At 46.8% G+C, this 214,527-nt stretch overlaps 3 protein-coding genes and 10 non-coding genes across 18 annotated transcripts; 1 reads left to right on the top strand and 12 right to left on the bottom strand.

Moving 5' to 3' along the window:
* Positions 1-33,837: 33,837 nt before the first annotated feature.
* On the bottom strand, positions 33,838-104,648 carry DUS2 (dihydrouridine synthase 2). Of its 6 annotated transcripts, none has more exons than XR_012906751.1 (18): positions 104,540-104,647; positions 102,013-102,155; positions 94,606-94,651; positions 76,080-76,171; positions 74,841-74,884; positions 72,882-72,946; positions 66,343-66,386; positions 62,852-62,917; positions 53,387-53,457; positions 51,595-51,681; positions 48,599-48,767; positions 46,777-46,860; positions 45,303-45,424; positions 43,520-43,660; positions 40,636-40,723; positions 37,328-37,401; positions 35,254-35,515; positions 34,656-34,788 (listed from the first exon to the last, which is right to left on the bottom strand). XR_012906751.1 is itself a non-coding variant. In XM_075940316.1 (17 exons), the coding sequence occupies exons 2-17, from the start codon at positions 102,136-102,138 to the stop codon at positions 34,548-34,550; spliced, it is 1,560 nt and encodes a 519-aa protein (XP_075796431.1). In that variant the 5' UTR covers positions 102,139-102,155; positions 104,540-104,637; the 3' UTR covers positions 33,838-34,547. The 6 variants fall into 6 exon arrangements, 4 of the variants coding, with proteins under 4 accessions (XP_075796431.1, XP_075796433.1, XP_075796432.1 ...); XR_012906752.1 differs by having other exon boundaries at positions 34,660-34,788; positions 35,416-35,515; positions 104,540-104,648; XM_075940316.1 differs by lacking the exon at positions 35,254-35,515 and having other exon boundaries at positions 33,838-34,788; positions 104,540-104,637.
* Positions 104,608-106,573, top strand: DDX28 (DEAD-box helicase 28). The gene has a single exon (XM_006117646.2). The coding sequence runs from the start codon at positions 104,687-104,689 to the stop codon at positions 106,334-106,336; it is 1,650 nt and encodes a 549-aa protein (XP_006117708.2). The 5' UTR covers positions 104,608-104,686; the 3' UTR covers positions 106,337-106,573.
* Positions 106,574-109,607: 3,034 nt separating this feature from the next.
* LOC102448953 (galanin receptor type 1-like) lies at positions 109,608-140,403 on the bottom strand. The gene is made up of 3 exons (XM_006117647.2): positions 139,352-140,403; positions 137,213-137,278; positions 109,608-110,601 (listed from the first exon to the last, which is right to left on the bottom strand). The coding sequence occupies exons 1-3, from the start codon at positions 140,051-140,053 to the stop codon at positions 110,284-110,286; spliced, it is 1,086 nt and encodes a 361-aa protein (XP_006117709.2). The 5' UTR covers positions 140,054-140,403; the 3' UTR covers positions 109,608-110,283.
* Positions 140,404-150,608: 10,205 nt separating this feature from the next.
* Positions 150,609-150,697, bottom strand: TRNAY-GUA (transfer RNA tyrosine (anticodon GUA)). The gene is given in 2 exon segments: positions 150,609-150,644; positions 150,661-150,697. It is a non-coding gene; the product is annotated as a tRNA-Tyr (tRNA).
* A 1,835-nt stretch (positions 150,698-152,532) lies between these two features.
* Positions 152,533-152,621, bottom strand: TRNAY-GUA (transfer RNA tyrosine (anticodon GUA)). Its single transcript is given in 2 exon segments — positions 152,533-152,568; positions 152,585-152,621. It is a non-coding gene; the product is annotated as a tRNA-Tyr (tRNA).
* Positions 152,622-154,456: 1,835 nt separating this feature from the next.
* Positions 154,457-154,545, bottom strand: TRNAY-GUA (transfer RNA tyrosine (anticodon GUA)). Its single transcript is given in 2 exon segments — positions 154,457-154,492; positions 154,509-154,545. It is a non-coding gene; the product is annotated as a tRNA-Tyr (tRNA).
* Positions 154,546-156,368: 1,823 nt separating this feature from the next.
* Positions 156,369-156,457, bottom strand: TRNAY-GUA (transfer RNA tyrosine (anticodon GUA)). Its single transcript is given in 2 exon segments — positions 156,369-156,404; positions 156,421-156,457. It is a non-coding gene; the product is annotated as a tRNA-Tyr (tRNA).
* Positions 156,458-158,282: 1,825 nt separating this feature from the next.
* Positions 158,283-158,371, bottom strand: TRNAY-GUA (transfer RNA tyrosine (anticodon GUA)). The gene is given in 2 exon segments: positions 158,283-158,318; positions 158,335-158,371. It is a non-coding gene; the product is annotated as a tRNA-Tyr (tRNA).
* Positions 158,372-160,200: 1,829 nt separating this feature from the next.
* TRNAY-GUA (transfer RNA tyrosine (anticodon GUA)) lies at positions 160,201-160,289 on the bottom strand. The gene is given in 2 exon segments: positions 160,201-160,236; positions 160,253-160,289. It is a non-coding gene; the product is annotated as a tRNA-Tyr (tRNA).
* A 1,825-nt stretch (positions 160,290-162,114) lies between these two features.
* Positions 162,115-162,203, bottom strand: TRNAY-GUA (transfer RNA tyrosine (anticodon GUA)). Its single transcript is given in 2 exon segments — positions 162,115-162,150; positions 162,167-162,203. It is a non-coding gene; the product is annotated as a tRNA-Tyr (tRNA).
* Positions 162,204-164,028: 1,825 nt separating this feature from the next.
* On the bottom strand, positions 164,029-164,117 carry TRNAY-GUA (transfer RNA tyrosine (anticodon GUA)). Its single transcript is given in 2 exon segments — positions 164,029-164,064; positions 164,081-164,117. It is a non-coding gene; the product is annotated as a tRNA-Tyr (tRNA).
* Positions 164,118-168,569: 4,452 nt separating this feature from the next.
* Positions 168,570-168,658, bottom strand: TRNAY-GUA (transfer RNA tyrosine (anticodon GUA)). The gene is given in 2 exon segments: positions 168,570-168,605; positions 168,622-168,658. It is a non-coding gene; the product is annotated as a tRNA-Tyr (tRNA).
* Positions 168,659-170,481: 1,823 nt separating this feature from the next.
* On the bottom strand, positions 170,482-170,570 carry TRNAY-GUA (transfer RNA tyrosine (anticodon GUA)). Its single transcript is given in 2 exon segments — positions 170,482-170,517; positions 170,534-170,570. It is a non-coding gene; the product is annotated as a tRNA-Tyr (tRNA).
* Positions 170,571-214,527: the final 43,957 nt, after the last annotated feature.

Genomic DNA, 214,527 nt, shown 5'->3' with positions numbered 1-214,527 from the left:
GTGATAGAGGGCATAGAGAGATTCAGAAGTAGCCCATTGAGTGAAAACTTTGTGAATTGGCCAATCTTATGGCTTCATGTCCACTTAGGAGGTCAAGAGAGCTGGATGGAAGTGCCAGTCCCTTTTCTTCCACTATTTGATCTGAGGAAATGGGGCTGGCCCACGAAAGCTCATCACCTAATAAACCATCTTGTTAGTCTTTAAAGTGCTACATAGTCCTGTATTTTGTTCCAGTCAAAACAGGAATTTTTTGATTACCTGCTTTGCTCAAAAGATTCGACGCTTCTGAAGGTGGCATATCTGCAGGTTAAACTGACAAACAATCTGTGGGGATTTACTACAGGAAAAAACACAACAATCACAATGTCCTGACCTAGAAACCTTGCAGGGAAACTCAGCACAAGGCAGACACAGCACACAGATCACTGGAACCAGCTTAAATTGCTGGAGTGTCAGGATAGCCTCCAATCTACAGAATAGAGCTGGGAAGGACCCCAGTTGTAGTATATTTGTTATTATTGTTTTATATGTGTATCTTTATTGAGTTAAATAACAAGCCAAGTAGTGAGCAGGGATGTTATTATACGAGCAATTCAAAAGAACAAAAACAGCTCAATAAAAGGAGCATCCCTTTGATCAATACAGAAGTAGGCCAAACAATAACAGATCACATTCGGATACATTAAGTATTAACATAAGAACATAAGAATGGCCATACTGGGTCAGACCAAAGGTCCATCTAGCCCAGTATCCTGTCTACCGACAGTGGCCAGCACCAGGTGCCCCAGAGAGGGTGGACCGAAGACAATGATCAAGCGATTTGTCTCCTGCCATCTCTCTCCAGCCTCTGACAGACAGAGGCCAAGGACACCATTTTATCCCCTGGCTAATAGCCTTTTATGGACCTAATCTCCATGAAATTATCTAGCTTCTCTTTAAACTCTATTATAGTCCTAACCTTCACAGCCTCCTCTGGCAAGGAGTTCCACAGGTTGACTACACGCTGTGTGAAGAAGAACTTTCTTGTATTAGTTTTAAACCTGCTCGCCATTAATTTCATTTGGTGTCCTCTAGTTCTTCTATTTAGGAAACTAATGAAGAACTTTTCTTTATCGGCCCTCTCCACACCACTCATGATTTTATAGACCTCTATCATATCCCCCCTCAGTCTCCTCTTTTCCAAACTGAAAAGTCCCAGTCGCTTTAACCTCTCCTCATATGGGACCCGTTCCAAACCCCTAATCATTTTAGTTGCCCTTTTCTGAACCCTTTCCAAGGCCAAAATATCTTTTTTGAGGTGAGGAGACCACATCTGTACACAGTATTCAAAGCTGTACACATCTGTACACAGTATTGAAATCTAATCCAGTCATATTTACAAAACGGAAATAACTCCTGAGTAAAAGTTATACAGTGAACTACAACTTCACACTCTGATAATAAAAAACTTCTCACTTACACCAGCATAAATCAGTCCACTGAGGTTAATGGACCTACACTAAGGCAGAAATGAAAGTCAAGTTTGCTTCCACTCGTGCATTGTGAAAAATCAGCGTTAATGTACACATTTGTGAAAAAGAGAATAGCTTAAGAGAAAGTCTTTACTGCAATGATGCCAATGGTCTTTGCAGGTTCTAGTAGGGGGAATCTTGCACAAGTTTACAGACAACTGCCTCTGCTATCTCAAAGGTATTCAGATGTGATATGCTGAGAGATGTTTACCAAATGTAAATGATGTGATTGTGTTGTTGCAGAGAGACCTTTAAAAGGAAACTCCCAAGGGGGCTAATCGAGAGTGAAACTGAGAAGGAGAAGAACTCTGAAAAGCAAACAATGAGGTTTATTACAAGTGACAAAGGAAGGGAACTATTGAATTATTATTTATGGGATTTCATTGTGTTAAAGTGAATATTAAGTTACTTTTAGAATGTCTCTTTGCAAATGTAAAGAGAAAGAAAGATAATCACTTCAAAGGTTCATTGTCAGAAATAAGTTATATGAGATGGCAAATTGGCTGGAAATATGGAGTAGTACTTAGCTGACATTTGTTGACAAGAGATTTGATTCCCTCTGAGAAAATCCTTAAGAACTGTGTCCACAGTTCATCAGCTTCAAAGTAAATGTAAGTAATGTCAAACTATACTAGTGTAACTTTGAAAGCAAACTGTTTGTGCTCAGGGTATGACTGTTATTGGAAGTCACACTCTAGATGAATGTAGCTGATATATATACTCAGATATAGGACGAAGGATAAGTGAACTACAAAAGATTAAAAATGTGGGTTAAGTTCAGATAGATAAACACAGAAAAAGTATGGATGCTCATCTGACATTATCTGAACTTTGTATATCAGAAAGACAATGTTGTAAGTCTCATGAGAAACAGGCTTGTTTGTGAGATTACTAGCTCTTCTGTTTCTGATCCCAGATGGAATAGTATGACTGCAGCCAGCTTCTTGCATGGTGTTTTGCTTACAGAAGCTGGCAAAAGATCAGTTCTAAAAAAGGATAGAAGTTCAGGGTTGAGACTGTTATTCTATCCAAATTTGTTTGTCTGTCCTTTACTGCTGAAACAGACAATGGAAGAGAAAGCACAAAACATGAGTGGAAACTAATCTTTTGTACAATAATACACAATGCTCAGTAAGAGTTGTTAGGGTTTTTTTAATAAAAAGGAAATTATTTAAAAAATATAGAACTTTGAGATAACAGCTGAGTGGCTGATTTATTTATTTATTTTTTCTCTTGGGAATGGTGGAAGGAGGGAAGAGTCAGTAGGGAAACAATGATATTTGCGTAATTTACAAGTAAAGAAAATGATCCTTTCTCTAGGTCAAAGACAATTTTAAAGTTTCATTTATAAACATTTACTGATTCCATCTGATCTCTCTCAGTTAAACCTAACACCTCATATGGACAATGTGATATCCACAGAGTTTGGCCCCAAAATAGGGTTTGTGTAAACAGAACTCATTGCAGGATAGGCACCTTAGGGGTATATGCAGGATATTTTCCCAAAGTGCCAACATGTCTTGGGAACCTAAATTCCATTTTCTAAACTGGCTTAGACACTTTGGAGCCTAACTCTCACTGAAAGTCAATGAGATTTATGCTTCCAAATCACTTCTGAAAAAATAATTTAAGGCTCTGAAGTCATTTAGGTGCTTTAGAAAAATGTAACCACATTACTAAATGCTTTATGATTATATTTAACTTTAATGACAAATACATTTAGAGAATATATGCGTGTATTTGTGCTGAAATACATAATTTATTACTTAAATGCTTCACAAATGAATTAAAGTAAAAAGAGGTAGAGTTATAAAATATGTAGGGCCAGATTAACTCATGCTTTCCAGCAGTATACATCCTGGCAGAGCTCCCTGGTTGCAGGACCTCTGAAGGAGAAGCAGTTTGCAGTAGTGCAAAGTGTCTACAATTACTCTTTACAAGGGATAAATATCCAGTAAGAAACTGAGATTGTGAAGGCAGCGAGTTTGTTGAAGTTTTAAAAAAAACCTTTCCCTGCCTCTAGCAAAGCCATGTGAAAGTTAGCAGTAATAAAGCAATACCCAGCCTCCACCAAGTAAATCTCTTCTATGACAGGCAAAGTATTGCTGGGACAACAATGACTAACTTTAATAGAAAGAAGACATATCTGCAGTCACTGTTTGACCACTATATACATCTGCTACTATTTGAGAAGAGAAATGGGACCTCTGGCAAAGCAAACAAGGGTAAGAATTTGGGAGCCAAACTTCTTTAATAATAAGCCAAATTCTACCAAGCAGAAGTCAATAGGGGTCGCATCTACGTAACCAAGGGCAGAATTTCAGCCACTTGCTTGCAAACATACATGTTTGATTCTGTGTTTAGCATGCAGAAATACAGATCTGCACACACACATAAATGTGTTCTCACACAGGATTCAAGAATGGTAGAGAGAGTTCTACTTAAAGATGAAAAGTATGCAACATATCTGTTGAGTATCAAATCACATCTTTTACTGGCAAAACTCCTATTGATTTCACCACTAGAAGTTTGCCTGTGTCATAACCACAGGATTTGGCCTTTAATTTCTTTTTGCATGCCAAGGAGAACATTTGCTTGTAGTTCAGCTCTGCACAGGCCTACCAAGAACAAGGAGATATCATTCTAGAAAGTGACCTTTTCAAAATTGTGTTATATAATAACCTAAGTCTGGTGAGTCTTGATGGGGGTCTTCCCCCACGTACTGCTGAAGTTGCATGGCATATTCAAACAATTCCCTTGTTCCTGGGACTTGGAAACTTACTAGGAAATTAAAAGTTAAAATATGCAGACAATTTTAAAGTAGCAAATAATTTTATGAACTTCCAACAGGCTGTATATGTTTGCCATTCCCTGAACCAGAATCATTACACAATGCAGGTATTTGTGGGGGGAAATTCAGACAGATTTTATGGTTTCTGTAACACTTAGAAAAAAGCTTGTTAAACTATTGCTGCTCATTCCCCACTTTTATGACTGTTGAGCTGAATTATTATTGCATGTAATACTGTTCTTTGTATTTGCATCAAGCATTAGGTTTTAGGTGAGTAATCCCCATCAGTCACACTGTTTACAGGGCACTGTTTTGTTTTAACTCTGTGGGATAAAATGGCTATTTAAATTCAAATTTCTCTCTCACTGGTCTCTGCTTTCAGCTCCAATTGAAAATGAACATAGAAAAATCGAGTAGCTTCTTTGGTATTCTTTCAATCGGTAAGGAAAGTTAATGTAAGGCTATGTCTACATGACAGGTTTTTTTTGGAAAAACAGTTGTTTTTCTGAAAAAACTTCATGTACGTCCACACTGCAATCACATTCTTTCAAAAAAACAGAGGGGTTTTCCCGACATTGGTAAACCTCTTTCTACAAGGAGGAAGCCTTTTTCCAAAAAAGCTCTTTTGGAAAAAGGCACATGTGAACGGGGAAGAGGGAGTTCTTTTGAAAGAAAAAGGCACAGGTGCCCTGGTGGCCATTCCGTCCATAGTAATCACAGCTTACATGTGAGAGAGCATCCATTCAGTGCGGACACTATCTGTTGAAAAAGCAGATTACTTTTGTGATGCACTTTTGCAGTGCGGACGCTCTTTCAGAAGAAGTTTTTTCTGAAGAACTCTTCCAGAAACTCTTCTTCTGAAAGAAGCCTGCAGTTTAAGCATAGCCTGAGGGTGGGTTGAGATGTTTTGTCTGTGTGGATCCCACTTACAGTATGCATGCACCTCACGCATGCAAGTTCAGAATCTTTTGACCAGCAGTGTCTGTTTGGGATCATGCCTGTGCCCCCATGCCCACACAAGGGCATACAGGGCAAAGTGACCCCATCTGTCTTTCTGGTCTCTGTGCCAGAGTGGACTTGGCTCCAGTGGGAATAAAATGAGGCAAAGAAAATTGTTTAACTACAAGTCCAGAGTCTTTATGGCTCTGAACAGGCTAGCAAAGTCAAAAGGACCAATATGACTTACCTTGCTTGATCTCTGCTGATCCAGGAAGGAGGATCCATGCCATGATGAGTCACGCTTAGAACACATGCCAAATCTTTCCCACCTTGATGTGCTGATGGTGGTACCAGGCTCTGATACACAGCCAGGGCTGAACTATATGCCATTGAATGGTAGGACTGGGTGGTCACAAGGATGTGCAGAGCACAGGCATGATTCAAATGGGTATCGCCAATGAAAGGATTCCACTTTCACATCCACAAGGCACATGGACTCCATAAATGGGACAAAGACCCCCTCCAGCATGCTGGCTGGGACTTTGAAAGAAATGCAAGTGGAGTCCACTAACCAATTATCCATCCTAGGTTTTGCACAGAACCCTGGGCACTCAGGAAGCAGTTATGCATTACAGGTGATTAGAAAAAGGCAAGTATTGCCCGTACAAGCATTTCAGAAGAAACAAGTTGCTTTTTTAAAACAAAGCTTTTCAACCTTTAAATTGAAAATTTTGATTTTATGTTGAAAAGTGGAAAATCTTTGAAAGGAAATTTTTTTTGCAAAACTTCATTTCCCCCAAAAAGGTCTTTTTTTGGTCAAAAGAATTTGATCAGCTTTAATATAAGTATTTGGGTAGTGCCAATTTGCTCATCAAAGTTGATATTTACTTCATTATGGAGCCTCAGTGCTTTGGTTAAAGAAATTCCCAGTAATTTAGGAGATTAAGGGCTTGTCTACAGGGAGAGTTAGGTTTTATCTACACTGGCAAGTTTTCTCAAGGAAAAGGTCTTTGGTTGATAAAACAGTGGGAGTGTTCATACTTTTCGTGCATTGTGCTAAAGACTCTACAAAGACCTTGAGTGCCCCGCTGTGCACCATGTCAGAAAGGTTGCAACAGATAAGGCAGCAGCCTAGAAAAAACAGGGAGGATTTGGTTCACAAAGTGCTAAATGGATCAGTGAGAGCAGCCATCCAAACAGCACTTGGCAAGGGAGCTGAGGAATGCGACGACAACCACACCTTCACCAGGCAGGCCATGCAACACATGGGCAGGGCGATGGAGGAACAGACTAGATCCTCAAGTGTTTAGTGAAGAAGCGCAGTGAGCCAACATGAGTTCGTCCCCTCTGCAGCAGATTCAAATGTCTGTGTCCAGAAACAGCCCCTTCTCACACCCTCCCATTCCTTCTCCCACTCTAGCAGTCCTCATTTTCCCATGCACTCCACACTCTCTCTCTCTCCTTTGAGTATGACACCTGAAGCTACACAAATTTTTGAGTTGTAACCCCCTGCCAGAGCTTCCCATACCCAGTCCCTGGGAGTGCTTTATTGCATTTCAGTGCTCTGTGTGATGATGAATAAGGGCATGATTTTATAATGGTTCAATGTTTTTATTTGCTCTTTAACCATCTCACAGAGCAGTCACTGAGATCCCAGGTGCAGGCTTAAGGGCTTGCTCCTGAGTACGTGTTGCATTGGGTGAGGGGAGTATGCAGAGTGGAAGCAGCTGTAACAGGTTTATTTCAATGCCCCCCTCAAAGCCTCCCTGATGTTAACAGAAGCCTCTGTGCTCCTCTGACAGCTCTAGTATCTTGCTGCTTAGACTCTGCAGCCAACCACTGAGCCTCGGTGCTCCATCCCAAGCAAACAATTGCCCCTTATTTTCACACAAATTATGCCAATGCAACAGCCGCAATAACCATGGGAATACATTTCCAGAGAGGTCTAGCCTGCCACAGAGACACTTCAATCTCACCTTCAATCTCCCAAAGGTGCATTGGACCCATGCGCACCTGCTCAGCCTGTTATTAAAACGCGCCTGATTGCTGTCCAGATGCCCCGTGTGTGCGTTAACAAGCCAGAGTTGCAAGGGGTAAGCTGGCCCCCAGGATCACAATGGGCATTTCCACATCCCCAACTGTACTTTTGTGTCCTGGAAAGAAAGTCCCTGCCTGCAGCTTTCTGTACAGGCCAGTGTTCCTGAAGATTTGGGCGTCATGCACCTCTCCAGTCCACCCCATCTGCAAAAACTCACAGCGATCAACAAGCGCCTGCAGCACCATTGAGAAATATCCCTTCGAGTATGTCTACACTAGCCCCCTAATTCGATCTAGGGAGGCTAACGAGGGCGACCGAAATTGCAAGTGAAGCATAGGATTTAAATATCCCATGCTTCATTAGCATGTTCCCAGCCGGTTGCCATTTTAGTAATTGACTAGCCCGAAGTAACTGCCCGCGTCTACACATGGCAGTGAAATGGGACTCCGAATTAAAGCCCTAAATCGAATTAGCTGTTATTCCTCCTGCAATGAGGTTTACCAGCTAATTCTATATAAGGCTTTAATTCGGAATCCCGTTTCACTGCCGCGTGTAGACCCTTCCTGTTGATGTACTCGTTGGCAAGGTGGGCTGTTGCTAAAATGGGAATCTGTGTGTATTCCGCCTCTGCCCCAGCTGGGAAATCCCATGTCTGCAAAGGTAGCCACAATGTCATGTACATTCCCAGAGTCCTGGTCCTCTGTAGCTGAATGTGATTTATAGTCCTGCACTCTCGCACCTGTACAGCTCCAGTGGCAGATGGCCCCACTCCAAACTGATTTGAAACTGACCTGTAGCAATCAAGAGTCATCAGCTTTCACACTGCAATTGCCACACATGCTCAACTCATTCCAGTATCCTGGCGCCTCAGCCTGGAGGCCAGCTCAGCACACAGCTCAGGAAGGTGGCTTTATGCATCCTAAAGTTCTGCAGCCGCAGCTCTTCATCCCGCACCTGCATGATGATGCGATTCCGCCAGTCACTGGCGATTTCCTGAGTACAAACCACCCATCTACTCCCTAGAGCTGCTCTGTGACTGCAAAATGCAGTTGGAAACAGTCTCAAAAAGGACTCTAGAGGTCCCTGAACAAAGCGATGCCTGATGGGATGTTTTGCATGATCCAAAGATACCTGCTTTGTTCCAGGGTCCCAAAACACCTAGCAACCCATGGTGTCACCAAGTACTGTGGGTTACATACCCATAGTGCATTGCTCCCGCTGTTGACAGGGGAGCTAAAGATATGGACACAATCTGTGGACAGAGGGAGCAAGCGTACACATGCCTGGCACTTTTTTGGTGGCTTCTGCATGTCAACATTTGTTTATCGTTGGGCCAGTTGTTCCCTACCCCCAGGCTCAAGCTCAGAAGGGCACCATTTGAGGGTGGGGAGCCTAAGGTACCCTGGGAGCCGTGGTTCTTTGGCCAGGTCCCTGCCTAGAGAGCTAGCCCTGGAGCAGGGAAGGGTCTGTATTTCCCAGCATTCCCTTTGCTGCTAGCAACAGGAAAGGGAGTGGAAGAAGCTGTGAGCCATGCTGTGAATGGAGAGCTGGCTGCTGGAGGGGGTGGTGCTGTGAGTGGGGAACAGGTGGCTTTGGCCCAGATATCACGCTCAGAAGCCTTTCCCGGACTGGACTAGGGATGAGCGTGGCCTGTTTGCTGCTCCCAAGGAAGGAATTGGGTGGATCGAGTGGACAATGCTCCTCTGCCTCAAGCGTGGACCCCCAGGAGAGGTTAATATGATAAGTAAGGGCAGAAAGGCTCTACCTGGGCAGCTGTAGGTGCAATATGAGCTATGCAGCAGGAGTTGAGTCTGTTTCCGTTGCCATGGAAGCAGAAATGGACTCTTCCTTTCCAGATGCTCTGATACTCAGACAAGGAATCGGGCACCTGCCTCCAGATCTGAACGAGGGATGTTAAATGTCAGTTAATTGAACAGTTGAGTCACCTCATGAATTCTTATCAGTTAGTCGACTATTCTATAGTCCCTGGGGGTGGGGGCGGCAGCCAGTGCACTCTGACCTCACTCCCGAGGAGCTCCCTGCTACTCTGCGCTGCTGCGACTGCATCAGAGACAGTGTGCTGGGTGCCAGGGAGGAGCCGGTTCGTGAGGGCAGCCAGTTTAAAAACCAGCTCCCTTTGTGGACTGGCTGCCTGTCGCCCTGCACTGCTGCCTGTGTTAAAGAGGTAGTGGTGCAGGGTGGAAGCAGCCCCTGTCTAAGGGGTGGGCTGAGCTCCTGGACCCGGTGTGAGCCAGAACTGAGCAGGGCTGCCTGCCTTCCTGGCTCCTGATAGAGCTGCAGTGGGGGCAGGGCTCAGACTCGTTGCAAGCCAGGACTGAGACAGGCTGCTGGCCAGCCTGCTAAAAAATGAACTAGCAAGTGGAGGGAGGGAGGAATGCATGTAGTCTATAGCATTAACCTATAAGCTTTTGCTTATTGGTTAATCGACTCCACTGTTACATCCCTAATTTGGACAGGAGGACTCCAGTTTCATTTGGGCTGCTGCTCCAGCATTTCTCCAAGATCAAATACTGATCCACTGTAACGTGTTGCAAGGGTATGTCTACACTACCCCGCTAGTTCGAACTAGGAGGGTAATGTAGGCATACCGCGCTTGCAAATGAAGCCCGGGATTTGAATTTCCCGGGCTTCATTTGCATAAGCGGGGAGCCGCCATTTTTAAATCCCCGCTGCTTCGAACCCCGTGCAGCGCGGCTACACGGGGCTCGAACTAGGTAGTTCGGACTAGGTTCCTATTCCGAACTACCGGTACACCTCGTTCCACGCCTACATTACCCCGCTAGTTCGAACTAGCGGGGTAGTGTAGACATACCCTTGTAGAACAAGTAAGATAAAATTGAGCAGCAAATGCTGGCATCTTCCCAGTGCTAATTGGGACTGGAGTTGCTATTTCAACCACCATAACTGTGTGTGTTGGGTTTTTGTCCAGGAAGCTAGCAAGTGCTGACACTTCATGCTGGCCTTGCTGTGGACACCACTCCTGCAGCTCCCATTGGTCAGTAATGGAGAACTGTGGCCAGTGCCTGTCGATGAGGGGCAAGCTGCTTTCAGGAGTGGTGCAGGGCCAGGGCAGGAGTGGGCTCCATCTGTAGGGCAGCTGTCTGGCTGCTCCCAGGGTGGGTGAGACTTGTACCCACAACCCTGCCCTCCTTATCCCTTTGTCCACATAAGAACTCAGCCCACCTCCTACCGTCACAGCGTCCTTTATTCTGTGTTGGCTGTTTGGTCACTCCCAGGGTGGGCAGAGTTGAGACTTGAGTCCTCCACCCCGTGCTCCATCCCCTAAGCCACTCTAGAGCACATCCTTGTCTTGCCCTCCTAATGCAGAAGCCAGCTCCATCCCTGGAGCAACTGATGTTGGCTGCCAGGCTGCTGCCTGAGTGGGGGCGGGGTGAGGGAGATTTGAGTCCACCACCTTGTATGCCAGATGCTGCTGCTGCTATATCCTCTAAGCCACTCCAGAACCCACCCTGCCTTCAGCAGGTCCCTTATCCTGCTTTCCTAATGTGGGAGCCAGCTCCATCCCTGGGGCAGCCAGTGTTGGCTGCCCAGCTACCCCAGGTTGGGAGGGGGAGAGGGGAAGGGACTCGAGCCACCAACCCTGAACTCCCCCGGCAAATGCCTTATCCCCATGTCCACTCCAGAACTCACTCCACTTCCCTACCTTCAGAGTGCCCCCTCCCACACTCCAAACCCCTGGGCACAAGACCAGAGCCTGCACCCCAACCCCCTACCCCAGCCTGGTGAAAATGAATGAGATTTGGGAAGGAAGGGGAATGGAGTGAGCCATGTGAGGCCTCAGGGAAGGGGTGGAGCAGGGGCAGGATCTGTCCAACACATGCATGCCCTTCTCACCTCAGTGCTTCTGCAAAAATTGGTAAAGATTTAGTGATTGGATGATGTATAACAGAAATCTCTCCAGATTATTAAAAAATGCCACCTGCTGCTAATACTTGTGGCAGGGATCCAAGGGTGGCATTTGAATAGCTACACAGATGTATGAGCATAAATAAAGGAATTCAAATTTGTACTGGTGAAAAATGAGTAGCTTTTTATAGCCACCGATCAGTGAACCACGATAAAGAATGAAAAAAAAAAATGTTTCTCTTTTTGTTGGCTCCTGTTACTCTAGTAACTGGATAAGGTTGCCAGTCATTGCCAGTTTGTTACCGTAGCTATTAATGCTGTGAAACAAAGTGAATGAATCCCAAATTTTTCATAGCTAACGGAAGGAAGGCTTTTCTGGTGAAATTCTGCTCTAAGGATCTCACATGGGTAGCCAATTACTTACATTTCTTTAAATATAGCAGCTGATGCAGAATCAAAAGAAAGTGTTTGCTTCACCGATGTGTTAAGTTTGCCCTCTAAAGTTTAGTTTAGATAAAGCTTTTACTCTTAGAACAAGTTTAAAGAGAAATCACTACAAGCAACACACACACACACACACACACACACACACACACACTTGGTCTTTCGTCAGTATTCTGGGTTGCCAGCAACCTCAGCTTTAAATTGAAAACACAGTAAATATTGATAGTACATACAGTAGACATAAAATATGGGTTAGATAGCAGAACACCGGATGAATAAGGAATTGTTAATTCAGTACAAAACCCTTCAAGTTATTGGCTCTATTTCAGCCTAGATGGGAAAGGAACAGTAAAATTTTTTTTTAATATCCAGCAGATCTTCAACCCCACAAAACACACCATTACTAGAATTGTCTACAGCCCTTAACAGAGGATTGTGTGGACTTTGTTGATCAGCTATTCTCACTCCTCTTTCTAGCTGCGAGTCTTATGAACCACAGTTGAAGCATGTTGGCAAGACATCACTGTGAAAAGATAACGTGTTTCCTAATTGGTGTTCTTCCAGATGTGTTGCTCATGTCCATTCAACGTAGGTGTATGTGTTTGCCACATGCACCGCTGCCAGAAGATTTTCCCGTAGCAGTACTCAGAGGAGAACTGACTCATGAACTTCCTGGAGTGGCGTGCACATGCCACACTATATAGGGCACCTCTGGCCCTCTCCATCATCAGTTCGAACAGTAAGGAAGGAGAGTGGGATGTGGAATGGACATGAACAACACATCTGGGAGAACACAAGTTACAAGTTCTTTCCTTTCTTGAGTGCTTGCTCATACCCATTCAGTGTAGGTGATTGCAAGCGATATCACAGCATATGTGACTGGAGAGGCTGAGGGCGAGTCGGAGGTGGAAACTCCTTGCGCACAGGCCCTGGGATGAACAGCTTGAGCATGTGGAAAGTGGTGCAGGAGTCTTTCAATACAAGCAGCTTAGTGACCATCTGCTTTGTAAACAGGGCTGCCCTATTGAAGGAGAGATCCTGCAAGGGCTGCTGCACCTTGAGAGGGAGGCCAGAAAGGAGCAGTCAGGATGCCATGGTATAGGACATCACATCTTAGGCAGCCTGGAGCACCTCCCACGCTGCCATAGCCCCTTCCTTGCCCAGGGCCAGGAGGGAAGGCTCGAACTTTGTGCTAGCCTGCCACGTGTTCACCTTGTAGCAGGCTATGAGGACATGGTGATTTCCCACTAGAGCTGAAGGCTGGATGATGAATACATTTTTCACGTGAATAAATCTAGTCCCATTGAATCTGCCCTGACCCTGTGTCTCATGGTGGTTGACAGTCTCCACCACCAGGGAGTTGGGAGGGCTGGATGGGAATAGAGGCACTCGTATCGTGTGGAAGGAACAAAGCACAGGCTGTACCTCCCTTAACCAGGACTCTGTGGTCCAGCAACATCTATGATCTGGCAGAACCATAGATGTTCCTGGACCACAGAGTCCAGGTATAAGGAGGTTGAGCTGCAGGGCAGGAGCGGGGGAAGAGGGGTGACTCAGCCAGGAGTGCTGTGGATTTGGAATGGATAATCAGAATCCCATTCATTTTCCTATCCTAAACGCGAAGCACTTTAAGGAGAAAAAAAGAAGCAGCAAGGTCTGTCTGCCATACACAGACTTGACGTTCTTTGGAGATGCTGATTTTCAGTCAGGTCTTTTTGTTCAGGTGAGCAGAGAACACAACAGGGAACAGCCTCTGCTTTGTCTTACTCATTCAAATGGAAAAGCTTTAGATTAAATGTGTGTAATGTTTGTATGCTGATTTCAAAGAGCTAAAGTACAAAAATGCTGGGGAACCACCTTTAAAGATTAGTGTCACTTCTCACTGTTACCTGTTTTATACAGGAAGCTTAAAACAACAAATGCAAATCATAGCTGGTGCACTGCACACAAGACACATGCTTAGATCTCATGTCACATCAAAGGGGCTGATCGCAAGAAGTTCTGCCCTGAGTGCAGGAGACTGGACTAGATCACCTCTAGAGGCCCATTCCAGTCTTCCGGTTAGTTGTGCAAGAGCTAATGTGAGGCTGCTGGCTATAGACAGGACACTGAAGTAGATCTTCCTGACTCTTCAGTTCCCAGGTTAAGCAATAGACACCTGGGGGTAGCCAGGGTGCCCACATGAGATCCAATGTCTTATCAAATGTATGTGTCAGAAGTCCCCAGATGATCTCTCACTAGATTTTACTAAAGAATGTCTTCAGTTTGTCCAATCACATCATTCTCAGCTACATAGAGAAACGATGGCAAAAATTTATCTATTTGGATGTCCCAAGTTATCACTGAATCCCACATGGTAGAGTGCTTCTCAAATGTTGAAACTGTATTACAGCTGAATGCTCATTAACTGTAGTGGAGAAATTCCTTCTTCTACCACAGGTCAAATACACCCTCCAATACACAGTGCCTTAACCGCATCTCAGTGCTTTGGCCCTTTTGAGCATTGAGAATGAAATTAGGTATTTGCATTATGATGACATCATTCATGATTTTGCCACAGCTAAAGCTGGGGGAAAATTATTTGTTTGAAGAGTTAAGTGCCATGAAAGTAGAATAAATGTGTTATTTTTCATCAATATGTATATAGATGAATGTCTGATGACTTCATAATTTCTTTTGCAATACATATTTCATACTTAGGCCCTTCCCTTGCATTAGCCTTACATCCCTTATAACTTTAATCTGGCTCTGGTTGGTTAATTTCCATCTCATAGAAAGTGTGTATGGTATGGGCTAAGAAAAAAAAAAGACCAAATGCCAATTCCCTTCTTCAAAATGGATAATTTAAGATCTCACACAGAGAAAGCCCTAGAGCAAAATTAGAAATCTAAATATCACGTAATTTTTAGAGAATTTAGATCTAAACTATGTCACTTAAGTCCATCTAATTTAATTTATCCAGAATTTCACCTTTGGTATACAAGTAAGATTAAGCCTCTTATTCAGTGTAAGCTCTAAACAAGGCAATTCCCTATTTTTAGTTTGTCAGAAATATTTGTGTTTATTTATTATATCATAAAAATAGTTCACTGCCTCAGATAAGCAAACCAAACAGATCTGAGTTTAGTAACAGGATGAAGGCGATTAGGGAAAATACCAGTGTTCTGCATCCTATTGCTATCTTTAAAAAAAAGTTGCCGATACACACATCCAGGTGATGGACAAGTAGCCTTTGCTAAAACTTGTCTCTGTGCACACTGCCGAATGTCATTTCCTGCTGTGATCACTGCAATCCCCTCCTTACCAGCCTCCCCAACTCCATATTGCTCCCACCTGCATGTCAAGTTCATCATCCTTCCCTGTAACTTGGATGGCTCCCCGCTTTGAATCCCACAACTGGCTACTTCACCTCAAATTCCACCTTCTAGCTATGGCCATCAGGGCCCTAAATAACTGTGCCCCTCCTCCCTTATTTACACTTGTCTTCAGTCACATTTCTTGCCTCTTCTGCGCTGCCAGTGATGTCACTTGGCCTGCCCAGACCCAAAGCTACACTTTCTCTTGTTCTACTACCCAGAACGCTCACCGGAGCTGGCCGGACCTGTCAGTACCATCCACTCTGAAATATTCCTGATCACCACTTCTTTTGCAAGGCCTTCTTCTTCTTAAACTCTTGTACTCTGAGTGGAGCATAGGTCATCTACAAGTCTCCTCCACTTTGCTCTGTCTTGAGACAAAACTTCTAGCTGACTCCAAGAGTACCCCAGTTGTTGTCCTTCAATCTCAGTATAGCTTCTCCATGTTGTCTGAGGGCTTCCTCTTTTGCATTTTCCTTGCGGGTTCCATGTGAGAGCTTGACAGACTATGCTGGATGATGGTTTTCTGAGAGTGTGGCCTAGCTATCCCCACTTTCTTCTCTTGATTTGAACATCAAGTGGTTCTTGTCCTGCTCTGTTCCAAAGCTCCTCATTTGTGACAAAGTCTTGCCATTTGATGTGAAGACGTTTTAGTATGCCAGGTCTTGCATTCATACAAGAGCACACTCTTCACATTTGTGTTGAAGATTCACAGTTTCATCTTCGCAGATATTATTTGTGAACTCTATATGGGACGAAGAGTCTTGAACGCAGTTGTTGCTTTACCACTCCTAACACTGATATCCTTGTCTGTTCCTCCGTCTCCACCCATAGTACTCCCCAAGTAGATGAACTGCTCCACATCTTCCAGGGCATCCCCTCCCAGTGTGATGGTGTTTTTGTTGGACTGGTTTATCCTCATTGTCTTGGTCTTTTCCTTGTTAATGCTCAGTCCAATCACTGAGGCAGATTTTTCTAATGTTGCGACCTTTTCTTCCATGCTTTCATGTTGGTGTGAAAGGAGGGTGACATTGTCAGCAAAATCAATGTCCTCTAGCTGTTTGAAAAAGGCCTACAAGGACCTTAATGACTAAGCTCGCTGCTCATCTAATTAATGTATCTAATTACGAGTGGACATCTCTCTCACAGTGAGGGAAGTCAATGTTGCCAACACTCACACTTTCATGACAATAATGTAACTCTGGACCCAGCTATTTTGCCAGTTTTGCATCTAAGCAAGAATTTCCATTCCTCGTGCTATTTTTTCAGCCATGGCCCAAGAGAAACCGTGCCTGCCTTACTCACCTGCTGGGGAAGAGTAGCCAGTAAGGACTGCTGCAGGAGAGGGGTAGCACTCTTCCCCCAGCCCCGTAGAGTGTGAGGGGAAGGAGTTTCCAAGTAGGGAAGCAGCCAATGTCAGTCTCATGGTGCAGGGGAAGCAGAAAGAACCAGAAGCTCAGTTCTCACTTTTCCTTCCCCTCCTATGAAAGATGAATCCAGACTCTGTTGCTCCGGTCTCGCCCTACAACACCAGCTGGAATGCTGAGGGGAGGGGGACGGATCCCTGGTGCTGTCCCCTAAGGGCCTAGGAAAGAGAACAATGAACCCTGGGTCACTGCACAAGGAGCAGAGGTGCACTGGGGGGCAAAGAGCAGATGTGGGGCAGTTTATGTGAGGATGGGGGATCGGGGGTTGCAGCTGAAGAACAGGCAGTTGTGGGGCTGGTGAGAAACCAAATCAGAATTGTGAGGCTTGGAGATAAGCTGGACCAGTCATAGAGCTACAACTGGAAATGGGGGGGGGAGGTGAATTCATGGTGGACTAACACGCTTACCCGGCATTGCTCATGTCCTGCACTGTCATAAGGTGGGGTTTTAGTAAAAGTAAACTATATAGGCTCTATTGAAATTATGATTGCATAGGGCAGGGGGCTGGGTGGTGTGGGGGGGCCGAAGGGCTGGCGGAGAGGGGCTCAGGGCAGGAGGTGGGGGTGCAGGAGTCAGGACAGGGGGTCAGAAGGTGTGGGAGGTCTCTGGGGAGGGGTGGGGGCTGAGGACAGGGGGTGGAGGGCAGAACGTGGGAGCAGATAGGAGGAGGTGGGGGAGTACAGGGAGCTGGGCAAGGGTCTGAGGCAGGAAGCGAGGAGGCATGGGGGGTTTACTGGGGCCTCCAGCGGCGGAAAAGTTGTCACTGGTCTGGCGGGGGAGAGTAGAGGAGGGGGAAGGGCCGGGCTGCAGTGCTTGGCCTCAGCATCTCCTCTGGGTCCAAGCGTCTCATGCAGGGGTGGTGGTGGGTGGCCACGGAACAGTTATGGATCCTGCATCATGGTATGTTCTCGGGGGTGGGATGGGTGCGCAGTTCTTGGCTCTGGGATCTTTTTTGGGCCAGGGGCTGCACCAGGTCGTGGCTTCTGGCTCCTCTCCAGCTCCTTGGGTGTGCTGCAGGCTTGGGGGCGCTAGGCCATAGTTCCCAGCCCTGGCCTGGATCTAGGGGCAGGCTGCCAAGATGGGCCACAGTACCCGGGCCTGGCCTATGTTCTGGGGGGAGGGGCTGGCTCAGGCTGCAGATCCTAGCCCCACAACCTGTAGTAGGGTGGGGGCTGGACTGGGCCATGGTTCCTAGATCCCCTACCTGTCCTGGGGGGCTGTGGCTCCCGGCCCCCCACCTGTGCTCTGGGTGGGAGCAGTGTGTGGCTGAATCTACTGTCCTCCAGGGCTGGGCCTGGCTGCTTTTCCCAGCCGTGGCCTATGCTGGTGGGAGAGGGGTGCCTTCCCCAATCCCAGCCTGGCTTCAGTTAGGATGCTCGGGCTGGGTTGCATTTCCCAGTGCCTGCGCATGCTAGGGGGGCACCTTTCCCTGGCCCTGGCCCTGGCCCTGGCCTGAGCTGGAGGGGGCTGCTTCCCCCGACCCAAGCCTGAGGTCAGGGTGAGGGTATGGGGCTGGGCTGACCCATTATCACTGGCCCCAGTGTTAGTGGGCGGGCAGGGCTGGAGTCACATCTGAACTGCGCTCCCTGGTCCTAACATCATTGGGGGGCATGGACGGGGCGTGGCTGGAGCAGCATCTAGGCCGTGTTCCCTGCCCCCAGCACCACAGGGGGGAGTGGCCAGAGACATGTCTGGGCCATGTTCCCCAGCCCCACGGTGCAGGGTTAGGGAATGGCTGGTGCTGCATCTGGGCCATGTTCCTGGCCCCGGTGTTACTGAGGGGGGTGGGGTCAGGGCCAGGCTGCTTTCCACGGCCCAGCCTGAGCTGTGGTCGCCCTCTCAGAGCTCCTGGCCCCACCGGCCCTGCAGCAGTTTCCACTGTCTCGCTGGCCGGCTCCGCTCTGAGCTGGGCAGTGGCCTCTGCTGCTAAGGCTCTCTAGGCTAGCAACATCCATGGGCCTACTGGACCACAGATGTTGCCGGGACAGAGTGTCCTGGACCACAGAGATTCAACCTGTATATTTAAATCTCATGATATTTTCAGTCTTGTGATTTTAGAACTTTTGGGGTCAGCAGCAGAGGGAAGGAGTCAGTTTCTGGGAGGCAGGGATAAAGAAAACAGATCTAAAACTACAAATTGCTGGGGAGATTGAGAAAGCTATTTGGGAAAGGATAGTGGTATGTTTAATATTTAAATAGCACTTCCTAATTAAAAAGCAGAATTCCTACCATCATGTTGATCACTTTGCATCTTGCTTGCTCCATGTTTCATTTCTTGTTGTTTTAAGTTCTTTAAGACAGACTTTCTTGCCTCCTGTTTGGAAACTGCCTGGTATATTTTGGGCATCTCTATAGTCTAAATAATAATAATAAATAATAAATAATAATAAAACATGTTATTCTACAGAGACTAAAGCCTCACCTCATAACAAAAAAGAAAGCCCTGTGCACATTTGCTAATGCCTTTAAGACATAAAAATAACATGAAATTCTATTTTTAGGTGCTGGTATTAAGTTTTACTTACTCACTATTGTTAATCTTCGTTTTCCTCTTTGGTTGTTACGTCTCATTTCTAGTTTAGAAAATGAGTGCTAGATCTCACATGATGACCTTTAAAGTAAATCAAGCTTAACATCTTTACATACACAATAGCGTGGGAGTCTAAAGATGTGGTTGAAGATACATGTTTTTCGTTAGGAGGAAACTAATGAGAGATTACGCCACTTCCTTACCCACCAAGGGATGATCCGTTTGCTGCATGCAGTTTTATGTAAAATTACAAGATTTTACATATAGCAACTAAAGTTTTGTTATTTAAATAGATGAGGTGGCGACAGAGCTCACCCATATATATTGTTTTTCAATGTGATGTAGTCTTCCCAAATTAAACAGTACATTTAAGACAGTTTGACGGTCTTGAGCTGCTATGCAAGAGTTTTAAACTTGGCCCCTAAAATTTGAGCTGACATGGGCAGAGAAACATATGTAAAGTTTCCCACTGTCACATTGTTCTGTCATAAGGAAGCAACTCACTTCAAATAGCTGCTCATCTATCTGACATATTCCTCCTCTGCCATTTAGCACAAACACTAGCTGTGTGAGAGGAGCCAGAGTGCTTTGAAAACTGAAATCCTCTTCGTAGAGCAGATACAGAATGGTCAACAAGCTTCTAGAGAAGGCCTTGATAGTGTGCTTTAATCCTGACAAGAGGTGTCATCCCTTTTAGGGATGAAAAGTTTTTAGCCTCCACACCCATTCTCACCCACTGATTCCATGCAGAGGCTGTCTAGGCTGTGACAGTGCAATTTTACTTTGACACTAGCAACTGGATTGCAACAAGCAATTCATTTCACTTGATTACACATGCAGACAAGGATGTCGTAAGGATGTCGTTTGATCATGACTCACTGATCGCAGTGAAAGCTCTGTATCTCCTCCGCAATCCAATTGTATTTAGCATGGCTCACCTAGAGTGTCCCTTTTACAGAGTTATGTAGAAACAGATTCTCGGAACATCTCATATCAAGAAAGGCACACGCTCTAGTTGTGGGCAAGCAGAATTTGCAACGTTTATGCAGTGAAAATATCACATTCACTTCACCAGTTTGCATTTAATATGGGTCAGGATTTGGAGTTCTATCCGGGATCATTCTGATCAAGCAGTAGAGCACAGAATTCAGTTTGATTTGCATAGGGACATAAACCCAAGGCAGAATCCTACATGGGATTTGGGGAACAGCACCTCAGAGATTTATTGACGCCCCAGATATATACTTCCATGCTGACTTTGAGGTGTCTTCTCTACCTATGTTAAAAAAAGTAAAGAGGCTTCCCCATCTCAGTGCAGAGCTGCTTTAAACCAACACCAGTTTAAGCCACAGATTTAAATAATAATCTAAAACCATTCTAAATAGGCTCTGATAAGCTGTATCATTAACGAGGTTGGCTGTAAGAAATGGACAGCTGTGACTGGTGTTCTTTGAGATGTCTTGCTCATGTCCATTCACCATGTAGTGTGTGCTTGCTACATGCACTAATGTAAGAAGATTTTCCCTTGGGAGTACCCATAGGGGACTGGGCTCAGTGCCCCCTGGAGCAATGCACATAGGCTGAAATTGGGGGCTCCTCAGCTCCTTCCCTCTCAGTTTTTTCTTGCTGAAGCTCAGTCAGAGGGGAAGGAGGGCAGGAATATATGGAGATATAGCATCTCATAGATCTGGAAGAGACCTTGAGAGGTTTATTGAGTCCAGTCCCCTTCCCTCATGGCAAGACCAAGTACCATCCCTGACAGATTTGCTCAGATTCCTAAATGGCCTGCTCCAGGATTGAACTCCCAACCCTCAGTTTAGCAGGCCAGTGCTCAAACCACTGAGCTATCTCTCCTCTAAGTTGAGGAAATTGAACTGATGTGAGCAAGACATCTCAAAGAACACCAGTTATAGAAACAAGTCATTTTCTTTTCTTCTTCAAGTGCTTGCTCATGTCCATTCAACATAGATGATTGCAAGTAGTGTCTGCGGAGGCAATAAGGAGTTTTAAAGCCATGCAGACTGCACCACCGCTCTACCAAATGCCACATTGTTCCTAGCATGATGCGTAATTGCATGGAAGGCTGTGAAGGCATGCACTGAGGACTACATTGCTGCATGGCAGATGTCCTAAATCAGGACATTTGCAAGAAAGGCAAACAAAAAGGCCTCTGCTCTGGTTGAATGAGCCCTAACCAGCTGTAGGGGCGGAACGCTCACTGGCTTGTAACATACAAATGCAGGAAATCCATCTGGAGAGCCTCTGTGATGATACTGAAAGACCTTTCAGCCTGTCTGCATAAGCCACAAATAGTGTGTGGACTTACGGAAGGGCTTCATTTTTTCAAGGTAGATTGCAAGGGTCTTCCTGACGTCTAAAGTGTGGAGGTGTCTTTACTTATTGGTTGCATAAAGGCTTTGGATAGAAGACAGGAAGGAAGATATTTTTCCCCATGTGAAACGCCGAGACCACCTTTGGCAGGAAGGTTGGATGCAGTCTAAGCTGCACTTTATCCTTGAAGGTGATGATGTAAGCCAGGGGTGGGCAATAATTTTTGACAGGCCAAGATTTTGGAAAGTGGTTGAGGGCCACACTCTTCCAAGATAAAATGAAGGAGATGCGGGGCTCTGGAATGGAGGTTGGGTAAGTGGCCCACTGCAGGAGTATCAGCAGCATGCCGAACCAGTGCTGGTGGGGCCATGCTGGCGTGATTAGTATCACCTCTGCAGAGTCCTGCCCATCCAGGGAAGCAGAAAGGCATCTGAGAGGGAACCTTCTTGCAAACCCGTTCTAGAACAGAAGGCGGGGCACTTCCCATTGTGTTTTGTCATGAACAAGGCCATTCGGGGAGAGCCCCACTCTCAGAACAGCGCGAGGGCAACTTTGGGATGCAGAGAACACTCGTGGGGAGATGAGAAATCTCTGTTCAGGAGGACCATGAGCACTTTGAAAACTCCAGGAAGATGTTGTGCCTCCTCCAGTGAAATGTGGAGAACAAAGAAGTCAGAGTCGACCTGCCTCCTTGCAGAGGGACATGGAGCAGGCTCCTTGTTTGTAGATGTAGAACTTGGTGGTCGTGTTTTCTGTGAGAAATCAAACCACCTTGCCGGACATGTCCTGTGGCTCCCTGATTCTGCTACCAGGGAGTTTGGCAGTGGGTGCGTGTGCAGATACTCATAGTCCTTGGCAGCCACACAGTACTTCCTCTCTGCTCGCTTGGAGAGCAGTGGGGTACGGATGACGGGGTCTGCCAAAGTGCCCTAGCACTTTTAACTACCCCTTCATGGAGGGGTAGGTCCATTCTCGCTGGTACACTCTGGCTCGGTACCCCAAGGAGCGAGTCAGATGTCTCCTGAACTTCCTCCACCTTGAGATCCAGGTTGGTTGCCACCCTCTTGAGGAAGTCTTGATTGGCCTTCAGGTCATCAAGGGGGAGCTACTATGGCCTCATCAGGCGATGAGGAAGATGAGGCTTGCCCACTTGGCTCTCTTCCAGGGATGCAGACTGGTCCCCTACTCCTTCCTCTAACTGAGAAGTGAGCTGTCTGCACATCTCCAGGGCCTGAATGTGATTTGTAGGGGGCAGCAAGGTGGGCTCTGATACTCTGGCCACTGACCAGGCTGCTAGCAGTTGGCTCTAGAAACCCCAGGGGGCCCTTGGGCACCATTGTGCCTGCCATTGAAGTTGAGGCCATGGGGTGCCCTGAGAGGCCATTTGCATCAGCGGCTGGTTAGTCATGGGGTATGGTGCCAAGGACTGTGCCAGAGGCAGGGAGGCAGAGTCTGAGCAGATGCTGATGGAGACCCATGACGAGGAGCATATGCTGCGCTCTCTGTGGTACCGAGATCCCGGTGCCAACGGTCATCTCGGTGACCAAGTGAGGGGCCTGGACCAGTGGGTTAGTGGGCTCCTGCGATTCCCTGAGGTCCTCTGGACACTTGAGGGGTCAGTATTGGGATGGTTACACACAGTGTTGAGATGCTGACCGGGACCCGTAGGACCTGCCATCACTCCTAGAAGAGCTCGGTGCTGGTGAGGAATGGCACTGAGGAGAGCAGTGCCATGGAGGCAGGGAATCATCCCTGGAGTGGTGAGACCTGTATGGGGAGTGACTCTCCCTACAGTGCTGCTGAGGGTGTGGGGCACGTGCCTCCACAAGTCAGCGCTCTGTGATGCTCTGGACTCAGCATCTGTCCCTGGCCTGTCTGTCACTGATCTGGAGAGGCTACTAGGGGCTCTCCTGTCTGAGTGTGCCAGAGATCTAGTGTGTTGGGTGCTCGGTGATCATGCAGCAAACAGAGACTTCACTCTATGGCAGGGCCCAGCCAATCCTGAAAAAGATTGTACTGGCATGGTCATACTAAAAGACCTCTGGTGTGGAGGGGGGCTTGCACATCCAGGACAGGTAGCGGGGAAGCGGCAGGGCTGCCAGGGTCAGCTTGTACCAGGATCTTGTCCTGGGGATGATCTGCAGGGCAGTCCACCTTCTTGGTCTTCTTGAGAGAAGCAGAAGAGTTGCCAGTCTTTGGTTGAATGATGGTTGATGTCCGGTGCCACACCAACAGTGCTGGGGGAGTGCTCCACACTGAGGCTCCGGTGCTCAGTGCCAATTTGGAGTGCTAATTCTGTGGGGCTAAGGAGGACTCCATGAGCGTGGCTTTGAGACACATGCTCCTATCTCTTATCGTCCGGGTGTGGGGGAGACACTGCAGTTATGACACGTGACAGAGATGTGTGATTCTCCTAGACAAAGGAGGCAGTCGGCATGTCAGTTGCTAACTGACATAGGCCTGTGGCACACAGCAAGGGCTTTAAAGCCTGGGAAGCGGGGGCATGCCCAGTGCCCGGGCCAAGTCCTAACAATGAACTGTTACACTCAATAATCTACACTAAGTACACTAAAGAGAGAAACTATATACAAAAGAATCAATAGAGGGAGTAACTACAGTTACAGCTGGAGCAAAGTGTTCCAAGCACTGTCATTGTCAGCAAGATGGAACTGAGGAGAGAGGGACCCAGGAGCATCCTACTTAGTGTGGCATGTGCACACCACTGCAGGGGGAGCTGAGCCTGGGCCCCTACGGGTACTGCTGAGGGAAAATCTTCCGGTACTGGTGCATGTGGTGAGCACACACTCCAATGCTGAATGCACATGAGCACTTGAAGAATAACCTCAATTTCTGTATAAACTTAAAAAACAACAAATGGTCTGGTAGCACTTTATAGACTAACAAGACATGTAGATGTCTTTCTGCTGCAGATAAAACTTATGGATAAGCCTCCTCCTTTATCCTAGCTGCTTTGTCTTTTGGTTACATGATAAATCAGGTCACAGAGAACTGGAATGAGACTAAGCGGCCTATACATGTCGTTACAGAAAGAACCCAGCCCCCCCCCCCCCCCATCAGTAACGGGTGGTTTAGTTGAGAGCTCTGGCCCTGGAACAGAAACATTTCACACCTGACACAGATACTAAATAGAAAAAGTGTAATTAGAGTGTTAAAAGCGTTTTCAAGAAGTCAGCCATGTTGCCACTGCTTTTTATTTTGCCTAAATGGATGGGTTAATGTTTTGAGCATCAGGCTTGGACCACTGAAATTTGTTGAAATAATATCCACACGTACCTTTGTGTATGCACATTACTATACTGTGCAAGCCCTGCCAGGCCGGTAGGATGTCAGTGTGGTGAGTGTGTGTGGGGGTACCAGAGCGTAAGGGAAGTGACAAGAGTGTGAATTGTGTGGGCGAATTGTTCTCTCCCACCAGGTGATTGGTGAGTTCATAGCCTGGGCTCAGAGGGTAACGGGTTAGAACAGTGCTGGCCTAGCACTGATAGGAGAAGATGCAAGCTGTTTTTTAACAGGATGAGGTTAATTCTTCACTTCATGGAAATGTTTCAGCTCTTTCTGGAAAGCCTCCCTTTCACTTATACTTGCTTACACATCGTTTTGATTTTTAATTAAGACGTTAGGAGAAATAAATAAACTGGTGGCAGGGAGAGGAGAAAATATCTCTTCAGATTTTTTCTCTTTGACTCAGGTCAACTATTACTAGTCTCTAGCAGTTGTTCCATAATGATCCAAACTAGTCAGTTGGAACGCCGCTGCCAAGGGGTCAAGTAGACAGGAACTGCCTACTCTATTGGGCAGCGGGTGAAGGTTGGGCTGGGGGGAAGCCGTATAGGTCTTTGTATCAGAGGCAGCGGTGAGGTGGGGTGTGTGTATGTGAAAACAGCACCATAGAGCGAGAGCTGGGGGAAACCAGCTCCCCCCAGCACTGGCTCCTGCTACCCCCCTTCCTGCGGGTTCAATAATTCCATGCTTTCTTCCTTCTGCAATCCACAGAAAACTCAACAGTGATCCCACCTCAACACTCCTCATGACATCAGTGCACTACCCCTACCACTACACCCAACGAGGGAATTTAAAAAGAAATCACAGCTTCACATACACTGACCTGTGAAGCCACAAGTGGTAAATATACACCTGAAATGGAAATGATTGTTCCCCCCCACTTTCATTAAATGCTTTTTAAAAAATTCCTGATTCATGTTACAGAATAAAATGAATCTTTACTAGTTCACAACATAGGCTGGCTGATGCTCTCAGGTCTAACAGTAACTAGATTTCTTTTACTGAATTGTGCCATACAATCCATAACATCATTCACAAGCAATATTGTTAGGTACACTGACAATAAATACACAGCAATCACTACAAGATTCATTCTGAGCTACAAAAGAGGAAGGCAGATACACAAACTGCAATTATGGTTTTATTTCAAATCATGGTGACGTGTTACTCTAAGAGCAATCTCACCCTTTTCCTTCCATGTCACGATTCAATTCATTGCATAGTCTAAGTAGAATCTATTTCCTTAAGATTTGGTCATATACAACTGGTAGGCTACGTCTAGACTGGCATGATTTTCCGCAAATGCTTTTAATGGAAAAGTTTTCTGTTAAAAGTATTTGCAGAAAAGAGAGTCTAGATTGGCATGGACGCTTTTCCGCAAAAGCACTTTTTCCGGAAAAGCATCCGTGCCAATCTAGACGCGCTTTTGCGCAAAAAAGCCCCAATCGCCATTTTCGCGATCAGGGCTTTTTTGCGCAAAACAAATCTGAGCTGTCTACACTGGCACTTTTGCACAAAAGGACTTTTTTGCCCGAACAGGAACAGCATAGTATTTCCACAAGAAGCACTGATTTCTTACATGAGATCATCAGTGTTCTTGTGGAAATTCAAGCAGCCAGTGTAGACAGCTGGCAAGTTTTTCCGCAAAAGCAAGGTGCTTTTGCAGAAAATCTTGCCGGTCTAGACACAGCCATGGTCTTTGGGGAAGAAAGACAGTAGGCAGTATAATCTACTAATCAGAGCCTCTACAACATAGGTTCTCAAATTGGCTGTGATAACCCTTATTTTAACCATATTGCTAAAAGGTGCCCTGATTGAAGGGAGGAATGGAAAAGGTTGGGAACCATTGTTCCGGAGCATGGTGTTTGGGCACAGGATTCCTAGGTTAAGTCTGCATCTGCCATTAAACCACTGTGTAACAGTAGACAAATCACAACTTTTCCAATGCCATTGTTTCCCCACATTAAATTGTATTCAACTATTATTTCAATTATAAAGCACTCCAAGCTCCTAGGGTGATGTCAATGAAGCACATAATAAATTTATACCCACGCTCTATTTGCAACTCAAAACTGCATCTTATGTTGTCTAAATCTCATATTGTGTAGACTGCACATGTAATTCACCACTAAAAGGAAACAGATACTGATATTAAATTTCTCTTTAACTATGTAATCTACTTTTGACCTATTTGGTTTGTTGATGAGTTGTTGGAAAGAGAAGAGTTTTATCAAATACCAACTAATTTAGTCTAAACGATAGACATTATTCTAATTACTCTTTTAAAAGTGAACTATGTTACACTAAATTGTTTTAAGACTATTTTGAGACCACATGTGTTTGATGGTCCTTACATATATCTAGCTTCCACCTGTTTACATATGCTCTACACTATGTCTAAGATCTGGCCCTAATCCAATAGAGGGAGGGGATAACAGTGAGAGTGGTTTCAACTTACGATTTTCAAAGTGAGATAGGGAGTTATATGCGGTGTAAGGGCTGTACTTTTGTTGTAATGCAGGTTTTTTGTATTTGTATTTTTAAGTTATGTCAAAAGCACTTAAAACAAATGGATAGAGAACTTTTATTTAAATAATTATTCTCCAAGTCTTATGTAATGATTCAAAGAACTATAACAGGCATTGAACTACATTTATAATGCACATTACCTTCTTGTTCCTGAGAATGAAAAGAAAATTGGAGTGTTAAACTTCTTAACATTTAAATCCAAGCCAAAGCCCACTGGAGTCAATGGAGGCTTTTCTATTGGCTAATAAACCTTGGCTTAGGCACTAAAACATTTATTCAAAAGTAATACATATATGAAAAGGGCATTTTTAATACTCACTTTTAAAAATATATTTGCTATTATGTTAATGCATCCATAACTCTGGCGGGCGCTTGGGTCTCACCATTTCACTGCTGTTTCCAACCAGGGGTGTTCAAAGTACAGACCTTTGGCCAAACATCTGTGATATATGCAGTGGCAAGGAGCCAGGTTTATGTGGCACATTCAAAATCCTGCCACTGCATGACTACTCATCACAAAGTAAGCCAGCAAGAGGCATGACAGGAATCCTTTCAGTGCTCTGATCAAAACACTTAATGCCAAGAGTAGCAAATGTACCTGATGGATGATGGAACCACCGTTCCCCCTTTGGACATAGTGCGTTGGGCTATGCAGAATGCTAGCTGACCAGTACTTACTTGTGCACTAATAAGCAGCTTTGTACATACTTCTGTTAACTTATGCACCCTACATATCCAGGTGGGAAAGATTTCGCCTCTTGAAGAGAGGAAAATGAGGTGGATTGGAGTTGAACCTCTCTAGTCCAGCATTCCCTGGTACAGCATGATTGTAGTTAGCCAGATGTCCACTTATCATGGGTGTGGACAAGTTTTGCATGGTTCCATGAAGTTTGTTTACAGCCACCAGTCCTGGCTCTCAAGTGTTCTGTGCTGTTATTTAGCTCTAATTTACCCCTAAATGTCTTCTAAGAGCCCAGTAAGAGGTGGAAGTGTTGGTAGACACTATTGATTTCCTGTAGTTTAGCAAATTCTCTGGTTTAGCACTAGTCAGGTCCCAAGGGTGCCAGGCTAGAGAGGTTCATCGTGTACAAATTTATGCATCCTATGTATGCCAGCATATTCTTATTGCTCTATTTTATGAAATCTGAACAATGTTGTGAAAGTATAGTTGATGTACTTTTTATATAAATGACTTTCAATGGCTGTCTAACATGCACAGAACAGAGGCATATACAAATTTACATTTGGCCCAAAATTCCTACTGAAAGTAGTTCAGCAAAAATGTTAAAATCTATTGTTTTCAGAAATGTGACAATTAAAAATTGTATGTTCAAGGGCAGCGTTCAGATTATGCATGCAATGTTAAATGTGGCTCATGCGTAATATTTATACGGAGTTTCCCAAGTTTATTTTCAACAAATGAGAATTTAAAAGAAATGTCATAATCTGGAAATTAGCACAGGGACACCACCTTAGTGCAGACTTCAGAAGAGAATCCCTCTTCTATGAATTGGAGAAACTTTGGAGCACTTGTCTTCTGAACCCCTTGCCCAGCCAAAGCAGAGCCTGCAAACGTCGTGAGATCAGCATGTATTCCAGTTGCTGCAGACCCAATGGGAAGCCCAGACGGAATGCTCCCCTTCCTGTGCTCCTTAGTTTTGGCTACTGGAGCTCCTAGATGGCTGCAGGAGTTTTCACTCTGTGGCTACTGTGGCTGCAGTATTCCCTGACCACTCTTCTGCCCAACACCAGCTTCCACATCCTCAAGACTCCTTTCTCAAGTTCTTCTATCCTTCCCTTTCTTAGGACTATTCCTTAACCCCTTATAGAGATATATGCACTGTGTTAGCTCATTTTCAAAGTTCAAAGAAAAACAAAATACTACAGCCACAGTCCAGGATTAGAGCTGGGTTAAAATGACCAACATTTTGCTTCATTAGCACTGGCATATGCAAATTTACATTTGGCCCAAAATTCCTACTGAAAGCAGTGCATGTATTAATATTTTGTATAATCAACGAAGACATTATCATCAAGCAGTTAGATATATGTGCACAGCACTAAGACTAGTGGCTACAAATCAAGATTGCAGATTTCTGTCCAGGTCATGTTCCATCCACTGCACCTAGAATACCAACCAGCCATACATGCCCAAGATTACATGCCCAAGATTACATGATCACCATTTCACCCCCACTCCACAATCTCCAGATACAAAGAAACTTTTAAAACAGTAAACCAGCAACCCCATCTTTCATATAATCACACAAAATCTGGAGTAGATACATCATTTGGTTTGAAATGACAAAAATGAAAAACCAATTCAGAGTGAACAAAGTATGTCACAACACAGTATTTTGTAAAACAACACAAGAATAACAAAAGAGATTTGCCAGAAAGAGACAAGAATATGCTAAACAACAAGGAAAATGGACCCTCCCCCCCCCCCCCCCCCCACCTAAGAAGGGGCAGGGAGAAGGCATTAATTTATTGATTCAATGGATGTTGAACAGGCAGATTCCCATTAACTCTCTGGCACTCACGTTATTTGCCAGTCAAGTGAATATTATACACAAACATGAATGCTATGTATTTTTTCAGTCTGCTATTTCACAGTCATTGAGGTTACTATTTTCCAAGTAAGGACGGTTGGTCTTGACTTCCCTAGCAGCTGATTAACGCCAGTCCTTAACTGACCTAAGGAACTGTTGTTCAGCAATACAGGCATTTCCTTCTCAAAGGCTTCTCATGTTGCCTTCGCTATTTTCCATCATCTCTGTCCTCATTGATAGAGTAAAACTCAAACATAAGCTTCTTGTAAAGCAGCAGAGAGGTCACCACTAACTTTATAAGCCACATCACCAGTGTGGAACAGTTCCTCTTGCCCCTCATCCCTTTTGCAAACCCCATTACAAACATGCTCCATTTCACATGCTGATTAGTCTCTCAGAGTATGTCTACATTGTGGTAAAACACCTGTGGCTCTCCGGGGTCAGCTGACTTGGGCTTATATGGATTGAGCTGCTTGGTTATAATATTATCACACAAATGTTGACGCTAGGGCCAGACACCGGACTTTAAAGCCTATGTGGAAAGGTCCCAGAGCCCCGGCTGCAGCCTGAGCTTGAGAGCCCACGCCCTGTGAGACCGAGTCAGATGACCAGGGCCAGTCAAGGGAGTTTTATTGCAATGCAGACATCCCTTTCAGACACTGTCACAAAACAAGTGACAAAATATTTTTGTGAAGGAGGCTGTCTTTAACAAGCCAGCACCTGCTTGTGACCAGTTACAGGCTTGCTGGGTAAAACCTTTTGAAAACTGCTCCTCTGCGGGCTATAGTGGGTAAGTGAACCTCCACTCCGAAGGGGGCGGAGGGGAATAAAACTCACAAGCATCTTTGCTCTTTGACTCAGACAGCAGCTGAGCTGATCCTTGCCAGCTCTCTCAAACTGCAGTATGAGGGAACTCTACAATTTAAATATTCAAACTCTGTGTGCCACCAACATTTAACCTCACATTCCAGGGTGGGGTTGGGCGTGGAGCTTGGAACATTCCAAAAAGCATTCCACCAATAAGGTCTCAGGAGGTAGTCTCCAACTTGGAAGCATCCAAGCTAAAAGACTCAGAAGAAGAACACTTTTACATTCCCATTCATGTTAGAAATAAACAGAGTACATAAAGGGATGGAATGGGGATAGATTGCTCCCTACGCTGAGATCCTGTACAGTTAATCCACACATTTGGCAGGGTATTGTTACCTATATTTTCTGATCCTAGTGTCAAGACTTGAGCACGGCTGTTTGTATTTTTTTTAATCTTTTGACAGAAAAGAACAATTGCTTCATTAAATTCTAAGTACAATTTAGTAGTGACATTCATTTAACAAATATTTACAACAGAGAATAACTTCTGTCAATATTATCTATCATATTCATATAGCATGGCCACACTAAATTAAGCAGACAATTTCTTATGATTGGTGGTAAATTTTTTCTTAAAATTCAAGCTGTGGTCTGGTTTGCCATCTTATGCAAGAATATAGTAGTGCAGAAGCTGTACTGCTAAGATACATTAGTACATGACCTGGCATTTGCACAAAGAACATCTGCCATCTCCAGTTTATATAAGGAATACACAAAAAGAGATCCATTATTTTAGCCAAGAGAGAATTCAGAAAATATAAATGACAAGTTCCATTATGGATGAGCCATGGTCAGGTTTTATTAATTCACATATAATTTCTTTTTATAACAAAAGATAAAATTCCAATTCAATACTTTGAATAGAACAGTCTCTAAAAGGAATTTTATTCCCCCCAAAAGAACCTCTTTTAAGATCAAGAGCAAACCTCAGATCTGCTACATGCAGGGGGCACTATCACAGATGTATCTAGTCTGAATTCAATGATGAGAACGGTGCAAAAAGCAACACAACAGGGTATAGTGGGTTAGAAGAAAAGTAGCGGAAAAGCAACTAAGTCTCGTCCGTGCTGCCCTGCATACTAGAAGGGTGTGAACAGCAGTGTGCACCAAAATGCTGCACTGTAACTCTCCTGGGTGGATGTTGCAGGCATGAACTAAAAGGCTCTCTGTTCACATTAACATAGTCCTTTTCAAAAAGAAAGATATTAATGCAAACTAGGAACCTTTTAGTTTGTATCCACAGAGTGCACATAGCGAAGTTACAGCATAGACACTTTGGTGTGCACTGCTGGTCATGCCCTTGAAGTCTAAACCATGGGGCAGTTAAAGAACTCTCTTCAAAACATGTTTAAGGCTTTGTCTGTTTGCATTGTACAGCTGTTTACATTGGTGCACAATGGGTGTTTTTTCACACCCTTGAGCAAGAAAGGTACAACAAAGTAACCTGCCAGTGTAGATAAACCCTTACAGATTCCCATTAGTTGCTTTTCCTGACCTACGGTGAGGATCAAAGGGAAGCATAAATCACACTTTGTATGCGCCCATTTTCTGACCATTTTTAATTTATATGAATGCCTAATTTTAGCCTGAATTATTCATTCTAGCAAAGCAGCAACTCACTTTCTTGTTCATAGATGCTATACCACTTATCTTACCATAAATATATATTATTCAACTAACTGTAGTTACTTATATAATTGTTATACTAGATAAATAAATTGATGATCTGTGATCAGGCAGTTATTTAAACACTAAGTACGGTCAGCTAAACAATTTAACATATTCATTTTAAATGACACTTCAGTTTGATTCAGCCAAATTACAATATATGTTTTGTAGTTGCACACTAAAAGCACTGATTGTATTTTCTTTGGAAGTTGAATTAAGATCCTCTGATCTTCTATTACTTCCTTGTGTTTAATTTTTTACATTCACTCTCTCTCATAAGAGTCCCTTTCCCACCAAGCCCAAATTGATTCACAGAAATGTAACGTAAAAGCATTAACATGCATCTGCATGCTGACCACCTGTGGTTTCCTTTATAATTCTATTTCCCAGCAGAGATATTTACACTAGGAGAAGTGCACCTTGTGCAGGTGTCACACAGGGCCAATTGCCAGGACAAGAAAGTGGTGTGAAAGCACTGCAACACAGGCTATGGCCCTTAGGCCTCCATCCTGAAAAGTTCCTCACCTTCAACTGCAAACCTTCTGCTAATGACTTCTCCAGGCACTGCAAAGGAAGTCAGTACGGGGGAGGGGAGTGATGAAAGCAGCAGTGAGACTAAGGCGCACGTGAGTATTGTGCAGGCCCAAAGCGCCATAAATTTCCTGGCTTTAAAGTTACTATTATTTTTGACACGCAAACACAATATGACCTAAAATTATGTCACAAGAGGTTTACATTTTACTTATGGAGGAGGACAAGCATGTGTATGCAAAGGTATCATAAGGCACACAGACCCTTTGAATAAACTAAGATTCAGAGGGAGAGAGAAGTGAGGCAGCTGAATTTCAAAGGCTGCTCCCTAATGACAGGATGTCCTTTGGCTTTCCAATCCCTCAGCCTCCTGAGGGGAATGTCATAGCAAATGGGAACGAAGAGACCACATTAAGGTGTAACTGTTGAAAGTCACCTTGAATCTACTGTCAGCCAGCACCCTCCTCCAGGGACATAACACTTCAGGACACACATTTTATTTAAACTAAGAGAATCAAGACATTAGTTTGGGTCAGACTTGGGGGTGGGGGTGAGGGCAGGGAGGGGCGATACACACATTCTCCCAGAGGTGCAGGATTTGTAGTTTGCACTTTCCATTGAGGCAGTTTCTTCCTTGGAAGTGGATGGTAGCATAGATGGTGATTCCGCAACATGCCATAAGCTTTTCTTCTAGGCAGTTATGTTTGGTGATCCAGAAGAGCTCCAGTGGACTTCACAGGTATCCTAGTTATGCCTTCCCACACAACTGAGGATGCAGAGCTGGATTGCAGACAATTTGTGTTGCTTCTTATCACTGTGCTTTGCAACCTGCATTCTGCCAGCAAAACTCAGGGAATGAACCAGATTCTGTTAATAGTATTTGCATGACCATTCCTCATAACTGCCTAAAAACAGCCTTTACAGAAGCTTCTGCTTCAGACATGACTCTCAGTGGGGAAATGGTTATTCCTAAAGTTTATGTTTTATTAATTGGACTACAAAGTATGCCACTGCTCTGAAGTAAGTGTTCTGTGACTAAAATCATTGTGTGAAACTGGAACATTTAGTTCTGAAAGAAGCTTTTAAAACTATTTTTACTGCAGTCTACAAGGTAGGAAATGAACTGCAATTATTTTTCAGTTAAATGCAAACTATGCAGATTTATTACAATTCAGATATTTGAGTAGTACTTGTTTTAATTAGCATGTACACCTTTTTTATTTAAAAACTCTAAACATAATCCCAGTTAAATACAGCTGTACCATTAGAAAACAATGGCTTAGTGTAGACACCTCCATTTAAAATAAAGACATTTGTAATTGGGAAGCCATTTTGGTATAGTTCATCACCAATGAATTGTGTTTCTAATATCTTCTTCATACAAAATCCTCTAGGGATCATAACACAACCTGTTATAACTTTGTTACCGGTATTTTCAGACAAGAGCTGACCATTTCTAACATACTTATCCCTGTTAATGGAGCCACAACAAAACTCCAACAGTTGGAAACAATCTATTAAAAACCTCTCTCTTGTGCCTTTAAAATTCTTCTTTCTACTTATAAAATATATTAAACAAAAACACCTCAGAAGTTTAATTGAAAATATTTGCTATTGAAACAGAATTTAAGATGGGATCATCTTCTCATTCAGACTATTAATTTATCCTGTCTGAAAGGCACCAAAGCAAAGAAGAGAAAAAACATTTACCCAGTACAGTAGCTTTTCAGAATCAGGCAGTTTATCTGTCTCCGACTGAGTCTAGATGAAACGTAACAGCAGGATATAAAAAGGGAGTGAACTGGTAGCTGCACCGTTGTGGAATGTTTGCTTTTCATGCTATCGTGGCACTTCAGTAGAGCTGAAGTCAGAAGTTCTCTCAGTAACATGAGCTCTTTTATGTGCGGCCTCAACAAGTAGGTCATCTTCATGTTCTTTGTTGTTTAATAGCTCCTGGTTCTCTCTCTTGCGTTTGTTAATCAGGTGGTTTTCTCCCTCATTAAGCTTCCCCTCTGGGAGACCCAATGTCCTAAGACAGACTATAGCTGCAGCCTGTTCTGCTAGCTTCTTTGACTTGTCCCTGAAGAGTAAGACAGAGCACAGGTAAAAGCAGATGCAAAGCTTGCATACTGCCAAGCACAGTGTTGCATGCCTGAAATAATCCATTTCCTGTCTCTGCAATACTTATGACAGCCTAACAGATGGAAGACAAAAGCTTAGTTCCAGAGACATATTCACATTTTTTTAGATGCTTGTGTTGCTGTAAACCTGGGGGGGATGGGGAGGGAAGCTATCATTTTGATGGGGGAGGGGCGACAACGCCAAGATTTTGTTAAGTGGTCAAGGGCTGCACTTTTCTGTGGAGGAGGTTTGGGATCTAGGAAAGAGGTTGAGTGCAGAAGGGAGCTCGGGGTAGGGGAATGGGGTGCAGGAGAGAGTATGGGGTCTGAGAGGGAGTTTAGGTGAAGAAAGGGGTTGTGACCTGAAGCAAGGGACTAGGGTGCAGGGTTTGGAGCGGGGTATAGGTGCAGAAGAGGTTTCTTACCTGGGGGAGGTATGTAGGAATGGGCGCAGTATCTGGGAGGGAATTGTGACCTGGGGCGCAGGAGAGGAGGATACAGAGAGTTTAAGTGGGTCAAGGGATTGGGGTGCAGGGCTCGAGAGAGGGAATAGGCGCGGGAGAGGACTCTGGTCGGGAGGTGCTTACCTAAGCAACTCCTGGTCAGCAGCACTCTCAGGCAAGCTTCACTACCTACCAGCAGCCCCAGACTGCTCAAGTGGCTGGCTGTTCCATGTGGCTTTCTGCACTGCGGGGGTGGGGGGAAAGCTTCACTTGCTGCCCTTGTACCCAGCAAAATCTGTCAGATCCTCTTGGCTGTAAACCAACCACCTGCCCCAGGTCATAACCCACTCCTGCATCCACACTCCAAGATCCTGCCACCACTCCTCCACTCCAATCCCCTGGAATTACAACCCTCTCCCCTTCACCCAAACTCTCCCCCAGATTCCACACCTCCCTTCTTAACCCCTATTTCCTACCCCAAGCTCCTTTCTGCACCAATCTCCAACTCAGACCCCATACTTCCTCCATTAATATTGTAAAAAAGTATGGCCTGCAATCACTTACTAGATTCTTGGAGTGGTCTCCCGCAAAAAATTATTGCACACCCCTGTACTATATGGAACCCTAGGTGTATCTGCCTGAGAAACTCAAACGTTTCTATGATCAATAGACTCTTCTATAAAATATTGTTGTGGAGTCTTAGTGCATCAATTGATGCAGCTACTGATTCAATATGTGGCTTCCAGCAAGACACCTGATCTCTTGCTCTCACTTTTATTTGTAAAATAAAATTTAAAAGTTGCTATCTAGTTGCCTTTATGTACTATTTCACTTTATTTCATGTATTCATTGAGTTACTGAATTTATTCATAGTGCAATAAGGCAAAATATCTACAAAATATGAATTTGTAAATATTCCTAATTTGGACTAAGGGACCAATCTAGCTCCCACTCTAATCAATGGAAAAACTCCTCCCGTCTTCAAAGAGAGAAAGAGAGCAGAAAAGGTGGCTCCCAGTAAACACATGGAAAAATCTGTGCAAATCAGAGGACAAAATGCCTAGGGGCAGTGGAGTGAAATAAATCTGACTTGTTATACAAATATAAAGATATTTTATAGTCAATGTATTTAATTATAGTATGTCTGTTTCATTGTATCTCCTATATTGTAATTTACACCTGTTTCTGTTAAAATATACTTTATAAAACAACTGAATTAATGCAATCTGATATTCGTTATAAGGTTAAGCACAAGACTTTGTTCAAAGAAACAGATACATAACATTCTAAATACTGGGATTAGTATAATCAGAATGCTGCTGATATGCAACTAGCTTTTTCGCTTTATGAATCCAGCAAGTTCTGTCACCGTTCTGGAGCAAAAGTTGGTAATATTGCCATTTACTTTCAAAAATGTTAATGTTAACTGACCCAAAGGAAATAAAAAACAGTATTGGCTAGAACCAACAGAAGAATTCTTCTGATCAGTTATTCATTCAACTCTAATTGCCAACAGATTCTTTGCTCTCCATCTTGAAAAAACAGAAGTCTTGATGCTGGGTAAAGGTTATTGTCATGAGAATGGTCAAGTTTCCCCTAAAAAATTCCTTACTTCCTGAGGTAATTTTATGAAAATAGTGGGTAAGATAAGGAGTATGGCATCACTTTTGCAAAGCTTTCCATGCTAAGCACATAGCTGAAATGGTGGGGAACAGTTTTTCCCAGTAGCACAATTTAAAACTCTTAATGTTAGAGATCTTTGCCTTATTTGAGGCCACTCTGAGGACTGTCTTAGGGGAAATATACGCCCACACACCATTTACCTTTTAAGGATCTCATTACTAGAAACAGTCTTTCTGATATGAAGGGCGAAGGGCCCTTGACTACGGAAATCTTTCCCCCTTGGCACATGTCTCAGTTAACCGCAGAAACCTTTTCCAAGTTGTTTCCTTCAAAAGTTATAGCTTTAAAGTAAAGTTTACTTAGTATTTTTCCTCTCACTGTTAGTGTTGCCTTTCCAACAATACATCACAAAAGCACGTCAGAGAAGACTTACCATAAAGTTGATCTATATTTTTGTTCAGCTACTGTAACAACTGAACAGAATAATTTATCTAGTGATCTTTGAACCTAGAGAAAGGAGAGATTAAAGATATAAGTAACTTAATATAAACAGCTATATTTTTTAAAAAAGCAATACCACAGAATACTTCCTAGTCTCGGTTTTACTGTAGGACAGGGATGAGCAATAATTTTTGATGGGGACACGTCAAGATTCTGATAAGTGGTCGAGGGCTGCACTTTACTGTGGAAGGAGTGAAGGGTCTGGACAGAGACTGGGTGAAGGAGGGGGTTATGGCCTGGGACAGGAGATTGAGATACAGGGTCCAGGAAGGGCTATGGTTGCAGGTGAGGATTCTGGCCTGAGGGAGGGATGTAGGAACAGGGGCAGAGCCTGGGAAGGAGTTGTGGCGTATATGTCTGCACGTGCATGCACAGAAGGCTTAGGTGGTAACCTGGAGCAGGGACTTGGGGTACAGGAGGGTGTGGGGTACCAGAGACAGTCTCTGGCTGGAAAGTGCATACCTAGCCAGCTCCCAGCCAGCAGCTCAGTTGCCAGCAGCCCCAGGATCAAAGTGACTGGTTGTTCCATGTGTGTTTCTGCACCATTTACTGGGGGGTGGGTGGGTAGGAAGACTTCATGCACTGTCCCTGTCCCCAGCACAACCTCCCAGTTTCCACTGGCAGGAAATTGTGCTGGGGGTACAGACAGCACACAAAGCCTCCCCTTGCCTTCTCCCTCTCCATGGTGCAGAGAGCCACATGAAGCAGCTAGCCACTTTGAGCAATGTGGTGCTGCTCAGTGCCCAATGGTGGGCCTTGGGCTGGATTAAAAAGCTTGGTGGGCTGCATCTGGCTCCCAGGCCGTATCTTGCCTGTCCCTGCTCTAGGAGCATGTAACACAATTAACATTTTAAGCCTTCACACTTCAAAATTCATTATTTAGCTGTTTTGAAATAAGGCTGGTGTAGATGCTCCCCAGTGCTATTTTGAAATAGCCCCTCACCAGGGCAAATCTAAATTATTCCTCCCCAGAGCCTCCTGGGGCTCTAAATGAGAAAGCATATATACATTAGGGAAGCCTGCCTCAGACTAATTTTGAGGCTTCCCTGCAGCGTAGACGTGCTATACTGAAATAAGCCGTTTTGGAATAACTATTCCGGAATAGCTTATTTCGAAATTGATATGCAGTGTAGATGTAGCCTTAGAAACCAGATTCTATAAACACTATCTACTTGGCATAGCACTTATGGCATGGTCTGCTGGAATTATGAAATCAAGATGTTCTTTTGTAACAGTTATTAGCTCTCTTTTTGTAAACATTCTTTTCTTGTTTATCTACCACAGCAGTCGCAAAAATTGCTGCTGCCCAGACAGAAAAGAAAAAGCAGATTTGTGACATCCTAGATGACATAAGCAAGAATGAACACAATTCTAGGAATTCAGTGGTGCTGCATTCTAATATTCCACGTCTCATTTAGCTTTTCAATATTAGATATAGTGTAATTTATCATCCCTTTCATAGAATCATAGAATCATAGAACTGGAAGAGACCTCAGAAGGTCGTCAAGTCCAGCCCCCTGCTCTAGGCAGGACCAATTCCAACTAAATCAACCTGGCCAGGGCTTTGTCAAGCCAAGACTTAAACACCTCTAGGGATGGAGACTCCACTACTTCCCTAGGTAACCCATTCCAGTGCTTCACCACCCTCCTAGTGAAATAGTTTTTCCTAATATCCAACCTGGACCTCTCCCACCACAACTTGAGACCATTGCTCCTTGTTCTACCATCTGTCACTACTGAGAACAGCCTCTCTCCATCCTCTTTGACCTCCCTTCAGGAAGTTGAAGGCTGCTATCAAATCCCCCCTCACTCTTCACTTCTGCAGACTAAACAGCCCCAAGTCCCTCAGCCTCTTCTCATAAGTCATATGCTCCAGCCCCCTAATCATTTTGGTTGCCCTCCGCTGGACCCTCTCCAATGCGTCCACATCCTTTTTGTAGTGGGGGGGCCCAGAACAGGACACAGTACTCCAGATGTGGCCTCACCAAAGCCGAATCAAGGGAAATAACAACATCTCTGGATCTGCTGGCAATGCTCCTCTTAATGCGACTGCCCAGACAGAAAAGAAAAAGCAGATTTGTGACATCCTAGATGACATAAGCAAGAATGAACACAATTCTAGGAATTCAGTGGTGCTGCATTCTAATATTCCACGTCTCATTTAGCTTTTCAATATGCCATTCAATGTGCCATTAGCCTTCTTGGCTACAAGGGCAAACTGTTGACTCATATCCAGCTTCTCATCCACTGTAACCCCCAGGATCCTTTCTGCAGAACTGTTACTTAACTGGTTGGTCCCCAGCCTGTAACTATGCTTCGGATTCTTCCGTCCCAAGTGCAGGACTCTACACTTGTCCTTGTTGAACCTCATCAGATTTCTTGTGGCCTCCAATTTGTCTAAGTCATTCTGGACCCTATCTCTGCCCTTAAGCGTATCTACCTCTCGCCCCAGCTTAGTGTCATCCGCAAACTTGCTGAGGGTGCAATCCATCCCCTCCTTTCCACAGAGACAAAAGGAAAATTCAGACAAGCAGTTCACACATTTTTACAGGAAAATGGCATTTTAAAAAATGCTATTAGTGTATTTAAACATGTTTATAATCTGGACATAAGACCTGGTGGCCCACCGAAGTTAAGACAGTACTTCTTTTGTCTATACAGGAAAGAGTTCAAATGTAGGCTCAGTGAAATATAAGTAATAAATGTGATAGTTTCATTCATATCCCCAGCTCTGTGTATTACAAAATTACCTCACAATTGACAATTTCCACTTGAGGCACCTACTCGAGGGGAAGGGGTAGTGAGAAGAATTTCAGGTCAGAATTGAGATGCACGGAATTGTAAGGGAGAAGCTTCCAATACTGGGAATTCCTCTCTATCATCAATAAGAAAGGAATTAACTAATTTTATACAGAAAAGTAAAGGCCACTTTCAGTGGATTTTTAAGGGAGGTCAAATTTCACAACTAAAGAGGAAAGGTTCTACGCTGCAGAAATGTGTTCTAATTTTTAATTTGTTCTAATTCTCTGTAAATTATGTGGGCGTGTCCATTCTAAGCAGTCTAGCTACGGTATCAACAAAACTCCAGTTTGAAAATAAAAAAAGCATTTTAAACTTTGAGATAATCTTGTTTCAAATCAATCAATTCACAGTTTCCTGATAATCCTCAGTAAAACTATGACATAAATGTTTTGCCTAAGGATCTGCCTTATACTTTTGCTGAGAAACGGAGAGACTCACAGTTTCATAAACAGGTTGAGGGTGCTTCTCTTTCCTGCACCATTCCAAGAGATACATTTTGGGAGTAATCTGTGGTGGATAGTCTCGCCTAGGCAGAAAAAGAAAAAAATGAAATACAAATAATCCCACAATTTGTAATGAATAAGTTTGTACAGAAAATGACTATTGGACAGACATATGTTAACTGAGACAAGCAATCTCTCTATCAATGTAGGATTGATTACGATCATATTTTTACTAGCTTTTTTTCCCAGTCTAATTTTAAAACTCTCAAGTGATGGAGCTCCCACCCCTCTCTCAGATCATTGTTCCATTAATACATTTTTAAATTAGTTTCTAAAATCTAATATTACATATTGGTTCCTTACTAACAATCTCCCACCTTCACTAAGTGCAGTTATACAAGCAGTGACAAGGTACTTACTGATAGGAAAGTTTAAATAACCTGCATTCTGCTGAGTTTCTGACTGATACTGACAAGCCACAATACACGTTTTTTTTGACCACTTACCATTTTTCTTGATAATTACCCATAAACATTTTCCAATAGTGATTTAAAAACTTTTTCGGGTATTAATTTATTATTAAAAAAAGGTTAGGTTAGAAGAATGAGTTTGGTTCTATAATAAAAACAGTAGCATTTCCAGATACATAGGAAAGGTAGACATTGCTTCAACTGTTTAAGAGGGAGTATAGTTCCTAGGGCATAGGCAGAAAATATAAATACTACAGAGATATTGTGCTCAATCTTTAAGGAGTCATATTATACTCCAGCTGAGTTTGAATGCTTAGAGTGTATCTTTGAAAAGCATCTTATGCAATACCCTTAACCTGTGGTACAAGACAGACAGGTTATTCAAGATGTTGAGTAAACAAAGTAGAACAAAAACTATTTTACAGTATCACTTTTAAATTAGGCAATCTTAGATAAATAAAAATGTTTACAAACTGTGATTCTCGCAGTTCTTCAATTTAATGTCTCAGGAAATACCTGGAGACATCTTCTGAAGATTCCCTGTACATATTAAGGAAAAATAATGTGTTTGCTCCTGCAGAGCACATAGGTTTAAGAGAAGTAGTTTCATGAGAATGAATCACTAACCAGATACAGCTTCAAAAATATTTTCTTAGAAGAAAAAGCATTTTGAGGCTATTTATTACTATGCACTTCGTGCATGTGTCATCAGAAAAAAATACAGTATTTAGAAAAGTATATATCTGAATTAAATTTCATTACAGATAATTAAACTCTATAAAGTTTTAACACAAAAAACAGCTTTGTTTAGATCAATGTTCACATTCTTTTATGTGTGCCTGACATTTCTTATAATCAGTTTACATACTGTACTATTTAATATATGAGTTGATATGGATAGAGTCTCCTCATACAAAGTTTAGCCAAGAAGGTTCTCTAACAGGGGTTGGCAACCAATGGCTTGCGAGCCAAATACGGCTCAGTACAGCACTTAATAGGGCTCTTTTGGCCATCCCCGACTGTTAAGTTCCGTCTAGGGCAGTGGTCCCCAACGTGGCGCCTGCGGGCGCCATGGTGCCCACCGGGGCATTTATGTACACCCGCTGAGTGACCAGGGCTAGCCCAAGCCATTCTTGTGCCCCGAGCCCTGGGCATGGCAGGACTGGCTCGAGCCATTCCTGTGCCCTGGGCAGCGGACGTGCGACGCATGCGCGGCGCTGCCCCATGGTGCGCTGCACACCTTACAGCTGCAATCGGGCATGCGGCACCTGATTGCAGCTCAAAGGGGCGCTGCGTGGCCAGGCGCATGGCACCCCTTACAGCTGCTATCAGCCCCCCCCCCCCCAATAGGTTGGCGCCCTGGGCAGCTGCCCAGCTAGCCCCCATCTTTAATCTGGCCCTGCTCACGGCGCATGTATGGCCCCACCCCTGGATACATGGCATGTGAGCGGCACTGCCCCCAGGCGCCCGGAAGCCCTAAAAGGTTGGGGACCACTGCTCTAGGGCATGTACCTGCATGGCTGTGCACAAAGAATTCTAAGTCCGCCCACCTCCTTCCCAGAGGCGTGCAGCAGCACTCACTTTCCTACTGGATCTGGAAGTTAAGTAGTGTGGTGGGTTCCAGGAGGGCCACATGGCAAGCAGCAGCCCCATGTGCCTTGGACAGATGCACCCCAGCTCCAGCTCTGTCAGCCGTAACATGGAGCCGCATGGTGAATTGCTGCCCCATGTGCCAAATCTGGAGCTGGGCCACGGTGCCATGGAGCAGCAACCACCAGCCCTATCCTCAGTTTCAGCCCTGCCCCTGCATGGTGGCTACCCCGCTGATCCCGGGGTGCGGCCACATAGTGGGCAGCTTGCTCTGTGTGCCAGACTAGGGCCAGGGCTGTGGTGCAGTTGCTCCTGGAGCAGGTTTTGTATTCACCATCCTTTTAAAATCCTTATTATTTTGTCCCAGCAGATGTCTCCGTTTCCTGTAAGAACCTACAGGGCCACTCAGATTTCCACTGTATGTAACATCTCAGCAAGCTAGTAGTGATGACGGGGAGTCCAATTTAGGATGAAAATACTCCACAACACAAGTGAGCTTGCTCCAAGCTGTGACAACCGGCCTCGGTCTGTGAGTACAAGGTTTCATTTATGCTATTATTAATCGCCCTGTCAATTATCAATAATATTAAGTTGTATATTTTCAGTCATGCAAATAGGCATTCTGATACGACTCTTTGTTGACCACTTGTTCTGAATTTTGATGCAGTTTGTCTCTTTGGTTTGAAAAGGTTGCTGACCCCGTTCCATAATATTTGAATTCCCACTCCTACCTATAAAATCTTTGTCAGGTACCAAGATCAGACAAAAGTATAACTATAAGTTCAAAAAGAAGGTGAAGAATGTACTTTGCATGCTTACTTGTCAAATCTAACAGACATTTTTATCACATCTGTGTCTTCCATCTGGTCATCATCATCTTGTGTCTTGGCCTTTAGCACCTTCTTAGCTTCCAGAATAGCTGTTGTTTCTTCATAGAAATGTCCCATTTCAAAGACTTCACTATTTAAAAAGTGACTTCTATTAGCCTTAAGAGTCAATCTGAGTGTCCTCACACCACATTTCAATAAGTTAAAATATTCTTTCAAATAAGTTACATGTGCTTGAAAAACTAAGGGGAGGTACAGTTAAATGCTGCCAAGTAATGCTATCTAGAGTCATGGGGTTCATGACTCATGTTCATCATCTCTCCTTTTCTTCTTGCAAAGTTTGCTCCGCTTTCAAGAAAAGTTCATTATTCTACCTGCTGACCTAAAGACTCAACCTGGGATCTGAAAGCCAAATCAAAAGCATCACCAAAACCATCACAGCAATTTCAATTAAGTTACAACTTTTACAGCTGCATAAGCCAATAAAGAACCCAGCTCTCTCCCCCAGACCTTTATCAGCTGTGAAGAGCTAGTAGGAACAAAAAAGTAATGAACACCATCAAAAGAGTAAACAGATGAAAGTGTGAACACACAGAGAAAGCGGGTGATGTCATTTTTAGAGTCCTTTTTCTGATTAACATTTTATGCATTAGACATCTCATAGGCATAACTACACTGACAAAACTGGAATCTATAATTTCCCACAGGATGTAGTAACTCTGAAAGCTACAGGGTATACAGTATTTAGTCATTTTAAACAGGTGGGGTTAGGCAATTCAGTAGTAAAAATGCATGTCTTCTGTGTATACTGCAGTCTCCATTGTTAGTGCTACTATCAGTAAATTATTATGTAAGTGAGGATGTTCATAAGAGTGAACAAGGCCATCCATATATGCTGAGCCACGGAAACTCTCTTCTGACCTTAATATATCAGTGCACAATCTCACACTCATTGAGAATGAAAACTCTAGTGTGCCTAAACTTTTACAGGTGTCAATTTAACATCAACACTACAAGGCAGCAGGGTTAAATCACATTACTATCTACACAGATTTCTTTTTTTTTTATATTTTAAAAAGAATGAAATGTTCTTCAGTTATCTGATAATTAAACAGACTGTTCAAAACATTGCTCCCCAGGCCTATGGTCCTGCGAAGACAGCTCTGTGAAACTGTTTCCTGATCAATTTCTTTCAAAGTGTACAAAATGCACAAAGTCTATGAGCCATATTTTCCAAATGGCACAACATTGTTCTTACACACAGTGATGGTCTGTGTTTAATTATTTCATTTTTATAAACTGTGCCTATAGTTTCCATATATGCATCCAAAATTAAACAGTTTTTCTAAGAGCTCCTCCCTCCTCTGATTAGGTAAACTTTCCCCTTTCTTTTCCTCTGCTCCTACTTATGTAGGAAGCCATTAAAGAGGTAACAGCCCCCTTTTCTTCTGGTCAAGACACATTAGGTACAGATGCATTGAGAACATTCTGGGCTAACACTGTCTCTCATTGCTGTGGAAGCAGCATGCCAGACAACCAAAAAGAAAGGGAGGTAAAAGGTTACTCTGCAGATGTAAAACAGCATATTGCAAACAGAATTATATTACGACAGTGGTAGAAAAAATTCCCTCTGAATTAGCTGAGTAAAGGGAAAGTTCATTTGTCTGATATCAGCAGAGAAAATGCTGGCACCTGCTGGAGACCTGAACCTGGAGTAGATGAACTACAGGTCTGATTTGGTATAGCAATTCCTATTCCCTATATATAATACTTACCAGATTTCTTGAGTAGACTGTGCAGCATGCAATTTCTTTCCCTCTGTGCTTTCTAACTGTTCTCTTAACATCTGACACAGACAGTACTTTGTGTTAGTGTAGTGATTATCATATCGCACTGCCTGAAGGAAAGAGACATGTAATATGTAAAAATACACTAACAAAATAACAATTCCTATTACCTAACCTTTCACATGTTTCTAGCTGCATCTCTTAAATAGTTTAAGGAATGTACAGTACAGTGTACACCAGGGGTGGGCAATAAGTATCCTGTAGGCTAGACACGGCTCGCCAGGGATAGCTCCAGGAGGACCACAAGTGCTTTATTTATCTGTGCATTCACAGGTACAGGACTTGCAGCTCCTTTTGGCCACAGATTGTCATTGCCAGCTAATAGGAGCTACAGGAAGTGGCATGGACTGAGACACAGCTTCTTACGGCTCCCATTGGCTATGAAGGGCGATTTACAGCCAATGGGAGCTGTGAATGGCCATACCTGCAGATGCAAAGGTAAAAAAAGTGCCAACAGCCTGACAGGGGCTAACCACAGCAAGCAGCCTCCAACTCATGGCCCACCCCTGGTGTACACAGTTCTCAGTTAAGTCAGTATTCAGTTATTAATAAAGTCCAGAAGTGTTCTGGAGTTTTTTTTCCTGGACAAAATCTGAATTTTATTGTGTTTTATACACTTGTGAAAAACAAGAAAGTTGACAAGCATTTTACACACATTTTACCTTTCTACTCAAATTGATGGATTTTACACTTGTGGGTACAGTTGAAGTGCCACTAATTTGATTTTGTCTATTTCCATTTGTCATTCCTTGATTTTATCCTCAAGATTTAAACAGATCAAAGTTGTTTGGGGGAGGATGTATAAAAATAAATTCAGCTTGCACTTACTGCAAATACAGCATTGTTAGCCAAGGTTCCAATTTAGCAAGATACTTATGTGTAAGCCAGGAGTGGGCAATAATTTTTGGTGGGGGGCAACTCCAAGATTTTGGAAAGTGGTCAAGGGCCACACTCTGTCATTATATTAATAGAGGAAGTGCGAGGTCTGGGATGAAGGTTGGGTGCAAAAAGGAACTTGGGATAAGGGATTTGGGTGTAGGAGGGCCTGTGAAGTCTGGGAGGTAGTTTGGGTGAAGGAGGCAGTTGTGACCTGGGGTGCAGGGTTTGGGCTGTGACCTAGGGTAGGAGGGAGTTGTGACCCAGGGAAGGGGACGGAGTGCAGTAGGGGATGCAGGGATTTGGGTTGTGACCCAGGACAGCAGATTACAGTGAAGGGATCTGGGATGGGACCTTGGGCAAGAGGGGACTGTGATCTGGGGGAGGGGATTGGGGTGTAGGGTCTAGAAGGGGGCACGGGCTCAGGAGGGGGCAGAGGGTTTGGTTTATGCGGGGTAGAGGGAAAGAGGGTTGGGGGGAGGGAAGGACTGGGGTGCCAGAGGCAGGGTCTGGCCAGGAGACTTACCAGTGAGACTCCCAGCCAGCAGCCCAGCACATTTCTTAGGCAGAAGCCTGCCTCGCCCCTGCACAGGCTGCAGGGCCATGTGCTCTGTGAATAAGAGCCTGAAGTGAGGGGGGCATTGGTGCTTCACACGCAGCCTGTTCTTGAAACAGGCAGCTCCCATTAGCTAGAAACTGGCCAATGGAATTGTGCTAGGGGTGGGAAAAGCTTGTGAAGCACCCTACCCCCTGCTCACAGTTTGTGAAAAACAAACAGACTAGCAGCCACTCTTCTGAGCAGTGTTCTGGGGCAGGGCAAGCAGAGGAGCCTGCCTGAGCATCCCTGCTGCATCTGCAGGCTGCATCCAGTGGCTTGGCTGGTGGAGGGTGTTTTGCCCAGGCCTGGTGTGAGCTGTCCCCCTGAAGACAATAGGACTGTTCACATTCACAAATATCTTGTTGATCTGGACATAAGCCACCTCTGGTAGTAGTAGGAGATGTAATGTAAATTCTGCTTTTGGAATAATCTTTGCAGTTTAACTGCATAACAAAAGCAACTCAACAGACTAGGCCAAATTAATCTGTGATTTATTTCAATGACAATGGAATTAATAGCACAAATAAATTTGGCAAATTGTTTGTAGGACTGAAAATAAATATCTTTATGATGCATTTAAGGCTTTAAACTTTAACTTAATTTAGATTGAACTTTTCTAGATTTTTAACATGTAGCTTTTTCATGATGATTATTAAATTGAATAAGAAAAAAATTAAGACAATGTCAAAGTGAGTGAAGTCCAATTATTTTCATGATTTTTTCCACATGCCACTCTTTGTCAACATTATATGGCCAACTCACCAACTAAACCAGGGCTACTCAACATGCGGTCCACGGCTCATTTATTTGTGGTTCGCAGGGCAGTTTGGGTTTATGCAGGTGGGAGCCAAAACAAAAAAATGAGTCAATATAATGGTCTTCTGCTGATATGCATTTTAGTAGTTAAATTCCTAGACTGTCATTGCTCATTAAAAGTGCTGTCATATGGGTAAATTGGGTAAATGTTGAATTTTATTAATATCAGCAGAACTAACTTAAATGGGGCCTGTGTGTTGTATAGTCTTGCCTTAATCTTTGTATTTATGCTCGTCAATGTGAAAGAAGCTATTTGCATATATATTTGCATGCACATGCAACCTCACTTAAATTGCAGCCCTCGGCCTGTGGTATGAGTATCATTGTGGCCTCCAGGGCTTCCAAGGTTGAGTAGCCCTGAACTAAACTATAACACTACAATGAAACAGTTGACCAAACAACCTTCTCTGTGGTTTTCTGCCATTTGAAAAAACTCTACGTTTCTAGAAGACAAAAATAATTCTCTACAGTAGTTTAAATGACTTTAGAAAACCATGAAACTCCATCGCCTGCCTAAATAGAACTCATCTTTCTATTCCTACTTTGCTCCATTCAATATCACATCCACTGCTGTAGTATTCCTACCATTGGCACTCCTGGCACTAGTTCTGTACACAAGCACAGAGATTTTTGAGGGAGTCCCAAAAGCCCGAGAAATCGTTCTAAGATCTGAGCATCAAGAATGAGAATAGTCAAGCACAGTATGTAACATACTCGCATCTCCCAAAAAATTACTTGAGGTAAGACTGTCTACTGGACAAAAATTGAATGATGTATTCATTGAAAAATTGTTAAAAATTGTAATAGTTTTCATCTTACACAAAAATATTACAGGATCTTTACTAATTGAAAAACAATAAGGAATTAAAAACACTTTTCACAAACTTGGGTTAAGATCTCTAAACTATGTTAATTATAGGTAAAATCAACATACATATTTGATATATGCTTGCATGACTTCCTTCAAGGGACAAAGGCCTTCTCTTCTGAAGATGGATGGATTCCACATGGCAGCACGAGCTATCATTACCGATGAAGCTCCTGTTGCTTGTTGGAAGGCTTCAATATCAGTATATTCTTTGATGAAGTCATGAGATCCTCCACTAAAAATGAACATCTTTGTTATAAGCCTCAGATAGGTAGTCTTGTTAGTCTGTATCTGCACAAACAAAGAGAAGTTCTGTGGCACATTAAAGACTAACAGATTTATTTGGGCATAAGCTTTTGCGGGTCAAAGCCACTTTGTCGGATGCCCAAATAAATCTGTTAGTCTTTAATATGCCACAGGACTCCTTGTTGTTTTTGCATCTTTGTTACAATCAACAAGACACCGCCATGCAGATAACAGTGTATTCTTCAGATTGGTAGAGCTGAGCACACATGATACTACAGAAAACTAACTGACTGTCATGTTATTCATTGTTGGTAAAATCTGGGAGAATGGATGGTTTGGAGGATTATTAGTAATGGGATAGGAAAGCCTTCCTTAGTCAGACCAGATCAGTAGTCACCAAAAGATATTAGCATTTGGTGACTGGTAGACAGCCTCTATAAAATGAGATGAGTGATACCAATCCAGTTTCTAGTGGACAATACTCCCTAAGTCAAGTTACACCCCCAATAAGTGTAAATTGACTTAGTTTTTCTAAATAAGTGTATATTGGCTTAATTTTCTTAAAGGAGAAAAGCACATCTTCATTAGCTACACAATATTTTGAAACAGTCAGTTGTTCTGGTAAGAATACTGTTTGGTGGCCTGTGCAAAATGAGTATGAAGATCTCAGTTCAATTCCCAGTGGAAAGGGAATTGAAAAAGTCAGAAAAAGTCCCCCAAAACTGGTATTCCTTGTTGGAAATTGTAGTACATGTTGAACTCACCTTGATTAGCAGCATTACTAACTCTTCCACTGCTTACTGGGCTCTTGGAAGACATTTAGGGGTAAGTTAGAACTTAGAGCCAGACTGGTGGCTGTAAGCAAACATTAAGGGACTGTGGGAAATTTGGCCACACCCATGAAAAGTGGACATCTAGTTAACTAAAATCATGCCGGACCACATACGTGCTAGGCCACAGAATGCTGGACTAGAGAGGTTCAACCCGTAGAAAGGCCAAGCATTGCATGAGTATAGGCCCCTCCAGGTTAAGTCTGAGGCAAACTGGCAGAGGAACAGTGAGTCAAAGCGTGCTCTGCCTCTATCTATGCTGTATATGTTCTACGGCTAGAAAACCTCATTTTCTAAAATTATCAATCTAGCTAATTTTGCGAGCTAAGAAATAATTAAAAACCCTGTTTTTCCCTCCCAACAATTTCCTAACTATAACAGAACATCTGACTCACTTTAAAGGTGGACTGAAACTATAGGTTGAACCTCTCTGGTCCAGGACTCTCTGGTCCAGGGGCTCTTTGCAGGACCATGGATGTTGCTGGACCAGAAAGCCATTGGCTGGGAGTCTGGGGACTGGGACAAGGGTCTGGCAGCTGGAAGAGGAGCTGAGAGCCCGGGGCTGGGAGAGGATCCAACCCAGGGGCAGAGAGCCTAGCAGTTGGAGCCAGAGCCAGCAGCACAGCCCGGACAGGGGTGCGGAGCCTGATGAACTGGGGCTAGATTCAGCATCACAGCCCCACCAGGGGACACAGAGACTGACAGCCAACGCTGGGGTTGGACCTGGCATCACAGCCCTGCTATGGAGTAGAGCCCAGAGACTGGGGCTAAGGCCAACAGCGCAGCCCTGCCAGGGGCATGGAGCCTTGTGGCTGAGGCATGGACCAGACTGGCATCACAGCTCTGCCACAGGTGTGGAGCCTGATGGTTGGGGCTGAGGCCAGCACTGCAGCCCCACTGAAGGGCAGCAGAGTCTGGTGGCCAGGCTGGCAGGCCAGCAGTGGGCCTGAGTGGGGGTGGGAAGCCTGGAGGAGAACCCAGCCGAGTCTGCTGAGGGTTCTTGGGAGAGCCCCCAAGTACATCAGTACAGGGGCTGGATTTGAGCTACCCTGGTTGGGCAAACTCCCTCGTTCGGGACCGATCAGGTCCCAAAGATGCCAGACAAGGGAGGTCCAACCTGTGGTCATAAAAGTTCTTCAGGGATCCCTTATATGAAGAGTAGTCAATTCTGACATACCGAAAGTTACCGGACATTTTGAGAAGAAACCAGAACTCCCACAGCCAAGTGTATTTAGGGGAAACGTATCTAGGCAATAAGGGGCTTGCGAGAGCTGAGGCACTGGTTCAATGTAGGGATGTTAAATTGCAGGAATTTCCATCAATTACTCGATTAGTCGATAAGGGGGAAAACAGGAGAGCCACAGTGGGGTTAGCTCCTAGCTCGAGAGCTAACCACGTTGCAGCTCTGCATACATTTAAAAGGCAGAGGTGTAGTGGTGGGACTAGGTGCAAACAGGGAATCAGCTGATACCTTGCTTGCACCTAGTCCCCCGCTACACTTCTGCTTCCCTTGCCCCTCCTGCCCCAAAGATGGTGCTGGGGGGAACTGGCTTTAAGCTGGCTCTCCCTAGCACCGGCTCCTGCTCCCCTCCCTCTGCTGCCTCTCTCTGATATGCTTATCTGGTAGTCGACTAGTCGCTTAGGGTATGTCTACACTAGCTCGTTAGTTCGAACTAGGTAGGCAAATGAGGGCAACCGGAGTTGCAAATGAAACCCGGGATTTAAATATCCCAGACTTCATTTGCATGTTCCCAGGCGCCGCCATTTTTAAATCCCCCTTAGTCCGAACTCCGTGCCCGCAGCTACATGCGGCACGGAGTAGGTAGTTCGAATTAGAGATCCTAGTTAGTTCTCATTAGTCCTATATGAGGAGACCCTTCATTTCTTGCACGTAATCCCTTTTTGCTCAGAGTTAGGTTTCCTTGGCTTAATGTCTGCTACTAGATATGGATATCTTAAGAGGACCACTGAACTAATCCAACTTACTTCGCTATTACAGGAATAGTGACTGCTTCAGAGATAGCTTTGATCACTTCACAGTGGACAGGATGTTGAGGCCTCTCCTCTTTCTTCCTTTGCAACAGAGAACGAAAAAGACAAAATTCATAGTGGAAATTGTGCATAAATAAACTCTTCCAATCCAGTGGTGATAAACCTAGCCAGTCTCAGTTTGTGTCATATGCAAGATGTAACCTGGTATGCAGGGATGAACACCTACTTCACAGCAAACACTTCTGAAAAATATTGCTATTGTGGTCCCTATGCAGGTTAAGCAGATAATGTCTGAACTGAACAGCTATACACATAACACACCTGAGAAATAAAATCTAGCACCAGAGAATTTGCCAACCATGGGAGGTCAATCTTGTCTAGCAGCATTAGCAGAACTTCCACTGCTTACTGGGCTCTTAGAAAACACTTAGAGGTAAATTAGAGCTAAATAACAGCACAAAGACATCTCTTGGATGGGCTGTTATATTCAACACCCAAATGACATCAAAGGCTAAGTATCAGACACCTATAGCCCACTCTATTAGCCTCATTTAGCACAGACACTTTAATTGACAGAGGTTTTTTTTTTCTTCCCCCTTCTCCTCTTTTTCTGCTTTATATTTGTTACTCTGTGCCTCTGGTTCCATATCTGTCAGCCAAAGAAGTGGGTTAAAGCACAGAACATGAAGAGCCCTGACTGGCAGCTATAAACAAATGTTATGGGACCACAAGACACAGGGCCACACCCGTGATAAGCGGACAACTGGCTAACTAAAATCACACCAGACCACAGATGTTCCCAGACCAGAGAGTGCTGGACTAGAGCAGTTCAACCTGTATTTGGTCTTATTAAGGCTAAAGTTTTAGAACAGTGGTTCTCAAATTGTGGTCCATGGACTACTAGCCACCTTTCAAGTGGGCCGCGGCTCAAGCTCAGCCCCGTTCTTCCCCCCTGCAATGGGGAACCTACACTGACACTCCAGCCTCATGACCTTCCACCACAAGGTTGGAGTGCCAGTACCAGCTTCCCACGTGGCGTGGGGGCAGTCACAGCCAATGGGAGCAGCAAGAGGTCGTGCCTGAGGGAGTAGCTAGGGATGCAAAGCCACATAAGCACTCCCCATTCCCTCATGCCCAGATCCCGCATTCCCATCCCCATCACGCATCTTCCCCACCCCATCACAGACACATTGCACTCCCAGCCTGCTCCTGCACCCTCTCTCCTGGTCAGACACCCTACCCCCAGCCTGCTCCTGTGCCTTTCCTTGTTCCTACACTCTCCCTCCTGGCCAAATTCTGCACTAACCCTTGGTTGTGCACCCTCCCTTGCTCTTGCTTGTGCACTTCTACCCAGACTCCCCACCCTCAGCCCACTCCTGTGGTCAAACTCCTAGCCAAACTCTGTCCCCTCAGACTGTTCCTTCACCCCACCTCCCAACCAGACCCCCCCATCCTCAGTCTATTCCTGTTATGATGGGTGGTTGGCTGGTGGTCCACAGAAAGGTCTGTGTTGAGTGGGGTGGGCCATGGGCCAAAAAGTTTGAGAACCACTGTTTTAGAAAAACAGAAGCATAAAGTTAAGATCCTAATTCTCTACTGTCGCTCCTGAATAAGAAGCTTACTATAATAAAGTACTAAGCACCAACTGCTCTCGCTGAAATCAGAACCACTTCCTTGCAGGTGAACTAGACAAGGTGAAATGAACTAGCTAGTTATAATTTATTGTGCTCTATCTGCCAACAAGTAATAACAGTAATCATAATTCTTTCCACAAAATCATATTTACCGTCCATGGACAGCAATAGCAGCAACACCAGTCTTTTCTATCCTCTTCACCAGCCTTATAGTGTCTTCAAGCTTAACAGAAAAAAACAGCACACACATTTTAGTTTGATAAAGAATTCTTCATCACATGATCATTATACAAATACATGCAGGAAATCTGTCTTCCCATCAAAGTATACACAATTCCCATATTAAAATAATCACACTCACTATGAACATAACCCTAAGTTTTACTTAGAGAACTATTTATTATGGCTAAAATAGGATTCTAGTCATGCCATTTTTAACACTTAGAAATTATACCTAAAGAACTTGTTTGATCTAGGAAATATAACTTTTGAAATGATTTCTCTTCACCTGTCTCTGGATTATCTTAAAAAAGATATAGAAACGCATTTGATTTCCAGATACTATTGCACTGAATATGCTATAAGGCATATATAGTGCATTCTGAATGTTCAAGATATCACTCAAATTGAATGTCAATTCATCCTCACATCTATTCAAGTATGAAATATCCAGAAAGATTTTCCTAGCACATATATGTTGAAAAATGACCCTGTGACTGAATAATTTGGTTAGTAGCCATACATTTAGAAGCCTCATGAAATAAGGGGAAAAAAAGGCCTTCTATTCCTTCAAAGAGAAAACAAAAACCTAACAGAAGATGCATGGAATATTCGCAGGACATTGCCAGTTTATCCAGGTATGTGCAATTATGCACCTTTCAGAAAAAGCAAAGGATTTACTTTCTTTTCAGAAGCTGGGTTAGTAGACTGTGGTTCATCTGAAAGTACCACAGTAGAACCTCAGATCTGCAAACACCAGAGTTACAAATTGACCAGTAAACCACACACCTCATTTGGAACGGAAAATACATAACCAGGCAGCAGCTACAGACAAAACAAAAAAACAAACAAAAAAAACCCAAATAGAGTACAGTGTTGTATTAAATGTAAACTGCTAAAAAAGGGAAAGCAGTATTTTCCTTTTGCGTAGTTAAAGTTTCAAAGCTGTAGTAAGTCAATATTCTGTTGTCAACTTTTGGAAGAACAACCATAATATTTGGTTCAGAGTTACGAGAAACCTCCATTTCCAAGGTGTTCATGATTCTGAGGTTCTACAGTAGCACATTCATCCTTGGGGAGAAGCAGATGGCAGGGAGTTAGAGGCAAAAGCTCACTTGCTTTTTCTGCTAGAAGATACATGAGAGGCAAAACCTGCTTGAAACAAGAAGGAAAAGAATCTAGGACAATAGTTCAAAGGGAAACAGTAATGTGCTAGTTCCCTGATCTAATGATGGGGGAGGCGAGAGTCATGGTGGAACATGAGCTCCCAATGCAATTCTATGGCCAAAAGGGCAAAAGCGATCCTTGAATGCATAAACAAGAAAGTCTCCAGTAGATTATTTTACATCTGTATTTGGCATTGGTACAACCATGGCTGGAATACTATGTCCAGTTCTGGGGTCCACAATTCAAGAAGAATGTGGATGAACAGAGAGGGTTCAGAGAAGAATCACAAGAATAATTGAAAGATATGAAAGTTTGGCTAATAGTGATAGTCTAAAGGAGCTTATTCTATTTATCTTAAAGAGAAGATTAAGGGTTGACTTGAATACACCCTATATATACACCTACATGGGGAATAAATATTTAATCATGAGCTCTTCAATCTAGCAGAAAGAGGTATAACATGACCGATGCATGGAAATTGAAGCTACACTAATTCACACTGGAAATTAGGTGTGTGTTGTTGACTAGGGATGTAAATACTGATCAAAACAGTTAACTGGTTAAACAATTAAAATTATATAAGTTTAACAGGTTAACTGTTGACAGGGGTAGAGCAGTCAGAGCGGGGAGAAGGGTTTTTTTCTCACGGTTGCTGCCAGGTCTACTGCTGTGCAGGCGAGGTCTGGTGCCAGTGGGGCTGCGTCTGGAGCTGCTGGGGCTGCAGCGTGGCCAGTCCCAGGAGCCGGGGCCATGGCCAGATGTGGCTGCAACCTGGGCCAGAATTGCTGGGGTTGGGACCAAGGCTGCTGGGGCTATGGCACCGCCAGTGCAAGGAGCCCAGTTCAGGTCTGGAGCCACTGTGGCTGGTATTACTGCAGTGCAGCCACTGCCCTGCGTGGGCGAGGAGCCACTGTGGTGTGACTGAGTCCAGGGCTGCTGTTGCACAGCTGGGATCTGGTGCTGGGATCTGCTGCCGGGGCTGCTGGCATCATGCAGGTGGGGCTGCTGCCATGATCTGGGCCTGTAGAAGTATGGCTGGGGTCCTGCCTGACTACCATGTGGCCCTGCCTGTCACCCTGATCTGCTCCGATTCCTGCTAGTTGGCTCCATGAGACTGGCAATCTGGTTAATCAGTCACCAAATAAGTATTCCAATAAGCCTACTGCTTACTGGATAACCGGTTAACCAGTTAACCTTTTACATACCTATTGTTAACAGTGAGACTAATTAACCATTAACAACATACTAAGGATTGTGGTCGATTCTCTGACACTGACAATTTTAAAATCTAGATTGGATATTGTTCCCAACAATATATTCTAGGAATTATTCTGGGGAAGCTTTATAGTCTGGGGAAGAGGTCAGACTAGATCATCACAACAGTCCCTTCTAGCCTTAGATCTATGAACATTGCTGAAGATATGCTGATTTTACACATGGTTAGTAATACTTTTTATTAGACAATAAGCAGACAGGGGAGTTTAAGAGGGAGTTTGACAGCAGGAGGCCTATGATGGTCAGGAAGACCTGCAACACCTGTGCCAGCACTGCTTCTGTCTCCTCCACCTGCATTTGTAGCCAGACAGACCGCCAGAGCATGGATGCCTCTACCCAGATCCTGATGTGGTTTTGCAGGGACTGTGGCTTGCAATTCCCACTTTTATATCCAGGCTGGGGGGACCACGTGAAAGGTGCCTGCTGGTGGAATCTCTCAGGCAGCAGGTGGGAGAGTTACAGGAGGAGGTGACTAGGTTAAGGAGAGACAGCTGAGGTAGCTGTCCTAGTACACAAGACTGCTGACACACCACTGGTGGAGGAGGAGATGGCTCAGGGTGGACACTGGCAGATAGTTACTTCTGGCAGCAGGCAGTGCTCCATCCCTGCTCCCAATCCTCTCACCATGGTACTAGGAAACTGTTATGCTCTCCTTGATACAGGAGATAAGGAATCACCCCCTACAACAGAGGAGGAGAAGCCTCGTACCCCCAATGCTGGGAGGTCTGCTCCACCACTGCGAAGAGGAAACATAGGGTAGTGGTGGCAGGAGAATCTTCTAAGGGGGACAGTGGCACCCATCTGTCGCCCTGACGTGTCATCTCGGGAGGTATGCTGCCTGCTGGTGGCCCATATCCAAGACATTATGGAGGCATTATCAAGGATTATCTGGCTCTCTGACTGCTACCCCACCCTACTCATCCATGTGGGCACTAATGATACTGCAAGGTGTGACACCGAGCAGACCAAGAGTGACCACAGGGCTCTGGGAGTATGGGTGAAGGAGTTTGGAGCACAGGTGGTATTCTCTTCAATCCTTCCTGTCAAAGGTAGGGGCCCAGGCAGAGATGGGTGCATCCTGGAGGTGAATGCTTGGCTGTGAAGATGGTGTCGCCAGAAGGGCTTTGGCTTCCTCAACCACAGGATGCTATTCCAGGAAGGACTGCTAAGCAGGGATGGTGTTCATTTTCAAAGAAGGGGAAGACCGTATTTGGATACAGACTGGCTAACCTAGTGGGGAGGGCTTTAAACTAGGTTTGATGGGGACAGGTTACCAAAGCCCATGGGTAAGTGAAGAACATGGAGACTTGGGAGATGGGTTGGAAATGGGAGGGAGTGTGGGCTATAATAGCAGAGAGACAGGAGGGACAAGGCAGAACTGGGAGGCAAGATCAAATCAGTATCCTAGATGCCTATATACAAATGCAAGAAGTATGGGTAATAAGTAGGAAGAACTGGAAGTTCTAATAAATAAATACAACTATGACATTGTTGGCATCACAGAGACTTGGTGGGATAATACACATGATTGGAATATTGGTATAGAAGGGTAGAGCTTACTCAGGAACGACAGGTGGGGAAAAAAGGGAGGAGGTGTTGCCTTATATATTAAAAATGTACACACTTGGACTGAGGTGGAGATGGACATAGGAGATGGACGTATTGAGAGTCTCTAGCTTAGGCTAAAAAACAATGGTGACGTCATTCTAGGGGTCTACAACAGGCCACCTACCCAGGCAGGAAGAGGTGGACGAGGCTTTTTTTAAACAACTAACAAAATCATCCACAGCGCAGGATTTGGTAATGATGGGGGACTTCAACTATTCAAACATATGTTGGTAAATTAACACAGAGGGACACAGACTATCCAGTAAGTTCTTGGACTGCACTGAAGACAGCTTTTTATTTTGGAAGGCTGAAAAAGCTACTACGGGGGAAGCTGTTCTAGATTTGATTTTAACAAATAGGGTTGAGAATTTGAAAGTGTAAGGCAGCTTGGGTAAAAGTGATCATAGAGTTCATGATTCTAAGGTATGGTAGTAGGGAGAACGGCAAATTAGAGACCATGGATTTCAGGAAGGCAGATTTTGGTAAGCTCAGAGAGCTGGTAGGTAAGGTCCCACAGGAAAAACAACTGAAGAGAGTTGGCAGTTTTTCAAAGAAACATTATTAAGGGCCCAAAAGCAAGCTATTCCGCTGCATAAGAAAGATGGAAAATATGGCAAAAGACCACCTTGGCTTAACCAGGAGATATTGCATGATCTAAAAATAAATAAGGAGTCATAAAAAATGGAAACTAGGACAAATTACAAAGGATGAATATAGGCAAACAATACAGGAATGCAGGGGCAAGATTAGAAAGGCAAAGGCACAAAATGAGCTCAAACTAGCTACCAGCATAAAGGGAAACAAGAAGACATTCTATAAATATATTGGAAGCAAGAGGAAGACCAAGGACAGGGTAGGCCCACTGCTCAGTGAGAAGGGAGAAACAGTATCAGGAAACTTGAAAATGGCAGAGATGCTTAATGACTTCTTTGTTTCAGTCTTCACCAAGAAGTTTGATAATGAAGGGATGCCTAACACAATGAATGCTAGTAGAAATGAGGTAGATATAGAAGTTAAAATTTAAAAAACCCAAGTTAAAAATTACTTAGAAAAGTTAGACATCTGAAACTCACCAGGGCCTGATGAAATGCATCCTAGAATACTCAAGGAGCTGTTAGAAGAGGTATCTGAGGCTTTAGCTATCATCTTTGGAAAATCATGGAAGACAGGAGAGATTCCAGAAGACTGGAAAAGGGCAAATATAGCGCCCATCTGTAAGAATAACCCTGGAAACTACAGACCAGTCAGTTTAACTTCTGTGCCAGGAAAAATAATGGAGCAAGTAATTAAGGAAATCATCTGCAAACACTTGGAAGATAATAAGGTGACAGGGAACAGCCATCATGGATTTATAAAGAACAAATCATGTCAAACCAATCTGACAGCTTTCTTTGATAGGATAACAAGTCTTGTGGATAAGGGAGACACGGTGGACGTGGTATACCTAGACTTTAGTAAGGCATTTTATATGGTCTTGCATGATACTCTTATCAATAAACTAGGCAAATAGAACTTATATGGGGCTACTATAAGGTGGGTACATAACTGGCTGGATAACTGCACTCAGAGAGTAGTTATTAATGGTTCACAATCCTGCTGGAAAGTTATAACAAGTGGGGTTTCATAGGGGTCTGTTTTGGGACTGGCTCTGTTCAATATCTTCATCAATGATTTAGATATCGGCACAGAGAGTACGCTTATTAAGTTTGCAGATGATAAGCTGGGAGGGGTTGCAACTGCTTTGGAAGATAGGGTCATAATTCAAAATTATTTGGACAAATTGGAGAAATGGTCTGAGGTAAACAGGATGAAGTTTAATAAGGACAAATGCAAAGTGCTCCACTTAGGAAGGAACAATCAGTGTCACATACAGAATGGGAAGCGACTGTCTAAAAGGAGTACATAAAGGGATGTAGTGGTTATATTGGACCACAAGCTAAATATGAGTCAACGGTGTGACGCTGCTGCAAAAAAAGCAAACAATTCTAGGATGCATTAACGGGTGTATTGTGAGCAAGACACAAGAAGTCATTCTTCCGTTCTACTCTGAGTTGGTTAGGCCTCAGTTGGAGTATTGTGTCCAGTTCTGGACATTACATTTCAAGAAAGATGTGGAGAAACTGGAGAAGGTCCAGAGAAGAGCAACAAGAATGATTAAAGGTCTAGAGAACATGAGCTATGAAGGAAGACTGAAAGAATTGGGCTTGTTTAGTTTGGAAAAGAGAAGATTGAGAGGGGACATGATAGTGGTTTTCAGGTATCTAAAAGGTGTCACAAAGAGGAGGGAGAAAAATTGTTCTTTCTGACCTCTGAGGATAGAACAAGAAGCAATGGGCTCAAACTGCAGCAATGGAGGTTTAGGTTGGACATCAGGAAAAAGTTCATAACTGTCAGGATGGTTAAACACTGGAATAAATTGCCTAGGGAGGTTGTGGAATCCCCATCTCTGGAGATATTTAAGAGTAGGTTAGATAAATGTCTATCAGGGATGGTCTAGACAGTACTGGGTCCTGCCATGAGGACAGGGGACTGGACTCGATGACCTCACGAGATCCCTTCTAATCCTAGTATTCTTTGACAATCTTTCTATTAAGCCATCACCATTCTTGTCTCTCTGTCACGGGATTTTTGCTTGCCTCTCCTGTGCACATGCCAATGTGGCTGCCCCCGCCAGCTCCTGCAGGCATGCTCTGAGCATGCTCTGCCACCTGGCTCCTGCTGTGGTCAACGCGGGAGGCCGCCCCCATCCCCAGATCTGACTCGAGCTGGCTTCGTGTTGGCAGCACCGGCTCCCTGCCCCCCCAGCAGGCTGCCGACTGGCTCCCGGCCCCTCCCCCCCAGCAGGCCACCCCCGCCAGCTTCTGTAGGTGGCCTGCCTGCCTCTGTGCTGCGCTGCTCCCGGCTCTCCCCAGGCTGCCCCTGCCAGCTCCAGATCCCAACCCCCCAGCAGCCTTCTGACCGGCTCCTGGACCACTCAGCAGCTCACTGACCAGCTCCTGCCCCCCGTCGGAAGGCTGCACCCCCTGGCAGGTTCGCCAACTGGGCAGGCTGGCTCCCGGTCCCTCTGGCAGCCCACCCCCACCTGCTCTGGCTCCCAGTCCCCCCAGCAGCCCACTGACTGGCTCCTGACCCCCCTCAGCAACCCGCCCCCACCAGCTCCTGTACCCAGCCCGCCTGCCTGTGTGCCATGCCTGTGTGCCCGGCCACCTCTGCCAGCTCAGGCTCCCAGCTCCCACCCCTAGCAGCCCGCCAAGCAGCTCCCGCCCCTCCTTGAGAGGCCGCATCCTGGCCCCCCCCCCCCCCGGCAGGTCACCCCCGCCAGCGCTGGCTCCCAGCCCCCCTGCTGACTGGACCCCAGCCCACTCCCCTCGCCAGGCCACATCCTGGCCCCCTTAGCAGGTCGCTGACATGCAGGCTTCCCCTGCCAGCTCCAGCTCACATTGGCAGGCCACCCCCCCGCCTAAGACCAAAAATAAAAATATATATATATTTTTTAAAAAAGACAATCTTTCTAACAGAGCTTCAAAAGACTGAAAATATAGTTTTCAGCTACCAATATAGGAGAAAGATTGGATGGCTAAGTACTATTCAAGGTAGTTGCAATCTGTTAGCCACCCAATCTTTCTCCTAGATTGTTAGCTGAAAACTTTGTTTTCAGTCTTTTCGTATGCTTTTAGAAAGATTGTCTTTTAATTATTATTTAATTTTTTTATTATGCACGATATAAATAATGTGTACAATACATGCCTAAATGTATGTATTTAATCAGTGATTGCATTTACATCAGATATATTTGTACTAGTTACACATTTGTCCATATACATGTACACAAATTCAGTCTGCCTGTGCAGACATAATAACTGTGCACATAATTAGGCAGCAATTTGAAAAACAAACAGATGTAAGTACTAAAGGCAAAACAAATTTATTACTTGAGTTAAAAAACTCTATTCCATGCAAAAAAAATATTATTGACTAAAAGTAAGTTCTAACCAACTGCATCAGCAAGGACAGTAGTTTGAGTGAAACTGTTAATGTGGAATTTGTGGAAGAAGTCAGTTGTCTCATGGAGGAAGCTGCACCTTCGTGTGATGAATGGTTTTAGCATGGTTTTTATAAATCTGGATATTTCTTTAGTAAGCATGCCAGGGCCAGAAGAGATGGATTTGCTTGGGATCCCATGTTTGTTTCTTGGGAAAAACACAGAAGGTCCCCTGAGGTGTGTTCATTGGGGGTGAGGTTGTAGAGTTTCTCTTGGAATTGTTTGGGGAAGGATTTTATGACATCCTTAAATTCCTGGGTAAATTATGGTATGGAGAGGAGGTGGAGTCAGACAGTTGCTGGTTGGCCTTATTCAGGAACCTATCACAATTGAAGTCTACAATGGTGACCCTTTGATCCGAAGGTTTAATCACTCTCTGTTAGTTGAGTTTCAGAAACTATACAGATGTCCTCTCAGCAGTGGACAGACTGTGGTGAATGTGGTGTTTGTTAAGGATTTCCTCGCCATTTTTTCCCCTAAAGCAGGGGTGGGGAACCTCAGGCCCGGGGGGCGGATGCAGCCTCCGGCTTACCTGGATCTGGCCCCTGAGGCTCAGCATTGGGGAGCCTGCCCTGTTGCTCCAATCCTCCGTCACACACCCACAGGGCTGAAGCATACAAAATCTATTAGCCTGGGCCCCCCTAGACTCTGGTGTGCAAGAGGAATGTGGGGAGTGTCTTTCTCCTCTCAGTCAGGGGCTTCTTACTTTACTCCTCACTTGTGTGAGGCCCTCGACTGATTTTTCTGTGGGTCAGCAGCCCCAGACCCAAAAAAGGTTCCCCACTCTGCCCTAAAGGATCAAGAGCGTGATAGTCTACTATGGGATTTCTTTTCCTTAAGAGTGTCAGTGGGGTATGGTAATTGTGGCATCTTCATTGTTGTGAAAGAATTCTTTAAGACTGAGTCAACAAAAGAATTCACCGTGAATGGTCCCTTGAAATAAGTGTTCACTACTTATGCTAAGCAATGTGTTCCACTCTGTATTTACTGTGGCACTCTGCATACATTACCAAGATCTAAAGAGGGGCTCTGTATAAAAACCTGCCTCTCACCAACAGAAGTTGATTCAACCATCCTGACTCTCCGAGAAATTCGCTGTCAGTTACTTGGGCTTGTCTAAATATGGAATTGTCCTACTGAGTCAATGTGTGGATACTCTTATTTCAGAAAAAAAGTACACGTTTCTGTATCTCTTAAGCCAATGGGTTAAAATTAGTTAAAACTTCATTCTAATGTCTATAGTATTCTAATCTGGCTCCAAGGGTTAACAATAACCAGAACAAAGCATAATAAAGCATATTCTTACCGAAGACAAGATTCGGATTTTGCAGGTCACTGGTTTGCAAATTCCTTTAACCAAGGTACTCAGAATCTAAAGAAAGGAAGGGATAAATACTATACATAAGCTACATGAGTAAATCTTGTTTTTGAACCTGTAAAGACATTTAAATACTTCTGTAAAGAAAAATATATAAAAACCCATATCTATAATATTACTTTTTAAAATGCATGTATTTATGTTTACATGCCACTGGAACATACATTGTATATACTTAAATATAAACGTAGGTTGGATAAATTATTTATAATCAAATCAGTTTTTATTTTATTTTCTCTTCTGATTTCACTGGGTCTCTAGACACCATTTTCTACAGTAATATCTTGCTAATCGGCTTTAAGATTTGCTGGAGTGACATTGCTAATGTACATTTCGAAAACAAGCCTGTGGATTTTTCACTGCTATTGGAGTTTCTGTAAAAACTGAATCAATATAAGCTCAATAATTATTTGAGTAGTTCTTAGAGTCCATATTAATAATTCAGACAAAAAGTGCTAAGGGTTAACACAGAATTATGTTTATGCAAATATTGAACTTTCTTGTGCTCAAATTATTATTAGATAGCAAAATCATTAACACACAAACTATTACCAGCCAAGAGCAAAGTCAGTCTCCAAAGCCTGCTGAAGGAATCTGACACTGCTAAAAGAATATAAGTAGAGCATGAAAGATTTGGCTCTACAAATGGAATTCATAGGGAAATTCATACTCAGAATTAAATTTTTAAGATATTACATTTGTTAATATTACTGCAAAATTGAATTGTTCAAGTATTGGATATAAAAACAAAAATTAGTTAATACAATTTGAAAAATTACAAATATGAATTGAATTAAGTCCTTTAAATATTTTTGTTAAGAATTATTTTATCTGACAAATCATTAGGGAGCAGTTGAACTGGTCATGAGAACATAAGCCCAAGCAACTTTTGCAAACTAAACATAAAAACTTGAGTTTTGTTATTGGAAATAGTTCAACTACATCCTCAATCACCTAATAAATACAATAATATTTAGGTAAAATGAATATTCAGAATATGCACAACTGTTGAGAAAACAATTTCTCTAAAATGATAATCACCTTACAACAGAGACATAGACTTAGGATAAAAACTGATAAACACTGATAACGCTAAGTAAAGATTAATAGTTGAGAATCCTATTTTCAGTCTTCTACTTACAAAATAAGCTATGTTCAACTGTAGTAATAAAATGCTAGCAGTCTTCATGAAAATCTCTACAATAAGCAGAAAGTATGCATGCAAGATAAAAAAGCTCTCTTTCAACCCCCATGAGGCTAAAATACTCTATTTTTTAAATAAAATTTCTAGCTTGACATTTAGATTGTATCTATATTTCTTCTTTTTAAAGCAAACATACTTAGTTGCATTTTCAAATCATAGTTCCTTAAGTCACATGTAAAAAATAGAGCACTGTTTTTTACCCTTTCTAGCAGCATTTAATATGCTACATCAACAGGTAGTGAGACTCTATAAATAATGCTATATGGTTTCTCTGTGACAGCTTCTACAATGTCAATGGCAACTGATGTAGCATACATGTTTAAGATTAAGGCACCTGAAAGGAAGGAGGTGGATTGTATAATTACAGAAATGCAGGCCTCGAAGCAACCTCAAGAATCATCAAGTCCAACCTCCTGCACTAAGGCAGGACCAATTAAACCTAGGCAGATGTTTGTCCAAGTTTTCTTAAAAACTCCAATGATGAGAATTCCACAACCTTCTTTGGAAGCCTATTTTAGTGCTTAAATATTTGTATAGTTTGGAAGTTTTTCCTAATATCTAACCTAAATCTCTCAATAGTCCTTGTTTATAACAGTCCCTCACTCATTTGAAGATTTATCAGGCCCCTCCCTTAATCTTCTTTTTCTCAAGACTAAACGTGCAATCCTTTTTTCACGTGTCAAGTTTTGTAAACCTTTTATCATTTCTGCTGGTCTCCTCTGGACAATACAAAGTGAGAAATGGACATAGTATTCAAGCTGAGGCCTCACCAATGATGAGTATAGCAAGACAATTACCATTCAAGTCTTACATGATTAGGGTGACCATATTCCCATGCCAACACCCTCTTGACCCCATTACTCCTCAGCCAACACCACCCCTGCACTCCCCAGAGCGAGGCTGCTCCCCTAGGGAGCATGGTCGTTACTGCGCTCCCTACTCCTTCGTGCCTCCTCCCTCCCAAGTGCGTTTTCCCCCCCTCCACGGGTAGGATAAGCTTCCTCTTATCCTCATTTAAAACAGGGTCAGGATTTAGTTTTGCCAGGAAAATGGAGGCTCTACAGCTGGAGCCTTGCCACCCTCACCACCAAAGGCATGTGTCTTGTGTGAGAAATATGCCTTGTGCACATCAAACATCAACAAAATTCTGTCTAGCGCTGTGCGCAAAGAAGGGAATCATGGGCTGCCATTCTCTAGCAATTTAAAATGCTCAAGCTAAAGAAATCAGCCCCTCAGCTCCTGTTTTCAGCCCTGCAGGGGTTGCCAGGGTTTGCGGCTTCAGCCCTCAGGAGAGAGGGGTGCTGGGAACTGGAGCTTCAGCTGGGAGGGAGGGGGCACTGAGGATCAGGGCTTCAGCCTGACAGCACTGGGAATTCAGTGTGGGAAGAGCCACCGGGGATCAAGATTTTGCCCCACTGCAGGTGCCAGAGATTATGGTTTCAGTCCTGCACCCTGACAGGGCTGGCAGACCACCGCCCCAACCCTGCTTTATGGTGCACATAGGGAGGGGTGACACACATACCACTCACTCACTCTCACACCCTTATCCCTCTATCACACACAGTCTGCCTAGGTGGATTCCCGTCTTCCTGCCTCTGAACCCTGTCTGAGAACGCCACCTGCTGGCCACTGCCTGCTGCATTCTCCTTCCAGCAGCAAACAGGAGGCAGCTGCAGCTGTGCTGACCATGACTGACCAGCAGGAAGAACACTAGAGCTGAAAAAACAGGGCTTCCCACTGGTGCTCTCAAGGAGAGGCACAGCATGGATCTGGCAGGGCTTTCCCCAACCCCCGGAATGGGGCTGAAGGCCAGGTGTAGGGGTTTGGGGCCACTTACCTGGGCCGGAGGCAGGCAAGATAGTGAGTCCCATCCCCACCTGTCCACAAGCTTGGTGTTGTGGCTCCCCCCTTCCCCAGTGGTCACTCTTCGGTATAGCTGTCCTCTGCACTCACTGTCCCCACTTAGTCGCCTCCTGTTCCATGTTATGGAAACAAATTCCAGGCACATTCCATTTTCCTGGCACAACCAAACCCTGACTTTGCTTTACGTTAGGACAAGAGGAAGCTGCATACTACATGTAGTGATCCTAGCTCTTGCCGTTTAGGAGTTCTTGAACAAAAAGACTTGCAGACGGATGGATGCACAAGTCTCTAAAATAAATATATAAGCACCATATTTTCCTGGGCACATTAAACCAACAAACAGGATACTTACACACTCAATTTTGTCAGGATCAGACAGCAATGCTGCTCCCATACCTCCCTGGGGAAACACATGACAAAATACATTACAGACTTCACACATTAAAAAAATCAACACACTCTTCATTTCATAAAAAGTATTTTACACAACTGCAAACTACAACAAAACTAAACCCTCCCATACAAGCAAAAATGCTTACCTGCAGTTTTAATTACTACAGTATTCAGTAATTAAAAGTTAGGGCACAACGTTATTTGCATATCATTTACTGGCTTGGCTACAAAAGGATTTTAATTAAAAAGAGAATCCAAATATGAAATATATTTGGTGAAAGAGTACAGCTGTACTTATTTGGTGAAATATGAAAACATTATTGATAAAATTACGTCATCAAATGAAGCAGCACCAACTTAGGGAACCGAACACCGAGAAGGTTTTTTGTTGTTTTTGTTTTCTATTTCTTTAAGGAACAGACAGAAATTCCAAAATCGGTACCATTTACTATGATTGTTTTGTTTCTTCCTAGTGGGATGATAAATTCCATGCATATGTTGTTCCTAGCACCATTCAATCGATTGATCAGCCCTATGCAAATAGTCCCAATACTGTCTTCTATACCATGTACCTACACAAGAGTGAGTGATAACACAAAACTACTATTTTAAAAATACAAACTTCGCCTCCTCAAATGTGAATGTTCTTCCCCAATCACCCTGTCTACATACACGCAGTCATCCACTTGTCTAACTATAAGTATTAACATTAGATAGGTTTGGAAATTTCTGGATGGCATACTTTTCTGTCAGAAAAAATCAATTCATTGAAATTAAAACATGTTGCTTGTGGCAAAACATCCACCAGAAGCCAGGCAGGTTTCCAGTTCTTTTCCCGCTGTTTTTTCTGTCCATTGCAACAAGCTATCGGGGTGCATGCCAAATGTTTTTCTCTTTCTTTGCATCTCCTGAAGATGATTTTTTTTCAGTCTTTCCTTCCTTTCATCATGATTAGAAATATGTGCAAGTTTGAGAGGGGAAAAATTAATTCTAGTTAAGTTCCAGTTAAGATACAAAGAAAATATTGAGTAAAAGAAAATAGCATTGAAGAGATTGTAATGCCATTATGTAACTCAACGATGCACCACGATCCAAAATATTGCACCCAGAAAATATCACCTTATTTCAAAAACACAGCAGGAATTGGCAGGCGTGAGGATGACATAAAGGCTAGAGACTGGTAATGAAAACAGACACATAGAAAAAAAGTAGAACTGTTTAGTTTAGGGAGAAGAGGAACAAAAGAAAGCATGATACATGCACACAAAATAATATATGGTAAAGAGAGGTTCTTTTCTACCTTCTCATTATACAAGAACAAAGGGGGAGTCAAAGAAACTGAAATGCAATAACTTTAAAAGTAATAAAAACAAGTATTTGTTCACAAAAGACACAATTTTCCAGTGGACCTCTGTCACAGGTTTGCCAAGGTTTGCCATGAGCATTTAAACAAAAGGATTAGACATTTATGTAGATGAGACTACAGCAGATAAAACACTTTTTAAAGGGATATAAACTCTCATGCTTCAATAAGCAATTGAAAGGTGTTAAGAAGAAACTTTCCCTTGGGAACTGATTACTCTATAGTTTTCCACTATAAGTTTTCTTGTGTCATCATCTGAATCACATGATACCGACCACTGTCAGACCTTAAGCTAACTCAAGAATTGAAGTTAATATGACTTATTGCAAAGCAACTTTGATATTCTTATGTTCCTTAAGTAACCAATGTCCACAAGGAACACAATTTTCTTGATGGGAAAAAGCACTATTCGTCATTAATATCCTAGAAGGCACTATGTTTTTTTGGTTCATCTACTACAAAACAGACCTAATGCATAACTCCACCTTTCTTCCATCTCATTATGGTCATGTGGCCTAAAAATAAACACCTTTCCTTTCCAAACAGTTTCACATAAAGAAATGTTCCATTACTGGAAAACAGCAGCCCTTTCAGATTGTATCCAGGCTGTGCAATTTCAAGGTAATGTACACAACAGGGACATGTCTGGCAATGAGAGCCTTGGCATTTTTATTACTCCCCACTTAACTGACAGGCTACGTCTCCATTGGCATCCCTTTCCGGAAAAGGGATGCTAATGAGACAAGTCGGAATTGCAAATCCGCGGGGGATTTAAATATCCCCCGCGGCATTTGCATTTACATGGCTGCCGCTTTTTTCCGGCTTGGGGATAAGCCGGAGAAAAGCGCCAGCCTAGACGCGATTCTCTGGAAAATAAGCCCTTTTCCGGAGGATTTCTTATTCCTACTTTCAAGTATAAGAATAAGAAATCCTCCGGAAAAGGGCTTATTTTCCGGACAATCGCGTCTAGGCTGGCGCTTTTCTCCGGCTTATCCCCAAGCCGGAAAAAAGCGGCAGCCATGTAAATGCAAATGCCGCGGGGGATATTTAAATCCCCCGCGGATTTGCAATTCCGAAGTGTCTAATCTGCATCTCTTTTACGGAAAAGGGGTGCAGTGTAGACACAGCCACTATGTTTTCATACAAGCTAGTTAGTATACAACATGGTCTGATTTCAAACAGATAAGCTCAATAACACACTAGCTATAATAATATATCACAAAATCTGTATATTTACCTAATGCTAAAAAAATATTTCATTGTAAAAATAATTACTGTATGAGCTACTTTGGTCCACCTGCTGCATCCATCTGGGCTGGAGCAGCCCCCCTGCTTCCTGGACCCCGTTTAAGTGGTTAACTGGTTAAACATAGTGTTTAAACAGTTAACTGATTGAACAGGATTTTGTATCCCAAGTTAAACAACATTAAATATCCACACCAGTCTAAAGTAAAACAGGAGAGCAGACTTGCAAAATACTCAGTTAAGAATATGCTTATGCATTTTGCTGGAAATATGGAATAATTTTGAAGAATATGCTTATTCATTTTGTGGATCACAAGATTTTTATATATTTGAGTCTTTTGGACTTTTTTGTTAAATTGGTTTAAAATTTCACCTTTAGTTGAAAGAGTGAAATCTGTGTATACTACAAGAAATCCAACCCCAGAATTGCACAACAATCTTCCTCTTCCAACATACAATCACCCAAAACACATATGAAAATTATGTCAAACCTAAATATGTTCTGAGCAAAATTAAATTATCCTGCTAACAGGGTGGATACAAATCAATTAAAAAATAAAATTGTTTTTATTTAAATCAGATTTTTTGATAAAATGTTTTTTGAGGCGGGGCTAGTGCTGGGATGCTCTAATAGGTAGGTGGGGGCTGACACTGAGGGGCAATGTGACATCTAGGATGAGGAGCTGGCACTGGAGGGCTTTGAGGGTGGGGCAATGATATGCTGGTAATGCTCATACTAATGCACCCCAATATGTCGTTAGCCTTCTTGGCTACAAGGGCACACGGTTGACTCATATCCAGCTTCTCATTCGCTGTATTCCCCAAGGCTTTTTCTGATAAATTGCTGCTTAGCCAGACTGTCCCCAGCCTGCAGCATTGCTTGGGATTCTTCTGTTCTTGCTGAACCTCATCAGTTTTCCTTTAGCCCAATCCTCCAAATGGTCTAGACCAGGGGCGGGGAATCTTTCTTGTGTCAGGGGCAGCTCACCCACAGAAAAAAATCAGTCCGGAGCCACACAAACCCAAAGCTTCACTGATGTGGCCCTCAAGTGGGAAGCAGACACTCCCTACATGCCTGTCACACACAAGTGCCTAGGATGGACCTAGACTAGTAGATTTTGTGGGCCCTCCTATTCTCTGGGGCTGGGTGGGTTGATGGGGCTGGAAGGATGCAAGAGTGGAGTTTTGGGATGCAGAGTCCAGGCTGAAAGGTGGGTGCAGGAGCAGGCTGCAGGTGAGAGGTCTGCTCAGGAGATAGGGTGCAGGAGTGAAGGGGGGTTGTGTGTCTGGACAGGTTGGAGGGCTCAGAGCTAGAGTGCCAACACTAGCTCCCTGATGCAAGGGGGGAAGCCCCAAGCCTTGAGGGCTAGATGAAGACAAGCAGGGGGCTACATCCATGCTCCAGGCCTTAGGATCTCCATCCCAGGTCAAGGTCAATTCAAAGGAAGTTGAAATACCAAACTAAATTTCTTTAGCCAATGAAGATAACCAGAATACTGAGATTCTGGGTTTTATAACCCTTCATTGGAGAAGTTGGGGTTGGACTTAATGATATCCTGACCTCTCTTCCAATCCTCTGATTCTAAGTGTAATGTAGTCATTTACATAAGCACATCGATCCCCCATTCCAAGAAGGATTACATCTGCTTAGAGCAAAGACTCCATGCTTTTCTGTTCCTGCAACAAGCTAATTAGTCCTGTCAGTAGGTTGGTCGGATTAACAACCAGCATGTACAGCCTTCCAAAGACACTGCAATCCTTAACATGAAAAGTTATTTAAGATGGAGAGGACCTTCCAATCATGAAGTCATGCTAAAGAGCATACCAGCAGCCTTTCAGTAAGCCTAAGTGAGTGAGCAATAAAATTCACTTTTGTTTGGTGATAACAGGAACAGGGGGAGTGACTGGATTGCAGTAGAAAAGCCAGCAAAGCGTGAAAGAAGCATGCTTAGCATGGCCCTAGGAGGACACCAACAAAGATTCTTGTAGAGCAGAATAGTGGCTGGAAAAAGACTTGAAATTCTGTTCAAGGAAACTGCCTTCTCTTTCTTCCTACTGTGTTCAGGATAGGGATGTAAAACCCTGGTTAATCAATTAACCAGTTAAAACTTAGGTTTAACCAGTTAACTGATTAAGCAGGATCCCGCTTCTCCCTCCCACCCCCACATGGAGGAGGGGGCAGTTTCTGCTCCCAGCTCCTTCTCTCCCCCACACAGAGTGTCCAGTGCCTGACCCCTATGCGACTGAAGCAGCCCTCTGCCCACGGTGGGCCATGGGTGAGGGGCTGCTTGTGAGTATCGGTTAACCGGTACCCAGTAAGTATCACTTGCTAAGGTGCTTATTAGGCAACTGGTTACCCATTCACATCCCTAATTCAGGGAAATATGACTGCATGCACATTTTTTGTAAATAAGCAGGATAGCACCTAGGAAACACCTGAATTTCATCAAATTCTCCTGCTAATTTAAATAGTCTGCAAGACCCCAAATATTCGCTAACAAATCAGAGAAAAAGGGGCGTAGGGAGGCAGTTTGGCCTCCATTTGACCTGGAAGGAGAAAGGCTCCCTAAAACGTCTTTGTGGACAGGGTCAGAGTCCCCCAGCCCCACTCAAAGGAAGCAGGAAGGCGGGGCTGAGAGTATAAGACTACGAGCTCAGAGCCACAGAGCACTGCAGACACTCTGCCCCAGCTCTCCCCAGAGGAAGGCCCCGTCCTGGAAGGGAGTACTGGCCTGGGCTTCCTGGGCTGCTGCCAGGCCCAGACGACTGGGTTGGGCCACCGTGGGCCCAGAAGAATGGCCAGTGCTGACACAGTTGTCGCCAAGCCCCAAAGATTGGCCTGGATGGCCAGGGCTCCTGCTGGGCCCAGGAGATTGGGCTGTGACACCTGCACTGCTGCTTGACCTCCACAGCCCATGGAAGCTCTGCCAGCACCATTGTCTCTGGCAGACACAGAGGAGCAGAGACTGAGAGCCAGGTAGGCCCCAGGGGAACCAGGAAGCAGTCCAGGGATAGCCGACACTGGGTCGGCTGAGGAAATGGAGGTCAACTGGGCAGTGTGTGGAGGTCAGGATCTCCTCTGACCCAGTGGCAGCCCACGCTGCCACTGTTAGGGCCCTGGGCTGAGACGCAGAGGAGCAGGTGGGCCTGTGTCCCCCCTTGCTACTCCTCACCTTGGATGGCAGGTTGCCCCTGTCAGGGTAAAAACCCCTCCACCAGCGAGGAGACCAGACCACCGCTCAGCATGCAGATAGGCCTAAGCTTTGAACTGTTTAATTGTGTTCTTGTTGCCCCACCCAGACCTTAGTTGGATCTTAACTATTTGCTCAGCCTGCCAGCAGGGCTTAGCCCTTAACTGTTTGCTTGTTGCCCACCCTGATCAGGGCTGGGGCACTGAAGTACAGTATGGACCAAAGAGAGCCTGTGAACTGCTGCTCAGCCAAACCATTGGCCTGAGCCCCAGGACCCTTGACTGCTTTGCCTTGCACTAGGGCAGGACACATGAGCTATTATCTGGCCAGGCCATAGGCCAGAGCCCTAGACTGCAGCAGGCCAGCCCTGTAGCCAGGCTTGACAGGCCTCCCAACTGGTTGGGATGCAGAGTAGTGCGGCAGCTTGGCCTCCTTCAGCCCGAGACCAGGATAGGGGGTAACAATAAAATGACTGATGCTTCTAATGGGCTGGACAAATACAGTTAATAATTCACAAATAAGGACAAGAGATCACAGTTGCAGCCAAGAATAAAATGATTAAGTGCAACTATAAATAACTGAACAGTCATAAGATTAAGAACAGGGTAAAACAAATAAAAATGTGCCAAGACCAGAATGTGTGTTGCATCCTGTGTTTCTCAGCAGGAAAAGAGAATATTTAAAGGGATTAAAATCAACCTGCCTTAGTAGAATATTCTTTGGGACAGCCCATGTTGATATCAATTCCAGCTACATCATTCTCTCTGAAAAGAAAAGAACAAAAAACCCTTGCAAATATTCCAGACTAGAAAAGGAAAAAAGCATCTCGCCAAAGAGCCTACTCCATCTCTAAGGAGTTCAGAGACGGATTTGAAGTTTGGCAATTTTTTCCAAACCTCTGAATCTTTCATCTTCTCACTAGTTTATACCCAGCCACTTCAATACTCATCTAAGAATTTAATTTGCCTTTATGAAAGAATTCAAAGACGCTGAGTCTAAGGGAAGTTAGGATGTTCTCCCTACATACTCAAGCCCAGCACTATATTGTTTTATAAACTTTTTCAAAAATAAATGAGAAATCATGAGAAATGTTTCTTAGGTGATCTTATGTGGGTTTAAAAGTTAAATTCTTCACCATCTCAGAAGCAAAACTTCAAATGTTTTTCTTCTATTTAACGTACGTTATCTGGCTGAGCACTAAAAATCACGAAGAATACAAGTAATTGGCCAACAGGGCTTTATCAGCACCCATAGAAAAACATGTTGCGGACAAAGACCTGGCATGCCTATTACCAACTTGCACAGCAGTTACTAACATGAAAACTGATTGCTTGAGCAGCTGCTTCCTTGAAAAAAATAATTACTGTGAATGGGAACAGGAATACAGGCAGTTCATGCTGTTCCCCTGCTGATCTTTCTAGATTGGGAGGGGCAAGGGGAGGAGGAGGGCAAGGGAAGGAGAGGGAGGTGAACCTTTTTGGGGGTTGGGCCACTGACCCCACAGAAAAATCAGTCGGGGGCCACACATGAGAAGCAAAACAAAACAAAATCTTCACTGATGTGGCCCCCGACTGAAAAGCAGAAAGACACGCCACACATTCGCCTCACACACCAGAGCCGACGGGGGCCCAGGCCAGTAGATTTTGTGGGTCCCTCTACACTCTTGGGTGGGACGCTCAGTATGTGTGTGAGGGGTTCAGTATGTGGGAGAAGGCTGCCAGGAAGTGGGCTTAGAGTGTGAGATCTGGGTGGGAGGAAGGGTGCAGAACTGGGCAGGGAAAGCTGAGTGGGTCGTAGGGTGCAGGAGTAGGGTGGGGTGTGCAGGAGCACAGTGCGGGTGCAGCTCCCTGGGGACATACATGGCTCCCGCTGCTCCCAGGCAACGCCCCTTGCTGTTTCTATTGGTCGTGATTATGGCCAAAAGGAATGATGGGGGAAAAGTCTCCAGGTGCTTTGCTGTGCTACCATTCCCCAGCTGGGGGTGGGGGAGCAGCAGCAAGTGGTGCTCCTTCCTCCCCTGCCAGGCACAGCCCATGGATCAGATCTGGCCCCCGCAGCGGGGAGACAGCACTGGCACTCCAGCCTATGGGGAAAGTTGCAGGTAGCCACGGAGCTGGAGCACCAGCATGGCCCTAGCCCATGGATCAGATCTGGCCCCCGCAGCGGGGAGACAGCACTGGCACTCCAGCCTATGGGGAAAGTTGCAGGTAGCCACGGAGCTGGAGCACCAGCATGGCCCTGCCCAATGCTGGGGAGAGCCCTGGGCCTTTGGAGCCAGATCCTGGCAAGCAGGGTGCTTGTCCCAGCTCCTGGGCCATAGGTTCTCCATCCTTGTTCTAGATAGTGAACTCTGCTGCAACTTGCTGGGCACCAGGATATGGAACTTTTGTTTACCTTGGTAGCTCTGCTAATCACACAGGGCTCTTATACCTTACTTCTCATCTCTACAAATATTTGTTTCCCCTTTCAAGACTTATAAATATATAACAATAAAGACTAGGGAAAAATACATCCAACTGTATCAGAAGTTTTTAATGCCTGGTTTCAAATGATAGCACTAATTGGATAAAAGCAAAAAGTTAATCTTACAGATTAAATTTACATCTCTGGAAGCCATGGGGAAAAATTATTTTATGATAAGATTTTATGACAACTTACACAAGCTTGGCTACGGCCAAGGCTCTCTCAGCATCTGCTGATCCCTGTTAGGCAAAAAGGATATAATCAATATCTGTTTACTTTATACTGTTTTATAATAAATGTGTTTGTGTAGGTATACACATTTTATACACCATTCAGAATGGATATATGTGAAACCTAACACAGATTCACTAGTAGATAGCAAAATCAGTCAGTTAAAAATTATCTGAAGTCAGCATAATGTGTGAGGTGAAGAATGTACTTAACTTTAAGCTGCATCAGGGCCCACTACGTAACACAAATATCCTGCATTTTTAAAAGTCTAGATTGAATTTTTGTTTTAATGTAATAAAACATTATATTTGTAATAAATACTGTTCCTTTTTCTTATAAATATCCAAGTCTTGGCTGAACTACCATGACACAGGCATGCCTTAACTGAGAACAGTGTGACTGCAGTCCTGTAATCCTTCCCCACTGACTCTTACTTGAGCTATCAAAAAACTTATTTGGGGCAGAACAGTGTCCTTCTTTCTTCTGTGAAGTGTATGGCATTATGAAACATTAAACATCACTTACATATACATATGAGCCAGTTAACAAAATGAGTGAAGAAGGAAAACAAAGAATGCAGATTAAAAAGAGCTAATCATTACTAAAACTTTCTACTAAACACAAATGTCATAGCTATGTGTTCTGTTCAATTATATTACAAACAATGGTAGAATACATATTTCATTGTAATTGAGTTTTGATACTAGTATGTTTGAACACATGGCTAAGATAACATGCTCTACAACAGCGGTTCTCAAACTTTTTGGGCTCCAGAGCCCTTTACATGCGTAAAAATTTATTCAGAGCTCCAGCGGTCCACTGATTGTATGTGTTGTACCTACCAATGTTTCCAGTTTGTCAACCTCACAGAGCCCCTGGAGATGTCTCATGGAACCCTGGGGCTCCAAGGAGCAGAGTTTAAGAAACACTGCTCTAGAAAGAAGTTATATCTGTGGCCTTCAATATACATGTTGGATACCTATTCTGTTGAAAACTTACTAATGGCGGTTTGTATAAAAATAGTTTAGAAATCTTAAAATACCATCAGTGTGAAATTAGAGTCCCGAAAGAATAACCTTAGCTGAGAAATCTGAGAGTTGATAAACATCTGGCAAAGACCTGTATTTAGACACATCTCAGTACAGTGCTAGTAAAAACTAATCTACTTTGATTTCAGAAACGTAACTTTTCTTGGTATCTTACCATTTGAAAGACAACACAATCTCTCTCTCTCTCACAGGTTCTGAAAACAACTCTTTCGTTAGGAGCTACAAAATCCACTGTTTCAAGCACCTCTACATGAAATAGGAGACACAAAAATGGAAAAAAATAAATATAGATAAATATAATCACAAAATAAGCCTGATGAAGCAATTAAGAAATGCAGTGTGCATATACATGAAATTCTACCAAATAGGTCTGCAGTCCTTAATGTCAGAATCCATAAAGCTTATCAAGAAACAATGCAGAGCTGAGCCATATATGTACAGATATCATAATTTCTGAACCAAAAATGGGGGCACATGATATAAGGGCCCTACCATCAATCAAGCATTAATCACGTCCCCTGAACTCATTAGCCACCCCCAACCTCTTAGGCCCTACCCACCTTCCACAGGAAGGCCCACACTTGAGTTAGTACTTCGGTGTCAAGAGGGACACATGGCCGGAAGTAAAGGGTATCATGTGACCCCTTCACCCTCCTCCCATCACCCTCTACCAATTAGGAGGGGTTTAGGTCCTGTAGGATGTCCCTGAGAACAGATTTGACCATTCGAGGGGAGTTACGAGGTGGGGTGAGCGGTACGGAACAAGTCTTCTGACCCCTCTAAGAACTCATTCCACTACCCTCTACCAATTGTGAGGGGTTTGGGCCCTAGAAGACCATCCTATCACTGCATAAGAGAGACCATCGGGGTGTCGGCAGGGCAGTGAGTCAGGGGGCTGGTGGTGCAGGGTCTCAGCAGGGCGGTGAGTGAGTAGGCCGGTGGTGCGGGGTGGAAATGGTGATTGAACAGGCTGGGAGTGCGGGGTCTCAGTGGTGGTGGTGAATGAGTGGGCTGAGAGTGCAGGGTCTCAGCAGGGCAGTGAATGAGTGAGTGGGCTGGGAGTGTGGGGTCTCGGCATGAGGGGTGGGAGGGTCACTTACTGGCTTTCGTGCCGCTTTCAGGCATGCATGGTTTCCTGCTGCTCCTATTGGCCAGATTCCATACACTGCCCTTTCTCTTCCCCAACTTTGCAGGGACGTACTTCCTGGAGGCTTTCCACTTTGCTCCCATTGGCCAGAAAGGGGACAACCTCCAGGAACTGCAGGGGAAGGGAAAGAGTAGTGTGCAGAGCCATTTCTGGCTCGCTTCTTCCCAGCAAGCTGGATCTGGTGGGGAGCCTTGGGGCTCCCCCCCCCAGCCAATATGTTGGAATTTTCAGGACATTTTAGTGCTTTATGGGGACAACAAGATAGTGTATTTAAAATTGTGACTTTCCCAGAAAATCTGGGATGTATAGTTGGCATACAAATATGCAAAATCAGCTAGACTGATGAGTTCATTGTATTATAATACAAATTTAACAGCACAGATAACTAATCACCACAGCCAGTGTTTTAGCCCACACACAGATATTTGTCAAAAAACATTGTGGTTTTAGAATCAGGGGATGAAATGCAAAACTTTCTGCTGAGCATCCTAGTTATTTAATTTTTAACAAAAGCTGTTTATGAAAGCATATGTAGAAACAATTCTAAGTTATTTCCCTGAAGGGCAGAACAGTTCTTCTGTTCTGTAAATGACACACTTTGCTAGCTCTTCTAAAGACAATGTTAGGTTCAAATTTGTTTTATTTTTAAATTCCTTTGCCTCTGCTATTAACAATGCACCTCAAGCCAACCAGGGCCTAAAGCTGATGCAGAACCCAGAGGTAGGTAGTGGTTATGAATAGGGTTACCAGGTGTCCGGTACTGACCAGGGCAGTCTGGTATTTTCGCCTCCTGTCTGGTAAAAAAATTCAGAAAATAGCAGACACCTAAAATGACACCTATTTTCTGATTTTTTTTTTCCACAGCCAGGAGGTGAAAATACCTGGCAACCCTAGTGCCTGGGCCGAGGCCCTACCCCCACTCCCCGGGCCCTGACATTCCCAGTCCCCATGATTACCTGGTCCCATAGGGAAGCTAAGTTCTGGCTTGAACAAGAATACAAAATGGCTGCCAGCAAAAAGCCTAAAGACCAAGGGGAAGCAATGCTCCTGTTCCTATCCCTATTCTAACTTTGCACTCACTCTGAAAGGGGCCATGGTGTTTTAATATTTTATTTTTTTGCTTAATAAGTCTCGCAGCAGTCCTTTTTTTTGCCCCCCTCCCCACCCTCAACAGAATTTTTTCCCTGGTGTTTTTTTGGGGGGATGGGGGGTGGCTGTTCGGTATTTTTGGTTCAACCGTCTGGCAGCCCTACTTATGAATAGGATCAGACATGGATTCTTCTCCACTGACTTCCCAGCAGTTTCTTAGTACAGTTTGAATTATTGATTTGGTTTTTAAAAGCCCTAAATGTCTTAAAATCTGACACCTTGAAGGACAACCTTGAAGGAGGCGGGGCCTCAGGCAGAAGGGGTGGGGCCGCAGGCGGTAGGTCATATTTTAATGACCATCACATGTTTTATCCCCCCACTTAAGTACTACTCTTTCAGAAACAACTGTGCCACAGATTTTATTAAGAGCTGTTATAGAAAAGCTCAAAGGGGGGAAGAAAATTGTGCGGGTTACTAATGTAACATTTTCCAGTGAATACTTGATCATTTTAGTTTTGTAGAGCACATATCACTTTCATGAAAAGGCATAAGGCACTGAAAATTAATACTTAGCCCTGCCATGAGTGCAGGGGACTAAACTAAATGACTTTGAGGCCCTTTCCAGACTTATGATCCATGAAATAGTACAGTAAAACTCCAACTGTCCATCACCCAGTGGTCTGGCACTCCCGATAGTCCGGCACCAACTGGAACCCGGAAGTGCTCCGGCCAGCCGGACAATTGGAGCTGCTCCGCACTGCTTGCAGCCCCAGCTGGCCTGTCGCCGGCGGCTGCGCGGGGCTTCCCCCGCCTTCCTGCATAACGGCTGAGGGTTCACCCTATGCCGCACCATTCCCCGCCAACCCCGCCCTCCCGATCCTTCACAGCCCCCCTTCCGGATTATCGGAAGTTTACTGTATCTAAATCCCTGTTTTTCCTCCCACCCATACTAAGCATATTCAGTTATGTTTTATGAGTTACAAAAGATTCCTACATTTGACTATAAAAATGGCATCTAAATATTTTTATCAAAACCAGTTGTAAAGAGATAGGTTATTAGGCATTTAAAGCTACTTCTTGAAGGAAGCTACTAAAATTTCCAATGATTAACTTTTTGAAACTCCTTGAAACACAGGAGCACTTCAGAACACAAATTAGAGAGGAGATTCCTGAATCTGCACCGTCCTTTGTGGGTGATGAATCTGAGGAACTGTCCCGGATTGAAGTGTCATTAGAGGAGGTTTTGGAACAAATAGAAAAACTTAATGTTAACAAATCTCCGGGACCGGATGGCATTCATCCAAGGGTTCTAACAGAACTTAAATGGGAAATTGCTGAGCTATTATCTGTGGTTTGTAACCTATCCTTTAAATCGGCTTCCGTACCTAATGACTGGAAGGTAGCCAATGTGACACCAATATTTAAAAAGGGCTCTAGAGGTGATCCTGGCAATTACAGACCGGTAAGTCTAACTTCAGTACCAGGCAAATTAGTCGAAACAATAGTAAAGAATAAAATTGTGAAGCATGTAGAAGAACATAATTTGTTGGACAAAAGTCAACATGGTTTCTGTAAAGGGAAATCCTTTCTTACTAATCTATTAGAGTTCTTTGAAGGGGTTAACAAACATGCGGACAAGGGGGATCCAGTAGATATAGTATACGTGGATTTTCAGAAAGCCTTCGACAAGGTCCCTCACCAAAGGCTCTTGTGTAAATTACATGGCCATGGGATAAGAGGGATGGTCCTTTCTTGGATTGAGAACTGGCTAAAAGACAGGAAACAAAGGGTAGGAATAAATGGTACATTTTCAGATTGGAGAGGGGTAACTAGTGGTGTACCCCAAGGGTCAGTCCTGGGACCAATCCTTTTCAACTTATTCATAAATGATCTGGAGAAAGGGGTAAGCAGTGAGGTAGTAAAGTTTGCAGATGATACCAAACTGTTTAGGATAGTCAAGACAGAAGCAGACTGTGAGGGACTCCAAGAAGATCTCACCAAACTGAGTGATTGGGCAACAAAATGGCAAATGAAATTTAATGTGGATAAGTGTAAAGTAATGCACATCGGGAAAAATAACCCCAACTATACGTACAGTATGATGGGGGCTAATTTGGCTACGACAAATCAGGAAAGAGATCTTGGAGTTATCGTGGACAGTTCTCTGAAAACTTCCACACAGTGTGCAGCGGCGGTCAAAAAGGCAAATAGGATGCTAGGAATTATTAGGAAAGGGATAGAAAATAAGACCCAGAACATCTTACTGCCCCTGTATAAAACTATGGTATGCCCACATCTTGAATACTGTGTACAGATGTGGTCTCCTCATCTCAAAAAAGATATTTTGGCCTTGGAAAGGGTTCAGAAAAGGACAACTAAAATGATTAGGGGTTTGGAACGGGTCCCATATGAGGAGAGGCTAAAGAGACTGGGACTTTTCAGTTTAGAAAAGAGGAGACTGAGGGGGGATATGATAGAGGTCTATAAAATCATGAGTGGTGTGGAGAGGGCTGATAAAGAAAAGTTATTTATTAGTTCCCATAATAGAAGAACTAGAGGACACCAAATGAAATTAATGGGTAGCAGGTTTAAAACTAATAAAAGGAAGTTCTTCTTCACACAGCGTGTTGTCAACCTGTGGAACTCCTTGCCAGAGGAGGCGGTGAAGGCTAGGACTATAACAGAGTTTAAAGAGAAGCTGGATAAATTCATGGAGGTTAGGTCCATAAAAGGCTATTAGCCAGGGGATAAAATGGTGTCCTTGGCCTCTGTTTGTCAGAGGCTGGAGAGGGATGGCAGGAGACAAATCGCTTGATCATTGTCTTCGGTCAACCCTCTCTGGGGTACCTGGTGCTGGCCACTGTCGGTAGACAAGATACTGGGCTAGATGGAGCTTTGGTCTGACCCAGTACGGCCGTTCTTATGTTATGTTCTTAGAATATTTATTTAGTGAAATGAATGGTATATGCATGTGGTTTATTAATTCATTAAAAAACACTCCCAAATAAAACCATTAACCAGCCCAAACCAGATTTTTTCTGCTGTGTTCCTGGGCAAGATGGGGCTCATATCTCTGGCTTCCTAACAACACATAGGGGGGAGGAGGGGAGGAGAGCTGCAGCCCTTTTAAGTGCTTTTATTTAAAGGGCTGGCATCTTCCCTGTGCCTGTCAGGCAACCCGGTGCCTAGCAGCTGGGGGAACACAAAAGCCCTTTAAATAGAAACAGCTGAAAAGGCTTGCAGCTCCCCATGCCTTTAGTGCATTGCCAGAGATGCAGGACCCCTTTGAGCTGTTCCTATTTAAAGGGCTCTCCTGTTCCCTCCTGCTGCTAGGCAGCACATTGCCTGGGAAGCACAAGGAAGATGCCAGCCCTTTATAAATAGAAGCACTTAAAAGGGCTTGCCACTCAAGGAACAGGAGAGCCCTTTAAATAGAAACAGCTGAGAGGGCTCTCAGCTCCCAGGCCTCTAGTGCATTGCTAGGGAGCCAGAGACGCCAGCCCCTTCAGCTGTTTCTATTTAAAGGGCTTGTACCTTATCTGTGAAGGGTATGCCTGTGTTTATTTTAAACAAAATGTGGTTTGGAAAGTAGATATGCATAAAGAAGCATGCTGTGGCTCACCACCCTAGGAACGGTCTAAAAAAGGCCAAGAGGAGGGGGGTGAACTCAACATGTGGAGTGCAGAAGTACAAACATGTGACAAATAAAGCCATATATGGAAAGATTGAATATGATTGGTTTAGAAGTTTGTGTTATATAACTTGTTATGTAACCTGTTATGTAACTGCCAGTGCTATAAAACAGCAAGGGGAGGGGCTCCTTGCTGGAGGGGCTCTGGCTAATTTTAGTACCAGGGTCTCTCCCTTTGTGCACATTGAATAAAGTCTTGTTGAACTGAATTGAAGTATGGAAGACCCTTGATTCTGCCCAGCATCTGACTCTCAAATCCCAACACCTGCATCTGCTAGGCAAGCCACAGGGAAGACGTGGAGCCCTTTAAATAGAAGCAGTTTGAAGGGCTTGCACCCCTCTCCTGCTGGAAGCAAGGAACTAGGGGGCAGGGCCTGAAACTTCCTTGTGGGCCAGATTAAAGCCCTAGGTGGGCCCCATCTGGCCCTCTGAGAGCCTTTTGCCCACACCTATGGTAGAGCTTTCATTATTAAGCAGCCTCACCTTTAAAAATATAACCTGAACTCTGGAAAAAACAAAACACATGTCCATTGATTTTCAGGTTAGTTTCTGGTAATAACTAGTTTTATTATTTGCCTTTGTAAGCTATATCAAAGACAACTGGAGCATTAAGATTGAGTTTAATAGGTTTAATTTATTTCAATTTCTAATAAGAGTGAAAAGTATTTTAAGATGTGAACCTTTATTACTCATGAATGTATCTGACCTTGCATAATGCATGTGAACTAGTCACTGTCACTCGCCAGCTCTCACTCTCCTGTTGCTTATGGACACCCCAAGAAAATACTGGATTCCAGACAACTCTTACCTTCACCTGTTACTAAAATTAAAATGACTTCAATCCAACTGAGAAAACCCCACAATTTTTAAACCTTGTTTTTAGAAAACATTCTGAGCCTAAAATAATCTGACAGCATCTCAAATTTTTTGTAATTGACTAAAAGAATATACATATTTGGTGCAACTGACTGAAAGCATACATGTTCTTCCTCTTCCCCAACTGACTGCCAGGTACTCTGGAAAGAATTGCAGAAAAATCCATGCGCTATATCCCAAAGGATTACTGCAGTATTCTAAAACATTTGTGAAGAGAAATACGTATAGCAAAATAGTGCCTTGTATTAATCACAGCTGCCCACAAAAATCACCAAATTGTAAAATATTCTTAAATAAAAGGCCTTCATGAGAACTACACGTTACAAAGCCTCGAATTGAATAGTGAATAAATATTAGCCTATAAAAGAACAAGTTACTCACCCTGTGTAGTAACGGTGGTTCTTCGAGATGTGCCCCGTGGGTGCTCCACTCTAGGTGTCAGGTCCATCCTGGCGCCGCTGGTCGGAAGATTTCAGAGCCATCTTCGGCCGGTCTGCGCATGCCCCCTGCAACGCGCGGCTTTCGCGCCTTTGATCACAAGCGCAGACCGGCCCCCCTGCCAGTTCCTCTCACCACTCGGTCCCTGAAATGATAAATCAAAGGGAGAGACCCGGAGCGGGGAGGAGGGCGGGTCGTGGAGCACCCACGGGGCACATCTCGAAGAACCACCGTTACTACACAGAGTGAGTAACTTGTTCTTCTTCTTCGAGTGGCCCCGTGGGTGCTCCACTCTAGGTGACTGTATAGCAGTAACCGGAACACCAGCGCTCCGGGTCAATTAATTATTGCCTGTAAAAGACAGGACTGCGGAAACCACCGCGTGGTCTGACACCTATCGTTGCACTATGGCATAGTGTCTCATAAAAGAAGTACTTGAAGCCCACGTAGCGGCTCTACAAATATCCGCTAGGGGAACTCCCCTGGAAAAGGCCGTAGAGGTTGCTACTGCCCTAGTTGAATGTGCCCGTGGATTGGAGAGCAACGGTCTGTTACGAATAGAGTGACACGTGGTTATGCAGAGGGAGATAAGCTTAGCTATGCGTTGAGTTGAAAGTGCCTGCCCTTTGGATCGCTGCGCTGTTGATACCAAAAGTTTATCTGTTCGGCGCCACTGTCTGGTTCTGTCTATGTAGAAGGCAAGGGCACGTCTGACATCCAGTGTATGAAGCATAGCCTCCTTATTTGAGGCATGCGGCTTTGGATAAAAAGAAGGAAGTACAATCGGTTCATTGATGTGAAACGACGAGGAGATCTTGGGAGTGAACGCCAGGTGCAATGGTAGCGTCACTGCTTCTTTTGAAAACAATGTGAATGGGGGAGTCGACATCATCGCTCCTAACTCACTGACTCTGCGCGCTGATGTAACTGCAAGCAGGAAAGCAGTCTTCATAGTTAGCATCTGCAGTGCTACGGATGCCAGTGGTTCAAAGGGGGGAAACATAAGCGTTTCGAGTACTAAGTCCAAATTCCACGACGGTGGAGGAGGTCTCCGAGGTGGACTTATATTATTTAGACCCTTGAGGAATCGCTTGGTGGTCGGGTGTGAAAACAACGAAAAACCCTGTATCAGACGATGGAAAGCACTGATGGCCAATAGATGAACACGAAGGGATGCCAACGAGAGTTTTGAAGTCCGCAAGTGAAGCATGTACTCGAGGACCTGGTGTAACGGAGCAGACAGCGGTCGGACGTTGTTTTGAAGGCACCAAGATGAATATCTGCGCCATTTAGCGAGGTAAGTACGTCTTGTTGAATCTTTTCTACTGTGAATCAGAATGGACTTGACCTGCTGTGAGCAAAGGTTCTCATCTTGTTTGAGCCAGTTAGGAGCCACGCTGTCAGATGTAACATCTCTAGCTTGGGATGTAGAAGAGAACCCCGTTCTTGAGAGAGAAGGTTCTGGTATAAAGGCAGAGGCCATGGAGGCCATAGAGACATCCTGTGCAAGAACGGATACCAAGCTTGTCTGGGCCAGGCCGGTGCTATCAGTATCACCATTGCTGCCTCCGTTCTGATCTTCTCCAGTGTTCTGGAAATGAGAACTATTGGAGGAAACGTGTACAGTAGTGATTTTTTCCAGTTGGTTAGTAGTGCATCGCCTAGGGATCCCTTGCCGATCCCTGCTCTGGAACAGAAAAGGCGACACTTCTTGTTGGAGGCCATTGCAAACAGATCTACCAGGGGCGTACCCTATCTGTTGAAGATGTCCTGAATCACATCCTGCCTTATCTCCCACTCGTGGTCAACGGGAAAGTGTCTGCTTAGGGAGTCGGCAATGACATTGGCTATGCCAAGTAAGTAGGATGCTGCTATGATGATATTGTTCCTTATGCACGAGTTCCAACACCATACCGCTTCTGTGCATAGGGAATGTGACCTTGCTCCACCTTGTCTGTTTAGGTAATACATCGCCGCCATGTTGTCCGTAAGCACTCTGACTGTCTTGCCTCTCAGGTGAGAAAGGAAGTGTTTGCATGCCAGGAACATTGCACGCAACTCCAGTCTGTTGATATGCAGACGCCTCTCGGCAGGAGACCAGCGACCTTGTATGCGTTCGTCGCCCGTGTGTGCACCCCATCCGATGAGGGAGGCGTCCAACGTCAGTTGTACCGACGGAATCGGTCTGTGGAAAGGCATTCCCACCAAAATGTTTGATGCCTTGGTCCACCAGCGCAGAGACACGTGAACGTGGAGCGGAGGAGAAACTTGTTTGTGAATGTTGTGTCTTCCCGGAACATACACAGTTGATAGCCAGTGTTGCAGGTTTCTCAGGTGGAGGCGTGCATGGGGAACGACAAACGTGGCTGCAGCCATGTGGCCCAGGAGACGCAGACAGGTATGTACTGAGACTACTGGGCCCTTGCCGAGTAGACTGACCAAGTCCTTTCTTTCCTGGAATCTGTCCTTCGGTAGATCGGCTCTTGCCATCCTTGAGTCGAGAACTGCCCCTATGAACTGTATGTTCTGCGTTGGAATGAGGGTCAATTTCGACTCGTTTACAATCATTCCAAGAGAATCGAACACTCGTCTGACCGTTGTGACCATGAGGGATGTTTCTTTCTGAGACGTATCTTTTATGAAACAGTCATCCAGATAAGGGAATATGATGACTCGCAGTCGCCGGAGTTTCGCAGCAACGACGGCAAGGGTCTTTGAAAATACCCATGGAGCAGAAGCCAGTCCGAATGGGAGGACACGATATTGGAAATGCTCGTCCTTTATGACGAAACGCAGGAATCGTCTATATGCAGGATGTATTGCTATATGAAAACACGCATCCTGTAGGTCGAGGGCTGCGAACCAATTGTTGTTGTCCAGAGCTGGGATGATCATAATGAGCGTCACCATTTTGAATCGCTGTTTTCGAAGGTAGCAATTCAACTGGCGCAAATCCAGAATAGGTCTCCATCCCCCCGTTTTCTTTTGCGTTAGGAAATAACGTGAATAGAACCCTTTTCCTCTGAAGCCCTCTGGGACCTTCTCTATCGCTCCGATGGATACTAGGCGATAAGCCTCTTGTTGCAGAAGATCCTCATGAGATGGGTCCCTGAAAAGGGAGGGGGATGGTGGAGTGGCAGGAGGGAGGGATGTGAATGGGATGGTGAGACCGGATCTTATCACCTCCAATACCCATTTGTTTGATGTTACAGCAACCCATTGATGGTAATAGGGTTGCAGTCTGTGATGAAAAATGGGCTTGGCATCTCTGGCAACAACTGGAGTGTTCAGCACGCCCTCGACATGGAAGTCAAACCTGCTGTTTGGGCGCCCCGGCATTGTTCACTCTAGCCGGGTGAGGACGTCTGCGCTGTGGCCTCTGCTTAGAATGACCTTTATCATAAGGACAGTTTTGTTGTCTCCGGAACTGATAGTCATAACGTTTTTGGAACGGAAAATATCGTCTGCGGCAGAAAGGTGGGACGTACATTCCGAGAGTATGTAAGGTTGTTCGCGAGTCCTTCCCTGTATGGAGTACGTCATCCGTTTTTTCCGCGAAGAGCTTAATCCTATCAAATGGGAGATCCTCCACCTTGGATTGTAGCTCTCTGGGTACTGCGGCCGTTGTTAGCCATGAGGCCCTTCGCATCGATACTGCCGTAGCTACTGTTCGCGCCGCTGTGTCAGCCATGTCACTGGCAATCTGCAGACCTGCTCTGGCACATGCATAGCCCTCTTGAATTATCTCACGGAGGAGTACCTGTTGTGCAATTTCAGCCTCGGAGATTCGTTGTGTAATTTCCGTCAATCTTGCAATGGTATCGAAGCTATGATTGGACAAGAGCGCCGCATAATTAGCGATACGCAGGAGAAGCGTGGATGAAGAATACACCTTCAGTCCAAAGATGTCTAGCTTTTTTGAATCCTTATCAGCTGCTGAATTTCCGACCTGTGGGCTCTTTGCAAGGCTGCCTCCACCACCAGTGATTTGGGCTGGGGGTGAGTGAACAGGAACTCTGCCCCTTTAGCTGCTATGAAATATCTTTTCTCAGCCCTTTTACACGATGGGGTAACTGAAGCCGGCGTGTTCCAGATCTCTGAAGCCGACTCTAGAATTGCCTCGTCTAGCAGTAAGGCTGCTCTGGACTGATGCCTAGGATTCAAGTTCTTCCACAACTTATGTTGTTTCGCCTGCACGTCCGTTAGCTGAACTTCCTGCGACTGTGCCACCCTCTTGAATAGGTCTTGGAATTCACGGGCATCGTCCGGTGGTGAAGGATCCGCCACGAAAACTGCGTCATCTGGGGAGGATGACTGGACATCCCCAGGGGAAGCTGCAGGCGTGTGCTCGTCTGTATCCGAAATTTGACCCTCCTCCGGATCAGAAAGGACGGATACTGAGGGGGACGTGGGAAGGGGCGGCTTCGGTGACTGAGGTCTTTGATATTCTGGAGCATGTGGTGAAGATCATCTATGATAAGGCTGATGGCAACAGCAAGAGTGGGAGTATGATCTGCCCTTCCTTATAGGGGCATGATAACTCCTGTGAGCATGATAATCATAGTCAGGAGATGATCTCCTTGATGCTTATATGCTGCCATGCCTGCTCTGATATGATCTGGGAGGAGAGTAGGTCGGCGAGCGAGATCTATGTGGAGAGACACAATCGTATCTATAGGAGTAATTCGAGCAGGAGCGTCTATGAGAATTGCTATATGCAGAGGAATAAGGCCCCCTGTCTGAGTGACATGCAGGTGGGGAAGGCTCAGGCGAGAAGTATGGTGAAGGCGACCTGGAATGGTTTCTAGGTGCTGATTTCCTTGCTGCCTTAATAGGAACAGCTGCCCGGGACTGCAGAGCAGCTGTCAGGTGGCCTGCTGGGTTGCCATGGTTACGCTCAGCACGCAGAGGCTGAGAGTGTCTTGGAGGCAGAGAGGTTGATTGTAATCTCGGTGCCGAGGGGTGGGAGGACTAAGTGAATGATCTCACACGGCACCGAGTGAGTGATCTGACACGGCACCCGGGGCACTCCGGGGGAATTGCTCTCTTGCGGTGCCGGCTGCCCTGTCGGCACTGTGTCTATGGCACGGTGAGCCGCGGTCTTCCGGTGCCGCTGTCTCTTCTCTGGAGCGGCCAGTGCTCGCTCCTGTGGAGGGGTCCGGGGTGCCCTCAGCGGTGCAGACTCCGGTGCCGCTCCTGACTCGTCCCGCTGCTGCAGGGACGGTTCCTTGTCAGGCGGCATCGCTGGTGGCATTAGTGGCATGGCCAACTTATCCCCCGAAGGGGTTCTGGTCTGTGCATGCTCCCTATGAGTAGGGGAAGCTGCTGCAGGAGCCGAAACTGTGCGCGGCTTTGATGATTCTGCCACAGACCGGGAAAGTGATTTAGATGCCGGTCGAATGCCCACTGTTGCTGCCTCCGACTTGTCCTGACTCACCCATGGCAGGGGGACAGCGGGGAGAGAACGGGTGGGAGAAGCCTTTTTCTTTTTTGTTTTAGGCACTCCTGGTGATAGCGCTCTTCTCTTCGGAGCAGTTATTTGCTCCTGTGAAGTTTGTACATGCTGAAGAGCCTTGTTGCAGAGAAGAAGCTTGAGCCGGAGATCCCTGTCCCTGCGCGCCCGCGGGGTTAATTTCAAGCAATGAGTGCATTTTTGGGGTACACGGGACTCCCCCAAATAATGGACACAGACTGTGTGACCGTCTGAGGCTGGCATAGCCTCTTTGCACTGGGAATACCGTTTGAATCCTGGTATCCCAGGCATGATGAAATTGACTAGGCAAACTGCCGCACTGGCAGAAATTGACTAGAACAACGTCTTTCTCTTTTTTTTTTCCTCTCAAAACTAACTAACTAATTAACAGGAAACTAACTACTGAACAAAGACTAACTATTTTACAATTCTTTCTGACAGGATTTGCTCTGTGTCTGAGGAGATCACAAAGCTCCGCCAGCAACCTAGGACGGTTGAGAGGAACAGGCAGGGGGGCCGGTCTGCGCTCGTGATCAAAGGCGCGAAAGCCGCGTGCTGCAGGGGGCATGCGCAGACCGGCCGAAGATGGCTCTGAAATCTTCCGACCAGCGGTGCCGGGATGGACCTGACGCCTAGAGTGGAGCACCCACGGGGCCACTCGAAGAAGAACAATTGAATTTAACTCCACGATCAAGATGAAAACAGACAAGCCACTGAAAAGCTCTGCTAAGTACATCAATTCAACGGTTTATTTTTCTTCACTTTCAGACTGAATATTTTTATGTATCAAAATATAGTAACAAACCTACATATTCAGAATTGCTGCTATTCTTTTATTTAAGTGGGCTGTATTAAATTCCTAAAATGTCCCCGTCTCGACTCCCATCATTGGGCCAAAGTCAGCCATTTTGGTTTCAGAGTAGCACCCACTTAAACCTAATTGAGCCTTGGTCTATGTTCATTAGTCTAAATGAGAAGTTCTAAAATTATGGATACAAGCAATTGGTTATCTCTCTCCAATTTTCCGTAACCACTTAAAAGCAGTCACCAGATGTCAGATGCACCCAGAAAACACTATACCAGATTTCATGGAAAATGGCACTAAGGTGCAACTGAGGGCTGGTTGCAAGTAGTAAATTATATGGGATCACAGAAAAGAAAAAGTGATTCAGTGACGGTTAGCAGAAGAATAAAGTTTGAAAACCATCATCGCCGCTGTTCCAAGTGAAATTTGTGAACACATGAATGGTGGAATCTCAAGTACAAGTAAAGGTTACTTTACCTCTATTTGGCACTGTCCGACTGCTACTGAATACTGTGTCCAGTTCTCGTGTTCACAAATCGACAAGGATGTAGATAAATCAGTGATGGTTTAGGAAGAAGCCAGGAAAATGTTTAAAACATGTTTTATTGTGATAAACTATAGGTTGAGTTCCTTTAGTCTAACAAAGAGAAGATTATGGGATCACTTGATTAAAGATTATAAAAGAGGAACAAACATTTAACAATGGGCTCTTCAATCTAACAGAGAAAGGTATAACATGACCCAATGGCTGGAGGTCGAAGCCTGGCAAATTCAAAATGGAAAAAATGAAGACATTTTTTAACAGTGCAAGCAATTAACTATTGGAACTATATAACCAAGCATTGTGGTGGAATCTCCATTACTGACAATTTTAAAATCAAGATTGGATTTTTTTTTAAAGATATGCTCTAGGACAGGGATCGTCAACCTCTTCAAACCAAAGAGCCAAACTACATCAAAATTCAGAACAAGTGCAAAGAGCCAGTATAAGAACGCCCATTTGCATGACTGAAAATACATAACTTAATACAGGCAGTCCCCGACTTACGCGGATCCGACTTACGGCGGATCCGCACTTACGAACGGGGCTTTCTCGCCCCAGAGGTCGAGGTGGCGAATTGCTACCTGCGAGCTCCGGGGCGAGAAAGCCCCGTTCGTAAGCTTCTCCGGTGCCCCTGGCCCCTGGCCAGAGCAAAGCCTCAGAGGCGCGGGAACCCGCCGCGGCTGCGGCTTCAGTCCCGGTGCCTGTGGTCTGCTGGGGACGGTCCCCAGCAGACCACAGGCACCGGGACTGAAGCCGCAGCCGCGGCGGGTTCCCGCGCCTCTGAGGCTTTGCCAGAGCAAAGCCTCAGAAGCGCGGCACCCCGCTACCGCTGCGGCTCTGCTCCCCGTGTCCCTGGTCTGCTGGGAGGGGCGCAGCCAGTGTGCCCCCCCCCCCCAGCAGACCAGGCTTTTGTTTTGGACCCTGGGGCAGAGCAGCTGGGGCGCTGCCGATTGGTCCTGCAGCGCCGCTCTGGCCACTACTGGACCAACCCGGCAGCACCCCAGCTGCTCTGTCCCAGGTCCTGATTCAGCTGCTGCTGGTCAGTTTCAGAAGTGGCTGAATCAGGACGCCTGGGGCAGAGCAGCTGGGGTGCTGCTGGGTTGGTCCAGTAGCGCCGAGGAGCAGTGCTACTGGAGCAACCCAGCAGCACCCCAGCTGCTCTGCCCCAGGCGTCCCCAAGTCAGCCGCTGCTGAAACTGACCAGCGCTGACTACAGGAAGCCTGAGGCAGAGTTGCTCTGCCCCAGGCTTCCTGGAATCAGCCGCTGATCAGTTTCAGCAGCAGCTGACTTGGGGAAGCTTGGGGTTCTTAAGTTGAATCTGTATGTAAGTCAGAACTGGCGGTCAGTTTCAGCAGCGGCTGAATCTGGACGCCAGTTCAGACTTACATACAGATTCAACTTAAGAACAAACCTACAGTCCCTATCTTGTATGTAACCCGAGGACTGCCTGTATTATTGATAACTGATATGATGATTAATAGCATGAATGAAACATTGTACTCACAGACTTTCCTTAACAGGACTTCCGCTGCTGCATCTTTTCATACATTTCTTTGGCATTCACATCATAACCAGTCAAATTCAAGTTCATGCATGCATTCAAGCTACATGAGTAATTATGTGGTTTTAAAATGTCTAATTTTTCATTTTAATTTAAAAAGTTGCATGTATTTTGGGAATGACAAAAGAGCCTTATCTGGTTCCATATTGAGTCATACTTGGCTTGAGAGCCCTAAGTTGCAGACCCCTGTTCAAGGAATTATTTTGGGGAAGTTCTATGGCCTGTGGTATACAGGAAATTAAACTAGAGCACTGGTTTTCAAACTATGGGTTGTGACTGGGTTGTGGAATGTCAAGCACCAGGTCTCATTGCTGCAGGGTGATCAAGTGTACAGTCGGGGTACGAAGGCAGGCTACTTGGCTGTCCTGGCACTGCTGATTGTGCTGCAACCCAGAAGCAGCTGGTAGCTGGCAGCAAGCCCAGACTTTAGATATGTGTGGGGGGAAGGCAGGAGAAAGTGGGGTGCAGAATGCACAGGGCTCCACGCTCTGCCCCAAGCACTAGCTCTGCACTCCCATTGCCTGGGAACCTGCTGTTGGCTGGTTCTGCCATGCAGCATGGTCTGCATTCCCAGGAGAGGCAGGAAACCTGCCTTAGACCCCCGCTGCACCGCTGACCAGGAGCCACTTATGGCAAGCCCCTTCTGCCCCAGCTCTGGACCCCCCATCAAATCTGGAGTTTCCTCCCGCACCTCACAGTTCTTATCTTCAACCCCACGCCGGAGCCCACATCCAATCAAATTATGTTGGGTCGTGGGCATCAACAATTTTCTTCAACTAGGTCATGAGAAAAAAAAGTTAGAAAATCACTGAACTAGAGGATCACAATTGCCTTTTCTGGCCTTCCCAGCCATGAATTTATAAGTTTGGTAAAAAAATTTTAAAAAAACTAGCCAATAATTCACTAATATAAAAACCAGCAAACTGACTCCACAGTTTAGTTGGGACATTAACTGCTTCTCTACAATAAAATTCTTTTTTGTGTGATTAGCTGACAGATGCCACATAGAACATCCTAATGAAACATCATTATAAATAGAGATGAAATAGATTAACATCTGGTGTCCGCAATTGATGAAATCTAATATTAGTTTTCAGAAAAAATAAATGTGGTCTTTTAGCAAAAATATGAATAATTTTAGACAAATTACACTGACACACTAAACCATGCACAAATATTTTAGAAATCATAATTGCTAATTTCACTCTGCATCACTTAAGATCCACTTTGAAGGGCAGAAGGAGGTGTATAGAGTTTTATGAGGATCCTTTACATGGGACAAACCTTAGTTCTTATAAGCATATAATTGTAGACTCAAATTTAATCTGCTTTCAGTGGTTCAATTAAGCCCTTTTAATTCATACTGTTAACATAAGCGGTGTTATTTTATAATGATTAGCACAGCAAAATTCCATTATAGGAATTTAGCTAATTAGCTAAAAATCTATACAGAAGGTACTCCATCTGATCCATTAATACCTAAGATCTGCCTTGTTTCTGGTCTAGTTCATCACACTTTTCTCATGTAGTCACTACTCGTCATTATTTGAAATGTTTGTTGCAGCACATGCAAATGACAACCAAGTCAGGACCCCCTCCGTTGGCTCTGTACAGAAGTGGAAGCCACTATTTTAGTTGAACTTTCTGCAACCTAAAAATTAACATACACCTTGTCACCCCGTTTTCATCTTCAAACAATTCAGGTTCATTTTTTCTTTTCAACTGTTACTAAAACAAACATTAATAAAACAAAATAAGCCCCATTTTGCTACACGATAGTTAAAATTTCAGCATATACTTTATTGGGTATATACAGCACCACTACTGTGAGATTCACAGTTACATACCTTAATATTAGGGACGTAAAATCTAAGGATGTTTGATAGTGTGTAATTGAAGAGTCATGGAACCGCATCAAATGTTAGCGGTTACATGATTATTATATAGTCCCCGGGAGCGAAGCCGGCAGCCAGTGCACTCTGGCCCCATTCCTGGGGAGACCCCGCCCACCCCACACTGCTGCCTCTCTATTACAGGCAGCAGCATGGGGTGGCAGGCAGGAGCTGGTCCACAAGAGAAGCCAGTTTAAAAAACGGTTTCCTATGCAGACAGAGTTTGTAAGTCATTTCATATTTTGCTAGTTTTGAAACAGAATACTATTTATTGAAAAGGCTGAGAGATTTCTTCAATTTCAGTTTCAAAAATTGTTCTTAGTTTCATTTTTTCCCTTTAACCCCATTTCACAATCCCACTACAATGATCTCTTTTCTTATCCTCTCCCCTTTCTTCCATTTTGCCACTAAAAGGGGAAGGGGAAAAATAAGAGAACGGGGGAGAGGGTAGAATTAAGCATTACCAAAGGCTAATTATTTTTCCAGTTCAGTTGAAAGCCAGAAAACGTGTGTGTGTGTGGGGGGGGGGGGGGCGACCCATATTGTCTATGATAATTTCCCATCACAAAAAGACCATTTTCAATCAAAACGTTTTTCACTCAAAAATATTGACGAGTCCTCATCTTTAAATTCTATTACTTAAAATGGTTTCAGTACTGTTAGCTGCACACATTGCACTGCAAGGCAAGCTGCATTCTAGTCTATATAACGTGACACCAACAAATTATCAACTAAGATTCAGTTATGGAAACTTTATTATTGTTATGACAGAAAGAGCTAAAACATGACCAAAAATAGACTCTGTAAACTGAGCAAATTGACTCAACTGTAAAGAACACATAAACTCAAGTCATTCTTTAAGCATAACAAGTCATTTTCTAAGATTTCATCAGTTACGTGCAATTTGTTAAAAGCAAGTCAGATCTTAATCTTTTAGTTTTAATAATTATGATTAATAGTAAGAAAATTATTTTTTCCATCTTATTTTTAACACAAGTTTTTCTCTCTAAAACTTTATTCAATGGAATGGGAATAGTAATACCTCTTGTAGCTACTGCTTATGTTTCTCTGGCTACCAAATCAACAAAACAACAGTGTGTTTCTCATCATTTGCTGAATAAAAGTGGTACTTGAAAGCTTTTATCAAAATATATTGTACTTGCCATTTATAACTCTTTTGCACTGCAACATCTTTATGTCAATCAGCTCCTAAGAATGAAGAGCAGAAATATACCAATGAATTTAAAAAATAAGAATAAACTAGTTAGTTTACCAGAGTAAAATTAGTTAATTTTGCCTTTTATGGGAGATAGTATATTTCGGCTCTAGAGAAACAGCACAGGAGGAATTAAGGAAAATTAAAGAAACATTGTAAAATACAATAGTTTATGATCACAGTTAAATTTCATAATCTTACAAACAGAAATGCTGTAACAGTAGATTAAACCAATGACCCATCTAATCAACTATCCTATGGTCAATCTTGAGCTGCAGGCAAAAAGTGACCAGACACCTATAGCCAGGAGACTAATCTTACTGTTAAAGCCTGGTCTACACTAGGAGCTTAGATCAAACTTAGCCATATTAGGCCGATTTTCTAAACTATGAGTCCACACAACACAAATCCTATTCTGCCAACTTTAAGCGCTATTAATTTCGGTACTTCTGCTTTTCACGAGGTGCATGGTCAACTTTAGGGTAGTGCAGATTCAGCGCTATGAAAGTCTTGGCCTCTGGGAGGTATCCCACACTGCCCTGATGTGACTGCTCTGGCCAGGTCTTTCAATTCTGCTGTTCTCCAGGTGCACAGGAAAAGCCCCAGGAAAATTTGAATTTCATTTCTTGTTTGGCAACCAGACTTCAGAGCAGATGACACCTCAGCAGCAAACCTGCCCATGAATACCCAGGGCTGCAAACGAGCTCCAGCATGGAGAGTGTAGGACATCCTAAACCAGACTGCTGTGTAGTAAGAGGAATCTGTTCAGGCAGAAGTATGACAAGCAAAAAAATGGTGATACTGATGCCAAGACTGCACAGGGCATGATGGAAAAAGGATACATCAGGCTATCAAAGGATGAGTCAGCAATGCCATATGAAAATGAACAGGGCGTGACAAACTGTGGCGAAATCTACTCGCCAGCCCCACACTGCACATGCGCTAGACCCATGCTGCCGGTGAACGGGTTGACCAGCTGAAACGTACTCACCACGGGCAAGTAGATTCACTCATTTGTCGAGCTCTGAAAATGAAGTAGCACAGGCAGGTGTACCAAAAGCAAAGGAGGCAAATGAATGGTCTGAGTTGGTGCTGCAAACATGCTTGCTTGTATGAGCAGCTACATGGGATTCTAGGGACAGACGTGACCAATTTCCCAACCCAGTCCATGGACTAGGGATGTTAAGAAACAAGTAATCAGCTAATCATAGAGGAGATATGAAGTCGATAGAAATTCTGACTAGTCAACAGGGGGAGCTACTCCCTGCTGTGGCTCTGCAGTTTAAATATAGTAAGAGTCAGGTGCATAGGCAGTCCAGCTCTTACTACATTAAAATTGCAGAGCCACAGCGGGGATTGCTCCTGGACCCAGCACGAGCCAGTCCTGAGTGGGGCTGGCCCACTCCCAGCTTGCGCTGGGTCCAGCAGCCCCTGTCCATGGCCAGCCCTAAGGACAGAAAAATGCGCTGGGCAAGCCCAGCAAGGGGCAGCCAGCAGATGAGTTTTGTTTGGGACAAGGCTTCCATCACATCTCAATTAACCACCACCTCCTCCCGCCTTCCCGTCTGGGCCCTGGTAGCTTGGAGAAACTTCAGCAAGGGATAGAGAATAAGACGGAGAATATCTTTTTGCCCTTATATAAATCCATGGTACGTCCACATATGGAATACTGTGTTCAGATGTGGTCTCCTCATCTCAAAAAAAGATATACTGGCATTAGAAAAGGTTCAGAGAAGGGCAACTAAAATGATTAGGGGTTTGGAACGGGTCCTGTCATGGCTCCTTCCCCACTCTGGCATGATAAATGCAGAAGTGGGGGCCAGCAAGTGTACCTCAAAGCCTTATCTACCAGGCTTTGGTATAAAACTTCCCCCAAAATCTTAAAAACCTAGATTTTGAGAATAAAACTTCCGATGCCACCACCCAAATATTAATAACGAGACTAGGGAAAAGATCATTTGGGAAATCTCATCCCTATTATAAAAATCAGAACACACAAGTAACCAATGTCAGGTTAATAAAAAGAAAAGCGAAAACATTTATTATTACAACAATAGTCCTGTTGCAAGCATAAGGATCAGATGGAAAGGTAACAAAATATACTCATGAAGGAGTTATACCATGGGCTAGAACTTAGTTAAAAAGAAAAGCCACACATCTCTTAAGCAGTGCCAGATATCAGATCCCATACCCAATCCTTAAAACAATAAAGCCTAACGAAACTACCTAAACTTTACCCTACTTACAGAAAGTGAAGAATTGTTTCTGAGAGAGAGAGAGACATGCTTGTCCCTCCCTGTAGCTGCAGAGGACTCACCCAGAGACAAAAGGAGAAAGAAAGAAGCCCAAATTCCTTTGTCCCAGTTTGAAAGTCCCACCTACATTCCTATTGGCCACTCCACCTGGCTAGGTGTAGTTAACCCCTTAATCTTCAGGCTACTGGCTAACCCTCATAATCATGACAGGTCCCAAATGAGGAGAGATTAAAGAGACTGGGACTTTTCAGCTTGGAAAAGAGGAGCCTAAGGGGGGATATGATAGAGGTCTATAAAATCATGAGTGGTATGGAAAAAGTGAATAAGGAAAAGCTATTTACTTGCTCCCATAATATAAGAACTAGGGGCCACCAAATGAAACTAATGGGCAGCAAGTTTAAAACAAATAAAAGGAAGTTCTCCTTCACACAGTGCATAGTCAATCTGTGGAACTCCTTGCCTAAGGAGGTTGTGAAGGCTGGGGCTATAACAGGGTTAAAAGAGAACTAGATAAATTCATGGAGGTTAATGGCTATTAGCCAGTATGGGTAAGGAATGGTGTCCCTAGCCTCTGTTGGTCAGAGGGTGGAGATGGATGGCAGGAGAGAGATTGCTCGATGATCACCTGTTCGATTCACTCCCTCTGGGACACCTGGCATTGGCCACTGTTGGCAGGACCTTTGGTCTGACCCAGTATGGCCATTCTTATGTTCTTATGGGAGGATGGACAGACAGCGGAGGCTGGGCTGCATGAGCCCTGCTCTGACCCTTCAGGTTGCGGCGCTCCTGGGCTGAGCCACACAGCGCCCGCCCAGGACAAAGCCCTGGTGCCAGGCAAGCTCCAGTCCTTGCCCACGAGCCCAGTGGGCTACTGCCACTGGTGTGCAGGGTTTGACACCCAGCCTGGGCTCACTCCAGCCGAGCACTGAGCCCAGCCACATTGACTCAGCTACTGGAGCCTCCTCCTAGCACCCAGCTCAGCCAGAAGCTCTGTGCCCCGCCTTCCCAGTCCACACGGAGCCCTGAGCGCCACTAGCCCAGCCCAGGGTTCCACACAGCACTGCCGGCGGCATCGGCACTGCTCGCCACACCCCGGGAGACCACCTGTGGAGCGCCGCCACTCTGGCCAATGCAGTGAGCCTGCATCTCCCTGAGCCCAGACTGGGAGTGCCAAGTTCGCCTGGCCGCTGCACTTCACCCCGCCAGGCTTCGGTCCTTGGCTCCTGGCCCAGGGCCGGGCAGCCCTGGCCACTTCCCTGCCTGCCGTTCGTGAGCGGAGCTTCTGGAGGAGCGGTTCCAGCCCAGCGCGTGGGATGGGAAAAGAGCAGAGCCACAGTTGAGCCGCCCCCAGAACAGCTGGCTCGTCCCAGGTCCTTGCTAGGCGGGTGGGGGAAGGGATGCAAGTAGAATAGTTGAGTACTCGATTTACTACCCGATAAGCTTAGGCTTATTGCAGTTGTCTCCAACCTTTTTATACTCAATATCATAACAAGCCAAGATTTACCATCCCATCCTTCCCCCCATGATCCCACCCCTTCCTTGAAGTCCCGCCCTCTCTGTTCTTCTCCTCTCCATCACTTGCTATCCCCAGCCCTTATACACTCTCAGGGTACAGGTACATTGCCACTTTTTTTTCGATTCTTCTGTAGAAAGAGGTTTTTCCAACATTTGGCCTGTTTAGACTGGACCAAATGTCAGAAAAAAAACCTTCTTTCAGAAGCCCCCTTATTCCTTGTGGAACAGGAAATACAGGGGTTACTGAAAGAGCATGTTTGCTCTCCTGATAAAAAAAGGGGAAGAACAAACATGTCCCTCCACTCAGGGCATACCCCGGGTAAAGGAAAAACTGTTATCCAGTAAGTATCAACTAGTAAGGGTGATGCTTATTGGGTAACTGGTTATCCACTCACATCCCTATTCTGGACCATCCTATGTTGATGTCAGTGAAATGGCCCTTGTGATCCATCAGTACCTGCAACACCATTGAGAAGTATCCCTTCCAGTTTACCAAGATAGATGGAATGTATATTCCTATCACCCCACCAAAATTAGGGAACTCCAATGTGGCAAAACTCTCCACTATGTCCTGTATGTTTCCCAGAGTCACTACCCTTCATAGCAGAAGAGTATTGATTGCCTTGGCAACCTGGATCACAGCAGCCCCCTCTGTAGATTTTTCCCACTTCAAATTGATTTCCAAGTGACTGGCAGCAATCTGCAATTGCAAGCTTCCACAGAGCTACTGCCACTCACTTCTGAATTGTCAAAGTGGGTCTCAGTCTGGTATTGCTGCACTTCAGGATGGGAGAAAGCAATTCACAAATTTCCATGGAAGTGGCCTTACATATGTCTTACAAACATCTATTAATAGCCTCCTCATATTCTTCATCTCTCTGGTGGGCCCTGGATAGACTCTGGACATACTGCAGAATAAAGCATGAAATGTTTGCTATAACTGTCATGGCACTTTGCTACTCAACAGGGCCCATATTTTCCCTGCTATGACATTGCATGGCCAGGCAGGGGGAAAAGGGTATGAAAAGACAGGGGTGGGGAAGGAGATGAGCACATTATGGAATGCTGACAACATGTATCCAGAACCACCAGCTGCACTGTTTTGGCCCCGTCGCACACTGGGAGTCTCTTTCCTTTCTTGTATGAGGCATGAAAGCCTTCCAAATACTGCAGCATGACGGATGGGCTTCCCCCAAGCACAGGGATGGGCAAAATACAGCCTGCAGGCCAGATTCAGGCCACGACTGTGCAGTGTCCAAGTGGAAACTCTGGGAATACTCCGTTCCTTTCATGCTTATATGCTGGTCAAAGCAGCCAGCTGTAGGGGCCATGTGCTTCTCTGAGCATTGCAAGCCCAGAGGGAGGTGGAGGGGGGGTTGCGTGTGCCTCTGCTCCCAGCATAATCTCGCAGCTCCAATTAGCCAGCAACTTCCTGGGCCATGTTTGTGGTACCTGCAGCGCTCAGAAGGCACCTTCCAGGGCTCACAATGCTCAGACAAACACATCATCCCCACAGCCACCACTCTGAGGGATGTGCAGGGGCATGGAAGGCACTGGGCTGCTGGCTGGGAGCTGCCCAGGTAAGTGCGTCCCAACCAGAACTTGCACTTTATACTAGGGATGTATGCGAGCAGTCAAGTCAACTACTTAACTACTTGCATCTCCCCACTTGCTACCTCTGTATCAGAAGCAGCAAGGGGTTGGGAAGCAGGAGCCGGTGGGCAGCCAGCTTAAAACCTGGCTCCTCACAACACCATCTCCACGGTGCTGCCTGCCCTCCTCCCACACTGGAGCAGCTGCCCCTGCCCCGTGCAGGGTGGGCGGGGCAGGGGTGGCTGCTCCACATCCAGCAGAGCAGACCCTATCTGCATCTTCCGGGGCTGTCCACGAACAGGAGCTGCTTCAGCAGCAGCCCCTGTCCTTGGGGGATTCCAGCTCCCCATTGGGACCCCCTGTGGACAGTGGCTGCTGGACCTGGCACAAGCTGGGACTGAGCAAGAACAGCTTGTGCTGGTCTGGGATCCATCCCCACTGCAATTCTGCAGTTTAAATGTAGTAGGAGCCAGGCTGCCTGCCTGCCTGCCCGGCTTATTCTATATTTAAACTGCAGAGGTGCAACAAGTGGTAACTCCGAGCATTCCTCCCTTATCGACTAATTGAGTAGTCAACAGAAATTCTATCAACTGCACGATTAGCTATTTACTTGCGTCTTAACATCCCTACTTTACAACCTCCCACTCCCCAATCTTCTGCTCCCCCATGATAGGTCATACCCCATACCCTCTGCACCCCCGCTCCTGCATCCATCCCTTTCCTGGACCCTGCACCCAAATCCCACCAAACTTCTTCACCCAAACTTCCTCCCAGAACTCACATCACCTCCTGCACCCCAACCTCCTAATCTGAGCTCCCTTCTGTACCCAACCTCCATCTCAGACCCCACACTTCCTCCATTAATATCACTGCAGATTGTGATCCTTGATCATTTACCAAATCCTTGGGTAGAGGTGGGCAATGATTTTTATGAGGGGCCGGCCATTCCAAGCACCCAAGACATGAGTCATGGGGGTTGCTCTTTGGCATAGGCTTTCAGCAAGGACTGCAAACCTGAAAGCCCAAGGTTTGCAGCCCCACAGCCCCAAGCAGTTGACAGGCCAGAAATGATTTCAGTTACCAACCAGAACGGGGCAGGACAAGATGTGGCCCAGGGGCCGGATCCAACCTGCCTAACACTTGGATTTGGCCCCAGGACTGTATCTGGTTGCTTTGTATTTATATTCTGCTCCCTGTGCCACCAAATTTCCAGGAGGTGGCTCAAGCAGCAAGATCCCATGGCTCGTGGCTTCCAATTGCAGTGCTACCTTGCCAGGGGCTGGAGCTGTGAGCCCTTTAAATAACTGCAGCAACCTTTGGCGGCTGCCAAGCAACGCGGTAGCAGCGGACCCGCGAACTGGGAGCCCTTTGATATGTTTTTAATTCAAAGCCTTCAGCTCCAAACAACTGGGGGAGGGGTTAGTCCCCAGGTCCCACCCCTTCCACCCTAGACCATGCCCCTTCTGAGGTGGAGCTGGCCTGTGAGCAGGTACCAAAATTCACTAAGTGGTCCCTGTGCAAAAATTATTGCCCACCTATGAACTAGAACTGCTGACAACAACTATTAATGCTATTACTGTAATACTAAAAGTATTACAACTAACACTATTAAAACTAAGGGAGCACTTGCAAACAAGTGAATGTTATTCCAATGCCACCACAGATGGTAAGAAGAAACTAAAGGAGGGCTGGGTCAGAAAGGTCATATATAGAGTGCCATAAGGGTGTCACTCTAGGGGGCTCCTCAGCCCATCTGATGAGGGCTGCTAAGGGAAAAAGTTTCCATTGTCCTTGCATGCACACTTGATTGGAATCGATCTGAACAAGCACTCAAAAAATAAAAGTCTACATATGAAAGTTTGTTGACCATACAGTAACAAGATTAATCCCTTTAACATCTATGAGGATATGCCTACTGAGAAACCAATATTTTTCATGTTGTCATCACATGGTAAGAAAACAGAGCCTCCCCATCGCCTTAGCCTTCATACCTCACAGTACACAATATCAGCACCAAAATCCAAAGCCAAAAGACGCATGGGTAATGTTCCAACCCGCACCATGGGAGCCAAAATGTTCTTGCCTCCAAAACAGAGTGCTGGAATGTTCACAGTCATTCCTTTTGTGGTATACTCTGAAACAAAACGCAAAACAAATGAGAGAAACATTTTCTCTACCAAGGGACATGTAGAATCAAAATTTCCTTCCCCCACAACCAATGAAATTCATGGGCTTTTTTAAAATCCACCATTTATTACTAAAATAAGTTGTCAGGTTGCTTTTTCATTCTGATAGAAAATGGATTTGGTTAATGGACGAATCCCACATTTTCTCAGATTATTTTATAAGGAATAAGGGTAATTTCAAAAGAAGGGGTTTCTTTTGACACCACCGCATCTCGACAGCATTTCTTTTTCTGAAATAGGGTTTTTCAAAATAGCGCCCGGACGCGATTATGCAAATGAAGCATGGGAAATTCAAATCCATGCTTCATTTGCAATTTCGCTCCGCTGCATTTGCATTCCTCTCAAAAGAGGATTGCAGCGTAGACAGACCGATAGAGTCCATATGGGTGCACATGACAAAATTCATTCTGCACATGGCCAATCTGTGGTGGGGATGGGTGAGGGGTTAGGAGTGTGGGAGGGAGCTCAGGGCAGGGGACTTCCATGATAGATTGCACCCTCAGCAAGTTTGCAGATGACACTAAGCTAGGGGGAGAGGTAGATACGCTTAAGGGCAGAGATAGGGTCCAGAGTGACTTAGACAAATTGGAGGATTGGGCCACTAGAAATCTCATGAGATTCAACAAAGACAAGTGTAGAGTCCTGCACTTGGGACGGAAGAATCCCAAGCATAGTTACAGGCTAGGGACCAACCAGTTAAGTAGTAGTTCTGCAGAAAAGGACCTGGGGGTTACAGTGGATGAGAAGCTAGATATGAGTCAACAGTGTGCCCTTGTAGCCAAGAAGGCTAATGGCATATTAGGATGCATTAAGAGGAGCATTGCCAGCAGATCCAGAGATGTCATTATTCCCCTTTATTTGGCTTTGGTGAGGCCACATCTGGAGTACTGTGTCCAGTTCTGGGCCCCCCACTACAAAAAGGATGCGGACGCATTGGAGAGGGTCCAGCGGAGGGCAACCAAAATGATTAGGGGTCTGGAGCATATGACCTACGAGGAGAGGCTGAGGGATTTGGGTTTGTTTCGTCTGCAGAAGCGAAGAGTGAGGGGGGACTTGATAGCAGCCTTCAACTTCCTGAAGGGAGGTTCCAAAGAGGATGGAGAGAGGCTGTTCTCAGTAGTGACAGATGGCAGAACAAGGAGCAATGGTCTCAAGTTGTGGTGGGAGAGGTCCAGATTGGATATTAGGAAAAACTATTTTACTAGGAGGGTAGTGAAGCATTGGAATGGGTTACCTAGGGAAGTAGTGGAGTCTCCATCCCTAGAGGTGTTTAAGTCTCGGCTTGACAAAGCCCTGGCCGGGTTGATTTAGATGGGATTGGTCCTGCCTAGAGCGGAGGGCTGGACTTGACGACCTTCTGAGGTCTCTTCCAGTTCTATGATTTTATGATAAGGGGATGGTTGGATGAAATAACATGATCTTGGTAACTAATTGACCATTCATTATAGGGAACTTTCTGGGTGTCTGGCTGGTGAGTCTTGCCCACATGCTCAGGGTTTAGCTGATCGCCATATTTGGGGTCAGGAAGGAATTTTCCTCCAGGATAGATTGGCAGAGGCCCTGGAGGTTTTTCGCCTTCCTCTGTAGCATTGGGCACAGATCACAGCTGAAGGACTCTCTGCATGTTGGGGCCTTCAAAGTATTTGAAGGCTTCAATATTTGAGACATAGGTGAGAGGATTATTCTAAGAGGGGTGGGCGAGATTCTGTGGCCTGCACTGTGCAGGGGGTCAGACTAGATGATCATAATGGTCCCTTCTGACCTTAAAGTCTATGAGTCTATGGGGTGGTGGTGCAGGGTCTGGCAGAAGTCAGGGTACAAGAGGGGGCTCGGGGTTGGGATACGGGGTCTAAAAGGGGGACTGAGGCAGCTCCCGTTTGGTGGTGGTGGGGAACGGGTGGCCCCCTGCTGCCCCGTGCTCCCCTAGGAGTCCTGGCCAGCGGGAGCCGCGGGGTCAGCGCTTCCCGGCGCTCTGAGGGAGGCTCCCGCCGGGCGGAGGAGACAGGGCAGCGCTAGGAAGCCCCAGGCGGGGCGGGCCCAGAGCACAGGGACGTTCCAGACGGGGACGCGGGGCTGCTGCCCTGCAGGCGGGCCAGCGCCGATCCCAGCAGGGAGCCCCGTGGTAGGCAGCGGCGCAGCCCAGCGGGAGCCCCGGGGCAGAGGGAAGGCCCCGGAGCGGACTCGGTCCCCGCGGGACAGCCCGGGGGTGGGGCGGAAGGATCCCTGGGCGGCTGAGGAGAAGGGGCGCGGCCCAGGGAGCAGCAGCGACCGTGGAGAACCGGCCCGCGCAGGGATCCTCAGGCTGGAGCCCTCCGGCTAACCGCCCGCTCACCTGCCAACGGCACCTCGCGCAACTCCTGCGGCAGCCACCTAGGCCGGCTCGGCTCCCAATGCGCATGCGCCCCTCCCCGCACTCGTAGCACACGTCATCGGAGGGCGCCTCTTTTCCTTTCCCCCACGTGGCCGCTGCGCTGCCGGGATGGCGCTGCGCAAGGCCGGGGCGCTGGTGCTGGGCTCCCGCCGGGCCGCTGCCGAGCCGCTCCTCCTGCTGCGCTGGGTGCAGGGCCCGGCGGGCGGTGGCGGGCAGCCCCCGGAGAACGTGGTGCGGATCCCCCGGGCCTTGCAGCTGCGGCTGGCTGGGAAGCCGCCCAGGCGGGGCCGCGGGGTGCCGGTGGTGCCGGCCCGGGCGGGGCAGTTGCTGCTGCGGAGCCGGCGGCCGCAGCTAAGCCAGCCTCGCTGCCTGACAGTGGGGCGCTGGGAGCGGCCGCTCCTGGTCTCGGCGGGCTGGAAACATCGGCGCTCGTGCGGGGACTACTTCCAGCTGGAGCGCTCCCACAGCCAGGCACCGGCCCTGCAGCCTTCCCTGGCCGACCGCGGGGATGACTCCTTCCAGGCGCTTGGGCTGGAGCCGGCACTGGTGTCGGCCTTGCAGGCTCTCTCCATCAGCCAGCCCACGGTCGTGCAGCGCCGCTCCATCCCTGCCCTGCTGCGCGGGGGCAATGCGCTGTGCGCTGCCGAGACGGGTAGCGGCAAGACTCTGGCCTACCTGCTCCCCCTATTCCAGAAACTTCTGGCCCGGCCTTCACTGGGCCCATCGTGGCCACCCTCCCCTCGTAGCCTAGTGCTGCTGCCTTCCCGGGAGCTGGCGGAGCAGGTGCGCACAGTGGCCGCATCTCTGGGCCGTCCGCTGGGATTACGGGTGCGGGAGATTGGTGGCGGCCGGGGCATGGCCAGTGTGAAAAACCAGCTCCGTTCCGATCCTGATGCTGATTTGCTGGTGGCCACGCCTGGGGCTCTGTGCAAAGCACTGCGAAAGAGGATGGTGAAACTGGAGAAGCTATCCTGTCTGGTGCTGGATGAGGCTGACACCTTGCTGGATGTCACTTTCTTGGATCTCGTGGAGGAAGTGCTTATGCAAGCCCCTATTGCCCACAGTCCCAAAGAGGTGGCTGGCCAGTGGGACACCAAAACCCAGCTAGTGATCGTTGGGGCAACCTTCCCTGATGGGCTAGGACAGCTGCTGAGCAAGTTCACCGACCTAGGCCGCTTCCTCACCCTCACCAGCAAGAACTTGCACCACCTCCTTCCCCATGTCCAGCAGAAGTTCATCCGCATCAAAGGCAGCGACAAGGTGTCTGAGTTACTTCAGCTCATCAAAAACCCTGGTCCGTCTAGTGGAGCCATTCTCGTCTTTTGCAACAGTGCTAGCACAGTCAATTGGTTAGGCTACATCCTAGATGACCACAAAATCAAGCACCTGAGGCTACAGGGACAAATGCCTGCAGCGATGAGAGCAGGAATTTTCACTACCTTCCAGAAGGGAGAAAGGAATGTCCTTATCTGCACTGACTTAGCCTCCCGTGGACTGGATACCAGCCATGTGGAGCTAATAGTCAACTATGACTTCCCTTCCACATTACAGGACTATCTCCATCGTGTGGGGCGAGTTGGACGTGTGGGGAGCAAGGTGCCTGGGACAGTAGTTAGTTTTGTAACCTATCGTTGGGATGTTGATCTGGTGCGGAAGATAGAGACTGCAGCCCGGAGAAGGACTAGTCTCCCTGGAATGAAGTCTGCCATTAAGGAGCCTTTGCCTGAAACAGACCTGACTCAGGCTGACAAACAATGAAATTGTAAAGCCCAAATTGGATTTAGGGTGCCTTCTATTGAAGGCCAAGTCTGCTAAACTTAATTTTGTGAGTGAGAATGGGCAAAGAAACAACATAACGAGAGTGTTCCTGCTTGGTTAGTTACTGGCAGGTGCACACATGCATATCCGGATGAACTAATACTTCATGGTTTTCTAAATCTCAATAGATGTAATAAAATCCACAACTAATAAATAAGTTTCCCTTCTGTTTAGTAAGGGCTGTGTTGCATTTATTCTGCTCCTGAAATCTTGACTTTTCATTTCATATAAACAAGGCATGACTTGAAGAAAATAGGTATTCATGTGGATTTAATATAGTACAGGAGAAGATATCAGTGCATAATAACTAGTCTCCATTATCCTCAGGTAGGCAGTGATTATTACATGCAACTTATTTAAAAGTTGCAGAAATAATTGATTCCTTTAGAATGTTAATATACTTTTTTGAATACATTATTTCATGAGTGTAGATGTTTGACTTGATTATTAAAATTAAGTCCTGTGTATCCACAGAATAGGTAAAACAGCTTGAAGGAATGCATACTTTCTAACTTTGGTTTGTTTTCTCAACCTTCATGTGGAAATACTCAAGTTTGAAAGTAACTTTGTTTTGAGGTCTTTCAGGAAAGTTGAGACCAGCTGTTTCTAAGGGAAAGTTACAACATAAAATAGGAAAGGAAAATATCTCTCAAGCTTGGTTTCTACATCACTTTTAGGTTCCCTTCCAGTGGGGGAGAAATGAGTGGGTGAACTTAAGTGCTACTTGTTACACACAAAGATAGGATGAACACGTTTCCCTAACCTGAAAATGTGGCAGTAGTATATTGCCACCATTACTTAATGTGCTGCTGCAGTGGTGACGCTGCCTTCAGAGCTGGGCAGTTTGAGAGCAATGGCTTCTACCTCTACCTCTAAACACAGCACCAGCAATACTAGGTAGCTCAGGTCTGGCCAGAGGCATCATCACTTCTTGTGTGTGAGCGTGAGGTAAAAAAACTGGGCATTTGCTCTTGCCCAAACACTCCCGTGTCCCTATGGAGTAAGAGCACATGGGACAAATGCCCAGATTTGCCAAGAATCTGGAATTCAAGTCTGTCTGGAACAGACTTGTAAATGGGACTGTTCTGGCAAAAATGTTACTGTGGTGGGATGGACCAAGCCCTGATGACTAGTGTTCCCTCCAATTTTTCCCACCCCCGAGCAGTATGCGGAGGTAATGTGTGGCAGGAGTGGGACCAACAGGTTCTGAGCGTGGGAGGGGACTCAGTGCTAGGCCACAGGTTGGGGTGCAGAAGTGTAAGGGCTCTGGCTAGGGGTGCATGCTTTAGGGTGGGGGTGAAGTTGAGGGGCTCAGAGTAGGGACTGAGAGTTGGCATGCAAGGGCTCAGGCTGGAGGTGCAGGCTTTGTGGGTGAGGCTGGGGATGAAGAATAGTGTAGGAGAGGGGCTGCAGGTATGGGGAGGGGCCCTGGGCTGGAAGTTGGAGTGTATGAGGAGGGTACAGGCTTTGGGGTGGGGCCGAGGATGAGGGCTTTGTGTACAGGAGGATGCTCAAGGCAGGGGCTTGGGGCTTAAGCATACCTGGGCAGCTCCCTGTTGGAGATGGCGAGAAGGGGCCCCTTTCTCCTAGCCAAAGCAGCTCGGTGCTGGGCCAACAAAGAGGGGTGCCCTGCTACTGTCCTGGGCAGCTTCAGGGCTTGCAGACGGAGATCTCCCAACTGCGTCCCTGAGCCACTATATGGGGCTTAATGGGAAGCAGCTATGCAGTTTAGGGGGAACTTAGCTGATGTTCCCTACTTAAGGTCTCACAACACTGCCTCACCATGCCCCAGAGAAGAGCATTGGGAGAAGGTCCTCTGAGCTGCATAGGATGGCTGTGTGGGACAGGGCCAATCAGAAAGGGACTGCAGGAAGCACCCAATTGGTGCCTAGCAGCAGCACTACAAGAAGAGCAGGAGTGAAATTAGTTATGTGCTGGAATTGGTGGAGCTTGGATGGTGTGTGTTCCCGGCTGGCTAAAGGAGCTACAGGACCTCGGACAGAGCGGTGCTGGCAGAGAAATGGTGGAAAACCGTCTGGGCTGGCAGCTGGACTCAACCAGGAAAAGATGCTAAGGTAAGGATGAAGAATGTATGAGGCTGTGGGGAAGTGGTCCAAGGAAGCACTGCAGCAAAGCACCCTAGTTAAAGGGTCATGGGCAGCTGCTGTCATGGGCTGAGATCCGGAGTAGAGAGTAGGCCTGGATCTTCCTCAGAAGACACTGGGGAAGGCTACAAAGAAAGAAAGGCCAACGGAAGAGTATTGGGATAGGTCCCCTGGCTGGTCTGTTTCCCCAGAAGGTTTTTTATTTCACATATGACTCTGATACTCAACCGTAGGCATGAGTCACAGAAGACCCACCTCAAACAGCGAATGCAGGCCCATAGGCTCAAACAGCCATACAACGTAACACAGTACCATGAAACTTTGTATTTACAATCACCAGCTTTATACAGCAATAATGCTCAGATCAAAGGTCTGATGATGATGGCTGTGGTACGGTTGATGAAATCACCGATAAGCGTGGACCTTCATGCAGCATTTCAGGTAACAAGTATCCAAAAAGGCTTTGGTAAGAAGTGCTCACAGTATGTGTACAAACAAAACCTTGTAAACAATAAATCTGAACAGAAAGAGACTGACACTTAACAAATACACTCTTCAGAGTTTTAGTTTAAATCTTGTTCTCTCATCCTCATTGGTGCTAAACAGACCAGCATTAGAAACAATGGTTTCCTGAATATAACCGGCACTAACATTAAAACCAGCAAATATACAGGGTGATAAGGAAGAGACAAATACTCAGACTTTTGAGAGACAAATTATGACTGGTTATATGAATGCACTGAGCTTTTTTTACTCCCTCAAAGACTGACTAGGAAAACCTGTCACGAAGAAGGGATATCCAGTCATAGCAAACTAATTTAAACCAGCTTGCATACAGTAGAAACACTGACTTCTAGATGTGATTTACAACAGAAACATTAGAGACTTTACAACAAGATTTTTTTTTAACTTCAAGCAATCTCTGAAGAAGTGAGTTGTGCCCACGAAAGCTCATGATACCATCTACATGTTTTGTTAGTCTAGTAGCACCTGAAAGACTATTTGTTGTTTACGTTTTTCCTTTTACAGACTAACTCCGCTACACCCTGAAGCTTCCAAATATTATATCACTAATAAACCACATTCCAGTTTGTATTCGACCCCATCAGATTGACTGCTCTTTGCTGAACACAAAGCTGGATTTTTTTTCCTTATCTGATAAAACCCCACCCTCCATCTAAACTTAGGCCTCAGTCTCTCTGAATCTGCAAGTATTCAGGAGCTTATATGATGTGAGTACCACTGCTATAAAGAATCTGGTAGTTAATAAGCCACAACAGGGCCAGCTGTGCCTGTGTTAAGTAGAGATATTAAAAATACATTTAGCTAAGTTAATATGTAACCACTGAAAATTTCAGTGGTTATACATTTACATGGGGGGCAGGGGAGGGGCAGGTGAGTACCAGCTCCTATCAGAAACAGTAGCGGGGGTGGGAAGGGGGGAGGGGAGAGCAGGCGAGAGCCAGTACATGTGGGGAGCTGGCTTAAAAGGCCTCAAAGGGAACAGTGTGGGGGTGGGCAGTGCCTATGTGTAACTGTACTCATTAACCAATGAGGTTGGGCTCATTGGTTACATGGGTACATGTTCACATCCCTAGTGTGAAGGGATTCACACTGCTGCATTAAGGAATGGTTCAGAATTCCTTTAGCATGATGAATAAGTCTTTAAAGCACTCTGCCCCAGAATCGTCTCTATACAAATGTGTTCTCCCCATCCTCCCAATTTTCTCTTTCAGTGGATTATCATTTTACTGTAATGCATTCTCATTTTTTATGTCCAGGTCACACGTTAGTTGTTGAGTGAGTAGTAGAAAAGTTCTCCATGCGTATTCTCACAAGCTTTTCAGCAGGAGCTGGCTTCAGGAGGAACTTGCAGGTGAAGACTTGCCGGCAGGCCTTGCGGAAGTTCTCCGAGAGGAAAGCATAGATGATGGGGTTAATGCAAGAGTTCCCATAGGCTAAGCAATGAGAGATTATGCGAAAAGTGAAGGAGATGTTGTTTAGAGGAAACTGACCAAACTCTGCCCACATGGTAATGATGTGGTGTGGGAGCCAGGATATCAAGAACACAGCAACCACGAGTAGCACTGTCTGCGCTGTCTGGAAAAGACAAAGCCATGTGTTAGCCAGTGCTAAAAATGATCAGTTCTGGGCATGTACTATAAGGTTTATTTTCCTTCTTGTGTGCAGCACTGGCCACTGCTAGACCCATGATCAAATCCCATACTTTCAAAATAACCCAAAACAATATCATCTTTATTTCTATTTCATGCTGTTCTTTAACTCTGCAGAGCATTAATATTACCATTGTACAGATCTATAGTGCCTCTTTTGTAAGGCTCTCCAAGCGCTTAATAGGCACAGTATGCAGTAGACCACTGAAATGCTGCAGCTGTGTAATGGAACTCAGGAACATGCCTTTTGGATAGGTGGAATGGCATCGAGGTGACCCAACAGACCCAGGTTAAATAATATTTAATTAAACAGGTCCAGGACCTTGGGGGTATTTTTGTTTTCTGAAATGAATTCAAGCCCCACCATAACTCTAATTGTACCACTGGAGCTCTAGTTCAACATACTCTCAGAAGGAAGAAAGCTACCTGATGTAACACCAGCCAAAGTTGTCAGGGTCTTCGTCCCTACTTGTAAAGGCTCCCTGACAAGAAAAGCAGTTTTGTTTCTTTTTATTTTAGTTCTAGCTGACAGTTATTGTGCATTGGCAATCCCTCTGTGGAAACGGAGGAGACAATGTTGCTTGAATTTTACTGCGATGTGAAATGGGTGAGATCAACCTCAGCTGGAAGATACAGTGCGGCCCTCGTTTAGCTATGCCAAGGTAAACACCTCCAACGCTTTGTCTCCACTTAGCTCACTTGAAAATTCTTTAACTTTTTTCTTTAATTTTTTTTTATTTTACTGTTTAATAGAGAAATAAGCTTGAAATGATGAAGACAAAACTTTGAATGGGGAGTAGGGTCTTATAGTGCAAATTCCTAGAGCTGGGGCATGGTGCTTCTATTTTCAGTTCTGCCACAAACTTCCCATGTGGATGTAAACCCCCTTTTCCTCCCTGTGTTACTCAGGAACAGTCACACACACACTAAAGAATATATGATGGTGGTGCTTCCATCTTACTGGCCCTGTACACACTTAATGGTGTGCCTTAGGAGCCTCCAGGAATAAAATTATTTCTGCAATAATCCGGATCTAACTCCAGGACAATTATAAATAATATACATCTATTTGATTAAATTAGAATTAACACACCTTTACTTAACTTAAATGTTTCTTTAAGTTAAGTAAAGATTAACAGTGAATAAAATCAATTAAAGTACACAAATAAAAGGAACTTATCTATCTGGCATTTGCACTGCCACCATTTATCCCACCCCAGAGCGTGCACTCCTCTGGATTCAAAGTCCCAAACACTTGCATGGGCGTGCTTGAAGGTCTGCAGCTGGAGTGGAGACAGCACTCTGCAGGTCCTGTGTGTGTGAGTCCAAGCTGAGCAGCCAGCTGCAAAATTCCTCTGCCACTGCAGCTGGCTCCATCAAATGCCAGCAGCTCTGGTTCACTGGGCTGGTCACTCTGCCTCTCTTTGGACCCAGAATTAGTCTGTATCTCTGAGGTCTGTTCCAGGAAGCACTTACCCAAAGAGCCCAGTTACTCTCAGTTTCCTCCTGTGTGCAGGAATATGTAGCCTTTTTCAGGCATAGCCAGAGTCTTTCCCATCTAGGGACAATCAGCAGCCCCTGAAGCAGCCTGCTAGATCCAAGCCCCACATGCTCTCAGTTCCAGGCTCTAGCTGCAACACAACAGCTTCTGGACAGCAGCCTGGCTCCTTTCTCCCGAAAATGGAAAGCCTCTCTCTCTCCCAAAATGCCCAGATGAATCCCCTTCCTCCTTTTTCCTCCAGGGCTCATGGGAGTTGTAGTCTCTAGGGCTAGATTGTGGCACAAAGGATCCTCCCAGAAAAAGTCAGAGGCCCCTTTTAGTAAGGGGACTACATAAGTCATAAGTCAGTCATCTAACCCTAACATTAGCATCAGACCTATACAAGTAGGCTACGTCTAGACTGGCATGATTTTCCGGAAATGCTTTTAACAGAAAAGCACTTTTTGCAGAAAAGCATCCGTGGCCAATCTAGACATGCTTTTGTGCAAAAAAGGCCCGATCACCATTTTTGCGATCGGGGTTTTTTTGCGGAAAACAGATGCTTACGCGGAACTGGTGCTCCGCGGAGCAGTTTGAGAAACACGGTTCTAATGAACAGATTAAATGGCAGAGCTTGTATTAGCTATACCTAGCAGTGCCTTAGAAAACTGGGGCAACATTACTTTAACTTAATCTCTAGTATTTCACATGGAAGTGTGGCAGGGATTTGCTCTGTTTCTGCCATTATTTGAAACCTTTAAAGAGAAATATTTGAGGAGGCAAAAGGAGCCAGACCTTTAAACTCCATTGAAATATATTGAACTAGATCTTTTTGTGAGAAGAAAGTAAAAAAGGTGTATTGTTTCATGTGTGACAAAGTCCCTTGGTAGCTCCCTGGGGGTTCTGCGCTTCTTGGTGGTTACTTGAGCGCCTCAGAGACTCACAGAGCCCCCTTTTTTGCCCTGGGATTTCCCTAGAGGCAAGGGTCCACGCTTACCAAGTCATTCTCATCACAGGCCAGTCCTTGGGGTTCAGGATTTGATTTGATTTGCTCTGCTCTGTGCACCTTCTAAAAATTCTACCCCCCACCCCCATGGGAGGAATCCTTTTATAGGAACCCCAGAGGCCTTAATTGGGATGGTGTAGACGGAGCTTGATCCTGCCTTGAGGGCAGGGGGCTGGACTCGATGACCTCTCGAGGTCCCTTTCAGTCCTATTATTCTATGATTCTATGATTCTATCTCAGCTGTCTACACTGTCCCTTTTTCGCACAAGTTTTGCGCAAAAGGGACTTTTGCCTGAACGGGAGCAGCATAGTATTTCCACAAAAAGCACTGATTTCTTACAGTAGGAAGTCAGTGCTTTTGCGGAAATTCAAGTGGCCAGTGTAGACAGCTGGCAAGTTTTTCCGGAAAAGCAGCTGATTTTCTGGAAAAACTGGCCAGTCTAGACACAGCCGTAGGGATAATACTCCAGAGACAAAGGTGTTGCAAGAATAAACTTATTTTGAGACCTGTGTCAATGAAGGTGCTATCAATGTGTTAATTAGTTACTGTGAAGTCACCCGTACTGACTGAAGGTAGTGAAGCCCCTATAAAATAAGAAGTTAAGGCTTGATGAGAGGCCATACTTTGCAAAATGCACAACCTATGTAACTACTGCCACATGTGAGGCCAAAAGACTAGCAGGATTGAGAGAATGGGACTTTTGTATAGGTTATCCCAGATGCTTCAACTTATCTGCAGTTACATTATATAGGATCAAAGTTGAAGGGATTCAGAGTTGTATTTATCATAAGACAATCACATAAGCTTTTGAAGAAACTTACTGCTCTTGCTTCTTGTTCCATAGAAGTGCAAGAAAGCACTCAAGATTCTCAGCATCTTCATCCCACCTAATGGAAGGATCTACATTTACACAGATACCAAGAAGGTTGAATTCTTTTGGACCTTAAGTGATGGCTAAGGAAGGGGTTCTCTTCCCTTCCTATAGTCTAGTAAACCTTTCAAATGTACTCTTTTGAAGTGTATCACCAGATAACATTTTTCTGCACTGCTGATGTACAGATTGTCCTCTGTGTTGTTTTCTGCAGACTAAGAATGTTAAAATGTGGCTAATCAGCTAATTGAGTAGTCGATGGAATTCCATCCACTACTTGATTAGTCGATAAGGAGGGGAGTGCTCGCTACCTCAGTTGCAGCTCTTCAGTTTAAATGTAGTAGGAGTTGGGCTGCCGCAGGCAAAACATATAGCCAATTGCAGCAAGGCTGCTACAAAAAAAAAGACTACTAAGGAGCGATATGAGTAAGATCTATACAATAATAATTGACATGGAGAAAGTAGATAATCATAATACTAGGATTTACTACATTAAATTAATAGGTAGCAAGTTTAAAACAAACAAAAGGAAGTATTTCTTTACAAAATGCTCTGTCAATCTGTAGAACTCTTTGCTAGAAGATGTGAAGACCAAGACTATGAAAAGGTTCAAAAAAAGAACTAGATACATTCATGGAGGATAGTTCCATCAATGGCTATTAGCCAGGATGGGCAGAGATGAGGTCTTTAGCCTCTGTTTGCCAGAAACTGGAAATGAGCAACGGGGAATGGGTCACTTGATGATTACCTGTTCTGTTCATTTCCTATGGGGCAGCTGGCACTGGCCCCTGCTGGAATACAGGATACTGAGCTAGATGGATCTTTGGTCTGACCCAGTATGGCTATTCTTATGTTCTTGAAATCTTAAAACTGGAAATATGTCTTTAATAGGTGAAATACTAGCCTTTAACCATCATCTTTGAAAAGTCATGGAAGATGGAAGAGAAGACTAGAAAAGGGCAAATATAGTGTCCATCTGTAGAAAGGGAAATAAGAACAACCGAGGAAACTACAGACCAGTCTAACTTCTGTGCCCGGGAAGATAATAGAGCAAGTAATTATGGAATTCATCTGCAAACAACTGAAAGATATTAAGGTGATAGGTAACATCAGCATGGATTTGTAAAGAACAAATCATGTCAAACCAAACTGATAGCTTTCTTTGATAGGATAACAAGTCTTGTGGACAAGGGAGAAGTGGTGGATGTAATCTACCTAGACTTTAGTAAGGCATTTAATATAGTCTCACATGATGATCTTATCAATAAACTAGGGCAATACAACCTAGATGGGGCTACTATAAGGTAGGTGCATAACTGACTGAATAACAGTTCTCAGAGAGTAGTTATTAACAGTTCCATAGGAGTCTGTTTTTGGACCGGTTCTGTTCAATATCTTCATCAGTGATTTAGATGATGGCATAGTGAGTATGATTATTAAGTTTGCAGATGTTACCAACCTGGGAGGGGTTGCAAGTGCTTGGGAGAGCAGGGTCGTAATTCAAAATGATATGGACAAACTGGAGAAATGGTCTGAGGTAAAAAGGATGAAGTTTAATAAGGACAAATGGAAAGTGCTCCACTTAAGAAGGAATAATCAATTTGACACACACAGAATGGGAAGCGACTGTCTAGGAAGGAGTACTGCAGAAAGGGCTCCAGGGGGTCATAGTGGACCACAAGCTAAATATGAGTCAACAGTGTGACACTGTTGCAAAAAAAGCAAACATGATTCTGGGATGCATTAATAGGTGTTGTGAGCAAGACACGAGAAGTCATTCTTCTGCTCTATTCTGCACTGATTAGGCCTCAATTGGAGTACTGTGTCCAGTTCTGGGCACCACATTTCAAGAAAAATGTGGAGAAATTGGAGAAGGTCCAGAGAAGAGGAACAAAAATGATTAAAGATCTAGAAAACATTAGCTATGAGGGAAGACTGAAATAATTGGGCTTTTTTAGTTTAGAAAACTGAAGACTGAGAGGGGACATGATATCAGTTTTAAAGCATCTAACAGGGTGTTACAAAGAGGAAGGAGAAAAATTGTTCATCTTGACCTCTGAGGATAGGACAAGAAGCAATAGGCTGAAATTGCAGCAAAGGAGGTTTAGTTTCGACATTAGGAAAAACTTCCTTTCAGTGTGGTTAAACGCCGGAATAAATTGCCTACGGAGGTTGTGGAATCTCTGTCACGGGAGATATTTAAGATCAGGTTGGATAGACATCTATCAAGGAATAATCTAGACGGTGCTTGGTCCCGCCCCGAGGGCTGGGGACTGGACTTGATGATCTCTCGAGGTCCCTTTCAGTTCTAGTATTCTCTGATTCTGCAAGCAGCATACAAGTCCAGCTTGTCTGCGGCAAAGGCATGAATTTGGTCTGTTTCTCTGTGTCTTCAGTGTAAATAGAACTAGGAAATACCTCAGAGAACAGTGAAAAGTGCATCTACATGGAAGGTAAACAAAGCTCTCAAGCTAAATGAACTGGAATGAAGACCATTTCATGATCACAACTTGGATGAGGTCTTAACTCTCAGGAAGTCTTTTGGTCTCATGAGACAAACAATAGACTGTGAAATATAGCAGAAAAAAAAGTTATTTTGGCATCCAACATCCAGGGAACAAAAGGATAGCATTGCCCATTGAGCTCATGAAAAGTAGATCCTCTTGATCTGAAAAGCAAAACTAACTGGAACTGACTATAAGTGAGCATCTTGTTGACACAAAGATTGCTGAATTTAACTTGCTGAAGTTAAGTTTTAATCTCTAGAAAGTGTTTTGTTTTATAGGAGCCATATCTGTGTCTTTTATTCATACTTAAATATCTGTTCATTGTTGTTAAACTTATGCTTTTTTATTACAAAACTGTCTCAGTGCTGTGCCTTAAACTGAAGAGGGTGAAGTAATAGAATCTTAGAACCTGAACCAGAAGGGATCTTAGTAGGTCATCTAGTTCAGTCCCTTGCATGCATGGAAGGATTAAGAAATTAACTAGATGATTTCTGACAGGTGTTTGTCAAACCTGTTCTTAAAAACTTCCAATGATGGTGATTCCACAGACTACTTAGGCAGCTTGTTCTAGTGCTTAACCACCTTGATAGTTAAGAAGTTTTTCTGAATATCCAACTTAAATCTCCCTTGCTGCAGTTAAATATGTTTCTTGTCCTGTCCTCAGAAGCTAACAAGAACCAATTTTCACCCTCTCTTCTAACATTTCATGTACTTAAAAACTGTTATGTCATCCACCTTGTCTTCTCTTCTTCTTACTAAATAATCCCAGTTTTTACAATCTTTCCTCATAGCTCATTTTTTAGACCTTTAATAATTTTTGTTGCATTTCTCTGGACTTTCTCCAATTTGTTCATATGTTTTTTGAAATGTGGCACTCAGAACTGGACAGAATACTCCAGATGAGGCCTTATCACAGTGGAGTAGAGTATCTTGTGTCATGCTTACAACACTCCTGTTAATACATCCCAGAATTATGTTTGCTTTATTTTATTTTTTTTGCAACAGTTTCTCACAGTTGGCTCATACTTTACATGTAGTACACTATAACCCCTAAAACCCTTTCCACAGTGCTCCTTCCTAGGCAGTCATTTCCTGTTTTGTGTGTGTCCCTCCCTAAGGGGAATACTTTGCATTTGTCCTTGTTGAATTTCATCCTATTTGCCTCCGATCATTTCTCCAATTTGTCCAGATAATTTTTAATTATGATCCTAACCTCCTAACCACTTGCACCCCTTCCATCTTGGTATCATCCACAAACTTCGTAAGTGTACTCTCTATACCAAGAGTAGGGAATCTATGGTCAGATGCAGCCAGTGGCTTGCCTTGATCCAGCCCATGAGGCTCAGGGCTCTCCAGCCCTGCATCAGCATGAGCCAGCACTGACATTCCAGCCACACCATGGTTTGGTGCCCCTCTGCATGGCTGGAGCACCATCCCCCAGCTCCCCACTGCTGGAGGGAGGGGGAACCCTGAGCCTCGCAGGCTGGATCAAAGCAAGCCGCTAGCTCCATCAGGCCCAGAGGTTCTGCCCGTTAGGAGAGGAAGAGGCTCTGTGCTGGAATGGCAGTGCAGGGCAACGTCACTGGGAACCACTCCCGTCACTGGGATCCCCTGCCAATGGGAGAAACGGGTGGAGCCTGCAAGCCACTGCAGGGTGGCATGGAGCCATTTGTGCCCCCCCCCAGAGCTATGCTAGATAAGTGCCCCCATCGCCTTCCCCTTTCCACTCCTTCCTCGCACTCCAGCCCGCTCCTGCACTCCCCTCTCACTCATACCCCACACCCCATCTTTCTCCCCACCACACCTCCCAGTCTGCTGCTGCATCCCACTCCTGCACCCCCTCTCCTACCCAGACTGTGCACTTCCACTCTCAGCCTGCTCCTGCATCCTACCTTCCAGACCCCACACTCCCAACCCACTCCTAACCCCTACCACCTGCCCAGACCTTACACTCCCACTCCCTGGCAGCCCCTTCCCACACACTTCCATCATTTTTGACCCCACCCCAGAGGCCCCAAAAATGTGCTAGCCCCAGGCTGTAGAAAACTTAATTTGGCCTTAGAGGGAAGCCCTGAAACCTTGGCATCCCCCTGATGGGGCTGGTGTGCGAGGGGAATCGTGGTGAACAGAATTGCATGAGTGAGGCATGTTGTCTTTTTTTTTCTGCTTATCAGCTGGGGGCCACATTCATGTGGCGGGGTTTTGCTTTTTGTTTTTTTGTTTTGTTCCTCATTTGTGTGTGGACCTCAATTGATTTTTCTGTGAGTCAGAGGCCCCTGACTCAAAAATGTTTCCTTATTCCTGCACTATACCATCATCTAAATCATTAACCAGGATACTGAACAAAGACAGATGCAGGGACTGATCCTTGTGGAACCCCATATGCTCTCCCCTTCTAGCTTGACTGTGAAGTACTAACTACTCCTCGTGAACTGTTTTCCAGCCAATTATGTGCCCATCTTGTAGTAGCTCCATCTAGCCTATATCTCCCTAGTTTGCTCATGGTAAGGACATGCAAGTTGGAATAAAAAGCCTTACTAACATCAAGATAAACTAAACCGATCGCTTCCCTTCTTTCTACAAGGCTTGTTAGCCTGTCAAAGAAACCTATTAAGTTGATTTGACATGATTTGTTCTGGACAAATCCATGCTGACAGTTACTTATCTCACTATCTTCTAGATGTTTGCAAATTGCTTCATTATTTGGTCTGTTATCTTTCTGCATATTGAAATCCTCAGCTACACTCACAGGCTTCTGAGAGAATCCAAGGCATGGGCCTGGACACTGGAGGGCAGATTATTTTGAGGGGACTTGGGACTAGAAGTGGTGTTGGGGTCACTGTAAGGAACAGCCACGGTGGTGGAAATCAGTGTGAGGATGCTTTGTGCAGGCTGCTGGTGTCAGGGTTAAACTGCCCAGGGTTACAGGTCAGGCGATGACAGAACCCCTTACCAGCCTGTGTGAACCCCAAAGCATCTCAATCATTCTGCCATGTGCTGTCTAAATAAAGTTAGAGTAGCCAATGCCTTTTAAACCCATCAAGAGAAAGGATATCTTCCCCTCTAACTGCCTGTACTAAATTTAAGTCGGATCCGCGTAACTCGGGGACTGCCTGTACTAAATTTTGCAAAAACTTTTCACAACAAAAGCTAGGAATTCATTTTGCAAACCCATTTCATGTCTTACATTTCAGTAAACCTGATCTGTACCAACTTTTAATTTCAAAACTTTTTTTATAGCCACAAAATGTTCGTCTGGGTGTACTATTCAGAGCAGAATATATGCTGCTTATAATTAACAGTGTAATCTGAATGAGTATTTGATGTTATGAAGTATTTGGAATGAGGAAATAATTGAATGAGCATGGACCTTATCAAAAATGCTTTTTGCTCAAAATGAATATTAGACATGTGTTCAATATTTTTATGACAAGCTAATCCAGAACACTAATTTCCTGGGAGCAGGAGGGCATCCTTCATTCTGATCAAGAGACATGTGTTACTGTTGAGTCACATGCTTGCAGTAATGACCCCACCAACCTAAATGACTTTTATTGTTTAACTATTTCATGACTTTAAGACGAGTCAACACAAAAATGTCCCTATTTTATTTTTAAGATATGGTCATCTTACATTCAGGATGAATGCAATTAGCTGTGAATGTAAGTTATCTCTGAAAGCTTAAGGATTCTCATTAAACTTTCTCTGAGCTGTCTATTTATGTTCCACTGAACAGCTGCTTGGAAACTAATCTAGACCAGAAATGGCTTAAAGGAGCTATAATTACTGCATTATGTTCTGCATAGCTCTATGAAAATCAGTCTTAAAGACTCATATGAATTTATGTATTAAAACTAGAAGACTTAGTCAGTGTTGCTTGGGCCCTTAACTTAATAAGGTGCCACAGGACTGCTCATTTTCAAATAAGTTTTGTTTTTCTTCATTTAAATCATTGTTCTGAGGTAGGGCAGGGGATGAAGGGTTCAGTATTCAGGCTGCCTGCGAGAGAGGACAACCCCAGCCCTCTGTCACCAAAGTAGCTTGACTGCTGCAGCGGACACAGCCAGGGGGAAGGGTGCATATCCCCCAGCAGCAGGACAGACAGACACAAACTCTTTGAAATGTGTAGTAGACAGATGTCCCTTTCTCCACCTCTGCCCCCTGATGGCCCAATGAGGTTATAGTTATCCTGATCCCCATCTCTGGCCCCTTACTGCCACCTGTGGTCATACTGCAATATAACTCCCACCAGCCAGACCCCTCCCTTTCCATTTTATGAGACACAATCAAATTCTAGGCACATCCCATTGTCCTGGTACAACCAAATGCTTATGTTGCATTAAGTTATGATAAGAGGAAGCTGCATACTGAATTTGGTAGTCCTAATTCTTACCATTTAGGAGGAGTTCTTGAACAAATGGACTCACAGATGGATAGACATATTCACATTTCTAAAATATACAGATTAAGATTAAGTCAAGATGCGGAATAAACATTCTAGCATGTCTGCTGGCAGTGATTACATTAGAGATTGTCTATATCATGAAATGCCCTGGAACAGATGTCAAGAAAACCTCCTCATGTGGAAACTCACACTGCATATTGGAAGTAGGTCAAGCTAATTCGGTAAAAGGTAGTCAGTGCAGAATCCTAGTTTCCACACAGGGAATTATTGTAGAACAGCTATCATGCTTTGAATTCATAGCCTTGCTTATTTCGCACTAGCTCCCTGGCATAGACAAACCCTTCAAGCATTCTGCAGCTTAAATGTTCACACTTGTCGCAGTTTTCCCCAATTTCAACAGTTTACATCAACCTCCCTCTCATTCCCTCCATCAGAGTATTTTCATTAACCTCACTCCACCTGCCCTCTCTACTCACCTACTGTCACTTGTCTGACTGTTTGGCTAATCCACTAACAAAAGCCTGCCCAAAACTATTTATTTTAAATTCAGAGGGAAAAGTTGCAGTACTGACAAGATGTTGGCCAACCACCCTGTTTGCCCTCCTGGTGAGTGAAATCCCTTCCGTTGTCCAGTCCATTGTCTTGTCTGTTTGGATTGCCAGCTCTTCAGGGCACACACAATTTATTCTATGGTTGTGCATTGCCTCTCACACAGGGGCCCCAGTCTTTGTTGCTGCTGTAATATCAATATTATTGCCTGAGTTCATACGGGCCACAGAGTCACTAGAATGTTTCCTCAATGTAGAGAGATCCTTTACTATATCTAAAAATAGAATTGTGCAAAAATAGTTGTACAATATGTTCCAACAAGGTTATTCACTCTTAAATATTTGTGTGACATCAGTTGAATATAATATCTGAAACAAATAATTATAAAACTATCTATTGCTATCATTTTTTGGTTCCTATAACTCAGATTTACCAAGATGAGTAGGGTCTATTTCCTGGTTAGAACCACAGTTGAGTACACATGTGCCGATCACTTAAGCCTCTTTTTTCTCCCCTCCAAGAAACAAATTTAAGGTTCTCTCCATTCTCAATCTATCTTACAGAACAGAACTATGCAGGAAATAAAGAATATGGAACCAGCAGTTCCAACCCCAGGGAATTTTAAGAAATGTGGACATTCAGACAGGCAGCGTCCCCTTTAGAAAAGTCTCACACTAAATCTAAATTCCCTTTCCATCCATGGAAGAAACCCAACTATCAATCTGTAAGTCTTACCCAATGCTTGATAGAAGAACAAAATTAGGGATGTGTTTGCATTCAGTTCTGTTCCTACAGTGAAAACATGAGAGAATTGGATGAGTAGATGAGTAACAAGCATGTCACCTCCACAACATCTGTTTCCAATTCTTTAATTTTTAATCTGGAAACAGTAAATGCTATGTGTTCTGTAATGGAAGATGATATTTCCTTAACATTCCCCTCTTAAGCCATGGAGGAAGGTCACATGAACTCTTGGTAGAAACTGTCCTATAAAAGACTTTCTCCTACCCTCTCCCCCCAAATTACTAAACAATTCTCAGCTACAGAGTGTTTTGAACACTTTACTCCACCCCGACCGACATTATGTGCTGTCATTCAATATACTGCTTTCAGGATGAATTGCTTGAATAAGCTACTAGGGGTAACTGAGAACAACACAATTTCTCCCCAAGATGGAGAACCTTAGTATCATTTAACTCACCATGGTCTGCCTTTCTCGAAAGGCAAGCAAGACTCCCAATTCCATTCTTGTAATGAGACCACTAACTTTCCCTATGAGCTCCTAGCACTATGCTCCAGCAGTTAATCTGTGCTTTGTGATTACAATGTTTGTTAGGAAAGGGGTCACAGCATTGTGTTATCCAAAAAAGGTTGTTTCAAAGTGTGACTGTTGCAGTTGAAGGCCTGTAGTAGGAGCACATCTGACTGCTAACCAACACAATTGTATTTACAAGTATGTCTGGAGCAGTGGGACATAGCACAGGTGTCAGTCTGCCAGAAAGAGAAACACATATGGTGGTAATAGGGCAATAGCAGAGTCTGTCTTCCATCAGACTGTGTGGCACCATCAGCGTCAGCTTTGATGTCAGCCTCCTTACTCCGATGTCGGAGGCACAGGCCAAGCCAAGTGAGGGGCACCCTTGATTCCCACGCCTGCGCCAACCCAGCAGGACTAGCCACAGAAGGGGAAGCAGTAGAGGACCCTCTGGCTCAGAAAGACCCTCACTCCCTGTAGCATCATCATCATTCCCAGATAAGGCAGTGGTGGGTAAACCCCTGTCCCCACCCTTGATAGACTCTTGTGCCCACCAGTTTGCCCTGAGGCAGGGGCTAGATGAAGACTGGCAATGGGTCACTGAGACAAGGTGGGCATAGGGACTTGGGGGTTCCTGAGGGGAGGACCCAGAGTGTGGGGGCCCTGTGACAGGGCAGTACTCAGAGGGAAGGACGCCATGGTTGGGGTGGGTCCTAACACAAAGTGGTGGAGAATAACAGCTAACAGCGGGCATGACACTAGAAGGAGGTGCTCCAGGGCTAAAGAGGCTAATTCCCAAGTGACTAGCAGGAGACCCGACAGTGGTGAGTCCTGTCGTGTTACAAGCCTGTACAACGGTTACAGGGATTGCCATGAGGTGCAACTCAGCTGCAGGCGTCTGCCTCCTACCAGAAGTCCAATGCTCCATCCAGGACTTTTGATCACTCGGGCTTCCTTGCGGAGAAAACAGACTCTTGTCTTCACAATTTGAAGAACTCCATAAGGGACCCTTAAAGAATCCATACCCTGCCTTTAGGCCCCAGCAGCCTGCCCAGTTTTACCTCAGTCCTCCTAGGTAAGACTGTGAGTGCCATAGGGGTTGGCACAATAACAGTAGGGGCATAGCAATGTTAGAGAATTCAAGGTGGTCCAGCTAGCTTGCCAGGCGTTCCTGCCTTGGTTGAGGGGCAGCCGTGTGATAGTGATGACAGACAGCACCGTGGCAATGTTTTGTATCAACAGACGGTGGTGCTTGCTCTTCTTCCCCGTGTCAGGAAGTCATTGCCCTGTAGGACTTGTGCATCTCCCACAACATCCGCCTGCTGGCCTCATATCTTCCAGGGAAGCAGAATGACTCTGTGGATCACCTCGGGTTGTCTCTTCAAGGAGACATCACTCTATCTTCTGGTGTGGATGGAGCAGTTGATCAATGTGTTCCCCTTGGTGCTTCTAATACCCAGGATCCTCCTCAGAATTTGACAGGACAAAGTGGTAGTCATTCTGATTGCACTAGCATGGCAAAGGCAGCATTAGTTCACCATGTTCCCATCATGGTCGGTGGCCAGGTCCATAACACAGGTGCCGGACCTCAGTTTTTCAGGCTATGCCACTAAAACTTAGCGTCACTCCAGCTCACAGCATGGCTGAACTGCCTTGAGCTCCAGTGTTCAGACTCAGTCAGGGAGGTTCTAATGCATAGTTATAAGCCTTCCACCACCAGGATGACTTAGCTAGCTAAATGGAACCAGTTCTCTCTACAGTGCCTTGCTAAGGGTATGCCCCTTTCCCCAAGAAGCTGCTCCTAGACCACCTCCTTTCCTTAAAGCAGAAGTGTTTTGCTGTCTTGTCCATTAAGGTGCAGCTAGCAGCTATGTCTGCCTTCCTCGCAGGGTCAGGACCAGCATCCCCGTTTGGGGACCCAGTAGTGGGTTGGTTACTTAGGGGATCGGATCAGCTCTACCCTCAGACAACCGTTGCCTCCTTGGGGCCTGAGTTTGGTGCTCTCTTGGCTTATGGCCAATCCCTGGCCATCTGTTCTTTAGCCTACCTCTCATACAAGGCAGTCCTTCTGGTAGTGGTTATTTCAGACAGATGGGTGTCAGAGCTATAAGCCCTTACCGCTGAGCCCCCTTACACTGTTCTTTATAAAGACAAGGTGCAGCTACAACCCCATCCTGTTTTTTCTACCCATGTCACTCAGGACAGGGAAATGACGCTGCACTCCCTACATGTCAGGTGTGCCCTTGCTTTTTATCTGGAGCTTATTAAACCGTGCCTGGGGTCAACACAGCTTTGTATTTCCTTTGCGGACTACATGAAGGGTCTCCTGTTTTTGTCACAGCACCTCTCATCCTGTATCACTACGTGCATCAAACTGTGTTATGACTTGGCCAAGGTGCTGGCCCTGCCTATCCATCTTAGTTCAGGCACAAGCCTCAGTGGTGGCCTTTCTAACACAAAGTCCTGATTCATGACATTTGCAGGGCAGCTACATGGTCCTCTGTGCACACCTTGATGGCTTGTTATTTCCTCACCCAGCAAGCCCGGTGTTCAGCAGAATAGTACTGCACTCAGCAACAAGTCGAGTTAAACTGATGGTAAGTCACATTTTGGAATGGACATGAGCAATCACTCGAAGAAGAAAGAAGAGTTACTTATCTTTGTAACGATTGTACTTTCAGATGTGTTGCTCATGTCCATTCCAGAGTTACTCGCCTTCCCTCTGTTGGATTGTTCTGGCAAGAAGGAACTGAAGCAGGGGTCAGGCTGGCTGGAGTATATATACACAATGCTAGGAGGTTTTAGGCCTGATCCTGAAGCCCTTACTCATGTGTAGACTCACTAAAGTTAGTAAGACTTGCATGAGAAAAGGTTCACAAAATCAACCTTTTGTTTTTATAGAATCATAGAATTCTAGGGCTGGAAGAGACCTCCGAGGTCATCGAGTCCGGCCCCCTGCCCAAAGCAGGAGCAACCCTAATTAAATCATCCCAGCCAGGGCTTTGTCAAGCTGAGACTTAAAAACCTCTAGGGAAGTGTAGGGGATCCTCCCCTGTGCGGAGGGGCTTACGTCCGCCCCCCTCGGTTTTCCCGTTATCAATGCCTTGACGCGACCGGTTTCGATTGGTTTGAATAGGCGGTTAGACGGGGGAAGGGGGTCCGGGCCCGCCCTCTCTCCGGACCCCAGCCCAGGGCCCTAAGGTCGGGGAAAATGCTCCCCCACCTAGCAGGGGGGGTCGAGACCCCTAAACTCCCCTGCCCTCAGGGTCCGCGTCCCCGCCCTGGGCTGCTTCTTCCCCCTTAGGTCCCACAGGCTCACCTGGGCCCTTCCTCTGGGCCTGCCCAGGGCCTCCAGTAATGCTGGCCCCTCGCCGGTTCGCGGGGGGGATGCGGCTCCTCCGCGTTTCCCCCTTTGGCTGGTCCCCTCCGGCTCTTTGAGCTGCCCGCCGGTCGCAGGCAGATTACGTCACCCCCCTCATCAGTCTCCGGCCCCTCCCAGGGCCGTCCTCCCTGTGACGTTTCTATCACGTCCGCTTGGCCCCGCCCCCTCCCTGCGCTGCCGGCCGGCCCCGGCTCGTCACCCGGCCGGTGTGCCGGCGCCCCCGTCCCTGCACTATCTGCCGGCCCCGGCTCGTCACCCGGCCGGTGTGCCGGCCCCCCCGTTCGGGAAGGACGGGCTGGGATCCGCTCCCCTACGGGGGGTGAGTCCTTCCCCCGTGGTCGCGGCGCCCCGGCGGTTTCCGGGAGGGGCGGGGCTACCCCGCCACACACCTTCCCCCTTAAGTCCGGTGCCATACTCGCGGTTCTGGTCTCTGTGTTTGCCGCTGACCGGGATAGCCAGTCCGCGTTCCCGTTGGCGGACCCCGGGCGGTGCACGACTCGGAATTTGTATGGCTGTAAGCTGAGGTACCATCTCAAGATCCGTGGGTTAGTGTCCTTCATTTGCTGCATCCATTGCAGCGGGGCGTGGTCCGTCACCACGGTAAATTCATCGCCTAAAAGAAAGTATCTTAGTGAATCGACAGCCCACTTGAGGGCCAATGCCTCCTTTTCAATTGTTGCATATCCCTTCTCCCGAGGGAACAGTTTACGACTCAAATAGAGGATGGGATGCTCCTGTCCCTCCTCCTCTTGCGTCAGTACCGCCCCCAACCCCACTTCTGACGCGTCGGTCTGTAAGGTAAAAGGTTTGTTAAAGTCGGGCTGGGCCAGCACCGGGGCCCGGACCAACCGGTCTTTCAGCTCCTGAAACGCGTCGTCGCACGCCGCGGTCCACCTCACCCTCTCGGGTTGCCCTTTCCTTGTGAGGTCTGTCAGTGGCGCGGCTACGGAGGAAAAATTCGGGATGAACCGTCTATAATAGCCCGCCAATCCCAGGAACTGCCGTACTTTCCTCTTTGTCGTCGGGGTGGGGTGTTCCCGTACCGCCTGGACCTTATCTACTAGGGGCTTCAGCTTCCCTCTCCCTACCGTGTACCCCAGATACGAAACTTCGGCCCTCCCAAATTGGCATTTCTTTGGGTTGGCCGTGAGTCCCGCTTCCCTCAGTGCCCTTAATACACTCGTAATGTGCTCTAAGTGTTTCTCCCAGGACTCACTGAATATCACAATATCATCAATATAAGCCGCTGCGTAGTCCTGATGATCCCTTAAGACCTGGTTCATGAGTCTCTGAAAGGTCGCAGCAGCCCCATGCAGTCCGAACGGCATGTTTTTGAATTGGTACAACCCAAAGGGGGTGGCGAACGCCGTTTTCGCCTGGGCTTCGGGGGAGAGGGGGATCTGCCAATACCCTTTCGTTAAATCGAGGGTCGACAAATAGGCGGCCCTCCCCAGGCGCCCCAGTAACTCATCTATCCGCGGCATGGGGTATGCGTCAAATCGCGAAATCGCATTAACTTTACGGAAGTCAATGCAGAACCTCGTTGATCCATCTGTTTTGAGCACCAAAACGATGGGACTTCGCCATTCGCTACGAGATTCCTGTATGACCCCCCACTCCAACATGGCTTGGAGTTCTTCCTTCACCGTGCCCCATAACTTCCGGGGAAGGGGGCGCATATTATCTCTTACCACTCTGCCGGGTTCAGTCTCGATCTTGTGTTGTACTAGCGAGGTCTGTCCGGGTCGGCTGGTTAGGACCGTCCTGAACTGGTTGAGAAGGTGGTGCAGCTGTTCTCGCTTTGGGCCCGGGAGCTCTTCTCCGACCCGTATGCCCTCGATCCTCACCTCCGGCTCCCCCCACGGGCCCAGCTCAATGTCGGTGTCCCGGGGGTCAATCAGGAGGGCCTCCCGTGGATGCCACTTCTTTAAGAGGTTGACATGGTAGATTTGGGTTGCCCGGCGGTTCCCGTCTACCCGAACCTCATAGTCGACCGGGCCGAGTTTCCTGATTACCCGGAAGGGTCCCTGCCAGTGGGCCAGGAGCTTGGACTCCCCGCTAGGCAGCAACAGCAGAACCTGCTCGCCTGGTTCGAACTCCCTCACCTGCGCCTTTCGGTCATAGTAGGCCTTCTGCCCTTCTTGCGCCTTCTCTAGGTTCGCTCGGGCCCGGCCCGCTAGGTCGTGGAGGGTCCCCCTCAGTTTCTGTACGTACTGGGCGGCCCCCAAGGCAGGCGATACTGACGTTTCCCATCCCTCCTTTACGAGGTCCAGGATCCCCCTCGGTCGCCGCCCGTATAATAGCTCGAAGGGGGAGTACCCGAGCGACGCCTGCGGTACCTCTCTGACGGCGAACATCAGTGCGGGCAGCAGCTTATCCCATTCCCGGGGTTCCTCTTGTGCGAACTTCCGCAGCATCCCCTTCAATGTGCGGTTGAATCGTTCCACCAGCCCGTCGGTTTGGGGGTGATATACTGACGTCCGGAGCTTCCTGATCTGCAAGACCTTACACAGTTCTGTCATAACCTTCAACGTTAAATTCGTCCCCTGGTCTGTCAATAACTCCCGGGGCAGCCCAACCCACGAGAATAGCTTAACTAATGCTTCCGCTATGGCGGGGGCGGTGGCTCTTTTCAGGGGCACTGCCTCGGGGCACCGGGTGGCGTAGTCTACGATGACCAGGATGTAATTATGTCCGCGCCCAGATTTCTCGAGCGGCCCTACCAGGTCTAATGCTACCCTCTCAAAGGGGGTCCCTACCACCGGCAGGGGCACCAGGGGAGCCGGCGGGACCCGGCCCCCGGCCGTTCTTTGGCACTGGGGGCAGGAGTTACAGAAATTCTTGACCTCCTGGTACACCCCCGGCCAATAGAACCTCTGGAGTATCTTCTGTTGGGTTTTTTCCCGGCCCAGGTGCCCGGCCCACGGGTGTTCGTGGGCCAATTCCAGGACCTTCCACCGGTACGGTCTTGGGACTAACAGCTGCCACCTTTCTTCCCCAGGGAGTTCCCCCGCAGACACCCGGTACAGGCGGTCCTCTTTTACCTCAAATCGTGGCCCGTCCGGCTGATTGGGCTGGTCCCCCTCCTGCGTCTCGCTTGTAGTGCGCACCTGCTCCCAGGCTGCCCGTAGGGTGGGGTCCTCGCGTTGTTGAGTGAGGAAGTCCCCTTCTTCTACGTCAAGACGGACGGTGGGTGGTGTCCCGGCGTCCGGGCCCCTTGCTGACTCGGCCCCCCCCTCATCTTGCTCTCCTTGGGCTACCAAGGTCCCCTGCCCAGTTTCTGGCTCCCTTTTAGGATGTCCTCCGCTATCCCACTGTCCTAGGAGCCGCTTCAGGCCGGGCCAATCCCGCCCCAGCAGGAGGGGGTATGCTAACTTGGGGCCGACGGCGACTACACAGTCTCCTTCCAACTCCCCGTCCCCTATCCGTACCCGGGTCGTAGGGTAGTAGTGAATGTCTCCGTGGACGCACCGGAGGGCTATGGGAGCACCCCGGGCCCGCCCGGGAAGTATCACGTCCCTTCGGACTATGGTTTGCCCGCATCCCGAGTCAAGGATAGCCTCCACCGGGTTCCCATTAACCCACAGTCGTTTAATTACCTGAGCTGCGCCGGCCGCCTTCCTGTCCGAGCTCCCAGCCCGCCTCTGTCCAAAGGTGCAGTCCATCAGGGTGCAGTCCCGCTTGTAGTGGCCCTCCTGGCCGCACTGATAGCAGACCACCTTCGGGGCTCCCTCGGGTAGCGGGGTGCCCGGCCTCGTTTCGGTCGCCCGGTCTCCCCTGGTCTCGCCGATCGGCCTGTTCCACCGAGGTGCCAACCTCCTCGTCGGGAGGGGGCCCAAGGAACTCCCGGCGCTTTCCCCAGCCCGCTGGGTTCCCGTGGGCTTACCCGTCCCAGCCTCGTTCCTTCGGTGTTCTCTCGGTGCCCCAGCGGCTCCTTTCCCCTCAGGCCCTTCTGCGGCTAGGTAGTGTTCCATGAGGGTCACCGCTTCATCCAAGGTCTCCGGAAGGTGCCGCCGGACCCACCGCTGCCCTTCCGCGGGGAGGATGCTGACATATTGTTCAAGTATCACGAGGTCTGCCACCTGAGCCCCCGTCTTAGTCTCGGGTTCAAGCCATCTCATCCCCGCTTCCTTAACTCGTTGTGCCACCGCCCGTGGTCGCTCGCGGGAGTCGTACCTGGCCTCTCTAAACCGCCGGCGGTGAGTCTCGGGGGTTACCCCTAATTGGTCCAAAATAGCCTCTTTAACTTTATAATAACATAAGGCATCGCTGGCGGACATCCCTCGGTATGCTAGCTGGGCCGGCCCCGACAGGTAAGGTGCGAGGAGGGTGGCCCAATGCTCGGGTGGCCACTTCGCGGCGGCGGCCACCCTCTCGAACGTAACCAGAAATGCCTCGGGGTCATCTTCCGGCCCTAGTTTCGTCAGCCTTATGGGCAATTGGGTGCCGACCCCCTCTCCTCCTCCAGACCCCGCTACCGCCCCCGCTACCGTCGTTGGGGCGCCTCGCGCCATCTGCTCCTGGCGCTCCTGGAGCTGGTTGAGGAGCTGTTGCAGCGCCTGCATCTGTTGCTGCTGTTGTACCTTCTGGGTCTCTGTCCACCATTCCAGAATTTTATTGGCTTCCATTGTCTCCTGGTGATCAATACTTTGTTAATCCTTTCCCTTATCCGAACCCCCGTTTCGGGGTCCACTATGCCCACATTCTCCACCACGTGTAGGGGATCCCCCCCTGTGCGGAGGGGCCTACGTCCGCCCCCCTCGGTTTTCCCGTTATCAATGCCTTGACGCGACCGGTTTCGATTGGTTTGAATAGGCGGTTAGACGGGGGAAGGGGGTCCGGGCCCGCCCTCTCTCCGGACCCCAGCCCAGGGCCCTAAGGTCGGGGAAAATGCTCCCCCACCTAGCAGGGGGGGTCGAGACCCCTAAACTCCCCTGCCCTCAGGGTCCGCGTCCCCGCCCTGGGCTGCTTCTTCCCCCTTAGGTCCCACAGGCTCACCTGGGCCCTTCCTCTGGGCCTGCCCAGGGCCTCCAGTAATGCTGGCCCCTCGCCGGTTCGCGGGGGGGATGCGGCTCCTCCGCGTTTCCCCCTTTGGCTGGTCCCCTCCGGCTCTTTGAGCTGCCCGCCGGTCGCAGGCAGATTACGTCACCCCCCTCGTCAGTCTCCGGCCCCTCCCAGGGCCGTCCTCCCTGTGACGTTTCTATCACGTCCGCTTGGCCCCGCCCCCTCCCTGCGCTGCCGGCCGGCCCCGGCTCGTCACCCGGCCGGTGTGCCGGCGCCCCCGTCCCTGCACTATCTGCCGGCCCCGGCTCGTCACCCGGCCGGTGTGCCGGCCCCCCCGTTCGGGAAGGACGGGCCGGGATCCGCTCCCCTACGGGGGGTGAGTCCTTCCCCCGTGGTCGCGGCGCCCCGGCGGTTTCCGGGAGGGGCGGGGCTACCCCGCCACAGGAAGAAGATTCTACCAGGTCCCTAGGTGACACACTCCAGTACTTCACCACCCTCCTAATGAAATAGTTTTTCCTAATAGCCAATCTAGGCCTCCCCCACTGTAACTTGAGACCATTGCTCCTTGTTCTGCCATCCATCACTACTGAGAATAGCCTCTCTCCATCCTCTTTGGAACCTTCCTTCAGGAAGTTGAAGGCTGCTATCAAATCCCCCCTCACTCTTCTCTTCTGCAGACTAAACAAACCCAAATCCCTCAGCCTCTCCTCACAGGTCATGTGCTCCAGCCACCTAATAATTTGGTTGCCCTCTGCTGGACCCTCTCAAATGCATCCCCATCCTTTCTATAGTGGGGGGGCCAGAATTGGACACAGTAATTCACATGTGGCCTCACTAGTGCCAAATAAAGGGGAATAATCACTTCTCTGGATCTGCTGGCAATGCTCCTCCTAATGCAGCCTAATATGCCATTAGCCTTCTTGGCTACATGCTGTTGACTCATATCTAGCTTCTCATCCATAGTAATCCCCAGATCCTTTTCTGCTGAACTGCTACTTAGCCAGTCAGTCCCCAGCCTGTAACAATGTTTGGGATTCTTCCGTCCCAAGTGCAGGACTCTGCACTTGTCCTTGTTGAACCTCAAAATCAAAAGGGAAGGTTGGCTTTTTTAAATTGTTTATTTTGCTGGTTCTGCACAAGGGAGGAAAAAAATTGAGCAAAACGACTCTAGCTAATATTGGCTAAAATTATGGTAGTGAGTCAGCAAGTCAGAAAGGAGTCAAGACTGATGGTTGAACTGCTAACCATGGCATTAAGATTACTGACTTTGTTTTCTCTTTCAGTGTGCTAAGAGAAGATGCAAATCAAGTCTGGTAAAATGTACATAAAACTGTCACCTCATTCAAAGAGACCATGTTTTTATGCTAATTTTACATTTGATAAATCAAAGCAATTTAGGCTTTGATCACAGTGAAATTATAAGTATATTTTATAAACCTATAGGTTCTGCAGCTTCTAAAAGATACTTATAGATTTTCTAACATGCAGCAAGCTGCTTTGTGCAGATAGCCTGGAACGAAATGGTAAAGTGAAAGCCGTTCATTTGTTAGAGTTGCCTCTGGGTTTTTTTAAAGACCAGATCTGTAATAAATCCACTTGTCACGCTATCAGATCAATTAGTTATATAATAGGGAAGGTAGTTTAATAAAAACGACAAGAAGTAATTCAATTTGTATGAAGGCCTGTGAAGTGTTCTTTGCAATACCTACTGTGCCAGCGGCTGAGCGTGACACTCGACATGCTTTAAGTACACTTTGAAAGAACAGACAGGCGTTGAGAGAACCTGAAAGAATTGCCTAGTAGAGATGCTTATGAGGGGATAAGAGAAATGGTTGAATCAAACTGGGAAAGAAAATGACAGTCTAATCTGCTTGTGAAAAGGGAGATGTGCGAGCACCTGCTGAGTGAAGAGTACCAAAATGAGAAAGTAAAAGGTGTCATATCACAGAAGCCTCAGCTTCCATAGAAGCATACGTCTGATTTAATGTTAAGTACTAATGAAATAAAAATGGATGATCACTTTGTCACTTTCCTGGGGTGCCCAGGACTGTGAGCCAGTGTTGAACATTCTGCCCCCATCTCTGTGAGAGACACTTGCTGGTGCTAAATTGGGGGTCAGCTCCCTGACCCTTAGTCTGCTAGCCACCCCATCTCCTCAGGTATCTGCCAGCCCTTCCTTTGCCTTGAAGTGTTGGGCCTTTGCTTTAAGTTGTAAGAGGAAGCTGCATATGAAATGTGGTGGTCCTAGCTCTTATAATTTAGGAGCAGTTCTTGAACAGACAGATAGACACATAGACAGACAAACAAAGATCAACATGGCCATTTTGAAATTTGCCCAAATAAATGCAATAGGGTTATTGTAGATTTTAATCAATTTCTGAAAATGTTCCTCCAAACCATATCTACTCTATATTTGAGAATTTGCCTGTGACTGTGTGCATCTGTCTGTATGCAGCTTCCTCTTATCATAACTTAAAGCAATGTAAGGGATTGGTTGTGCCTGGAAAATGAGATGCACCTGAAATGGGACTGTTTCAAATGAAATGGAAAAGGAGGGCTCTGCTATATAATGACCACATGGGGGCAACCGGGGATATGAGATGGAAGGCAGGGACAGTTAGGCTACATCTAGAATACAAGTCTCTTTCGAAAGAGGCTTTTTTGAAAGAATCTTTCAAAAAAGCCTCTTTCGAAAGAGAGCGTCTAGACTGCAACCACTTCTTTGGAAAAAGCGAGCCACTTTTTTGGAAGAGAGCACCCAGGCAGTCTGGATGCTCTTTCGAAAAAGTCCTCTTTGCATTCAAGAATGCCTTTTTTCAAAAGAGCACTTTCGAAAAAAGGTGTTCTTCCTCATAAAATGAGGTTTACCGCGGTTGAAAAAACCTCTGTGTTCTTTCGATTTAATTTTGAAAGAACTCAGTGGCAGTCTAGACTTAGGGAAAGTTTTTTCAAGAAAAGGCCACTTTTTCGAAACCCCCCTGTAGTCTAGACACACTCTTATACTCTATAATAAACACAGTGGGCTGAAAGGGGCCAGAGATGCGACTAGGATAGTTATAACCCCAATGGGCCAGAGGGGACAGGGCTAGACAAAGGGACAGCTATCTACTATATATTTGAGTTTGTCTGTGTGTCTCTCTGTCTGCCCCCAGCCAGGGAACATGCAACCCTCCCCAAATTTACCTGGGGCAGCTGCAGCGGTGAAGAGGTGCTTCTCACGTGGCCCAAAACGGCTGTGGTGAGAGAGGGCTGGGGTTGTCCTCTCTCCCAAGGCAGTCTGCATACTGAACCCCTCATTCCCAACTCCACCCCAGAGCAATGATTTAAATGAAGAAAAACAAAAATTAATTGAGTTAAGGACCTGCACAATGCCAGTAAATCTTCTAGTTTCTAAATAAAAAGGGTGTTCTACCAAGCTTAAAGTATTTTCTGCATCCATACTTAGAATGCTGGCATCTTTAAAGGCAGTTTTGCATTGGTGAATAGGCATTATTGTCTCTAATTTGAATGCTAGTATTAGTTAAAATAGTACAATAGGTACCAAAACTGTTTCTGCTTGATAGAAGGTATTTGGCATTCTGCCTACTAGACTATATTTATTATCAATGGCAATACCCCTGTTTTAAACATTTTATAAAATTTAACATGAATCTATCTGGTCCAGGATTTTCCTCTTGATTTTGGTAATGAGATTGCCATCTTTATTTCTTCCAGTGTTGTTGTGCCATGTAGGATACTCTTTCATTATATTTCAGTCTGAGGATTGTTAATAGCTGTTGTTTTTTGGTGTTAGAGAATTCCATTTTTTTTGTCCTTAAGGCTGTTCTAATCTGTTGGAAATCAATCTGACTAATAATCAGCTAGATTTGTTCCTTCATTTATATAGCCTTGGGTTGGCAAATATAAGAGCTGTTTTTCTTCCCTGTTATCAGTGCTTTTAAATTATTTTCTGTATTTTTCATCTCTTGGTGTAAACCTGCATTATTAGTCAAATAATATTGCTTCTGCAAGCTATAAGTTTGTTCCTCACAGCTATATATACCCGCAGATCGACATGCTGGAAGTCAATCTTCTGGTGTTCAATTTAGCGGGTCTAGAAAGGACCCTCTAAATCAAATGCTGAGGGTGCCCTGGTTGGCGCTAGTACTCCTATTCCTCACAAGGAGTAAGGGAAGTTGACAAGAGTGTTTTTCCCATCGACCTCCCACTGTAGGGATGGCACCAAAGTTTGAATGTAGGTACGTTGACTCCAGAATTAATGTAGCTGGAGTTGTGTGTCTTAATTCAAACTTATCCCAAAGGGTGTGTCTAGACTACATGCCTCCGTTGACGGAGGCATGTAGATTAGCCAGATCGGCAGAGGGAAATGAAGCCGCGATTAAAATAATCGCGGCTTCATTTAAATTTAAATGGCTGCCCCGCTCTGCCGATCAGCTGTTTGTCGGCAGATCGGGGCAGTCTGGACGCGCCGTGCCGACAAAGAAGCCTTTCTTGATTGGCACAGGTATGCCTCGTGAAACCAGGTTTACCTCTGCCGATCAAGAAAGGCTTCTTTGTCGGCGCGTTGCGTCCAGACTGCCCCGATCTGCCAACAAACAGCTGATCGGCAGAGCGGGGCAGCCATTTAAATTTAAATGAAGCCGCGATTATTTTAATCGCGGCTTCATTTCCCTCTTCCGATCTGGCTAATCTACATGCCTCCGTCGACGGAGGCATGTAGTTTAGACGTACCCCTACTGTAGACCTGATCCTAGTCAACCTGGTTTTGATTGTGAGATGTGTCCTCTTACTCTAATTTAAAAGCCTCCCAAACAGTTTCCAAAGGTCTGCCCTAGAATCATAGAATCATAGGGTTGGAAGAGACCTTAGGAAGTTGAGTTCAACTCCCTGCTAAAAGCAGGACCAATCCCAACTAAATAATCCCACCCAGAGCTTTGTCAAACAAGGACTTAAAAACCTCTAGGGATGAATATCCTTTCACCTCCCTAGGTAACCCATTGCAGTACTTCACTACCCTTCTAGTGAAATAGTTTTTCCTAATAGCCAACCTAGATCTCCCCCACTGCAACTTGAGACCATTGCTCCTTGTTCTGTCATCAGTCCCACTGAGAACAGTCTCTCTCTGTCCTCTTTGGAACCTGCCTTCAGGTAGCTGAAGGCTGATATCAAATCCCCCCTCACTCTTCTCTTCTCTTCTGTAGACTAAATAATCCCTCAGCCTCTCCTCATAAGTCATGTGCTCCAGCCCCCTAATCATTTTTGTTACCCTTCACTGGACTTTCTCCGAGGTATCCACATCTTTTCTGTAATGGGGGGAGGAGGGGGTACAATTGGACACAATACTTTGGATGAGGCCTCACCAGTGCCAAATAGAGGGGAATAATCAGTTCCCTATACCTGCTGGTGCTACTTCTACTAATGCACCCCAATATGCTATTAGTTTTCTGTGCTACAAGGGCACACTGTTGACTCATATCTAGCTGCTCATCCACTGGAATCCCCAGCTCCTTCTCATTCATAATCATTATCAGTGTGTGCTCCTCCAAACAGAAGGGACAGCCCAGTCACTCCACCCTCAGCTTCCTGACAGGAGAAAGAAACCTTTCTCCTGCTGCTGCAACACCAGTGTGTTCAAAAGGAAGGCAAGGGAGTCCTCTGAGGTATGAAACTCTGCTGCTGGTTGCAGTCCTCTCCAGAGGGAGGAGGGGCCCAGCACATAAAGAGAGCTTGACTCATGCCACTGTGTTTTCAGGGGATCCCAGGAGGTGGGGAGGCAGGTGAAGCCACAGTCTTGCACTTTGGATAGCCCAACAGTGTGGTGGCTGAGATGGCACCCATTCACCTATAGCAATGCTGACAATGTTGCTCTGGCGGGTGGATCTCTGATCTTCTCAGCAGCTGCCCCTTCCACTCTTTTCTCACCAGTGCTCTTGGACTACCCTGGGTCTATCAATGGTGCAGCATAGAGAGACATTAATCAGTTTAGAGATCTGTCAGATACACGCTATGTTCCAGATATGACAGAAGTAAAGTTTACTATTCATTGCTTCCATAGATTTAAGGAAGTTTGTATTTACCTTTTTCTTTGATCTCTCTGACTTCTTGGAAATGTTCTTCACTTTCTTATGAAGATGATATAAAACCTAAAATATATATCTATATTTAGCAGTAGACACTGTACACAAATGCTATTACATGCTGGGTTGAAATTTTCAACTCCAGATATTAATCCTTAACATTTTTTCTAAAAGCTTGTTTCCTGAGGAAAATTATGAAAAAACTAAGATTGGACAAGGAGTTGCTCATTATACATAATTAGACTGACCCAAAAGTTTGGGGAAGTCCATGTGAATGTTTCCTTCAGCTTTCAATGGACTTTGGATCAGGTTAACTCCATGTTTCTCAACCAGTGATACCGCAGGGGTACTCAGGAGAAGTCTGGGGGGTACGCCAACACCATCGAAATTTGGAGAAAATTGAATTTTTGTTTTAAGTTTTACTGCGCTTTATTATTTTTGTACTTTTTACATCCAAAAATTTCATCACCCATCCAGCTACGATTAAGTTGTTTAAACAAATTTGTTGCAAAGGTAGAAAATTTTTGTGTGTGTCTGAAAACTGTAGGTACTGGGGGATACTTATAATATTTTTTAAAAAGGGGGTACTTTATAAAAAAAGGTTGAAAAACACTGGGTTAACTCAACTCCATGAATAAGTCCCATCAAGATATAACATGGTCACTGGCCACTGTCAGTTCTGCATCCAGTCAGTATAGGACACTTACTGGAAACTATGAACCGGGCATGCTGAACTGGTAATTTGAATTTAAAGTTACTTATCTATGCCTGGTCTACACTAGAAAATTAGGTTGTTTTCACTACATCGGTCAGGAGTGTGAAAAATCCACCCCTAAGCTGTGTTGGTAAGATGATTTACATCCCTATGCAGACAGTGCTTGGTCGATGGAAGAGTGTATCCATCAACTTCACTGTTGCCTCTTGGAGAGGTGAATTACTTGTACTGATGACAGAATGCCTCTCATTGGCACAGGTAGTGTCTACACTGAAGTGCTACAGTGGCACAACTGTAGCAGTGCAACTGTGCTGGTGTAGCATTAAGTGTAAACAACCTCGAAGGGTTTGATTTGAAAGAGTTGTAGGCAGATGCAGGACCATAAAACACACACACACACACACACACACACACACACACACACACACACACACACACACACGATTAAGAAGATAATTTCCATTCAGTGCTCTAACAAAATTTAAATTAACCTTTTAAAACACAATTACAGCAAAGCTGTAACCAGGCAATTACTTTACTCTGACTGTTGGAGCGAGGAGATTAACGTACCTAAATCAATTATTTGTAAGAAAGTCCATCTACTAAATGACGTTCACATGCCATTTGCCGGCACACACACACCATGAGCAATGGACTGGAAAGGAATCAGCATCAATCTAAGCTACCACAGGAGAAGCGACACACTTTGTTGAAAGATGTTTGTATATGTGATATTTAATCATACACACAAGGACAGAGATTAGAGATTTCAATATAAACACAGCAGAAGAGCGATGTTCCTCTTCCTAATGTAAGTCCAATTACTGACATTTCAAGCATAGGTTTTCAGAGGAGATTTGTTATACTGGTAGAATATACTGCTAATCTTAAAGGGACATCAGCTTCAGTCACTTTTATTAGAAGTGTTACCTAATACTGTCACTTAATGGTCTCAGAAAAAGTCTGTTAATTGTGTTTTCTTTTTTGTGTCACACCCAGCAACAAGGGGAGAACATTTTTACAAAAGTAGGAAAATGATTGTAAAGTTACAAGAATCAGCATGGGAGTTGGGGTGACTGGTAAGGGATGAGTCCCCATCAATCTTGAAAAAGGTGTTTGGGGGGACTGTTCCAGCCCCCTCTCCTGCCAATCCTAGGAAGGGAATAAGCAAATAAATATTTGGAGATCCGTCGTGTTAAGCCAATTTTTCCCACTCCCCTTTTTTCACCCCCTCTTAGCCTGGAATTGGTATCCTCAGCTTTAGGAAAGGAACAAGGATGGTGGGTACTTCCCTCCATCCCAGGAAAGGCAATATAGGGTGGGCCAATTGACCACGAGTCTTGGTTAGGAGGTAAGGGAAACTGGCAATCTTGTAACTCCTTATAAGACCACCACCAATGACTCCCTTCTCTCCCTTCACCCACCTTGGCATAGCAGCAGGTAATGAGCACCAGGGGGAGCAGGTACCCCACCATCAGGATGGTCACCTTGTAGCTTTGCTTGGCAGCTGAATCATCAGCCCACTGTTCCCAGCAGAAGGAGCTGTTGGGTGCCTGCTGGTGGCCGCTCATGAGGGCCTGGTGCTGGGCCACAGGGATGGCAATGAGCAGCGACAGCAGCCAGATGATGCCCACACCCAGGGAGGCGTTGCGCTTACTACGGATACAGGGTGACCGCTTGGCATGCACCACAGCAATGTATCTGTCCACAGACATGGCCACCAGGGTGAAGATGCTGACCAGCATGGTGGCCATGGCCAGGTAGTGAACCCACTTGCAGAAGAAGGCACCGAAGACCCATTCAGGCAGGGAGTAGATGGTGGCTTGGAAGGGGACGCAGAAGAGCAGGAAGGAGAAGTCTGCAACGCTCAGGTTGAGGATGAATATGTTAGTTGCGCTGCGGGAAGGGCGCCCCCCAGATCGGATTCGCCCCAGCACCACTAACACCAGTGTGTTCCCCACCGTGCCCAGCAGGAAAATCAGCCCAAAGAGCACAGGCACAATCACTATCTCGGGGCCACCCCCAGACACTTGCAGCCAACACACTGGAGAGCCCGTCCAGTTACTCCCGATGTTGCACTCGGTGGCATTAGCCCGGGGAGAAAGCACAGCCGCCTCCTCCTCCATGGAGCCAGCCTCAGTACCAGGGAAAGACAGGATCTTAGGGGTGCCTGCTGGGGCCAGTCCTGGTGCTCCTCCGGGTCCCACGGTGGTGATCTGTCTGAGTTATTTGGTGCTCAGTGACCCTGCTTCCAGGAGGTTCCTCCTCCAGGGTGTCTCTGCTTGGGTTCTCTCCGGGGGGGAAGAGAACGTCGGTTCCTCCAGTGGCAGTGTCTGGGCTCCCGGACCCAGCTCCTGGTTGCTGTGACAGCGAAGGGGGCTTTGCAGCAGCAGCAGCAGCAGCAGCAGCAACAGCTGGCGGTGGTGGTGAAATGCAAGCAGAGGGACTAGAGAATGAAGTACCTGCAAGAGGGACTGCACTGGAAGCTCTGAGTGTGATCTGCGCTGCTCCAGCTCCTTTGCGGCACTCCCCCTTCCCTCTCCACCCACTCTGATCCACAGAGCCACCGCTGCCTCCCTCCCTCCCTTCCCCAGCTTCACTCAACACTGGAGCTAAGTTAACAGGAGTCATGTCCCGGGCTGAAGCTTTTAGAAAAGAAGCCCCAGTCTCCTCCACCCAGCAGGCATGTACCTGGCGAAGGGGAGGACAGCAAAGATGTTCTGATTTAAAGGGCAGCCTGCGTGGTACTGCCAAAGAGTAGAGCTGGGGAGCTGTTGCAAACACAGGGAAAGAGGTAAGAGAGGATTTTATAGCTGTAAAATCTGGATTCTGCCAGCTAGTCACCCTCCCCTCCCCCGCCCTTTAACTGTACTATGAAAATGGAAGAGATTTACCTGATAGCAGGGCACCAAATATCTGGTGCTTTCTGCATCCTGGCACGAGTGCTGCAAAACCCCAGAACAAGCACCCAGCTTCTGATGCCTAAATAGAGCATAGATACAGCTGCTCCTCGTGCAAACCAATTCAGACCTCATTGCAACAGAGTCACAGAAATCTGGTACCTGGACACACTTTTGTTTGATCAAATTCTGTTTCACCATATAGGCATGTGGGTAAAATTTTTGCTCTGTCCAATAGGATCTAGCTTTATCTGTAGTCCATGGATAGTGCATACAGGATCTCTAGCACCATGCAACACAGACAGGCCAAAGCTTGGCAGGCTCATGCCGGTGGCAACTTGATTTCACTGGCAGAAGTCTGGGGTCCCTTGGTTTCCAGGGGTTTTAACTGTTGACATTAGGGCATGTCTGTTCTACAAAGTTATTTTGAAATAATTCATGTTATTTCGAAATAACAAAGCGAGCGTCTATGCAGCAAGCGCACTATTTCAAAATTATTTTGGAACAGTGGGCTTGCGATAGCGAAATAATAACCCCTCATTCTATGAGGGATGACGTCTCTTTTGAAATTGCTATTTTGGAATAGGGTATGTGGGGATGCTCAGCTGTGTTAATTTCAAAATAATTGGCCTCCAGGGCTTCTCACAGCTGCCCTGGTGGCTGCTCTGTCCACACGCATCAGAACTCTGTAGTCTCCCTTCTCCTGCAGAGTTTAAAGCTGCAGGCAGAAGGGAAAGGGCTGGTGGCACGATGCGAGCTCTGCTACCACCGTGCCACACAGCAGCATTCTCTGCTGCCATGAGCAACCCCAGTGCTCCCTCCGAGCCCCCCATGGCTGCAAGCACACCAGCAGCCAGCTCGGGAGCCCAAACAAGAGTAGTACCATTGTGGACTGGTGCAGGGATCCTGGACCTCATCGAGGTCTGGGGGGAGGAGTAGAACCTCCAGGATTTCCGCACCAGATGCTGTAATGTGGATGTCTATGGCCAGATGGCTGCCAGCCTGACCCAGAAGGGGCACACCCGCACGCTGGAGCAGGAGCGCATGAAAATTAAGGAACTCAGGCAGGCCTACGCCGAAGACCAGGGACCAAAGTACCTGCTCTGGAGCAGCACCCCAGACCTGCTGCTATTATGAGCAGTTGGATGGCATCCTGGGAGGGGGGAGGGCTGATTGCCTCCCCCTGCTCATTGTGGACTCCAGCCTGGACATACCCATCATCAGCCTCCAGGAGGGCAGGGCTGTGGACCAGGACTATGAGGATGATGATGAGGAAGAGGCGGAGCAGGCCAGTCTGGACACCAGGCTTGCCAGACAGGAGGTTGTCATCAACCTAGAGCCGGTTCTCCCTTCCCAGGATGTCTACTAGGGCTTGGATGAGGCCGGGGAAGACACTGCAGGTGAGTTCCCTAACTTTCCCTATCTATACGCAGGGGGAGGTGGCTCAGCCTTCTCAGCCTGGGGATCGAACAGCAGCCTGTGCACATGGGTGCACACGGAGCACCAGTCCAGAGCACACGGTCACAATGAGGCAGCCACTCAGGAACCCGTCGCTCCTTCTCACAAGGTTCTTTCACAGGCCTGCCTTACTCTTGACTCTGTGGTGGGACACCTTCCCATGAGAAGCCACCACTAAGGAGGCTGGGATCGTGAAAACACACAGCACACAGCCATACCCATGCTGTCGGGCAGCATCCACTCCTGGTCAAGTGCGACGATGCACCAGACACTGATCCCCTGTATAGGGATCCGCCAGGGGGAGGAAGAAAAGGGAACACCATTACCACCCTCCCCAGCAAGCAGCATCTGCAGCTTACACACACCTCCCCCAACAATCTCCACCCTCTCCTCCAGAGGGCAGGGACAGAAGTTCTCCCTCTGTGGGATGCTCACTGCTGGACTCAGCATGTGTGCGGCACAAAGGGAAGGCGAGTTGCCCCATTTTCCCCTCCCACCTGCAAGTTCCTAGCCTGGCCAGCACCTTCCCATGCCTGCTTGTCCCTGGGATGTGGGGGACAGTGAAACTCCCCTGAGATATCTGTGCCCTGCAGGAAAGTGCCTGCTGTTTAGGCAGCAGATGGCCTTGCTCAAAACACATCACCATCGTCTGAACTGACACATTTGGTGTTGGCTCAGAGATGATGGTTGGGCTTCATGCACACTGCCTCCTGGGATGACTTCCCTTCTCACTTTTCTTCACAGCTGGGCCAGCTGTGAGTGTGGTGCATCCACCACCTCCCATGCCATCCTCCCAACCCCATGAGAGCCGCAGGTGAAGGTGACCATGTGATGACCTGGTGTGGGAACACCTCGAGTGCATCCATTCCCTCAACCAGAACTTCAAGAAGGAGTGCCAGGAGCACTGGGCTGACCAGGAGCTGCGGAAGACAATCTGGGAGCAACTGACCTGTCAGCACGAGGCCCTGTGCTCCTTCATCACCACCACCTTAGAGCGCCTGTGCGGCTATCAATCAGTCCACCAGCCACTTCCCACCCACACCCACCATCCTCCAACCCCCAGCACCAGGAGCCACACCCGCTCCCCCCAAGTCCCTCCAGTACTCCCCAGTCACCCCTGCCCCCGTTCTCTTGACTTCTCCTCCTAGCCCCCCTCTGGGCCACTGAGAGCTGTGCACACAAGGTGATGGGACCTCCTGGGCAGCTGAAGCATCCTGACCCACTCAAGGCAGGTGCCAGTCCCAGCCCCATCCTTGAGTCCCCTCCTTCTTCTATATCCCCCCCCTCCCAGATACTTCCACCAGTTCCTCCCCAGTTATATATTTCCCACATAAAAAGGACTGACTTTATTGTTTCAAAACAAAAAGTCTGGCTTATTTTATCAGCAGGTGGGGGGGGGGGAGGTGGGAAGGGATTGGTGGAGGAGGAAGTCACACAGGGGAAATGCAGAAGCTCCCTGTGGGGAGGCCCAAGGGAGATTCTCATGGCTCGCCTTTGCTGAAACTCTCCCTCAAGGCCTCCTGGTTGGGCACTGGCCCCAATGGGCTCTGCTGAGCATGCTCAGACTGCAGCCCAGATGTAAAAGCCTGGAAGGAGGCTCAGTCCGGGCTGACTGCCGGAGAGGAAGGACCTCAGGGGGGAGCTGCATCACCAGCCAGCCAATCCGAGGGAGGACAGCAGGGACCCGAGGGCCAGTTGGGACGTCTCCCCCATCGTCAATGAGGGAGAAGCAGCCACCAGGGAAGTAGTGTATCCGGTGAGCACCTGGGACTCTATCGTGTCGGACCAGGTAGGAACTGACACCTACAGGGGAGGGACCAGCACCAGAGGAGAGAGGCAGGGCAGGTGTGTAGAGGGAGGTGTTAGGAGAGGGGATGAGGAGGGGTAGCTCATATGATCAGAGTGGGGCTACTGGAGGAGTGGGCACAGGGGGGAGAGAAGGGCTACTGGAGGGGGCAGGTCGCAGGAGGGCTGAGGGCAGTGAGAGGGGCAGGAGTCAGGAAAGCAGAGGAGGGTGAGGAGTTGGGGAGCAGCAGGCACCAGGGGAGCTGATGGAGCAAAGGGAGGAGACATGGCAGCAGAGAGAAAAGGTAAAGGTTTATAAAATATTTATTAATAACTTGGGTGCCACAGTGGCACATCCAAACAAGCCACATGAACTCAGTACAGGTGCACAACACAAAATCCATTCTGCTCATGGGAGGAAACTCTTAGGCTATGTCTACATTGGTGGCTTCTTGCGCAAGAACACGTCCACACTGCCATGTGCGAGCTGTGCTTTTGCGCAAGAGCATCCATGGCAGTGTGGACACTCTTTTGCGCAAGAAAGCTCCAATGGCCATTTTAGCCATAGGGGTTTCTTGCGCAAGAAATCCCTGCCGAACATCCACACTGCCCTCTTGCGCAAGAGAGATTACACCTGTTAGAAAAGAACATAGCTCTTGTGCAAGACGCCCTCTCTTACCACACCATACTGTGAATTTCCTTGTGCAAGAGCAGGCGGGCAGTGTGGCTGCTCTATGGGTTCTTGCACAAGAACAGCTGTACTTGCGCAAGAAGCCGCAAGTGTAGACATAGCCTTAGAGGGAACACTTCCCCCAGTGTCTCTGCCCCCGAGTTAATGTCACACACATAGGATTATTGCAATTGCAGGATAGTTGCATGAGGGGGGTTTGGTGGGGGCCAAACTAATCGCCGTTGGTAGGAGGATGGTGGGAAAAGTCCTTCAAGAGGGGTGACATGAAACCTTTTACTTCTGGTCATGTGTCCATCTTGCCCCGAACGTGTTACCTCGAGAGCCTGGTTAACGGGGGTCAGAGGGTGTGGCTAATGGGGGCCAGGGCGTGGCTAATGGAAGTCGGGGCTTGGTTAACAGAGGTCAGGGGGTCTGGCTAATGGGGCACCACCAAAAATTATACAAATCTGCCGCCCCTGCTGGCTCCAGGAGGAGGAGTGCGTTGCCACAGGAGGTTTGAGTTTAGCACAGGGTTTTCCTGCACTGTGGGAGGGTGTGTGTGTGTGTGTCGGCGGGGGATTTGTTGTGCTTTTTTTTTTTTTTGCTCAATCAAAAAAAACTCCCCACATAGGTACCCAGTATTCAAGATGTGGGTGTACCATGGATTTATACCAAGGCAGCAAGATATCTTATTCTCTATCCTTTTTTACTGATTCCTAACATTCTGTTTGCTTTTTTATCTGCTGCTGCACATTGAGGATATGTTTTCAAAGAACTATCCACAATGACTCCAAGGTTTCTCTTTTGAGTGATTATAACTAAATTAGTCCCCATCATTTTGTATGTATAGTTAGGATTATTTTTTCCAGTGTGCATTACTTTACATTTATCAACATTAAAATTCATTTGCCATTTTGTTGCCCAATCACCTTGTTTTGTGAGATCCTTTTGAAGCTGTTCACAGTCTGCTTTGGTCTTAACTATCTTGATCAGTTTAGTATCAGCTGCAAATGTTGCCACCTCACTGTTTACTCCTTTCTCCAGAAAGGGGGAGCAGAATCTGGAATGGAACCCAACTGTATAGGCTATTGTTTGGCTCCCTAACCAGTATTCCATGGTAACTCATTAAGGCTTGTGCGTTCTAGCACTAAGCCATTACAGGGTATTTGAAATAAAATTTGTGAATATTTTGTGAATATTCATAGCTATATCTAAGTCTAGAGTAAGATGATGACAAGATAGGTTATTTTTCTTTATAGGAAAATAACAGCAGGATGAGAAGCAATGTTTGATTTGTCATGAATAGCTAGAGGGTCTAATGATTTTGTAAATTATAGCTGTTTAATCTAAAATCCACGTAGAGCAATTAATATTGCATTAGTTCTTATTGCAAATAATTATTTTATTTAGCTAGTTTATGCTATTACGCTTCAGAAATTCCAGAATAACAAACATTTACTGAATCAAAATTATAAACTGTTATATTCCATTTGAAATTACAAAGCAAAAGGAAAATTTAACCTCTTATGTGGGAGACTGAGAAGGTAAGAGATTGTGCGACTGTCCTCTGAGACTAGATTGAGAGCATGATACTAGTTAGGAACCAGCTGCAACTTTTATAGCTTCAGGTTGGTGCCAGAATAAATAAGACTATTAATCTAGATGGTAAACTCCTTGAGGCAAAGATCTGTGTGCTAGGTGTGTTACAGACAAGGAAGACAAAGTTGGAACTGTATAGGTCACTATGTCTATGTCTGCTATACTGCGTTATTTTCAAATAATAACTTCCGAAATAATTGTTTCAAAATAGCATGTCCACACTACAAGGAAGCCTCAAAATTAGTCTGAGGCAGGCTCAGACTATGGATGCACTGTCTTGAATTAGGATGCATCTACACTGCATTGTAACTCAAAATAAGATATGCAATTTGAGCTACACAAATTGCATACTTTATTACGAGGCTTTTCGGAATAGCTTATTTCGTCAGTTGGCACTTTCTACACAGCACTAAATTTGGAAATAAAGTGCTATTCCGAAACATCCCTTACTCCTTCCAGAATGAAGTTTACAGGGACATCAGAATAGCAAGCCTTGCTGTGAAAATGCGGGATAGCTATTTCGGGATACTCAGGTATCTGGAAATAGCATTGCAGTGTAGACATACCCCTAGAACCCCAGGAATCACTGGGGAGTAATTACTTCAAATGACTCAAAAGAGCCATTTCAAAATAGGGGTTATTCCTCGTAGAATGAGGAGTTATTATTTCAAATAATTTTGAAATAAGAGGCTTGCTGTGTGGACACTCACCTTGTTATTTTGAAATAAGGGGAGTTACTATGAAGGGACACGCCCTCACTCTGGCAGAGAGGAGGATAGTGAGCACCTACAGGCCTGTTCAACACCACCAAGGCTTGTTCTGCTTATAAAGGAAAAGCTTTCGTAGGAAGGGCAGGTGAACAGGAAGATGGTTGTTCTGTCCCAGACAATAGAGAGGAAGCCAGGCCTGGTCCCAACATGGCACAACCCAGGTAGAAAGACTGGAGGTAGGACCTATTTAGACTAAGCCCAAAGGGCTAGCCAAGAAAGACTATCACCTTTCCTCCTCTTTGTTTCCCTATGGACCCTTCTTTCCATAGGGAAAATAACTTTTTGGAGGTTTAATTGCTTGAAGAACAGCCCCTCCCCCTGTCCCCCCCCCCCCCGCATGCCTGTGTATGTGGGGGACAAGGGGTAATGGTGGAAGGCATTATAAAGGAGACTTGAGGGAGCCCCTGCTGCAGAGGTACTGGAATACTCTGTGTAGCGGGGGTGCTGAGATCCGTTGAACCAAACTGTAAACCCTGTGGATGGAAACTACTTCAAGCCAAGGGGAGTGACAGCATCCTTGCTTCTAGCACCTTTGCCCTGCCTCCACAGTCACAGAAATGCATCCAATATTAAAGCGGGGGATGGGAAACAATAAAATACCAGTGTTAAAAAATAGCAAAAGTTGAGATCAGATTGGTAGCTTTCATGCAGCCTATGAATTGGAGTACGGAATCATTTCCCTAGTATGTGACTGTTAATGGGAGTAACATCTAATTACATTGAATATGAGGTACATAACAAATCACTCCTTACATTCATGGCTGTGATTAAATTGTTTGCATTTTAAACCTGCAGATTCTTGGAAAACCACTTGTAATATAATGACAAACTATTATCCTCACAACTACGTGTTACTTGCTTTCTTTGAGAAAGATAAATTCCTATTAAGAAGCCATGATAAATTCCTCCTACTCTTGCTAAAGGATTATTTGATTTAAAATCCAGTTTTAATATGTTGGTTTTAAGTTAGGAACAATCACTGCGATTTCAGCCCTTCAAGCGTTTTATTGATAGAAGACTTGATCCGGCCTTCCCCACAATTAGTGCAAGAGGTTATCATAGAAAGGCAAGGTAAGACAACAGAGGTGAGGCAGTATAACTTCGGAGTTACAGTAGATAGATATATAACTGTGGCCCATCCTTACTCAAATATTAAATTAATCTGACACAAGCATGAAGTATCATTAAAAGAATGGGCTTGCTAGAGTTGCTGCCTGAGCTGCAGGACCCACACTGCTAGTTTTAGCATGCTAGCGGGAGCCAGTCAATGGGGACCAGGGGGAGCTGCAGTGCATATCCTTTGAGTTCCTAAGCACTGTAGGAAATACTGGCAAATGGCAAGTATTACTGCATCACACATGAAGGGCAAAATCCTTGCATATTTGGGTTAATTCTCATTGAACCTGATGGGTATAACAGTCTACCTTCATTTGGGAGTTCAACTCCCTTATGGAATTGAAATAGCAGCTTCGGCTCAGCACAAAGACAAATATTGCTGCCCAAAATGAGTCATATACAACCAGCATGGAAACTGAGGGGTTTCTTTTTTTTTCATATTGCTGTATGAAGGTTTGTGGCTGGGAAGGTGAGGCAGACAGACCAGAGAAGCTGAGACAAGAAAGCATCAGCCAGCTACAGAAGCACTAGAAGCATGACAGCACAGGAAACCTAAAGTATCCTTTTATTACGTCCTGTCTGAAAATGTTTGTGCTCATAGTTCCAAGAAACTCCTGAGTTGATTCCTTCTGCCCTAAAGGAGACAATGCTTTACAGTGTAACACAAAGCCTAGAGTGTCTCAGTTTTTTTGTATGATAGTCTCTTGTAATCATAAGGAAAATCAATGATGATATATACTGTGGCTTAAACCAGATCATTTTTACACTCTTGAATGAACTTCCATGAAAAAAAAAAAGACAGACGAAAAGAGCATGTCATGTCTGGGCGAACAGTTTTCACAAAGTGTACATACCATTTCTGATGTTTCAATCCTTGTTCTCATGGGAAAACAGCCACTGACACTAAATACCAATTATAGTCTTGCCCGTGCCCCACCCTCTTGACGAAATGTTGTGCACACCTAGTCTATTTAACCTCCTGGCTGCCCCCGGGTGTTAGACAGTTGCCTCATCTAAATGGGTGTTACAAGGAGGAGGGAGAAAAATTGTAATCATTGGTCTCTGTTGATAGCACAAGAGGCTATGGGCTTAAATTGCAGCAAAGGAGGATTAGGTTGGACATTAGGAAACACTTCCTAACTGTCAGGGTGGTTAACACTGGAATAAATTACCTGGGGAGGTTGTGGAATCTCCATCACTGGAGATATTTAAGAGTAAATTGGACAGACATCTATCGGAGATGGTCTAAATGGTGCTCGGTCCTACTGTGAGGTCAGGGGACTGGACTTCATCACATATGGAGGTCCTTTCCAGTTCTAGTGTTCTGTAGTTTTATGATCTACTTTCAGTTCACTCAATGGGAAGCCTGCACACATGTGATGCTCAAACACTCATGCTTGAAGCAGTTCTCCACCAGAAGACATTTAAATGCATGACACACCTTACCAGGCAGCATCAGTGAAAGCACACTCCCCTGCTTGCACACCCAACCATATCAAATGTCTCAGTCCATGACAACAAGAAGGGCAAACATAGCAACCTAAAGACCAGAGAGGCCTCCATGCCCACCTTTTCGATATAATGAAGGCAGCAAAAACCTACTGCCGCAAGCAACAGTTGAACTAGCAACGTAAGGATAGCTACAAAAAATAACCGACAGTCTTCCACTCTACCAGATGAGCTACCAAATGGAAACACAAAAAGCAGTCCCAGTGTAGCACAAGGAGTCAGGAAGGCAGACATCCCACATGCACTGACAGCTAATTATAGATTTGACTATTCTTCTGAAAGAAATAAGACGCACACACTTATTTCTCTGTGGTCCCTGTGGAACGACACAGAAAAAGACAGAGAGCAAACCATGGAAACGCACATGTTGCTACAACACAGAGTATAAGAGCTCGCCTCCAGCAGCGCAGATGAAAGGTTGGCCCTGAAGGATAAGCAAGGGACTCTCAGCGACCGAAAGGCCTTTTCTTCTCCCTCCTACATTGCCTTCCTCCTTGCCACCAGAAACTAAGTCCTCCCTAGCACATCTGCCCCACGGAAAGAAGCCCCAAAGACGCTTTGGGGAATGAGCTACGGCCGGTGTATTTGACGGCGAAGGCTCCCTGCCACGAGGGTGCTAAATGCCGCCTGTGAATCCTGAGATGGACAGCTAGATGTCTAGGCAGTGAGGGTGGGAGGATGAAGAGAAAGGAACTCTGCTGAGACAGAGGTAAAGCGTGGCATAGGTACGTGGAAGCAGGTGCGGTAAATAAAAGCAGTGGCAGGTGGTGCTGGCAGCAGATTCCAGCGGATAGCCTCGCACAGATGGAGAACATCCCACAGCCAGGGGAAGAGCTCTACAGAAGAACAGGGAAGGATGGAAGCAAAAGCCTACTCCTTCGAGCCGGAGTTGAACCAGCGACCTAAGGATCGCCACGTAAGAAAGCCTACAGCCCTCCGCTCTACCAGCTGAGCTATCGAAGGGAAGCAGAAGACCCGGTTACTGGGCGGCACAAGGCGTCAGGCAGGCCGACGTGCCACAGGCACTAACTGCTAATTATGGGCTTGCCTATCCTTCTGAAAGGAAAAAGCTGCAACGCCGAGCCCTTTCATCCTCCGGGTGCTGGGCAGCTGCTCAATCTCCCCTGAGTTCACCAGCAGGAAGCCTGCACTCGTTCGCCACTCAAAGGCTCCCGACAGCCACGGCCTGCAGACAATGCCGCAAGGGCAGAATCGAATGCCGGCGGGGACGGTGCTACCCCTGCCTGCGAGCCGCGATGCCGCATCCGCCCTGACACGCGAGGGTCCCGGGATCATCTCAAGCACGCACAGCGCACCGCTGACACCCCGTCCCTCCTTCCCTTCCACAATAGGCATGAAGGTCAAACGGGAAACACCTCCGGTGCCAGAGCCTCCAGCCTGGCTTGGAAGCGGCCTTTTAAACCAGGAGGTTTTCTCAGTCCATTTTCCTTCACCCTCCTTCATAACTGACACCTTCGCGCTCGTGCCCTTTTCACACCCGCTCAGGGAAAACACCTGCAAATCCCCCAGTGAAGGAGAAGAACTCAGACTCACTCTCTCCGGCAAGAGAAGCTGCCGTCTTTTTATCCCTTGGGAGAAAGGCTCATCGCAAAGCCAAAAGCGGGATGGCAGCTCTCCTTTCTGCGCAGGCATAAATGGATGGCGTACATGGGTGGGAAAAGAGAAAAGGAAGGGTGGCAAAGAGCACGCGTTGTGGGACGCATGCATCGATCCCTTTTCCTTGCCACCAGAAACAGGTTCCACAGCACCTTGGACCTCCGCTCAACAAGGACACGTCACATAGCAAACTGTGCTGCTCCCCTCTATTGCCTTGAAACAAAATACATCTTTCCAGACACCATGGTAGAAATCACACACACCCGGCCCTGCACGTCCCCCCTCATCTAACGTGTCAGTCCATGACCTCCAGAAGGGCAAACACGGCAACCGAAAGGGACAAGATGCTTCCCTGCCCGCCTATTTGGTGCAAAGGCCAACAACAGCGAAGCTTCATGTAATCTATGGAAGTTCCTGCTCGGAAATTGCGCCAGATTGCGCTTGGAGCAGTTCTCGAACAGAAGCCTTTTGCAGGCATGCCCGATCACAGTTGCCTAAGGACATCCCAGCTCTACAAACGTGTTTGACAAAAGCCTCAATGGGAAAGAAAAGGAACCGCTCCCTCACGCTACTCCACAATACTCCACAATACGAGCTCTGTGGAACAACAGAGAAAGAGAGAGACAGAGAGAGAGAGAGAGAGAGAGAGAGAGCAAACCATGGAAACGCACATGTTGCTACAACACAGAGCATAAGAGCTCGCCTCCAGCAGCGCAGATGAAAGGTTGGCCCTGAAGGATAAGCAAGGGACTCTCAGCGACCGAAAGGCCTTTTCTTCTCCCTCCTACATTGCCTTCCTCCTTTCCACCAGAAACTAAGTCCTCCCTAGCACATCTGCCACACGGAAAGAAGCCCCAAAGACGCTTTGGGGAATGAGCTACGGCCGGTGTATTTGACGGCGAAGGCTCCCTGCCACGAGGGTGCTAAATGCCGCCTGTGAATCCTGAGATGGACAGCTAGATGTCTAGGCAGTGAGGGTGGGAGGATGAAGAGAAAGGAACTCTGCTGAGACAGAGGTAAAGCGTGGCATAGGTACGTGGAAGCAGGTGCGGTAAATGAAAGCAGTGGCAGGTGGTGCTGGCAGCAGATTCCAGCGGATAGCCTCGCACAGATGGAGAACATCCCACAGCCGGGGGAAGAGCTCTACAGAAGAACAGGGAAGGATGGAAGCAAAAGCCTACTCCTTCGAGCTGGAGTTGAACCAGCGACCTAAGGATCGCCACGTAAGAAAGCCTACAGTCCTCCGCTCTACCAGCTGAGCTATCGAAGGGAAGCAGAAGACCCGGTTACTGGGCGGCACAAGGCGTCAGGCAGGCCGACGTGCCACAGGCACTAACTGCTAATTATGGGCTTGCCTATCCTTCTGAAAGGAAAAAGCTGCAACGCCGAGCCCTTTCATCCTCCGGGTGCTGGGCAGCTGCTCAATCTCCCCTGAGTTCACCAGCAGGAAGCCTGCACTCGTTCGCCACTCAAAGGCTCCCGACAGCCACGGCCTGCAGACAATGCCGCAAGGGCAGAATCGAATGCCGGCGGGGACGGTGCTACCCCTGCCTGCGAGCCGCGATGCCGCATCCGCCCTGACACGCGAGGGTCCCGGGATCATCTCAAGCACGCACAGCGCACCGCTGACACCCCGTCCCTCCTTCCCTTCCACAATAGGCATGAAGGTCAAACGGGAAACACCTCCGGTGCCGGAGCCTCCAGCCTGGCTCGGAAGCGGCCTTTTAAACCAGGAGGTTTTCTCAGTCCATTTTCCTTCACCCTCCTTCATAACTGACACCTTCGCGCTCGTGCCCTTTTCACACCCGCTCAGGGAAAACACCTGCAAATCCCCCAGTGAAGGAGAAGAACTCAGACTCACTCTCTCCGGCAAGAGAAGCTGCCGTCTTTTTATCCCTTGGGAGAAAGGCTCATCGCAAAGCCAAAAGCGGGATGGCAGCTCTCCTTTCTGCGCAGGCATAAATGGATGGCGTACATGGGTGGGAAAAGAGAAAAGGAAGGGTGGCAAAGAGCACGCGTTGCGGGACGCATGCATCGATCCCTTTTCCTTGCCACCAGAAACAGGTTCCACAGCACCTTGGACCTCCGCTCAACAAGGACACGTCACATAGCAAACTGTGCTGCTCCCCTCTATTGCCTTGAAACAAAATACATCTTTCCAGACACCATGGTAGAAATCACACACACCCGGCCCTGCACGTCCCCCCTCATCTAACGTGTCAGTCCATGACCTCCAGAAGGGCAAACACGGCAACCGAAAGGGACAAGATGCTTCCCTGCCCGCCTATTTGGTGCAAAGGCCAACAACAGCGAAGCTTCATGTAATCTATGGAAGTTCCTGCTCGGAAATTGCGCCAGATTGCGCTTGGAGCAGTTCTCGAACAGAAGCCTTTTGCAGGCATGCCCGATCACAGTTGCCTAAGGACATCCCAGCTCTACAAACGTGTTTGACAAAAGCCTCAATGGGAAAGAAAAGGAACCGCTCCCTCACGCTACTCCACAATACTCCACAATACGAGCTCTGTGGAACAACAGAGAAAGAGAGAGACAGAGAGAGAGAGAGAGAGAGAGAGAGAGCAAACCATGGAAACGCACATGTTGCTACAACACAGAGCATAAGAGCTCGCCTCCAGCAGCGCAGATGAAAGGTTGGCCCTGAAGGATAAGCAAGGGACTCTCAGCGACCGAAAGGCCTTTTCTTCTCCCTCCTACATTGCCTTCCTCCTTGCCACCAGAAACTAAGTCCTCCCTAGCACATCTGCCCCACGGAAAGAAGCCCCAAAGACGCTTTGGGGAATGAGCTACGGCCGGTGTATTTGACGGCGAAGGCTCCCTGCCACGAGGGTGCTAAATGCCGCCTGTGAATCCTGAGATGGACAGCTAGATGTCTAGGCAGTGAGGGTGGGAGGATGAAGAGAAAGGAACTCTGCTGAGACAGAGGTAAAGTGTGGCATAGGTACGTGGAAGCAGGTGCGGTAAATGAAAGCAGTGGCAGGTGGTGCTGGCAGCAGATTCCAGCGGATAGCCTCGCACAGATGGAGAACATCCCACAGCCAGGGGAAGAGCTCTACAGAAGAACAGGGAAGGATGGAAGCAAAAGCCTACTCCTTCGAGCTGGAGTTGAACCAGCGACCTAAGGATCGCCACGTAAGAAAGCCTACAGTCCTCCGCTCTACCAGCTGAGCTATCGAAGGGAAGCAGAAGACCCGGTTACTGGGCGGCACAAGGCGTCAGGCAGGCCGACGTGCCACAGGCACTAACTGCTAATTATGGGCTTGCCTATCCTTCTGAAAGGAAAAAGCTGCAACGCCGAGCCCTTTCATCCTCCGGGTGCTGGGCAGCTGCTCAATCTCCCCTGAGTTCACCAGCAGGAAGCCTGCACTCGTTCGCCACTCAAAGGCTCCCGACAGCCACGGCCTGCAGACAATGCCGCAAGGGCAGAATCGAATGCCGGCGGGGACGGTGCTACCCCTGCCTGCGAGCCGCGATGCCGCATCCGCCCTGACACGCGAGGGTCCCGGGATCATCTCAAGCACGCACAGCGCACCGCTGACACCCCGTCCCTCCTTCCCTTCCACAATAGGCATGAAGGTCAAACGGGAAACACCTCCGGTGCCGGAGCCTCCAGCCTGGCTCGGAAGCGGCCTTTTAAACCAGGAGGTTTTCTCAGTCCATTTTCCTTCACCCTCCTTCATAACTGACACCTTCGCGCTCGTGCCCTTTTCACACCCGCTCAGGGAAAACACCTGCAAATCCCCCAGTGAAGGAGAAGAACTCAGACTCACTCTCTCCGGCAAGAGAAGCTGCCGTCTTTTTATCCTTTGGGAGAAAGGCTCATCGCAAAGCCAAAAGCGGGATGGCAGCTCTCCTTTCTGCGCAGGCATAAATGGATGGCGTACATGGGTGGGAAAAGAGAAAAGGAAGGGTGGCAAAGAGCACGCGTTGCGGGACGCATGCATCGATCCCTTTTCCTTGCCACCAGAAACAGGTTCCACAGCACCTTGGACCTCCGCTCAACAAGGACACGTCACATAGCAAACTGTGCTGCTCCCCTCTATTGCCTTGAAACAAAATACATCTTTCCAGACACCATGGTAGAAATCACACACACCCGGCCCTGCACGTCCCCCCTCATCTAACGTGTCAGTCCATGACCTCCAGAAGGGCAAACACGGCAACCGAAAGGGACAAGATGCTTCCCTGCCCGCCTATTTGGTGCAAAGGCCAACAACAGCGAAGCTTCATGTAATCTATGGAAGTTCCTGCTCGGAAATTGCGCCAGATTGCGCTTGGAGCAGTTCTCGAACAGAAGCCTTCTGCAGGCATGCCCGATCACAGTTGCCTAAGGACATCCCAGCTCTACAAACGTGTTTGACAAAAGCCTCAATGGGAAAGAAAAGGAACCGCTCCCTCACGCTACTCCACAATACTCCACAATACGAGCTCTGTGGAACAACAGAGAAAGAGAGAGACAGAGAGAGAGAGAGAGCAAACCATGGAAACGCACATGTTGCTACAACACAGAGCATAAGAGCTCGCCTCCAGCAGCGCAGATGAAAGGTTGGCCCTGAAGGATAAGCAAGGGACTCTCAGCGACCGAAAGGCCTTTTCTTCTCCCTCCTACATTGCCTTCCTCCTTGCCACCAGAAACTAAGTCCTCCCTAGCACATCTGCCCCACGGAAAGAAGCCCCAAAGACGCTTTGGGGAATGAGCTACGGCCGGTGTATTTGACGGCGAAGGCTCCCTGCCACGAGGGTGCTAAATGCCGCCTGTGAATCCTGAGATGGACAGCTAGATGTCTAGGCAGTGAGGGTGGGAGGATGAAGAGAAAGGAACTCTGCTGAGACAGAGGTAAAGCGTGGCATAGGTACGTGGAAGCAGGTGCGGTAAATGAAAGCAGTGGCAGGTGGTGCTGGCAGCAGATTCCAGCGGATAGCCTCGCACAGATGGAGAACATCCCACAGCCAGGGGAAGAGCTCTACAGAAGAACAGGGAAGGATGGAAGCAAAAGCCTACTCCTTCGAGCCGGAGTTGAACCAGCGACCTAAGGATCGCCACGTAAGAAAGCCTACAGTCCTCCGCTCTACCAGCTGAGCTATCGAAGGGAAGCAGAAGACCCGGTTACTGGGCGGCACAAGGCGTCAGGCAGGCCGACGTGCCACAGGCACTAACTGCTAATTATGGGCTTGCCTATCCTTCTGAAAGGAAAAAGCTGCAACGCCGAGCCCTTTCATCCTCCGGGTGCTGGGCAGCTGCTCAATCTCCCCTGAGTTCACCAGCAGGAAGCCTGCACTCGTTCGCCACTCAAAGGCTCCCGACAGCCACGGCCTGCAGACAATGCCGCAAGGGCAGAATCGAATGCCGGCGGGGACGGTGCTACCCCTGCCTGCGAGCCGCGATGCCGCATCCGCCCTGACACGCGAGGGTCCCGGGATCATCTCAAGCACGCACAGCGCACCGCTGACACCCCGTCCCTCCTTCCCTTCCACAATAGGCATGAAGGTCAAACGGGAAACACCTCCGATGCCGGAGCCTCCAGCCTGGCTCGGAAGCGGCCTTTTAAACCAGGAGGTTTTCTCAGTCCATTTTCCTTCACCCTCCTTCATAACTGACACCTTCGCGCTCGTGCCCTTTTCACACCCGCTCAGGGAAAACACCTGCAAATCCCCCAGTGAAGGAGAAGAACTCAGACTCACTCTCTCCGGCAAGAGAAGCTGCCGTCTTTTTATCCCTTGGGAGAAAGGCTCATCGCAAAGCCAAAAGCGGGATGGCAGCTCTCCTTTCTGCGCAGGCATAAATGGATGGCGTACATGGGTGGGAAAAGAGAAAAGGAAGGGTGGCAAAGAGCACGCATTGCGGGACGCATGCATCGATCCCTTTTCCTTGCCACCAGAAACAGGTTCCACAGCACCTTGGACCTCCGCTCAACAAGGACACGTCACATAGCAAACTGTGCTGCTCCCCTCTATTGCCTTGAAACAAAATACATCTTTCCAGACACCATGGTAGAAATCACACACACCCGGCCCTGCACGTCCCCCCTCATCTAACGTGTCAGTCCATGACCTCCAGAAGGGCAAACACGGCAACCGAAAGGGACAAGATGCTTCCCTGCCCGCCTATTTGGTGCAAAGGCCAACAACAGCGAAGCTTCATGTAATCTATGGAAGTTCCTGCTCGGAAATTGCGCCAGATTGCGCTTGGAGCTGTTCTCGAACAGAAGCCTTTTGCAGGCATGCCCGATCACAGTTGCCTAAGGACATCCCAGCTCTACAAACGTGTTTGACAAAAGCCTCAATGGGAAAGAAAAGGAACCGCTCCCTCACGCTACTCCACAATACTCCACAATACGAGCTCTGTGGAACAACAGAGAAAGAGAGAGACAGAGAGAGAGAGAGAGAGCAAACCATGGAAACGCACATGTTGCTACAACACAGAGCATAAGAGCTCACCTCCAGCAGCGCAGATGAAAGGTTGGCCCTGAAGGATAAGCAAGGGACTCTCAGCGACCGAAAGGCCTTTTCTTCTCCCTCCTACATTGCCTTCCTCCTTGCCACCAGAAACTAAGTCCTCCCTAGCACATCTGCCCCACGGAAAGAAGCCCCAAAGACGCTTTGGGGAATGAGCTACGGCCGGTGTATTTGACGGCGAAGGCTCCCTGCCACGAGGGTACTAAATACCGCCTGTGAATCCTGAGATGGACAGCTAGATGTCTAGGCAGTGAGGGTGGGAGGATGAAGAGAAAGGAACTCTGCTGAGACAGAGGTAAAGCGTGGCATAGGTACGTGGAAGCAGGTGCGGTAAATGAAAGCAGTGGCAGGTGGTGCTGGCAGCAGATTCCAGCGGATAGCCTCGCACAGATGGAGAACATCCCACAGCCGGGGGAAGAGCTCTACAGAAGAACAGGGAAGGATGGAAGCAAAAGCCTACTCCTTCGAGCCGGAGTTGAACCAGCGACCTAAGGATCGCCACGTAAGAAAGCCTACAGTCCTCCGCTCTACCAGCTGAGCTATCGAAGGGAAGCAGAAGACCCGCTTACTGGGCGGCACAAGGCGTCAGGCAGGCCGACGTGCCACAGGCACTAACTGCTAATTATGGGCTTGCCTATCCTTCTGAAAGGAAAAAGCTGCAACGCCGAGCCCTTTCATCCTCCGGGTGCTGGGCAGCTGCTCAATCTCCCCTGAGTTCACCAGCAGGAAGCCTGCACTCGTTCGCCACTCAAAGGCTCCCGACAGCCACTGCCTCCAGACAATGCCGCAAGGGCAGAATCGAATGCCGGCGGGGACGGTGCTACCCCTGCCTGCGAGCTGCGATGCCGCATCCGCCCTGACACGCGAGGGTCCCGGGATCATCTCAAGCACGCACAGCGCACCGCTGACACCCCGTCCCTCCTTCCCTTCCACAATAGGCATGAAGGTCAAACGGGAAACACCTCCGGTGCCGGAGCCTCCAGCCTGGCTCGGAAGCGGCCTTTTAAACCAGGAGGTTTTCTCAGTCCATTTTCCTTCACCCTCCTTCATAACTGACACCTTCGCGCTCGTGCCCTTTTCACACCCGCTCAGGGAAAACACCTGCAAATCCCCCAGTGAAGGAGAAGAACTCAGACTCACTCTCTCCGGCAAGAGAAGCTGCCGTCTTTTTATCCCTTGGGAGAAAGGCTCATCGCAAAGCCAAAAGCGGGATGGCAGCTCTCCTTTCTGCGCAGGCATAAATGGATGGCGTACATGGGTGGGAAAAGAGAAAAGGAAGGGTGGCAAAGAGCACGCGTTGCGGGACGCATGCATCGATCCCTTTTCCTTGCCACCAGAAACAGGTTCCACAGCACCTTGGACCTCCGCTCAACAAGGACACGTCACATAGCAAACTGTGCTGCTCCCCTCTATTGCCTTGAAACAAAATACATCTTTCCAGACACCATGGTAGAAATCACACACACCCGGCCCTGCACGTCCCCCCTCATCTAACGTGTCAGTCCATGACCTCCAGAAGGGCAAACACGGCAACCGAAAGGGACAAGATGCTTCCCTGCCCGCCTATTTGGTGCAAAGGCCAACAACAGCGAAGCTTCATGTAATCTATGGAAGTTCCTGCTCGGAAATTGCGCCAGATTGCGCTTGGAGCAGTTCTCGAACAGAAGCCTTTTGCAGGCATGCCCGATCACAGTTGCCTAAGGACATCCCAGCTCTACAAACGTGTTTGACAAAAGCCTCAATGGGAAAGAAAAGGAACCGCTCCCTCACGCTACTCCACAATACTCCACAATACGAGCTCTGTGGAACAACAGAGAAAGAGAGAGACAGAGAGAGAGAGAGAGAGAGAGCAAACCATGGAAACGCACATGTTGCTACAACACAGAGCATAAGAGCTCGCCTCCAGCAGCGCAGATGAAAGGTTGGCCCTGAAGGATAAGCAAGGGACTCTCAGCGACCGAAAGGCCTTTTCTTCTCCCTCCTACATTGCCTTCCTCCTTGCCACCAGAAACTAAGTCCTCCCTAGCACATCTGCCCCACGGAAAGAAGCCCCAAAGACGCTTTGGGGAATGAGCTACGGCCGGTGTATTTGACGGCGAAGGCTCCCTGCCACGAGGGTGCTAAATGCCGCCTGTGAATCCTGAGATGGACAGCTAGATGTCTAGGCAGTGAGGGTGGGAGGATGAAGAGAAAGGAACTCTGCTGAGACAGAGGTAAAGCGTGGCATAGGTACGTGGAAGCAGGTGCGGTAAATGAAAGCAGTGGCAGGTGGTGCTGGCAGCAGATTCCAGCGGATAGCCTCGCACAGATGGAGAACATCCCACAGCCAGGGGAAGAGCTCTACAGAAGAACAGGGAAGGATGGAAGCAAAAGCCTACTCCTTCGAGCCGGAGTTGAACCAGCGACCTAAGGATCGCCACGTAAGAAAGCCTACAGTCCTCCGCTCTACCAGCTGAGCTATCGAAGGGAAGCAGAAGACCTGGTTACTAGGCGGCACAAGGCGTTAGGCAGGCCGACGTGCCACAGGCACTAACTGCTAATTATGGGCTTGCCTATCCTTCTGAAAGGAAAAAGCTGCAACGCCGAGCCCTTTCATCCTCCGGGTGCTGGGCAGCTGCTCAATCTCCCCTGAGTTCACCAGCAGGAAGCCTGCACTCGTTCGCCACTCAAAGGCTCCCGACAGCCACGGCCTGCAGTCAATGCCGCAAGGGCAGAATCGAATGCCGGCGGGGACTGTGCTACCCCTGCCTGCGAGCCGCGATGCCGCATCCGCCCTGACACGCGAGGGTCCCGGGATCATCTCAAGCACGCACAGCGCACCGCTGACACCCCGTCCCTCCTTCCCTTCCACAATAGGCACGAAGGTCAAACGGGAAACACCTCCGGTGCCGGAGCCTCCAGCCTGGCTCGGAAGCGGCCTTTTAAACCAGGAGGTTTTCTCAGTCCATTTTCCTTCACCCTCCTTCATAACTGACACCTTCGCGCTCGTGCCCTTTTCACACCCGCTCAGGGAAAACACCTGCAAATCCGCCAGTGAAGGAGAAGAACTCAGACTCACTCTCTCCTGCAAGAGAAGCTGCCGTCTTTTTATCCCTTAGGAGAAAGGCTCATCGCAAAGCCAAAAGCGGGATGGCAGCTCTCCTTTCTGCGCAGGCATAAATGGATGGCGTACATGGGTGGGAAAAGAGAAAAGGAAGGGTGGCAAAGAGCACGCGTTGCGGGACGCATGCATCGATCCCTTTTCCTTGCCACCAGAAACAGGTTCCACAGCACCTTGGACCTCCGCTCAACAAGGACACGTCACATAGCAAACTGTGCTGCTCCCCTCTATTGCCTTGAAATAAAATACATCTTTCCAGACACCATGGTAGAAATCACACACACCCGGCCCTGCACATCCCCCCTCATCTAACGTGTCAGTCCATGACCTCCAGAAGGGCAAACACGGCAACCGAAAGGGACAAGATGCTTCCCTGCCCGCCTATTTGGTGCAAAGGCCAACAACAGCGAAGCTTCATGTAATCTCTGGAAGTTCCTGCTCGGAAATTGCGCCAGATTGCGCTTGGAGCAGTTCTCGAACAGAAGCCTTTTGCAGGCATGCCCGATCACAGTTGCCTAAGGACATCCCAGCTCTACAAACGTGTTTGACAAAAGCCTCAATGGGAAAGAAAAGGAACCGCTCCCTCACGCTACTCCACAATACTCCACAATACGAGCTCTGTGGAACAACAGAGAAAGAGAGAGACAGAGAGAGAGAGAGAGAGCAAACCATGGAAACGCACATGTTGCTACAACACAGAGCATAAGAGCTCGCCTCCAGCAGCGCAGATGAAAGGTTGGCCCTGAAGGATAAGCAAGGGACTCTCAGCGACCGAAAGGCCTTTTCTTCTCCCTCCTACATTGCCTTCCTCCTTGCCACCAGAAACTAAGTCCTCCCTAGCACATCTGCCACACGGAAAGAAGCCCCAAAGACGCTTTGGGGAATGAGCTACGGCCGGTGTATTTGACGGCGAAGGCTCCCTGCCACGAGGGTGCTAAATGCCGCCTGTGAATCCTGAGATGGACAGCTAGATGTCTAGGCAGTGAGGGTGGGAGGATGAAGAGAAAGGAACTCTGCTGAGACAGAGGTAAAGTGTGGCATAGGTACGTGGAAGCAGGTGCGGTAAATGAAAGCAGTGGCAGGTGGTGCTGGCAGCAGATTCCAGCGGATAGCCTCGCACAGATGGAGAACATCCCACAGCCAGGGGAAGAGCTCTACAGAAGAACAGGGAAGGATGGAAGCAAAAGCCTACTCCTTCGAGCCGGAGTTGAACCAGCGACCTAAGGATCGCCACGTAAGAAAGCCTACAGTCCTCCGCTCTACCAGCTGAGCTATCGAAGGGAAGCAGAAGACCCGCTTACTGGGCGGCACAAGGCGTCAGGCAGGCCGACGTGCCACAGGCACTAACTGCTAATTATGGGCTTGCCTATCCTTCTGAAAGGAAAAAGCTGCAACGCCGAGCCCTTTCATCCTCCGGGTGCTGGGCAGCTGCTCAATCTCCCCTGAGTTCACCAGCAGGAAGCCTGCACTCGTTCGCCACTCAAAGGCTCCCGACAGCCACGGCCTGCAGACAATGCCGCAAGGGCAGAATCGAATGCCGGCGGGGACGGTGCTACCCCTGCCTGCGAGCCGCGATGCCGCATCCGCCCTGACACGCGAGGGTCCCGGGATCATCTCAAGCACGCACAGCGCACCGCTGACACCCCGTCCCTCCTTCCCTTCCACAATAGGCATGAAGGTCAAACGGGAAACACCTCCGGTGCCGGAGCCTCCAGCCTGGCTCGGAAGCGGCCTTTTAAACCAGGAGGTTTTCTCAGTCCATTTTCCTTCACCCTCCTTCATAACTGACACCTTCGCGCTCGTGCCCTTTTCACACCCGCTCAGGGAAAACACCTGCAAATCCGCCAGTGAAGGAGAAGAACTCAGACTCACTCTCTCCTGCAAGAGAAGCTGCCGTCTTTTTATCCCTTGGGAGAAAGGCTCATCGCAAAGCCAAAAGCGGGATGGCAGCTCTCCTTTCTGCGCAGGCATAAATGGATGGCGTACATGGGTGGGAAAAGAGAAAAGGAAGGGTGGCAAAGAGCACGCGTTGCAGGACGCATGCATCGATCCCTTTTCCTTGCCACCAGAAACAGGTTCCACAGCACCTTGGACCTCCGCTCAACAAGGACACGTCACATAGCAAACTGTGCTGCTCCCCTCTATTGCCTTGAAACAAAATACATCTTTCCAGACACCATGGTAGAAATCACACACACCCGGCCCTGCACGTCCCCCCTCATCTAACGTGTCAGTCCATGACCTCCAGAAGGGCAAACACGGCAACCGAAAGGGACAAGATGCTTCCCTGCCCGCCTATTTGGTGCAAAGGCCAACAACAGCGAAGCTTCATGTAATCTCTGGAAGTTCCTGCTCGGAAATTGCGCCAGATTGCGCTTGGAGCAGTTCTCGAACAGAAGCCTTTTGCAGGCATGCCCGATCACAGTTGCCTAAGGACATCCCAGCTCTACAAACGTGTTTGACAAAAGCCTCAATGGGAAAGAAAAGGAACCGCTCCCTCACGCTACTCCACAATACTCCACAATACGAGCTCTGTGGAACAACAGAGAAAGAGAGAGACAGAGAGAGAGAGAGAGAGCAAACCATGGAAACGCACATGTTGCTACAACACAGAGCATAAGAGCTCGCCTCCAGCAGCGCAGATGAAAGGTTGGCCCTGAAGGATAAGCAAGGGACTCTCAGCGACCGAAAGGCCTTTTCTTCTCCCTCCTACATTGCCTTCCTCCTTGCCACCAGAAACTAAGTCCTCCCTAGCACATCTGCCACACGGAAAGAAGCCCCAAAGACGCTTTGGGGAATGAGCTACGGCCGGTGTATTTGACGGCGAAGGCTCCCTGCCACGAGGGTGCTAAATGCCGCCTGTGAATCCTGAGATGGACAGCTAGATGTCTAGGCAGTGAGGGTGGGAGGATGAAGAGAAAGGAACTCTGCTGAGACAGAGGTAAAGTGTGGCATAGGTACGTGGAAGCAGGTGCGGTAAATGAAAGCAGTGGCAGGTGGTGCTGGCAGCAGATTCCAGCGGATAGCCTCGCACAGATGGAGAACATCCCACAGCCAGGGGAAGAGCTCTACAGAAGAACAGGGAAGGATGGAAGCAAAAGCCTACTCCTTCGAGCCGGAGTTGAACCAGCGACCTAAGGATCGCCACGTAAGAAAGCCTACAGTCCTCCGCTCTACCAGCTGAGCTATCGAAGGGAAGCAGAAGACCCGCTTACTGGGCGGCACAAGGCGTCAGGCAGGCCGACGTGCCACAGGCACTAACTGCTAATTATGGGCTTGCCTATCCTTCTGAAAGGAAAAAGCTGCAACGCCGAGCCCTTTCATCCTCCGGGTGCTGGGCAGCTGCTCAATCTCCCCTGAGTTCACCAGCAGGAAGCCTGCACTCGTTCGCCACTCAAAGGCTCCCGACAGCCACGGCCTGCAGACAATGCCGCAAGGGCAGAATCGAATGCCGGCGGGGACGGTGCTACCCCTGCCTGCGAGCCGCGATGCCGCATCCGCCCTGACACGCGAGGGTCCCGGGATCATCTCAAGCACGCACAGCGCACCGCTGACACCCCGTCCCTCCTTCCCTTCCACAATAGGCATGAAGGTCAAACGGGAAACACCTCCGGTGCCGGAGCCTCCAGCCTGGCTCGGAAGCGGCCTTTTAAACCAGGAGGTTTTCTCAGTCCATTTTCCTTCACCCTCCTTCATAACTGACACCTTCGCGCTCGTGCCCTTTTCACACCCGCTCAGGGAAAACACCTGCAAATCCCCCAGTGAAGGAGAAGAACTCATAGAATCATAGAATCATAGAATAATAGGACTGGAAGGGACCTCGAGAGGTCATCGAGTCCAGCCCCCCGCCCTCAAGGCAGGACCAAGCTCCGTCTACACCATCCCTGACAGATGTCTATCTAACCTGTTCTTAAATATCTCCAGAGAGGGAGATTCCACCACCTCCCTTGGCAATTTATTCCAATATTTGACCACCCTGACAGTTAGGAATTTTTTCCTAATGTCCAATCTAAACCTCCCCTGCTGCACTTTAAGCCCATTACTCCTTGTCCTGTCCTCAGAAACCAAGAGGAACAAATTTTCGCCTTCCTCCTTGTGACACCCTTTTAGATATTTGAAAACCGCTATCATGTCCCCCCTTAATCTTCTTTTTTCCAAACTAAACAAGCCCAGTTCATGAAGCCTGGCTTCATAGGTCATGTTCTCTAAACCTTTAATCATTCTTGTCGCTCTTCTCTGTACCCTTTCCAATTTCTCCACATCTTTCTTGAAATGTGGCGCCCAGAACTGGACACAGTACTCCAGCTGAGGCCTAACTAGTGCAGAATAGAGCGGCAGAATGACTTCACGAGTTTTGCTTACAACACACCTGTTGATACAACCTAGAATCATATTTGCTTTTTTTGCAACAGCATCACACTGTTGACTCATATTCAACTTGTGGTCCACTATGACCCCTAGATCCCTTTCCGCCATGCTCCTTCCTAGACAGTCGCTTCCCATCTTGTATGTATGGAACTGATTGTTCCTTCCTAAGTGGAGCACTCTGCATTTCTCCTTATTAAACCTCATCCTGTTTACCTCTGACCATTTCTCTAACTTGCTAAGGTCATTTTGAATTATGTCCCTATCCTCCAAAGAAGTTGCAACCCCACCCAGTTTGGTATCATCTGCAAACTTAATAAGAGTACTCTCTATCCCAATATCTACATCATTGATGAAGATGTTGAATAGTACGGGTCCCAAAACAGACCCTTGAGGAACTCCACTTGTTATCCCTTTCCAGCAGGATTTAGAACCGTTAACAACAACTCTCTGACTACGGTTATCCAGCCAATTATGCACCCACCTTATCGTGGCCCTATCTAAGTTATATTTGCCTAGTTTATCAATAAGAATATCATGCGAGACCGTATCAAATGCCTTACTAAAGTCTAGGTATATGACATCCACCGCTTCTCCCTTATCCACAAGGCTCGTTATCTTTTCAAAGAAAGCTATCAGATTAGTTTGGCATGACTTGTTCTTCACAAACCCATGCTGGCTATTCCCTATCACTTTATTACTTTCCAAGTGTTTGCATACGATTTCCTTAATTACCTGCTCCATTATCTTCCCTGGGACAGACGTTAAACTGACCGGTCTATAATTTCCTGGGTTGTTCTTATTCCCCTTTTTATAGATGGGCACAATATTTGCCCTTTTCCAGTCTTCTGGAATCTCCCCTGTCTGCCATGATTTTTCAAAGATCATAGCTAAAGGCTCAGATACCTCCTCTATCAGCTCCTTGAGTATCCTGGGATGCATTTCATCAGGACCTGGTGACTTGCTGACATCTAACTTTCCTAAGTGATTTTTAACTTGTTCTTTGTGTATCCTATCTTCTAAACTTACCCTCTCTCTGCTTGTATTCACTACGTTAGGCACACCTCCAGACTTCTCGGTGAAGACCGAAACAAAGAAGTCATTGAGCATCTCCGCCATTTCCAAGTTCCCTGTTACTGCTTCTCCCTCCTCGCTAAGCAGTGGGCCTACCCTGTCCTTGGTCTTCCTCTTGCTTTTAATGTATTTATAAAAGGTCTTCTTGTTTCCCTTTATGCCTGTAGCTAGTTTGATCTCATTTTGTGCCTTTGCCTTTCTAATCTTGCCCCTGCATTCCCGTGTTGCTTGCCTATATTCCTCCTTTGTTAGTTGTCCTAGTTTCCATTTTTTATATGACTCCTTTTTTATTTTGAGATCATGCAAGATCTCCTTGTTAAGCCAAGCTGGTCTTTTGCCATATTTTCTATCTTTCCTACACAGCGGAATTGTTTGCTTTTGGGCCCTTAACAACGTCCCTTTGAAATACTTCCAACTCTCCTCAGTTGTTTTTCCCTTCAGTCTTGCTTCCCATGGGACCTTACCTACAAGTTCTCTGAGCTTATCAAAATCTGCCTTCCTGAAATCCATAACCTCAATTGTGGTGGTCTCCCTTCTACCTTTCCTTAAGATCATGAACTCTATTATTTCGTGATCACTGTCCCCTATACTGTCTTCCACTTTCAAGTTCTCAACTAGTTCCTCCCTATTTGTTAAAACCAAATCCAGAACAGCTTCTCCTCTGGTAGCTTTTTCAACCTTCTGAAACAGAAAGTTGTCTCCAATGCAGTCCAGAAACTTATTGGATAGCCTGTGCCTCGCTGTGTTAGTTTCCCAACATATGTCTGGATAGTTGAAGTCCCCCATCACCACCAAATCTTGGGCTTTGGATAGTTTTGTTAATTGTTTAAAAAAGGCCTCATCCACCTCTTCCACCTGGCTAGGTGGCCTGTAGTAGACTCCTAGCATGATATCACCCTCGTTTTTTACCCCTTTTAGCTTAACCCAGAGACTCTCTACACAGCTATCTCCTATGTTCATCTCCACTTCATCTCCTGCAAGAGAAGCTGCCGTCTTTTTATCCCTTGGGAGAAAGGCTCATCGCAAAGCCAAAAGCGGGATGGCAGCTCTCCTTTCTGCGCAGGCATAAATGGATGGCGTACATGGGTGGGAAAAGAGAAAAGGAAGGGTGGCAAAGAGCACGCGTTGCGGGACGCATGCATCGATCCCTTTTCCTTGCCACCAGAAACAGGTTCCACAGCACCTTGGACCTCCGCTCAACAAGGACACGTCACATAGCAAACTGTGCTGCTCCCCTCTATTGCCTTGAAACAAAATACATCTTTCCGGACACCATGGTAGAAATCACACACACCCGGCCTTGCACGTCCCCCCTCATCTAACGTGTCAGTCCATGACCTCCAGAAGGGCAAACACGGCAACCGAAAGGGACAAGATGCTTCCCTGCCCGCCTATTTGGTGCAAAGGCCAACAACAGCGAAGCTTCATGTAATCTCTGGAAGTTCCTGCTCGGAAATTGCGCCAGATTGCGCTTGGAGCAGTTCTCGAACAGAAGCCTTTTGCAGGCATGCCCGATCACAGTTGCCTAAGGACATCCCAGCTCTACAAACGTGTTTGACAAAAGCCTCAATGGGAAAGAAAAGGAACCGCTCCCTCACGCTACTCCACAATACTCCACAATACGAGCTCTGTGGAACAACAGAGAAAGAGAGAGACAGAGAGAGAGAGAGAGAGAGAGAGCAAACCATGGAAACGCACATGTTGCTACAACACAGAGCATAAGAGCTCGCCTCCAGCAGCGCAGATGAAAGGTTGGCCCTGAAGGATAAGCAAGGGACTCTCAGCGACCGAAAGGCCTTTTCTTCTCCCTCCTACATTGCCTTCCTCCTTGCCACCAGAAACTAAGTCCTCCCTAGCACATCTGCCACACGGAAAGAAGCCCCAAAGACGCTTTGGGGAATGAGCTACGGCCGGTGTATTTGACGGCGAAGGCTCCCTGCCACGAGGGTGCTAAATGCCGCCTGTGAATCCTGAGATGGACAGCTAGATGTCTAGGCAGTGAGGGTGGGAGGATGAAGAGAAAGGAACTCTGCTGAGACAGAGGTAAAGTGTGGCATAGGTACGTGGAAGCAGGTGCGGTAAATGAAAGCAGTGGCAGGTGGTGCTGGCAGCAGATTCCAGCAGATAGCCTCGCACAGATGGAGAACATCCCACAGCCAGGGGAAGAGCTCTACAGAAGAACAGGGAAGGATGGAAGCAAAAGCCTACTCCTTCGAGCCGGAGTTGAACCAGCGACCTAAGGATCGCCACGTAAGAAAGCCTACAGTCCTCCGCTCTACCAGCTGAGCTATCGAAGGGAAGCAGAAGACCTGGTTACTGGGCGGCACAAGGCGTCAGGCAGGCCGACGTGCCACAGGCACTAACTGCTAATTATGGGCTTGCCTATCCTTCTGAAAGGAAAAAGCTGCAACGCCGAGCCCTTTCATCCTCCGGGTGCTGGGCAGCTGCTCAATCTCCCCTGAGTTCACCAGCAGGAAGCCTGCACTCGTTCGCCACTCAAAGGCTCCCGACAGCCACGGCCTGCAGACAATGCCGCAAGGGCAGAATCGAATGCCGGCGGGGACTGTGCTACCCCTGCCTGCGAGCCGCGATGCCGCATCCACCCTGACACGCGAGGGTCCCGGGATCATCTCAAGCACGCACAGCGCACCGCTGACACCCCGTCCCTCCTTCCCTTCCACAATAGGCATGAAGGTCAAACGGGAAACACCTCCGGTGCCGGAGCCTCCAGCCTGGCTCGGAAGCGGCCTTTTAAACCAGGAGGTTTTCTCAGTCCATTTTCCTTCACCCTCCTTCATAACTGACACCTTCGCGCTCGTGCCCTTTTCACACCCGCTCAGGGAAAACACCTGCAAATCCCCCAGTGAAGGAGAAGAACTCAGACTCACTCTCTCCTGCAAGAGAAGCTGCCGTCTTTTTATCCCTTGGGAGAAAGGCTCATCGCAAAGCCAAAAGCGGGATGGCAGCTCTCCTTTCTGCGCAGGCATAAATGGATGGCGTACATGGGTGGGAAAAGAGAAAAGGAAGGGTGGCAAAGAGCACGCGTTGCGGGACGCATGCATCGATCCCTTTTCCTTGCCACCAGAAACAGGTTCCACAGCACCTTGGACCTCCGCTCAACAAGGACACGTCACATAGCAAACTGTGCTGCTCCCCTCTATTGCCTTGAAACAAAATACATCTTTCCAGACACCATGGTAGAAATCACACACACCCGGCCCTGCACGTCCCCCCTCATCTAACGTGTCAGTCCATGACCTCCAGAAGGGCAAACACGGCAACCGAAAGGGACAAGATGCTTCCCTGCCCGCCTATTTGGTGCAAAGGCCAACAACAGCGAAGCTTCATGTAATCTATGGAAGTTCCTGCTCGGAAATTGCGCCAGATTGCGCTTGGAGCAGTTCTCGAACAGAAGCCTTCTGCAGGCATGCCCGATCACAGTTGCCTAAGGACATCCCAGCTCTACAAACGTGTTTGACAAAAGCCTCAATGGGAAAGAAAAGGAACCGCTCCCTCACGCTACTCCACAATACTCCACAATACGAGCTCTGTGGAACAACAGAGAAAGAGAGAGACAGAGAGAGAGAGAGAGCAAACCATGGAAACGCACATGTTGCTACAACACAGAGCATAAGAGCTCGCCTCCAGCAGCGCAGATGAAAGGTTGGCCCTGAAGGATAAGCAAGGGACTCTCAGCGACCGAAAGGCCTTTTCTTCTCCCTCCTACATTGCCTTCCTCCTTGCCACCAGAAACTAAGTCCTCCCTAGCACATCTGCCCCACGGAAAGAAGCCCCAAAGACGCTTTGGGGAATGAGCTACGGCCGGTGTATTTGACGGCGAAGGCTCCCTGCCACGAGGGTGCTAAATGCCGCCTGTGAATCCTGAGATGGACAGCTAGATGTCTAGGCAGTGAGGGTGGGAGGATGAAGAGAAAGGAACTCTGCTGAGACAGAGGTAAAGCGTGGCATAGGTACGTGGAAGCAGGTGGTGTAAATGAAAGCAGTGGCAGGTGGTGCTGGCAGCAGATTCCAGCGGATAGCCTCGCACAGATGGAGAACATCCCACAGCCAGGGGAAGAGCTCTACAGAAGAACAGGGAAGGACGGAAGGAAAAGCCTACTCCTTCGAGCCGGAGTTGAACCAGCAACCTAAGGATCACCATGTAAGGAAGCCTACAGTCCTCCGCTCTACCAGCTGAGCTATCGAAGGGAAGCAGAAGACCTGGTTACTAGGCGGCACAAGGCGTCAGGCAGGCCGACGTGCCACAGGCACTAACTGCTAATTATGGGCTTGCCTATTCTTCTGAAAGGAAAAAGCTGCAACACCGAGCCCTTTCATCCTCCGGGTGCTGGGCAGCTGCTCAATCTCCCCTGAGTTCACCAGCAGGAAGCCTGCACTCGTTCGCCACTCAAAGGCTCCCGACAGCCATGGCCTACAGTCAATGCCGCAAGGGCAGAATCGAATGCCGGCAGGGACGGTGCTACCCCTGCCTGCGAGCCGCGATGCCGCATCCGCCCCGAAACGCGAGTGCCCCGGGATCATCTCAAGCACGCACAGCGCACCGCTGACACCCCGTCCCTCCTTCCCTTCCACAATAGGCATGAAGGTAAAACGCTTGGAGCAGTTTGCGCTTGGAGCAGTTCTCGACCAGAAGCCTTTTGCAGGCATGCCCGATCACAGTTGCCTAAGGACATCCCAGATCTACAAACGTGTTTGACAAAAGCCTCAATGGGAAAGAAATGGAACCGCTCCCTCACGCTACTCCACAATACACCGAGCTCTGTGGAAAAACGGAGTAAGAGAGAGAGAGCAAACATGGGTGGAAAAAGAGAAAAGGAAGTGAGGCAAAGTGTACGCTTTGCGGGTGCATGCATCAATCCCTTTTCCTTGCCACCAGACATAGGTTCCACAGCACCTTCAATAGCCTCTTAACAGGGTCACATCACTTAGCAAACTATTGCCTTGAACCAAAATACACCTTTACAGAGACAGTAATGTTTAACTGAGCTAGTTTCAGTGTTAGGTAAGGTAATTTTGAATTAAACAGCAGAGTGTGGGGAAATGAGAGCTATCAGTGCCATGAAATTTGCTAGACAGACATTGCCCGATTAAATTATTCCTGGAATTTATTGATACATTAAATGAAACAAACATTTTTCCCTCTTGCGGAGTGCAATATCTATAATTACTGAAAGAACACATCTCATTAGACTTCTAAACTTGGAAGTCATTAATTGCAAGCATTCTGAAATAGGCCAAGATATCATTGGAATTCATGTGCCCAGTCTTGCAGACTTCCCTAAGCACTCCCACTGATTCATGCAGAGACTATTGTAGTCATGGTATTGCAGAATCAGATCCTAAAGCAGAAGTCAAATTTTAACATTTTCCCTAAGCTTCTAGCTTCAGTGGAAGCCTGATTGTCAGGGGCGGATTAGAGAGCCACGGAGCTCCGGGCAGCGCTGCGGGGCCCCGGGCAGTGAAATTTCACGGGGCCCCTCCTTTGACATGGCGCATGTGCTATGGTGCCACGGCGCATGCGTGGGGCCTTGGGAAGCATGGGGCCTGGGGCCGCCCCGCTCGCCCTGCCCTAAATCCGCCGCTGCTGATCGTGTAATTAATGTTATTTCAAAATAACAAAGAGCATGTCTACACTGAAAGCTTTTATTTTGAAATAATATCAAGCTGGAGGACTTCTTAATCTGATTTATAGTTACCCCCCCGTTCATGAGGAGTAAGGGAAGTCAAAAGGAAGTGTGTTCTTCCTTCAGCTACCTGCTTTGTAGACAGCGCCTAAAGCCGAGTTAATCTATTTCGATTTCAACGCACAATTGACATAGCTGAAGTGGCATCTCTTAATTCGACTTTAAACCTGCTGTGTAGATGTACCCTTAGGCTACATCTACACTGCAAGGTTTTTGTGCAAGAAGTCTTTAGTGGCAAAGTTCTTGCACAAAAGCACGTCCACATCTCAAAGTGCATCGCAAAAGTGATGTGCTTTTGCACAAGAGAGCGTTCACACTACATGGACTCTCTTGCGCAAGAAAGCTCTGATGGCCATTCGCAGAATAGCCAACAGAGCACCTGTGCTTTTTACCATAGCACCTGTGCATTTTCCCTGTGCTTTTTCCCTCAGGAGTGTTCACACTTACCTTTTTGTGCAATAGCTGTAGTGGATGACATTCATCCAAGAGTTCTAAAAGAACTCAAATGGGAAATTGCTGAGCTATTATCTGTGGTTGGTAACCTATCCTTTAAATCGGCTTCTGTACCTAGTGACTGGAAGGTAGCCAACGTGACACCAATATTTAAAAAGGGCTCTAGAGGCGATCCTGGCAATTACAGACCAGTGAGTCTAACTTCAGTATTGGGCAAATTAGTCGAAACAATAGTAAAGAATAAAATTGTGAAGCATGTAGAAGAACATAATTTGTTGGACAAAAGTCAACATGGTTTCTGTAAAGGGAAATCCTGTCTTACTAATCCATTAGAGTTCTTTGAAGGGGTTAACAAACATGTGGACAAGGAGGATCCAGTAGATATAGTATACTTATATTTTCAGAAAGCCTTTGACAAGGTCGCTCACCAAAGGCTCTTGTGTAAATTACATGGCCATGGGATAAGAGGGAAGGTCCTTTCTTGGACTGAGAGCTTGTTAAAAGACAGGAAACAAAGAGTAGGAATAAATGGTAAATTTTCAGAATGGAGAGGGGTAACTAGTGGTGTCCCCCATGGGTCAGTCCTGGGACCAATCCTTTTCAACTTATTCATAAATGATCTGGAGAAAGGGGTAAGCAGTGAGGTGGTAAAGTTTGCAGATGATACCAAACTGTTTAGGGGTATGTCTACACTACCCCCCTAGTTCGAACTAGGGGGGGTAATGTAGTCATACGGATTTGCAAATGAAGCCAATGGATTTGAATTTCCCGGGATTCATTTGCATAAAGCCGGCCGGCGACATTTTTAAATGCCGGCGAGGTCGGACCCCATGCCGCGCGGCTACACGCGGCACGGACTAGATAGTTTGGATTAGGCTTCCTATCCGAACTAGCTGTACGCCTCGTGGAACGAGGCGTACAGCTAGTTCGGATAGGAAGCCTAATCCAAACTAGCTAGTCGATGCCGCGTGTAGCCGCACGGCACGGGGTCCGACCTAGCCGGCATTTAAAAATGGCGCCGGCCGGCTTTATGCAAATGAATCCTGGGAAATTCAAATCCCAGTCTTCATTTGCAACTCCATATGACTACATTACGCCCCCTAGTTCGAACTAGGGGGCTAGTGTAGACATACCCTAGGATAGTCAAGACAGAAGCAGACTGTGAGGGACTCCAAGAAGATCTCACCAAACTGTAGCCCCTTAATTCGAACTAGTGGGAGGCTAGCCCTCTCCAGCTTTCCCTAGTGGCTACTCTGGCCAACACCAGGGAAACTCGTCTGCCCCCCTCCCGGCCCCAGACCCCTTAAAGGGGCACGGGCTGGCTACGGTGCCCGTGCCAGGTGCAAGCCTGCCAGCACCCAGCTAGCAGACCCTGCACCTGGCACGGCTTGAGCCAGCCACCCGATGCCCCCCAGCCATCCCCCTCTTCCCAGGACCAGGCTGGCGGCTCCCGGGAGCTTACCTGGGACCGCAAGAGGCGGGCACCCGCCTGGTCTAGTGCGGACATCGTGGACCTCATCCACGACCTCCGCACTAGGCACAGGAAAGTGGTCATCTAGGGCAGGAGAGCTGCCAGCCTGGCCACCCAGGAACAGGTGTGCATGAAAATCAAGGTGGTCCACCGAGACCCCCGACCCTGAGCTTACAATGGCCGTCCTGGGTCAGACCAAAGGTCCATCTAGCCCAGTAGCCTGTCTGCCGACAGCGGCCAACCCTAGGGACCCTGGAGGGGATGGACCGAAAACAGTGACCAAGCCATTTGTCTCGTGCCATCTATCTCCAGCCTTCCACAAACTTTGGGCAGGGACACCACTCTTACCCCCTGGCTAATAGCACTCCATGGACCCAACCTCCATGACTTGATCTCACTTCTCTTTAAACTCTGTTCTAGTTCTAGCCTTCACAGCCTCTTGCAGCAAGGAGTTCCACAGGTTGACTCTTTGCTTTGTGAAGAACAACTTTCTGTTACTAGTTTGAAGCCTGCTACCCATTCCTTTCCTTTGGGTCCTCTAGTCCTTCTATTATGGGAACTAATGAAGAACTTTTCTTGATGCATCCTCTCTACCCCACTCACGCTTTTATAGACCTCTATCCTATCCCCCCTCAGTCTCCTCTTTTCTAAACTGAAAAGTCCCAGTCTCTTTAGTCTCTCTTCATATGGGACCTCTTCCAAACCTCTGATCAGTTTAGTTGCCCTCCCCTCTCTCACCCTCTCTCTTCCCCTCTCCCACCTCCTTTTCCCAGTCTCCCCCAGTTTTGTTCAATAAAGAGAGATTCTATTTTTGACCACATGTTTTATTTATTTTGTACATCAGGAAGGGGGGCTAGGGAAGGGTAAGTGGAAGGAGGTGAGGGAGGAATGGGGTACGAGCCCGCGATGGGGAGGACTGTGCTGGCTCTGTGGGCTTCTGGGGGTGGAAGCTCTCTTGCAGCCCCCCAATTGCCCCCTCTCCCAGATGGCAGCCTGCGGCAAGTGCAGCCGGGCTGATGTCCGAGTGCTGTGATGTGCCCAGTGTGGGCACTCAGGGCACTCCAAGCCAGGACTGCTTTGCAAGCGGGGAACCCCTGAGAACTGTCTGTCCGGGGTGGAGGTCGGGACCCTTTAAGCACAGCCCTCGGCTAGCCTGAGGCAGCATCTCCACGCTCTAAGTCCTCCTCTGATGCCCTGCTGGCACTGCTTCCGGCCATCCTTAACCCCAGTTCAGGGTCCACTTAATGTGGACATGCTAGTTCGAATTAGCAAAATGCTAATCCAAACTATTTTTTTAGTCTGGATCCGTTAGTTCGAATTAGCTTAGTTCGAATTAGCTTAGTTCGAATTAACGAATTCGAACTAAGTTAGTTCGAATTAGCGTTGTAGTGTAGACATACCCTAACTTATTTCAAAATAAAGCATCCACCCTACAGGGAAGCCTCAAAATTAGTCCAAGGCAGGTTCCCCTAATGTGATGCGCTATCTTGATTTAGAGCCCCAAGAGGCACTGGGAGGAATAACTTTAGAATGGCCCTGGTGAGGGTCTATTTTGACATAGCAGCAGTGGAGTGTCCACACACATCCTATTCCAAAAGAGCTTTTTCAGAAGAGGCCTTATTCCTCATGGAATGAGGTTTACCAACACTGTAAAAAGCCCTCCATTATTTTGAATTTCTTTTGAAATAATGCAATTGCTGTGTGGACGCTAGTATTGTTTTTCCAGAATAACGGCCATTATTGAGGGAAAACGGTGCAGTGTAGAGGCACCCTAAGTGCATATATTGAATTAGGCCGTAGTACTAATATTAATAGATGCTACTAAAGAATGTCTGCTATCCAAGTCCTCAGTTAAAACTTCCATTTCTTGTAACAGATTATATCCTGGCAACTGTCTTTGAAATATAACACAATTTTACACTAACTCCACTATACAAGTCACAAGCTTTTACCATGTAACTAATCCTTTTATTCAGTTTTCCCAGGGAATATTACTATATACCACTTAAGGCAAAAGGTACTGATATAAGTGGCCATGCTGTGCTTTAATAGCTTCTGCATTGAAAAGTTACCATGGTGACTATCTCTGCTACATTTAAGAGTGAGGTTTGTGTACAGCAGACCCACTGCAATTTTCTATCTATTTTCCTATTCATGTTACTGGCAAGTCCCAGTATTAATCTCTTTTTATACATTACTAGATCATGCACAGCTAATGAGGTACTTCAGAAGAAATGCACACACTGCCTAGAGGTGAATTTTGTTTACCCCAAAAAAACCACCCCTACCTAATAATAAATTAAAGTCTTTTAAAATCTGAAATCTATAAAATTGTTGTGAAATGCTCCCCAAATTAGCCCTTTTACACACAATTCCCATTATAAAAGCATAGGTCTGATAAATCGAATATTTAGAACAGTAGCTATCAGAATTGTCTGACTTTTCACTGTGAGTTATCTGAATTTTATCCTGTATTGGATGAATAATTTTGAGTCTGTGCCAAATATTAACCTTATTTGCTACAGATGGCAAGTTATGGTGTGACCAGTCAACCGATTTCATCTCACTGATTCTATGACACTTTAAAAATAGGAGAATAACTAAAATGATTTTATGCACAGATAACTTTGGTTTGCATGAAGGTATTGGAATCAGTGTGAAGACCAGATATTTCCCAAACACATATGACAAACTTATATGTGAATAGCTATCAAATGAAAGCAACCTGAAATCAGTGAATAATGTGGAAGTTGAATGACAGCTCATGAACAGCTTTGAGTACAATAATCCAGTAAGAATATATTCCTAAATGGAGGCTTTGCCAGGTGCTTTAACTTTTCCATGCAATTTTGTGGGTCATAACCAAATATAAATAACTAGCTGGAGTTACCTGGAATTGCTCAGGAAAGTTGATATAACTGAGGTGAGGAGCCTGAGGGTGGGTGAGGGAAGGGAGCTCTCTGCTTCCTTGTCCCTCTGCCAGCCTTAGTGAGCGACTCTCCCCACCGCTTCCCCCAAGAAGCCGCTTCTCCCCGCGCTGCCAAGCTCCGTGCAGCTCCGGGGAGAGGTGTCTGTCTCTCATCTCTTCCCTCCCACAGTATCTTAAAACCTTCTCCTGGATGAAAGGTTATCCCATGCAAAGTTTGGTTGCAGTAGCTCTTATAGTATCCAAGTTATTAATACACAAACTTACATTCTCCTTTATATATCATATATATAGTAGCCCATTGTCTGTGAGTCTGTAACGCTGACATACATGGCCACGCCCCATGGCTGTGTACGTCAGCGCCCCGCCCCCCTTCCCCTCCCTCCGTGGCAGTTCAGCCAAGCACTGCACCGCTCAGCTGGGCCCCGGTGGGGGAGCAAGCGGCGGCAAGTGGCCCTTTGGGGTCCGCGCTCCCCACACATGGGGCCCAGCTGAGTGGTGCAGCGCACCACAGAGGGAGGGGAAGGGGAGTGGGGCTGGCTGGAAGGGGGGTGGGAAGCAGAGATGGGGGGGATCGGGGGCTGTGGGGCTGGAGGGGAGAATGGGGGAGCCCAGAGGAAGGGGGGAGGGAAGCAGCACTAGTGGAGAGGGTGTCCGGGGGGCCGTGGGGCTGGCCGGCAGGAAGAAGGGGTGGGAAGCAGAGCTGAGGTGGGGATCAGGGGCCGTGGGGCTGAATGGGAGGAGGGGGGTGGGAAGCAGACCTGGCGAGGGGGGGATGCAGCCACTTGTTGCAGCTGGAGTCCTTGTGTACATCACCACCCCCATCCCCTTCCTCCTCCTGCCATGGCACTGAGTGGTGCACCCCTCAGCCGGGCTGCCGTAGGAGAGGGGAAGGGCGGCAGTGATGTAGACAGCCCCACCCCCTGGCCATGTGCATCACTGCCCCGCCCCTCCTCCCCCATGGTGGCCCAGCTGAGGGTTGCACAACACTCAGCCGAGCTGCCACGAAGGGAGGGGAAGAGGGCAGGGTGGTGACATACACGGCCAGGGGGTGGGGCTGTCTACGTCACCACCTCCCTTCCCCTCCTGCTGTGGCACTCAGCTGAGTGCTGCGCCCCTCAGTTGGGCCGCCAGGGGAGCCAGCAGTGCAAGGGGCCATTTGGGCTCCCCTGGGCTGGGAGGGGAAGGGAAAGCGGTGATGTACATGACCCCACCCCCTGGCTGTGTAAGTCACCGCCCTACCCTCTCCCTCGCAGCAGCCCGGCTGAGCAGGCAGCACTCAGCCAAACACCACGGCAAGAGGGAAGGGGAAGGGGAAGGGTGGCGGGAAGAGACGGAGGGGAGAGAGAGGCAGGAGGAGGAGGAGGAGAAGAGAAAGGGAGAGTGAGAGGCAGGAGGGGGAGAAGAGAAGGAAAGAGATGGAGAGAGAGGCAGGAGGTGGAGGAGAGCTGAGAGAGACGGGGGGGAGGCAGTAGGAGGAGAGAGAGAGAGACAGAGTGAGAGAGCTCAGGAGAGAAGACCTGAAAATCCCATCTTATGACGGGCTAATTGGCTAGTTTTAGAAGAAGAAAATATAAATAATATCTAGTTTTTGTGCAGTGATAATGACCTGGTCAAATAAGGGAAATCCTTTTAGGTTTATCTTTGCCGTGTTCTTTCCACCCCAAATCCCATGAAATGTATCAGCTCAATTTCTTATATTGATAACACTAGTTTTATATTCCTTATGTATTAACTTTTGCATATTCACAGCTCCATGGTTAATAGTAGTGCACATTTTCTAGTTAATTGCAGTTAGTTTTGATATTGCACCCTGGTTTTTGAACTTTGACCAATTAGGAATAGTTTCTCATTCTTAATTATCAAACAATTTTATAATTATGTATGAATCTTCCCATAACACTCACCATGTGTCACAATTTTCTCTCTGACAAAATCAGGATGGATCCTAAAGAGCTGGAACACCCTCCATTCCTGTTGACTTTGACAGAATCTAAATGCCCTTACACCTCACAGAATCGGGTACTAGAGAAGTGAAAGTTAGATATCTCTATGTTCAGCTAACTCTTTTGCATTGATAATGTGTCATAGGCTACATTTGATTCATGTAACTTTTTTAGTTTGCTTGTGTTCTCTATTGTATCTATATCTATATCTATAGACTGAGGTGTCATTAGAGGAGGCTTTGGAAAGAGTTGATAAACTTATCAGTAACAAGACACAGGGACCAGATGGCATTCACCCAAGAGTTCTGAAAGAACTCAACTGTGAAACTGTGAACATAAAAACATAAGAATGGCCATACTGGGTTAGACCAAAGGTCCACCTAGACCAGTATTCTGTCTGCCGACTATGGCCAATGCCAGAGGGAGGGAATACAACAGGTAATCCTCATGTGAGACCTCTTCTTTCATCCATTTCCACACAAACAGAAGCTAGAGACACCATTCCTACCCAACCTGGCTAATAGCCATTGATGGACCTAACCTCCATGAATCTGTCTGGCTCTTTTTTTTTTTTTTTTGACCCTGTTAAAGTCCTAGTCTTCACCACATCCTCTGGCAACTATTTCCTGTGGTTTGTAAAGTGTGACTTCTGTACCTAATGACTGGAAGATAGCTAATGTGACACTAATATTTAAAAAGGGCTCTAGAAGTGATCCTGGCAATTACTGACCAGTAAGTCTAACGTCGGTACTGGGCAAATTAGTTGAAACCATAGTAAAGAATAAAATTGTCAGACATATTGATGAACACAATTTGCTGGAAAAAAGTCAACATGGTTTTTTTAAAGGAAAATCATGCCTTATTAATTTACTAGAGTTCTTTGAGGGTTCAATAAACATGTGGACAAGGGGGATCCTGTGAATATAGTGTACTCAGATTTCCAGAAAGTATTTGACAAGGTCCCTCACCAAAGGCTCTTAAGTAAAGTAAGTTGTCATTGTATAAAAGAGAAGGTCCTCCTATGGATTGATAACTGGTTAAAAGACAGGGAACAAAGGGTAGGAATAAATGGTAAATTTACAGAATGGAGAGAGGTAAATAGTGGTGTCCCCGAAGCATCCGTCTTGGGACCAATCCTATTCAACCTATTTATAAATGATTTGGAGAAAGGGGTAAACAGTGAGGTGGCAAATTTTGCAGCTGATACTAAACTGCTCAAGATAGTTAAGACCAAAGCAGACTGTGAACAGCTTCGAAAGGATCTCACAAAACAAGGTGACTGGGCAACAAAATGGCAAATAAATTTTAATGTTGATAAATGTAAAGTAATGCACACTGGAAAAAATAATCCCAACTATACATACAAAATGATGGGGACTAATTTAGCTAGAACCACTCAAGAGAGAGATCTTGGAATCATTGTGAATAGCTCTCTGAAAACTTCCACTCAATGTTCAGCGGTAAGCAAAAAAGCAAACAGAATGTTAATTAAAAAGGCGATAGAAAATAAGACAGAGAATATCTTACTGCCTCTGTATGAAACCATGGTGTGTCCACATCTTGAATACTGTGTACAGATGTGGCTGCCTCATCTCAAAAAAGCTATACTGGCATTGGAAAACGTTCAGAAAAGGGCAATAAAATGATTAGAGGTTTGGAACAAGTGCCATATGAAGAGGGATTAAAAAGACTAGGACTTTTCATCTCAGAAAAGAGGAGACTATGGGGGTTTATGATAGAGGTCTGTAAAATCATGACTGGTGTGGAAAAAGTAAATAAAGAAAAGTTATTTACTTGTTCCCATAACATAAGAACTATGGGTCACCAAATGAAATTAATAGGTAGCAGGTTTAAAACAAACAAAAGGAATATTTCTTCATGCGACATGCAGTCAACCTGTGGAACTCCTTGCCAGAGGATGTTGTGAAGACCAGGACTTTAACAGGGTTCAAAAAAGAACTAAATATATTCATGGAGGTTAGGTCCATCAATGGCTATTAGCCAGGATGGGTAGGAGTGGTGTCCCTACCCTCTGTTTGTTAGAGGATGGAAATGGATGACAGAAGAGCGATCACTTGGGCTATGTCTAGACTGCAAGCCTCTTTCGAAAGAGGCTTTTTCGAAAGATACTTTCGAAAAAGCCTCTTTCAAAAAAGAGCGTCTAGACTGCAAGCAGTACTTTCGAAAAAGCAAGCCGCTTTTTCGAAAGAAAGCACCCAGGCAGTCTGGATGCTCTCTTTCGAAAAAACCCTGTTTGCATTCAAGAATGCCATTTTTTGAAAGAGCACTTTCGAAAAAAGGCGTTCTTCCTCGTGAAATGAGGTTTTCCGCCATCGAAAGAAAAGCCGCGTTCTTTCGATTTAATTTCGAAAGAATGCGGCTGTAGTCTAGACGCAGGTGAAGTTTTTTCGAAAAAACCCTTGAGTCTGGACACAGCCTTGATGATTACCTATTCTGTTCACTCCCTCTGGGGCATCCGGCATTGGCCACTGTCAGAATCATGGAATACTAGGACTGGAAGGGACCTCAAGAGGTCATCAAGTCCAGTCCCCTGCCCTCATGGCAGGACCCGGTACTGTCTAGAGCAGTGGTCTCCAACACAGTGCCTGCCGGGCCATTTCTGTGCACCCTCCAAGTGATCGGGGCTGGCCCCGCCCCGGGTGTGCGGCACATGGTCGGTGCCAGCCCCTGGGCACATGGATGGCGCCGGCCCCCGGTGCGCAGCACATGGGTGGCATGCAGCGTTAAGGCAGCCCCACCCCTGGGTAAGCGGCGTGAGGTCTGTGCCAGTCCCAAGCATGCGGCGTATGGGCGGTGCCGGCCCAGGAGTGTGGGACGGGGTGGCGCCAGCCCCGGGTGCACAGCACATGGGTGGCCCCATCCCCAGGTGAGCAGCACGAGGGCTGTCCTGGCCCTGGGCTTGCAGCGTATGGGCGGTGCTGACTCGGGCACGTGGCATAGGGGTGGTGCCAGCCCCGGATGCACACCACATGGGCGGCCCCGCCACTGGGCGGGCGGTGCATGGGCGCTGCCGGCTCCTGGGCATGTAGCACAGGCGCCGGTTCCAGACACGCAGCGCATGGGCTGTTCCGGCCCCGGGCACGCAGCATGTGGGCTGCCACACCCCTAGGTGTGCAGCACAGTTGTAGCGCCAGCCCCGGGAGTGCGGCGCATGGGTGGCACCAGCTCCGGGCACGCAGCATATGCCCCTGGGTGCCCAGCATGTGAGTGGCCCAGCCCCCGGGCATCCGGCAGCCCCAAAAGGTTGGGGACCACTGTTCTAAGTCCTAACCTGATGCCCTGCTGGCACTGCTTCCGGCCAGCCTTAATTTTGGTTCAGGGTCCACTCAATGTGGACATGCTAGTTCGAATTAGCAAAATGCTAATTTGAACTAGTTTTTAGGTCTAGATGCACTAGTTCGAATTAGCTTAGTTCGAATTAGTGCTGTAGTGCAGACATACCCTGAGAGTGACAAAGATTTGCGTTGCCAAGCTCCCTCCATCGCCTTCTCTCTGTGTGGAGATGGGGTACACAAGTGGAGGGAGGAGAGAAACCCTGACATCAGCCCCCCACTTCTCCCTCCCACACTCCTCACAGCAAGCAGGAGGTTCCCAAGGGGTAGCTCCAAGGCAGAGGGCAGTAGCAGCATGACAGTGGGGGGAGGAGCAACTGAAGTACCAGCACTTGGTACTGTAATTCATGCTAAAATTTGACACTCTCCGTGGGGGGCTCAATAAAGACTCTAGCTATCTTACCCATTACAAAGATAGCTTCCCCAATTATCACCTCTAATACCATTAGCTCACAGACTTTTACCTTTCCCCACCTCTAATATCATTAATTCACAGACATCTACCTTCCTCCCCCCACCCCTCTGCATTCCCCTTCTGTTCTGAAACGTGATTTGTCCTTTTCATATGTGTTCACTTTTTTTTTAATTGTATCCTTTGGTATATATGGTTGTGACTATTTTCTTCCACTAGCTGACCTGAGGAAGTGGGTCTGGCCCACGAAAGCTCATCATCTAATAAACCATCTTGTTAGTCTTTAAAGTGCTACAGTCCTGTATTTTGTTTCAGCTACACCAAACTAACACGGCTACATTTCTATCACTATAAAACTATGGTATGCCCACATCTTCAGTACTTCTCCTCACCCCAGAAAAGATATTTTGACCTTGGAAAGGGTTCCAAAAAGGGCAACTAAAATGATCAGAGGTTTGGAACAGGTCCCATATGAAGAGAGGCTAAAGAGACTGGGACTTCTCAGCTTAGAAAAGAGGAGATGGAGGGGGGATACGATAGAGGTCTATAAAATCATGAGTGGTGTGGAGAGGGTGCATAAAGAAAAGTTCTTCATTAGTTCCCATAATAGAAGGACTAGAGGACACCAAATGAAAGGAATGGGTAGCAGGCTTCAAACTAATAACAGAAAGTTCTTCTTCACAAAGCAAATAATCAACCTGTGGAACTCCTTGCTGCAGGAGGCTGTGAAGGCTAGAACTGTAAGGGTATGTCTACACTACAATGTTAGTTCGAACTAACGGACGTTAGTTCGAACTAACATTCATAGCCGCTACACTAGCGCTCCGCTAGTTCGAATTTGAATCGAACTAGTGGAGCGCTTAGTTCGAACTAGGAAAACCTCATTTTACGAGGCTTAAGCTTAGTTCGAACTTACTAGATCGAATTAAGGGGTGTGTAGCCCCTTAATTCGAACTAGTGGGAGGCTAGCCCTCCCCAGGTTTCCCTGGTGGCCACTCTGGCCAACACCAGGGAAACTCTATGCCCCCCTCCCGGCCCCGGACTCCTTAAAGGGGCACGGGCTGGCTACGGTGCCCGTGCCAGGTGCAAGCCTGCCAGCACCCAGCCAGCAGACCCTGCACCTGGCACGGCACAGAGCCACCCATCCGATGTCCCCCAGCCCACCCCCTCTTCCCGGGACCAGGCTGGCGGCTCCCGGGAGCTTGCCCGGGACCGCAAGAGGCGGGCACCTTCCTGGGCTAGTGCGGACATCGTGGACCTCGTCCACGATCTCAGCACTAGGCACAGAAAAGTGGCCGTCTAGGGCAGGAGAGCTGCCAGCCTGGCCACCCAGGAGCAGGTGTGCATGAAAATCAAGGGGGTCCACTGAGACCCCCGACCCTGAGCCCTGAGCTTACAATGGCCGTCCTGGGTCAGACCAAAGGTCCATCTAGCCCAGTAGCCTGTCTGCCGACAGCGGCCAACCCTAGGGACCTTGGAGGGGATGGACCAAAGACAGTGACCAAGCCATTTGTCTCGTGCCATCCCTCTCCAGCCTTCCACAAACTTTGGGCAGGGATACCACTCCCACCCCCTGGCTAAGACTACTCCATGGACCCAACCTCCATGACTTGATCTCACTTCCCTTTCAACTCTGTTCTAGTTGTAGCCTTCACAGCCTCCTGCAGCAAGGAGTTCCGCAAGTTAACTATTTGCTTTGTGAAGAACAACTTTCTCTTACTAGTTTGAAGCCTGCTACCCATTCCTTTCCTTTGGGCTATGTCTAGACTGCAAGCCTCTTTCGAAAGAGGCTCTTTCGAAAGATACTTTCAAAAGAGCCTCTTTCGAAAGAGAGCGTCTAGACTGCACGTTGAACTTTCGAAAAAGCGGCTTGCTTTTTCGAAAGAAAGCATCCAGTGAGTCTGGATGCTCTCTTTCGAAGAAGCCCTATTTACATTCAAGAACGCCTTCTTTCGAAAGAGGAACTTTCGAAAGAAGACGTTCTTCCTCGTGAAATGAGGTTTACCGTCATCGAAAGAAAAGCCGCGTTCTTTCAATTTAATTTCGAAAGAACGCAGCTTGAGTCTGGACGCAGGTGAGGTTTTTTCGAAAAAAGGCTACTTTTTTCGAAAAAACCCCTGAGTCTGGACACAGCCTTGGTGTCCTCTAGTCCTTCTTTATGGGAACTCATGAAGAACTTTTCTGGATGCACCCTCTCCACCCAACCCCTGCTTTTAGAGACCTCTATCCTCTCCCCCCTCCATCTCCTCTTTTCTAAGCTGAACAGTCCCAGTCTCTGTAGCCTCTCTTCATCTGGGACCTGTTCCCAACCCCTGATCATGTTAGTTGCCCTCCCCTCTCCCAGCTTTTCTCTTCCCCTCTCCCACCTCCTTTTCCCAGTCTCCCCCAGTTTTGTTCAATAAAGACAGAGTCAATGTTGGAAGAAACATTATCTTTATTTTGTACATCAATAAGAAGGGGGGCTAGGGAAGGGTAAGTGGAAGGAGGTGAGGGAGGAATGGGGTACGAGCCCCCGATGGGGAGGACTGGGCTGGCTCTGTGGGCTTCTGGGGGTGGAAGCTCTCCTGCAGCCCCCCGATTGCCTCCTCTCCCCAGATGGCAGCCTGCGGCAAGTGCAGCCGGGCTGATGGCCGAGTGGTGTGATATGCCCAGTGTGGGCACTCCGGGCACTCCAAGCCAGGACTGCTTTGCAAGCGGGGCACCCCTGAGAACTGTCTGTCCGGGGTGGGGGTCAGGACCCTTTAAGCGCAGCCCTCGGCTAGCCTGAGACAGCATCTCCACGCTCTAAGTCCTCCTCTGATGCCCTGCTGGCACTGCTTCCGGCCATCCTTAAGCCCTGTTCAAAGTCCACTCAATGTGGACATGCTAGTTCGAATTAGCAAAACGCTAATTCAAACTAGTTTTTAGTTCTAGACGCGTTAGTTCGAATTAGCTTAGTTCAAATTAACTAATTCAAACTAAGTTAGTTCGAACTAGCGCTGTAGTGTAGACGTACCCTGAGAGAGTTTAAAGAGAAGGTAGATAAATTCATGGAGGTTGGATCCATGGAGCGCTATTAGCCAGGGGGTAGGAACGGTGTCCCTGGCCTCTGTTTGTGGAAGGCTGGAGATTGATGGCACGAGACAAATGGTTTGGTCATTGTCTTCGGTCCATTCCCTCTGGGGTAGCTGGTGTTGGCCTCTGTCGGCAGACAGGCTACTGGGCTAGATGGACCTTTGGTCTGACCCAGTACAGCCGTTCTTATGTTCTAAGCTCAGGGCTCAGGGTTGGGGATCTCACTGGACCAACTTGATTTTCACATAAAACTGCTCCTGGGTTCGCATGTGGCCTTTGGTGGTCAGGCTGGCAGCTATTCTTCCCTAGATGGCTGTTTTCCTGTGCCTATTGCGGAGGTCATGGATGTTGGAGGCCTCCCCCCCAAACCTGGATGAGGTCCACAATCTCCGCACTAGACCAGACCGGGACCCACCTCTTGTGGCCCCGGGCAGGTTCCTGGGAGCCACTAGCCTGGTCCCAGGAAGAGGCAGAGGGCTGAGTGGCAGCGGGTGGCTGGCTCGTGCTATGCCAGGTGCAGGGTCTGCTGGCTGGGTGCTGGCAGGCTTGCACCTGGCACGGGCACCATAGCCAGACCCTGCCCCTTTAAGGGCTCCGGGGCCAAGATGGGGGCAGACAAGTTTCCCTAGTTGTGTCCAGAGTGGCCACCAGGGCAAGCTGGGAAGGGCTAGCCTCCCATTAGTTCGAATCAAGTGGCTACACAGCCCTTAATTCGAACTACTTAATTCGAACTAGGCGTTAGTCCTTGTGGAATGAGGTTTACCTAGTTTGAATTAAGCGCTCCGCTAGTTCAAATTAAGTTCGAACTAGCGGTTTGCCTGTGTAGCGCCTATGAAAGTGAATTCGAACTAACGGCTGTTAGTTCGAATTAAGTTTGTAGTGTAGACATACCCTCACACAGTATATGTGTGTCTCAGTCATTCTCACAAACACACACTGTCCTTCCTTCTCATCTCCTCATGCAACACATACATGGGGGGTTGTTACCACTTTTAGGCTACGTCTACACTGGCCCCTCTTCCGGAAGGGGCATGTAAATTTCACGAGTCATCGTAGGGAAATCCGCGGGGGATTTAAATATCCCCCGCGGCATTTAAATAAAAATGTCCGCCGCTTTTTTCCGGCTTTTAAAAAAGCCGGAAAAGAGCGTCTAGACTGGCCCCGATCCTCCGGAAAAAGTGCCCTTTTCCGGAGGGTCTTATTCCTACTTTGAAGGAATTTTTTAAAAGCCGGAAAAAAGTGGCGGACATTTTTATTTAAATGCCGCGGGGGATATTTAAATCCCCCGCGGATTTCCCTATGACGACTCGTGAAATTTACATGCCCCTTCCGGAAGAGGGGCCAGTGTAGACGTAGCCTTACTGTTTGCAAAGTGGGTTATTTTTGGGTTTTGACCAGTCTGTGCATTGACCAGTCTGTGCATCTCTCACGCTTACATTTAATTGAATGTAATTCTTTGTGAGCGAGGTCTAACATGCCTAACCTGTCATGTCTGTAATTATCCTTGTGGTAATTGTGCTCCTGGAAGTGGCTGGCATGTCCCTGCAGCCCCTGAGAGGTCAGAGCAGGGGGTCTCCACATGCTGTCCTTGCCTGCAAACATCACTCCTGCAGCTCCAATTGATTAGTAATGGAGAACTGATCAGTAACAGAGAGCCATGCCCAGTAAAAGCTGTGGGGTTGGTGCCTGTAGATGAGGGCAGCACATGAAGCCATTGCTGTACATGCCAGCTGCTTGCAGGAGTGGTGCAGAGCCAGGGCAGGGGGAAGCCTGCCTTAACTCTACTGCTCCATTTGTGGGGCAGCTGTCCAGCTGCTCCCAGAGTGGGTGGGACTTAAAGCCACAACTCTGTGCTCCCCAGGCAAATGCCCCATTTCCTAGTCCACTCAAGAATCCTTCCCATGATGCTACCTTCTGAGGGTCCCTTATCTTGTGTTAGCTGTCCGGTCACTCCCAGGGTGGGGAGAATGGGGGTGGGACTTGGGCTGTCAGGGGGGCAGGGCTGGATCCCACCACCCTGTGCTCCCCAGGTGAATCTCCTAGTCCACTCCAGAGCCCACCCCACCTCCAGCAGGTCCCTTATCCTGTTTTCCAAGTGCAGGAGCAGCTCCATCGCTGGGGAAGCCTGTGTTGGCTGCCCAGCTGTAGCCTGAGTGGGCAAGGAGATTGATCCCACCACGCTGTGCTCCAGAGGCTGATCCCCTAGTCCATTCAAGAACCCAGCCCACCTCCCTGCCTTCAGGGTATCCCTTATCCTTCCTAATATGGGAGCCAGCTTCATCCCTAGGGCAACTGGTGCTGGCTGTCCAGCAGTTCCCAGGGTGGGCAGGACTCACTGTCACCATCACTGGAGCTGGTACCGCAGGGCCTGGATATCTCCCAGGCATCCTCGGAGGCTGGGGATGGATCAGCAGCTGAGTGGTCTTAGTTTTTTTACACACACACGATGGGAGTGGCAGGCACTGAGGGGTTGGGGGTGCAACTGTCACTTGATCTTCTCGGCCTGGCCCTCGCCCTGCAGTCCATGCATGTAGAGGCACGTGCAGCACCAGTCTGTGCCAAGCAGCCCCAGAGCACCCCGGGGCCCCTGCTCACAGGCTCTGGGGAGGCCACACACACTTCTGACCCTCGGGGGGGGCACCCTCCCACCACCAGCCACTGCGGGAAGGAGGCTGGGGACAAGGACACATGGACGCCTGCACACAGAGTGAGGAGTGCCACACATGGCACATGGACATGCCTGCATGTTCGATGCACCACCCGCTCCTGGGGACAGTGCTGCCAGGCACAGCTGTGTGTGCAGCCCTGATGGAAGCCCAGGCTGCTCGAGGCCCCTTTCCCTCCCATGGGATCCCAGTGTGAACAGACACCTTCCTTGCTTGCTTGTGCGTGGGATGGGGGAGAGGGGCAGGAAGCCCTTGGACACCTCTGGGCCCCTGTGAGGCAGGGCCTGCTGTCCAGGCCACAAGTGGCCTTGCTCCCAGAATAGCACCATCCCCTGGGCCAAGGACAGTGGCTTGCAGCTACCAGAGGAGGGCAAGTCTTCTGGGACAGTGTCTGTATGGATGACTGACCACCTCTCTCTCTTTATTCGCCACAGCTGGACCAGCCGTGACTGAGGGGTGACCGCCAACAGGCGAGCCAGCCGCCCAACCCTGGGGGAGCTGCAGATGCCGGAGAGTCCAGGAGGACCTCATGAGGGAGCATGTGGCCATCCTCTGGAACATGCAGCAGACCCTGGCTCAGAAGGTTTGAGGTGAAGCACAATGGCGGGCCCAAATGTGGATCAGGCTGTTGCAGCAGGGCTACAACATGTGTGCCACTGTCCGGGAGATGATGGCATACCCAGGTCCTGTTCCTGCCCCCCCTTTCTGTGCCAGCACTTCCCCTCTCCCCCTGCTATGACTGACCCCATTCCAGCCCCCCTTCCTGCCTATCCCTCTGTTTTCCCTGGAACCCCCCCACCTGAGAGGTCACCAAGGTGCCCGCACCGAAGGTAGAACTTGCAGCCACACCACACAACACTCTCAGCCCCAGCTCTGTGCCCCCCCTCCATCCTCATATCCAGGTTCTCAGCCCCCCCCCTCCTCCCCAGTTACTTTTATTATAAAAAAAAAGTTGTAACACAAACTATTGTTTTTATTGAGTGTACAGGGATGGGGGAAAGGAGAGGTTGTTGTGGGAATGGCATAGGAGAACAAGGCACAAGCCCTAGTGGAGAGACCGTGGGGAGAGTTACTAGGGTTTTTCAGAGAAACTCTCCCTCAGGGCCTTCTGGATGTGCACTCCCACCTGATGGGCCTGCCGGATGGCAGCTGTGCACAGCTGCTGGAATGCCCATCCCTCCCCGCCAGCCTCTGACCCCCATCCTGGAAGGTAGGCCTCCCCCTTGCTCCCTACAATGTTGTGGAGAACACAACAGGCCGAGACCACCCAGGGGATGCTGTGTTCCCCCACATTGAGGTGGGTCAGGAGGCACCTGAACCTCACCTTCAAGCGGCTGGAGGCACATTCAGCCTGGATGTGGGCCCTGTGCAGGTGGGCATTGAAACGGTCCCTACTCGGGTCCACATTGCCAGTGTAGGGCTTCATCAGTCATTGCATGAGAGGGTAGGCTGCATCCCCCACGATGCACTGTGGTATCTGCACATCCCCGACCTTGAAGTCACGCGGGGAAGAATGTGCCAGTCTCCAGCTTCTTGTAGAGGCTGGTGTTTCGAAATGCGGACGCTGTGTGCCCTCCCTGACCAGTTTGTAAACTGTCCGTGGTAGTGAACCAGGGCTGGCAGGACCATCAAGAAGCATCCCTTCCTGTTAATGTTCTGGGTGACTCAATGTTCTGGGGTCCGGATGAAGATGTGGGTTCCATCTATAGCTCCCCGGCAATTGGGGGAAGCCCAGGGCAGCAAATTCAGCTACGATGGGTTCCAGATCTCCCAGGCAGATGACAAACAAAGACACAAAACAGAGAATCAAAAGGGTACCTGAGCCCTTGGGAAGTCCATGCCCTCTCCTTCCTCCGCACCCCCAAACACCCCAGGAGCCACCCTTATGAAGCCACTCCCCACACAGGCCTGTGTGAGGTCAGGACTGCAGAACCCTCCAGAGACAGGGCTCCCCCCGCAGCCAGCTCCCGCACTCCCAAGTCCCCCTTTCCCTAGGGTCCCCCTTTCCAGTACTCCCCCTCCTTCCAGGGACTGCAGCCCGAGAGTGCCTTACCTCCATGAGGAGGGCCCCAACAGTGGACTTTCCTACTCCAAACTGGATGCCCACCAACTGGTAACTGTCTTGGGTGGTGAGCTTCTAGATGGTGATGGTGGGTCTCATCTGGGTGTCCCGTCAACAGAGGTCAGGGCGAGCCAGGCACACAGCACCATGAATGTCACCTTCCTCATATGGAAGCCACAGCAGTTATGGAGCCACCGCTCCCTAACCAGCCACTCCCACCAGTCAGAACTAGTGTCCAGCCTCCAGAACGTTCTCTCCACTGCAGGGTGTGGTTACAAGAGCCTTGCTCCCCCACACAGGCAGAGGGTCTCGATGATGAGCTTGGAGTTGAGCTCCTGCAGGACCATGAAGGCAGCCTGCACAAACTGCTGCAGAAATTGCAGCATGGCAATGTTGGGACATCACATGCCCAGAAGCAGTTCCGGCTCCCTGGAGTGTGCTATGGTGTCCAGAAGTTGGGGAACCAGAGCACACACTGCAAATGCTTTGCTGTCCCTCGGAGAGGTAGGTAAGCAAGCGGATGGCTGTTTCTCAGCTTCTTCTAAGGGGGTCCCTTTAAGCACGTGTCTCAGATGGCCTTAGGCAACAGCACCCAAAAGCAACTGCTGACCTAATGCCCTGCCTGAACTGGATCCGCATGTCCTTAAATGCGAGATAGCATCCACACTGATTGGATGCTATCTTTCAGTGCGCTTTTTGTGTGTAAACACTCTCTTTTGAAATAAGCTTTTCCGGAAGATCTTCCAAAAGAAGCTTACAGTTCCATGCTCAGGTAGGCAGAGCCCCAGAGTCTCAATGCATGGATGAGGTGACGGTGTAGAGAGGAGGGGTTTAGATTTATTAGGAACTGGGGAAACTTTTGGGAAAGGGGGAGCCTATACAGGAAGGATGGGCTCCACCTAAACCAAAATGGAACCAGATTGCTGGCACCTAACATTAAAAAGGTTGCAGAGCAGTTTTTAAAATAAAGGCTGGGGAAAAGCCTACGGATGCAGAGGAGCACATGGATCAGGCAGAGACCTCTCTTAGGGGAGGGTCTATTAACAGAGATTCTCTACGTTCTAGTCAGGAGGAAAAGATGGAAGATGATAAAGTATGGGTGAGATGTGGTGAGAAACAATCAAATGAAAAGAGTCTAACACATCAGGAAATGGCAGGCAGATAAATTGTGACAAATTTTAAAGTGCTTATATACAAACATTAGAAGTCTAAATAATAAGATAGGTGAAACAGAGTGCCTCATACTAAAGGAGGATATTGATATAATAGGCACCACAGAAACTCAGTGGAATGAGACCAATCAGTGGGACACAGTCAGTCATACCAGGGGACAAAATATATTGGAAGGACAGAACAGATCATGCTGGTGAGGGAGTGGCACTTTACATGAAAGAAAATGTAGACTCAAATGAAGTAAAAATCTTAACTGAACCAAAATGTTCCATAGAACTTCTATGGGTAGTAATTCCATGCTCTAATAATAAGAATATAGCAGTGGGAATATATTATTAGCCACCTGACCAGGATAATGATAGGGACTGTGAAATGCTAAGGGAGATTAGAGAGGTTATAGAAATAAAAAACCTCAATAATGATGAGTAACTATTCCTATACTTACTGGGTACTTGTCACCTCAGGACAGGATGCAGAGATAAAATTTCTTGATACCTTAAATGACTGCTTTTTGGAGCATTTGGTTCTGGAACCCACAAGGGGAGAGGCAATTCTTGATTTAGTCCTAGGTGGAGCATAGGATCTGGTCCAAGAGATCAATATAACTGGACTGTTTGGAAATATTGACCATAATGTAATAAAATTCAACATCCTCGTGATGGGAAAAACACCTCAGCAGCCCAATACTGTCATTTAATATCAGAAAGGGGAATTACACAAAAATGAGGAGGTTAGTTAAACAGAAATTAAAAGGTACAGTGACAAAAATAAAATCTCTGCAAGCTGCATGGAAACTTTTCAAAGACACAATAATAGAAGCCCAACTTAAATGAATGCCCCAAATTAAAAAACACAGTAAAAGAACCAAAGAAGTGCCACTGTGAAAGAAACAGTGAAAGATAAAAAGGCATTGTTTAAAAAGTGGAAGTTAAATCCTAGTGAGGAAAATAAAAAGGACAATAAATTGTCAAATTAAGTGTAAAAATGTAATAAGAAAATCCAAAAAGGAGTTTGAAGAACAGCTAGCCTAAAACTCAAAAAGCAATACCAAAATGCTTTTTAAGTATATGAGAAGCAGGAAGCTGGCTAAGCAATCCGTGGGGGCCCCTGGACAATCGAAATGCTAAAGGAGCACTGAAAGATGATAAAGTCATTGCAGACAAACTAAATGAATTCTTTGCCTCAGTCTTCACAGCTGAGGATGTTGGAGAGATTCTCACACCTGAGCTGTTCTTTTTAGATGACAAACCTGGGAAATGTGTCATTGGAGGTGGTTTTGGAATAAATTAATAAAACTTAACAGTAACAAGTAACCAGGACCAGATGGTATTCACCCAAGTGTTCTGAAAGAACTCAAATGTGAAATATAGGAACTAACAACTGTGGTTTCTAACTTATCGTTTAAATCAGCTTCTGTACCTAATGACTGGAAGATAGCTAAAGTGACATCAATATTTAAAAAGAGCTCTAGAGGTGATCCTGGCAATAACAGACTAGTAAGTCTACTGTCAGTACTGGGCAAATTAGCTGAAACTATAGTAAAGAATAAAATTGTCAGACACATGGATGCACATAATTTGTTGGAGAAAAGTCATAGTTTCTGTAAAGGGAAATCATGCCTTACTGACCTACCAAAGTTCTTTGAGGGGTCAACAAACATGCGGACAAGGGGAATCCAGTGGATATAGTATACTAAGATTTCCAGAAAGTCTTTGGTGAGGCACTGTGTCAAAGGCTCTTAAGTAAAGTAAATTGTCATGGGATAAGAGGGAAGGTCCTCTCATGGTTTGATAACTGATTAAAAGACAGAAACAAAGGGTAGGAATAAATGGTAAGTTTTCAGAATGGAGAGAGCCAACTTTGGTGTTTCCCAAGGGTCCATCCTGGGACCAATCTTATTCAACCTATTTATAAATGGTCTGGAGGAAGGGATAAACAGTGAGATGGCAAAATTTGCAGATAATACTAAATTTCTCAATATAGTTAAGGCCATAGCAGACTGTGAACAGCTTCAAAAAGATCTCAACAAACTTAGTGATTTGGCAACAAAATGGCAAATGAAATTTAATGTTGCTAAATGTAAAGTAATATACATTGGAAAAAAATAATCCCAACTATACGTACAATATGATGTGGACTAATTTAGGTATAGCTACTCAAGAGAGAGATCTTGGAGTTATTGTAGATAGTTCTCTTAAAACATCCATTCAGTGTGCAGCAGCACTCAAAAAAAGCAAACAGAATGTTAGGAATCTTTAAAAAGAGGATTGAGAATAAGACAGAGAACATCTTATTGCCTCTATAGAAAACCATGGTACGCTCCCATCTTGAATACTGATTACAGATGTAGTCACCTCATTTCAAGAAAAGCAATATTGGCAATGGAAAAGGCTAAGAAAAGGGAACCAAAAATGATTAGGGGTTTGGAACAGGTGCCATATGAAGAGAGATTAAAAAAAATAGGACTTTTCATCTTAGAAAAGAGGAGACTAAGGGGGTTTATGATAGAGGTCTGTAAAATCATGACTGGTGTGGAAAAAGCAAATAAGGAAAAGTTATTTATTTGTTCCCATAAGATAAGAACGAGGGGTCATCAAATGAAATTAATAGGTAGCAGGTTTAAAACAAACAAAAGGAAATTTTTCTTCACATAGCACACAAGTCAACCTGTGGAATTCCTTGCTTCAGAGGATGTTGTGAAGACCAGGACTTCAAAAAAGAGCTAGATTGATGGAGGTTAGGTCCATCAATGGCTATTAGCCAGGAGGGGTTGGAATGGTGTCCCTATCCTCTGTTTGTCAGAGGATGGAAATGGATGACAGGAGAGGGATCACATGATGATTACCTGTTCAGTTAACTCCCTCTGGGGTATCTGACACTGGCCACTGTTGGCAGACAGGATACTGAGCTATATGGACCTTTGGTGTGACCCAGTATGGCTGTTCTTCTGTTCTCATGTTCTTATGGAAGTGCTGATAATGCTGCTAGACAATATTGACCTCCCATGGCCCAACAAATTCTTTGGTTCAGCACTGGTCTGGTCCTGAGGATGCCATACTAGAGACATTCAACCTATACAAGTAGTAGCTAATTAAGATACTCATTAGCTATTTCAAATCATTTAAAGGAGTTGAGCTTCTATATTTAACTTTGAGTACCTAAAACGTGCTAAATTAAATCTTGAATGTTGTAAATGTATTTTCCATGTTGTTCAGTTCCATCATTTTTGAGTCCTCAGCTAAACTAGTGCAAAACTAAACAGATTGCATCACTGGGATTTCATAGAATACTTAGACTGGAAGGAAACTTGAGAGATGATCAAGTCCAGTCCACTGCTCTCATGGTAGAACCAAGCACCGTCTGTATCATCCCTGATAAATGTCTATCAAACCTGCTCTTAAATATCTCCAGTAATGGAGATTCCAAAATCTCCCTAGGCAATACATTCCAGTGTTTAACCACCCTGACAGTTAGGAAGTTTTCTCTACTATCCAATCTAAACTTCCATTGCAGCAGTTTAAGCCCATTATCATCAGAGGTCAAGGAGAACAATTCCCCCCCCTCCTGCCTGAGACACCCTTTTGGATACTTGAAAACCTCTATCATGTCTCCTCTCAAGCTTATCCTTTCCAAACTAAACAAGCCAAATTCCTTCAGCCTTGCCTCATAGGTCATGTTTTCTAGACCTTAAATAATTTTTGTTGCTCTTCTTTGGACCTTCTCCAATTTCTCCACATCTTTCTTGAAATGTGGTGTCCAGAATTGGACACAATACTCCATTTGAGGCCTAATCAGTGCACGGTAGAACAGACGAAGGACTTTGCATTTGTCCTTATTAAACTTAATCCTATTAACCTCTGATCATTTCTCCAGTTTGTCCAGATCATTTTGAATTATGACCCTATCCTCCCAGATTCGTATAATCTGCAAGCTTAATAAGCGTATTCTCTATGCTAATATCTAAATCATTGATGAAGATATTGACCAGAACTGGTCCCAAAACAGACCCCGGTGGTACCCCACATGTTATGCTCTTCCAGCATGACTGTGAACTGTTAATAACTACTCTCTGAGAATGATTATCCATCCAGTTATATACCCACTTTATAGTAGCCACATCTAGGTGGTATTGCCCTAGTTTATTAATAAGAAGGTCATGCGAGACCGTATCAAATGCCTTACTAAAATCTAGGTATACCATGTCCTCCACTTCTCTTATCCACAGGACCTGTTATCCCATCTAAGAAAGCTATCATTGGTTTGACATGATTTGTTCTTTACAAATCCATGCTGGCTATTACCTATCACCTTATTATCTTCCAGGTGTTTGCAGATTAATTTTTTAATTACCTGCTCCATTATATTTCTTGGCACAGAAATTAAACTGACTGGTCTGTAGTTTCCTGGGTTGCTCTTATTTCCCTTCTTATAGATGGGCACTATATTTGCCCTTTTCCAGTCTTCTGGAATCTCTCCCGACTTCCATGATTTTCCAAAGATGATAGCTAAAGGCTCAGATACCTCCTCTATCAAGTCCTGGTGACTTGTAGTCATCTAACTTTTCTGAGTAATTTTTAACTTTTTTTTTAAATTTTAACTTCTATATCTACCTCATTTCCACTAGAATTCATTATGTTAGGCATCCCTTCATCAAACTTCTTAGTGAAGACTGAAACAAAGAAGTCATTAAGCATCTTCGACATTTCCAAGTTTCCTGTTATTGTTTCTCCCTCTTCACTGAGCAATGGGCTTACCCTGTCCTTTGTGTTCCTGTTGCTTCTAATATATATATATATAGAATGTCTTCTATATAATGTGTGACTTTTTCAATTTTGATTTACTTGAGGTGTTGAGAAGCCTCTGGGTTGTTGTAAATAAAGTATTGATTGGCTTCCTTGAGTTGGCTTTGAAGAGGTGAGTGTTTTCTCTTACCAACTTCATCTTATTAAGTTTTTGACTTTAGGTCTTATGGTTAATGTTCCTTAAGACAACTGTTGCATTTAATTAAGTGAGAGCTAAGACAGTGATTTGCATGCATAGCGAATGTGCTGAATGTCTCTGCATAAGCAGAGAATGAATTTTATAATGCAAATTATTTGTATTTCTTCCTTTATTGTTTTTACAACTCTGCTTCCAATGTGAATTGGGCTTCAGATTTGGTCATATGTGCTGTGAAACAGCATATGGTGGTGAGTTTTGAAATACCATAGGGGTGGCTATGAGCAAACACTTCAATGCTGTTCAATCCAATATTCATGTGTCAGCAGGTCCATGCCTATTCCTTGCATCACTCAGGTTGGACTTAGGTAGAGGGAAAGGCATGAACTACTCAGAGGATCAGAAAGAAAATAGAATACTGTAGCAAAAGCATTAATGAAACATGTGTTCTAAAGACTCAATATGAAACATCCCATAAAACAGTGGTTTCTTATCAGGGGAAAGCATAACCCTGGGGATCTCCCAGGGCATTCAGCAACTCATCTATTTATTTACCTCTATATAAAAAGATTTAGCGAGATCAGTGCAAACTACAATTTCATCTAGTGACTTATGTTGCTCTATATGCAATACACTGAAATGTGACTACAATATTTGAGTCCCAACTGAGTTATTTTATTATTAATATGGTAAAAATGAGGAAGCAAGTAAATTTTTCAGCAACAGCGTGCTGTGAAACGTTTGTATTACCGTATTTTCCGGCGTATAAGGCGACTGGGCGTATAAGACGACCCCCTAATTTTCTAGTGAAAAGATAGGTTTTCATCTTATACTCGCCGTATAAGACTACCCCCCCTTAAGAGGCCAACCGGCAGCGTCCCAGCGCCCCTCCGCCTCCCCGGCTTTGCTCCCGGTGTCCCTGGTCTGCTGGAGACGGTCCCCAGCAGACCAGGGGCACCGGGAGCAAAGCCGCAGCTGTGGCGGGGTCCAGAGCCTCTGAGGCTTTGCCAGAGCAAAGCCTCAGAGGCGCGGGACCCCTCCGCCTCCCCGGCTTTGCTCCCGGTGTCCCTGGTCTGCTGGAGACCGTCTCCAGCAGACCAGGGACACCGGGAGCAAAGCCTCTGAGAATGCCGGCAGCGGGACAGCCGCGACGCGCCTGGGCTGCCCCGCTGCCGGCTTCCCCCACGGCTTCGCAAAGCTGCAGAGGGGCTCGGGCAGCGGGGCAGCCCAGGCGCGCCTGGGGTGCCCCGCTGCTGGAGCCCCTCCGCGGCTTTGCTCCGCGTCTTCCTGGTCTGCAGACCAGGGAGACGCGGAGCAGCTTTTCTCGCCCCAGAGTACACAGGCAGCGGGACCGCGAGGTATAAGATGACCCCCGATTTTTGGGGGATGTTTTTTAGCATAAAAAGTTGTCTTATATGGCGGAAAATACGGTATGTCTGATTTCTGTAACTAAGCAGTTTGTCAGGTGAAATTTGGGGTATGTAAGACAAATCAGAGTCCTTGAAGAGTACAATAGCCTGGAAAGGTTGATAGCTACTGCCCTAGAAGATGTAAACATAGAAAGTACCCTAAGAGAATGAATGGCAGAGAATCTGAGCGTGGGCTAAGCAATCTGTCATTTGGAAAGGGGCTAATAGAGGAGCTCTTTGTCATAGCACAGCTGCACACAAAGGAGAGCTAACACTCACGTCTGTTCAAACTAGTTCACACAATCAAGAGTTAAGGTAACTAAAGGGTTTCCTAGGAGAACAGGACAGGACACATGCAGAAAAGAACATGTTCTAACAAGATACTCATAAAGGGAGGCAGAGAATGGAACTGTTTCTTGGTAACAAGGTTAATTTGATGCTCTAGCTGGAGTTTCTGCAACAGGAATTGACTGAACTCCACTGTTAAAGTTAACTCAGACTTCAGTACATTTTGTAAATTGCCTGAGAAAATCCCCCGTTACTAATTTCTCTTTAATGGCAAACAGGTGAACTGCAAAGTCTCCAAATCCTATATTGCCTCTGTCCATTGTTTTAATTATAATACGTTCAATAGTCAATTTACTATAAAACCATAAGCTTCAGGAAGAAAAAACCTAGTTAGCCATACCATTAAATAAATTTTCTAAGCCTCCCATAATAAAAACTGTAATTACTACGGTTAGCTATGTTGGAGCAAAGGCCACGGTCTACATCTCAAGTTGTTGATTAGTAAACCAATCACAACTACAGGCTGTTGCCTGTTTATCATGCTAAACTATTGCATAAAATAATGAATACTGAGGGGGACTATTAATTTTTGTTTTCACTGTCTATCAATTAAGATTCATAACATTCAGTGTACCCTGTATTAGATCATTCCAACCAGCCCCGCTGATGGGGAGGAGGAAAGGGGGAAGTTTTATTCCATTATGTCACTAGTGTTGAAGCCTACGTTAGCAGCTGGAGCCCTGGGCCTTTAGACGGCTGCTGGAGTGCTGTGCCACACACTCTGGGCAGCTCTATGGGATGGGGGTGGGCACTATGCTCCAGGCAGCTCCGAGGGCTGGATGCCCTCAGCCCCATCCCTTCTGAGAGAACAGAGCTGGATTCCCACCTTGCCTAGGGTCCCACGGAGACTGTCCGCACCCCTGATTCCAACAAGTGATCATTCCAACATCTTCATCTCTGATGCAACATCACTGAAATCAATGGTTAGGAATGAATGCAGACCTATAATGGGTCTGCACATAATGTAAATGATGCGCACCTAACATTGATCATTTCTATCTGGCTCACCTATTTTACAGAGACAAATATGTTTCAGTAAATATATCTGCCATTTTATTTTCAAAGATTTTTTCAAACATTTATGGGCACAGCATGCCTATAAAGTACTCATTCCTGTTGTCCATCCACATCAGAAGAAAGACAGAAGGCAATGGATGTGGTTTAATTCGACTGCAACTTTACTCAGTTAAAATATCTGGGAGTGCCTGGCAATAGAATTGTGCAATGCAGGACACTGTCCTTTCCATGAAATCCCCACCCAGGTGCCAGCTATCCTTTTGCTGCAATTCTGTCACCCACCAGCTGTGTCTAGACTGCATCCCTCTTCTGTAAAAGTGATGCAAATTAGACACATCGCAATTGCAAATGAAGCATGCCATGTTTATGCATGCCATGTTTATATGTCAGGGAGCCAGCCAGTCTCCTTTTATAGCCTCCTTTTGTGTCATACAAGTGTGTCTAGACTGCATCCCTTTTACGGAAAAGGGATGCAAATTAGACACATTGTAATTGCAAATGAAGCATGCCATGTTTATGCAAATGAAGCGGGGGGGATTTAAATCCCTGCTTCATTTGCAATTGCGATGTGTCTAATTTGCATCCCTTTTCCGTAAAAGGGATGCAGTCTAGACACACTTGTATGACACAAAAGGAAGCTATAAAAGGAGACTGGCTGGCTCCCTGACATATCACTCATAGGAGTCCTACAAACCTGCTCCCTTAAGGAATGCTTTCAGTCAGATCCTTATCCAGTCCATTTGTATCTGCTAGCCATTCTTTCCATACTGAGTACCTGCACTGGACAGCCACCACAAGCTTTATGTACTAAATCAGTGTTATAATCTAACTCCTCTTCCCCACGCCACCATTTCTGAAACCTGCTGCAGAGAAAGAGGAAAAGCCTGCCCTGCCCTGCCTTAGCCAGCCTGGGGAGGGGAAAATTCCTTCCCAGCCCTCCAAGTAAAAAGGATGAGCAGCATAATGCCTGCATTGGGCCAGGAGGAAACACAACCCATGTAAAAAGCACATGAGTGAATGGGTACTGCCAGCCTGGTTCCTGGTGAAAAGTTTTCTCCAGGGCTTCAACAGGGTATAATTCTTCCCACCTCCCTTCTGGTCAGGGGTATGGGCAGTGATATCCCCCTAAACTGGCCTAGATATTTTCTTTTTCTGTCCCTGAAAATTTTTCTCCCCTTCACCCTCTGCTGCCCATTGTAGGTGATGGAAGTTCTTTTCCTTTATCCAGCCACCCCTTAAAACTGGGATGAGCACATGTCACTGCATGGATTGTATACAGGCCTGCCAACAGGATGGGAAAAGGGGGCAGTTGTCCTGAGGCCTGGCGGACACAAAGGAGCTCAGGGCTCCCAGCCACCACCACTCTTACTGCAGCAATGGGGGTGGCCAGGGCCCCAGGCCCTTTAAATCACCACCAGAGTGCTCTGGTGGCATGAAGGGCTGGCTGCCTCCAGCCCCGCCTCTTCTCCCCAAGGCCCGCCTCTTCTGGGAGTGCGGAGTCACCCCCCTCCCAAGCACTTTGCCCAGGGGCCTGGGTTGGCATTGTTTCCTGCAATCTGGATGCTTGTGCAGCTGCCCATGAGAGATTCAGATGCCACCCAGCTGATTAGCAGAGCGCTCACAGCTCCTTTTTTGTTTCTACTGGTGATGCAGATTTGCATATGCCTCAATGCACATAAAAAGATTATTCTGCACATGGGTGGAAAAGAATGAACATCTCTTGCAGGCTATCAGCGTCCCAGATTATATATACAGGAAGACAGAAGTTAAAAGCTATGAACTGAATTCTCCCATTTCATGCTCCTTCCACTGCCTCCTAACTTCTGTGAAATTACATAAGAAATATAATTTTCTAATGTGAATCATAATTCTATAAGTCATATTACCATAGATATTGTAGGCCAATTGTATTTCTCTAGTTATTGTACTGATATAGTACCTGCAGATTACTAATCTGACGTTATCCCTTGTCTTTGGAAAATGTATGCATTTAACACCTTGAGGTTTTTTCTTACAAGGGAACTGTCAATAATTGGGAAAACAAATTTTAGCAGCTGGCTTCTTTGTGAATCAGTATTTATGGCACGCGATTAATTACCTAAATTGCCAGAGATTTCTATTTGCTGAATGAATTACTTCAACTTCAGAAAGAGAAGTTTCTGTTTGTGAATCTGACCCTTTCTAACTGTGGATGTCTATTGTGTATCTGATGCAAACACCATTGTTCTCAGATGGATGTGCAGCCCTTCAGTAACAGTGAAGATCAGTCGAAAATGATAGCTTGAAAATAAAAAGATAGAAATGGCCCACCTTTGAGTAGCAGGGATTTAAGGAATAGATACCTGAAAACTCCAAGGCTGTGTCTATATTTGCATCCCTTTCCGGAAAAGGGATGCTAATGAGACACTTCGAAATTGCAAATCCGCGGGGGATTTAAATATCCCCCGTGGCATTTGCATTTACATGGCTGCCGCTTTTTTCTGGCTCTGGGTTTTTGCCAGTTACTGAAGGAAAACTACACAAATATGGCATCTGGTTAAGTATGGGATACTGAGCTAAGTTTTGGTCCTAAAAGTAGATTAGATATCACCTATTGAGAAAATTATATTCTAGTTCCTCTTTGCTAGGTTAGAAATATTGCCAGTCCGCTCACCTGCTCTCTTTGTAATTTTATTTTCCTGCCTCAGCCAGACTGGGGTCTCAAATTCAGTAAATCCAGGGAAGGGTGGGTTCCCAATTACAACCGTTGGAAACTTTTTTCAAACTTTTTGATGAAAAATAACAAATCAAAATGTGATACAATTTCCATTTTTAATGAAAAGTGTTAGAATAAGAAACGTTTTCTTTTGGTAGCAAATCAACTTTTAATGTTTTTCCTCTAATTTCCTTCCCATTTTACTTGTCACTGGGAAAAGAGAAAGAGACAATTTTCAAAAAAAAAAAAATGTGGACAGATTTAAATGTTGACTAGCCCTCTCCCAGTTTCTCAGGAGGTTAGTCTGTGCCTCCTAGCACTAACAGTTATGCTAACTTCCCCTCATCTAGCTCTTAAAATACATAGGAGAGGAATAGAGCATATCAGACCTCCTGAGGTTTATAGTTTCGGAGTACTTAAATCTTATAGATTTTCATCAGATTTTATGAAAGTTGTTCTGAGGGGGGAGGAAAAGGCACTTTGCCTCTGAGTACCTTCTGATATTCTTCTGAGTATGCTTTAGAGGTAGGGGCCAATTTTTTGTCAAGTGCCCAAATACATGCAGGCACCTCATAACCAATGGCCCCCCACTTTCAGAAACATACAGTGGTAAAATAGTAGATCATAAGGGAGGAAAGGAAGGATAAGTTTGCAAAACAATTTGGTTACTCAGAAATTGGTTCAGTTTGTTTGTTTTCTTTCCCTCCCTCTTGCTTGTTGTGGGTAAAGAGGCAGAGTGAGCTTTTGGAGTTTGGAAAGGTATAAAAATTGTTGGACCATTTGGGACTATGGAAGAAACTCAGATTGGAGGCTATGGTGGTTATGCCTTCAGGGCATAGTCAAGGAGTTTGGTTTCTTGTTATTATTCTGAGTATTGATTTCAAACTAAGGAGATAGAAGTTGATGCTAAGGACAATGGAAAACCATCAGAAGGAGTTGGGTAATGTGGAGAAAATGACATGATGATTTTGGGGTGGGTGAAAACAGGACAGTAGAAGTGAGCCATAGTGTCCTGAAGACTGGAATGGAGAGGTGGCAGTAGCTAAGGCAGTTAGGCTGCATCTAGACTGGCAAGTTTTTTCGCAAAAGCAGCTGTTTTTGCAGAAAAACTTGCCAGCTGTCTACACTGGCCGCTTGAATTTCCGCAAGAACACTGACTTCCTACTGTCTGAAATCAGTGCATCTTGCGGAAAGACTATGCTGCTCCCGTTCAGGCAAAAACCCTCTTGCGCAAATGCTTTTGTGCAGGAGGGCCAGTGTAGACAGCGCGGTATTGTTTTGCACAAAAAAGCACCTTTCACGAAAATGGAGATCGGGGCTTTCTTGCACAAAACCGCATCTAGATTGGCACAGACACTTTTCCGCAAAAGCACTTTTTGCGGAAAAGCGTCCGTGCCAATCTAGACGCTCTTTTCCGCAAATGCTTTTAACGGAAAACTTTTCTGTTAAAAGCATTTGCGGAAAATCATGCCAGTCTAGACGTAGCCTTAAAGTATTGATGTACTAGTTTGCCTTTAGGTCTGAAAGGAAGGGTTATTGGAACCTATAGCTTACATACTGCAAGATATGATTATTTCACCTCCAGTAGTACAGTAATTCCTGGATGCGATCTCTAAAATTTTCCCTACTTGTAAAAATTACAGTTCTTAAAAATACTTCTATGCAGAGAAATGAGATATTCAAAGGCTGTGTAACATGCAATTTGCTAGTCCTGAGAGCAGCTAGACCTAGATAGCATATTGTAATAACTTGCTTAGCATGAACAATAGTAACCAGATATCCATTTCAAAGTGATAATAACTGGTCCAACCATAATTGGAGAAGTGACTGGATTGAAATGGATTTGAACACATTTTTTGAGAGAGGAAGTACAGACTCAGGTGCTATTTTAACGTGACACATTTTCTTAAAACTTTTGTCATACCAACTCCCAGAAGTTGCACTAGCCTCACTGATGGAGTCTATTGCAGGATACCTTGTTCCCTAGAACTGTGGGCCTTTCACTTCCTCAACATAGATCCAAACCATAAAAGGACAGAGCCCAGGCAAACATAGCCATGTCATGCCATCCAGTAAGTTATTTTACACTAACATTAATATACACACAACTTTCAAGTGCTACAAGAGCACCCAAACTATTATTTTTAAAATTGGGGCCATGTTACTGGCTTGCCTGAGTCAGTGGGTGTCTCATGAAGTGAGCTCACTTAGGTCATGTCTATACTACACTACACAAGTCAATCTGTCAACCTAGAGCAGAGCTTGGTAGAATTCAAATGAGTTGCATTTTTTGTCTCTGAGACGGCACAGCTCCAGTCCTGTATGCAGCAGCAGAGCTCAGACCAGAAAAGTCAAGGATGCTAACAAGCCATTGCCAGAGGCCAACAGTTCCAGTCAGACCATCTCTATCACCATACTAAGAAAATTCAATGTGTGTGAAAGTAATGCCAACTTTGTCACTTAATGTTTTTCTTCTGGTGACCTCTCCTACTCATGAACCATTACTGATACCCTTGCTGCTTAGGATCATAAGTCCTTCTCCTTCAGATGCTTAATGACATTCTTAATGTTTTATTCCATAGTTTCACTAGTGTTGAAGCCTGGTGAACCTGTCACTCTTACCTCCATGAAAACTGGTACTATGCTTATTTTTAAATCAATCATTCAAAACAATTGCCTGTGATCTGGTAAGTTTGTTTGCCAAATACCTTAAGATGCATGTCGTGTATTTTTGCTAATTTGCATGTGTTCACATTTTCCAGAATCCCCTTGCCTGCTCTTTATCCATAGCTTTGGTTAGACGTTTCCATTACGTCCTCATCATCAAACATATATATGTGTCTGTACCTTATTGTGTTCACCTCAAGGAACTCAATTTATTTAGCTTAAAAAATGGAAATTTAAGGAGTGAATTAACCACACTACAAGAACCTACATCAGGAACAAATATTTAATAACAAGCTCTTCAATATGGCAAATAGAGCTAACATGCTATAATGGCTGAAAGCTGAAGCTAAATACATTTAGACTGGAAATAAGGCATACATTTTTAACAGGGCAATTAACCACTAAGGGTATGTCTACACTACAAAGTTAGTTAGAACTAACGGACGTTAGTTCGAACTAAATTTAATAGGCGCTACACTAGCGCTCCGCTAGTTTGAATTTAATTCGAACTAGCGGAGCGCTTAGTTCGAACTAGGTAAACCTCATTTTACGAGGATTAAGCCTAGTTCGAACTAGCTAGTTCGAATTAAGGACTGTGTAGACCCTTAATTCGAACTAGTGGGAGGCTAAGGCTTCCCAGGTTTCCCTAGTGGCCACTCTGGCCAACACCAGGGAAACTCTATTGCCCCCCTCCCGGCCCCGGAGCCCTTAAAGGGCCACGGGCTGGCTATACAGTTTGTGCCAGTTGCAAGGCTGCCAGCACCTGTGCCAGCAGACCCTGCACCTGCCACACCATGAGCCAGCCACCCGAGGACACCCAGCCCTCCACTGCTCCCCAGGACCAGCCTGGCGGCTCCCAGGAGCCTGCCCGGGGGCGCAAAAGGCGGGCGCCCGCTTAGTCAAGTGCGGAGATCGTGGACCTCATCGAGGTTTGGGGGGGAAGCCTCCAATGTCCACGATCTCCGCACTAGCCACAGGAACGCGGCAGTCTACGGCCGCATGGCTGCCAGCCTGGCCGCCAGGGGCCACCAGCGCAGCCGGGAGCAGGTCCAGTGCAAAATTAAGGACTTGCGGCAGTCCTACTCCCGGGCCTGCCAGCCAGGGGCCGACCCGGAGGCCTGCCCCCACTTCCACGCCCTGGACTGCCTCCTGGGGGCTCATGCCGTCCCTGCCCCCCGGGACATGATAGACCCCGGGGCAGAGGGCCCGCTCCAGGAGACGGAGGAGGAGAGGAGGGCTCTAAGAGCCAGGAGCCTGCCGCCAGCCTGCCCGGGACCCGGGACCCCCGAGGCACCCCACAGTGCTGCTCGCCTGTGTCGTCCGAGGCCGGGGAGGCGTCCACATGTGAGTACCATCGTGTTCCCCTTATGTGTACGGGGGGCTGGAGTGAGAGGGAGCCCCGGGACCGTGCGCCTGGGCCTTGCCCACCAAGGAGCAGCATCTGGGGATCCTGCAGGGGCCCTGGCCTTGCAGAGGGGAGCTGGGTTTCACACACCTGGGCCCCTGGGGTAATTGACCGCTGGTCTTGTTGCACCACAGCTGCAGCACCTGGGCCTGCAGGGCGCACCACACCGCCTGCAGCAGCTGCCCGTGCCTGGGCAAGCAGGAGAGCCAGGAATGAGGAGGAGTACCAAAGGCGGCACCTCCGGTTCATGGACCACCAGCTCCGCACCCAGGACCACTGGGTCCAGGAGGACCTGAGGCTGCGCCGGAGGAGTCTGGAGGCCCTGGAGGAGCAGGGCTGTGCCCTGCGAGGCCACCTCCAGAGCCTGCTCGACCGCTTCCCATTTCCTCCTCCCCCTGCTCCTTCTGCTCCCCCGCTCCTGCTTCCTCCACACCCCCTGTCCCTCCTGCCCCCCCCCCACAACCATTTCCCACCGACGCCCCTGGACCCGCAGTGTGGCGAGACGGGAGAGGCAGCCGGACTCCCACCACTGAGCTTTCCTTTCCCTTCTTCCCTTCTCTCCCCTTCCAGCTCCCTCGTCCCAGGTTTCCCCCTCCCCTCTCCTCTCCCACCCTCCCCCCTGCTTCCCCCCACCCCACTTATGTTAAATAAACATACGTTTTTGTTTGAAAAACAGGTGTCTTTATTTTACAGTAGGTAGGGAGGGGAAAGAGGAAGGGGGGTAGGGTGGAAGAAGGCCCCAGTGGGGCATGCAGGGAGAGGTCAGTCCTCCTCCTCCACCAGGAAGCTCTCTCACAGGGCTTCCCGGATCCGGACAGCCCCCCGCTGGGCTTCCCGGATGGCGGCGGTGCGGGGCTGACCGTAGTGTCCAGCCATGCGGTCAGCCTCAGCCATCCAGGCTGGCAGGAAAGCCTCCCCTTTCCGCTCACACAAATTGTGGAGCACACAACATGCTGCCACCACGGGAGGGATGTTGTGCTCGGCCAGGTCCAGACGGGTGAGGAGGCATCGAAAGCGGGCTTTCAGTCGCCCGAAGGCCCCCTCCACCACGATGCGGGCCCTGGCCAGGTGGTGCCAGGCAGCCTCGAGCCATTGGTGGCAGGCTTGCAGCAGCAAGTCCAGAAAGTGCACCAGAAGGTGCAGGGCGAGCTGTGGCTCCATGTTGCCACCTGCGGCGGCCCCCCCCCGAAGGGAAGCACCGACACAGACGGGCACAGAGACCAACGCTTTGCTGTCCCTCGGTGAGGTTGGCAAGCAAGCAGGAAAAGCTGAGAACCGGCTGTCCAGGGGGGGGTCCCTTTAAGCTCGAGCCTCAGATAGCCTCAGACAGCAGCCACACAAAGCAACTACTGACCTGATGCCCTGCCAGAACCAGTTTCAGCTGCTCTTAAATGCCCCCCTGCGTCCAATCAGTGTGGACGCGCTAGTTCGAATTAGCAAAATGCTAATTCGAACTAGTTTTTAGTTCTAGATGCGCTAGTTCGAATTAGCTTAGTTCGAATTAGCGCTGTAGTGTAGACGTACCCTAACAGATTATGTGAGATTGTGATGAATTCTCCATCTCTGGCAATTTTTAAAACAAGAACGGATTTTTTTTAAAAAAAGATTGATCTAGATAGAAATTATTTTGGGGAAGTTCTAGGGACTGTATTATATAAGAAGTCAGACTAGAATGATCACAATGACCCCATGTGGCCTTGGGATCTATTTACCCTTTTGCTCATGTGTAATTAATTTTTCAGTTTCTCAACCAATTCAAAGTCTTCCCATTTCAAACTTTATCTCCCTGATTTATTAAAAGGCTACTTGCACCTCATTGAAAAATACACTGTTTTAATTCCCTTTCAATTGGTTTGCACACACAATTGCAATTTCATAAGCTTGATATGACACACAAGGAGGAATAAAATTCAGCTTGATGGATGCTTGTCTACCCATATAACACAAGAAATGGTACAAATGAACTATTTGTAACTAAAGTCTGGAGATCGGATTCTGAATACAGGCAGGGAACAGGTTCCTGGGGAAGATCACTGAATTTTCAGAGTAAAATGGCATTTTGAAGAGTAAAGTCCCTTTGAGGTGGGACAGAATTTCAGAATCCAGAGCAGAGAGTCTCAGAACCCGGTCAGGTATTTTGGCCTCTTCATCGTATGGGGATGATAAATAGCAATGTAGATATTCCCTCTTGAGCAGAAGCCTGGGCTCTGAGAATTGCTTCTCTCACCGGGTTTCAGAGCCCAGGTTCCAGGCAGAGTGGGAATGTCTATGCTGCTATTTTTAGCCTTATAGTGCAGGCTGAAGTCAGTTGGCGAGTGCTCCAAGAACCAATGCTGTGGGCCTTGTGTATATAAATGTACCCTTAGTGCAGTGGTCATATCATATTTGGGGTCAGGAGGGAATTTTCCTCCAGGGTAGATTGGCGGAGGCCCTGGAGGTTTTTCGCCTTCCTCTGTAGCATTGGGCACAGATCACAGCTGAAGGACTCTCTGCATGTTGGGTCCTTCAAAGTATTTGAATGCTTCAATATCTTTGATATAGGTGAGAGGATTATTCTAAGAGGGGTGGTTGAGATTCTGTGGCCTGCACTGTGCAGGGGGTCAGACTAGATGATCATAATGGTCCCTTCTGACCTTAAAGTCTATGAATCTATGAAATCAGACCTTTCCACAGAACACCAGCTAATCACCCATGATGAGAAAATGGGTGCAGAAGGGGGTGGGAGTGTGGGGTCTGGCCAGGAGGTAGGGTGCAGGAGCTGGCTGAGGATCGGGGGTCTGGGTGTGAAGTTGGTGCAGGAGTGGGCTGGGTGGGGGTGGGGGGTTCTGGCTGGGTAGTTGCTTGTATGAATAGACTAGTAGGGTCTGGAAAGGAGGGTGCAGGAATAGGGTAAGCGTGTGGGTCTCGGTAGGAGGGGTGTGTGTGAGGGTATAGTGGATGCGGGATGCTTACCTGGCTCTGTGCCTTCCACCACTCCCAGGCACTGTCCCCACTGCTCCCATTGGCTGTGATTCCAGCCAATGGGAGCAGCAGGGAAAGTCTCCAGGAGAGGGGTTTCCAGGGTCCTGCTGTTCCCCCAGCCACAGGGAGAGGGAGCTGCAGCACACGGAGCCTCTTCTCCTGCAAGTCAGATCCGGCCCGAGAGGCCCCCACACAGTGGGAAGCTGATGCTGGCACTTCAACGTTGTGGTGGGTGGAGGCTGGAGCTCCTGTGCAGGTTTCCTACTGCAGAGAGGAGGGAGAGAGCCCATGGTCCCTGGCCCACCTGCAAGATGGTGGCAGACCACTAATGATCTGAAAATCACACTGAGAACACTTCCCTTAGTAGCACTTTCATATGCTGCTCATGATACCATCTCCATGGTTTTTGAAAGAGCCAAACGAATACCTAGAAACCATCTACTACAAGACAGATCCAAGAAAACCAACAATAGAACACCACTTGTCATCACCTACAGCTCCCAACTTAAACCTGTCCAACACATTATCAATAAATTACAGCCTATACTGGAACAGGACACTAAACTCCAAGAAGTTCTGGGAGACAGACCCATAGTCTCCTATAGACAACCACCTAACCTCAAGATGATTCTTACCAACAACCACAGGACATACCACACTAATACCAACCCTGGTACTTTCCCTTGCAACAAACCCCGTTGCCAGCTTTGTCCACATATTCACTCTGCTGACAACATTATTGGGCCTAACCAAGTGAGTTATAAGATCAAGAATATATATTCCTGCGCCTCCAGAAATATAATCTATGCTATCACGTGACGAAAGTGTCCGTCTGCAATGTACATTGGACAAACGTCTCAGACACTTCGCCAAAGAATCAATGCCCACAAAACAGACATTAGACAGGATCACAAAGAAAAAACAGTTGCTTGCCATTTCAACCAGAAAGGACACTGTCTCAATGACCTACTCACCTGCAATCTACTTCAGAAGGCATTCAAATCTGCACTTGAAAGGGAATCCTCTGAACTGGCATTCATGCTAAAATTCGACACACTCCGCGGGGGGCTGAACAAAGACCCCAGCTACCTTACCCATTACAAAGATAGCTTCCCCAATTATCACCTCTAATACTATTATCTCACAGACATCTACCCTTCCCTACCTCTAATATCATTAACTCACAGGCATTCACCTTCCTTTCCCCTCCCCCCCGTATCGCCCTTCTGTTCTGAAATGTGATTTGTCCTTTTCATATGTGTTCATTTTTAAAAATTGTATCCTTTGGTATATATGGTTGTGACTATTTTCTTCCACTATTTGATCTGAGGAAGCTCATCATCTAATAAACCATCTTGTTAGTCTTTAAAGTGCTACATAGTCCTGTATTTTGTTTCATCTCCATGGTTTGTTAGTCTGTAAAGTGCTACCAGACCATTTGTTGTTTTTTTCTGTACAGACTAACTCAGCTACCCCCTGAAACTTCCTTTAGTGTGTAGGCAGCTAGTTGTGGTATATAGATCACTAGCCTGCCATGCACGAAATGGCAGTGGTAGCAGGCTAGTGGTGACTTAGGGCAAGCTTGAGTGTGACTGTCCCTGACTAACCTGCTGTGTGCCCTGCTGACATGCATTAACTGTTCATTAATGTGCTTGGACCTAGTCCTCTTTGAAACAGGAGTGGCTCAGAGCGCGTTAATGAACTGTTAACACAGGGACAGTTACAGCACAGCAGGCTAGTCAGGGGTGGAGTCACACCCAAGCTTCTTGTGGTATAACTGATAGACAAGCCCTTAGCATGCAGCAAGCTAATGAGCTATAGATTCATACTTGGCTGACTGCTCAGCAAAGGTACATCCACATCAAGTCTCCATGAAGCCATGCCCTAAGCAAGGAATGCAGTTTTTCAGTTTCTAGAAAGTGAGCTGATCCTGCTCAATGCAGAACTTATGGTCTCATTGGCATATTTTACCATGCACTTATTTAGATCATAAACTTTCTGCCACTAGCCATATGATCAGAGATTGGATGCTAAGAAATTGGAAACTCACAGATAAATCCGTCTGACTATAGACTTCAGGTGAAAATGCCAAAAGTCTCACATGAAACCAAACAAGAAATTGGGGTGTTCAGGCTGAAACACCAGCAACGCTTCACTCTAAAGAGACGGGCTCAGTGTCAGACTCTGCATTCTCAGTGGTAATAATCTAATTTATTAGTGTACCAGGGAATTGGAACCGTGCCAAGCAGGAGGAGCACGGGCAGCATGTATAAGAGGCAGGGGAAGCAACACCTTTCCAAACTGCCAGGCTGACCCCATCTGCACTCTGCCCCCAGCTCCCTCAGTCTCTTGGGGCTGCTTGGTATTTAGCCCCGCACAGCTGGAGCTATGCTGTCAGCTCTTTGAGGGCTGGGAAAGCTAGGGCCAGGCACCACCATGCTCTGGGGCTGGGGAGCTGCCCACCATGTGCCCTCTGGGGGGGGGGGGGGCGCCCATGTGCCCTCCAGGGTGGGGAGTTGCCCTCCCCATTCTCTGGGGAAGGCTGGAGTTGTGTCTCACCCACCTTCTCACTCTGTGCTCACTCTGCCTGGGGTCAGGGAAGGCTGGAGCTGTGCTCTGCCCACTGGGGGAGGGATGACCTTCCCCTATCAGGGGCACTGGGGGGACACTTGATTTCTCAGGGGTGCTAGGCAGCAGAGGTGGGGCCTTGAGTGATGGGGGCAGGGCTTGCCTCTCTCAGCCCTTGCTCCCCCCAATTTCAAAGAGAAGCAGAGAAAAGAAATGATAGTTTGAAGGAATTTACAAGCTACCCAAAGAGCTTTTGTTATCCACACATCCACCCCCAATTCTGTATTACCTTGCAGGTTAACCCTTTAGTTCAGAACGTTAGCTGTATACTCAAAGTAGCACTCGTAACTGCAAATATTCACATTCCCATTATATATGGATTTTCAAAGTCAGATAATTAATTCCTTCTCTCTTTCTCTATATAAATACTTTGCTGCACGACAACAGAGTCCCTCTGCATCCCTCCTGACTTCTCCCTCCCCAGTGCCGGGTGCCATGCAACTTTTCTCCTCCTCAGTGGTCTGAAGGAAGAGCCGGGCCTCCTGCTTCATGGCAGTGGCCTCGCCCAACCTCCCAGCATTCAGGAGGAGAGAGTGTGGTCTGTCTGGCCCAGCCTCAGCCCTGCCTGGCAGCCGGGAGGTGGGCGGGGGGGAACCAAGGCTGGCCTGGCCTCAGTCCCGCCTGGAGGATGGGGGGAGAGCCAGGGCTGGCCTGGCCTGGGTCCTGCCTGGCAGCTGGGAGGTGGGGGGGAGAGCTGAGGCTGCCTACCCCCAGGCGGGGCGGGGGGGGGAGGATGATGAAAGTAGCAAGCAGGGGGCACAGTTCCCTAGTGAAGTTAAAAAAATTCTTGTTAGATCAGGCCTCATCTGAGAAGCTACTTCCACCTTGTGGCAACTTTTATGGACTGCACAACTCTCTTGTTTTTAGGTTGTAGGTTGTTACATAAATTAATCCTTCTGTTCCTGAAAATTCTTTAGAGCAGAACCACACTTAAAGCATTTTGACAACTGGCAAAATACCTCAGACATTTCACTGTGTGTCAGTATTGCTAGTGAAGTGACTTTCAGTTTTATGGTTACTTCCATAGAATAATCAATTGTTTAGCTTCGTCTTATTATAATTCAGTTTGTGGTGACATGCTGCTTGCCCTTTGAACATTGCACTAAGGAAATGAATTCCTTGTAAAAGGAAGTTTTGTAGAGGAATTAGTTATGTATGGTTTTATACATAGTGTACAAAGAACAGATCAAGTTTTTTTAAAAGCTCTTTGTTTAATTTTTGCATTGGAAATTCAGGTTTTGCCTTCACAAGAAAACTCTGGCTCTGTGGAAGATGAGCAAATGAGGGAAAGACTGAGTTTAAAGCTTTCCTGTTTCTGACATTTTAACTTCAGTGATTAAAATGTCATGAAAAGAAAATGAATTTGCTAACAACTCAACACTCCTAAATCCTTCACATGCTCTGAGAAATCCCAGGGGACCCTAGAAAACAGGAAAGACCAGATTGGACACTCCAAATTCTTAATAATAAGAAGCAGAAAAAACATTTAAAATAATTTCAAGTACTTAAATAGTGATGTCATGTTTTGCTTTTGAGTGTTGGAATTGTCTTTGGTAGGCAAAATTTATAGTTAAGCAAAACAAAATTCATGGAGTAGCAGCACTCTTGTTAGATTTGCATCAGCACTTGGATGTGATCAGCCTAATAACAAATAAATACTGGCAAAAAGTCTGTTTCAGAGAAAGGTAGCCTCACCTGTATCTTTTCAGATCTCTATGCTGTTCCTTTCCTTTCAACAGATTCACCATGCAGATACCTAGAAGTGAAGTGAATCTGTGGTTTACCATTTCACTTTCTGCTGACTGCACAGTTTTTGTGGTGCTATAAGATGCTCCACAAAGATATTGTATTTAGAACATGAAAAATGAAAACAGCTGTGTGCTTCTGACTATGCAGGAGATAAGAAACACCTGGCTTCAGCCACCGCCCCTCCACCTCCTTTTTTTTTTTTTTTTTTTTATAATCAGCAGTTGGTGGCCAGCTACAAGTTTTTGTGACTTTAAAAAAAATACTAAACATTTTAACCTTTTAATAAGGTGAACTGTTAAAACTCAAAGCCATCAGCAATTTTGTCTGAACTGTTATCAGACAGAAGGAAACTCAGTGGTGCCACTTGGGTTTATTGCAGAAGGTGCAAGCCCAAGCATTTTGTAGACTGACGCTTGGTATTGTGAGGGGAGGGAATTCAACTCCCCCCTCCCTTTTTTTGGTTTTGAATGTGATAAGGACTATGTAGGGTTGTTACTATTGGAAGAAGAGGGGAAGACATAAATATAGGCTGAGAATTGTATTCAATGTTGGCCAGGAAACTGGGATAAAGTCATAGGCTGGCTAGCCCTTTAAAGCAAACTGGGCTTAGCCCTGCCTGAGAAACACTAGATAACAGTGTTCCCTGTAAGCTGAGCGCTTTGGCAGCCATTCAGGTGCCATCCAGATGATTAGCAGAGTGCCCACAGATGGTAGTATGTGTGTCTGTTGGTGGTACACAACTGCACTTGCCTTGGTACACATAACAATATTTATTCTGCATATGTGTGGAAAAATTAGAAGGAAGACTGCTGTCAGACAGGCCCCACCTAACAGTGACATGGCAACTTACTGCTAACTAATGACCTCAGGTCTGAACAGGTCAGGAAATGACACAGAGTAAAGAACTTGATTGAGGGGGAAGACCTAGGAAAGGGAAGCAAGGGGAGGACCTTCTCTGGGAAAGATGATGTTGGGATAAAGAAGTAGCTGTCCTGGGGCATTAAGATGTAGTCCCACTACAAGCAGTCATTGCCCTATGAGGCAAAAGCACACTGTAACAGACTGCCACTGATGCGAGAGACGGAAACAGAGACTAGTATTTGGTGATAGGAGTATAAATAGAGAACA

The sequence above is a fragment of the Pelodiscus sinensis genome, chromosome 12 (assembly GCF_049634645.1).
Source record: "Pelodiscus sinensis isolate JC-2024 chromosome 12, ASM4963464v1, whole genome shotgun sequence".
In the NCBI taxonomy this organism is placed as follows: Eukaryota; Metazoa; Chordata; order Testudines; family Trionychidae; genus Pelodiscus; species Pelodiscus sinensis.
This window is presented reverse-complemented; position numbering and strand designations above follow the sequence as displayed.

Coding starts and splice junctions, on each gene's coding strand:
- LOC102448953 (XM_006117647.2), bottom strand. CDS start 140,053: ATGGAGGAGGAGGCGGCTGTGCTTTCTCCCCGGGCTAATGCCACCGAG. Junction 137,279..139,351: donor TTACCTGCTGCTATGCCAAG/GTGGGTGAAGGG, acceptor TATATATTTTAG/GTTTTATATCATCTTCATAA. Junction 110,602..137,212: donor CAGAGAGATCAAAGAAAAAG/GTAAATACAAAC, acceptor TGTCTTTTCCAG/ACAGCGCAGACAGTGCTACT.
- DDX28 (XM_006117646.2), top strand. CDS start 104,687: ATGGCGCTGCGCAAGGCCGGGGCGCTGGTGCTGGGCTCCCGCCGGGCC.
- DUS2 (XM_075940316.1), bottom strand. CDS start 102,138: ATGACTGTGAACATTCCAGCACTCTGTTTTGGAGGCAAGAACATTTTG. Junction 74,885..76,079: donor ATTGTGTTGTCTTTCAAATG/GTAAGATACCAA, acceptor TTTGCCTAACAG/GGATCAGCAGATGCTGAGAG. Junction 43,661..45,302: donor CAGTCTACTCAAGAAATCTG/GTAAGTATTATA, acceptor CTTTTTAAATAG/TGAAGTCTTTGAAATGGGAC.